General features: G+C 36.7%; 2 protein-coding genes, 1 long non-coding RNA gene and 2 pseudogenes across 13 annotated transcripts; 4 read left to right on the plus strand and 1 right to left on the minus strand.

Annotated features, from left to right (window-relative positions):
* Positions 1 to 1485: 1485 nt before the first annotated feature.
* On the plus strand, positions 1486 to 65303 carry XIAP (X-linked inhibitor of apoptosis). 5 transcript variants are annotated; one of them, XM_019718175.3, is made up of 8 exons: positions 1486 to 1650; positions 1884 to 2009; positions 35543 to 36451; positions 37532 to 37631; positions 38660 to 38738; positions 39427 to 39466; positions 53964 to 54164; positions 60384 to 65303. In XM_019718175.3, exons 3-8 carry the CDS (start codon positions 35575 to 35577, stop codon positions 60575 to 60577), a joined length of 1491 nt encoding a protein of 496 aa, XP_019573734.2. In that variant the 5' UTR covers positions 1486 to 1650; positions 1884 to 2009; positions 35543 to 35574; the 3' UTR covers positions 60578 to 65303. The 5 variants fall into 5 exon arrangements, with proteins under 5 accessions (XP_019573734.2, XP_019573739.2, XP_019573740.2 ...); XM_019718180.3 differs by lacking the exon at positions 1884 to 2009; XM_019718181.3 differs by lacking the exons at positions 1486 to 1650; positions 1884 to 2009 and adding an exon at positions 2073 to 2256.
* Positions 29936 to 33139, minus strand: LOC109438347 (partitioning defective 6 homolog beta pseudogene; annotated as a pseudogene).
* Positions 65304 to 75673: 10370 nt separating the features above from the next.
* On the plus strand, positions 75674 to 78946 carry LOC109438346 (large ribosomal subunit protein uL4 pseudogene; annotated as a pseudogene).
* Positions 78947 to 95090: 16144 nt separating this feature from the next.
* STAG2 (STAG2 cohesin complex component) lies at positions 95091 to 219741 on the plus strand. Of its 7 annotated transcripts, none has more exons than XM_019718171.3 (34): positions 95091 to 95470; positions 141558 to 141701; positions 145145 to 145223; positions 148628 to 148792; positions 152623 to 152719; positions 158442 to 158518; positions 160426 to 160630; positions 165010 to 165161; positions 168235 to 168308; positions 169416 to 169539; positions 170325 to 170423; positions 170515 to 170594; positions 175854 to 175961; positions 176858 to 176969; positions 177573 to 177690; positions 178107 to 178210; positions 179356 to 179448; positions 179830 to 179919; positions 180487 to 180690; positions 184680 to 184750; positions 185070 to 185157; positions 185250 to 185330; positions 187175 to 187267; positions 190229 to 190403; positions 194470 to 194609; positions 196281 to 196382; positions 198539 to 198687; positions 200353 to 200481; positions 204284 to 204507; positions 207183 to 207372; positions 207464 to 207574; positions 210567 to 210693; positions 211647 to 211724; positions 217828 to 219741. In XM_019718171.3, exons 2-34 carry the CDS (start codon positions 141658 to 141660, stop codon positions 217849 to 217851), a joined length of 3807 nt encoding a protein of 1268 aa, XP_019573730.1. In that variant the 5' UTR covers positions 95091 to 95470; positions 141558 to 141657; the 3' UTR covers positions 217852 to 219741. The 7 variants fall into 7 exon arrangements, with proteins under 7 accessions (XP_019573730.1, XP_074180256.1, XP_019573732.1 ...); XM_074324155.2 differs by lacking the exon at positions 95091 to 95470 and adding an exon at positions 95478 to 95546; XM_019718173.2 differs by lacking the exon at positions 95091 to 95470 and adding an exon at positions 95898 to 96039.
* A 6938-nt stretch (positions 219742 to 226679) lies between these two features.
* LOC141569668 (uncharacterized) lies at positions 226680 to 276161 on the plus strand. The gene is made up of 2 exons (XR_012493404.1): positions 226680 to 226750; positions 274509 to 276161. It is a non-coding gene; the product is annotated as an uncharacterized LOC141569668 (long non-coding RNA).
* Positions 276162 to 288358: the final 12197 nt, after the last annotated feature.

Consider the following 288358-nt stretch of genomic DNA (forward strand, 5'->3'; position numbering starts at 1 on the left):
TCCAGAAAAAGAACTAAACAAATTGGAGGCAAGCAAAATACCAGAGACAGAGTTCAAAACACTGGTTATAAGGGTGCTCAAGGAACTTATTGAGAACTTCAACAAAGAGATAGCAAGCATTAAAAAAAAACACATAGAAAACAAAAAAGATCCAGTCAGAAGTGAGGAATACAATAACTGAAATGAAGAATGCACTGGAAGGAATTACAGTAGATCAGATGAGGCAGAGGACTGAATCAGCAATTTGGGAGACAAGATTTCAGAAAACACTCAATCAGAACAGCAAAAGAATAAAAAAATATGGTGGTCATGGCAGGCCCTATTGAGAAGGTAACGATTAAGCAGAAACTTTAAGGAGGTGAAGGACAAGCCATGGAAATCACTTATCTGCTCAAGTAATTTTAACATCCTGGAGGTCGTACTTCATGTTTTACCTCAGATGGCCATGTGCAGGCTAGATTGTGGGGCCAGCAGTCTAGAGACAGAGAGGCTAATTAGGAGACTGGGTAACGATCAGACATGTTTGTAATCAGACAGATACTTGGTTTGAATCACTGTTCCAGCTCCCACACATGCTACCTAGCAGTGTGACTTTGGACAAGCTACCTAATCTGTCTAAACATCAGTGTGTTCTTCTGTAAAATGGGGATAATGATAGTTACATATTTTATAAGGTTGCCATGGGAATTAAATGAGATACGTATTTGCTTGTAGTTACTATTATTTCAATAAGTCAGGTGTGAGATTTCCAGAGCTTAACAGTGGGAGAGAATCAGGGGGATTCTTAGCAAATGCCTACAGCCCCAAAAGAAGTCTTTCCTCCCTCCAAGCTCCCTTTTCATGAAGGGCAGCATCATTTGAGGATGCAGATGATACTTATGATCTTCCCCTTGAAATGAAACTTTCTCATTTAGAAACTCTTATCTCACTACACTAACCTGTAAGAAAGCCCATTTCTGAAACAAAAGTCATTTGTCGGTCTGACAATTCTACAGCATATTTGAAATAAATCCTGTATTTTACGTACACAGATTTCCTTTGTTTCTCTTCTTTCTGCTTTCTGGCTTCTCTACTCATTTTCGTTTTCCAACTCCCTTTATGCCCCCACGAAGTGTCTTCCTTTCTTTTTCCTTTCATCCTTTCCCTCCTTAGTCACAGATCATATTGTAATCTCAGTTCCCTCGTTTATTATCTGCGTGCTATTGGGATAGTTACCCTCTCTGCATCTCAATTGCCTCTGTAAAATGGGTTTAATAAGAGAATGACTACCTTACAACAAAGTGCACGTTATGTGGCTACCACAGTGCCTGGTCTATAGTAAGAGCTCAAACTGTTCATTGTCTTCTGTATCTTTTTATACTTTAATCTCTATTCCGCTACTCAACCGCAGAACCTAGCAGGTAAAAACCGTGGGGGGGAAAAACACTTGGAGGCTAAAAAAGGAAACGCTTGAGCTGGGGGCGGGGACTGCGTGGTGCCCACGGCGCATGCGCGCCCGCTCCATCAGGTTCTGGTTTCCAGCTCCGGGGTGGGGGTGGGGGGACAGAGGGCTTCGTTTGCCCTGACCGCCCCCTTCCCGTCCTGGGAAGTGGCTGGACCTTAGCTGAGTACCCAGCGGCCTCAGTGCTGACTTTGGGACGTTGGGCCCGAGTAAGTTCGAAAATGGCGGAAGGGGAAGAAGGAGGGGCTTTGCAGGGCTGGAGGCTGGCCTCCGGGCGGGGGTGGCGAGAAGGAGACTGCGGGGGCTCCCAGTGGTGCGGCTTGTGCCGTGAGACGGTCGGACAGCAGCCCGTGCCTCTTTGAGGCCCTGGGGATACCTCCAGGGGATGGGCGGGCTGGTGGGCGCGAGTGAGGGAGAAGAAGGGACTTCCGTTTCCTTTTAGGCCCGGCGGGGCCTCAGAGCGGAGTTGGCATTTCCAGATTGGGGCTTGCACCGCCCCTCCTCCAGAACCCTCCCCTCGGGATCGCGCAGGGCGCCGCAGGCGATCCAGGCGGGCTCTCCCGGCGCGGTAGGTACTGCCCGCTTGGGCTTCCTCCTTCCTTCCCCTCCCTATTTCTTTTCTCCCCTCCCCTTCCCTCCTTTCCTCTTACTTCCCCTCCCTTCCCCTCCGCTCCTTCCCCTTGGGCCCCGCGTTGTGGGGGAAGGCCGCCCACGCCCGGCGCGGGTGCCCGCCAACGCTCCAGGCCCAGGTTCCTGGGACTGACGATAGAAGGCGTGGGCGGGTGGGCGCCAACTAGAACCCCGTAACCCCTAAGGTAAATCGAGTCAAAGAACTTTTTCTAAAATGATCAAAGGGACCCTCCTCCCTTGTGATGCATGTGGCATGTATGGATTTGGGTGGAGTGCGTGTGGTGAGGGCGTGTGAAGCTGAAAGAATAGTAGGAGCCAAAGAGCTTCCGGAAGAGGAAATTAGCTAGTAATTCTTTCCAACCTTTGCTGGTCTAGTCATCTCCCCAGGATCTTCTGTAAGTACAACAAAATTCAATCTAACTTTCAGTTTCATTATTTTAACTCCGTAGTACACTTAATTATTTTCGTTTCGGGAGGAGGGAGAGTGGTTATTGCCGAAACTAAGCCATGGCCCTCCTCCAAAAAAGGAATGTCAATCAAAGCTTTGTAAAAACCTACCCGATTTTAATAATCTGCTACTTTGCTTTCAGATGTAATTATGTCACTAGTTCTGTCAGAACTGTACCTTGATAGTTAATGAGGCATAGCAATTTACTCTGGTAAGACTGGAGGTTACTATAATGTTTCTTTTTTTTTTTTTTTTAACTTTTGTTACAACCAGTTCAAGAGAACACTGTTACAGACGGCCATCTTAGAATTATAACATTTTTGATTTGGAAGGGATCTTAGTTCAACCTTGTTATTTTACAAAAGCAGAAACTGAGGCACAGGAAAATTTCATGGCTTGCCTAAAGCTACCCGACTACTTAAATTAGAACCCAGGTTGTCTGGCTCCTTGCTCACCACTCTTTCTGCGCAATCACTCCACATAGCCTCCCAGCAACAAACTTCAATGTATTCAGTACAACGTACATTTCTGAAGCCTATACCACTTTGTGACATACGACTCTGCTACTACTTTCAATGAATTTAACATACTTATGAAGCTGCTGCTTGAGACAGTTTCCCCCATCATTCAAGAAGTGGCAACAGTTTAGGTTTAAAAGATTTATACACACAGGCGCATATGTATACTTGAATACATTCAGGTAACTTTTTGAAGGATACGTAAAAGGATTTTTTTTTACATAAGAAAAATGTTAACAGTGGTTACTTATGCAGGGTGAAGAGGGGTTGGGAGGCTTTTTACTTTGCACTTCACATGTGTCCTGATGTACTATTTGAATTTCTTCCATAAGCCAGTATTGATTTTACAATTAAAAACAAGTTTTAAAGTTCACACACATATCAGTATAGATAAGTATAGATATCAGTATAGATAAGTATGTATCAATATGTATATATATTTATGTACATATATGTATTTGTGTATCACTGGTTTGGTTTTTTTGTTTGTATTATGAAATCCAGTGTGGTTCATGTCAGACCAACTGGGAAAGGAGGCTTGATTGATTATTGCATGCTCGTGTTTCTTTGGTTTTCTCCTGTTGTACCTAATGTAAGATGGTAAAAAGTTATGTATGTTACTAGTCTTTAAATATTTTTAGAAAATGTGCTACGCTTTTGATTATCATATAACGGAGCAAACTATTAACATTCCGGATATCAAATTTGATACAATGAAAAAATTGAATGTAGAATCTTTCTGGATAAGAACCATTTTTTAAAAAAATTAAAACTGGAAAGGTCCCTGGTGATTAGTAGTTCAGCTTTTTTCTTTCTTTGAATGGGTTAATTAAGAGTCAAAGAAGAAATGTTGCCCAGGGTTATATATCTGATTATTAGCAGAGATTGGACTAGGATCTAGGTCCTCGTCCAGTGCCCCTTATAAATGATACCTGTAATTTTATTGCTTTCTAGTGCATTTGATGACGCCAACTAGGCAGACAAAGTAATGGTGCCTAAGATTAGGACCATTTCAATAGATAAGAATTATTGTAATTAATGTACCATTAATTTGTATAGTGCTTGAAATATTTTAGTAATGTAAATGTTCCCTTTACATTTGTTATAATCATTAATTTTTTTAGTGAATCCTTTGTTTATATTACAAATACTTAGAGACCCCAAATATGAAACTATATATTTCACTATTTTTGTTTGGTTTCATATATGAGTTTGGTAGTGCTAACAGAAAATAAAAAAGCTATGTTTTATTTAAAATATAGATATAGATATAGATATAGATAGATAGATAGAGCACCTACTGTATTCCAGGTATTGTACTATGTGGTAGGGTTCCAAAGATGAATATGGCAACATAGATGCCCTTGTTCTTTTGAGGCTGGAAGATTATCAGGAGCTGTCAATTCTCAAACTTAATTTCTGGTCTAATGTGGTAATAGTATCTAAAATGTAATCTGTAGCACTGTTTAACATCATTGTGTGAACAGATTTGAGGAGACAAAAACAGTGGTAAAATAAGTTGATATTGAATTGAACAGATGTTAGTTTTGTATCATACAGGTTGTGTGGTACAGTGGGAAAAGCTCTGGTTCTGGGTTCTTGTCTTGGCTTCGTTTCCAATTAGCTGTAGAATTGTGAGCAAGTCACTAAGCCTCAGTGCCTCCATATTTTTTTCATAACTTTTTGATATATTTATTCCATTTGATTCAAAGCAAAGTATTTGGAATGTCATATATTATAAAAGAGAGTAAGTATAACCCACATTCTTTTATATTTACTTACTTTTTTCATTTAGGATCATTTTGTATATAGATTGTTTTAATCCTTTTTCTCTCATTCAACATTCTGTATTGAACGTTTCCTATGTTGTGAAGTATTTCAAAATATAGTTTTTATTAGGCATATTATTCTATGCCCCATTTCCTTCATCTGTAGAACAGGTTTGAGCTAGTTGATTCAAATTTCAAAACCCATTATAATAGTTTTTTTTTAAACTGATTATCTCAGATTTTATCAAGGAAAAAAGTCCCATATAACAATCCCAAATATGTTTGGAATAAATATTTTAAATAAAGGGACAAGAAATTAAGAACAAAGTGGAGATGTAGTCCTTAATTTATGGTTTATAAGGACAATTAAATTTGCGAACTCATCCTAGGAAAAGTGCTGCATACCTCATTGCTGAATACCACTCCAGTCAACTTCCAAGTACTCCCCTTGGGAAGCTATGCACTGACACCAGTGCCTAGTCTACCCATCAAAGCAATTTTGGAACTCTTTTTCTAGAGTGGCCATCAGAGCTGTCATCGTATTACCCTTGATGTCCTATATGTCATCAAAATGTCTTCCTTTCAATATTTCCTTTACTTTGAGTAAAGAGAGAAGTCATTGGGGGCCATATCAGGTGAGTAGGATGGAAGTTCCAATGCAGTTATTTGTTTATTGGCTAAAAACTCCCTCACAGACAGTGCCGCATGAGCTGGTACGTTGTCGTGATGCAAGAGCCATGAATTATGGGCGAAAAGTTCAGGTTGTCTAACTTTTTCACGCAGCCTTTTCAGAACTTCCAAATAGTAAACTGGGTTAACTATTTGTTCTGTTGGTACAAATTCGTAATGAATAATCCCTCTGATATCAAAAAAGGTTAGCAACGTTATTGCAAGAAGTTCACGAACTTAATTATCAGACCTCGTACTTTCATTTATTTTTAAAATTCTCTTGCAAAATTCTTGAATTTTAATTTGTTGGAGGTGCAAGTGATACATGTATCATTACTGTGTTACCAGCTAATCTAGTTAGTTTAATTTTGTAGGGCGGGTATATAATAGGTTAAGAGAGTGAAACTGGCCTTCTGAGTTTGAGATTCTGGGATTATCATAGCACAGAGGAGAATTTGTGGAAGCTCAGAAAAGTTCAATAACTTGCCCAAGGTCCAAATAGCTATCAAGTTGCAGAGATAGGATTTGAATCCAGATTTCTCTGATTCCAGTATTCATGCTTTCCTTCCATTGCATGTTGTATTTCAAAAGATAAAGATCTCTTAAACATATTTCTTGATGGTATTGCTTTGATCAAAATTAACCAACTTGGTATCTTTGAATAAATTGATGAGCTAAGGTGAGAAATGTTGAGGTAGCTCTTAGGAAAATAATTTTCATCCTGAGGTAACCCAGCTAACACACCTTGAGCACCTTCTACTTTGAGCTGAGCTTTAACATCAGTGTATTGACAGTGGCTGGCATGTAGTAAGTAGGTACCTGGTTTAAAAAAAAAATGTTGATTGAATGCGCCTGCTTATTACAAAGAAATGCATTAGATGAAAAAGAAAAAAAAAACCCACAAACTTTCAAGGTCTTCCAGATAATCGGAAAAAAAGGCCTTTCTATATTCTGAGAAATTAAGGAAAGCAGTTGTTTATTAGTTATTGTGTCTACCATAAGAATTTGAGGCCAAACTTAAGAGTTATGTTTTATCTTCTCTGTGTATATTTAATAGTAGGTTGTCCGTTGTATGATAAAAGCAAATTTATGTCCATTTTGTAAGACTGGGCGTGTACTTTTATTATTTTTAATTATGGTACAGTTGTCGCTCTGCTATTTGATACATTTTGGAATTTGATTTTGGTACTATTGCTACCCAATCTTTGTTAAGGATACCAGTGATTCACTTATCATGTACTGCTTTTATAATGTATTTTCAAGGATCTGGGTCATGGTGAAAAGTGAGGTTTACCTGTGTGGGGGAGGAAAAATAATTTTCCTTCTACTCTTCTAAGTTCTTCTGGCTAGTCTAATAATCAAATTGACATGTGACAGATTAACAGGAGAAAATAACCAAATTTATTATGTATGTACATACAGGAGCCCTGAATATTGGACCCTGGGACAGATCAGGCAGTTGAGGCTCATATGCCATTTTGGACTAAGGAGAGGGAGGTAGGGGTCTGGGACTTCAAAGGGAAAGTAGACAATTCACAGGTAGATGAGAGAGCAAACATACGGTTAAAAAATAATTCTTGCTGGGCCACCCAGAAACAATAGGGAGTCTAACAAACAGACCTTGCGGTTTCCTTTCTGCAGCACTTGGATCATATTATGCTAAGGTGATAGCTCCCTTCCTTTAAGTATGTTTTTCTGTCTGAATTCCTTTAGGAAGGTAAGGAGAAGGGTCAAAGGTTGTTTCTGAGTCTCTTGTTTCTTAAAAATAACCAGCTTAAAATAATATTTAAAAAAGGAATATTTTGGAGTGGCAAACTCTGCTTTCCCTCACCTGCAGAGACTGGGAATAGAACTCAGATGGTCAGACAGAGGTTAAACTGAGTGAGCTCAGGGTGATTTCCTAAACTCGTCAAAACTGCTGCCACTGTGCATTCCCTGGTATATTTATAAATATTTATATATGGTTTGAACTTTTATCCTTACTCCTATAATAATTTTGTTAACCTCAAAACACAGGTCTTTCTGCATACATTTATTGCTATGTGATTTACCTTTCTGTGGCTCAAGCTAATTTTTCAACCCTTGAAAGGGCAAAGAGCCTAACATTTTCTGCTACCTCGCTAGACTACCCCTTCTGCCAGTAAAACTTATAGTAATTTTCTTAGACATATATTGGTCACAATTACTGTGTTTGATTTTTGACTGTCATTTACTGGCCATATGCTCTTTGATGAATAACAACCAGCCAGAAAACCACAATTTGCCCATATTTAAAATGGGGATTATGATAATATATAGGTTAAATTAGATACCACATGAAAACATTCTAAATTGTAAAGTACATTACATGTTTTAGTTATCAGAGGTATCATAGTAAAAAACAAGAGGGTGGGCTGTGGAATCACATGCTCATGCTTAAATTTTGACCTTGTGTTAAAACAAATAGGATTAGAAATTTTCAGTTTCAGTTCAGCATGTTTAGAGAAAGTATTTACATGTGGCTAAAGTGATGGGATAGAGGGAAAAATTCATTTGTAGATAGTGTTTAGAACCCATGGACACTCATTAAATATGTTGTGCTGTTTTAATTTGGCTTGTAGTCACTTACTGTAGCAAAGTGTCATTTTTTAAAATTAAAAGCCAGACGGAAGACAGACTTACTAAATGTGTATAGGCAGCACAGTGGCTTTCAGATAGAAATAAATATTTTTACTGAGGAAAAACAAAAGACTTTGGCTTTTATCAAGAACTTGTTTCAGCACTTGCTTGAGATTGCAACATGATCATGGAAGAAAATACTTAATTCTGAGAAATATCTAGGGTAGGTATTGCCCATTCACCAAGTCATCCATTAAAAAAACCTCAGCATGGCACTTGTGGAACCATCTGATTTTTAAGTACTGCATCCTAATCATTCTGTCAGGATAAGTTATCTGGACAAGTATCAAGTAGAATGAGTTCCAGCTCTATGGCCTTAGTCAAATCATTTAACCTCCTTATGCTTTAGTTTCCTTATCTTTAAAATGAAAGAGTGGTTTCTTTACCCTGTTCCGCACAAACATAGTTATGGTGAACAAGTTTTGCTCGTGGGTGTCTATAAAATATAATGATTTTACTTTTCAGTGTCCTTGATTTGAGCTGCCCTTTTGTAAAAATTATTGTAGGGAAATTTTTGACCAGAGATCAGGAGAGGCTCTTTTCTTCTTACCAGGCCCCAAATTAATTATTTTTACAAGGCGGTTAGTGAACAGTTCAGACCTTTAGCAATAGACATCACTTAGAAACATTTTTCACCAAAGTCCTTTTATTTTCAACTCAGGTTAACAGTAAGTCTCAAACAGGTGTTACCTGTGTTTCTAAGCCCTCTCTGCTAATGTGATATACTGCCACCCAACCAGTGGACAGTACCTGTTAACTGCTTTTATCTCTGGGAGCTGACCTGTATCCTTTTTTTTTTTAACCTCATGATTGACAGTGTTGACATCAATTTACAATTTCTTCTTTCTCATCAGGATTGCTCAGAGGCAGTTATCTAACAGTAATATTACAAAGTAGCAAACTGGCAAAAATTCTCAGAATGGCAAAAAGATAAGGACCAAGAACATAGCCTTCCCTTTCCAGTTGTAAATTATAAAATTATCTTCTGTGAATGAAAAGCCAAAACTTTGCAGTACCAAGCCCTGCTATTTGTAGTTTACTGGGACAGTGTGTTCACAGATGAAGGAAGCATTGTCACATGGAAAATAGCCAAATAACACCCTAGTCTTCTGGGCAAGATTGTATAAGGGACCTGATGAATCAGGACCCCAACTGCTTTTTTCTTTTGATTCAAATCTAGCATATTTACTGGGTAAAGTTTAGAAAATTAAGAAAAGCAACAAGAAGAAAATAAAAATCAACAACTCCACTGCCCAGAGATAACCACAGTAGAATTTTGATGCATAATTTAGCCTTAATCTTTATATATCTGTATTGTTATTGAGATTATACTGCAAAATGTTCTTTTGCAACCAGCTTTTTTCACTTAATACATCATGAACATGTGTCCGTATCCTTTAGTATTCTTCTGCAACCTGAGTTTTTAATGGTTGCCTAGTATCCACTTTACCAAAGTGTTGTCCTCTTTTGTTGGACATTGAATTTTGTTGTTTTTATACAAAGCATATCCTTATTGAACATTCATATAATGTAAACACTTTTTTAACACTTCCCTGATCATTTCCTTAGAGTTAATGCTTAGAACTAGAATGTCTTGCTCAAAAGGTAATCAATCATATATTTAAGACTTTTGGAACATATTGCCAGATTATCCTCTAGATAAGATATACAAATTTTTAGTTTCACCAGCAAGGGTGCCTATTGTCCCATAACTTTCCCACAACTGAATTTTTATTGTTGATAGTGATGGCGATCTCTGCCAAACCGGACAAAAATAGTACCTTATTTTTTCTTTTCTTTTCTTTTCTTTTACTTTATTAAATTTATTGGGGTGACAATTGTTAGTAAAATTACATCGGTTTCAGGTGTACAATTCTGTATTACATTATCTATAAATCCCATTGTGTGTTCATCACCCAGAGTCAGTTCTCCTTCCATCACCATATATTCGATCCCCCTTACCCTCTGGCAACCACCAAACCATTGTCTGTGTCTATGAGTTTCTGTTTCTCATTTGTTTGTCTTGTTCTTTTGTTGTTTTTGGTTTATATACCACATATCAGTGAAATCACATGGTTCTCTGCTTTTTCTGTCTGACTTGTTTCGCTCAGCATTACTCTCTCAAGATCCATCCATGTTGTCACAAATGTTCCTATATCATCTTTTCTTACTGCCGAATAGTATTCCATTGTGTATATATACCACAACTTCTTTATCCATTCATCTATCGAAGGACATTTTGGTTGTTTCCATGTCTTGGCCACCGTAAACAAAGCTGCAATGAACATTGGAGCACACGTGTCTTTATCTCTAAATGTTTTCAGATTTTTTGGGTAGATACCCAGGAGAGGGATTGCTGGGTCATATGGCAATTCTATTCGTAATTCTTTGAGGAACCTCCACACTGCCTTCCATAACGGCTGCACCAGTCTGCATTCCCACCAACAGTGTATGAGGGTTCCTTTTTCTCCACAGCCTCTCCAACACTTGTTACTATTTGTCTTGTTGATGATAGCCATTCTGACTGGGGTGAGGTGATATCTCATTGTGGTTTTGATTAGCATTTCTCTGATGATTAGTGATGTTGAGCATTTTTTCATATGTCTATTTGCCATTTGTATGTTCTCTTTGGAGAAATGTCTCTTCAAGTCCCCTGCCCATTTTTCAATTGGGTTGTTTGTTTTTTTGTTGTCGAGTTGCATGAGTTCCTTGTATATTCTGGATACTAGCCCCTTATCGGAGGCACTGTTTGCAAAAATCTTCTCCCATTCAGTTGGTGGCCTCTTTATTTTGTCAATGGTTTCTTTTGCTGTGCAGAAGCTTTTAAGTTTCATATAGTCCCATTCGTTTATTTTAGCTTTTACTTCCATTGCCTTTGGAGTCAAGTTCATAAAATGCTCTTTGAACCCAAGGTCCATAAATTTAGTACCTATGTTTTCTTCTATGCAGTTTATTGTGTCAGGTCTTATGCTTAAGTCTTTGATCCATTTTGAATTAACTTTGGTACATGGTGACAAATAGCAATCCAGTTTCATTCTTTTGCACGTGGCTATCCAATTCTCCCAGCACCATTTATTGAAGAGGCTGTCTTTGCTCCATTGTATGTTTTTAGCTTCTTTGTCAAAAATTATCTGTCCACATTTATGTGGTTTTATTTCTGGGTTCTCAATTCTATTCCATTGGTCTATGTGTCTGTTTTTCTGCCAATACCATGCTGTTTTGATTATTGTAGCCCTGTAGTACAAGCCAAAGTCAGGAAGTGTGACACCTCCATTATTGTTCTTTTTCCTTAAGATTGCTTTGGCTATTCGGGGTCTTTTGTGGTTCCAAACAAATCTGATGATTTTTTGTTCTATTTCTTTAAAATATGCCATTGGGATTTTGATGGGGATTGCATTGAATCTGTATATTGCTTTGGGTAATATGGCCATTTTCACTATGTTGATTCTTCCAATCCATGAGCACGGAATGTCTTTCCATTTCTTTGTGTCTTCTTCAATTTCTTTCAAAAATGTCATAGTTTTCAGCATATAGGTCTTTCACATCCTTGCTTAAGTTTATTCCTAGGTATTTTATTCTTTTTGCTGCAATTGCAAAAGGAATTGTTTTTTGTATTTCTTTTTCTGAGATTTCATTGTTGGTATATAGGAAGGCAATGGACTTTTGTGCGTTGATTTTGTAGCCGGCAACTTTACTGTATTCGTTGATTGTTTCTAATAGCTTTTTGGTGGAGTCTTTAGGGTTTTCTATATATAGCATCATGTCATCTGCAAAGAGTGATAATTTAACTTCTTCATTCCCAATTTGGATGCCTTTTATTTCTTTCTCTTGCCTGATTGCTCTGGCAAGGACTTCCAACACTATGTTGAAAAGCAGAGGTGATAGGGGACATCCCTGTCGTGTTCCTGAACGGAGAGCAAAGGGCTTCAGTTTTTCTCCATTAATTATGAGATTAGCAGAGGGCTTGTCATATATGGCCTTTATTATGTTAAGGTATTTTCCTTCTATACCCATTTTATTATGTGTTTTAATCATAAATGGATGTTGTATCTTGTCAAATGCTTTTTCTGCATCAATTGATATAATCATATGATTTTTGTCCTTTATTTTGTTTATGTGATGTATCACATTGATGGATTTGCGTATGTTGAACCATCCTTGTGCCCCGGGGATGAACCCCACTTGGTCGTGATGAATAATCTTTTTAATGCATTGTTGTATTCGATTTGCTAGAATTTTATTTTGGATTTTTGCATCGGTATTCATTAGAGATATTGGTCTGTAGTTTTCTTTTTTTTGTGCTGTCCTTACCAGGTTTTGGTATCAGGGTGATGTTGGCCTCATAAAATGAGTTAGGGAGTACTGTCTCTTCTTCAATTTTTTGGAAGAGTTTGTGCAGGATTGGTATTCGATCCTCTTTGAAGGTTTGGTAGAATTCACTAGTGAAGCCATCTGGTCCCGGACTTTTGCTTTTGGGAAGGTTTTGGATGACTGATTCAATTTCGTTACTGGTGATCCGTCTATTTAGATTTTCCAGTTCTTCATGGTTCAGCCTTGGAAGGCTATATGTTTCTAAGAACTTGTCCATTTCTTCTAGGTTGTTGAATTTGGTGGCATATAGTCCTTCATAGTATTCTTGGATGATCCTTTGTATTTCTGTGGTGTCCGTGATAACTTCCCCTTTTACGTTTCTGATTTTGTTAATCAGTGTCTTCTCTCTTTTTATCTTAGTAAGTCTAGCCAAGGGCTTGTCAATTTTGTTAATCTTTTCAAAGAACCAGCTCTTTGTCATTTTAATTTTTTCTATTGTCTTTTTGTTCTCTATTTCATTTAGTTCTGCTCTAATTTTTGTTATTTCCTTTCTTCTGCTCACCTTGGGTTTTACTTGTTCTTCTTTTTCTAGTTCTTTAAGGTGTAACATGAAGTTATTTATTTGGGAGTTTTCTTGTTTCTTGAGATAGGCCTGTAATGAGATAAATTTCCCTCTTAAAACTGCTTTCGCTGCATCCCAAAAATTTTGGTAGGATGTATTTTCATTGTCATTTGTTTCTATGTATCTTTTGATCTCTCCTCTAATTTCTTCTTTGACCCAGTCCTGCTTTAAAAGTATGTTATTTAATCTCCATGTTTTTGTGTTTTTTCCCGCTTTCTTTTTACAGTTGATATCCAATTTCAAAGCCTTGTGATCAGAGAATATGCATGGTATGATTTCAGTCTTCTTAAATTTGTTGAGACTGACTTTATGTCCCAATGTATGGTCTATCCTTGAGAATGTTCCATGTACACTAGAAAAGAATGTATAGTCTGATGTTTTAGGATGAAGTGCTCTATAAATGTCAATTATGTCCATTTCATCTAATGTGTCATTTAGGGCTACTATTTCGTTATTTATTTTCTGTTTGGATGATCTATCCATAGCTGTCAATGATGTATTTAAGTACCCTAGTATAATTGTGTTTTGGACAATTTCTCCCTTTAGTTCTGTTAGTAGTTGTTTGGTATATTTCGGTGCTCCCGGATTGGGGGCATAAATATTGATGACTGTTATGTCTTCTTGTTGTACAGTCCCCTTCACCATTATGAAATGTCCATCTTTGTCTCTTGTTATCTTTTTCACCTTGAAGTCTGTTTCATCTGATATCATTATGGCTACACCTGATTTTCTCTGGGTACCATTTGCTTGGAATGTCAATTTCCACCCTTTCACTTTGAGTCTATGCTTGTCCTTGTAGCTGAGATGTGTCTTTTGGAGACAGCATATAGTTGGGTTTAGTTTTTTGATCCAATCTGCTACTCTGTGCCTTTTTATTGGTGAGTTCAGTCCATTTACATTTAGGGTGATTATTGATATGTGAGGATTTCCTGTCATTCTATCTTTAGTTTTCTGGTAAGGCTGTGTCTCCATTGTTTCTTTGTCTTTTTGTTGTTGTCTATTATTTCTGTGTGGTGGTATTCTATGATGTTTCCCTCTGTTTCTTCTTTTATTTCAGTATGTATTTCAATTCTGGATTTATTTTGAGTGGTTACCCTTAAGTTTATGTAAAAGAAAGTTTGATATTTAGAGTATTCCATTTTCTTCAGCACGCTTACTTTCTCCATTCCCATATTCCGGTTCAGGCCTTTACTCTCCCCGTTTTTGAGTTGTGGTTGCCACATATTGTCCCTGTTGATGGTGGTCGAATAGCCTCCTTTAGTATTTCTTGTAGTGCAGGTCGTGTATTAGAAAATTCCCTCAGCTTCTGTATGTCTGGAAAGGTCTTTATTCCTCCTTCATATCTAAAGGATATCTTTGCTGGATATATTATTCTTGGCTCATGGTTTCTCTCTTTCAATAGTTTGAATATTTGGTTCCACTCCCTCCTGGCTTGTAGAGTTTCTGCTGAGAAATCTGATGATAATCTAATGGGCTTTCCTTTGTAAGTTACCGTCTTCTTTTCCCTGGCTGCCTTGAGGATTCTTACTTTGTCGTTGATTTTAGACAGCTTCAATACAATGTGCCTTGGAGAAGGCCTGTTGGGATTGAGGTAAGTAGGTGTTCTATTTGCTTCTTGGATTCGAGGGTCCAGTTCTGTCCACAAGTTTGGGAAGTTCTCATCGACAATTTGTTTGAATATATTCTCTGTTCCCTTCTCTCTTTCTTCTCCTTCTGGTATGCCCATTATTCTTATATTGCTCTTTCTGATGGAGTCAGAAAGTTCTTCTAGAGTTCTTTCATTTCTTGTAAGTCTCAAGTCTCTTTTTTCTTCTATCTGTGTCATTTCCAGGTTTCTATCTTCGATGTCACTGATTCTTTCCTCCATCTGGACAACTCTACTACCTAAGCTGGTTATTTCATTCTTAATTTCTTCTATTGAGTTCTTAATCTCCAGAAATTCTATTTGGTTCTTTTTTAAGATTTCAGTCTCTTTCGTAAAGTGCTCATGCTGTTCTTTGATTGAGTTTCTGAGTTCATTTAACTGCCTATCTGTGTTTTCTTGTATCTCGTTGACTTTTTTCAGAACTGCAATCTTGAATTCTCTGTCTTTTAAGTCACATATTTCTGTATCTTCAAGTGCTTTCTCTGGAGATTTTTCACTTTCTTTCTGAGCTATCTTGTTGCCTTGGTTAATCTTGGCGATTACTGGTTTACTATTTCTCTTCCTAGACATCTACAGGAGTGACTTCTGCAACAGGTTGATAGAAAGCGGTCTTTCTTTTGTTTGCCAGTAGTTGTTGGTAGAATGTTTTATTATTTCTCCAACTGCAACTTATTTTTCTTCTCCCACACGGTAGTGCTATGTTTTCTCTGCACTATTCCAACTTCTCACACAATGTGGGGATTCCCTGGGAGACGGGCTTCTCCTCTGTTAATAGTTCGTCTAGGTCACAGGGCGCAGTGTCCCGGTGGGTATGCGGAGAGCTTTTGATGTTCCAAAGCTCTTCCAGCTCCTTATTCAGAGCCCGTATATTTCAGCAGTTCTGTTTACTCCTGCAGGGATCCGCCCAGATAGGTGGGGTCAGGGTCGGGGTGAGTTGTGAGAGGTGGCCCGGAGCAATGGCGGCGACCACCACCACAGCCGGTCCTGCTTCCACAGTTCTCTCCCCTTTGCTGGAATTAGTTGGGCTGTGAATTTGTGTTTGTGGCCCACAGTTCTCAAAACAGCAAAGTTTCTGTTGTTTTGATCTGACACTGCTACTGTTTCGCTTCTAGCACCGGGCAGGTGGGGGCGGGGCGAGCTCTGGGAGGGGTGGGAGGGGGCGGCTAGTCTCAGTGCCTAAGGCTCCGTTCTCTGCTTGGCAGTGCGGGCTTAAACCACCGTTTTCAGCCTTTTTCCCTCAGTCTTTTCTCCGAGGTCTCTGCCGTGAGCGTTGGGTTCAGCTGTGTTATGTGCTGTCACCTCAGCCCTGTGGAGCCCTGGAGGAGCCCTAGCAGTCAGAGTTCTTCCCTCTCCCGCAGCTGCGGTAGTTCCGAGAAGCCGCGAGCTCGGCGCACTGAGCTAGGTCTGCGTCCTGCGCCCGCGCGGTTCCGTCTCTGCGCACTTCTCCGTTTCCTCCTCCCTCCACTCGCACGAATCTCCTACCTGCAGGTGATTTCAGTCGGTAGTGGGCCTCTTCGTCTTGCCTGTCTGCTGTGCAGGGAGTCCTTTGTGGAGTTTTTGTTGTTCGATTCTTTGTAAATTCCAGGGGAGCTTTATAGAGGCTTACCTCACGCCGACATTTTTCTGGAATCAAAAATAGTACCTTTTAAAATGTTTATTTCTTTACCAACGGCAGTTTACATTTTTGTATATGTTTGTTGGACATTAATATTTTCCATTTGTAAATTTGCCTATTTTTTATTGAGGTGTTTATTTTTTTCTTACACATTTATAAGTGCTTTCAAGCTTTTTCTTGATAGATTAAAAGGAGGTGATGGTAGGACATACTCCCATTTGAGGCCGTTTAATATTGGTGTTAAAAGCAAGGAAGTGCCCACTGTTCCCCAGTAAAGTCCTGTTCCCCTTCCCCAATAAAATCTTTAAAAAAAAAAAAAAAGCAAATAAGGATATAAACAGGTTTAGATAGGACAGTCATTCCAACATTCTTTGTAATAGTGAAAAATTATATAAATTTTATGCAATAGTACGCAAAAGTATAATAGAAGAAAATTGTTAGCTTTCTAAATACCCAGCAGTAAAGGTACATACCTGTATATGGACTATGTTAACATTTGTGTTTTTAAAAATGCTCATACATGCCTTTATATTGATAGACCATCTCTGGAGGAATACACAGAAAACTGGTAAGAGTGATTGCTTCTAGGAAGGGAACCAAAGATTTAAGGTACAGGGTTGGAATGGATGCAACTTCTGTACCTCTTGAACTGTTTAATCATGTCGGTACTGTCTTGTAAAAAATATGCATCTAAAATTAATGTTCAGCTATATGGATTTGGTGAGGTTATGACACATTCATACAGTTAGGTACTAGTCATCCATTTAAAATAATGTTCTAATCCAGATAAAAATTGATGTGGGCAGATGCTTATTATATATTATTAAATGGAAAAAAGCAAATTACAAAATACCATGTACAATAAATCCCCTTTAGAAGTATTTGTAATGTGCACATGCGCACAGAAAATGTTCCTAAAGGATAAATATAATAAAGTGTTCAGAGCCTTTGAGTAGTAGGATTCTTTTTTTTAACCTCTTCTAAAAAAGAAAACAGTTGTTTGTATTAAAGATTGGGTTAGCATCCATCTTGAGATTTTTTTTCTACCTGCTGTGATTTTAGCACAAATTTTGATCTGAGCTCTGAATAAGCATAAACAGTTTTAATCTATATCATGGACCTACAGTTTGGACTGTAAATGGTTTGTTTGAATCATAGACTACTGATTAATGGGCACTGTAAATTGTCTTTAAGTTCTGAACAGTTTTCCATGAAATGGAAGAGGGAATATTAGTGATCTTGAGCCTTTTTTGCTCTTGAGTGAATTCTTTTTTTTTTTAATTAAAGTTTATTGCGGTGACAGTGGTTAGTAAAGTTACATAGGTTTCAAGTGTGCAATTCAGTAATACATCACCTATATATCACATTGTGTTTTCACCACCCAGAGTCAGTTCTGCTTCCATCACCATATATTTGATCCTGATTACCCTCATCTACCACCCCCCTCCGTCATTATACTCTGGTAACCACTAAACTATTGTCTGTGTCTATGAGTTTCTGTTTCTCATTTGTTTGTCTTGTTCTTTTGTTGTGTTTTGTTTATATACCACATATCAGTGAAATCACATGGTTCTCTGCTTTTTCTGTCTGACTTATTTCGCTCAGCGTTACTCTCTCAAGATCCATCCATGTTGTCACAAATGGCACTGTTTTATCTTTTCTTATGGCAGAATAGTATTCCATTGTGTGGGTATACCATATCTTCTTTATCTAATCATCTATAACAACTTTGGTTGTTTCCATGTCTTGGCCACTGTAAATAAAGCTGCAGTGAACATGGGAGCACATATATCTTTGTGGATAAATGTTTTCAGATTTTTTGGGTAGATACCCAGGAGAGGGATTGCTGGGTCATATGGTAATTCTATTCTGAATTTTTTGAGAAGCCTCCATACTGTTTTTCATAGTGGCTGCTCCAATTTACATTCCCACTACCGGGGTATGAGGGTTCTTTGTTCTCCACAGCCTCTCCAACACTTACTATTTGTCTGTTGATGACAGCCATTCTAACTGGTGTGAGGTAAAGCAATATACAGATTTAACACAGTCCCTATCAAAATCCCAATGGCATTTTTTAAAGAACTAGAACAAAAAAATCATCAGATTTGTATGGAACCACAAAAGACCCCAAATAGCCAAAGCAATCTTAAGAAAAAAGAATAATGCTAGAGGTATCACACTCCCTGACTTCAGCTTGAAAAATAGCCAGAGGGTAAGGGGGGTGGGAGGTGGGGGTTGGGAGATGAGGGTAAGGGGGATCGAATATATGGTGATGGAAGGAGAACTGACTCTGGGTGATGAACACAGAATGGGATTTATAGATGATGTAATACAGAATTGTACACCTGAAATCTATGTAATTTTACTAACAATTGTCACCTCAATAAATTTAATTTTAAAAAAAAAAGAAATAAAAAGAAAAATAATAAAACCAGTATGACATTGGCAGAAAACCAGACACACAGACTAATGGAATAGAATTGAAAACCTAGAAATAAACCCACATAAATATGGACAGACAATTTTCCACAAAGGAGCCAAAAGCATACAATGGAGAAAACACAGCCTATTCAAAAAATAGTGCTGGGAGAATTGGAAAGCCACGTACAAAAGAATGACACTGGACTGCTATCTGTCACCAAGTACCAAAATTAACTCAAAATGGATCAAAGACCTAAACATAAGACCTGAAACAATAAGCTGTATAGAAGAAAACATAGGTACTAAACTTATGGGCCTTGGGTTCAAAGAGCATTTTATGAATTTGACTCCAAAGGCAATGGAAGTAAAAGGTAAAATAAATGAATGGGACTATACCAACTTAAAAGCTTCTGCACAGCAAAAGAAACCATCGACAAAATAAAGAGGCAACCAACTGAATGGGAGAAGATTTTTGCAAATAGTGCCTCCGATAAAGGGCTAATATCCAAAATATACAAGGAACCCATGCAACTCAACAACAACAAAAAAAACAATTGAAAAATGGGCAGAGGACCTGAAGAGACATTTCTCCAAAGAGGACATACAAATGGCAAATAGACATGAAAAAATGCTCAACATCACTAATCATTAGAGAAATGCAAATCAAAACCACAATGTGATATCACCTCACACCAGTCAGAATGGCTATCATCAACAAGACAAATAGTAACAAGTGTTGGAGAGGCTGTGGAGAGAAAAGAACCCTCATACACTGTTGGTGGGAATGCAGACTGGTGCAGCTGCTGTGGAAGTCAGTGTGGAGGTTCCTCAAAAAATTACGAATAGAATTACCGTATGACCCAGCAATCCCTCTCCTGGGTATCTACCAAAAAAATCTGGAAACATTTATACATAAAGACACGTGTGCTCCAATGTTCATTGCAGCTTTATTTACAGTGGCCAAGACGTGGAAACAACCAAAATATCCTTCGGTAGATGAATGGATAAAGAAGTTGTGGTATATATACACAATGGAATACTATTTGGAGGTAAGAAAAGATGAAGTAGGACAATATGTGACAACATGGATGAATCTTGAGAATATAATGCTAAGCGAAATAAGTCAAACAGAAAAAGAGAACTATATGATTTCACTGATATGTGGTATATAAACCAAAACCAACAAAAGAACAAGACAAACAAATGAGAAACACAAACCCATAGACACAGACAATAGTTTAGTAGTTACCAGAGGGTAACCAGAGTAGTTACCAGATGAAGGTAAAGGGGATCAAATAATATAGTGACGGAAGGAGAACTGACTCTGGGTGGTGAACACACAATGGGATTTATAGATGATGTAATACAGAATTGTACACCTGAAATCTATGTAACTTTACTAACAGTTGTCACCCCCAATCAACTTTAATTTTAAAAAAATAAAATATCAGATTATAAAAAAAATGAGTGGGACTGTATCAAACTAAAAAGCTTCTATACAACAAAAGAAACCATTGACAAAATAAAGAGGCAGCTAACTGAATGGGAGAAGAAGATATTTGCAAACAACGCCTCCAATAAGGTGCTAATATCCAAAATATATAAAGAGCTCATACAACTCAACAACAAAAGAAACCAAACAATCCAATTTAAAAATGGGCAGACAACCTGAATAGACATTTCTGTAAAGAGGACATACAGATGGCCAGTAGACATATGAAAAGACGTTCAACATCACTAATCATTGAGTGAGTTCTTGAGCCCCAAACCTGTGTATCCTTCATGTAAAACATTCTTTGGGGGAACACAGCTCCATAATTTGAAGAGTAGATAAAGGAATGCCTTACTGTGTGTTTATTCTGAGTGAACTGTACCTGTGGAGTTAATTATTATGAATAATTTCTCTAAGATTGGATATCTGTGCTCAAATTTAAGTATTACTATGCCTTTCTGAATTAAATATGGAACGTGTCATTCATATTCCCTTGTTGATTCTCAGTATGCTCTTTCAGGTGTTTACAGAAGTAGGTTTCATGATCAAGCATTCATTGTATACAGCAGTATTAGTAAGCTTATTGATACTGACTGAGCTCATTAATGCCATTTAGTTATTTGAATGGCTCTAGTGCTTAGGTTTAGGGAAAGAACTTTTGATTTGATTGAATGTAATTAACCTCAAAAATGTTTTATTGACCATTTAACTTAAGGTTAAGAGAAAATGTGCTTCATGGTTTGAAGAACTTCAGTGGTATAAATGAGCAATTTGAGTAAAAGTTGAAATTTTATGTAGATGTATAATAGTATAAAAGTTGAATTTGAAAAATGGTATTCCATTTTTGTTCAGGGCATGTGATTTTAAAAATCCAGCTTTTTTATACTATGATACATCTACGTAGATGTATTTCCTAGATACTGTAACTCTGTAAATCAAACTGCTATTTCTAAACAGGGAACTAACTGGCTAATACTTTAAGATAATTAAAAGAGAGATTGACCTAGATGGAGTCAGAGAGAATGCTGCTTATTTGGCATGACCTCTATGCTGGATCCTCTATAGGGAAAAAAGTTACTGATGAGAAAAACTTGTAATATTTAAGCAAAGAGAGAATCTTAAATTTTAAATTATGATGGTGTTTTTTGGTTAGCACATATAAAATTTTGATATTACTCTGAAAAATTTTATGAATCCAATAATATTTTTGAAATGTGATTTTAGTATAGTTTTTTTTTGTCACTGAAGAATTATACTTTTTGCATGGTATGTGTATATTTCCTATTTTGGTCACATTTCCTAGACACAATGGCATATTAATTTTTAGTACTCACAGTGATCTCAAGAGTCCAGGGGAGGTGGTGAGTGGGATGTGGAATAACACCAGTAGCCAATAGAGATGGTTCAACAGTCATTCTTTTGCCCAACATTTATTAAAAATTACTGTGTGCCATGCATTACTATAGGCATTGGGAATTACAAGTACGATAAATCACAGCCCTTGTCATACAGGACCTTCATTCTAATAACATTACATATACACACACATACAAACCTACATTCCTGCAGAAATTATTAAATCTTCCAGTACACTTGGGTCATCAGCAAATTATGTAGAGGATACAAGGGGGCACAACGTGTGGTCATTCTACTGGGGTTTTGAGTGGAAGAATCTGCAAAATTACCATAAATAAGATTCTCAAAACAACCATTTTCTGAATTTTAAATGGCTGCCTTTAATTACATAAAGTGTTTTAGTCGGCATGATAGTACTACAGTGGGAGCTATTAGGGTTATATTGCTTGCATAATTCTTTTCATATTTTTAACATCATTGCATTAGTTTCTTAGGGCTGCCATAACAAAGTACCATAAATGGAATGGCTTAAAAGAGCAAATTTATTTTCTCACAGTTCTGGAGGCTAGAAGTCCAAAACGAAGATGTTGGCAGCGCCATGCTCTCTCTGAAGGCTCTGGGGGTAACCTGTTCCATTCCTGTCTCTTAGCTTCTGGTGTTGCCATTGATTCTTGGTGTCCCTTGGCTTGTAGATACATCATCAGTTTAGTCCCTACCACCTCCGTCTTCACATGGCCATCTGCCCTGTGTATCTCTGTGTCTGTGTTTCATCCCTTCTTATATGTATGTCAGTCATATTGAATGACCTCATCTTAACTTGATCACATCTACAAAGACCCTCTTTCCAAATAAGGTACATTACTAACTGGTGGTTAGGACTTAATATCTTTCCCATACATATTCAACCCATAACAATCATTTAATTCCCTTTGTATTGCACCACATCAATATAGTTACTTAAATGCTTTTTTATGATGAGAGGTTAACAGAGGCCTTGGTTGCAGGAATGATGTTAAGTATTTGTAGTTCATTAAGTGAGCCTGTGGTGATTGGAAGAATTTCTTCCACAGACCAGGAGGGTGAAGCACAGGCACATTGGAGAGATCTATGAACTCTATAGAAAAAAAAGACTATAAAGATTTTGCGGGCCGGCCCGGTGGCTCAGGAGGTTGGAGCTCCGTGCTCCTAACTCCGAAGGCTGCCGGTTCAATTCCTACATGGGCCAGTGGGCTCTCAACCATAAGGTTGCCAGTTCAACCCCTGGAGATCTGCAAGGGATAGTGGGCTGTGCCCCCTGCAACTAGTAATGGTAACTGGACCAGGAGCTGAGCTGTGCACAACTAAGATTGAAAGGACAACAACTTGACTTGGAAAAAAATCCTGGAAATACACACTATTCCCCAGTAAAGTCCTGTTCCCCTTCCCCAATAAAATCTTTGGGGAAAAAAAGAAAAAGGTTTTGCTACTTATGTGTTAAGAACAGTGATTTGCTATTCTGACTTAAACATTTTCAAGGGGTATTTATAATAGTTTTCAATCATCAGAGATATTTTCCTAGTTAGCCATCTTAATTAAATTTGTATAAATCTTCAGAGTCAAAATTACTTTTTTCAGTGTCTGGTACACATATGAAACTGCATTCTTATTATTTCCTGAAATGCTGCGATGACTGAAACTCATGGTATTACAGAATAGATTGTTTATTAAAATTGCTTAAGGCAGTAATTAACTACCAAACAGACTTTTTAAACATTTTTTATTAGTTTCAGGTGCACAAAACAATGTAGACGTTTATCATTTATATCCCTCAAACAGTGACAAACCCTCCATCCACTACCCCTCTGACATCGCACAGAGCCATTACATTTCCACTGTCTCTATTCCTAATGCTGTACTCCGCTTCTTGTAACTATATATATATATATATATATATATATATATATATATATATATATATACACACACACACACACACACCATATATATATATATATATATATATATATAATTGTAGTTGACATTCATTATTCTTCAGCTTCAGCTTCAGGTGTACAGTGCAGTGATCAGGCATCTACATCATCCCTGAGGTGGTCTCCCTAATGAGACAAGTGTCCATCAGATACCCTACAAAATCTTTACAACATTATTGATTATATTCCCCAAACTGACTCATATCCCCGTGGCAATGTTGTGGTTACCGACTGTGCTTTCTAATCCCCTGACCTTCCCCCTTATCCCCACCCCTCCTCCCATCTAGCAACCCTCAGATTTTCCTCTATGTCCCTGAGACTGTTTCTGATTAGTTCGTTCATTTATTCTTTTCTTTAGATTCCACATATAAGTAAGATCATATGGTATTTGTCTTTCTTTGCCTGACTTATTTCACTTAACATAATGTTCTCTAGGTCCATCCATATTGTTGCAAATGGTAAGATTTCATGCTTCTTTGTGGCTGCGTAATACTCCATTGTATAAATGTACCACAGTTTCCTTTTTTTTTTTTTTTTTTTTTAAGATTTTATTGGGGAAGGGAAACAGGACTTTATTGGGGAACAGTGTGTACTTCCAGGACTTTTTTTTCCAAGTCAAGTTGTTGTCCTTTCAGTCTTAGTTGTGGCAGGCGCAGCTCAGCTCCAGGTCCAGTTGCCATTGCTAGTTGCAGGGGGTGCAGCCCACCATCCCTTGCGTGAGTCGAACCGGCAACCTTGTGGTTGTGAGGACGTGCTCCAACCAAATGAGCCATCCGGGAGCTCAGTAGCAGCTCAGCTCAAGGTGACATGTTCAATCTTTAGTTGCAGGGGGCGGAGCCCACCATCCCTTGCGGGACTCGAGGAATTGAACTGGCAACCTTGTGGTTGAGAGCCCACTGGCCCACGTGGGAATTGAACCGGCAGCCTTTGGAGTTAGGAGCATGGAGCTTCAACCGCCTGAGCCACCGGGCCGGCCCTACCACAGTTTCTTAATCCAGTTGTCTACCGATGGGCATTTCTGTTGTTTCCACGTCTTGGCTGTTGTGTATTGTGCTGCAATAAACATAGGGGTGCATAAATTAGTTTGAATTAGAGTTTTGGATTTCTCCGGATAGATATCTAGGAGTGGAATTGCTGGGTCATAAGGTAGTTCCATTTTCATATTTTTGAGATACCTCCATACTGTTTTCCATAGTGGCTGCACCAATCTGCAATCCCACCAACAGTGCACAAGCGTTCCGTTTTCTCCACATCCTCGCCAGCACTTGTTGTTTGTTGATTTATTGATGATAGCCATTTTGACTAGGGTGAGGTGATATCTCATTGTGGTTTTTATTTGCATTTCTCTAATGATTAGTGAGGTTGAGCATTTTTTCATGTCTGTTTGCCATCTGTATGTCCTTTTTAGAAAAATCTTCATGTCCTCTGCCCATTTTTTAATTGGGTTGTTTGTTTTTTTGGAGTTGAGTGAGTTTTTTATAAATTTGAGATATTAACCTCTTAACAGATATATCATTGGCAAATATCTTCTCCCATTCAGTAGGATCCATTTTTGTTTTATTGATGGTTTCCTTTGCTGAGAAAATACTTTTTAGTTTGATATAATCCTACATGTTTATTTTTTCTGTTACTTCCCTTGCCCAAGGGGATATACCAGTAAAAATCTTACTCCAGGTAATGTCTGTAAAGTTTCTTAGATTTCTTTTTAAATTGGGTGTTAGTCCTCATTTCAAGTAAAGCAGATTTTTATTAGAAGGATTAATAATAAAACACATTTCTTTTTTTTTTTTTCTAGAAACATTTGTTTGTGAATTTACTTTTATTAGGCCAGAATATCACCTCTTGCCGTTTTCTACATTGTTGTTTTCCTGAATAACTTTCCTTTTAATTTTTAAGTTTTATGAAATTTGTTGAGGTGACATTGGTTAGTAAAATTATATAGGTTTCAAGTGTACATTTCTGTAATATGTCATGTATGTATTGCATTGTGTGTTCACCCAGAGTCAGTTCTCCTTCCATCACCATATATATTTGACCCCCTTTATCCTCTTGTACCAGTCCCCCTATCCCCTTATTCTCCGGTAACCAGGGGTGTCCAAACTTTTTCAACGTTTTTTACCAAGGGCCATATGCGGTAAAATACACAAGCAGCCGGCGCACTCACTCGAGGTGAAGTACGTATTGCCTCATGTGGTTTATTTAAATAAATTAAATATATTTTTGGAATTTGCTGCGGGCCAATTAAAAATGGATCGTGGGCTGCAGTTGGCCCGCAGGCCGCAGTTTGGACACCCCTGCACTAAACTGTTGTATGTGTCTATGAGTTTTTGTTCCTTTATTTGTCTTGTTCCTTTGTTGCTTTCAGTTTTATATTCCACATGAGTGAAATAAGATGCTTCTCAACTTTTTCTGTCTGATTTATTTCGCTTAGCATAATAATCTCACATTCCATCCATGTCGCAAATGGCAGTATTTCATCTTTTCTTATGGCAGAGTTGTATTCTGTTGTGTATACATACCACATCTTCTTTATCCAGTCATCTACCGAAGGACACTTTTGTTTCCATGTCTTGGCCACTGTGAATAATGCTGCAGTGAATATTGGGGTACATATATCTTTACAGATAAATGTTTTCATATTTTGGGAGGTAAATACCCGAGAGAGGGATTGCTGAGTCATATGGTAATTCTATTCGTAATTTTTTGAGGAACCTCCACACTGCCTTTCATAAGGGTTCCACCGATCTTCATGCCCACCAACAGTGTATGAGGGTTCCTTTTTCTCCACAGCCTCTCCAACACTTGTTACTATTTGTCTTGTTGATGATAGCCATTCTGACTGGGGTGAGGTGATATCTCATTGTGGTTTTTGTTTGCATTTCTCTGATGATTAGTGATGCTAAACATCTTTTCATTTGTCTGTTAGCCATCTGTATGTCTTCTTTGAAGAAATGTCTATTCAGGTCTTCTGCCCATTTTTAAATTGGACTTTTTTTTGTTGAATTGTATGAGTTCCTTATATGTTTTGGATAGTAGCACCTTATCGGAGGCATTTACAAATATCCTCTCCCATTTAGTTGGTTAGCTCTTTATTTTGTCGATGGTTTCTTTTGCTGTATAGAAGCTTTTTAGTTTGACATAGTCCCATTCATTTATTTCAGCTTTTACTTCCCTTGCCTTTGAGATCAAATTCATAAAATCCTCTTTGAACCCAAGGTCCATAAGTTTAGTACCTGTGTTTTCTTGCATGCAGCTTATTGTTTCAGGTCTCATGTTTAGGTCTTTGATCCATTTTTAGTTAATTTTGGTACTTGGTGACACATAGCAGTCTAGTATTCTTTTATACGTGGCTTTCCAATTCTCCCAGCACCATTTTTTGAAAAGGCTGTGTTTTCTCCATTGTATGTTTTTGTCTACTTTGTGGAAAATTATCTGTCCATATTTATGTGGGTTTATTTTTAGGTTTTCAATTCTATTCCGTTAGTCTGTGTGTCTGGTTTTCTGCCAGTGTCATGCTGTTTTGATTATTGTTGCCCTGTAGTTCAAGCTGAAATCGGAGTGTGGTACCTCTAGCATTATTATTTTTTCTTAGGATTGCTTTGGCTATTTGGGGTGTTTTGTGGTTCTGTACAAATCTGATGATTTTTTTGTTCTATTTCTTTTAAAAAATGCCATCAGGATTTTGATGGGGATTGCATTAAATCTGTACATTGCTTTGGGTAATATGGTCATTTTAACTATGTTGATTCTTCCAATCCATGAGCATGGAATGTCTTTCCATTTCTTTGTGTCTTCTTCAATTTCTTTCAAAAATGTCTTACAGTTTTCAGCATATAGGTCTTTCACATCCTTGGTTAAGTTTATTCCTAGGTATTTTATTCTTTTTGCTGCAATTGCAAAAGGAATTGTTTTTTGTATTTCTTTGTCTGAGATTTCATTGTTAGTATATAGGAAGGCAATGGACTTTTGTACATTGATTTTGTAGCCAGCAACTTTACTGTATTTGTTGATTGTTTCTAATAGCTTTTTGTAAGGTCTTTAGGGTTTTCTATATGTAGCATCATGTCATCTGCAAAGAGTGACAATTTAACTTCATTCCCAATTTGGATGCCTTTTATTTCTTTCTCTTGCCTCATTGCTCTGTCTAGGACTTCCAATACTATGTTGAAAACCTGTCGTGTTCCTGAATGTAGAGGAAAAGGCTTCAGTTTTTCACCATTAATTTTAATATTAGCTGAGTGTTTGTCATATATGGCCTTTATTATGTTAAGGTATTTTATTTCTATACTTATTTTTTAAGTGTTTTAATCATAAATGGATATTGTATCTTGTGAAGTGCTTTTTCTACATCTATTGATATAATCATTGATTTTTATCCTTTGTTTGTGTGGTGTATCACATTAATCAATTTGTGTATATTGAATCATCCTTGTGCCCTTGGGATGAACCCCACTTGGTTGTGATGGATAATCTTTTTAATGCATTGTTGTATTTGATTTGCTAGAATTTTCTTTAGGATTTTTGCATCAGTATGCATCAGAGGTATTGATCTGTAATTTTCTTTTTTTGTGTTATCCTTAACCATGTTTTGATACCAGGGTAATGTTGGCCTCATAAAATGAGTTAGGGAGTATTGTCTCTTCAGTTTTTTGGAAGAATTTGAGTATGGCAGAGACTAGATCCTTTTTGAATGCTTGGCAGAATTCACTAATGAAGCCATCTGGTCATACTCTAGTTTCTCTACAGATTGTATAAATGTTTCACCCATTACTAGTCTTAATTTTTTGAGGAACCTCCATACTGTTTTTCATAGTGGCTGTACCAATTTACATTTCTACCAGCAGTGTATGAGGGGTCCTTTTTAGCCACAGCCTCCTCAATACTTGTTATTACTTGTCTTGTTGATAATAAGCATTCTAACATTTCTGAGTAGTGTTTTTATATTACATCTCACCAAAAAAGAAATTTCTCTGCATGAGATTTTTTTTCTATTGCTTTAACGTTTGAGTTTTCTTTTCAATTAATCAAGACTTTATTTGTTCATATATATTTTACCACTTAGAGAAACTATCCTTCAAAATTGAGTCATTTGATTTTTCATTGTTTTAATAGCATACAACTATTATAAGGACATTCATACTAGCCCTACCATAAAATTAATAAATGGCTTTGGGGGGAATTATCCATAAACCATAAGGAATTTCTATACTTCATAATATTCCTAATTTCTGTATGCATGCATACGTTAGTGATCACGCACATTTTACAATGATAAATACCAAAGAAATCAGGCAAAGGATGAAAGTTGACAGCCTTACTCTTACCTGTTCTAAGTGGATGTGTGGGAAATAAATAGCCTAATGAAAATAATACTGATAAGCTACCTCTCAGTGGTCAATATATCTTTTTTTCCTGAAGTGTTGGTAGTGTTCTTAGAATAATTCCACTAAAAAAAATCCAAAATCTTTGTATAAAATAGTGCACTTTTGTCTTGTGTGTAAAAATCTTTTATTCTAAGTACAATTTGTATCCAAAACAGTTCACACTACCGGAATACATTAGAAGAGTTCAAAAGCACCATATATATATATATATATATATATATATATATATACACACACGCATATGTATGTATGTAGACACTCACACCCAAGACAAAAGGGATACTTTCCGATGAGATTGGGAATGAGGTGAAAATTAAAGGAGAGGGTCTCCCATATTACCAGGGTTAATTGAATTAACTGCATTTAAAAACATAAATGACACCTATTTGGAATTAGTTTGTAAATATGTAAGCTATAGGATGGACAAACAACAATATGAAAAACTTCCACAAAATTTCGTAACTTAGAAACATAGTTCAGTGCTTCATAATATGGAAAGAAACTTCTAAAAATAGCCAATTGATTTGATTTAGTAGAAGTTAACAAATGCATTTCAGAAAATAATTTTTAACATATAGCAACAGAAGAACAACATTAAAAACTAAAATACTGGGAACACAAAAACTGAGGTCCTCATAGTACCAAAAGAGATAGAATCAGACTTCACATTAGAATTTAAAGAATGTAATTAAAGGAAAACTTAACTGGGATTTTTGTGAAAGGTTAACTCTAACCACTTCAAACAGAAATGATATAATACTGTCATGTAGTTCTGAAAATGTATTGTAACATCTAGTTATCCATATCAAAAGCACATAATTTCGTTAGCAAATACCCCTTTGTTTTAGACTTGAAATGACCTCTGATCCATCAATGTTTATACTAAGAATTACCAAGCTACTATTTTAATAACATTGAAACAGCTTTATCAATATGTAATTCACATACCATAAAATTAAAGTGTACAGTTAAGTGGTTTTTAGTATATTCAGGGTTGTGCAACCATCACTACAATCTAATTTAGAATATTTTCATTACTCCAAAAAGAATCTCAGTAACCATTTCTCCTCTTCCCCTAGTAGTAGGCAACCACTAATTTCTGTTTCTATTTATGTTTAATAACATTTTAACTTGTACCCTTATTGTTCTCAAGCCTATTCCAGGTCATTGGATCAGAGTTAAAAGCTCTTAAACTAGCCAAATTTGCAAGTCCTGTGACATACTCAGAAAACATTTGAACCATAGTTCCATGATGTTATGATTGTTCCATATTCTAATAGTTTTTGATCTGGAACGTGTATCAAATTCTATGTTTGTGCCACTTACTAGGGGTGCTAACTCAATTAGAAGGAATAAAACTGTTCTGTCCAGACTCAAGACTGAGTTTGTGTCAATCATTCCAGGCTTTTGGTAGTAGAAACAGCTTTATGAATCTTCTGTGGAACACCATTATCTTTAATAATAATGTCATCTTTATCACTGTCTTCATCCTTGGGCTCAACGTTTGGTTCAGTCTGCTGTGGCTCTTATCAGTGAATTAGGCTCTTGTCAGTGGCTTGGCTGGAGCTGCCAGAACCCCTACCATTCCTAACATTCTCCTGGTTTACTTGTCTCTTATGATGAGGTTGCAGCTGTTTGCAATCATCATGTCTATTACTTGATCAAAACTCTTCCCTGAAACTTCTATACCATTGACTTCTAAAACTTCATTAACAGCCAATAGACTTGTGCTGTGAGCCAGACCTTCTGGAACAAGCCAGGATGTAGAGAGATCCCTGGGACCTTCTCTGAGCCATGTGGTATCTCCATTAGACTGAAACCATCCTAGCTATAGAACCCTAGGGAGTGTTCAGTGTTGAGACTGTAAAGATGAACTAACCCTACAGTGTGTTTCTGGAAAAATATCCCAATCTGTAATTGAAGACAGGTATAAAGTCTTGAGGCATATGAATGACTGGATGTGATTTTTTTCTGTGGTTGACAAAACGCAGTGCATTGGTTAAAACATTTCACTTCATCATTAGCATGTTTCTACCAAAGGCACTGTTGTCTGTTTCTTCATTCTTTTGTATAAAAATTCTAAGTAGTGGGTTGGCTATTGTGATAATTATCATCGTTTTTTATAGCCAGTAAGTGTTCCTGAATGTCTGCATAGCTTAATAAAATGTCAAAATTGGGTATCTTATGAACATTTTGTAGTACTGTATAAAACTCCTCAAAATGTCTAAGTTTTGCTCTTTCTAGCAAAAACTGATGAAATTAAGTGTCAAACCTGCTCTTTACCTCCAGGATGCCCCAGCAGCCACTGTCCTGCTGAGTGGGGACGGCTCCTTGGGAGGCCAGGTGGATGCATGCTCACCAAATGCACCTGTGGAGGTGACTGGGGTCTCAATACAGAGCTCCACTGACTTCCGCAGTGCATCTGGTGGTGGCAGGTGGAGACACAACTCCCTCTCTCTGCTTTGGTGGCTGCAGAGCTCTGGTGGAGGAGGATGAGTGGGCAACTAGCCCATCCACCTCCTTGCTCTCGGCTGCCTCCCACACTAGTGGGCTCCTGGCCCAGGCCAGCAACGCTATCCTGAGAGACATTAAGAAAATAATTATTAAAGACATTTTGGAGAAAAAGATAACCTGTAATCCTGCCACCTTAGCATATTTTACCCATTTATTAAAAATTGCCTTCCAGGTCTTAAGTATGACTATATGTTTTCATGTAGTGGCAGTCTAATGTACATCTAATTTTATATCCTTTTCCCCATTAAAATAGCCTTTATTCTATATATTTGACAACTTTAATAATAAAAACCTAGGGGAACTGGAAACTTTCGTATTGTGTACAGATACCAATAGGTAGGAGGGCCTTCTGTGTGTGTTTTTCTCTTCCCTCCAACTGCCCACATTCCCACATTACTAGATTAGCAGTCCCCCTCCTCTCCGTGGCACATGCCCATGGCTATCTTTACCCAGTTGACTAGGATGCAGACATATATATTTTAAACATCTCACATCTTGAAATCTTCCATAGTCCTCATATAAACATGTACCACTGCTTGCTGCTGATTCTTTTTTGACCAGTGTTTATTTCCATAGTGTCATTTTCTCCCAAGCATTCTTCCCCTCAAAATTCCTGACTGCCCAGCCCCTTTATGTTAAATATATCAGCTGTCTTCTATGTGTATGTAATAAAATACACAATACCTATCCTGGCTCTCAGAACACTCCAAGATCTGCCCCAGCCTAATTTTTCTAAGTGAACATTCATTCATGCATCCTTTACTGAACACTTCCCTGTTACTCAACCTTCATCCATGTGTTCCTGTCCCTGAGCCTTTGCTTATACTCTTCCCTTGGCCTTGATCTCTTCTTCCCCATGCTTACTATAAGGTCAAATTCTGCTCACGTGCACTTCTATGAAGATCTCCCCACCCTCCAAACTAGTAGTAACCATTCCCTGTTTTGAATTCCTGTGGAGTTTTAACAAATATCTTTTCAGCTGTCATTCCCGTCTTCTGTGGTACTTACTAATATTTGTACCTTTGTCTTCATTCCCCCAATGCACTGTTAACTAAACAGATTTAAGAAAACTGATATATTTCAACTTCCTAATCTTTTTTTATTAAATTTATTGGGGTGACAATGGTTAGTAAAATTACATAGGTTTCAAGTGTATAATTCTGTAGTACATCGTCTGTATATTGCATTGTCTGCTCACCACCCAGAGTCAGTTCTTCCATCACCATATATCTGACCCCTTTTACCCTCTTCTACTATCCTCCCTCAACCCTTACCTTCTGGTAACCACTAAACTGTTGTCTGTGTCCATGACTTTTTGTTTCTTTATTTGTTTTTCTTGTTCCTGTCAAAGCTTTCTTTGGCTATCTTTTTCTCTGTGCCTTCTTACCTTTCTGCTTACACAGTAGAAAGCCTGAATATGCTTTCACAAAAAAGCCTTAAATTATCTCAGCATACTTTATTGCACTCAGACCTTTTTACATCCAAAGCCTTTTTACCACCCTTCTGCAATATCCATACTCTATTCTGTATTCACAGTTCCTGTGCTCCATATATACTTATTTTGTAAATATCATCTTCCCCACCTTCATTTCACTTAATTGATTTTTTTTTAAACCCTCTGTCATCCCTTTTGGTACCTTCCTCCAGTCCCGAGGTTTCTGTCTTTTGTCAGTCATCTTCCTTTCACTCTTAACCTCTCTGGTAATTCCACTTTCTCACCCTTCTCCAAAAGCTCACAGTGTGATCATGTATATTTAGTGTTCAATTGCATGCTTCTGAATAAATATGTGCTTTTCAAAACAGTGAAATCTGTAAACTATTAATCTAGAAATAACCTCTGGGAAGATGAGGTCTCTACTTGAAAGCTTCAAATAGAGATTCTCCTGCTAATGAACGATGGAGTTTTATCTAATGTTATCTGAAATGTGGTGGCTACTTGAACCACACAGAATGTCCACTATTGTGAAATTACCATTGATTTTACACTTCTGTCTATTTTGATTGGCCTGAGAAATAAAACTTACCACCTCAGAAGGTAATTTTCATATGGATTATATTGAGCATTAATTCTTAAGGGTAATTATAGACTAGAAATGTTTAATCCTTTCTCATTGTCCATACTGAAGTACTTTCCAGTGATGGGAGGAACTCATAATCTACAAGGCAACCCAATCAATCCATTTTGTACTGCTATTTATTATTGTAACCATTCATCCTTGTATTGGGTTAAAATCTACTGGCTGTAATTATATTCTTTGACTCTAATTCTCTTGGATTCCTTTCCTACATGACAGCCCTTTAGGTATCTAAAGATAGTCATTCTATCCTCTGTACTCTTCTCCCCACATTTTTTCTTTCCCCTTTGAGGTAAATACTCTTAGCTTTTCCAAGTATTCCTCGTAGGACACCATTTTAATCATCCCGATTGCTCGCTATGAACATTACACTTTGTTAATATCCCTTCTAAAATGTGTTGAGAGCTTAAAATAATATTCAGAGTGTAGCTGAATTGGATCTGGGTATTGCACATCTGGACATTAATGCAGCTTGAAGTCACTTTAAGATTTTTAGCAACCATGTAGTGTTGGCTCATAATGAGTTTGTAACTGACTGAAATCCCAAGATTTTAATCTGGAGGATTGCCATCACATGACGTCGTTCCAAACCAAGTTTCCATCTTCCTTTAATTGTGCAACAGATTTTTTAAAGTCAGAATGTAAGACTTCACACACATTCCTATTAAATTTTACCTCGTTAGCCTATCAGCCAGCCTTGGTTTCTTTGAATCTTGATTTTTGTCATCCAGTTTATGCTGATTTAACACAGGGCCTTGAAGGTAGTGTCAGAATGTTTTCAGACATCTTGGAAACAGTAATCAAATGTCATGGAGACAATCTTCCAAAAATTGTTGATATAATCAGATTTTTAGGAACATACTAATACCATTGTAAATTGACAAGGCCAGGAAAGATCTGATGTCCATTGCCAGCCTGCAAGACAGAAGCCTTGTGTTGACTATTAAGAGTGATGATGTTCCAAGACATATTGTGCCAAAATAATGCCAAAAGAGCTGGTAATTCTTCCCCAGAAACCAATTAATGCACATATGAAATAGAGAAAGAATCATCGTGACCATTCTTTTATTTTGCATTTGACAAGCATATACAGAACACAGTGTTGGGAACAGTGTGAGATTCTGTAGAACCAAGTTTGCCTGGGGCAACCCTCATTTACACCTGTTGTTCCAGTCATGATTTTTCACTTTGAAAAGTGTCCAGGTTTGGAGGATAAATAACTGGCCACCCTTCTTATAACCCAACTAGTTCCTCTTAGAATTTTATCTGGGTGAAATATTGCACCGCTATACTTTGGCAGATCTAATGAGGCTGTGATAGTTCTTCTCTTCCATTTGAACAGATTGTTCCTTGACTTTGGGAAGTTGACAGCAAAGTATGTGTAGATTTAAGGTCTACACATACTTACAATTTCTCCTGGGCCACCCTCTAGAGGGCAGTATGATATACATCAGTTCTAACAAAATGGACTGTGCACAAAAATTAGAAACTTTGATGTTCTTCATGAACCAATATTGTGAATAACTTATCTTTACTAAGCAAAAAAGTAAAGAACTATTAAAAATTAATTGATTAATATCCTGAACATTTGGGTTTCTTTATTGTAGAAACTGAACTTTGATGCCTTGAATATGTAATGATCCATTATAACAATTATGCATAGATTTTAAGAATGCATATTTTATACTCCTTTCATGTTTTTCCTAATTAATGATTTTGCATGGTTAATTTTAATTCGCATCACATAGTTTCTATATGTAAAATAAGCACTTAAAAGTGAATAAGTTAAATACTACTTTCCTCTAAAAGAGAAAAAAACGCTAGTTTTTACTTTATGACTTGAATCATGGTAATATAGAACTCTAGAATTTAGAATTAGAATGTTTCTTAGAGATTGTGTTATTACTTTTATGTTATCAGTGGGTAATTTGTTAGCTCCTAGTATCAAAACTAATTGCCTATGTTTCATATTTTGGATTTCCTAATATAATGTTCTCTTTTTAGAAAAGGTGGACAAATCCTATTTTCAAGAGAAGATGACTTTTAACAGTTTTGAAGGATCTAAAACTTGTGTACCTGCAGACATCGATAAGGACGAAGAATTTGTAGAAGAGTGTAATAGATTAAAAACTTTTGCTAATTTTCCAAGTAGTAGTCCTGTTTCAGCATCAACACTTGCACGAGCTGGTTTTCTGTATACTGGTGAAGGAGACACCGTGCAGTGCTTTAGTTGTCACGCAGCAGTAGATAGATGGCAATATGGAGACTCAGCAGTTGGAAGACACAGGAAAGTATCCCCAAATTGCAGATTTATCAATGGCTTTTATTTTGAAAACAATGCTGTGCAACCTACAAATCCTGGTGTCCAAAATGGTCAGTACAGAACTGGAAATGATCCGGGAAACAGAAATCATTTTGTCTTAGACAGGCCATCTGAGACTCATGCAGACTATCTTTTGAGAACTGGACAGGTTGTAGATATGTCAGACACAATATACCCAAGGAACCCTGCCATGTGTAGTGAAGAAGCTAGATTAAAGTCATTTCAGAACTGGCCAGAATATGCCCACTTAACCCCAAGAGAGTTAGTTAGTGCTGGGCTCTACTACACAGGTATTGATGATCAAGTGCAGTGCTTTTGTTGTGGTGGAAAACTGAAAAATTGGGAACCTTGTGATCGTGCATGGTCAGAACACAGGCGACACTTTCCTAATTGCTTCTTTGTTTTGGGCCGGAATATTAATATTCGAAGTGAATCTGATGTCATGAGCTCTGGTAGGAATTCCCCAAATTCAACTAATCCTCCAAGAAATCCAGCCATGGCAGATTATGAAGCACGGATCATTACTTTTGGGACGTGGACATACTCAGTTAACAAGGAGCAGCTAGCAAGAGCTGGATTTTATGCTTTAGGTAAACTTTATTATAAAACCAGGCTAATAAATAACTTTTCAATTATCCCAGGGCTCCTAAAAAATGAATAGATTCCTTTAGCCTCCTGAACTGGTAAATATTTAAGTGTAGGCTGGCATGATTTTTTATATCACTATCATTTGATGAACCCTTAGGTTCAATCTATAATGTAACCACTGAATTTATGTGAAAAAAGACTACCATATTATGAATCATGTTTATCTTCATGTCATTGTTTTTTGGAGAAGGATGACATATAAAAGATGATTGATATCCCTGATAGAAGAATGGGTCTGGTAGTAATACTAACTGTAATTTATTGAGCACCTACTATATGTTCTCAATACATATATTACATGCATTTTCTCTACGCCTCTTAAGAGTTAATGTTAGAGAGTTTAGTTTGGCTACTAGTAAAATTGATATTAAAATTGATATCCTCCTTTTTTTGTACAGAGTATATATTTGAAAGCTGCCCTGTGTGATACCTTACTGCTTCAAATGAGCACTTTTCAAATGGACTGCTGTAGACATGTCAGGAAGAGCCATTACTGTGATGGCTTCAAGGGATATTCAGAAAAATTATGTATCTGATCCATTTACTTTAGGATTGAAAGGTGCCGAAATACAAAATATCAGTTATTTCTATATTTTATTTACATAGTATCATATAGCAAATCTTGAAGATTTGTTTAGTGTCCTGTAGCTGTAACCTTAGAGAAACTTAACTTTTTTAATTGCATTATGCTGAACTTTGTTTCACAATTTGAAAAAGTATAGTATTGGTGGCTCTAAGTTACATATGTTAAAAAGAACATAACAATTGTAATTTTCCACATAAAAATTGGGCGATTTTATTTCTGTCTTCTGTAAAACACCTCATATTGAATCAGTGAATTTAGTGTGTATTTTCTCCTCAAATGATCATATCTATTACTTAGATGTAAATTTGAATGTCTTTTAAGCTATGAGATTTTTATGTAATTTAGAAATGCTTGATTTCATGGTATTAAAAAGGGTATTTGTGTGTAAGCTTCTAATTGCACACATACATGTATTTTTACTTGTGTGTCTTCTTAGGTGAAGGTGATAAAGTAAAGTGCTTTCACTGTGGAGGAGGACTAACTGATTGGAAGCCCAGTGAAGACCCTTGGGAACAACATGCTAAGTGGTATCCAGGGTAAGGTATTTAAATGTTCATTCAGTCACAGGGAAATTAGACAGTATGCAGTGGGAAGACTTGAATAACTTTTCACCTCAACTATTTTTTCCTTCACCATGGCTTGAAATTTACACGAGGTTTATAAAAATGGATCACCTGTTTTACAGGTAAAACAAAAAAACATCTAAGCCTTCTCTGGTGATGAAAACGTTCATTGCTTATATGTTATATCTATGACATGATGATTCCATTTCTAAATGCCAAATTAGAAATGTATACTTTTGTTGTTGGAAGTTGGCTCCTTCACAATGTGCACAAAAGAGCCCACATTGCCAAGGAGATTCCTTAAGAACCCATCACACCCCCAGCAAATATTATTGTATCTCACTGATTCTAAGACACACAATTGTTCACATTTTCAGATCTCTGAAATCAGGACACATCTGGTGGTAGGTCATAATTTAATTGGCAGCGATGGTACATAAAATAATCATGCTTACAAGCAGTGGCATCTTAGAATGATGATGATGTATTCTAAATGTCTTTTTGCCATTTTGCCTCTTTAAAACAAAGTACACAGATATAGAAGTGAAGCGAATTTTTGGCTTACAAAATAGTACAAGTTAAAACTTTAGAGCAATCATTTGAAAATAAATCTTAACCTTAAAAAGCCTTAAAAAGAAAGGTTGAAAGCCTAAGGAATTCCTTTTAAATGTATAATTGGTTAATACTCTAAATAAAACTTGTTAAGATTAACTGTTTAAAACTTTTAAAAAATGATAAAGTGCTAATTTAATAACTTGCTTAAAAGTTGAAAGTTCTCAAGTTGATATTTTTTGCTCTTCTAACATTAGCATAAATAGCATAACAAAGGGAGCGTATTTTTTAACCTTAAAATGATAGTTGGTTAGGGAATTGAGTAACATTTTATTTTGTGGCTCCTTAGAAATACTGAAAAGCAAGTTAATGAAATTAAGATGATGGAGATTATATCTACTTATACTTTACTAATTTTTCAGCTACTAAAGTTTAACCTTCTTGTTTAGGTGTAAGTATCTGTTAGAAGAGAAGGGACAGGAGTATATAAACAATATTCATTTAACCCATTCACTTGAGGAGTCTATGGTAAGTTAAATACTGTAGAGTATATACTTTCAGATACTAATATAATTTGTTTTACAATGATTTCTTCGTGTAAAATTCATAGTATAGTATATTGAATTAATATGTATGCTGAGCTTTAAAGGGGATATCTTGAAGAGTGCATGTTATTCTTAACCTGAAGAAAATTTGTGAAAAGGGGATTAGGATGAATTGATTTAAATATTATTGTAGGCAAAAATAAGCTTGAAGATTAAACTAATTTAATCCCTCAGCCTTCTGAAATTTGACTTGCATAATGTGTTTTGTACTCACAAATAGTTTTAAACTTTTCACAGACAGTATTTGAAATCTCAAAAATGTTTCTAAATGATAATGTCACCTGGGGTGGCCAAGGCATCAATACCATGTGGAAAGAGCCCTGGATGAGAACAGGAGATGAGAGTTGCCATTATGGTTCTGCCATGAACTGTATTGCCTCAATCAATCCCCACCCCCACAGAGCAGTATCTTGCCTGCGAAGTGAATGGATTGGGTTAGATGATATTTTAACTTCCTTCTAGCTTCATCAGACTATGCCTCTTGTGAATATTCATATGTTGAATTGGAATAAAGCCAACTTATAAATTCATGATTAATGTAACTTTTCAAATTTAGATAATTGCACTCTACCAAAAAGAATTCTAACTTATAATTCATATTTCTATTTTAGGGAAGAACTGCTGAAAAAACACCACTAACTAAAATAATTGGTAAATATGCTTATTATAATAAATATATTTTTAATTTCATGGCCAATTTATTATACTTGTTATTTAGAGGGTAGCAAGGTAAACATACATACCCGTTCAGGTTAACCAAGGTATATTTATTTGAGATGAGATTTCTATAAATTTAAGAATTAATGAAGTGCCAATAAATTTTAGTCGGATATTTATATATTCAAAAGATTCATACGGATGTTCGAATATATACAACTAACTGTGGGAAAGTTTTTCATAGTTAGGGAGGAGCAACTATAAGATGTCCTTCATCTCTTCTGTTAAAAGCACTGAACAATTAGGTGTATTTTTGTTGCTGGGGTTCCTTTAGTTAGCCCAGATCATGAATCTAGTGCTCTACTAATGTGCCATCACCATGATCAGCTCTAACCTGCCTGCTTCTTTATTCCATGCCACCTTTCTGCCTTCCCTAGCTTTGTCACAGAGGGGTTCGGTTAGGTTTATTTACCTCCTATTGTGTCACAGAGAGGTAGATGTTTTTATCACAGATTTACTCATCCATATGAGTAGACATCGACACTTTTCAGGTGAAGAAACAGTCAGAGAGGTTAAGTGATCTGCCCACAGTTACATTACAAATCATTAATGGAACTAGGACTGTAAACAAGGTCTTCTGAATCCTACATCACACTGCAGATCTCATTCTCAACTTAGGCCTCATCTTTAAAAAATAGTAAAAAGCTTAATTTGGAATATGTCTACTGATTCCCTATGCTCATAGCTTCATCTATTTAGTGTCTTAAGGATTGCAAGGCAAGAGAATACTGTAGTATATATTTTTATAAATATGCTTGAGAAGGAGAGCTACTTTGTATTGGTTGATATGGGTTTTGTAATGGGCATAAATTATACAGTTTAAGAAATCATTTATTCCAACCTATTTTTTTGAAATTATCCAGAAACAAAGATTTTATAACATTTCTTGATAGTAATCATCCTTACAATGCATACTATTCTTTTTATGACTAATGAGACCCTTGATCTGGTTTAGGATTACTGTTTTTAAATTGTGATATAATTCATTTAACAAAATTTTCATCCTTATGAAGTGTGTACTTTAGTGGTTTTTAGTATATTCACAAGGTTATGCAGCTATCACTACTATTTCATTGCAGAACATTATCATAACCCCAAACGAAGCCCATACCAATTAGCAGTCACTCCCCATTGCTGCCTCAGACAGCCACTAATTTACTCTGTCTTTATGGACATTGCACATTAAATGGAATCAAAATATGGGGTCTCAAAGTTCATCCATGTTGTAGTATTCATATATGAATATTTCTTTTTTAAGGTGGAAAACCATTCCTTTGTATGGATAATACCACACCTTATTTATCCATTTATCATTTGGTAGAGACATTTAGGTTGTTTCCACTTTTTAGCTATTATGAATGATGCTGATGGCTGCTATGAATATTTATGTATGAATTTTTGTGTGGACACATGTTTTTAATTCTCTTCGGCATATATTTAGGGATAGACTTGCTGTGTCACATGGTAACTATGTTTAACCTTTGACAAACTACCAGACAGTTTTCCAAAGTGGCTGCACCATTTTACATTCCCACCAGCAGTATATGAGGGTTCCAGTTTGTTTCTCCACATCCTTGTTAACACTTGCTATTGTCTGTCTTTTTATTACAGCCATCCTAGTGGGTGTGAAGTGGTATCTCATTTTGGGTTTGACTTGTATTTCCCTGATGGCTAATGATATTGGGCACCTTTTCATGTGCTCATTGGCCATTTGTATGTCTTCCTTGGAAAAATGTCCATCCTCTTTGCTCATTTTAAAAAGATTTTTTTAAAAATTTTATTTTATTAAATTTATTGGGGTGACATTTGTTAGTAAAATTACATAGATTTCAGGTGTACAATTCTATAGCTAGCATACAATATTATATTAGGTTCAGCTGTACACCATAGTTAGCCAACATTTATATACCAAAAGAAGTGATCACTATAATAAGTCCAGAAGCATCTGATACCATATTATGCTATCACACTATTATTGACTATATTTCCTAAGCTGTATATTACATCCCCATGACAGACTGTTTCATACCTAGATATTTTAACCTCTTACTCTCTTTCACCTTTCCCCCTCTTTTAATTTTTCAATTACAGTTCACATTCGGTATTATATTAATTTCAAGTGTACAGCATGTGGTTAAACATTTAAATAATTTAAGAAGTGATCCCCCTGACTAGTAACCACTTGGCACTGTATATAGTTATTACCTTATTATTGATTATATTCCTTGTGCTTTACTATACATCCCTATAACTATTTTGTAATTACCAATTTGTATTTCTTAATCCCTTCACCTTTTTCACCCTGGCCCCCAGCCCCACTCCTATCTATCACCCTGATAAATTTAGTACCGATCTGGCACCATACATACAGAGTTCTTACAATATTATGGACTGTATTTCTTATTGCTATACCCTACATCCCCTTGACTACTGTATAAAAACCAATTTGTACTTCTTAATCTCTTCCCTTTTTTCGACTATCGCCAAACCCCCTTTCATCTGGTAACTATCAAAATGGTCTCTATATCTGTTAGTTTGTTTCTATTTGTTTGTTTGTTTATGTTGTTCTTTAGATTCCACTTATAAGTGAAATCATATGACATATGTCTTTCTCTGTCTGACTTACACAATACCCTCTAAGTCCATCCATGTTGTTACAGATGGCAAGATTGCATTCTTTTTTATGGCTTACTAATATTCCATTCTGTATATGTACCACCTCTTCATCCATTCATTTATTCAGGGATACCCAGGTTGCCAATATCTTGGCTATTGTAAATAATGCTGCAATAAATACATGGATGCACACGTCCCCTCAAAGTGGCATTTTGAGTTTCTTCAGATAAATATCCAGAAGTCCTTCTTTGTCTCCTTTGTTTTAAAGTCTGTTTTGTGTGGTATAACTGTTGCTACGCCAGTTGTTTCTTTCTTTTCGTTTTCATGAAATATCTTTTTCCATCACTTTACTTTTAGCCTCTGTGTGTCTTTCAATCTGATGTGAGTCTCTTGTACACAACACATGTATGGGTCTTTTTTTCTTATCTGTTCATTTACCCTTATCTGTCTTTCGATTGGAGCATTTAATCCAATTACATTGAAAGTAGTTGTTGATAGATATATTGCCATTTTATTATTCATAGTTTAGATTTTTTTTTTCTTGTCCTTCGTACAGAAGTCCTTCTAACATTTCTTGTAATAGTGGTTTGGTGGTAATGAACTCCTTTAGCTTTTTCTTGTCTGGGAAGCTCTTTATCTGTCTTTAGATTCTAAGTGATAGGTTTGCTGGGTAGGGTAATCTTGGTTGTAGGTCCTTGCTTTTCATCACTTTCAGTATTTTGTGCCAATCCCTTCTGGCCTGCAAATTTTCTGTTGAAAAATTAGCGGATAGTCTTATGGAAGCTCCCTTGTAGATAATTAACTGCTATTCTCTTGCTGCTTTGAAGATTCTTTCTTTGTCTTTAACCTTTAGCATTTTAATTCCAATGTGTCTTGGTGTGGACCTCTTTGGGTTCATCTTGTTTGGGACTCTGCGCTTCCTGGGCCTGTATGTCTATTTCAATCGCCAGGTTAGGGAAGTTTTGCAACATTATTTCTTCAAACAGGTTTTTAATTCCTTGCTCTGTCTTTTTTCCTTCTGGTACCCCTAAGATGTGAATGTTGACACACTTAATATTGACCCAGAGACCCCTTAAACTGTCCTTTTTTTTTTCTTTTCTGATTGGGTGTTTTCTGCTACCCTGTCTTCTAAATTGCTGATTCAGTCCTCTGCTTCATCTGATCTGTTGATTCCCTCTAATGTAGTCTTCATTTAAGTTATTGTAGTCTTTATTTCTGACTGGTGATGTTTATATTTTCTATCTCTTTATTGATGTTTTCCCTGAGATCATTGAGCATCTTTATAACCAGTGTTTTGAACTCTGCAACTGGTAGATTGCTTGTCTCCGTTTTGTTTAGTTCTTTTTTCTGGAGCTTTGGTCTGTTCTTTTATTTGGGACATGTTTCTTTGTCTCCCCATTTTGGCTGCCTTCCTGTGTTTCTTCCACGTATTAGGTGGGGCTTCTGTGTCTCCTGGTCTTAGTAGAGTGGCCTTATGTAGTAGGTATCCTGTGAGACCCAGTGGCACAGTCTCCCTGGACACCAAAGCCTGGTGCTCCATGTGTGTTCTTTGTGTGGGTTGTGTGCAGCCTTGGATGCTGTTGGCACATCAGTGGATGGGATTGACCCTCGGGCTGATTGGTTGTGAGGACTGGCTGTGACTACAGTGAAGGAGGTGTTGTGCAGAGGCTCACCCTACAGAGTAGGATTCACTTTAGCAGGGATCTGGTGCCTGCCTAGTCTTCCCTTTGGGAGTGTTGTCCTTGGAGGCAGCCAGATGATGCTCTGGCTTGGTCCAAAGCTGGCCACTGGGCATGACAGCCTCGGGACCTCCTGGGAGGGACCCATGCAGGCCAAGTTCAGCCGCAGCCTGTGCCCTGCCTGGCTTATAAGCCACAAAGCAATTCTCAGATGGCCGCTTCCCGCACTGGGCTTGGAGGTGTCTCAAGAGTCCAAGCTGCAAACCAAGGCTGGCTGTCACTAGTGCTGGAATTAGTGCTGCTCAGCCAGAGCTACGGAACATGTTGAAGCCAGTTGCTGCTGTTTTGGCTTTTGCAAATCTTTGAGAGATTTTTGGAAATCCTGCAGCATGAGCCAGGACAGGTTGTTTTTATGAAAAAGCCACTGGAAGAAGTTTGGGTGTGTCTGAAAGTTGGGTGGGGCAGGGTCTCAGAATCAGCAGTGCAGGGCAAATGAATAGTGTTAGCCAGGTTGATGGAAACTCAGATATAGTGGCAGTCTGTATGCTGGGAGAGGGGAGGGCTCGAAAAAGAAGCAGTGGCTTCCACCAGCTCCTCCATGCAGGAGAATGCTGCCCCTCCAGCCCTTGCCCTGAAGACAAACAATTCAATTTCTCCCCCATATGTCCCTGGCACCTTTCAAGTTGCTGCCCCAGTGCTGAAGTGAGGCGAGGGAGTCCATGTGCGGGCCCTCTTAAAGGAACGCCTGGGAGTGCAGCTGCCCTCCTGTCACTCAGCCAAAATCTCTTCTGGTTTTCACAACCAGAAGTTATGAAGACTTCTCTCCTTGGCTCTAAAGCCATAGGCTAGGGAGTCTAGTGTGGGACTGGGACCCCTCACTCCTTTGGGGGTGGAGGGACCTCCACAGCTGAGATGTCCCTCCTGATTTTTTTTAAAGATTGTATGGGGGAAGGGGAACAGGGCTTTATTGGGGAACAGTATGTACTTCCAGGATTTTTTCCAAGTCAAGTCGTCCTTTCAATCGTAGCTGTGGAGGGTGCAGCTCAGCTCCAGGTCCAGTTGCTGTTGTTAGTTGCAGGGAGCTCAGCGCACCATCCCCTGCGGGAGTCGAACCGGAAACCTTGTGGTTGAGAGGACGGGCTCCAACCAACTGAGCCATCTGGGAGCTCAGCAGCAGCTTAGCTCAAGGTGCCGTGTTCAATCTTAGTTGCAGGGGGCGGAGACCATCCCTTGCCGGAGTCAAGGAGTCGAACTGGGAACCCTGTGGTTGAGAGGACGGGCTCCAACCAACTGAGCCATCTGGGAGCTCAGCAGCAGCTTAGCTCAAGGTGCCGTGTTCAATCTTAGTTGCAGGGGGCGGAGACCATCCCTTGCCGGAGTCAAGGAGTCGAACTGGGAACCCTGTGGTTGAGAGCCCACTGGCCCATATGGGAATCGAACCGGCAGCCCTCAGCATTAGGAGCACGGAGCTCCAATCCCCTGAGCCACCAGTCCGGCCCTCCCTCCTGATTTTTAATGGTCAGACACGGGTGTGGGACCTGCTCATTCTGCATCTCTGCCCCCCTACTGGTTTTGAGGTGTCGTCTTCTCTGTGTCCTTAGTTATAGGGCTTCTGTTCAGCTAGACTTCTGGTGATTCTCAGTGATGGTTGTTCAGTAGTTTAGTTGTAATTTTAATGTGGTTGTGAAAGGAGGTAAGCACAGTGTTTATGTACTGCACCATGTTGACCAGAAATCTCCTTTGCTTATTTTTTAGTTAGGCTGTCTTTTTATTATTGATTTATAAGAGTTCTTTATATATTCTAGTTCTTTTCATATACCTGTTCCTTCTCAGATACATGATTTACAAATATTTTTTCCCATTTTGTGGGTTGTCTTTTCACTTTCTTGTTGGTGTCCTTTGAAGCATATAAATTGCTGTTTTTGATGAAGTTCGATTTATCTATGTTTTTGGTCCCTTATGCATTTGGTTTTATATCTAAGAAACTATTGCCTAATCCAAGGTCGCCTATGTTTTCTTCTAAGAGTTTTATAGTTTTACAAGGTGTGATCAAACAATACAGTGAAGTTTAAATTTAAAAAAAATATATTACAGTAAAAGACACATTGCCATTAATCCCCCTCAAAATACGCCTCCTCCCTTCGAACATGCTTATCCCATCATTCTTGCCACTTTCGGAAGCAGTTCTGGAAGTCCTCTATCATGAGTGTCTTTCATTGTGCTATTGTGGCTGCCTTGATGTCCTGAATCGATTCAAAATGTTTACCTTTCATGGTCATTTTGACTTTGGGAAAGAGCCAGAAGTTGCACAGTGCCAGATCCTGTGAATAAGGTGGATGAGCACACACTGTATTATTTTTATTTGACAGAAATTGCAGTACCAGAAGTAATGTGTGACATACAGCATTGTTCATGATGGAGGATTAAACCATTTGCCCATTTCATGTGAATGCATTGTTCATGATCCATGATTTACGGTACACTTTAAAACACACCTTCTCTCCACCATAGCTCACACCTGACTGACTGCCCCGAACAAGTTGAAACTTGTCACACACTGTTAAAGAGGTTCTCCGCACCGCTTCCCATATTGAAGATCCCTGCCTTTTCCTTGGATGGCACTTGACAGCAGCATTCACTGTATTTTTTATCACAGCTCATAGCTCTTAAAGTCAGGTCTTTGATCCATTTTGAGTTAGTTTTTGTAGTGTGAGATAGTGGTCTATTTAATTTTATGTGGCTATCCAGTTGTCCTTGCTTTTGGTTTTCAGCAAGTTGAGCTTTCAGATACCTGCAGGATATCCGATTAAGTGGATATTAAAACCTGGATCTCATATAAATGAGGGTAAAATTGTGGGAGTACGGAAAGTGTCCCGAGAGATCGGATGAAAAAAAAAGTCAATGAGGGAATCTAAAGAAACCACCAATGTCTAATCAGGTAGCCAAAAGGAGCCAGCAAAACAAATTGGAAAAAAGTCGGAGATAGTAGAACTAGGAAAGAGTGATGTCCAGCTGACCTCTGGACATATCCACCTTGAAATCTGAAAAACACCTCACTTTCAGCATCTCTAAAAACCACTCAGATTGAATCCAGTCCTGGTCTATTCTGCCCATGTTGGTTAATAGTACCACAGTTCACAAAATTTGTCTGGTAATTTGGGCCAGTTTAAGCTTTTTGCTTTTCTTCATCCTTCTACATTTGATTAGTCACCAAGTCTAATGAATTACACCTCTTTAGTATTGTCTAAAACCCACTGGTTCTGCTCTTGTTCCTGCCTTTATTACTCATCCAGACTTGTCGTAGTCTCCATTCTGGTCTTTTATCTGCATTATATCCTCTTAACAGAATTTTTATCAAACGCAAATATTAAGTTACTTTCCTGCTTAGAAAATATCTTTTGTTATTTACCATATAGTGTTTTTTACAATCAAATCCCTACATGTCTCCATTTACAACCTCCTCTTTTTAAAAACGTTGAGGTATAATATACATACAGTGAAGTGCACTAACCTTAAGTACTCAACTTTATGAATTTTAACACACACACATTCACACACACACACACACAAAAACACACAAACACAAACAACCATACCCCAGGATCAAGGTATAGAACATTTCCACCACCCCAGAAAACTCCTTCAGGCCCTTTCCCAATCAATATCCACCCTCAAGTTATGTTCTGACTTGTATTACCATAGATTAGATTTGAACATCTTATAAATGTACTCTATATGTACGGTATGTACTCTTGTCTCTGGTTCATGATTATGATGATGTTTTACTCATCATATCTATGGGATTCATCCATATTGCCTGTGACAGTAGTTCGTTCTTCTCTATTGCTATGTAGTGTTTGAATGTACCACACAATGTACTTAGCCATTCACCTGATGATGCACATTTGAGTTGTTTTAAGTTTGCGGCTGTTATGAATAATGCTGCTATGAATATTCTTGTTTATGTCTTTGGTGGACATATGCACTCATTTTTAATACCCAAGAGTGGAATTGGTAAATCAGAGGGTTTAAGTCTGCTCTTCAGCAGCTCCTTACACAACCTGTATTCCTACTTTGAGTATCATTAAAATGAGTTTCTATTTGCTTTATTACCTCATCTAGTCCACCCCCTCAGCTATAGAAACTAAGTCGGAGAGAGAGCAAATTAATACATTCAATGTCACAGACTGGGACTTGCCCATATTTCCCATGATTTTTTAAAATAATTGCCAGTGACTCAGTAAACACATAGATTGTTTTCTTCCAATTACAGTTGACATACAGTATTATTTTATATTAGTTTCAGGTGGATAGCATGGAAGTCAGACATGTATATAATTTATGAAATGATTCCCCCCAATAAGTCTAGAACCTACCAGGCATCAGACATAGTTATTACAACATTAATGACTATATCTCCTATGCTGTAATTTATATCTGCGTGACTCTTTTGTAACTACCAATTGGTATTTTTTTTAGTTAATGTTCATTGGGGTGACAATTGTTAGTAAAGTTACATAGATTTCAGGTGTACAATTCTGTAATACATCATCTATATATGTCACATTGTGTGGTTCGCACCCAGAGTCAGTTCTCTTTTCATCACCATATATTTAATCATTTTTACCCTCATCTACTATCTCCTTACCCTCTGGTAAGCACTAAACTATTGTCTGTGTCTATGAGTTTTTGTTTCTTCATTCATTTGTCTTGTTCTTCTGTTGTTTTCAGTTTTATATCCCACATATCACTGAAATCATATGGTTCTTGACTTTTCTGTCTGACTTATTTCGCTCAGCATAATAATCTCAAGATCCACCCCTGTTGTCGCAAATGGTACTATTTCATCTTTTCTTACTGGCAGAATAGTATTCCATTGTGTGTATATATCACAACTTCTTTATCCAGTCATCTATCGAAGGACCCTTTGGTTATTTCTATGTCTTGGCCACTGTAAATAAAGCTGCAGTAAACATTGGAGCACATACATCTTTACGGATAAATGTTTTCAGATATTCTGGGTAACTACCCAGGAGAGGGATTGCTGGGTCATATGGTAATTCTATTCGTAATTTTTTGAGGAACCTCCACACTACCTTCTATAGCAGCTGCACCAATCTGCATTCCCACCAACAGTGTATGAGTGTTCCTTTTTCTCCTCAGCCTCTCCATCACTTGCTATTTGTCTTGTTGATGGTAGCCATTCTAACTGGTGTGAGGTGATAGCTCATTGTGGTTTTTATTTGCATTTCTCTGATGATTAGTGACGTTGAGCATTTTTTCATATGTCTATTGACCATTTGTATGTCTTCTTTGAAGAAATGTCTATTCAGGTTCTCTGCCAATTTTTTAATTGGATTGTTCGTTTTTTTTGTTGTTGAGTTGTATGAGCTCCTTATGCATTTTGGATATTAGTCCCTTACAGAAGGTGTTGTTTGCAAAAATCTTCTCCCATTTGGTTGATTTTTATTTTGTCAATGGTTTCTTTTGCTGTGCAGAAGCTTTTTAGTTTGATAAAGTCCCGTTGATTTGTTTTAGCTTTTACTTCCCTTGCCTTTGAAGTCAAATTCATAAAGTGCTCTTTGAACCCAAGGTCCATAAGTTTAGTACCTATGTTTTCTTCTATGTAGTTTATTATGTTTAGGTCTTTGATCCATTTTGAGTTAATTTTGGTATTTGGTGACAGATAGCAGCCTAGTTTCATTCTTTTGCACGTGGCTTTCCTAATTCTCCCAGTACCATTTACTGAAGAGGCTTTCTTTTCTCCATTGTATGTTTTTTGCTTCTTTGTCAAAAATTATCTGTCCGTACTTATGTGGGTTTATTTCTGGGTTCTCAATTCTATTCAATTAGTATTTCTTAATATCTTCAGTTTTTTCACCCAGCCTCCTAACCCTCCTCCCATCTGGCAACCATCTGTTTGTTCTCTGTATTTATGAATCTGTTTCTGTTTTTTGGTCATTTATTCTGTTCTTTATACTCCACATGTAAGTGAAATCATATGGTATTTGTCTTTCTCTGACTTATTTCACTTAGAATAATACCCTCTAGATCCATCCATGTTATTGCAAATAGGAGTATTTCATCTTTTCTTATGGCCGAGTAGTATTCCGTTGTCTATATGTGCCAAATCTTCTTTATCCAGTCATCTATTGATGGGCACTTAGGTTGCTTCCATATTTTGGCTATTGTAAATGATGCTGCAGTGAACATAGACATGCATATATCTTTTCGAACTAGTGTCCAGAAGTGGTATTGCTGGGTATTAAGGTAATTCTGTTTTCAATTTTTTAAGGACCTTTCATTCTGTTTTCCAAAGTGGCTACACCAATTTGCAATGTCAACAACAGTGCGTGAGGGTTCCCTTTTTTCCACATCCTCACCAGTACTTCTTGTTTGTTGATTTATTAATGATAAACAGGTGTGGGGTGATATTTTGTAAAATTTTAAAAATTGGTTTATACTTACATTTGCCAAAAAACAAAAATTCTGGTAGCATTGGAGTTAGCCCTGGGGAATGGGGATGGGAGTGCTGTTTGTAGGCTGAGCCTTAAAGGGTTACTTTTCCTGTTTACTTTATAGATGTCTGCATTTTTGAAATTCTTTAGATGAACATGTTTTGCTATTGCAGTCTTTTAAAGAAATCATAAAATAATAAAACAAATGATGTAAGAAGGTAGTGTAGTTTCGTGTGTTTTTTTTTTTGCATGTCCAGTTTTCCCAGTACCATTTACTGAATAGGCTATGTAGTCTATTTTGTCTGGTATAATTATTGTTACCCCAAGTTCATTTTCACTTCTGTTTGCATAGAATATCTTTTTCCATGCTTTTATTTTCAGTCTGTGTGTGTCTTTCGTTCTAAAGTGAGCAGCATATGTAAGGGTGTTGTTTTCTTTATCCATTCAGCCTCCCTATGTCTTTTTTTAAAAATTAAAGTTTGTTGGGGTGACAATTGTTAGTAAAGTTACATGGATTTCAGGTATACAGTTCTGTATTACATCGATAAATCACATTGTGTATTCACACCCAGAGTCAGTTTTCCTTCCATCACCATCTTTTTGATCCCCTTTGCCATCATCTACTATCCCCCTCCCCCCTTACCCTCTGGTAACCACGAAACTATTGTCTGTGTCTATGAGTTTTTGTTTATCATTTGTCTTGTTCTTTTGTTGTTTTTGGTTTATATACCACATATCAGTGAATTCATGATTCTCTACTTTTTCTGTCTGACTTATTTCACTTCGCATTATAATCTCAAGATCCATCCATGTTGTCTCAAATGGTCCTATTTCATCTGGAAACAACCAAAATGTCCTTCGATAGATGAATGGATAAAGAAGTTGTGGCATATATACACAATGGAATACTATCCCTACATCTTTTTATTCAAGCATTCAGTTCATTTCCATTTTAAGTAATTGTTGATAGATACGTAGTTATTGCCATTTTATTATTCAGATTTTTTATCTTTTTTTTTTCTTCTTAAAGAAGTCCCTTTAACATTTCTTGTAATCCTGGTTTGGTCGCAATGAACCTCCTTTGGCTTTTTCTTGTCTGGGAAGCTCTTTATCTGTCCTTTGATTCTAAATGATAGCTTTGCTGGGTAGAGTAATCTTGGTTGTAAGTTCTTTCTATCACTTTCAGTATTTCATGCCCATCCCTCCTTGCCTGCAAATTTTCTGTTGAGAAATCAACTGACAGTCTTATGGGAGCTCCCTTGTAGGTAACTAACTGCTTTTCTCTTGCTGCTTTTAGGATTCTGTCATTGTCTTTAAACTTTGGCATTTTAATTGTGATGTGTTTTGGTGTTGGCGTCTTTGGGTTCACCTTATTTTGGACTGTGTGCTTCCTATACTTGTTACTTGCATGTCTGTTTCCTTCACTAGGTTGGGGAAGTTTTCAGTCATCATTTCTTCAAATACATTCTCAATCCGTTGCACTCTCTTCTCCTGGTACCCCTATGATGTGAATATTGTTAAGCTTGATGTTGTCCCAGAGGTCCCTTAAACTATCCTCATTTTCCTTCTTCTTTTTTGTTTTTGTTTTTGTTATTCCTACTGGATGTTTTCTGCTACCTTGTCTTCCAATTCGCTGGTTTAATCCTCTACTTCAGCTAGTCTGCTGTTGATTCCTTCCAGTATAGTCTTCATTACTGACTGGTTCTTTTTTATGTTTTCTATCTCCACTTTTATGTTTCCTATCTCTTTGTTGAAGTTCTTACTGAGATCATTGAGCATTCTTATAACCAGTGTTTTGCACTCTACATTTGGTAGAGAGCTTGTCTCCATTTTTTTTTAGATCTTTTTCTGGAGCTTTGTTGTGATCTTCCATTTTGGACATGTTTCTTTGTTTCCCCATTTTGCCTGCTTCCCTGTGTTTGTTTCTGTGTATTAGGTAGAGCTGTGTTGTCTCCTGGTCCTGGTACAGTGGCCTTATGTAGTAGTTGTCTCGTGGGGCACAGTAGCAGAGTCTCGCTGGTCACCTGAGCCAGTTGCTCTCGGTGTTTCCCTATTATGCGTTTTGAGTACCTTTCTGTCGTAGTTGAGCCTTAGTTGCTGTTTACATGTCAATGGGGGGCTTATTGGTTGTGAGGATTGGCTATGAATACAGTGGAGGGGCTATTATGCAGGGTCTGACCCTATGGAGCATGATTTACTTTAATGGGACTCTGGTACCTCTTGAGTCTGCTGTTTGGATGTGTTGATTGTGGAGGTGATTGGGTGGTTCTCTGTTGTTGTGCGAAGCTGGCCACTAGTTGTTTTGATTCTGGTGCCTCTTGAGGGGTTTTCTGGCATAGGCCAAGGTGAGTTACCTGTGCCCTGCCTGTTTGGTATGACCTACAAAGTGATCTGCAAATTGTTGCCACTTATGCTGGGCTTGGAGATGCCTGGGAGAGGCTAAGCTGCGAAACGAGGGTGGCTGCTGCTACTGCCAGGCTTGGAGCTGCTTAGTGAGAGGTACGGGGCACATCGAGGCCAGATGTTGTTTATTTGGGGTTTGCAAACCTTTGAGAGATTTAAGCCATACAGGCCACGACAAGCCGTTTGCATGGAAAAGCCACTGGAAGTGGTTTGGGTGGGCCCGCATGTTGGGTGGGGTGGAGTCTCAGGAAATCACCAGGGCAGGGTGAACATTGGTAGCCAGGTTGATGGAGACTCAGATATGGCACCTGTCTTCCTCTGGACACTGGGTAGGAGAGGGCTCAAGAAAGGAAAAGTGGTTTTTGCCAGCACTTCTGTCTGGGATAAAGCTGCTCCTCCAGCCCTTGCCCTGAAGCCAGATAATTCAGTTCTTCTCCATATGTCCCTGGCACCTTTGGATCTGCTGTTCCAGTTCTGCAGTTCAGAGCAAGTGAGTCTGTCAGTGAGTAAGTCAGTACACGGGGCCCTTAAGAGAAACAGACAATCTGCACTGGTTTTCACAGCCAGAAGTTATGGAAACTTCTCTTCCTGGCACTGGAACTCTGGGCTGGGGAGCCTGGTATGAGACTGGGACCCCTCGCTCCTCAGGGGGACCTCCACAGCTGAGATATCCCTCCTAATTTTTAAATGCCACATGTTGGGGTGAGACCAGCCCGTTCTGTGTCTCTGCCCTCTCCTACCGGTCTCCAGTTGGCTTCTTCTATATATCCTTTGTTATAGGACTTGTGTTCTGCAAGACTTCAGATGATTCTCAATGATTATTGTTCTGTAGTTTAGTTGTAGGTTTGAGGTGATCATGGGAGGCGGTAAGCACATTGTTTACCAACTCAGCCATCTTGACTGAAGTCTCTGAGAGCATAAGACATCCATTTTTTAAAATACCTTAGGTTACTTGCTATCGAGTACATCTAATTTTAAAAATGTTCAAATTTTTTGAAGTATTTAACTCTTCATGTCTTGCACTGTTTTGTCAGTGTTAGAATACCTAATCTCATTTCACAGTGCTATAAAGTACTGCATTTTCAATTCTTATAACATTCTGAAAGTGATCATTCAGTGCTTAAATATTTCAAAATATTTTCAAAGCTGCTTTGATTGCTCGCTTTGTTTGGTTTTTGCTTGCTGCTTAATTTTTTTTTAACTATGTGTTGGGTTGCGTTAATGAAAATAATTTGTTTAAACTTTGTTCTTTTTCCTCACCAATTTTCATTTCAGATGATAACATCTTGGAAAATCCTATGGTACATGAAGCTGTACAAATGGGGTTCAGATTCAGGGACATTAAGAAAATAATGGTGGAAAGAATTCAGAAATCTGGGAGCAACTATAAATCAGTCGAGGTTCTGGTTGCAGATCTAGTGAATGCTCAGAAAGACAATACACAAGATGAATCAAGTCAGACTTCATTGCAGAAAGGTATGCCTGGCTGGTTTTAAAAAACGAGACACCTAACAGCAGTTCATTATGGATAGTATCCTGTGAGTCTGTGGTCCATTCATTTCCCTTCTTTCATATCCCCCTTAGGATAAACATGTCTGTAACTTTTTATTATGAAAAATGTCAAACATACTCAAAAGTGGAGAGAGCAGTATAGTGAACCCTGACATATCCATGAATTAGTTTCAGTGATTATCTACACTTTTACAGCCTTGTTTAATTCCCCCCCCTTTTTTTGCTATAGTATTTTAAAGTAAATCCCATACATTCTGTATTTTACTTACCTATAAATACTTCAATAAATATCTAACAGATAAGGCCTTTTTAAAATCTAGCCTTAACACTGTCTGCTCTTACTGATATAATAGTATACCATAAACAGGGTGGCTTAAACAAAAGACATTTAATTCTCACAGTTTTGGAGGCTGGGAAATCCAAGATCTAGGTTCAGGCAGATTTGGTTCCTGGTGAGGACTTCTTCCAGGCTTGCAGATGACTGCCTTCTCTCTGTGTCCTCACATGACCGACAAAGAGAGCACTCTGGTTTATTCTCCTTTTCTTTATTGTAAGGACACTGATCCCACCATGGGGTCCCACCCTCGTGACCTCATCTAAACCAAATTATCTCCCATAAGCCCCATCTCCAAGTACCATCACGTGGGATGTTAGGGCTTCAACATAAGAATTTGGGGAAGGCATAGGCATTTAGTCCATCACATACTATTATCACACTTAATGAAATGAAAGGTAATTCCATGATATTGCCTGAAATTCAGTTGGTGTTAATTTTCCCCATTGTCTTAAAATATTTCTACAGTTGATTTGTTCTAATCAGGATCCAAGTAAGATCCCCTGATCCTTTCATTTTAAAAGTGAATTTATACTCTATTTTAGATAAATAACATTTCCCTCCTTTCATATCCCCCTTAGGATAAACATGTTTGTAACTTTTTATTATGAAAAATGTCAAACATACTCAAAAGTGGAGAGAACTGTATAGTGAACCCTGACATATCCATGAATTCGTTTCAGTGATTATCTACACTTTTAGTTGTTGTTAGTTATCTACACTTTTAGTGTTGTTATTTGTTAGTGATTAACAGCAACTAACTTTTATCATAGTGTGTAGAATAAGTTTTTATAGTTGAAACTGTTTGGATATAGAATGTTCTGCATCTTTTCATATAAGAGTCATGACTAGAACTTGAATGAATGGCACCTTAATACTGTGAATCATACAGAAAGTGTATTAAATGATGTAGATGAGAAGAAGTACATCAACTCCTTTTAGGAAAAAAAAAAGATTAAAAAAATACAGGCTCTTCCTTTAAGTAGGCCGGCTACTCTAGTGCTTGTCAGCAACATTGAAGGTTAAGGAAAAGATGTCAAACTGAATACATTTTTGAGTATTTTAGTATAATCATGGTTCTCTAAGCTCTTGCCAACCTCTCCTAAAAGATGAGAATTCTTGTAGTGCTAACTGAACCTGAAAGTTTACTTATTTTTTTACATTAAAGACCCTTGTGATCTTTAAATTACTTCAGATGCTTTTGAAACATTATCCAGATAATTACATAAGTCATAAAACAGTATAGCATTAATGATTTTTAAAATTACATCAGTTAACAAAAGATTCAGCAGAAAACTTACTACTCGTATCCTAAAGATGCATTTAGTTTAAAACCTATAATAGCTCCGCTTATCTTGGTAATGGTAAAATAAACCATTTACTTGGTCTTCTTTCGACTGTAATTGAAATACACACAGGTAATTGTGTCATTTTTCCCTGCATGTTAACCACAACTCAAGCTTAATTAAGTTTGACAATAAGGTATTAATTTTTATACCTCAAGGTGTTGTCTGCAACAGAAGGATGTAGTGGGTTGCAGTTGGAATAGAACAGGAATAGAAGGGACAGAGTGAATTGTGGGTGCCTGCTCTCTATCCAGCAGGAGTTGATGGGGGTTCTTATTATCATTGAGACTATAAGCTAGAACAGTGTGGGAAGGAGGGTCTAAGCAAATGGCAGCTCTCAGGGGCAGGGGTTGGAATTCATCAGTTGACCTCTCCTTAGTCTCACTAAATTGAGAGGCAGGTAATTGGTACAGGCTATCTTCTCATGCTAGGGCTGCCACCTGTTTCTCTTCCCAAAGGCTGATGAGGAAAGACTAGGGCTAAGAATCTTTTCATTCTATATAAAATAGCGGGTAGGCCTTATTGAAGTAGAGCAGGTGGAATTTTTTAGAAAAGGTACAATGTTATTATTGCTTACTGAGAAATCCTAGATTCAATACCAGCTTATGTCCCAATGGCAGTATGACATAGAATGCCCCAGTAAAGTCTTCTAAAAATAGTACCATTCAGTATTCCTTTTTTCTTTCTTTTTAAAAATTACATAATATGATATAAAGCCCTGTCCTTTGTATGTTTGCTTACAAACATACCTTATGTGTATATTACTATACATAACATACAAATTGAATAACCTATACACATTTCTCATCAGTCTGTCTTTCCGAATGGATCTGCTCTGATAGTAAAATGAATAACATCAATTTATTCTAGAAGTGGTGTAAAATAAGGTAGTAAAAATATTAGCAGATAACATCAAAAATTTTCTAGCTGCTGTCTTTATTGCTCGTGTGCTAGAAACTTGACCTAGAAGAGGGGAAAGGTGCCATAGGGAATACGTAGACTCTAATAGTTACTCTTAGGGCTGGAGTAAAGTATTACGAGAGATAAACTATTAGTCTGGAAAATAAATCTCCCTAGAGCATCACTATATCAAGTAAGGGTGTATGCAATGCTGAAATAAGGTAGAAAATGTAGAGTTGATATCTGTTTGGTAGGCGTGACATTTCATTCCATTGTGGTCTGTAAAATGGAACCTCAAGCAATCAGAACCAAGAGGAACCTTAAAGATCATGTAACTTTCATTACTTCAGTGAGAAAACTGAAGTACAGATGCACTGTTGCCCAAGATCACTCAGATAGTTGGGAGTAAAATTCAGGTTTCCTGACATCTAGTCCAATGTTCCTTTTTTTATTTAAAAAAAAACCACACCAATATATGGTAAAATGTGCATAATTTAAAATTAACCATTTTTAAGTGTACAGTTCAGTAGTGTTAAGTACATTCACATTTTTGCACAACTAATCTCCAGAACTCTCTTCATCTACAAAACTGAACCACTGTACAACAACTCCCCATTCCTTTTCCTGCCAACTCCTGGCACCTGCATGCTGCTTTTTATCTCTATATTTGACTACTCTGGGTATCTGATCCAGTGTTCTTTTTCACTCATTGCAGCATCACATCCAAAAATAATGTATAAATTACTTCATTATTTTCCTTTTTTTTAATTATAAAACTACTTTTAATAATTTGGGGTGAGCCCCACAGGAATAAAAAACACTAGGAAGGGGTAATCCCCTCATCCCTCAGGAGTGGTCCAGTGGAAGAGACTACCTGATGGGAAGGAAGCACATAAGGGACCTGCTGCAGACTCATGGCAAAGGGAATACCTTTGGTGCTGGGACCTGTGAGCACTACAGGAGGAAACACAAGCATAGTGGGACTGGCCCCAGGTACAGAGGTGAAGGGCAAGAGAATTGGACATGAAGCCACAAAGCTACTTGGGTTCCTCCTCATTTGCCTTTTTCTGCTTCTGTTGCATGATCTCCGAGTCCTGCTTCTGGGTGGCAGCAGAAAGCCCATCATCCTGGTGCTTTCTCTTAACTGAGTCTACTCTAATAGGCGAACTCATGCTGGTTACCACTGGTTATGACAACAACATGAATATACACTTCATTCTGACTTTTTTGGACATATGCTTTTATGTAACATAAAATAGTGTTATAAAATGCTATCCCTTTACTTAGGTTGTCTCCTCTGCCCCGAATGCTTTTTCGATGTCTGTATACCTGGTCTCATTCCCCAGTATACCCCCAGTTCCCTAAATCCATCTAATGAACTCATCCTTCAAGGCTCAGCAGAGTTCAGTGCTCCCTCTTCTTTATGCTCCATACTGTTAGAGCACTTGCAGTATTATTTTGGAACTGTTTTCTTCTCTGTTCTGCCCATAAGACAAGCTTCTTGAGGGCAGGTGCTTTATCTTGTTTCTGGTAAGTCCCATAGTTGAGCCTATAGTTTTGATTATGCCCAGGAGGTTGGTTGCCTTTTAAGAAAAAAGATTAAATAATTGTTTCCTCTACCCCTAGCCAGGGAAACCTTTCTGAAACACAAATCTGAGCATATCTCTCTCCAGGTTAAAACCCTTCACCAGCTCCCAGGGCCCTGAGGATCAAGTCTAAACTCCTTTATATGGGTTGCCAAATATTTCATGATCAGGTTCCTGCTAACCTCTATAGCTTCATCTCATGTTGTTTCCCCTTCGCATTTTGTTCCCAAGCCTTGCCTGTGGACTCACAGGTTCTGTCTCTCCCCTTGGAGCCTGCTTATGCCATTTCCTTTGCCTAGAACACTCTTCTTCCACTGCCTCTCCCCCAAGGCCTTCTTCCTCTCCTAGTTTACTCCTACTCATTCTGTACGACCCAGTTTAGGTATACTCTCCTGTAGAAGGGCTTCTGTTTATGTGTTCATACATGCACCCACATGCACACACCAACACCTTTCCTGTGTTCTTCATAACAACACATTGTAACTACCATCACCATCATACTCTACTGTAATTGCCTGTCTGTGTTCCTTACTTGTCTGAATGTTTTGGGGCCTGGGGTCCATATTTGTTAGTTGTTGTATCTCTAGTGCCTAGAACCTAGTTAAGTGTTCAGTATTTGTTGAATGAACTTAAACCACTATTTTCCAAACTTGTTTTCAGAATAGTGTTCCCCAGAATGTTAAAAGATGCCATGAAAAAGGAGCTCCATAGTTAAATATGGAAATGCATTGTGAATTTCTAAAAGGGGACATGCAGTATATTAAACTGCCCTTAACTTGATAACAGTGGTTCCCAGATGCCAGTGTGCCCAACCCCCAAAATTTTAGATTCAGTGAATGAGGCCTAGGAATCTATTGTTAAAAATGCCCCCAGTGGGGCAGCTGGTTGACTCATTTGGTTAGAGTGCAGTGCTCATTACACCAAGGTCTCCGGTTCAATTCCCACATGGGCCACTGAGCTGTGCTCTCCACAACTACATGGAAAACAACAACTTGTTTTGGAGCTGATGCGTCCTGGAAAAACATTGTACCCCAATAAAAAACAATTTAAAAAAAATGCTCCCACGTGATTCTCATGTGAGACCAGATTTGGAAACCACTGGTATACAATAATTACAAAGATCGTTAAAATATGTAATGCATTTGGAATAGTGCCTAGCACATGGTAATATGCACTATATTTCTGTTAACTGCTGCTATTGATGTTGTCTTTATAGTTATATAAGACTACAAAACACATTTTTGTGTCATATTTGTTAACACTTCATAAAACCTAGTTTGAGAAAGGCTCAATTAAGCAAATACTTCAGTGCATGCAGATGATACCCAAATCTCTCTCTATCCCTGACTTCTGACCTCAAGACTTGACTCTCCGATTGCCTACTGGTCATTTTTATATGGATGCCCTGCAGATACCTCAAAACTACCTTGAAAATCCCAAACCTGTGTTTCCTATTGGCATCACCATCTCCTTGTCAGCCACACTAGAAATCTTGAAATCAGCTATATTTCCTCTTTCTTCCTCATCCCTCACATCCAGTCAGTCACCAAATCCTACTTGTCCCACTTCAGAAATCTCTCAAATCCCACCCTCCATTACCAAAATAAGCCAGGCTACTTATTTTACTTGACCCTTGCTTCTCTGCCTGGCAAATTGCTAGCCATGTTTAAATGTCACTCCTCCACCTCACCCCCGCCCCACCCAACAGTTGCCAACACATTGAAGCCTTCCCCAACTAGTCTGAACAGAAGAACTTGTTCTCTCATTGTGTCCCAGAGCATTTTGTATGTAACTTTATTACAGCACTTATCACTTTGTACTTTGTGCTTACCTTCATTGCCTCAGTCCACATCCTTCTCTCCTAGCATTCGAGCTACTTAAGAGCAGATGCCATGTGTGAGTCATCCTATCTCCCAACGTTTGATAGTACCTGGAACATGGTAGGGGTCAGACTGTTTTCGGTGAATTTAAACAACTGAGAAGCTACAATTAACTCATTTCTTTTCTTTTTGTGCAGAGATTAGTACTGAAGAGCAGCTAAGGCTCCTGCAAGAGGAGAAGCTTTGCAAAATCTGCATGGATAGAAATATTGCTATCGTGTTTATTCCTTGTGGACATCTGGTCACTTGTAAACAATGTGCTGAAGCAGTTGATAAATGTCCCATGTGCTACACAGTCATTACTTTCAAGCAAAAAATTTTCATGTCTTAATCTAACTCTACAGTAGGCGTGTTATGTTCTTATAAACCTGATTGAATGTGTGATGTGAACCAACTTTAAGGAATCAGCATTGAATTCCATTAGCGTCTGCTACCAAATAGAAAAAAAAAAAGTAAACTGCAGTGTTATAGTTGGCAATCTAAAATTTGAATTTCTGGATTTCTCAGGATATTAGCTGTATTATCTATCCTTTTTTTTTTTTTAACTGTTATTTAATTGAAACCCTAGACTAAGAAGTGTCATACTGTAATTGATCACATTGTGTATTTGTAGTACACTGACTTAGCTTTTAACTGTAAGTGAATTAATCAACTGAATTTTTCATTCTTTTCAGATAGGCTTAACAAAAGGGGCATTCTGTATAAACGTGGAGATTAATCTCCTCAATCACATAACTTGTGTTGAAAAGGAATGAACAGTTCCACACTGGTGGCAAGATAGAGATTATTTTTAGATATTTGTATTTTCAGATTCTGTCCATTTGCTTTTAAAATTATACACACATACTTGGGTGGATAATTTTTTTAAATGACTTTCCTGTTGTTAAAAGGGTATTTAATGATAGATCTCATCTAGCCTACATGTACTGACATGGAAAGATGTCAAAGATATATTAAGTATAAAATACAAGTGGTAAAACACTATGTATCGAATGAGCCAAATGAAGGTGTGTGTTTTGTACATGTATAGAACAAAAGATTTGGAAAGATACGCACCAAACTGTTAAATGTGGTTTCTCTTGAGGGGGGTGGGGGGTGGACCCCAGGGCGGCTTTCACATTCTTCTTTTTTCATTTTGTTCTGTTGAATTTTTTGTAAGTATGTGTTACTTTTGTAATCATAATTTTTAGAAAGTATTTTACTAATTTAAAGGCTTAGGCATGTTCAGATGCCTGCAAAACTACTTATTGCTCAGCTTTAGTTTTTCTAATCCAAGAAGGCAGGGCAGTTAACCTTTTTTGGTGCCAATGTGAAATTTAAATGTCTTTATGCTTGTCCTGCTTTGTGGATAAAAAGTATTTCTGAGTGGTAGTTTTCTGACAGGTAGACCATGTCTTCTTCTCTTGTTTCAAAATAAATATTCCTGATTTTGTAAAATGAAATATAAAATATGACTCAGATTTTCCAATTAATTAGTAAGGATTCATCCTTAATCCTTGCTAGTTTAAGCCTGCCTAAGTCACTTTACTAAAAGATCTTTGTTAACCCAGTATTTTAAACATCTGTCAGCTTATGTAGGTAAAAGTAGAAGCATATTTGTACACTGCTCGTAGTTATAGTGAAAGCTTTCCATGTTGAGATTCTCATATCATCATGTATTGTAAAGTTTCATGTGAGTTTTTACCTGTAGGATGATTAAGATGTATATAGGACAAAATGTCAAGTCTTTCCTCTAACTTCTTTTGTTTTCTTGACTAGTAGTAGTAGTAGATACCTCTGAAATAAATGTCCTCTCAAGATCCTTAGAGACATCTTGGAAATTATAAAATACTGACAAGGAAAGATTAGTTGTTTAAATAGTAAAGAAAAAAATAAAACTTGAATAAGAATTAATGCAGATAAAACAATGGAAGTTTAAAAATGCTTCATAAAACACCCAAGCTTTACATTACAAGATTCTCACAATGACCTGTTGTAGAGGTGAGTGAGGCATTTTACTGCAGAGAAAAGTTTGAGAGTGAAACTTAAAAATTCTAATTATCGTTGTATTTTCTAAGAGAACGTATTGTCATGTTCTCCTAACCTCTGTTGATTAATATTCAAATGATACTCATTTAAAGCATTGCAAATTTATTTCTTTTTTTTTAATTATTGTTTTCACTTTCTTTTTTTTTTTTATTAAATTTATTGAGGTGACAATTGTTAGTAAAATTACATAGATTTCAGGTGTACAATTCTGTATTACATCATCTATAAATCCCATTGTGTGTTCATCACCCAGAGTCAGTTCTCCTTCCATCACCATATATTCAATCCAAATTTAAATGAGAATTTTAAACATTAAATAATGAGTGCCCTGTTTTGTTTTACTATTAGTTATACATTCATTAAGTTAAATTTTACATGTATAGTCTAAGCTTTAAATTTAAATTACAAGGGGAGAAAAGTGTTAAAGTGTTTAAAGTGTGTCTTCCAGGACCTGTCAGCTCCAAGTCAAGTAGTTATTTTTAGTCTCGTTGTTGCCCAAAGACTGAATTGTTCTAACGTAAGTCTTTCCCTGTTCTGGGAGCCTCAGTTCATTAAAACTCTTCTTTTAAAACTTGTTTGTTAAGAATTTACCAAGACCAGTTAGCGGCGGGTTAGCTCAGTTGGTTAGAGCCCGGTGCTCTTAACAAGGTTGCCGGTTCAATCCCCACATGGGCCACTTGGAGCTGATGGTTCTTGGGAAAACACACTTAAAAAAATAAAGTATTAACTGAGACCTTTTTTCTCCTCATGAGTTGTTAGATTTAATGCATGAAGCTGATGTGACTAACAAGTTTATTTTAAGAATAGTTTAAAAATGCTGTTGCCTTCAAGTTCTTAAATCACTCAGCACTCCAACTTCTAATCAAATTTTTAAAGACTTACCAATGTTTGTTTGTATTCACACTATAAAAAGTACTGGATCCTTCCCATCTAATCGTGCAAAAATGATCACTTGCACAGTCAAAAATATAACCAGATCTAAATCTCTGCCTCCCCCTTCCCAGAATAGTTCTCACTATCTACATGTAGACATTCCTTTCTGTATAAAGTTCACTCTGAGATTTCAAAGTCACCACCTATTTTACTATGTTTTAGTCATGTGAAGTCAATTTGTTTTGTAATAGTTATATTTATTTGTAATAATTTTGCGTGCTGATCAAAAGCCTTGTCTTAATTTTTGAGAAATGGGTTTAGTGTTTATAAATTCCAGTTTATTAATTAATGGCTTTGTATTGCCTTTCTTGCTAGATATGTTTTTGCTTTTTTTCCCCTTTAGTTAGAGACTAAGATGGGGTAGGATGGGTGTAGTGAGTTTATATAATGTGATCTGGCCCTGTGTATTATGACCTTTTGTTGTTTCATTGTTATAATATTTAAATTTTGGTAGTTTTTTTCTTGTTTTCATTTTAGTGGATAAAATTGGTATTTTGAACTCTCAGAATGGGAGACTACCACCACCACATTAGTTGTGTGTATTGTACCCTTTAGGTCCAAATCACTGTTTTATTTCTGGATTTACCCAGGTGGTGAATATGGGGAGAGGGGTTGGAGGGGTGGGAGAAATTGGATTGCTTGTTTATCGTTTCCATTAGAGAAATAAGAAAACAGGAGGGAATATTTGACAGATGTAGTTTTTTTTAGTGAAATCTGCTTTACAAAAAAGAAGTAGCCTTTTTTTCATCTGTGAAATGAAAATAGTACCTATCTTATAGTTATGAGAGTTCAAGGAGAACCAGGTATGTGAAATACCTGCTATAAATGTTAATTCCCTTCCTAACACTTTATTATCCTCTAGGTTTGCCTTGACTCTGGAAATTTGGGCTAAAACTTAGACAATAACTCTTTCAGTGACTCTTACTCATCTTTATTGGTGTTTCTCATAGTTAAGATGTAAATTACAATAATAGGTCAAATCCTTACAAATATTTAAATTTCTGTTTTAAAAACTTGAAAAAGTATTCTCAAATTTAGTTGAGCTTTCCTAATAGAAGCAAATGGCTTATTCCCACCATCATAATTAGTTTCAGTTTGATTTGTATACTTGGCACAATGTGAATTTCATTTGCAGCATGACAGAATTATAGGGTGTCAAAGCTAGAAGTGACCTTAGAGAGTTTCTAATTCATCCCCCTCATTTTACAGATGAGGCAGCTGAGGCTCAAGGTAAAGTGATTTGTTTAAAGCTATATAGCTAATTAGTAGAAGCCAGACTGGGATATAATTTGAAGGTGAAAAACTTCAAGCTGCTTCTCCTGGGAGTTGTCAAATGTTTATTTTTTCAACTAGTCTGTTCTTCTATACCATAACTTTCACTACATATTAAGTGACACTTTATAACTAACACAATAGGACAATCTTAAATACATATATCTTCAAATTATACAATACTACATTAATGTTTGGGTGATAAGATTCTATTTTAAAGTCTAAAGTTTGCAGATATGTGTTTAGATTTTTTGGCATTTACTGCATTCTTATTATGTATCACTAATGTAATGTTTAAAATTACTATATATTTGGTCATTTTGTCTATACTTACCCTGTTTCCCTGAAAATAAGACCTAGCCGGACAACCAGTTCTAATGTGTCTTATAATAAAATAAGACAGGGTCTTATATTAATTTTTGCTCCAAAAGATGCATTAGAGCTGATTGTCCGGCTAGGTCTTATTTTCAGGGAAACACGGTAGTTATAAATTTGCATTTTTGATTTGATATAACAAAGGCTTTAATGTAATTTTTGCTAGAAGATTTTGCATTTTTTTTATTATTGTTATATTTTATCTAACCTGACAGAATGACTGATTGTTATGTCATTGTATTAGTGTTGTGAATAATCATGAGAAATGTTTTGAGATAGAGTATATTTGTGAATATTATTTTATGACTTTTTCCATTTAGTAGAAAACTTCCCATCAATATGAAAAACTGAAAAAAATTACTTTCCACTGCATAATCTGGAAGTCATAGATTGAAGCTTATTTTTCTGTGAATAAAACCTATTCAATAAAGTCCTATTCTTTAAAATGATACCTAATTATTTTGTATATGTTGTACTTCCTCAAGGAAAAAAAATAACCCTCTTAAAAATACTAAAATGGGGCCGGCCTGGTGGCTCAGGCAGTTGGAGCTCCGTGTTCCTAATTCCGAAGGCTGCCGGTTCAATTCCCACATGGGCCAGTGGGCTCTCAACCACAAGGTTGCGCGTTGGACTCCTCAACTCCTGCAAGGGATGGTGGACTCCACCCCCTGCAACTAAGATTGAATATGGCACCTTGAGCTGAGCTGCCACTGAGCTCCCTGATGGCTCAGTTGGTTGCAGTGCAGGCTCTCAGCCACAAGGTTGTCGGTTCAACTCCTGGAAGGGCAACTGGACCTGGAGCTGAGCTGCGCTCTAGCCCACAACAAAGATTGAGAAAAAGGACAAACAACTTGGAAAAAAATACTAAAATGTAATTTAAAAATATCTTGTGCCATTGTGCCAGGCATTAAGGTACATATTAAGTCATCAAAAAAAATCAATTTTCACATTAATTTATAGAATTCTGTAAGTGCATGAAAAGTCGATTTTTAAAATGTGTAAAAATGTGAACCATAGTAACACTACCCTCCCCACAAAGATTGGCCTGGTTGTCCCAAGAGATTGTATAGGCATCATAATAAAGCTTGAACAAGCAAAGGACCTAAGCCACTGCCCCTTTGAGTCAGGCAGCAGAGAAGGATTTTTGTGAGCAGCAGCCGAGAGAGTTTCAGAAGCTGCAAACAATCTGATGGGATAAAGAGGGTGAAAATAAGGGATCCTTAAAGGCAGAGAGAGTGTAGAAGTAGTATTTCAAGTGGCTCTTTTCCCACCGTTTCCTGCCCACAATGGAGATTCCTAAATTAAGAGTTTTATTTCAGGCCTGGTCTATTATAGTGACTATCAAGTCCTTGACTATGTTATCACTGTTCTGAGATACACCATAAGACACTTGTTTTAAATGCAGTGCACTTTTCTTCTTACATGTCAACTACACTTTCAGTGAATATTGATAAAGATGTGAATTTTCAAAGCTTTCTCTTACAGAAATTTTCAAACTTACACAAAAGTAGAAAGTATAATAAACCCCATAGTACTCATCATTCTGCTTCAACAAAAATCAATACGTTGTCAATCTTGTTTCATCTAGGACTCCCCCTCCCTTTTTTTTGCTGGCATATTCTAGAGGAAATCCTAGACATGTCATTTCTCCTTATGTACCTATACCAGATTAGAACATTTTTTACATAAATGTGTGAATTTTTAACTCACCACTGTTATTGCTGAATTTTAATGCACATCTAAAGAGTTAAAATCAACTTTATTCCCTCTTTTCCCCTATTTGAAGATTAAGGTAAATAAACCCCCTCAAAATTAATATTATAGAAAGAAAATACTTTTTAACTGTTCTCACTATTCCATTTGTAGTTTGCTTATAGACTAGAATAAATGTACTTATTAAACATTAGTAGGCTAACTACATGGTATATGGATACCTACCGTGTTTCCCCGAAAATAAGACCGAGTCTTATATTAATTTTTGCTCCAAAAGACACATTAGGGCTTATGTTCAGGGGATGTCATCTTGAAAAATCATGCTAGGGCTTACGTCTTATTTTCGGGGAAACACGGTAATGGTTCTCAAAGTGTGGTTTAGGGACCACTAGCATCTGCATCACTTGGGAATTTGTTAGACATGCAAATCGTTGGGCCCCATCTCAGACCTACTGAATCAGAAACAGGCGTGTGTGACCCAGCAATCTGTTTTACAAGCCCTCTCAGTGGTTTTGATGCAGGCTAAAGTTTGAAAACCACTGGAATATATGGTGTGGAATCTGAATCTAGAAAACTAAATGGCTAAATCCTGTAAATAAAATTGATGTAGCTCTGCAAATAACTGTCATCACCTTTCTTTTCCTTGTAACTCATTGCTGATCCAGTCCTGTATTTTCTCCTACCAAATGCAAAGGCATAAAATGCAACATCCTGAAGGTGTCTTCTACTTTTCAACAAAACTTTCTTGCATACAGTACTCTTAATTTTGTAATGAAAATCAATCTTCAGCCCTTTCACTGCTAAATACAGAATAGCCCCACATTTGCTCATTGTCATTAAACTATACTCCAGTCAAGCAATGAAAGTTAAGTATTTGAAGACTCACTCGTAAGTGCTATGAGACAGCAATCAGTTGAAATTGTACTGAACAGACATGCACTACAAGAAAGAGGCAAAGCTTCAGTGAAATGTGAGCAGTTAATCTACAATGATAGAATTTAAGAGTTAGGAAGGGTCAACCTAATTCATAATAACTAGCAGTTCTGAATACTTGTTTAGGTCTGAAATTTTTTAAGTAACTGTGGCACAAAAGAACCAAAGAGAAATCATGTAGTCTTAGATCTCTAAAAGGTTTAGAGTTCCTTAAATTCACATTCATAGGTCAGTCAGTATTCGTCTCTAACTGTAACCAAAATAAAACTCTTAAGGTAGGTAAGGCTAGATTAAAGTCATTCAGTTGACTTAGCTTTTTTCCCCCCTGCAAACCACTAATTTGCTTATAACAAATACTTTCATAACTAACCATCTGGCTTTGTATAGAGTTGGTCTGCTTAGAGCTTTCTTTCCAATCTTGTTCTGTTTAATTTGAGATTTCCAAGACCCTATAGACACCGTAATAAATAACAGCATTAAGAAATCTTTTGCATAGTTCTGTACTTGTTAACTAGGCTTATGAATAAGTATTGGAAAAATACTGGTTCAAAACAAGTAAGGAATAAGAACCCAAGAGAAACCAAACTTTGATTGTTACTCCCCCCTTTTAATTTCCCAGAAGAATTTAAATTTGAAAAAAAAAGACAAGGGTATATCTAATTGAGGTAATAGTGTTTAAACCATGATTGTACTACAACATCTAATTCTTGTTTTAATAAGCTTTAATGTTCCAAAAATATATTTTACATACAAAATTATAGATGCTCATTTGTTACATAAACTATTTAATTTATTTTTTAAGTGTGTCTTTGCAGGACCCGTCATCTCCAAGTCAAGTAGTTGTTTCAATCTAGTTGTGGAGGGCGCAGCTCACAGTGGCCCATTTGGGGATCAAATCGACCTTGTTAAGAGCACGTGCTCTAACCAACTGAGACAGCCAGCTGCCCTTGTTACATAAACTTTTATTTTGAGAGTTATTTTTAAGCCTCTGTGTTGTGTTTCTTTAACTTTGTTCTGTTACTTAAGGTAGTAGGGATTTCTCTTTAATTCCTTTAGCTTATATAAGGGGCTTTGCATTTTTGGCTAAAGCATCAAAAAATGTATTTTCTCTTTAAACACTGGAATTTTGTTTGGCAGTGATTAGGTTTTGCTTCTGCCAGATTACTGACAATTGTATTGAGAAAAAAAAAATTGAGCATGTTCATGAACTCTTACTGATGTTTTAGAGGAGCATACATTAAAAGCAAAAGACCCCAAATCCACCCTCATAAAATTAATCTGAAGTGGAGAAAAAGTTGCTGAAATCATTTTATTTTTCTTTAAATAAACATTGTGTATGGATTTCCTAGTAGAAATTTAACAAAAGCCTGTGTTAATCATTAACAGAATGACCTAAGTCATCTGGAAAAACCTGTTTTTCTTTCAACTGGACTTTTTTTTTGTTTGTTATTTGATTACTAAAGAGACTGCACTTACACCTTTCTTGTTTTTCTACTGTAAACTTTTCAGATACATTAAATTCTTATGTGATCTATAAGAAGTACAAACACGTATACTAAGTGTGAGTTATAAACCAATATTTGGTCAGTTATATGAAATAAAATGTAACAAAAATATTAATACCTGAGGATAATAATCCCTGCTCCACCTACCTCAGAGGATTGTTGCTAGGATCATATGAGTAATTGTACATGAAAGAGCTTCAAACAGTATAAAGCCCAAACATATAAGCCCAAGGAATCATTAATGAGGGTTTACTGGACTAATTATGGGTTAGTTTCACACAAAATGAAAGACTCATGGACCAGTATGTATCTCATTAAGCAGGGATGTATAGTGATGAAATTCATTTATACAGTTTCTTGGCCATTTCCGTGGCTCTCAAAAACCTTTACATATATTATCTCTTTGTCTCCCACTCTCTGCATGGTTACTCCTATGTTTAAATAAGAAGTATATGGGTAATGGTGCAGAGATAATTGGAGAAATTGTTGGTGTGTACAAATGTGAAAATTGTGTTCATAAACTCTGCCATTCATGTGGCCCTCAGGTTTACTAGGGCTGTCAGGTCAGCTGTTTTCTTTCTTTGTTTTTAGTTTTGCTGTCTTGTTTTGTTGTTCTTTTCTTTTTTCTTCTTCAACTCTGTTTTCTAGCATGTGAAAATAAGAATAAAACATAAATTTAGGGATGATAAAATAATTGGTCTGGTACTCTTGCACTATGCCATTGTGTTTCTCATTCATTATATTTCTAGCATCTCTGTAATTTACTGCTGAGGAACCCCAGACATAGAGGTTATGTGACTCACCTAAATCATATGGTGAATTACCAGTCAAGCTATTCTTATAGGCAGTGAAAATGTTTTTAGCTAATTTTTGGCATGAATTAGCTAAATTGGCTGCCTCACTGTCTGAACTGAGTGTATATGTCCAAATCAAAGCTCTTTTTTGGGTGGCAAGAACTGGCTGGCCATGTGATACCAAGCCACAATAACAAATTGAAGTAATAAATAGGTTTATGTGGTCCTTAGCATGTCTACTCAACTAGAATTGAAAAAGTAATTCTAAAACAACATAATTTTAATTGTGTTTCTGATCTCAAGAATTTGAAAATAAAGAGAACTTTTCACTACATTGCCAAAGCAAACCTTAGAAGTCAGGAAGCTTGTGTCCCTGTGTCCCCAATGAGTAGCATGCTGTCTAGTCCATTAATAAGTACCAAGTTAATTTTTTCAGTACGTAGCTGTATGAGTGAAGGAATTAAGAAATAAATGAACAGAATGGGAAAACCTCATCTCAAAGTTGTGCATTGACAAATATACAATTTGGAATCAATACTGATTTTCTACAAATATTCTTTTTTATGAACAAACATTAAACACTATGTTCCAGGCTCTGCTAGATGCTAAGGAGTCCATTCTGTCACAGAGTGCTGATGGGCAACAGAAAGTGTATCTAATTCAAACTGTTTGGGAGGAGGGTCTGGGGGAGTTTTCTGAATGAGGGGGTCCTTGAAGTAGTCAAGGAGATGGAGGAAAGGGCTCTGCCTAGGAGAGAAGCATGTACAGAGCTCAGAATCAAGAAAGTCTGACACATCTGAAGAACTTAAAATGGAGGTTTTCAATGAGAGGTCTGAAGGCATTTACTGAGAATCCTCAAGGGCTCTTTATGTGCACTAGGTCTCCTTGGGTACACATTTAGGATAAATTTCATCTCTCCCTCTACAGATTAGAGAAATTCAAGCTGGTATTGAAACCGAGGGTCCTTATGACTTTTAGTTTTAAATCCTAGCTCTAGAAATCATATCCCCCTCTCTCTCTCCCTACCCCTCAGAGACCTAGCCTTTCCCCCAGATAATCAGCAACCCCCAAGGCAGCAGAAGACAATAGCCCCGACCTGACTAATGGTCATATGGTCCAAATATGGGGCAGGCTAAAGAAAACATCTTGACCTAAGTTATGTTTTAGCTCTTGAGCCCTAAGGTGGAATGACCCCCAGGCTACTTTCCCATGAGACTGGACAGAGATACTCCGGGAAAGACCTCAGAACTGTCCTCAAGACCTGAAGAGATGATTCATCACCCTTACCTCACCTCTGACCAATCAGCTCCCAGCATGACTCCAAACCCCAACCAAAGGCATCTTGTGATTTTGCCCTACATAATCTGTAACCTACACACCATCTGGGCAGTTCAAGCTTTTTAGAGCATTAGCTTCCCGTTCTCCTGGACGGTGCCATTCATCAATAAAATAGCCAATATTTGTCCACTGCAACTCTCAGTGTTTAGTGTTTGGCTCTGCTAGCGTGGGGTGAAGGAGTTCTTTCTTTTCTATTTAACAGTATGATAGGTTTTGAATTTCTGAGCGGGAAACTAGTAAGTTATCTTCTAAAGCTGGTTTTGTGAGGTATAAAGGAAAGGAAATTCATTCACCAGGCAACCATCACCAGTTCTAAGCCTTTGCTGGGGCTGGATGGAATATACGTGTCTCACATAGGTTCCTTTTTATTTGAAATATATATTCAAATGAAGCCACCTATTTAATGAGTTTAATTAAACCCTGTTTTACTTCATTGTTGGCCTCCACCAACATCTCTTAATCCCTTAATCAACATCTCAATCTTCATTTCCATTAAATCATACCTACAGTGTGTGTTAAGTGCTTGCAGTGTACTCAGAAATTCTGGGAGGTAGTGATAGGAAAAAATAAGACCCAGGGCTGGATCCTCCTGGAGTTTACATGCTTGTTCAAAGAGATTTATGTTCATCATTCACATGATATTCCCCCATTCCAAACATAATACAGGGGTCATTGGTAACCACTGTGTTGTTTAAAAAAAAAAATCAAAGGAACAAAAAAGTGTAAATACAGTGTGATACAGTGCTAGATTTTGTGTTATAGACTGTCATTATTACTGGAGCACAGAAGGACAAATAAGGGTGTGGCCCAATAATTGGATTATGTTTCTGAAAGTGGTGGGATCAAAGCTAAAGGATCTGAGATTGTTGAAGCCCCTTTCACATACTGAAACTTTATGGTTGTGTATGATATATTTGTTGTTGTTTTCCTTTGTTTTCTATGCAAGGTTAATGATAGAGCCATTTAATGAAGGACTTACATGTTGTCCAGCATGTGTCTTGAATATTTTAATATATTTCCGTACACATTCTATTAAATAATAACTCTTTGAACAGCATTCCATCTTAAAAGGAATTCAGCCTCCCTTGCTTTGAAACAAGAAATAGAAGCCAAAATTCACTCAAAGCCCTGCTTAAGCATTCCCTCTTTATTGGGAATGGTCAGTTAATTCAAATGACAAATCGGGAATGGGAGCAAGTCAGCAGATGATTCATGGTGTGATTAGAGGGACTTGGTAACATTTCTGTATGTTTCTTTATCTGCCTGTAGGAACTAATGGTTTCACAGAGGTGTTATGAAAAATAATTAAAGTTGGTAATGTGCTTTGAAATCCACGGATGAACTGTGTTTTGAAAGTGCATAATTACACACTTCAGTAAGTCTGTCAGACTGGCTTCCTCTACTCACTCTTTAATAGGTATTCAAAATGACACAGATCAGGTAGGTTTTCCTTGTTCTCAAGTTACTACTACATTATTTAGCCACTGATACCAGTTGCCTTTAAAATAGAATGCAGCCCACAGTAGTGGTAAGGACCACTAATCCTTTGGCTTTTGGATTCTTGAAGTCTTTCCTTTTGGGGAGTTTAGTTTTCCATATCACTCCCTACCTTCATTTATCAATTTTTCTACTTCAGTTGGCTCACTCATCTCCTCGATTATGACAGTCCCCAAAGATTGTTCAAAATAAGCTCAACAGCTTCACTGAAATCTAACAAGATGCTCTTCTTTACTTAATACTTGGTAATGTCTTCTTTGCTCTTATTATTCCTGTTCTTTCTCTCCGCTCCTCTCCCCCATTTTAATTGGCCTTTTGGAAACTCACAGCAGGTGAAATTCTTTAGATGACTCCACAGCAGGAGAAGAAAGGAGGTGCTGAAATCAATGTTGAGTTGTTGAGTAGGGGGAGGAAAGGTGCTGGGATGGGGCAAGCTGAAAACAAGTGGTGACATTCGAGCAAGATTTTGCAACAATGACAACATCACAACATCGGAGTCTGTCTGGGTAGTAAGAGGAAACCTAGAACAACAAAGCCAATTGAGAACACCTGAGAAAAGAACCATTGACCTCTCACCGGGTAGCCTTCCCACAAACTCCTTTTGTCATTTTGCCATTTGAGAGAAAGAAGCATGAGAATGTAGTGTTCTTCCCCACCACAGGAAAAACAATGTCACGCTTATATATCCTAATGACCTTGGAAACATAGTGACATCTTTCTGTTCAAAGGAAGGCACGCTTTCTTTTTAAATTAAAATTGATTGGGGTGACGATGGTTAGTAAAATTACATAGGTTTCAAGTGTACAATAGACACAGACAATAGTTTAGAGGAAAGGACACTTTTTATGAACGTTTGGTTCCAAGATGGAAGATGAAATGGTATATGAAACTATGAATATAAACAAAATTTTTTTATTAAGCTCCATTTGAATTTTATAATTTATCAATATGTGTGATAATTTCAACACATGAATCTCAGGCACAAGTTTTCTTTCATTCCCTCCAACCCCGTGTTCTGTCTGCACTACCTGGAGGGTAGAGTTCCTTTCATTGAAACCATTGAAGCCATTCCCATTTCTGAGGGGTTTCAGTTACCATCACTATATTAGAAATTTACCAGATTAAAATATCCAGAGAATGGGTCAGTTTTACTCCTTTACTTTGCTGGTAGGAAATATTTTCCTTCAAATAGAATACAAAACACACAGTGCTTTTACGCTTCTTGAAATACTGTAGCACTGCATGTTTCTCACTCTAAGCACAGAAAACTTTTGAAAAGTATCTATTATATAACATTTTTGAAATGACAATTTTTTCTTTAAAAAAATTAGTTTCAGGTGTGCAAAGCAACATACTAGTTAGACATTTAACCCCCTCATAAAGTGATAACCCACCCCCAAGCAACTACCCCTCTGATATCTTATACAGCTGCTACAATATCATCAACTATCTTCCCTATGTTGTACTACATTCCTTATGCTATACCCTGCATCCCCATGATTACTGTCTAACAACCAATTTGTACTTCTTCATCCCTTCCCCTTTCAACCATCCTTAACCTCCCTCCCATCTTAAAGAAGTCCCTCTAAGATTCCTTGTAAGACTGATTTGGCGGTGATGAATTCCTTCAGCTTTTTCTTGCCTGGGAAACTTCTTATCTGTTAATTAATAAATGATAGCTTTGCTGGGTAGAGTAATCTACCCAGCAAACATAACACCCAGTGTTATGCTACATTATATTATATTATGTTTATTATATTATATTATATTATATTATATTATATTATATTATATTATAGACCCAGTCTTATAGTAAAATAAGACCGGGTCTTATATTAATTTTTGCTCCGAAAGACTCATTAGAGCTGATGGTCTGGCTAGGTCTTATTTTCGGGGAAACACTGTAGTTGAAAGCCTTCAAGTCAGCTTAATTTTAGGCGATTCTCAATAATGGTTGTTTTGCAGATTAGTTGTAATTTGGATGTGGTTGTGAGAGAAGCGAAGCACAGTGTTCACCTACTGCGACATCTTGGTTGTCTCCTGAAATAACAAAATTTAAGAAACGGAGGACAGATTTGTAGTTGCCAAGGATTGGGGAGGGGAGGGCAGGGATCATTGGGTGTGGTTATAAAGGACAACTCAGGCATCATTGTGGTGTTGGAACTGTTTTGTATCTCGACTGGCAGTAGATACATGAATCTACATGGGTGACAACATTGAATATAAATTAATACACAGATACCCATGCACGCACGCACACACACACACACACAAATTAGTACAATTAAAACTGAAGAAATATGAATAAGACCAGTGGATTATATCCATGTCAATATTCTGGTTGTCTATTGTTTTGCAAGATGTTACCACTGGGGGATCCTGGGCAAAGTATACAAGGGATCTTTCTGCATTATTCCTTACAACTATATGCAAATCTACAATTATCTCAATAATTTCAATTTAAAAAAGAGTTAACCAGAACTTTTCTAGGCCCCACTCAAATAGCATAGACAAGGAGACAAAGAAAAGAAAGCCGGATCCTGAAAGGTAAGCTGTCCTCTGAGGACTGAGTGACCCAGAACCAAAGTTCAATAAATCAGAAAAGGAGAATAAAAGGTTTTTGATTACAACGTAGCATTCCATGTAAAGGATTTAGGTTACAATGTAGTAAAAAAATATGCTGAATTGTACAATATTTGTTTATTTCTTTTAAAAGTTGGTCTAAGATATGAACTTTAAAAACAAATAACTGTACTTCTTGATGCCTATTTAATTATTTTATTATCAAATTGTATTTTTATTAATAAGGGTGGGGAAATCATGCTGACTTTTGGCAGAAATTTGCCATTAAGCCAGGTGCCATCACTGCAAAGTGACTGGCTCAGATTTGTTTTGAGAAATGAATAAATCTTATAAAGGTTAAGTCTTCACACTAAAAATATCAAGTAATAGCAAATGTTGTAGATATAGACTTTTTTTTGGAAATGAAGAAATATTAAGTCTAAGTTTTGAATATATATTTGAACCAAAAAGGTAGCAATGGATAGGAACAAAGTGAGATAAGAGAGACTCTAGTTGTAGTCATTGATAATCTCTGTTAAGTATTTATTATCCTGAGGTAATAAAAGAGGAAAAACCAGTTCAGCCCATCTGTTTAAGTATTATTACCTTCTCTAATTAAATTATTCTGTGTGGAACGATAATGAGGTAATTCAGATAGAATCAAACTAACAACATATTGATATAAAAACTGAAAAGAATTCCAGGTCAAAGTCAAATCTCTGCCTCATCTCTTATTGGTATAATATGAAAGACTAGGTGTGACTAAACAGTGATGAATAATGCATATGCTGAAAGTCCAACTACTGTACAGATATTCCTGGCAAATAACAGCATTCTTGAAACAGCATGCTAAAGGCTCAACAGGATGATATTTTCCATCCCCACAAAGACTTGAAGGATATCATCCAAGCCAGAAGGAAAATAATTTCCTGGAGGCTGAATTAGGGATTTCAGCGCCAATGTAAAATAGGAGAGAACTCATAACTTAGTAGGTGCAGGATCAACATCACCATGTCAGGGAAAACATGGGAGAGAGGGAAAGGCTGCTCTCCTAGAGGTGTTCAAAAACACGTGGGCAGCTTTTTTCTTTCTTTCTCCTGTGGGAGCCACCGGGTTGAGAGGAGCATGGATGTCTCCTCTCCCTGCCATGGCGTGTGCTCATCTACTGATATTGGTGTAGTCCAAAAAGGGGCATTATCTGGCAAAGTGTCACTTTGCCTGCTGTGTTCAACCAGATATTCGACCAAATATTGTGAACTTTGTTCACTCCAACTTGTGTAAAAACAACAGACAGCCCTATGCTGTCTGTGAATTAGCAGGTCATCAAAGTGGTGCTGAGCCTGGGTCCTGGTAAAGCTGTGGCTCGGATGCCTAGAGTTCAGGTTGTGGGACTTATTGCTCTGGCCAGGGTGCTTTTGGCAATATGTGTCGTGGGGGCTGCATGTTTGCACCAACCCAAACCCAGTGCTGTTGGCACTACAGAATGAACACAATACAGAAACGGTATGCCATCTGCTCTGCCCTGGCTGCCTCAGGCTTTACTGGCCTTGGTCATGTCTAAAGGTCAAGCTTAAGGCCTGGAATGATATCAAAAAGGTCTATGCCTCTCAGTGAATGAGAGCTAGCTAGGGCAAAGTGAGCAACTGTCATTGTATCCAGCACAGGGGACCTATAATGAGGACAATGGCATCATCAAAGACTTCAGAAACATCCCTGGAATTATTCTGCTTAATGTAAGCAAACTGAACACTTTGAAACATGCTCTTGTTGGGCACGTGGGCCGTTTCTACTTTTGGACTGAAAGTGTTTTCTGCAAGTTGGATGATTGTATGGCACTTGGCATAAAGCCGCCTCCCTCAAGAGTAACTACAACTTTTCCATGCACAAGATGCTCAGTACAGATCTTAGCAGAATCCTGAAAAGCCCAGAGACCCAAAGAGCCCTCCAAGCACTACATAAGAAGATTCATCACCGAGTCCTGGAAAAGAATCCACTGAAAAACCTGAGAATCATGTTGAAGCTAAACCCACGTGGAAAGATTATTCACTAGAACATCATTCTTCACCAGGTCAAGAACCACCAGCTCTGGGGGAATAAAGCAGTAGCATCACTAGAAGCCAAATAAGATCAGAAGGGGATTCCAGGCAAGAAGCCAGCAGTAGAGAAGAGAGGAAAGAAGGCTGTTGGCATTACGAAGCAGAAGGACCCTTTGGGAAAAAGGGCTGAAGCTACCAAGAAACCAGCAGCTGAGAAGCCTGCAGAAAAGAAACCCACCACAGAAGAAAAGAAGCCTGTGGCATAAACTTAAAGTTGTTTATTCCATGAAAGTCAAATCACTTTGGACAGCTAATTTTGAATAAAAACCTGATCAAAGAGGCCGTGAGGAACATATTAATAAAAAAAAAAAGGCACATGGGAGGGCTGGTTAGCTCAGCTGGTTAGAGTGCGGTGCTCTTAACATCAAGGCTGCCCGTTAGATCCCCACATGAGCCACTGTGAGCTGTGACCTCCACAACTAGATTGAAACAACTACTTGACTTGGAGCTGACACTTAAATAAATAAAAGTGGAAAAAAAAGGCACATGGGCAAATGGAACTGTCAATTAGATATACTATAAAAGAATTAAAGGACTATATGGCAATTTCTTTTCTCCCCCTCCCCTCCCCCTCCCCTCCCCCCTTCTGGTAATTTCTTTTCTCCCCTACCCCTCCCCTCTCCCCTCCCCCTCCTCCCTCCATATGTAAGTTTGGCCATATGTAAGTTTGCTTTTTTTGAACACAATTTACATTGACATTCAAGTTTTCCTGGTGGTCTCTAGGTTGCATTAAACCAATCACAGTTTCATGGCCACTTGAAAACCTGGAGTCTATTATTTCAGAAACAAATAAAGGATCTTGATGGCAAATCTCTCTCTAAATACAGTATTGTCTGAAATAATAATAATAATAATTATTATTATTATTATTATTATTATTATATGGAGACCTCTTCTTCCTTTCTGGGTGGAAGAATGGTGCATTGTCATTTCCTATTGCCTGTCAGTTTTACCAGCTAGACTATATACTTCTAGAAGGTAAGAACTGTGGCTTACTTTTTCTGAATCCATGTGCCTGGCATATGTTAAGAACTCAATAAATATTTGCTTCTTTAATAAATTAACAGCAGAACAAACTTAGCAAAAATAAAAGACACTTTTTTCAATTGGGTTGTTTGTTTTTTTGTTGTTGAGTTGCATGAGTTCCTTGTATATTCTGGATACTAGCCCCTTATCGGAGGCACTGTTTGCAAAAATCTTCTCCCATTCAGTTGGTGGCCTCTTTATTTTGTCAATGGTTTCTTTTGCTGTGCAGAAGCTTTTAAGTTTCATATAGTCCCATTCGTTTATTTTAGCTTTTACTTCCATTGCCTTTGGAGTCAAGTTCATAAAATACTCTCTGAAAACATTTAGAGATAAAGACACGTGTGCTCCAATGTTCATTGCAGCTTTGTTTACGGTGGCCAAGACATGGAAACAACTAAAATGTCCTTCGATAGATGAATGGATAAAGAAGTTGTGGTATATATACACAATGGAATACTATTCGGCAGTAAGAAAAGATGATATAGGAACATTTGTGACAACATGGATGGATCTTGAGAGAGTAATGCTGAGCGAAACAAGTCAGACAGAAAAAGCAGAGAACCATGTGATTTCACTGATATGTGGTATATAAACCAAAAACAACAAAAGAACAAGACAAACAAATGAGAAAGAGAAACTCATAGACACAGATAATAGTTTAGTGGTTGCCAGAGGGTAAGGGGGGCGGGGGGTGGGGGATGGGAGATGAGGGTAAGGGGGATCGAATATATGGTGATGGAAGGAGAACTGACTCTGGGTGGTGAACACACAATGGGATTTATCGAAGATGTAATACAGAATTGTACACCTGAAATCTATGTAATTTTACTAACAATTGTCACCCCAATAAATTTAATAAAAAAAAAAAAAGTAAAAGACACTGGGCAGGCAGCTAAATTCTGAAAGTGCTTCTTAGTAACTGCTACATGATAGCATTGAAGGAAACTAGATAAAGATCTAATAATTTCTTTGAGGAGGTTTGGTAGAAAACAGCTCATAAAGGAAAGGAACACTACAAGAGAAGCACAATTCCTGTATGACGTTCTAAGATGTGGGATAGTCAAAGCTCAGCATTAAATTACAACTGATAACAACACTTTCCCCTTCCAGCTTAGATCCTATATTCCTTTCATCAGCTACTCCCTGCCGTGCACCTTCTGTTTTTCCTTTAACCACACTACCAAGCTTTAACCACAGCTACCAAGAAACAAGTATAGACAAGTGCCACTTGTCCTTCCTGAGTTAGGATGTGCACTTTCACTGCTCTGCACCTTTGCTCATAATATTCACTCTGCCTGAAAAGCACTTTCCTCCATTATCTTCCTGGAGAATTCCTCTTCACCTTTCCATTGTTAGCTTATCTCACTTACCTCTAGCTACATAACAAACTTCCCCAAAACCGAGTGGCTTAAAACTACTTGACTTATTATTTCTTAAGATTCTTTGGGTTGCCTGGGCACTTCTGCTGGTCTTGACTGGCCTCACTCATGTGGCTGCAGTCAGCTAGTGGGTCATCTGGGGACTGGGCTCAGCTGGGACAGTCACACCTGGTCCTTTCTCTCCATGTGGTCTCATTCTCCAGGGCCTCTCTCTCCACATAGCCTCTTTCTAGCAGGATAGTCTGGACTTTTTTCCATGGCAACTGGGTTCCAAAAGCAAGAGCAGAAACTTCTAGTTCTCCCGAGGCCCACCTAGGCTTAGAAACCCCACATCGTCACTTCTGTTGCATTGTGTTGGTCAAAGCAAGTTACACGGTCAGCCCAGTTTCAAGGAGAAGACAACTAGATAGGAGCTGCACAATCACATTGCAGCTAACCTTTTTTAATATCAGAGGGATTATTCATTATGAATTTGTACCAACTGGATAAATAGTTAACCAAGTTTACTATTTGGAAGTACTGAAAAGGATGCGTGGAAAAGTTAGATGACCTGAACTTTACACCAACAATTCATGGCTCTTGCATTACAACAATGCACCAGCTCACACAACATTGTCTGTGAGGGAGTTTTTAGCCAGTAAACAAATAACTGTATTGGAACACCCTCCCCACTCACTTGATCTGGCCCCCAATGACCTCTTTCTTTACTCAAAGTAAAGGAAATATTGAAAGGAAGACATTTTGGTGACATTCAGGATATCAAAAGTGATATGACGACAACTCTGATGGTCTTTCCAGAAAAAAAAAGAGTTCCAAAATTGCTTTGAAGGGTGGACTAGGCACTGAAATCAGTGCATAGCTTCCCAAAGGGAGTACTTTGAAGGTGACCGTAGTGATATTCATCAATGAGGTATGTAGCACTTTTTATAGGATGAGTTCGCGACCTTAATTGTTAGATCTCATATATGTATGATGTATTACAGAATTGTATACTTGAAACCTATGTAATTTTACTAACCATTGTCACCCTAATAAATTTCAAAAACAGTAAAAGAAAACCACAAGCCACAAAAGGATATGTATGGTAGGATATAATTTATGTCAAATACTGCAATACAATACTACTATGTATTTTTATATACCTAAATGGTAATATATTTAAAAGGTTTGTCTGGAAAAATTCACATCAAACTCAAAAATGGTTATCTATGGGAAGAAGGGAGGAGAGCATGTTGGAGAGGTGGCCAAGGGGACTGTAATGGTTAATTTTAGGTGTCAACTTGACTAGGCTACTGCCTTCCCCGATATTTGGTTAAACATTATTCTGAGCATGTGAGGATGTTTTTGGATGAGATTAACATCTGAATCAGTAGACTGAGTCAAGCAGATTGCCTTCCCTAGTGTGGGTGGGAAGGCACATCCAATCAGTTGAAGGCCAGAATAGAACAGAGAGGCTGGCCTCCCTTCTGCCTGATTGCTGCTTGAGCTGTTCAAACTGAAACATCAACTCTTCTTAGGTCTCCAACCTGTTAGCTCTTGCACTGGAACTAGTCCACTGGCTCTCCGGTGTCTCCCTCCAGCTTGCCAACTGCAGATCTTGGGACTTCTCAACCTCCATAATTGTGTTAAATGAATTCCTTATAATCAATCGGTTTCTCTCTCTTTCCTCTCTGTGTGTGTGTGTGTGTGTGTGTGTGTGTGTGTGTGTGTGTAATATATTAAACATATAATATATATATAGTATATCATATGTATACACATATGTATAACATATACACACATAAAAATACAATATTGTAAAAATATAGTATTTATATATATACAGAAAGATAGATGTAGATATAGGTATAGATATAGATTATAGATATAGATATTCTATAGGTTCTGTTTCTCTGGAGAGTCTAATACAGGGGTTTTAACTTTAACTTTTTAATGTTCTGATTTTTAAAAAGGAGAATGGATTCATGTATTACATTTATTATTAACTTCATCATCAAAGACCCAAAGCATGTCAAGCCTGTAGTATTATTCCCAGTTAACAGATAATGTAACTGAAAGGTTAAACGATTGTGGCAGTCCTTCCTGTTAGCTCCCGCATACACAGTTGGCAGGGAAGTTGTAAAGACTAAAGTAGCATTATACAATCAAAGTATTTGGAGCTCCTTGTTAGGACACAAAAATTAAGGTATCATTTCTTGATTTTTCCTTCTCTCTTTACTCAGATCTTCCACACCAAAGGGGTGAGCTCATACACATAAAGAAAGAGGAGGCAACAAATGTCTCATAAACATGGTAATTAATTCCATGTTACTTTCAAGATCTGAGATTGTGCCAAAAGTTTTCTGACCCCCAGAGTGAATACTGCTTTGGACATTATTGTGAATCAATGCTTCAGAAACATAATTTATGGGCACAGCAGAAAGAAAGAAACATTTGCAGTTGGGAAATTCCTTTCACTCCCAGGTTAAAGGGTGGGGATAATTCTGAACAGGAAAAATGTGCTTTGAAATATATAAGTAAGAGGAAGGCAGAAAAAAATTTTAAACGGGAAAAGCTATGTGAATATTTATAAAATCCTGAGCTCTCTTGACTGTATTTCTAGGGAAAGGTATATTGATATGAAATCTACTTGAGGGCTTTTGTGTTTTACTTAAATGGAGAAAATAGGAATAAAAGTGTTTCTTTCTATTGTCAACAGACACAGAAACCCCCTTTGCACAAAATTAAGAAAAAGCTACTGCATCTTAGATCTTGGGGGGATCTTGTGTAACTACTTGAATGTCTGTAAAAAGGGAGATAGAACAGTCTCTCTTTTCCTCTGCCTTGCTCCAAATCAATGGTTTGACCTTTAAATTAAAAGTATTGTATTAGTTGTTACACAAATAAAATGCCCTATTACTCAAAGACAATTATGCATCTTTTCAAACCTGATTGTTTATCATGATATTTCTGAAAGCCGTTTTCAGAATTCTTTCTTTTCCTTGATTAAGTACAACTTTCTTTAAACAATGTAATTTAAATGTATAAAACAACAGTATTGCATTTAAGGAACTCCTAAATGGGTATGTTGACTTCTGGTTTGAATTTGACAGTCATTCAAGAGTCCATATATGTGTATATATGAATGTATGCTAATAATGTTTTGTGAAGATTTTACTAATTTTATCTAATTTTTTTAGAGTATGTCATTGAGCTTTTAATAAATATCCAAGTGCATTTCAACTGAAATGAAAAAGGGTTTCTGAATTTCACAGAATCTTTATTTTGCATTATTTGTATAAATATTTAAAATTACAATCAGAATTGTTCATTACATTTGAGATCCAAGACAAATACTCTGGCTTTATAGTTATAAAAAGTTTCATTTCTTCTTTGTAAAACTTCTGTTTTTAAAATTGTGAATTGTTTTACATATACAGAAAAATGTAGAGAATAATAAACTCCCATGTACCCACCACCAATCATTGTCAAATCATGTATCCCATATATACCAAAGATCTTTTTTTTTTTAAGTAAGATTTTTTTGTACAGCTAACAGTTGAAGTTTCCTGCCTCCATTCATTTCCCGTCTCCCTTTCTTAGAAGTAGTCACAATCATGAATTTGATGGTTTTCATTTCCATGCATGTTTTCATATTTTTGCCACATATGTGTCTATGCACAAACTGTACAGAATGCTGCTTGCATATTTTAAGCTTTATTAAATGGTAGCATAAATCAGTAGTAGAGGTAGTACAGCACAGTGAATAAGCCCACAAACATTGGAGCCAGAGGTGGTCTGGACTATCTGCTGTACATGTTACTAGCTTTATGACCTTGGACAAATTACTTAATCTCTCTGTGCCTCACTTTTCTCATCTATAAAATGGAAATTTATAATGCCTACCTCATAAGGTTGTTTTAAGGACTGAGTTGATACATGTGAAGCACTTAGAACACAACACACTAAGCATAATGTTGGCTATTATTCTGTACCTTGCTTTTTTTACATAACATTTTTGAGATTTATCCATGTTGATACATGTAGCGTTAGTTCATTTTCACTACTGCATAGTATTCTACTATGAATGTACTACAATATATTTACTCTTCTGTGATGGACATTTATGTTGTTTCCATTATAAAAAGTCGTGCAGGAGCATTTGAGATCTTGCTTCCTGGAATTGTCAGTTTGGCTCAAATAAAATCTTATAAAAATCCGCCCCCCCCAAAAAAAAAAAGAGAAGTGTTGCAAAGAACAGCCTTATATATGTCTTCTTGTGCATATACTGGAGGTGCCAAAAAAATGTATACAAGTGGACACTTTGGTCAGTGTTGCTCAAGCAGTTCGCCATAATCAGAAGTGTCTGGATGCTGATGGTAACCACTTTGAGCACCTCTTGTAATTGCAGAAGTCAAACATGACTTGTATTCATCTTTTGTTATTGGTATATATTAAGTATTACAATTTAAATAGCTTTTTCTTTTCTTAAAGTGTTTATACATTTTTTGGCACCCTCTGTATATGAGATAATTTCCCTCGAGTTCTTCATCTTTAACTATTTCCAGAAAGACACATTTTTATAAAATATAGCTTTCTTTTTCACAAGCAAAGGAACTGTGTCACATCCATTCCGATGTCTTCACAATCAACAGTGTTCATGACATTCTAAATGTTTGCAGTTATCCTCCTGAGCATCAAAATCACAATTTGGTTGCGGTAATGATGTCATGACAGCAAATACTGGTCTTATTAATTAATTTTAATTGCCTTTTAATTTTCACATACTGCTATGTGCAAATCGAAGGATAGAAACTGACTTCCAATCAACCAGCACATCATTTTATACTATGTATAAAAAATCTGATTGATCATTATACTTCAAATGTTTTTGAGGTCTATGTCACAACAGTTGTAACTAATGAATGGCTTTTCAAACCCGAACTGTTTTTTTTTGTTTTTTTTTTTTTCTTGGGAAAGACTGAATTGGTCAAGTGGGCGTTTTATTGGTCTTAACTTGCTGAATGGTAGGCTGTAAACCTTAAGAATATTTTAACAACTCATAAAGGAATAAAGACTACAGCAAAAAAGTCTCTGATGATTGGGATCTTAGACTACTAACTTCATTAAGTTTCATCTGGTAGTACATTCAAAAATTTATTCACTTTTTATCATTTTTTCATTCTGAAGATTGTAGGAAAGTGTTATTTTTTTATAAAAAGGGGATAAACAACTTCTGACTGCTTTTTTTTTTTTTTTTACATTTTCTTATGCTATTAGTTGGTACACATCTTCATTAGGGATATCTAAATGGTTATAATGTTTTGCCCTTTATGTGACTTTAAATTGATTCTCAAAGTATTTGATAAACCATATTTAAATCTGAAAGAATAAAACCTAGTAAAGACTCCAAGGCTGATCTCATTTAATAATTTGGCACCTAGACATTTGGATGTCCCACCCTCTGTGAAACAAATCATGTATTTTCACTGTTGGTAGCCAGTTTTTCGTTTACAACTGTAAGAAAATACATGTCAGGTTTTATAGCTTCATAAATAAATCAAAAGTCATCTTTGAAAAAAAAGACTATGTGAAAGGCATTCCAAACTAATGGATATACGGTATAAAGTGTTTATTGAGCACCCAGTTTTATTTATTGAGCATCTACTGTGCTAGACAGATATTCCTACTCTCGAAATGAGTAACGATACTAAGTTTGGCCAGGAAGCAGAAGACTATGATCCAGTATCTAAACGTGGTCTGGAAACCGTTCTCTAGCAGTGTAGAGAAATAATAGCCCAGGGCTTGGGGACGAGAGGACTAGGGTGCTGCTTCTAACTCTGGCACTGGACATTATGTTATGGGGGGACATTCATCTCTTGACTCTTCAGTTTCTCCTCTGAAAAATGAGGGGGTTGGTCTTTATGCTCTTCTATGTATCTCCCACACAATTCTATGAACTGTAAGGAAGGGACCAATGTTGAATGTGGTATTCAAGAGAGACCTTCTGGAGAATGTGAGGTTTCACAAAGTCCTATGAAGGATTCAGATACTTGGGAGGCAAATGGTGTTTGGACATAACTAAACTGGTTTCTACTGCTAGATATGTGATTGCTTTTAGTTTACACTATACAATAAATAACTACAAAATTAGGATAATGTATATTTACCTACTGTTTTGGGAAGGTAAGTTTGAAAGATATTTTCAGGTGATTAGAGAATGGCATATTAAAGTTTACTATTATTATAATTATTATTATTATTGTTATACAGCTCTAGGTGTTTTTTTTTTAATGCATCAACTCAGGTTAAGAGCAAAATAGAATAACCCAGCAATTATAATACAAACATTTTCATGAATCTGGACATTATCTTTTATTTTGATCCATGGCAAATATGTTTTAACAGCTGGCTCTCCAGATCTCCCTGATCTATAGCATTTGCTAATTTTCATGGTGTAAATGCTCTCACCATGGCTGATTTCAAGCTCCCAATGTGAGATCACTAACTGGAGTTGGGAAGACATGTGCACAATCAGCTCTTGTGAGCAGGTGCTAGCAGGCTCTAGCACACCACCATAATATATACCGTGTATACTATAAGGAATGTATTTACCTTTCTTTCTGAACCAGTTGAGTAAAAGTTGCTAACATAATGCCCCTTTTACCCTTAAATACTTCAGTGTGTATCTCTTAAGAATGAAGACATCCTCCTAATAAACACAATATGATCAAAATCAGTAAATTAACATTTACACAGTGTTATTACTAAGACCTTATTCAAATTTTGCCATTTGTCCCAATAATGCCCTTTATACAATGCTAGTGTCCCTCTTAGTTGTTAATATGACTTTGGCTTTATAAGCTTGCATACATGCCAATAAAAGAAAGTGTTATTGGAGGTTCTGGGCAATGCCAATTTTATTGAGAATTTTTATTGAGTTTATTTGAGCCAAACTGACCGTATATGCTGGAGAGCAAGATCTCAAATGCTCCAGCTGGGCAATGCTAATTTTAACCAAATCACTTTTAGTAATATAGGGAAATAACTTAAAAAATGTTTATTTGGGTGGTGATGTATGTGTCTGTTATTCTGCTAACAGTAATGTTTCTGCTTCCCCAAACTACTGCTATTTCTATAAAAACTAATACCCAGCAACAAAGCCACAAAAGCAACAAACAAAATGAATAATGTAATCACTAAATGTTTATGGGTTTAAAATGATAAATGTCTCCTGAACATATTAAGAAATCCTGCATCACAACAGGACCTTTAAAATAATCCATAAGTCTGAGCTGATAGGTCTGCCTGAGCCTTGATCAGTCTTTTTTGTTGTTGTTTACTGAATGTTGGCACTCAAAAATAATGCAAATGTCATGTATCTACACAAACAAATCCTATGACATGTTTAACTACTTAATACAAATAACTAGGACCAGTGCCAACATTAAGAGATGAAAAAATTAGCTGCTGATAAGAATGAATTACTTTGGCTAGTATTTCTCAAATGATTTAACCAGAAGGCAGAAGGTAGTTTTATTTCCTTGAAATTTCCTGATAGTCATACCGAGTTTTGACTTTGCTTCCATGGAGATCTGGTCATTCAGTGAAAAAAACAGGAAAGAAAAAAAAAGACAGGAAAGTCAAATGGATTATGAAATACAGACAAAACAAAGATGTTCACTGTAATTATCACCTTATTTCAGGCTGCAAAGCACATATACCCTAAGCCCTGACTACATTTTCACTGCCAGTGCTTACATCACCTCTCAGACTGTCTATTCGTTTCCACTCCATCATCCGGAGACATCTTTCTAAAATGTCAAATGAAGTATGTCTCTTCCATGGCTCCCCAATACCTGCAGGATACCAAGCTCTTTCCTTAGCATGGCATTCCAAGGGTCCTCTAATGGGGCTCCTGCCCATGTCTCCAGCATAAACATCAGGTCTCCTCTTTGCCCTCTACTTCCTAGGTGCTAACCAAAGGAACTCCTTATAGTTATAGTTCCAGTTCCAGGAGAGGCTTTTGACTTTTTGTTTTTAAATTGGGATATATTGGGGAACAGTGTCTTTCTCCAGGGCCCATCAGCTCCAAGTCATTGTCCTTCAATCTAGTTGTGGAGGATGCAGCTCAGCGTCAAATCCAGTCGCTGTTTTCAATCTTAGTTGCAGGGGGTGCAGTTCACCATCCCATGCGGGAATTGAACCGGCAACCTTGTTGTTAAGAGCTCGCACTCTAACCAACTGAGCCATCCGGCCGCTCCTCCAGAAGCTCAGCAGCAGCTCATTGTCTTCAATCTAGTTATGGAGGGTGCAGCTCACTGGCCCATGTGGGAATTGAACCGGCAACCCTGCTGTTCAGGTCTCGCTCTCTAACCAACTGATCCATCTGGCCGTCCTTGACTTTCTTTTTGACTTGGGCTTTATTCACACTCCTCCCTGGACAAAGCTCTTTATCTTTTGTTTGCCTAATGAATACTGTTATTTCAACTTTTTTTTTCTTTTTTTAAAGTTTATTTTAAGTGTGTTTTTCCAGGACCCATCAGCTCCAAGTCAAGTAGCTGTTTCAATCTAGTTGTGGAGGGCACAGCTCACATGTAGGGATCGAACCGGCAACCTTGTTAAGAACACTGCCCTCTAACCAACTGAGCTAACCGGCTGCCCCCTGTTATTTCAACTCTTACCTTCCTTATAAACTGTTTTCTGACCCCTGCCCACATTCACCTTTGTACACACATTCTATTTGGTCAATCTTCTATAATAGCACCTATAACACTTGATTGGATTTATTTGATCCTACCTTCTCTTAATAGGTTGTGAGCTCTTTGAGGTCAAGGACCATGAAAAGTCATCTTTCTATTACCAGCCCCATGCCTATTCTGTCACATAGGAGGCACTCAGTAAATACTGCAGAATAAAGAACAACTGTAACTTTATCTGGACAGCCACTCTTCAATACATACGAGTCCACTAGCCACATGTGGCTATTTACATTTGAATCTTAATTAGTTAAAATTAAAAATTCAGGGGGGTGGGAGATGAGGGTAAGAGGGATCAAATACATGGTGATGGAAGGAGAACTGACTCTGGGTGGTGAACACACAATGGGATTTATAGATGATGTAATACAGAATTGTACACCTGAAATCTATGTAATTTTACTAACAATTGTCACCCCAATAAATTCAAAAAAATTAAAAATTCAGTTCCTCAGTCATACTAGCCACATTTCAAGTGCTCAATAGCTACCATATTGGCAGATTATAAAAACTTCCGTCATGGCAAATAGGTCTAATACATAGTGCTGAGCTAGGTAATTTTTTATTCTTATTTCAATTTAATAAACATTGATTTCTACTATATGCTAACATTTGTGCTAGGCATGGTGGTTATAGCAAATATGAATACTATTATGATTATTATTTGTAAGGCATGCAAAATCTGGTAGGGAGAAACCTTGCAAAATTAGAGATTATTTCCATATTGGGATACTGGGGAAGAGTTTATATTGTTTCATTTAAATGGGGCCCTTAAGGATGGAGAGAATTTGAATGGGGCAAATCTTGGGAAAGGAGAAAAATAGTGTGAACAACTGTACAGAGCTGGGAAAGTACTAGGAAAATGGGAAGTAATTTAGTTTGCTTAGAATGTATGGCATATGAGCAGGGAGTAGTTTAGTTTATTCATTCATTCCTTCAATCATTCAGTGAATGTTTTTGGAGCACCTACCATGTTTCCCCGAAAATAAGACCTAACCGGAAAATAAGCCCTAGCATGATTTTTTTCAGGATGACATCCCCTGAACATAAGCCCTAATTCGTCTTTTGGAGCAAAAATTAATATAAGACCTGGTCTTATTTTGGGGGAAACATGGTATCCTCTTTTAGGCTCTATACTAAGCGCCGGGGATAAAACAGTGACCTATGTAAACATTGCCCCAGCAAAATTCAGTTATGAGATTTGAATAAGACTGTGGTAGGCACTGAAAGCTACCCTACAAAGTCTGTACTTTGTTCCTCAGGCCCTGACACTCAAAGTGTGGACTTTGGAACAGCAACGTGGGCTGGGCATGACCTGGTAGTTTATTAGAAATGCAGAATCGCAGGTCCCGTCCTAGCCTCAGACTTATTGAATCAGAATTTGCATTTTAGCAAGATCCTGGATTATTATTCTTAAGTACAGTGATGTTTGAGGGACTTACAGTGGACCAACTGAGCCAATAAGATAGTATGTGAATTAGAGTAAGTAAGGGAGTAAGAAGGTAGCAAGTAAGCAAGCATAAAAGAAAATAAGGAAGGTAGTATTCTAGTCAGTATTGGATGTAAAAGAAACTGGACATAGGCCTGTTACTGTAGTTCAGATGAGAAGGGGGGGTTGTATGTGAGAGACATTGAATCTTTTGTATATAGATATAGCTTCAGTTCTATTAACTCATACTGGAAATATTGCACATTATTCAAAGTAAAAAATTAAGCAAATTCAGTAATATGGTATTTGAGACGTCTAGAAAGCTGTCAGCTATTTGCTTTAAACAAGGCTTACTGGTATGTATATTTCCTGTTGACAACACAGGTCCATGGTCTACTCCTGAGTATTGAAGTATCAGGCCCTTATTTGCGTAAGTTCATGCAGGGGTAATAGAAGGATCCCAGAAATTAAGTCATTATATTCAAGTTCACAAAAAGCTGATTTGTAAACTAGAAGTTAAATTTATTAATTTATAATGGAGTAATTACCTTTCCACTAACCAGAGATGTTTTTTTTTATTACCAGCATTAAACTTTTTATTACAACTTTTTATTTTGAAATAGTTTAGGACTCACAAGAAGTTGCAAAAATAATACAGAGAATTCCCAAGTACCCTTCACGCAGCTTTCCCCAATGATAAAAGCTTACATGACCATACTTGTCAAACCCAGGAAATTGACAGTGATACAAATACTATTAATTCAAGTACAGACCTTATTTGGATTTCACTAGTTGTTTTCATGCACTTGTGTGTGTTCTATAAAATTGGATGACATGTGTAGATTTAAGTAAACATCACCACAATCAGGAAACAAAACTGTTCCTTCACCAAAAAGAAACTCCCTCCTATTTCTTCTTAATAGTATACCCTTTTCTCCAACCCTAACCCTTAGTAACCACTGATCTATTCTCCATCACTAAAATTTTATCATTTTGAGAATATCACACAGTGGAATCATAGTGTGTAATTCTCTGAGATTGGCTTTTTTCACTAAGCCTAATGCCCTTGAGGTCCATCCAAGTTGTCACATGTATCAATAATTCCTTTTTATTGCTGAGTAGTATTCCATTATATGAATGTATTACAGTTTGTTTAACCATTTACCAGTTGATGGACATTTGGGATGTTTCCTGTTTTGAGCTATCACAAGTAACTCTGCTATGAGCATTTGTGTATAGGTTTTTGTGTAAACCTAAGTTTTCATTTCTCTAGGATAAATGCTCAGGAGTAAGATTCCTGGGTCATATGGTAAATGTACGTTTAACTTCATAAAAAAGTGCCAAATTGTTTTCCAGAATAACCAGTATAAGATCTTAAAAATTACACAATTAAAAAAAAATTATATGCTCACTATAAAAAATTAACATAAGGCAGCAATGTATAAAGCGAAAGCAAAATTGTAAGCCCTGCAACCCTGCACCACCTCTTTCCTGAGTGGTAATTGTTATGTTTCCTGTATATTTTCAAGAACGCTTTATGTATGTGGAAGCACATATATGTGTATGTAAATACATATATATTCACAAACGGGATCACACTATACAAGCTATTTGCAACTTGACTTTTTAAAACATCTTAGGCATATTTGCATTACCAGTAAATAAATATATACTTAACTGCTTTAATGGTAAAGAACTCCATTGTATGGATGTACCATAATTTCTTTACCCAGTCCCCTAATGAAGCCTTTTCTATTGTCAATTTCTCTTTCTGACAAAGCTATAATGAAAATCTTTTTACATATGTCTTTGTGTAATTTGCACGAGCTTATCTGTAGATAGATTTCTAGAAATTGAAATGCTAGGCTAATTTTACATGTTGAGATACTTTTTAAAAAAGTTTACACTCCCACCAACGGAATATGAGACTCTTAGTTCTTCACCAACACGGAGTATTATCAAAATTTTAAGCCTCTGCCAACCTGGTAGAAGTGGAATTTAATTTGTGTATCTTAGTGGGGAACGAAGATGAGCACTAGTTTATATAGTGGGGGTGCCAAAAAATGTATACAAGTGGACACTTTAGTCAATGTTGCTAGAGCAGTAGTTCGCTATAATTGGAAGCGTCTGGATGCTGATGGGAACCATTTTGAGCACCTCTTATAATTGCAGAAGTCAAACGTGACTTGTATTCATCTTTTGTTATAGCTATATGTTATTACAATTTTAATAGTTTTCCTTTCTTAAATGTGTATACATTGTTTTGGCACCCTCTGTATTTATTAGCCACCTGCATTTCTTGTTCAGTAAGTTAGTTGACTTTATATCGGTATTTTTGTCTTATTCATTTATGAGAGTTCTTCGTATATTAACAAAACTAGCCTTTTTCATTCATGTAGCAAATAATTCCTCACAGCTTATAGTTTATCTTTTGACTTTGCTTATGATTTTAAATTTCTGCGGACTCAAATGTATCCATCTTTAGGCTTCTGGATTTTAGGTCATGTTTAGAATGGTGTTAGAAAATACAAAATATATATGTATGCTGTCTAGAGTAGGAGATTATCCAGAAAACCTAATTTATAATCAGAAGCTTGTTCCATTTGCATGGAGTCAGAGCAAAGAGAACTGTGGGATGCTTTATTCCAACTATGGTAAGGCTGGAGGATTATCTCTGCTACACTGTTGGGTATGCATTTCTAATGACCAGAATATTTTTGCATTAGTGTTTTGCCCCTTACACAGTATCAAATGTTCTAACTATTCAACTTTCTTTCAGTATTTATCAGGCACCAAAAACTTCTGCCATTACAATACTATTTCATGAAGGACATGCTAAAAATAATTAAGATTAAAGCTTATTTTACATCAGTTACATATTTCATTTGATGGCATTTTCTCCCTTTGTCTTCAAATTCTTAGGGTGCACTCTTTGGTGTTTCAGTACCCTATGTAATTAATTCCACTTCTTAGGATAGTACTGGGCACACAGCATTGTGATCTGCACATACTGCAGGCTCAGTAAATATTTTTTGAATGAGTTCCAGAAAAAAAGGAGGGGTAACTGTGAAACATTCGTAAACATCAGTATAAATGTGCTATAAATTTTTTCTGATGTTATACCAGTTAGTTATTATTCTTCTTCAGTGGTATTTTTCACAAAACGAAAGTAAGTTTACTAACCAGAGACACTTTTCAATTTTGCACAAAGTATAAAATTGTTCCAAGTCTCAGATGCTACATAATCAGCCAAGAATGTAAATTTACAAAATAGATGAAAAACTGCACTATATATTATAAATGTGAGATTTAGAGCAGAAAATCAGTAGTTTTCAGCTAATAAACAAGAAATCATTTAGTATCAATTAAATTGGCACAATTGAACTAAATTAATGTAAAATGATTTGGTATAGAGCCCAATTTTTCTATTACTTTAAGTGGAATTTTGTATTAACTTACATAACTGTAAATTTTCCACTACTCCCTATTTAATGTTCTAGCTGCATCATTCTGTAACTTGAATCTATTCAAAACTCTGTAACATTCTACCAAAGATGGTCTATAAAAGAAATGGAAATTTACTTTGAATAGTATTACACTCCCCAAAGCTCTAGAGATAAGTAAAAATGTCTCCAATTTTATGTTATTGATATTTAGATGTTTGTGTTTAACTTTTATCGTTGAGTTGATTAAATATACCATAACTCCTTTTTAAAGTTGCAGGAAAAACCAGTAAGCACAGAGGATGGGAGAGAAACTAAGACACAGGCGTGGAAGGTATATAATTTAAGGACTGGAAATAATGATTACATTGAATTAGGAATGCTTTAAACATGATTATCAGGTGAAAGCTCCACGATTTACACGGGGCTTGCGTTATTTCTCATTTGGAAAATTTGTCTTATTAAATACATTGTTCCTTTTCTTCTAATTGACAATTTAATATTAAAGGGATATTTTAACCAAAAATTAAAAAAAAAAACACCAGAAACGAAGAGCTCTTAACTAAATAACGATTGTTATGAATCTGGGAACTTCTATAACAGCAATGGAGACACTGTAATAGGTCACTTCTTCCTGTCCTAGGAAAAGCGGCGCTTCGGAGGGGACAGGCCCTCCCGGAGTTTATCTCCCCCGCGTAGCTACAGCCTGGCAGTCAAAGGGCCAGGAAGCTGGATTCGAAACAAACATATACCAACGGTGATAAAGACTTATGTTAAACGGGGTCCAAGGAGCGGAAGGGGCCCTTTCGCACTTCAAACACCTTGGGGGAGGGGATAAGGAAGGAACCAAAATTCTTTATATCGCTAGGCCACCCCCGCCCACGTTTTCAGGAAGACGGTGGATTAGCGTGGGAGGCGGGGGAGACCCTCTAGGTCCCCCTGGATTTCTTTCATCCAAATTCCGTTTTCCGCCCCCCTGCCCCAAGAGTCGAGAATAAATTGGCCCGGCTCCCGGCCTAGCCTAGTAGCCCAGTTCCCTGCGTTTGCCAGACCCGAGAGAAAGACACCACGTTTTCTAGGAGACTGGAATAGTGGGTTGTAAAGAATAGAAACATTGTTTTTTTCCCAGTGCTAGGTCTTCCTGGTAGAGAATCAGCTCGCGTCACTCCACAGCCGAAGCAAAAAGCACACAAAACAACCCAAAAACTCGAAAAGCAAAAACCCTAAATCACTTAGGATCAGGTGCCAGAGTTAGGCGAGTTGAGTCCTTTCGGTGGTTAGGAGTAAGGATCGCGGTAAAGCGAGGTTCAGGAACTAGGGCCAAGGCCCCTTGCTGGGGCGTGTCAGAGGAGGGGACATCGCAGTGTGATGCCCGACTGGGCTGCCACCTCGGGCTGCGTGGGGGCGAAGAGGCCCGAGGGACGAGTCCCGAGGGAGCCCGGTTTCCGTTTTCCCACTGCCCGGGGCTCCGCCAGAGTCCTACCACCCTCCCATCGACACCCCAAAAAGAAAGAGGAAACGCGGCCCTATGGGATCCGCGGAGGAAGCGCTGAAAAACGAACAAGTCAGGCGCGGGCACAGCACCTTGTTTACCCCACTCGGCGGCGCGCCCCTGCGGGGGCCTCGTTTGCAGGCGGCGTCCGGGACGCTGCACCCGGGAGGCAGCCGGCCGCGATTGGCTGGTGAATGGGAGGAGGACGCGGGGTGGGAAGGGTGGGAGCCCGGCGCTGCAGTGACAGCGCGCAGCCGCTAGATGCCGCTCCCTCCCAAGGGGAGCCGGGCGCGGGTTCGTGGCCGACAGATGGCGCCTGCGCGTTCCATTCGCCTCCAAGTCGCCGAAGAGCGAACACCCCAAACAATCCCGAAGCGCCACCAAAAAAAAAAAAAAAAAAAAAAAAAAAAAAAAAAAAAAAAAAGAAAAGGGAAAAAAAAAAAAAGAAAAAAAAACCCGCCGGATCCGACCGCCACTTTCAAAACCCCCCACCGCTCTAGAACCGCGGGAGCTTCCGTCCCTGAGTAGAATTCGAGGGTGTAAAGAAGAGGAAGGGGAAAATATCTTGTACCAGCCCAGGGGTGAAGAAGCCCCCGGCCTGATAAAGAAGGAAGGAGGAGTGGGGGAGGCGAACAGTCTCGTTGCTGCCTCTGTGTACGCTGAGGGGGGAGGTAAGTTATAAAATGGCGGAGGCGAAGCTTCTAGAAGTTTGGAGAGGCACCCGGAGGGCGCGGGGCCCACTGTGAGGTTTGTAGGGTTGAAATAGGGCGCGAGAGAGGAGTTGGGAGGAAGAACGATTGGGCGCTCCGTTGCCATTTATTTCCCCTCTTCTTTTGCCCCCAGCGGGGCCAGCCGTGGAGTGGGTGGCCAAGTCAAGGCCGAGGGACTCCTTCTCGTCCCCGAATAACCCCCAGCCCTTCTTTCTCCCTTATCTTCTCTGAAGTCGCTACCTCTACATTACCAAAGAACTTCCAGCCCCCTTCCTCCCTACCTCCTTACTCCTATAGAGGTTTTGTACCGCAGGACTCTTCTTTTCGACTACCCTCGCTGAAGATTTTTCTTCTTTCCCTCGCCCCACTCTCCCTCGGGGCCTCTACGGAGACCTCCCCCCCCACCATGGGTGGCCCAAAATGGAGAACGCGGAGCAGCGCAAGATGGAGGCTCCGCTTCTCTGTGTAGTATTAGATTTAGGTGCCTTTTCTCCGGCAGGCTCTTAAGGCTGGGAGAGCCAAAACTGGAGGTGGAGTGGGGTGCGAGCCGTAGTCGGGGGAGGCTAGCTGGGGAGGCTGTGGTTGGGTGGGTGAGAGCGCGGTATCGTGGTGAGGGGAAGGAAGAGAGCAAAATGGTGGTGCTGGAAACCTGGGGGGGAGGGGAGGAGAGAGGCTCAGTTGTGTATATTTGGGCCTCGGACCGAGGGAGGCGAGGGAAAATCTACTCTGATCACACCCCTCCCTCGTGCCCCCTCCCTTCTCCCTTCCCCTCCTTCCTTTCTTCCCTCCCTCCTCTCCCTCCCTCTCTTCCTCCCTTCCTAGAGAGGGAACAACATTCATGTGACGGGCCCCTCGGCTTCTCCCCCGCCCCATCATCTCCTGCGCGTGGTGGGGGAACTGCTGGGGAAAGCGATTGGCATCGATCTCTCCATCCCTTCCGAGGCCCGACTTCGGTCAGTTTTCTTCGGGCACCAATTTTATAAATAGGTTGGGGGTCTGGTGGTGTTGGCCCCGCGTGCAGCCCTTGCCCCCAAGAGGGCCCTGCCTGGCTGGCTTGGGAGGAGGGGGGAAGGGCGGGAGTGGAAGGCTGTTTGTTGGGGGGTTTTGGCGCCACTTTTGTTTTAGTTTTAGTGCTGCTTTTCGTTCCCACCCCCACCCGCGCTGTCTTTCTCAAGACACGAACTGAGCTCATCCTTGCCCCAGGTAGGCAGCTTCGGCTTTTCCCCTCCACACTTTTATTCTGGCTGGGGTTGACTTTCTTTTTTCTTCTCTCCGTACCCGATGATCTGTGGACGGCGATTTTAGGGCCGAAAAGGGTCGGTTGGGCCGTGGGGAGAGAAGGTGTGCGAAACAGCATCAAGTAGTTCCGCAAAACTTTGAGCCCCGTTCCCATTTTCTTGTGGCCTACATTCGTAAACGTATTGTTGATTTCTGTCGTTATTATTTTTTTTGGTCGCGAGAATGTCGTTTTGCCTTTAGTTTTTTATAAGCCGCTGTACTTTCGACATTTAGTTTCTGCTTCCCCTTGGTGTATGTCATTTTATTTTTAATCCTGAACTGTAATGGGTTTTATCGTGTGATTTTTAGTGCTGCAGTGTTCAGCTTTAATTTTTAATATCGCATTAGTAGTTTCATCCGGTTTGTGACTTTCTCCTCCTTGGCCTAGAAATGTTTTATATGTTGTTGCCTACCACCCCCTCCCTCCCTCCGTTCTTTTGGATGTAGTTTTTAAATTGAGGATCATGGTGTTTGACTAAATGGTTATTTACAGTTTATATGATATATCTATTAGAAACTTTTGATCTGTAGGATTGGTTTAACTAAAGGAAAAGCTTGTGTTGGTTTGAAATGATTCCTTAAAATGCGCGGGCCGCCCCCCGCCCCCCCCGTGAAGCCCCATCTTCCCCTCACAGTGGAGTGTAAATTCCATACCCCTTTTCTCCCACGGACCGCCGTATTTCACAGCAGCCACACCCTGTATTTGTCTGTGTGGATTGGACTCATTATCAGCTTAATTTAGTGACTCTTAAACCACCATGATGGAACTTGCTTAAGCACTAAGCTTCTTTTCCTGTTTAGTCCTAGTGGTTAGTGTCGAAAGAGGAATAACCAAGGTTTCTTGATGAAACCTTGATGCAGTCCAACCTCTGCCTTTTTTCTGTTGTCTTTTCCTACTCCGGGCTGTTGGCGGTGTCAGCACCGCTGCTGGGGGCGGGGGTGGAGGGGAGGAAGAGTCGGGTTACCGAAGTGCGTCATTCCTGGCTCTAGCAGGGCCTGCTCGGAGCTGCTGGTGTTTGTTACTGTCCTCGCAGCACTTTCCTGCCAACCTTCTCTCTCTGCGTATTGGTTAGGAGCAAAAGTAGGAGGCGGTCTTTTAATTCTATCTGTAGCCTAGCGCGTTGTATTTAAGGGTATATGTGAACTTATTTAAAAAAAAAAAAAAAAAAAAAAACAGCCCTGGAAAGTGGATACATTTCTGTTTAATGACATACAATTCAGGTAGTTTAGACTTGCTTTCATGTATTTTCCAGTGAACGGTGGGGTTAATTTTGAACATTTTAAACCACTTACGTTAAAATGCCTGGTTTTCTTTCTACATTGATATCAATCTGTAATTAAGGATCAGAAGGACCAGTTAAGGCATAAGTGTTCAGCGATTTTTCAAGTGGTTGAATTGTAATTTTGTGACACATTATGTTAAATAGTCTTTTTTTTCCCCTTGTGAGCCAAGGTGCTTTGTGGCTGCAAGCTAATTGCACATGTTTAAGTTCATTTTCATCACATTCCCATTTATCCCTTTAGATATAATTTTAAATATATCCTTTGGATCTTACGGACTTTATTCAAATTCTTAAAGATGGCTATTTCTTTATTTTTAACTGAATTCTTAAATTTACCACCTAACAAGTTGTGTAGAGGGTGACTGTACAGCTACGCTGTTAGATTCTTGTCTTCTTGTTAGTCTTTGATACTTTTGTTATCTTTGGATTTTTCTCAGTGTATCTACTGAGCACAGACAGTGTCTTCCTCTTAATTCTTTTCTGAAGATAATTGGGGGAGGAAGGAAGTGGTGGAAGGTAGAGATCGAACAAAAGTGGCCTTGAGTTGATGATTGTAGCTTGATGGTGAATACAGGAGAGCTCATTGTACTATTATTTGCTCTACTTTTGTGTGTACTTAAATTTCTGTGATTAAATTTGAAGAAAAAATTTCAAATTGTCTTGCAATTTTGGTGTAATGACTTAAATTTATATTTACATATCAATTATTTGCTTGGAAAACTTGGCCTTGTGTACAAATAATTACACAATGCCTACTATGCCATCTTTTAAAAAATACTTAAATTTGAACCAGTATAGAATAAATGTTTATAAATTGGTTGAACTTTAAATGTTTGTAACAGTTGGAATGTGCTCTGCTTTTAGTTATTTTAAATCCTTTGAAAATAGGAAAATTACATTCGCAAATTGTGTAAATTCTGCTTGGTGTCCATTTCATTAAATGGAGTTAGTCTGTATGAAAGGATTTACTATTAATAGGAGGGGCTTTGGCAGTTGGAGTAAGTGACAGTGGAAGGGAATCGGTTGCCCTAGGGAGAATTCTTGGTAGGAGGATCGAGGTAGGAGTTGAACTCAGTTTCAATATTTGGTGTTTAAATGAATGGGTAGAGCAAAGGACTGGAAAAGAAATGTGCTTATTAGCCATTCTTTTCCACTGTGAAATAACTATACCATTCTAAGGTACTAGAGACTGGCAGTGGGGGGTGAGGTGTGTTCTTTTTAAAAAACTGATATGAAAATGAATGTTTGCATATAAAATGAGTTAACTCCCCTCCCCAAGATCTGGTGCTGTAAATAGTTAAAAGTTGATATATAAACTATTTTAATGTTTTCTAGTACAAAAATTCTGACCATTACCCATCAACTGTAAAATAAAAGTGCAATGCAATTAAAACCCTGTCTCCTTATTTAGTGTGTTTGTGAATTGCTCCTAAATTCTTTGAAGGTAAGTATCTTATTTTCTGCAATTTTGTGGTGTTAAATGTCAGTTTTTTTTCTGTGAGATGTATTTTTCAATATATTTTAAAGTTCTAAAGGGAATCCAAAATAACGGATATTTAATTTAATGTTTGGCGAAATGTCTTCCCTATTCATTATGAAAACAAAATTCCACACTTGTCTGGGAATAGACATTTCATAATTGTTAATATTAGTCTTTATATTTCATATTCATTTAAGCTTTAGAAGGATGTTAAGACATTACATATTTTGAATTCTTATTCGTATGCAAATAATCTTAAGTAGATGTTGTGGATTGTGGCTTCAGATTTATTTTATTGTGGTGAGGCAACAGCTAAACTACTAAACCAACAAATTAGTTGGGTAACTTTGAAGTCTATTTAGTTAGGGTTCTTTTTTTTTTTTAAAGCTCGGGCACTCAAGATTTTAATGAAATTAAATTTTACATTCCTTTTTCATTGTTTTCTTTTTAGATCTTCTTGACTTTAGTGGTTGCCCGAGGACTTGTGAGTTAAAATGGATAGGGTTGGGTTCGGGACAGGCTCAGACTCAAATTATCCTTAGGGAATTTAGGGTAGATCTGAAAAACTGTCTTGGACAGTTTAGTAATGCTTAATATTCTGCATGTTTAAACGGATGCCACCCACAGTCATGTGTGGGAAGGGAGTAAACAGTGAATAGCATATTCTTTTTGCTTTGGGTTCTTTATAATAGATGGAAGACTTGAGGTTTTGATGCTACAAGTTAATTTTTGAGCTTAAAATTTACATTAAATGGACACAGTAATCTCTCTGTTAACATTTCAGGGGGATAACGTTCATATCTCTTTAATGCTGTGACTTTTTTGTCTCAAGTTTTTGTTTGTTTGTTTAAACCTGGGCTTGTATTAGCACTTTGAAATCGCTGTTAGGTTATTCAAAGACTTGAACATGACAGTTTACTGTACAATGGAGCACTAGGATATACCTATTTTGGGAGTTGGGGAGTACAGCAAAGGAAGGGGATAATATCAGTTAGTTAGCTATGGGTATCAGTATATACGGAACTGTGATTAATCATTGGAGAGTAAAGAAAAAACTTTAAAGATACAGGTTATTTTAAAAGTTATTTACATTTTCCTTTTATAATTTTCTACTTTTGATATATGTTTATGACTTGTAATTTGTGGTTCAATACTGTCCCTGTATAATAATTCTCTATATCTCTGGCTATCATAAGCGGTAGTTATTGTATGTTCTGTTTGGCAAAGATACATGAGAAAACAAAATTGTCAGTTTGATTTTTTTCAGTCTTGTGAGTTGCCTGCTTTGCATTTAATTTAACCCAATTTTATATATCTTCAGTTTAAGTAGAGTCTTAATTTTTGTATATGTGCATTTTAAAAATCTCCATCTCTTTAGCAGCTGTGGTAATCTGCCTGAATTGTGATTTTAATGTATGCTTGCAGTTCTATATTTGATAGGAACCAGAAGAAAACAAGAAGTCTTTACATATACTTTAATAATCAAGAGATTATTGAAATTGTTTAAAACTCCCTTCCCCCAAAGGAAGGGAGGGTGAGTAATGTCAATGGCCTGTTCTTTTTTATTATTTTAATTGGAAAATACATGACTAGGCTTGATGAGACAAACTAGGGAGATTTCTATAAACTGGGTAATCTAATGTACAACTCAAAGGTAAAATTCCTTTATAAAAAAAGTTTAAATTCTGTTGAATGTTGCTAGAGGGGGAAGAAAGTAAGTCCTGTTTACACTTTTGCATGGATAACATTTGTTGTAATGGGATTTGACTTGTTGAATCCTGAGATAAGATTTTGAGTTCCTTTTAAATGCCAATAACTGCTATGTGTTTTAACATGTATTGTTTAATCTTCTCAGCTACCTTTGCAAGATCGGTGGTTATTATCACTTTACAGATGGGGAAATTGAGGCTCTTAGAATAAATGACTTGTCACATGATAATAATTGACGGTCTCAATTCACACCCAAATTAGTTTGACCTCAAAAGCTTTGCTTTTTTATTAAGCTCAGTAGTTTCCCTTAACTGGTTTAGGTATTGGGTTATTGATCACCAGAAAGCATGTATCATTTGAATGTTACAAAATGAAGATTTTTTTCATGTATAGTGCAAGATAAATGCAGATTTTTACACAGGGTTAGATGAATTGCTGCCTGATGAAAGGTCTAAACTGTGTTTTATACTAAATCTGAGCTTCGGTTTTGAGTGTGCTCAGTATACAAGTTTGTGGGATAATATGTTGAATTGTATTCTTGATTTTTTTTTTTTTTTGTCATGCCATGGTAGATAGAATGGTTTCACTGTTTTTTTTCCCCCTTTATGTCATTTATGCTCTATACTGAATGGAGGCTAAGTGTGACGGAGAATAGTTCCCCAGTCATTCATCTTGTTTATTGAGTGGTTAGATTTGAAATTAAAATTTAGGTGACTCTTTTTATAATTCACTGCTCTGATTGGTTCTGTAGGGGGATTTTATTGTTGTTATTTAATGGTACTTTAAAAATGTTCTCTTCTAAGTGTTAATATCTTCTCTGTTTCTGCTTTCAATTCTCGTTCGTCTTTTCACTTTATTAAATTTTGTTCTTATTTTTATCAGGTAGTAGATAATATTGGTGCCCTGGATTATTAGATTCGTTAGTGATCAGAATCTTGATCTCAGTTTTCTTTGCTTTTCCTCTTTTTCCTTCCTGCATTTCATAAACTATAACTAGGCTTTTTTCTTATCTGAAGGAATGCTAGATATTGGATATCTAGCCTAAGATAAATTAGTGGGGACAAAATAAAACTGAATATATTAGTGCTTTTCATAGCCATGAGTCAAATTTATGTATTTTATGTTAATCATTTCCTTGAGCTTCATTTTGTAGGTATTAATTTTTCCAGGTGATACAGTCTTCTACCCAGATTCTTTGTTCAATATTGAGTCTTTTCATCCATATTTCCCCCTTTTTACTCCAAGAATACCAAGACCCTGGTGTTCTACAATAGAATTATGCCCCAAGGCATACATTGTATGTAATAAATTAGTTTCTCTCCTGTGCATCTAGAAAGATACCAGTAATGTACCATTCTTGGGAGAATTCAGGAAGTTGTCACTCAAATCATTTTCTGAGTTCTATGGTGAACATGAGGAACCCTGGTTGAGAAAGGCTGCTAGAATATTCAGGAACTCAATTTGGCACTAACCAAATTTTTACTTTCCACAGTTACTTTCCTGTCAGTAACCTTAATATAGCCTCTACTAAAACTTACGTATGATAAAATGTGAATGCAACTGATAATAATTGCCATCTCTGTGGGATAAATTGGTTAGTGTTGATTTCAAGCAGTTAGTGCTACTTAGTTGTTTTAAAAAATTGAATGTGAGAAGTTAAATGTATAATTTTATTTGTAAAAAGGAATATTGTAGAAGCTCTGATTATGCAGTTCAAAACATTTTATAAAAAGTCTTTGACAGGGACTGTAACATTAACAATAGCTAACAACTGAACTCTTACTATGTGTCAGACACTGTTACAAATGTTTTATGTGCATTAACTTACTTAATGTTCATAACCTTATGAGGTAGGGTGACCATATGATTTATTGTTCAAAACAGGATACTTTTTAGAGTGAAAAGAAACACTAACCTGATGGCATGCTGGGATAATAGGATAAACTAGGGCTGTCTCAGAAACTAGGATGTATGATGAACCTAATTAATACCCACTTTTTCAGAAGAGGAAGCAAAGCATAGGGAGGCCAAGTGACTTGCCTGATTAGTAAGTGGTAGGAAGGGATTCAAAACCCCTATGGAGATTTCTTTGGGCATGAAAGTGATTTAAATTACTTTAAACTTCCATATTCTGAGAGTTTATTTTTACTCTTTTGGAGATGGTTTTTATTGGTATGGGGTCGATAGTAAAAGACAAGATGCAGTGTTTTTTAAAAAGTCAGAATTTCCAGTTGGCTTTTTTTCAAGTGACTGTTAAGACTTCAGTAATTATATGTCTTAATGTTGGAAACCACCTTCTCTGAGGTCCCCCTAAATAAAAAACTCCAGGATAATTACTTATACTATTTATATCTGTGTTTGTCTTCCTTACATATTCAGACTCTTTTACCATTTTCTTAGGAGGAAATGTAAATTGTATGATATTTCATGGGGGTTCTTAATGTGGAAAATTTCTTTTGAGAAGAAAGCTGAAAGAAATAATTTTGTGACTGGGGAGGAGAAATGGGTACTAGAAAAGAAAGGAAAAGGTCCTGTTTAGAGAATTATCTGAAGTTAAACTGATTTGGTTACGTAATTTGAAAGTTAAGTCTTACAGAGATTGATGTGTCATTTCATAAAATTAACAGTTCTCTTATTTTTGGTGAGTTTTGTCGTTGCTTTGTATTCCTGCCCTGTTTATGTTTGTGGTACCTTCCACCCCTCAAAAATAACTGCTGTAGGTAAATGCAAACATTTGGAGAAATGATATCAGCATAATTATAGATTTGCTATATTGTAAAGTAAGATTTTCCCCTTTTTCTTTCAGTGGGGGTGAATGGTAGAGATCTGATCTTAAGAGGACTTCATGTTTTGTTTCCATACTTGGGTATTTTAATATTTCATTGAGGAATTTGTATGTTTCTCTTCCCTAGCTAGTTCATTTTTAGAGGTTTTATTGGTGTCACTATTTTATAAACAGGTTGTTAAGTAGGTCTATTCAATTAATTTATTTTTATTTTTATTGGGGAACAGTGTGTTTCTCCAGGACCCATCATTTCCAAGTCGTTGTCCTTCAATCTAGCTGTGGAGGGCGCAGCTCAGCTCCAAGTCCAGTTGCCATTTTCAATCTTAGTTGCAGGGGGCGCAGCCCATCATCCCATGTGGGAATTGAACTGGCAACCTTGTTGAGAGCTCATGCTCTAACCGGCTGAACCATCCGGCCACCCCTCTGGAAGCTCAGGGGCAGCTCATTGTCTTCAATCTAGTTGTGGAGGGTGCAGCTCACAGGCCCATGTGGGTATCGAACCGGCAACCTTGTTGTTCAGAGCTCACGCTCTAACCAACTGAGCCATCCGACTGCCCTATTCAATTTTTTAAAAAGTGTTTTACTTCATTAAAGCCACCATGAAGTTGGAAGGGGCACGGGGAACTGCATCTCTGACCAGATGAAGGAATTTGAGTGACTGGTAGATAAAAGTTTATTTCTTGTGGACTCGATTTATAATATGGAATTAATACAGTTTGTGTTTCAGAAAGCTATTGCTTGTGTTTAACTTGGGGTCCATGGATAGGGTGGAAATGTGTTGAGAACCCTACGAAAGTACATATAGAATGTAAGTGTGCGTTGCGTCAGGTTCTCAAAAAAGTTCGTTCATTGTTATATCAGCTAGTGTTGCAAGTGCCGAAGGGATACAGTCGTAAACTAGATTATAGTCTTTGCCCTCTGGTAACACTGTCAGTTGGGCTTTATCACATGAAAGGGATAAAAACAACCCTTTTTAAAAACATACACTGGGATTACTATATTAAAGAATATTGGACTAAAACCAATAGCTGTCAGTACACTTTTGATAACTGTGTCCTTAATTTGAAATTAATGACAAGTATTTAAAAATAAGGACTCCTCTGTAAAGCTTTAGGAAAAAAAAAAACAATTGAAGACTGTTAATGTAGCCTTGGAGTGCTTCAGTCTTTGGTGGTGGTTAATAAACTAAGTTAAAAGAGCCCATGATCATCCCCTATAACCAGTTACTGTTATCCAAAGGTTGAAACCTAGGTGATACTGTGGTTCTGTGTAAAAGCAAAAGAGGCAATAAGCAATCACTCTGTTAGGGGACTCTGTCTTTATTTCAAATTATAAATGCTTGCTTTAAAATAGGAATTTAAATTTATACATGCTTATGTTTTCTTTTGGATTCTTTGCTGGAATGTTAGTTTGAAATATCTTTGTAGTATATGATACTCATCAAATTCATTATATATGATATGATTTAGGTTTGGTATATTTGAAGTATTTCCGTTTCAGGATTGAGATATATGATACCCTCTTTTCTTGGATTTCTAACCTTTTTCTCTTTTCAAAAGCAAGGAGAAATTTATTATACTCACCATTGTGTCTACTGTCTTGTACCTAATTTGCAAACTTTATGGAGACTAGAATGTTATTATACAGAACATGGTTAATATTCTCTTACTAAAAAAGGCCTTTTGTGGTTAAAGAAGTACTATTAAACATAGGAGTGTGAACCTACTTTGAGGATTTCCCTTCTACACTGAAGAAGTAGAGAAAATGTAGGAAATATTAGCAAAGCCATAATATTTTCCCTTCGGGATATGTCCCTCCCTGTTTCTACCATTCATTTAGGCCAAAAGACATTCCTCAGACTTTATCCCTGGCAGGAGAATTGAGGAAGTGGTGGTAGCCATGGCTGGCAGGGAAGCAGCAGCATGAAAAGGTATGTTTTTGAAAAGCAAATTTGTCAATGACAAATGGATTTTTCCAGTTCTGAGTATATGTACTTTTTTGAGTTTTGATTAAATATCAATGCATAATGTACTACTATTCATTGAGGACTATTCAGTAGTTGCATTCATATTTGGGTGTCCTAAATATATTTGAAAAATTTCAGAGGGATTATTGAGACAATACAGGATTATATTAGAAAAGATCCTTGAGTAGGAAATTGGTTCCTAAACCGTTGAAGTTAGACTGAAACATTCAACCAGGTTGCTGCAGAAAAATAGCAAACCTAACTGGAGAGGTAATTTGTGTGTGTGTGTGTGTGTGTGTGTGTAAATATGTGGTGTTTAAATGTACAATATCGGTGAATATCCAAATTTGTCTCAGAACTAGATTAACTTTTTCAGAATTGGAATAATTTTTTTAATTTGATTTTGAAACCTTGTCTCGTTTTGTAGTACACATTTTACAGGTTCTGGGATAATTAAAATCTTAGGTTTTCTAGAAATTTAACCTTGCATTATAATTACATTGTTAATATGTTAAAGAGTTGTATGTTGGAAGAGAAATAGTCAATTATTTCTTCTAATTGGCTTTGCATTAATGATAAAATTTAAGTCTGTAGCTACAGGGTACTATGTACTAGTTGTATGAGACTCCCTAATGTTAAATTTTTATTTTTTACAACAACCTTGTGGGGTAGTTGGTATTTTCATCTACTGAGATTCAGAATGGTTAAGTGACTTGCCCAAGGTAATAACTCAGTTAGTAAAGTGGTGGAGCTTCCTTTTGTTCCTTTTGAATCCAATTCTTCCTAATCCCAGCATACGTCTTCACATGGTGATATACTGCCTCCCAGTGGGATGATTTATAGATTTCATAGTGATAACTTTTTTGGAGGTAGAGAAATAAAGGAGACAATCCTAAATTGATGAGACTGAGGAGGGAGTTAAACATCTCAAGGTAGTCAACATTTTTGGAAGTTAGGTAGGAGAAAGGCTTATTTTCTACTAAGAGCTGATAGAGGATAAATCAATCTGTCTGAAGTTACATGTGATATGTTTCGTATTTTATTACGGCATCAAGTAACAACTAGAAGAGGGTTGGATGGGGGAAGATGATGAAATGTGTTATATTGTACTTGTTTTAATCCCCAGTAGGGTGACATCTGAATTAATATTAAGGAATTAAACTTGTTATAAGATAAATTATGAAACAAAATGTTAGCCAAAGCATCATTGGCATGTCTCAAGAGTAGTGTTCTTACTAAAGGGTAATACCGTGTTTCCCCAAAAATAAGACCTAGCCGGGCCCTCAGCTCTAATGCACCTTTTGGAGCAAAAATTGATACCAAGACCCTGTTTTATGTTAATATAAGACCCAGTATAATATATGAAATAATATAATACCGGGTTTTATTTTAATATAAGACCCGGTACAATATAATATATTATAATATAATACCAGGTGTTATATTTTTGCTCCAAAAGACGCATTACAGCTGATGGCCCGGCTAGGTCTTATTTTCAGGGAAACACGGTAATACTTATAGGAACAATCTGTTGAGGTAAATTGTAAATGCAGGCAACATTATGATGCCACTTTGTATTGTTTTGCTGTGTTTTTTTTTTCTTTTCATTTTCTGCTTTTCCACCTCTGGTATCTTTACAATTTCTAAAATACTCCATGGAAAGTAGAAATGTTTTGATAGTAATTTCTTTTTTTTGCTTTTATGCTGTTACTGCTAACACTAGATAACTATATGCTAGGCACTGAAGTAGAAGTGATTTCAAAAATTAACACAGTTAATCCTCTCAGTAACTCTGTGAAGTGTAGGTACTGTTATTTATAGGTGAGGAAACATGTGCAGAGAGAAAACATAAAATTGCCTAAGGACATATACAGTAAGTCTTCACTTAATGTTGTCATTAGGTTCTTGGAAACAGACTTGAAGTGAACCAACATAGTGAAATCAGTTTTACTGTAGGCTAATTGATATATTTCTGGTCAAAAAAACATGACCAAACTCTTAAATAGACTCAATACATTTCTAATATATTGAAATAAATATGAGCTACACATCCATTTAAGAAAGATGAATAAAAACAAGTAAGGGAATTCTTTTCCATCCTGCTTATTCCAGTTCAGGGTCGCAGGTGGCTGGAACCTGTCCCAGCAGCCCAGGGCACAAGGCAGGAACCCACCCAGGACAGGAGGCCATTCTGTTACGGGGCGCATTCTCTCTCTCTCTCTCTCTCTCTCTCTCTCTCTCTCTCTCTCTCTCTCTCTCTCTTTCTGTCTCTCTCTCTCTGACTGGGACAATGTAGACACGCCAGTTCACCTGACGTGAAATCTCTGGGATGTAGGAGGGAAGGAGTCCTTGGAAAAGACTCATGCAGACATGGGGAGAACATGCAAACTCCACACAGACAGTGGTCCTCGCCAGGAATTGATTTTTTTCATCAACATTATAACAAAATGATGTTGAATGAAATGACGTTATTCAAGGACCTGCTGTATGTAGGAAGTAGTGGAGTCTTGATGTGAACTCAGGCAATATGGCTCTAGAGTCCATGTTTGTACGCTGCAGCACCATACTGCTGATTAGCTGACATTAATGTGAATGGTTTCCTCATCCTGGCAATGTATTTAGGGTCTCTCTTTAATTGTGGAGTTATGTTTGTTCATCTTTATAGAAATTTTAGAGGTCAACAGAGGATTAGGCAAATTTCTGATCTTCAGGTTTCCCACGTGTAAAATAGGTATAATCTCATTCGCCTTGTTTGTTATTATGGGGATTAATTAACAATACGTTTTCTGAGTGTACCACACAATATTCTGAGGGTTTTGCTGACTTGATAGGCCCCCAGATAACTGCAATATTCTCATTTATTGAGTATATTTTATGTGTCAGATACCTGATGTAATATACTATCTTTCTTATACGGTGTAGGAGATATAATATGCATTTTATGGATGACAAAACTGAGCCCCACAGAAATTAAGTACCATATTTCCCCAAAAATAAGACCTAGCCAATCAGCTCTAATGCGTCTTTTGGAGCAAAAATTATATAAGACCCTGTCTTTTACTGTAAGATCGAGTCTTATATAATATATATTATATACATATCATATATGATAATGTATCATATGATATGATATAATACCAGGTCTTGTATTAATTTTTGCTCCAAAAGACGCGTTAGAGCTGATTTGTCCAGCTAGGTCTTACTTTTAGGTTCCCACCTCAGGGCCTTTGTACTTGCTGGTCCCTCTGCCTAGCTTGGTTCCTCATTTCTTCAGTACATTTTGCTCAAGCAATTAGCCTTTCACTGAAGCATTCTTTGGCCATGTCATGTAAAATAAAGTCCTTTGCCCCTAGCACTCCCTTTCCTCCTTGCTCTGCTTTATTTCTCAGCAAGGCTCTTTTCACCATCAAACATAGTTTTACATGGGTTGTCTCTTTCCCTACACTAGAATGTAAACTCAATGAAGGCAAGGATATTTGTCTGTTTTGTTCATTGCCTTAACCCCAGCACCTAGAACAGTGCTTGTGTCATAGTATAGGTTGTGTATTAGTATAGGATGTACATAGTATAGGATGTATTATGTGGTATCCTGAGACTCACTAGACTTGCAAGCTGATTGTGAATTAAATTGATTTAATTTTAATGGAGCAAGATGGGCATTCCCTGGAAAAAAGAAGTGCTATGGCATGTGCTTGGACCTGTTTTAGTGTGGGAGTGGGGACGCAGTTGAGTTTGAGTTGTAGTTTTTAGAAGCTTACGCTACTGAGTGTGCCCTCAGCTCAGCTTCTAGGTTCTAGCCTTTTACCTCTTTGTAGAGGTCTGCCATCCATCCTTTTCTTACTGCTTAAATTTCAACCCCTCATTTTACCTCAAGTTTCATTCATTGACCAATTCTAATGTATTTGTGATGTGCACAATTTCGAGTTAGATGTGAAGCAGGGAGTTAGTTGGCTTCAAACAGGATTCCTAGCTTTGCCATTTATAATTTAGTGGGAAATAACATACAACATAGGTACATACATACGTGTGTATGTTAAGAAAACTGCCGTGTATCGAAACTTTCAATAATTGTGTTTAGTTAATATTTTGATAACACATAAGTAATTATTTTCTGATGTCCTGGAATGCGTAACTTTTTTTTCTTTTACTCAGAAAATTTCTTGCAATGTATGTAGTTGGAACATAGTGATAGATAGATAATAATTGTACTACTATGCTCTTGCATTTAAATGGTAGCTGATTTGGGAGAGAAAGCCGAATTGTATTTTAGACACTTAAACCGTAAACTTAAACCGTAAACTGATATTATGCAACTGGAGTTCAGCAGGTATAAGAGCAGGAGACATATGTTAGGGATCCCTATGCATGGAGTACATTGTCTTTTAGAGGGGGAAACTTATAAAGAGAAGCAGAGGGTCAGGGTTGAAAACCTCATTGTTGATTGGGCAGGAGGAAAAAGTAGGACCATTGATAGAGCAGTTAGGAAGATAAAGGAGAAAATCTAGGAAAATGTAGCATAAAATGCATAAGTGTCTCATATTTGAAAAGAATCCAGATGGCATGTTCTCCATCTGGGAGATGCTTTTGAATTGTATACAATATAAAAGCTGTTGTTCCAATTATGTCAAGTTGAAATTATCTTTAAAGCTGATGTATAATCAATGATTATCCTTGTGTAGATTGTTTTCTTTGTGGCTTCTCTTGGGAGTTGGGTTCTTCCACACTGGGACCCAAGTTACCAAGAATAAGACTAAGCTGGGAAGTAGTCCAGGACAAGGGAGGGCCTTTCTGGCTTATTACATTCGAAAAAGTCAACTAAAATTTCGTTGGAGTTCTTTATGCATGAAACATTTATTTTAGTATGCGTAATCAAATAATTAATTTTGCTTAAAAATAAGAGTGGCATTAGATAATAGATATACTGAATTTATGTTCTCTTCAAAATAGCTTTGATAATTATTGGATTTGCTGAAGTCTATTTTGAAAAGGAAAACCTTTTTTTTCTTTACTTCCATGTGAAATAATGGTGTAAGCAGCTAATTAAACTTTTAAGTTTTGTACAAAAGCTGTCTTGGATAGAAATAATGTCAGACATGAGTATCTTATAAAATCTTACTTTTCTGCTTCTTAGGAAAATATTTCAAAGAGAAATTGTTATCAATGTGAAAAAACTCCTAATTCATTTCAAAAGTACTTTTTTATTTTGGTAAAATATACATGAATTTTACTGTTTTAACCTTTTTAAGTGTACAGTTCGGTGGCATTAAATACATTCACATTGTTATGCAAACATCACCACCATCCATATTCAGAACTTTTTCTTCTTCCCCATAATGAAACTGTACCCGTTAAACAACTCCCTATAACCACTCCGACTTCAGACAGTTCCTGTTAACCAGTATTCTCCTTGTATCTTTATGTATTTGTCAATACTACATACTTCATTTATGGGGAAGCATAAAATAATTGTCCTTGGTGACTGGCTTACTTCACTTGGCATAATGTTGTCAAGGCTTATCAATGATGTAGCATGTGTCAATTTCTTTCCCTTTTAAGGCTGAATAATATTCCATTGTATGCATATGCTACGTTTTCATTCATGAGGGACACTTGGGTTGCTTCCACATTTTCACTGTTGTAAAAATGCTGCTGGGTGTACAAATATCTGTTCAAGTCCCTACTTTCAATTCTTTTTTGTATATACCCAGAAGTAGAATTGGTCCACAAATATTTGAGTGTCTAGTATGTGGCAAGCATTGTGCTAAGAACTTGGGGATATAGCAATGAACAAGATAGGCCTGGTCCCTGCCTTCGTAGAATTTATAGTCTAGTAGGGGGAAAAAGATTAAATAAGCAGTTACAGTTAAATATGTGAAGTGTTCAAAAAGGGTAAGTACAGAGTGCCGTGTGCATGTTTTATATGGTTGTAAGAATGTATACGAGGTGTGACCAAAATATACAGTGAATGTTTAAATAAAAATTTATTACAGTAAAAGACACATTGCCCTTAATCCCCCTCAAAATACTCCCCCTCGCTTTCAACAGACTCATCCCATTGTTTTTGCCACTTTCTGAAGCAATTCTGGAAGTCCTTTTATGTCTGTTTTTTAAAATTAAATTTATTGAGGTGATACTATGTAATTTTAAGTAAAATTACAGTTTCAAGTATACAGTTCTGTAATATATCATCTATGTATCACATTGTGTGCTCACCACCCAGAGTCAGTTCTTCCATCACCATGTTTGACCCCCTTTACCCTCTTCTGCCATCTTCCCTCCCCCCTTAACCTTTGGTAACCACTAAACTGTTGTGTGTGTCTATGAGTTTTTGTCTATGAGTCTTTTGTTTATGAGTCTTATTCCTTTGTTGCTTTCAGTTTTATATCCTACATATAAGTGAAGTCATATGGTTTTCGACTTTTTCTGTCTGACTTATTTCATTTAGCATAATAATCTGACGATCCATCCATGTTGTTGCACATGGCAGAGTAGTATTCCATTGTGTATATATACCACATCTTTATCCATTCATCTATCGAAGGACATTTTGGTTGTTTCCATGCCTTGGCCACCGTAAACAAAGCTGCAATGAACATTGGAGCACACGTGTCTTTATGTATAAATGTTTTCAGATTTTTGGGGTAGATACCCAGGAGAGGGATTGCTGGGTCATATGGCAATTCTAGTCGTAATTTTTTGAGGAACCTCCACACTGTCTTCCATAGTGGCTGCACCAGTCTGCATTCCCACCAACAGTGTATGAGGGTTCCTTTTTCTCCACAGCCTCTCCAACACTTGTTACTATTTGTCTTGTTGATGATAGCCATTCTGACTGGGGTGAGGTGATATCTCATTGTGGTTTTGATTTGCATTTCTCTGATGATTAGTGATGGTGAGCATTTTTTCATATATCTGTTGGCCATTTGTATGTCTTGGGAGAAGTTTCTATTCATGTCCTCTGCCCATTTTTTAATTGGATTGTTTGTCTTTTTGTTAGTTAGTTGTATGAGTATCTTATATATTTTGGATGTTAGCCCCTTACTGGAGGCATGTTGAGTGTTTTAGTTATGCTATGGTGGCTGCGTCGATGTCCTGAATTGATTCAAAACATTTACCTTTCATGGTCATTTTGACTTTGGGGGAAGAGCAGAAGTCGCACGGTGCCAGATCCTGTGAATAAGGTAGATGAGGACACACCGTAATGTTTTTATTTGACAGAAACTGCTTTATACCAGAAGCGTTATATGACATGGAGTGTAGTCATGATGGGGGTTGATTTACAGCACACTTTTATTTTTTTTAATAAAGTGTATTGGGAAACAGTGTGTTTCTGCAGGGCCCATCAGCTCCAAGTTGTTGTCCTTCAATTTAGTTGTGGAGGGTGCAGCTCACTGGCCCATGTGGGAATCGAACCGGCAACCCTGTCGTTCAGAGCTTGTGCTCTAACCAACTGAGCCATCTGGCCGCCCCTATGGCATACCTTCAAACACACCTTTTCTCAACTGTAGCTCACACACAACTGACTGCACTGAACAAATTGAAACTTGTCACACTGTTACTAAGATTCGACGCGCTGCTTCCCGTATCAAAGATCCCTGCCTTTCTCTTGGGTGGCACTGGGCAGCAGCGTTCACTGTATTTTTTAATCACACCACATATATTGTTAAGTGAAAAGAATACAAAAGAAATGCTTTTCCATATTCCAATATAGTCTGTAGCACTCCACTTTCCTACCCACCACATGGAAATCTCTTCTGCTTTTTTTCACATTTAAATATTTAATGCATCTGGAATTTATTTTTGACTATCATGTGAGGTAGGGATATTGTGGCATTGTGATTTATAAGAAGTATATATTTGGTCTTCCTCCCATTTCTGGTATAGAACTCCCCAAACCCTTGGAATTTCCAAAGTGCTGAGAGTGAAAAGATGTCTTTTTTGTTAATGAAGTGACTTTAGGAATACATCTAAGGATGGGGGCTAGTTGATTGCCCATGGAGCCAACCCTGTGGATAGAGGGTTGGAACTTTCCCATACCCTGACCATCAGAGAGGGTAGAAAGACTGGAGATAGCGCTTAATCACCAATGGCCAATGATTTAATCAATCATGTCTATGTAAAGAAGCCTTCATCCATAAGAACCCAAAAGGACAGGGTTCGGAGAATGATATGCAGACAGTGGTGCTCTCTGAGAGGGCATGGGAGCTCCAAGCCCTTTCTCCATACTTTGCCATATGCATCTCTTCCATCTGGCTGTTCCTGAGTTATCCTTTTGTAATAAACTGGTGATCTAGTAAGCAAAATGTTTCTTTTGAGTAAATTGAAGTTGAGGAGGGGATTGTTGGAACCTTGCCACTTTGTCAGAAGCACAGGTAACAACAACCTGGACTTAACAGTCTGAAGTGGGGAGGGGTGTAGTCTTGTAGAGCTTAACTCTTAACCTGTGAAGTCTGGTGCTATGTCCCATTAGATAGTATCAGAATTAAGATGAATTGTAGGATACCCAGCTGGAATCGGGAGAATTACCTGGTGTGCTCTGTGGAAACCCCACAACACACCTTGGAATTGGTTCTCAGAACCAGTTTAGCCATACACACTGTCTTTTTTGGTGCCATATCATGAACTTAACTACCTAATTGTTTTTCTTGCTGTACATTTGTCTCTTTCCCCTCTGATTTAGATGGCATTGCATCTGTGTAGCTTTGTTGTTTTTTCCCCCCTATCTAATTACGTCCAACAGTGGGATCCAGCTGTCAATCAGTGTGAACTTTTAAAGCTCTTTCATAAACGAAGATGTATTATTTTCCAATAGGGTTGTACTCACCTTACAGTGCCACCATTACTGTGATATATGGTAACCACATTATCCCTGCTTTGGAGGTGTTATTTTAAGCAGTTTGCCAGTGGTATGTTAGGTTCCTTTATTTTGCTTTTCTTTGATTACCAGCTAGAATGAATATTTCCCCTTATTTTTGAGCAAAGTATTTTGAATGTGACAGAGAACACTAGTTTTCTGGTAGTGATGGTTTTTAGTATTCAATAAATGTATCTAATTATTTTAAATGGATCTGTGCATTATTTTGTAATGTCTGTTAACCTTATTCATGGTTGTAGTTCATTTCAATTTACAAACAGCAGTTGCTTAGGAAACCTGCAATAATCTGTGCATCCTCTTGTCTAGCCCAGAAGTGCTAAGTTGCATTCAGTGGGTAGTTTGTGCTCAAGTGTTTTATAAATTGTAAATAGACTATGAGAGAACCAGTGGGGAAAGCCCAGATTTTTTTCTCACTGCGGTGTAATTTGTTTTTAGCAATGGAGCCTACAGTGAAATTAAAATTAGTCATGAGCAGGGTAGAGGAAGTAAAATTGATTGTTAGACATCATTCTTTAAAAAAAATAATTACATGATTGCATTTATGGTTATGCCAGGTAGTATTCTGTAGACTCCTCATATCGAGAGTTTGTCAGTGCCAAGGCCAAGGCATTGTGAAACCTTGGGAAAAGATAACCGTCCTTAGCATATCTGAGAATGTTCTGGACTATCTAACTTTAGAGTGATTAAAGATACATTTGCAGCTTTGTAATGAAAAAAACACACAATTCAGGTCTGAGGAGAGAAGTTGGGGCAAATGGAAACATAGAATAGTTAATTTTTAAACACTTTTTATAGATCAAGACTTATTTTAGTTAGGAACATAAATGTGTTATTTATAGCTTTAGTTAAAACGATCATGCATGTTTATATTACATTTAAATGTAGTGAATGGAGCACTGCTCCTCTCTCAACACAATCACCTTATTTTACTTTCCTGGTAACTTTCACCACTGCTTGGTATTTTCTTTTTTCCCCCCACTAGAATTTAAGCAGGGGCTTTGCTGTTTAATGCTGTAACCTCTGTGTCTCTTAACAGTGCCTGGTATATAATAGGTATTGAAATATTGGTTGAATGAATAATTTATCTGTATACTTACTAAAATATTTAGAAATAAATTTAGTCTTAGTCATGAACGTAACTAAACGTCTGAACATTTAGAAACTGCTCAGAGGTGTTTTTGTTTTGTTTAAATCGGTTTGAGAAGCGGGAAAAAGTTTTTTGAAATCTGAGGGGCTTTTTGAAAGTATTACTATAAAATATAAGAAATTAGAGGTAAGGCTGAGAAAAGACACCAATCTCAAATTCATTAAATAAATCTTTTGCTATATGTAACTATGTCTGAGCTCATCTGAGCTATGACTGTTAGCGTATTTTCTTCTGATTAGTTTTATCTTCACAAGTTAGGATGAGATTTTATTCTTAAACATCTAATTTGGTGTGCAGTAAGTCCTCACTTAATGTCATTGTTAGGTTATGTGACTTCAAGCAAATTTATGAAAATGAAACCAGTTTTACCATAGGATAATTGATACAAACAAGAGTTAAGTTTCTGTGGCATCTTATCAACATTGTAACAAAATGATGTTGGATGAAATGACATTTATTCAAGGACCTGCTATATTTCCAAACTTAGACAGGTTTCTTTTGCAAGTTGTAGAAGTTAAATCTGAAGCAGGTGAGAAAAGATTAGTTAGTACAGTTGACCCTTGAGCAATGCGAGGTTAGGGGTGCTGTCCGCCCAGTTGAAAATCCGAGTATAACTTTTGGCTGCCCCTCAAAACTTAACTACTAATAGCCTGCTATTGACCAGAAGCCTTACCAATAACACAGTTAATTAACACATATTTTATTTGTTATATGTATTATACAGAGGGTGCCAAAAAATGTATACACATTTTAAGAAAGCAAAAAAACTATTAAAATTGTAACTCTCAATATATACTGATAACAAAAGATGAATACAAGTCATGTGTATACATTTTTTGGCATCCCTGGTATATTGTATTCTTACAAGAAAGTAAGCTAGAGGAAAAAATTATTAAGGAAATCTTAAGAGAGATATACATTTACAGTATTTATTGAAAAAATACATATACGTGGACCTGTGCAGTTCAAACCCTTGTTGTTCAAGGATCAAATATATTGCTTTTTTTGCCACCATCTTGTAGAAGAACTGGGGGCTGGAAGATATGTTTGTTTGCACTGTATTCTCTGTATTACATAATGTCAAATTCTGAGTGTTGGTTATTATGTGTGTTCATCAAACGTAATAGTAGTGATGATCCCATCATACTTTTAGTGCATTGTACAGTTTACGTAGCATTTCACTTTGTCCTCATAATAATTAGGGAGGAAAGTCTTGTAGTATTCATGCTATTTTACAAATGAAGAATTAGCCTTTTAGCCAAACAACATGGCCCAAGGTCACACAACTAGCATTCCTTTTTTTTTTTTTTTTTTTTAAGATTTTATTCGGGAAGGGGAACAGGACTTTATTGGAGAATAGTGTGTACTTCCAGGACTTTTTCCAAGTCAAGTTGTTGTCCTTTCAGTCTTAGTTGTGGAGGGTGCAGCTCAGCTCCAGGTTCAGTTCCTGTTGTTAGCTGCAGCTGGCGGAGCCCACCATCCGTTGCGGGAGTCGAGGAGTCGAACCGGCAACCTTGTGGTTGAGAGCCCACTGGCCCATGTGGGAACTGAACCGGCAGCCTTCGGCGTTAGCACGGAGCTACAACTGCCTGAGCCACCCGGCTGGCCCTAGAATTCCTAAAATAAACACTAGAGCATCCTGTGTTTCCTGATTCTGGTTCTATGTTCTTTAGAACCATAGAATTTTAAATCAGGAAGAAGCTTTAACTCTACATTTTATATATGTGTAGGAAATAATTGAACATTACAAAGCTATAACGTGTCAGGATTCCAACCCAGGTCTCCTCCTCAGATCCATTCTGTATTGTTTCTAATCTTCCTTGTCTTTGATCTTGGATATGTGTATGCTACTGGATAAATTGGCTGGCAGACAACAAAGGTATTTGGGTTTCTTAATAGTTTTCTGGTTCGTGTTTATACTTGTTATGGTGAATAGGTTCCCAAACATTTGAATGTATTTTGAGGCAGCTTGGGATAGTGGAAAGAAGGTTGTAAGCCTTAGAGTGAAGTCAATTTAAATTGTAATCCTATGACATCTTTACTCATTAACTGTGTGGTCTTGTAGAAATTAGTTGTTTTTTTTTCTCATCTGTAAAATGGCCAGTTTATCATATGGAAATAATTAAAGATAGTGTATTATGTTAAGATTCTGAAACATGAAATGTGCTCGATAATTTGATTATTTTACAAAATGTCAGTGAGATTAAATTCATGTCTTTATGGTACAGAAATGAACAACTAAGATGAAAACAAATTTGGGAAAGCATTTGTAGCAAATATGACCAAAGGTTTTATGTTACTTAGCATTCATACAAATTGATACGAACAACCATTATGATCTTCAGTGTTAGTGAACATAAAGTTTTTAACGCTGTTAGTACCACTTACTGAGTACTACTGAGTGCCAAGCACTAAGCTAAGTGTCATTTTATTATTTATTTATTTTTTTAATTAAAATTTTTTTTTTTTTTTATTGGGGAATACTGGGGAACAGTGTGTTTCTCCAGGGCCCATCAGCTTCAAGTCGTCCTTCAATCTAGTTGTGGAGGGTGCAGCTCAGCTCCCAACTCCAGTCGCCGTTTTTTTCAATCTTAGTTGCAGGGGGCACAGCCCACCATCCCATGCGGGCATTGAACCAGCAACCTTGTTGTTAAGAGCTCATGCTCTAATCAACTGAGCCGTCTGGCTGCCCCAATAAGTGTCATTTTAAACCCTTAGGTAGTAAACATGCGAAAAATAGGAGCAAATCTCCCAGTTTTACAAATAGCAAAAAATTATAGACATGCACCTTGCCTCTAATCAAGAGCCCTAAAATAAATGTTCATCTACTCTCTAATAATGAGAAAATAATAAATCAACATAAAATTTATACATAGGAAACAGTGTTAGTCATAATGAAACATTGGGATCAATCTTAATGTGTAAGGAGAAATAAGTAGGTTATGATATACCACATCTGGTGGAATTTCATGAAACTATTAGTTTTTATTATGACATATAAATGGTAGAAATGCACATAGAAATGAAACATTTTGCACAATGAATACCCATTCTGTGGTTATAGCTTTCAAAAATTGACACCAGGCATCCATGTACGTACATATGGATAAAACCTGGGGAGAAAAATGGAAATAAGTGATTTAATCAGGACAACGGATGACGTATGATTGTTCTGAGTGTTTTAAAGGTAATTTTGCATGTAATCTTGTGGGAACCAAGGTCATATGCCTCCTATGTAGTATGCACTGAAGAACATTGCCTTTAAAATGCTCAGGGTTTGACCTTGATGACATGGTCCAGTATATTGTTTCTTATACTTTTTTTGGGGGGACTTTAATAGTCTCAACTGCTGGCTTTTTACTTTATTCTTTTAGCAAACTCTCAGCACACATTATCATTAAACCCATTGTAACTGTGGAATTTTAGGGTTACTCTTTTCTTTCTGTTCTTGAAATTTAATAGCCACAATAAGTAGAACTATATATTATATAACCATTTTTGTACTTTAATGGATTTATTTGAGAATCTTCAACTTGTTAGTGACATGAAAGAAGCATGTTTTAAGCCCCAGATATGTCTCATTGCAGTATTAAGGAAACCATCTATTGTAATCTTCTATGTCCGTTGCTTTTTGTGTAGCTTGTCTTGTCAATCAGCAAAGCAAATACTTTACAGCTCTCTGCCTTCCGAATCACATCATATATTTTATGGTTGATATATTTTATGGTATGTGTGTTCTTTTCTGTTTCATTACTTCAGTGGAAAAGACCAGTTGAGGTGTTAGTTTGATTCCTTCTCTTTTTCCATTCATCTGTGAGTACTACAAGACACAGTGCACCATTGATTCTTGCATTTCTAATTTATTTCTGTGTTATTCTGATTTTAAAAGAAGCTTGTTAGAAAGAATTTGCCTGGGTAAATGGTATGATAGTCTTGGTGGTTTGAAAACTTAACCAGAGTGCTTTTTCAGTTGTTCCCAGTTGTGTTTCAGTTAAAGTGTATTGTTAAATTCATTCATATATTCCCTCCGTCCCCCCCCTCTGTATTTCTCTCTCATTTGTTTTAAATTAATCTTCAGGGAGTATGTCTGCAAGAGAAATCATTGAGAGTTCCCTTTACTGTAATTATTTTGGAATGTTTGCCTTTCTTAGTTGTTGTGTATTTTACAGAAGCAGTATCTGGAAAACTTGTGGGTTCTCTAGCATGGTCCTCATGTCTTCAAAGGATTTTTAAAATGTTTGGTGTAAGCTGTTTCAAAAGAAGGAAGAACTTTATTATTACTTATATAAAAATAATGTTTCCTGCCCGTGATAAAAATGCAGTACAAAAGGATGTAAAGTAAAAACTTCTAATCGCTCCATTCCCAGTTTTCAGAGGTAGCCACTGCTGAGAGTTTTCTTTTTATCCTTCTAGAAAATTTCTAAGCATAAAGAAATTGGATCAAATTTATATTGTTTGATCTATAACTTGTTCTTTTCACTTGATGATACTATCATGTATTTTATAATATCAGCAGTTTTTTTAGCAGTATAAACTTTATATTTGTGACACTAATCATTCCCATGGCTTTTTAAACTGTAGAATTTTTCTGGGCATACATGTAATTTAGTCTTTTTTTCTTACAGAAAAAGTGGTATTGTAATTATTTTTCTACTAAATTAGCCTAGACATTTTTTTTATTGCGTGGGAAGTTCATGGGGATGTGATTTAGGGCATATTTTATGTCAAAAGAATAAAGTTTATTATAATGGTGTCTTTTCAGAGTAAATTGTGTATAAGATGCAGTTTTTATCCTCAGAGAGTCCATAGTCTTAATACAGAAGGTACCCAAGGAAATAAAAACATTAAGTAAAATACAAGATCATTGTTATAATGATGGAAGCTTGTGTAAACTATAGGAACAGAAAGAGATACTGATTATCTGGGAGAGTTCAGTGCTTTACAGAGGGGAGGTAGTGATTGAGGTTCAGTAGGGGTTTATGAGGGTATTCGAAACCAACCTGCCTTCCTTTCCTCGTATATTGCAGTAGTATCCAACTGCTCTTAGGTCCCTTAATGTACCATGCTGTTTGATGCCTACGTGTTTCTCTGCTTGAGCTGTTTCTAATGTCTAGGATACATATGGCACCCACTTGCCAGTATAACTGTACATGTCCTTCCTGATTTATATTGGGATCACCTGGAAAACATATCTGTGCTCCCCTTTCCCAGTTAAGAACCACTTCTTTTGTGCCCTGGGGCTTCCTATGCATATTTATGCCAGTGTACTTTTACAGTACTCAATTGTAATTGCTTGTGTGACACCTTCACTGTACTGTAAGCTCATTGGGGGGGATACAACTATTTTATTCATTTTCCTCAGCATTTTATTATGAAAAATTTCAATTTACATAATTATACAGTGATCACCCATATCATACCTAGATTCTACCTTTAACATTTGCTATATTTGCTTTGTCAAATATCCATCCATCTGGCCATCACTCCCTTTTATCCATCAGTCATCCATTTTTTTAATCCATTTTTTGATGCATTTTTTTTTACATTTTTTTAATTAAAATTCATTGGTGTGACAATGGTTAGTAAAGTTACGTAGGTTTCAGGTGTACAATTCTGTATTACATAATCTATATGTCACATTGTGTGCTCACGACCCAGTCAGTTCTCCTTCCATCACCATATATTTGATCCCTTTTTACCCTCTTCTACCACTCCCTCCTCCCTTACCCTCTGGTAACCACTAAACGCTGTCTGTGTCTATGCATTTCAAAGTAAGTTGCAGACATTAGCAACTTTAACTCCTAAAGACTTCAACATTAAGGTCAGTAATGGAATAAATGTTTTATTCATTTTTATCCTTTTTTTACATTTTGAAAATTGTATTTATTATTTTTATCATCAAGGCTATCACAGTGCTAGTACAGAGGTACTTAGTATTTGAATTGAAATCCTTAATTTTGTGCATTTGACTAAGTGTATTGCAATTGAAAGGAACAATTTATTAAGGACTTAAGTGTAAGGAATTTCATGGAACAGATTATTATGATTATTAGAATAATTTATTGTTTAAGGCTGAAATAAACGCTTGGTAAACAGAAAAGGGCAGTCAGGCAGTACATTTCGGGATAGGGTTGGGAGGGGATAGCTAGGTTGTGAGGATACCAGGGACTGGTCTTTAGAAGCTAGGGTTTTAATTGGGCCTTAAAGAATGATTCTAGGTTGAGTGAAGTGGGACGGTTACAGATTGGAGAAGCAGAGATGAGAATGAGCACCTTTCATGGAATAATGAACCAAATGTACTTGGAGCTGTAGGTTCAATTTCATTAATTGAAAAAGCATTGGTTTTTGGTCTCTGCATGATTTCATTGGGATTGTAAAGGGGCTTGATGATTTTAAAATATACCAAGTGCCTAAAAAGTTTATCTTGTGTTTTTTCTTAATCTCACAGTTTTAAAAATTTGCTCTTTTTTCTGATACTTTTTTCCAATTGAGTAATCTTTTGTCTTGGGTTAATCACACTTTCTAGAAACTGGCAGCTCCTGCTGTTTCTATAGAAGATAGACATTAGAAAGAGAAATATCCCAGTGGTGAGTTGTAGTCTATATGGAATAAATTTCCTGGAGATTTTCAGTCCTAGTTAGCTTAAACTTGGGCAATATCTTTTAGGAAAGAGATATTTCTTTTTCGTGAAAAGGAGTGGTGTGGTGACCACTGGCGACTTAGACTCTGGGAAGCTTATGGACAATCTGGGGAAATACATCATTGAGCTGTGGGTTTCCGGCATTTGAGAGAATAAGGTTCACATGGTTAAGTGGCCCAAAGTAGGCAGGGGGAAGTGTGTTTGCTTCTCTTCCCTAGCTACTCATGCCTTCTCTGTCTCTAAATCTGGGTCATAATGTGTATCAGAGGTTGCTGATTCCATGGCTTACAGCAGCTTTTCTTAAAAGGAGCGGGGAGGGGGGTATGGATCTACCAATACAGGTAGCTGACACTTGTATACAGATCTACTGAATTAGTCCCTAGGTGTGGGTTCTGTAACCCTGCATTTTAACAAGCATTCTATGTGATTCTTATGCACACTGGAATCTAAGAGAACCACTCTCTTATAGATAAAAATTTCCATTTATTAAGTGATCACTTGTATGTATTCTGGTGGAGCTACTGCTCTTTTTCAGGGAAGCACAATTAGCGGTAACAGATACCTATTTGCTTTATAATAAGATTGCTGGTAAAATACAGCTCTTAGGGATTTTCTGCTACTCAAGATTTTGCTAGAGATCATTTTGTGCACATAATTGTAAGGAAACTATTGTTTTTATTGCATGTATTGAACAATGTGTGTGATTCAGGAGTTTCTATGCGATAGTTTTAGACATTTACTTAAATATAGATGAAGGAAACTAACACCTCTTATGTTTGAGTTTGATTCAGAAGACTTTAAGGGCATAATTTCATTTGTGTTCTGAAGAGCTAATGTAGATTATCACAAGACACCCATTTGTAAAGCAAATATGCCTAAGATAGGTTCAAACTGAGATTTTTTGCCCCTACTAGCTTGAGTGACCTTGGGCAAGACTCTTAATCTTGACCCTTTTAAAAATATTCAGTGTTGATGAGTGTTTAGGGGAAGTTGATGACATGTTGAAGAAACTGTTTTATGACATTACTTGCAATGTCAGACTTCTGGTCTTACCGTGATGGTGTGTGATAGTTTTTCCTTCTTGGGTGTAATACAGAAATAAGATGAGTAGAAAAAAACACTCTGTGAATGCCTTTTTTAAAAAAAAGCATACTTGGAGACAGATGAAACATGCAGGTTACAAAAAAATGTGTAAGAGGGGTTAGGTAGTATATCAGAGATGCATGGAGAGTAGTTAACTAGCACAGGATGGCTGATCTCAGAAATCGGAAGTCTAAAACATAATAATATCCTTTGTATATGACAATGGGAGCAAGTAAAGAGGTGAGCAGGCTGAAAAAGCCCTCAAGGACAAAGTTTAGTCAGACTAGGAGAGATGGCAGGGCTGAATATAACAACTATTGCACAAATACGCCATATTAGCAGGAAATGATTGCTCTGTGGAAATAGTGGAAAGACTCTTTGGCTTATCTAACTTGAAAGACTATCCTAATACATAAAGAGTATTTTGAAGTCAGCAAGAAAGAGATCATCAGTCTGTTAGGAAAATGGGTAAATGAAATGAGCAGAAAGAGTTTATGGAAAGGAATGGCTCTCAAACATAAGGAAATAAGAGGAGAGCAAATTAAAACTACAGGTATCCCTTCTTAGCCAGACCCATTTGGTTCCTGATTTTCATTAGCAAGAGTTCAGATAACTGCAAATATTGCATTATCTGAATCATGGTTTATGAATTTTGAATAACAAGGGTTTCATTGAAAATGTATGTTTGTGAATGTACAAAAACAGATCCACACATAGGTTGCTGGTGGAAGTACAAATTGGTATAACCTTTGTCTGTGGAGGCCAGTTTTGGTATTTGTTAAAATTACAAATGCAGATGGCCTTTGGCCAGAATCTTCCATCATATGTCAGTTGGTGTGAGGGATGCGTATGTGTTGATTAAAATGGCCAGAGCAACATGGAATTAAATATTATTTAAGTAGCTAAAACAGATAGTTTTGGGGTTAGAATATAGATGTTGAAATTAGGAGAAAGCATTTAGGTGGTTGTGGGGGAACAGCACTAACGGACGATTTAAAATTTTTTTATTAAGATACATTTACATAAAGTCCAATTCACTCTTTTTAGTATACAGTTCTGTGACTTTTGGCAAATAGTTGTATAACCATCACAATCAAGATATGTTACAGTTTCAATACCTCCACCCCCAGAACCCTCCAATTCTCCTTGGTGTAGTCAGTCTTTCTCCCCAGCCTGAGCCCCTGGCAACCATTGAACTGTTTTAAATCTATAGTTTTGTTTTGTTTTTTTCCTTTTCGACTGTCATAAATGAAATCATACAATAAGTAGCCTATTGAGTCTGGCTGCTTTCATTTAGCATAATGTATTTGAGATTGAGCCTAGTCATGTGTATCAGATGTTAGGTCCTTTTTATTACTGAGTAGTAAGTAGTCCACTGTATGTATGTAATATAATTTGCATACCCATTCACCAGTTGAAGGACATTTGGGTTGTTTTCCACCTTCTGATGATTACAAATAAAGCCACCTAGAAGTTTTCTTTTTAATTTATATTGGGGAGCAGTATGTTTTTCCAGGACCCATTAGCTCCGAGTCAAGTCATTGTTTTCAATCTAGTTGTGGAGGGCGCAAGCTCACTGGCCCATGTGGGAATCAAACTGGCAACCTTGGTGTTATGAGCACTGCGCTCTAACCAACTGAGTCAACCGGCCGCCCTACCTAGAAGTTTTATAGTTTTAAGTTTTTACATTTTAGTCTAGCATTCTCTTTGACTTTATTTTTGCATATCGTGCCAAGGTATGGATTAAGGAACTTTTTTTTGTCATATGGATATCCAGTCATTTGAAAAGACTATGGTTTCTTCATTGAAATGCCTTGATACCTTTCTCAAAAACCAAGTGACCGTGCATGGGTTTATTTCCGATCTCTGTTCTATTGATCTATCTGGATCACCATTCACGCTGTTTTGATTACTGTAGCTTTTAGTAAGCCTCGATATAATGTATAGTGTGAACCCTCCAAATTTGTTCTTTTTCAAAATTGTTTTGGCTGTTTTAATTCCTTTCCCTTTTCACCTAAGAATCAGTTTGTCGATTAAAAAGGAAAGCCTTGCTAGAATTTTGATTAGATGTTTTAAAGTTTTGCTTTGGTATAATACTAGATTCACAGGAAGCAGCAAAATAAATGTAAAGGGGGTCATATGTACTCTCTTCACCGAATTTCCCTCATTGGTAACATCTTGCATACCTATAGTACAATATCAAGACCAGCAAATTGACATTGGTACAATCCACAAAGTTTATTCAGATTTTATAGTTATATCTACACTCATCTATGTGACCATGTCTGTGTATTTATAATTCTGTGCAATTTTATCATATGTGTAAATGGGTTTAACCACCACCACCATCAAGATACAGAAGCGTTCCATCATTACAAAGACTACTTGTTTATAGTCACACTCATCCCTCTCCCTCACCTTTCTCTTTTCTTTCCCTAATCTCTGGCAACCACTAGTCTGTTCTCCATAATTTTGTCATTTTAGATGCTGTTATATAAATGGAAATCATACAGTATATAACTTGTTGAGATTGGCTTTTTCCGACTCAAATGGTTCCCTTGAGATACATCCACGTTTTTGCATTCTGATAGTTAATTCCTTTGTATTGGAGTTGTATTCCATGCTATGGATATATCAGTTTGTTTAACGATTCACTCATTGAAGAATATCTGGGTTTGTATTAGTTTGCTAGGGTTGCCATAACAAATGTGCCACAAACTAAGTGGCTTAAACAACAAGAATTTATTATTTCACAGTTCTGGAAGCTAGAAATCCAAGACCAAGGTGTCAGCAGGGTTGGTTCCTTCTGCGGCGGGCTGTGAGAAAGACATCTGTTCATGCCTCTTTCCTAGCTTCTGGTGGTTTGTTGGCAATCTTTGGTGTTCTTGGTTTCTAGAAATGTCACCCTGGTCTCTGCCTTCATCTTCACATGATGTTCTCACTGTGTGCATGTCTGTCACCAAATTTCTCCTTTTCATAAGAATACAACTCATACTGGATTAGGGCCCATAATAATGACCTTATTTTAACTTGATGACTTCTGTAAAGACCTTAAGTCCAAATAAGGTCAAATTCCAAGGTACTTGGGGTAGGACTTCAAAATATGAATTTTGGAGTGAGACAATTCAACCTATAACAGAGTTGTTTCCAGTTTTTGGCTATTACAAATAAAGCTTCTATGGACATTCTTGTACACATTTTTGTGTGGACATAGATTTTCATTTCTCTGGGATAAATGCTCAGGAATAAGATTCCTAGTTCCTATGCTAAATGTGTGTAAGGTTTTTAAATTAAAAAACATGTATTTGTTGAGATTAATTTACATATATAAGTTTAAGGTGTACAGTGTATTGATTTGATACATTTATATATTGCAATATGATTACTACCATAACTTTAGTTAACATTTTATCCCATCACGTAATTATTATTTCTCTTTTGTGGTGAGTGTGTATGGTTTTTAGAAGAAAATGATAAACTCTTTACCAGAGTGGCTGTACCATTTACATTTTCATCAGCGATAATATATGGCAATCAGTTTCTTTGCATCTTTGCGATCATTTGTTTTGTTTTTTTAATGTTATTTTATTAAATTTATTGGGGTGACAATTGTTAGTAAAATTACATAGATTTCAGGTGTACAATTCTGTATTACATCATCTATAAATCCCATTGTGTGTTCATTTGGTTTTGTCACTATTTACTGTGGACATTCTGACAGGTGTGATATCTTATTGTGGTTTTTATTTGCATTTCCTTTAATTCAATTTTAACATGTGTTATTAAAGTTTTTTTGGTTATTATCTTTTTCCTCTTACACTTAAACTCTTGATTCTTCATATCATTAACATGATTACTTATTTGCTATCATATAGTAAAAAGAAAATAACTTCAGAAGAGTAGAATCTGTTAAAAGAAACAACAAAACTGTTAGATAAAGTTTAATTTTTATTTATAATGTTTTGTCCTTAGAATTCATCCTACTAATGATAAAGTGTTGTCTTTTAAACTTGCCATAAATGCTTTCTCTGTATGCTCATGCTATTTATTTGATATACATGATTAAGTGTATTTCTTCTAATTTTTTTCAACTTTAGGAATTTCAAAAATTTAGTTTCAGTTTTTGAAGAGGTGATTCATTTTTCTAAATCAAAAGTTAAAATTGTGTAAAAAGTTATACCTACAATTCTCCAGAGACTCCTGCCTCCTATATTGCTTATTTCATCCCCTCCCCCTATATAGACAACTTTAAAAAAAGGTTCCTTGTTAATACTTCCAGTATTTCTTTTTGTGCAGAAAAGCATGTGCATCGATATATACATTTTTATTTTACAATTATTTCTTGAAAGTAACATACTGATCAACACAGTTTATTGTAAACATCGATATTAAATGCCAGACCTAACAGAAGATGTTAAGAGTTGTGTTGATGTGCAGCATGGTGTGAGAATTGAATCTGTCACACTGACTTCTGAACCATTTCATGATCTGCAAGTTCAGTATCAATATGAATTAGTGAGGTAGATTCGCTAGTAACTATGTTAACGATTATACTCATATAACCACTTCAGCAGTGGAGAAACTCTGCTTGTTTCTTTGTAACTTTGGACAGAAAAAGAGGTGAAATATAAGTGAATACCCAGTAAGTTGTTATTGCTAGCCAAAGCTGTTAATGCAGGATGGGTGGGGGAGCGGGGGGCACATAATGAAGTATAATTTCAAGTAAAATGACATGAGTGGGATAATTGGCAAACATTAGCAGAATAATTTAGAAGAAGCAGTTGGAGAAGAAAACTTTTTCCCTCTCGTTTGGAATTTAGTAACGAGGAAAGCTGAGCATAATTGCTGACAGTAGAGAGATTGCTTTTCTTGATGAAAAGAGCATTTTGAGCATTTTTGCCAAAGTAATTATAGAATAAGATGGGAGATAGTTGAATATAAAGAATCTCCTCATACATGTTGTTCTCGGATCTTGCTACATTATTTGGCAGAAACCTTTTTGTGTAGTGGATCATTATAGCACCTTTTTTTCTATAGAAAGAATTTTCTAATTGAGAAGTTTCTTTCCTGACTAATGACTCAGATAAACCATTGATACAACAAATTGTGTCTTAAAAGCAAAGTGGTAATTACTATAAACTTCTCCAATTTAAGATAGTAGTTTCAAGTTTTCTGCAGTATACTTTCAAGAATACCCAGCACACATAAACACTAATTCTAGTATATAACTGTATTTGCCTTTAATAATATACTGGTCTTAATTAATGTTAAATGTTTGCTGAATCATTATTTTCCTTCCTTAGCATTTACATAATACTTTTGGGGATGTTTTGCAGGGTACTTTAATATATTTGTGGTGGTTTAGAAATAAGATAGTTTTTTGCTCTCAGTGCTCTAGGAAAATTTTAAAAATCCCTGTCATTTTAGAGTTCAGGTTGAGTGTTGTCCAGCGCCCTCTTTCACCATTGGATGTCGCACAGAAGTGGGTGAAATACACTGAAAGGCACTGAAAATGGGATAGGTTACAGGGCAGAATGTGGGGGCCCTTGTAATATCTAGTACCAGTAATCTACGTATATGTAACATTTTCGCATCTCTTACTGGATTGTCTTTATGTAGGCTAATTTAAAGCTTCCTTCCCCAAGTGTAATGGAATCACATGCTACACTTCAGGGATCCTAATTCCTAGTATCATCACATAATGCCATTGTAGCATTCCTACCCTTGACTGCGGCTTGCCTGAATTGCTGCTAGAAGGTTCTTACTGCTTTTTTCCTGCTTTAAGTTGTGTGCTGTTCTCCTGTGGGAACTACAAGGCTTGTACCATCAAATTTTGAACAAGGGAGTGAAATGTTGAACACTAAATGGGTCTCAATGGTAGGTTTCATACTGTGTGATGAGTAACCTGTGGTAACTTTAAAAATGTAGCTGGAATATGGTGATGGAAGGAGAACTGACTCTGGATGGTGAACACACAATGTGATATATAGATGATGTAGTATAGAATTGTCCACCTGAAACCTATGTAACTTTACTAACAATTGTCATCCCAATAAACTTTAATTTAAAAAAATGTAGCTGGAATTAACTCACATTGTTGAACTGCTTGCATTTTGTTTTGGTTTGTTTGGAAAGCTAGATGTCTCTGGATCTTTTGCCATAAAGTTACATAAGCTTTGGTTCATTTTCACCATATTATATAGGAGACAAAAAAAGTCCATTTTGTCAAAATAGAGTGTAGATACCAATTGTCGGTGTCTTAATTTATGAAATTATATTTCAAAAGGATATCAGTAGTTAATATGCTTCTTCAGTAGAAAGGTGTTCTCCAGGGATGGGTGATTGGTAATATCTTGTGAATTCATTTGATATGAGGGAAGCTTGCTTGATAAAAAGGGTCTTAATCATTTTTAAGTGGACAGTTCAGCAGTGTTAAGTAAATTGACTTTGTTGTGAAACGTCTGGAACTTTTTTGTCTAGCAAATCTGAAACTCCATACCCATTAAATAACTCCCCCTTTTCTCCTTCCTCCGTACCCTGGTAACCACCATTCTCCTTTCTGTTTCTGTGAATTTGACTAGTACTTTAGATCCCTCATGTAAGTAGAATCATCTAGTAGTTGTCTTTTTGGGACTGACTGGCTTATTTCATTTATCATAATGTCCTGAAGGTTCATCCATGTTGTAGCATATGACAGGGTTTCCTTCCTTGTTAAGGGTGAATAGTATTCCATTTTATGTATATATGGTATTTTGTTTATTCAGGTGTTGATGAACATGTAGTCTGTTTCCATCTCTTGGCTACTGTGAATAGTGCTGCTGTAAATGTGGATGTGCAACTATCTCTCTGAGACCCAGTTTTCAATTGTTTTGGATATATACCTGAAAGTGGGGATTGCTGGATCATAATGGCAGTTCTATTTAAAACCTTTTTGAAGAAACCTCCATACTGTTATCCATAGCAGTTACACATTTTTACTATCTTACAATAGTGCACAAATGTTCAACTTTTCCATCTTCTTAACAGTCACTTGCTGTTACGCATCTTTTTGATTCTAGGCACCCTGAAGGTGTGAAATGATAAGTCGTTGTGGTTTTGATTCAAATCTTTGCCCGTTTTTTATTTGCATTATTTGATTTTTTGTTGTTGTTGTTGTTGCTGAGTTGTAGGAATTCTTTATATATTATGGATACTGACCTCGTATCAGATACATATTTCCTCCCGTTCTAGAGGTTGCCTTTACACTCTATTGTGTCCTTTGACGTCCCATTTGTTTATCTTTGTTTTTGTTACCTTGTGTTTTTGTGTCATATCTGAGATCATTGCCAAATCCAGTGTTATGATTTCCCCGTTTTCTTCTAGAAGTTTTATAGTTTTGGGTCTTACATTTAGACCTTTAATTCATTTTGAATTAATTTTTATATATGATGCGAGATAATCCCTGCTCCAATTTCATTATTTTGCATGTGGATATCCTGTTTTCTCAGCACCATTTGTTGAAGAGACTGTTCTTTCCCCACTGAGTGGTGTTGGCACCCTTGTCAAAAATCATGTGAATTTGTATTCAAGGGTTTATTTCTGGCCTCTCTATTCTATTTCATTGGTCTGTTCTTATGCCAGTACCACATTGTTTTGATTACTATAGCTTTGTGATATGTTTTGAAATCAGAATGTGTGATTCCTCCAACTTTGTTCTTTTTTTCTACATTGTTTTTGTTGTTTGGAATCCCTTGAATTTCGTGATGAATTTTTCTGTTTCTGTAAAAAAAGAAAAAGTGCTCTTGGGATTTTGATAGGGATTGTGTAGAATCTGCAGATTGCTTTGGGTAGTAGTGACATTCTTATAGTATTCTTCCATTCCATGAGTCAGGTGTCTTTCCATTTGTTTGTGTCTTCTTTAATTTCATTCAGCAAAACAATGTTTTGCAATTTTCAGTATGTAAGTCTTCTAACTTCTTGTTTAGGTTTATTTTTAAGTATTTTATTCTTTGCTGCTATTATAAATAGAATTGTTTTCTTAATTTCCTTTTTGGTATGTTCAATGTTAGCACAACTGATTTTTTTGTGTGTGATGACTTTGTATCCTGCGACTTTGCTGAATATTTTAAAAGGTGTGGGTTTGTTTTTCTTTTTTTTTTTTTTTTTGTTTGTTTTTGTTTTCGTGAAATATTGAGGGTTTGTTTAGCTTTTATATATACCTATAAGAGCATATCATTTGTGAACAGAGAAAATTTTACTTCTTCCTTTCCAATTTGGATGCCTTTTATTTCTTTTTCTTGCTTAATTGTTTTGGTTAGGACTTCCCATACTGTGTTGGAATAGAAGTGGCAAGAGCGGGCATCGTTGCCTCATTGCAGATCTTAGAGGCAAAACTTTCAGTCTTTTACCATTCAGTATATTAGCTCTGAGCTTTTCATAAGTGGCCTTTATTATGTTGAGATACTTCTCTTCTTAGTTTGTGGAGTGTCTTTATCATGAAAAGGTGTTGAATCTTATCAAATGCTTTTTCTGCATCAGGTGAGATCATCATGAGGTTTTTTTTGGTCCTTCGTTCTCTTTTTTTTTTTTTTTAAGATTTTATTGGGGAAGGGGAACAGGACTTTATTGGGGGAACAGTGTGTTCTTCAGGACTTTTTTCCAAGTCAAGTTGTTGTCCTTTCAATCTTAGTTGTGGAGGGTTCTGTTCAGCTTCAAGTTGTTGTCCTTTCAGTCTTAGTTGTGGAGGGCGCAGCTCAGCTCCAGGTCCAGTTGCCGTTGCTAGTTGCAGGGGGCACAGCCCACCATCCCTTGCGGGAGTCGAACCGGCAACCTTGTGGTTGAGAGGATGTGCTCCAACCAACTGAGCCATCCGGGAGCTCAGCGGCAGCTCAGCTCAAGGTGCCGAGTTCAATCTTAGTTGCAGGGGGCAGAGCCCACCATCCCTTCCGGGACTCGAGGAATTGAACTGGCAACCTTGTGGTTGAGAGCCCACTGGCCCATGTGGGACTCGAACCGGCAGCCTTCGGAGTTAGGAGCATGGAGCTCTAACCGCCTGAGCCACCGGGCCAGCCCCGGTCCTTCGTTCTCTTAATGTGGTGCATTACAATGATTGATTTTCATATGTTGAACTAGACTTGCATTCTGGGAATAAATTTCACTTGGTCATGGTGTGTAATACTTTCTTTTAATGTGCTGTGAATTCAGTTTGCTAGTATTTTGTTAAGGATTTTTGTATTCTGGTATTCTTTGGGGATATTGGTTTGTAGGTTTTTCATAGTATCTTTATCTGGCTTAAGTTTAATTTTTAAAAAGTAATTTACATGTTCTAATCTTCATTTAGGAAAGCTTAAGTTTAGGGAGAAATAAAATTTTGGACTTACAACATATGTGTGACTCTCCTGTCATTGTCAATGTGTAGAATTGCTAAACAAAGAACCAACGTCTTAGATCTGAAATAAGAAATGGGAAGTACATATGCTGTGTTCATAAACTTCATTGTGGAAGGATATTTGATTTCTGAACTTGAATATGAATATAATTCAAGCCTATGGATTGTGCACTACAGATGATAGTAGAAAGGTTAGTGGTTTTTATCAAGTGGATGCTAATTCTAGATGTTTAATGAGGTATTACCTAATTGGAAGTAGAAGGTACAAAAATTAAATATGTAGCATGTATGTTGTATTTTGTGGTGTACTAAAATGAAAAAAAATGTGCTTAAGTAGTAGTAATTACAGGTCTAAATTTTAGATGAAAATTTCCCGTTGTCTGTAAAGCGGTTTAATTTATACTTTGATTTTATTGTTTTATTAACTGAATTGTATGTCAGCTATAATTGTATCTCCATCTCCATGTGAATTATTAATAAAGACTCAGTGTTTTATTTAGATACTTTTTACTACCTTGAATAAATAAATGTGAATGTTTTTTGATGTAATCAACCTGAGGGTATGTGAAATAAAAAATTGGATTTCCCTCGAAATCAGGAATGATTATCCTGTCTTCATCTACTTTGCTGTGAAATCTGCCTTGATATCTGCTATTGCTTGAAATCTGCCAATAAGCCAGTAGTGCCCAGTGTGAAGTGTATGTGACGGTAATAATGCACTGTGCTTATGTCATGCTGTATACAGTTATAAAAGTGTTAACACATGAATTTAGCTAATTGTTGTAAATTTTATTTTTAGATCTAGATATTCTTATATACCAGCTAATTCAGTCTTACCTCTGAAATGTTGATAGCCACTATACCCAGTTGTGATTACCACTGTTTATTCATGTCTTAAGATACAGAAAGTTATGTCAGTGGGGCATATATAATTTTTCAATTAACACAGTGCAAAAAGCTAAATGCAGAGTATGGTATTCAGGTATAAGTGAGATGAGTGAGAGTTCACAGTACTTTTAAAAATTCCTCATGATTTAGCTGTTGACCTTGGCAGACTGAGATGATTTTGAGGTGATGTGGTATATGAGGTCTGACAGTTAAGTTCACGGACTCATCCTAGAAAAAGCACTACATACCTCAATGCTGAATATCAGTATGGTCACCTTTGAACTACTCCCCTTGGGAAGCTGTGCACCAACTCCGGCGCCTAGTCCACCCTTCAAAGCAGTTTTGGAACTCTTTTTCTGGAATGGCCATCAGAGCTGTCATCGTATTACCCTTGAAGTCCTGAATGTCATCAAAATGCCTTTCACTATTTCCTTTATCTTCGGGTAAAGAAAGAAGTCATTGGGGACAAGATCAGGTGAATAGGGAGGGTGTTCCAATACAGTTGTTTGTTTACTGGCTAAAAATTCCCTCACAGACAGTGCTGTGTGAGCTGGTGCATTGTTGTGATGCAAGAGCCATGAATTGCAGGTGAAAAGTTCAGGTCATTTTCGTCTAACTTTTTCACAGCATTCTCAGCACTTCCAAATAGTAAACTTGGTTAACTGTCCACTTGGTACAGATTCATAATGAATAATTCCTTTGATATCAAAAAAGGTTATCAACATTGTTTTGACTCTTGATTTGGACTGACGGAACTTTTTGGGTCCAGGAGAATTGGCTGACTTCCATCGTGCATTTTGATGCTTTGTTTCAGGGTTGTATTGGTACACCCATGTTTCATCACCAGTGATAACATGGCCCAAAACGTCGTCTTGCCTCTCCTAAAGGTCTTGGCAAACTTCGACTCTCCTTGGCTTTTGTTCATCAGTGAGCTCCTTTGGGACCATTTTTGCACACAGCTTTCCCATGCCAAGATTTTCATTTAAGATTTTCCTGTTTCTCTATCAATGTTCACTTGGTGGGCTATGCTTCTCACAGTCAGCTAATGATTTTGATGCTCAATTTGATGAAATTTTGTAATGTTTTCATCAGTTCTGCTCGTTACTGGCCACGCTGGCCTCTTCATTAGTGACGCATTCTCTCCCCTCAGAAAAATGTTTAATCCATTTGTACACTGCTGTTTTCTTCATGGCATTATCCTCATAAACTTGAACTAACATGTCCCTGATTTCGTTTCCACTCTTGCCAAGTTTAACAAGAAATTTAGTGTTTGTTCATTGCTCTAATTCAAGCTCAGACATTCTCACAATGTCGCACAAAAACATGCAACACAATAATGAACACCGCTCAGCAAGACACCACTACACATCAACATGAGCACAGCTGTGAGACACTGATATACCAAGGTTATGAACCCTTACCGAGCTGTTTGTACAGTGTTGCCAATGTAAGTGCACGGTGGCAAGTTCACGAACTTAATTGTCAGACTCATAAACTATTTTACCTGTTTGACTATTTATGTTGGGTTAGGGCCAGATAATGTCTAGTCAACGGCAGCTTGTTAGGACACACTGAGGAATTAGCAAACTTGGAATTAGATGGCTGATAAGTATCCAATATCTGTCCTTTAGGTATAATGGATACCCAGTATCTAGCAACAGCTAGTGCCAGTGTGGTAGATGAGAGGATATGGTAGATGTGGCATTCAGATTAGGATAACTGGAGAGACACAGTGAGATGGTTTGAGAGTGGGTTTAGGGGCAGGATTCCAGTTTCTAGGATGGGATTGAATAGATGCATTGCAGCAAGAATAAGGCAGGGAATTGATCCTTTGATGATTCAGTCACAGGGTACAACCAAGTACAGGGTGATAGAGTAGTGGGTCTGGTCTGCAGGAATTAGGCAGACGCTTTTTCTTAACTCCCTCCTCATCCGAAATAAAAACAAACAAACTAGTAGTACTTAATTTGTTGCAAAGTTCATAAGTGGCGTGCTAGATTTTTACAGAAATGAGAGCTCATGGTCAAGAACTGGGGCAAGCTGAGTATGAAGGTTGGGCTGTGTGATCCTAATTGTGCTTAGGAATTGAGTCACATTTGGCAGGTTTTAGGGAATGTGGGTCGACAAGGAAATTAGGAAGGTTGCTGAGCACTTTCAATAGAACAGGTGGATGATTCCAGTTCTGTCTGGCTTTAGTTTCTGGCAGTATGTAGTGATGCCATATCTGTGTAGACTGTGTCCCAGCTTGTTCCTTCCCGTCTTCCTGAAAGTAAAAGTTGTTTTTGAAGTGTTGTGGCGTTAGGTGTATTCAATTTGTATACTTAGTTATTTTAGACAATCCTTTTACTTTTGGACTCCTCCCTTCCTTTTATATATTATTTTTTGTTTGTAAGGGCAGATAATTTGACCTAACCTACAGTTAATTAGGAAATGTAGGTGGAGTCATTAATTATCTTATGTATGCAGATTTCTTCTAGTCATTCCCCAGATTACCTATTCCTGCATTGCAGCAGGTGCTACCATTTCTTTAGTGTGTGAAAGGGTTGTGAAGGAGGTTAGCTGTATGGTGATGGATGGTAACTAGACTTTTTGGGGTGATCATTTTGTAGTGTATGCATATAATGAATTATAATGTATGCACTTGAATCTAATATAATAAGGGGTGGCTGGTTAGCTCAGGTGGTTAGAGCACAATGTGTGTAACAACAGGGTTGCCAGTTTGATCCCCACATGGGCCACTGTGAGCTGCGCCCTCCACAACTAGATCGAAACAACTACTTGACTAGGAGCTGATGAGTCCTGGAAAAACACACTTAAAAAAAATAATAAAAGTTTTTTGTTTTAAAAAAGAAACATATAATTAAAAAAAGAAATTCTTTAGGACTCCATCTAGGATCTTGGAGAAAATATACTTGCAAATGATACATGTGAGTATGCTATTAAGAAACTTTCAGGTGAAAATTTTGTTACTGGACTGAGTGTACCTGATCATTGCTTGATTTGTCATTCTTTTCACCCTATCATTTACTCAGAGTAGACCATAGCAGAAATTGGGGAGATATACAGAGGGAGGAAAAATATCTTTTTGAGCAAGGAGAAATCTTTTTAAAAGGTTATTAATAAAGGGGCAGTAGATTTCCATCTTCTTTTGAAGGTAGGTATATACATCATGTATATGTTTGGTGAGCTTTTCATTTCTTGCCTTGTGTACTCAAAGCTGCCATGTATCATTTGACATAAGGAACGATAGTAACTTTCCTGTTTTGATGAGGAACTAGTCTACCTTTTATTCACAATCTCAACCTAAATGACAGACTTCTGTCTGCTATCTCCTAAGAAAGTAGATAGGCCAATAAAAGCAACATACCTTTGGGTCTTGTTTTAATATTTGAAAGAAAGTTTCTGTTCCCTGCTAATACTGAGTAGGTGACCATAATAAAAGTAATTTTATGATAGAACTCAGTTTTTTTTTAAATAGACGCTCAACTTTATGAGTTTAGGGACCCGAGATACGAATAAATCATTCTGTAGCAGCAGAGATACTTTTGTAATTTCTCAGTTCAAAAATCACCCACATTTTCACCACCCTGATATTGTAACTGTTTTCTTTTGCTTCTTTTTTTTGGTTAATACTGCATCCTAATATAGGTCTTTTAATGTATTAAACTACCCATGTTGCTACACAGTCATCATAAGTAGTTTCAGTGTATGAATGTTATGTTAAATTTTTGTACCATAAATGAATCCATGGCTGGACATTTAGGTAACCTGTTTTTAAGTGTCTGTTATAATGATGGTGGCATTTCACAAGGGTATATACATTTCCTAGATGTGATCCTTATAGATTGAAGGGTGTGACCCTTTTGGGAGTGAGTGTTAAGACAAGGGGGTGGCATGTGGTGCATGCTGAATTCACTGGCTTTTAGTAGTTGAATATTTCTTCATTTTTAGGGAAAAAAGTAATATACCAGCTACTTTTTAAGTGCTCCCCCCACTCCTCAATCATATGTGGATTCTTAGGGACCTTGTTTAGTGATGGCTGTATTTTGTAGTTTTATTTTCTATTTTGAGACCACTTGGTTTGAATGAAAAGATCTTTGAAACAGTTATTTTATGAAAAGTAAAAATTTAAGATTTTTAAATTATCAAAGAAAAACAGGTTATTTTTCACTTTTTCTGTGGACGTAATTTTAATGAATGTGGCAAGTCACTTGGAATTAAAGATGCAAGCATAATTGTATAATTTTTATGTTTGTGTTTATATCCTACAGAAATAGGTGTCCAACAGATTTTAAGCATTGGAAGGAAAAAGTTTTTTGTTACTGAATTAATTTAACTTGGAGTCTAAACTTTGAGTAACAGACTATAAATATATTCGTTATAGATAACTTGAATAGTTATGGTAATCAAGTTTCAGCTTTTAGATCTCTGTTTATATCAAAAGCAGTGCCTGTGAGTGTTTACTTGAATTTAACATAGAATTAATGTATAATGACCTGTTACTTTTTAATCCAATAGTTATAGATGAATGTATTTAACAAACCTTTAATGGCTGTACACTATATGCTTGAGCCTAAGGATATTATTCATCGTATATACAAATGTGTTCGCTTAGTTTTCAGTAAGTAGAAGCAGAAGCTAGTTATTGGATGTATTTTTCCCAGAAGGAAAATAGTGATTGAGAGTTAAAGCAAATTTCAATTCTATGCTTTTTGTCCACCAAAGCTGTTGGAATGTTAACTCTTTTATAGTAGTTGTAGAGAATTGGTACATGTGATGAAAATCTCTAAAGCTTTTTCTTGAAACTAGGTGAGAGCTCCACCTTGTGATCTTTGAGCATATTTTTTTAAAAAGTTAATAACCTCCAGTAGGCCAGAAATGGTGTGGTGAGTTTATTAAATTCATACTTTTATTGAGCATTACATATTCTTAACTAAAGTTTTGGATTTCCCAACTTAAATCAAATGGTATTAACATTTAAAGACCTTAAAAATTATTGGGGTGACAATGGTTAACAAACTACGTAGGTTTCAAGTGTACAATTCTATAATACATCATCTATATATTGCATTATGTGTTCCACACAAAGTCAGTTCTCCTTCCATCTGTGAATTTTTTAAATGTAAGTCTTTGGGGGAAGCAAATCATATTTATATACAACTGTAGCCATTTAAAATAAAAAGGGAAAATTCTCAGCTCTTCCTGCAAGTAAAGTTTACATTCTTAAAAAGCAACGAAAAAACAATGCTAACTTACCCACTGCTCCCACCCACTTAAATTACAAAGCAACTCTAAATATATGGAATTTTTGACCTATGAACTGTTTTGGTGGCAAATTGGTTATTTAGCGAAGCCTTAAAATAGTAAAAATTTGGATACATGGAATTTAGTATTCTTATGTTTAATAATATTAGGTGGCCGTAGAGGTAGTTGCCTTCTTGTAGAAAGAAATAAATTTTTACATTTATTGTTACAGGTGGTTCCATAAGAACAAGGATCATTGTTCTCTCCTTTTCACCACTGTATTCCCAGTGCCCTGCACTGCATTTGGCACATGGTAGATGTTTTTAATTGGTTGGATGGATTTTTAATATTTAGAAAACTTTTAAAAGAAGTATTTTGCTGGGATAGAGAGTTGGCCAATTTAATAATTATACTAAATCTGTCTGACGGTATTTCTTTTTAAAATATAGGTACCTTGTCTGGGAGACTCATGTTTATAAATTACATTTTTCTTTTGTGTTTGCTTTGTTTTCTGATTATCAAATACATATTAGTATAGCCCTATACTGAGCAAAATAATTTGACCTGGCAGTATTTCTTGTACACTAGAAATTAATTTTATGCTAAGTAGAAGCATGTAGTGTATCACACAATACTTATTTTATTTAATGCTTTGTCTTTTTTGGAGCTGATACATTCTTTTTGTCCCTTGAGAGACTATATTTATGAACTGTCTTTAAAGTCTGCTTAAAAAGGAACACAGCAAGTTTGGTTTTATAAAATGTATACACAGAGAGTGAGTGAGGGGCAGATAAGACAAAGCAAGCACTTATCTCCACCTTGCCATCTAGATGACCTGACATGTTGGTTAGGACTTCATTCGCTCTATACCATTCTCCAGCACCCTTAAAAAAAAAGTGTTTTCTTTAAAAAAAAAAAAAAAAAAAAAAAAAGTAATTTCCTTTTAAAAATAAGTTGGGATTTTTAGGAGGCTAGGGTGTGTCCTACATGTGATGGCAAGCCTCAGAATTCTGGTGCACTACTTAGGTTACACTAAGAATAAAACCAGATTAACAGTGATCTTAGAGGGGAATGATCCTGCGACCATGATTTTAGTGTAAGGAGAAGACCATACAAACAGTCATATCTAAGTCAAGATTTTACAATATGAGTATTCTTCAGAAAAAAAAGAAAAACAAAACTCAGAGTGGTGGTATAGACAGCTCTTGATTATTCAGGTCTTAATTTGTAGATTATTTATTCTTGTTTCTATTACCTCCTTATTTTGCTATTAATAGTAGGTTAATTAGAGTGAGCTAGGAAATGCTGTGTTTTGACTAGCCATTTATGTTTTTTACAGATTTAGAGTTAATGCAGAAAACTCAGTTATCAGTTTCTTGTTATAACATCTGCTCTGTTGGAAGAGATTGTTAGAAGTTCATCAGTTTGTGATATTTAAACATTTATTAATTGGACATGTTTAGTCTTACCTGCTTTTTCTTTAGGTGCACACTAGGTACTAGTTTTACTTAAAAATAAAAGCAAAACATAAGATAATTATAAAAAGAAAGTTACACACAAAATTAAGAACTTCAGACCCAGCCTATTTTCTCTTTTGTTATAGACTTGTCATTTGCTCTTAGGTCATTCTCTCATTTAGGAACTGCATCTTTGACCTTCAAAAGTGGAAGTAATACCCTTCCTATGACCAAATTTACATTTACTTTAGTCACAAATGGCATAAAACTGTTGTGCATATGATATTATTGGTATTTAAATTGATTGTAAATTCCTTGAAGGAGTAGGGAATGGATCAAAGCTAACAGTAAGCCAGGTTTTGGACTATATGTTTCTTCTATGGTAGAAGAACCTGTTTTTAAAGTGTTTTAAAGTTCTATCTTAGATTTTTTTATTAGCTCCTTTTAATTGTGCTGTACATAGTCAGCAAAGAGTTATATAGAATTTTTAGACATCATGTATTATGGTTTAAACTTGTAATAAGGATTTCAGGACCAATAAAAGAGTCACATCATATCATGTTCCTAGTTAAGGTAATGTTTTTTAAAAGCCAGGCTAGAGAATCAACAAATTTTAAAAATAATTGTCTATGATACAAGCTTCTTTCTTTGTGTCTGTGGTAACTATTGTGGGGCTACAATAGTTGTAACAGATCCATATCTAGAACAGTCAGATGCAAGGGAAAAAAAAATCTTTCTGTACTGAAACACATTAGCAGGCACAAGGGAGTTTAGTTTTTCAGTATAGCTACCTTTCCCAATATTTTTGGTGTGTTTATAATAAATATGGCATTCCCCCCTTAAAGGAATTGTCTGTCTTAGAAGAAAGAAGCAAACCATCGTTTTACCCACGTAAATATATGAATATATTTCTGACATTGGGGCGTTTCAGAAGATGATAAAGAAATGATAGCAGCTCCAGAAATACCAACTGATTTTAATCTACTACAGTAAGTATACTACAATGATTTGTAAATACTTGTTTTTTCCACAAAATAGGAAATGTATGAACTTCAGTTAAAATTACTTCTACTTGAGAAGATCTAATACATAGAATACAGGATAGTATGTATACTTTAAAACAGTTTATATTAATGCTCATTGGGATCTGTGACAGTAATTATTTCATGCTTTTTTTGTACTGTGTTGTAAATTTACTTTTTTAATTTAGATACTACATAATTTATTATTTTCGCTGTGCAGTTGAGTCCACACTTGGTTTTACAAATAGCAGCAGCTATTTGGAGGGAGTGTCATGAAATTCTTAAAAAGTTAAACCTTCGCATTAGTAAGGAAGATATACCATACAGTAGTATTTAGGATGGAATGTCAACTTTCTATTATAAAATCAAAAACAAATATAGGAGGGTAGGACACGCTCTATATTTTTGCAGATACATGCTTATTGATCCATAAAGTGACTTCATAGTATTTTCTTTACCCTCATTGTAAAAGCTACCTGTATTCCTTATTCAACTTTTATTGTAATTACTCTGGTGATGTTGGGAAGAATTTGAGCTACGACATGTAATAGTGGTTTTCATACTAAGTTCCAGTTTCACAAGGTGCCTCAGTGAAAAGTGAACCTTTAAATTGCTTGTGGATCCCTGTACTTGACACACACATACACAACACTATGTGTACTATATAGGTCTTTGTAAGATGTGAAAACAAGGGTCTGGTTGCTAAAAATTTTTGAAAACAGCACATAGATACTTTGTACATAATAGAAGCCAGTGTCTGCTTTTGATGGTATATAAAAAATAACTATTTTCAGTGGAGACAGGATCTACTGGGATGTCACCAATATTTCAAAGTATGATTTTAATGATTTTAATCCCAGTGTATATTGACTCTATTTTAAGATTCTTGAGGAAATTTTCTTGGTTTTGTTTGTTTGAGGGAGGATATAGGATAGTCTGAGAAAAAAATTAATTTTGGTTTGACTGTTGTAAAATTATCTTGGGAAATTTCTTAAATGTATTAAGTTTAGCGACTATTAAAAAGCTTTATATTATAAGCTAGAAACTAGACCATTGACCGTTAGACTATCTTAGGTAATTAGGGCATGAAATACAGTAATGGATGAGAGAGAGTTGATTTGTGGAGGTAGAATAGATAGCATTTGATTGGGTGTTTAAGCTGGGGGCAGGGTAAAGAGAAGGGAGTGGAAGATTCAGTCATGTGATAGATGACTCTTGACATTTCAAGCCACTCAAAGGTTAAGCCAGTATGCTCCATAAACTGTTTCACCTAGGATAGGTTTTTGTTGTTGTTTTGATCTTAAAAGCAGAGGAAAGCATTGGAGAAAGACTCCAACATATTTCTTCTCTGGTTTAGGATATTTTAGACTCCTATACTGATTACTCCAGCTTCCAAGGTCTTCCCAGTTATCAAACCTCTAGTGGCTCATTCATTTAGTTGGGATAGCCTGAAGATGAGGATTAAGGCTGTAATCAAGCCTTTGATTACTCTGGCTATTGGAATATTGCAAATAATTGTTTGCAGACTTAACTCAGTTACTGAGCTAATAGAGCTGGTGTCCCACAAATGCCTTGGGAAGAAGGAAGTATTACTTATACACCAAGATATTTAAAAACATTTTCAGTCCCCCCCCCCACTCTGCCACTCCGGTTCAAGCTGTTGTTTCTCAGTCTAGTTGTGTAGGACACAGCTCCCTGGCCCATGCTGGTATTATGAGCCTTCCACTCTCCCCAGCTGAGGCGGTCGGCCACTCACGGCAGCTCATGCTGGCCACCGGGCGGTACATGGTAGCCCACGGCTGCTTATGGCAGCCCAGCTTCAGGAGCTTCAGGGAGAGCTGTTGTTCAGTCTTTAGCTGTAGAGGGCGCAGCTCATTGTCCCATGTGGGAATCGAACCTGCGATCTTGGTGTTAAGAGCGTGGCGCTCCAGGTACCGAGCCGGACCTTCAGTGTTTTTGTTTTGTTTTGTTATTGCAAGGCCATATAGGCATGTGAGAAGAATATTGATAACAGCAGTCTTCTTAAGTAAAACGATAACAGGAATGAGTTTCAGCATTAATATTATGGTAGTCATTCAGTTTTTGGTGCATTAACGCTGGGAAATGGTATTTATTACAGGCCTTTTCCGCACAACATTATAGGACGTAGTTAGAATTGCCACTGTCTTCAATGCATTGTTTAAATTACATTGTAGGTAAGTGCTGCAAATAGTAACACCCGCCCCCCCCCCCCCCCCCAGCATCTTAACCATTACAGCCTCTGGACAACTGGTTGTTGTAGCAATAAACGTGGAAATAGAAGAAATCTAGTTAAAAAGAACTAGCTTTAGAAAGATAGCTTTTCAGTTTGATCATATATTTTTAAGCAAATCTGGTACTAGATTTACATGTTAAAGTGGTAAAACGTTTATCTTTTATGGGTGTGGCTCAATTATAAAATCCACTGTGATTTTATAAATACCTAGTATGCCTTGCCTTAAAGCATTTAAATGTGGGTATGTTACCTACTGTTTAGATAGATGGACTATGTTAACATGTAGGAAGCATCACACATATGTATTTAAATTAGTCTGTTTCCTTATGTGTGAGAAAATCCAGATTATACAAAGCACTCCTACTGCAAAATGAGGCACAATTCTTAGGACTGTAGATTTATATCATGGAGATTGGAAAGACTGTAGAGATTTCATTCTTTCCTGCATATATTATACATTTTTTATAGGTAACAAGATTGAAAGGTTGTCACTTATCCAAGATCACATAGTTTCTTAGTACTAGAACCAGTTCTCCTGACTATAGCTCACCACCTCTTTACTTTATAAAGGATTTGATCAATTAACATGCTTCCCTACTGTATTTCAAATGACTTGGTTTTTAAAAATGTATGTTTTATACATATCCTTTCAGAAATACATGTTTTCTATAGTTACACCTAGATTTAGAAATATTTTTTGAGTAAGGAGAAGACAGGATCTTTAGTATTGATAAAAAAAATCCCCTGATAAAATCCATCCAATAACTACCTAGTGTTCAAATACAGTTTTCCCTGAGCACCAGGGTCTATGAATCAGAAAATGAAACCAGCCATTACAACAGAACATCATAGTTCCTGGAGTTAAAATTTTGAGAGATATTGGCTTCATTTTTATGCTTTGGTTAATAATTAACAAAATAAAAAAAAAGTCAACATTTGTGTTTTAGGTTATTGTTTTTGTAGTTGGTTATGCAATTTTATGTTTGGTAATGTGCGATGGTATGGTTTAGAAAATCATCTTAATTACATTTAATGCTAACATGAAGTTTCATAATGAGTTAACTAAACCTTTCTTTTAGAAAATATAGCTAAAATTAGAAACACCATCTACATTTCTAAGGACAATTTTAAATAATTGCTTATCTTTCTGTTACAGGGAGTCAGAAACACATTTTTCTTCTGACACAGATTTTGAAGACATCGAAGGAAAAAACCAAAAGCAAGGCAAAGGAAAAGTATGTACAGAATATGTGGCTTTATTTTGATTCTTAAAGTTCTTCATATACATACATGCAGATACATACTTATAGAGTTGTTTTAATTATATCTCAGATGTTGTTGTCTTTTGAAATTGCCTTTTTTTTCTGATTGGTATGGTAAGCCTTCTGAACAAATGTGGTTTCCTTAGCTTCTAGATTAAATATCTTTTGATTATCTTCATTACAGTAAAGTTGAAGTTAATAATACACTGTTGTTTCTAGTAGTTTATTTTGTAAAGGACAGAATGCTAAGTAAAAGGTGGTATTCTGTTGGTTTTATTTTTATTTACACATGAGTAGTCAAATATAAAGCAAAGCAGTAAATAAAATTTCTTATTCTAAAGCACCCTAAAAATATAACCTACAACCAGTTTATATCTAGTGGGTTACGACGAACAATAGTTTTACTCTTTATAAGTAATGTCAAGGATAAACACGAATAAAGTGAAGTTTTAAGTCAATAGAATGCAAGTTTAGAGTATGAGTGGGTACCCTGAGAGCTTTGGATAACTTGGCGAATGGTTAAATCATTTTGCTGTTTTGGAAAGGACATTTGACTCTGTGCATGTATGTAAATACATTGGACAAAATATCACTTGTTTTTGTTCAGCATTGTCTTTCCCAAGATGAATTTTGGGTTTGTGTTTTCTCATGATACACTCACTTTAAAAGTCTAGATATAGAAATCTATGATGAACAAAGCAAAAATTTCCCGTAAACCTATCACCCACAGGTAATTTATTCTTTAAACAATTTGATGAACATACTTTTGTACATAAACATGAACATAGAATTTTACTGAAATGTACATCACACCATGGAAACTGTTTAATTTTTTATAAAACTCAGTATGTTGTCAGCAGTTTTCCTATCAGTGAATTTTTCTTGTCCGTAATTTTTAATGGTGTCAGAGCATCCCATTTTATGTATGCAACATAATTTATTTAACTAGTTCATAGAATACTTTTTTAGAGTGCACATAATTCATTTGTCTCATAATTTCATATGATTTCTTAGTCCCTTTAAAAGTAGTTTTGCTAAGAGAAAAAGTGTGAATGAATAAAAATGTTAACTCCTTGCTATCCCAAGACAACCACAGTTCTAGTGGGTAGTATATTGTTATTCATTAGAGAACCATTTTTCTTTCTTTTTTTCTGCAATCATCTTGCAAAAACTGAAACTCTACTTTTGACTTTGGTTTAATTTACATGTTGGGACAAGACTCACAGTGTCATCTCCATAGAGGACTCCCCAAAGTTTTTGTGCTATACTTTAGTTAACTTTATATAATCACTGCTGTGAGTGAGGTGTTAGGGATCAGATCAGGGATTTATTATAATAAGAGCAACCATTGTTTGACACTATACTATGTATGTACCATGTACTGAGTTAATACTTTTACATGTTATCTAATTTAATTTTTGAACAACCCTGTGGATTAGAAAACTTCCTTATTTTATAGATAGGAAACTGAGGTCCAGAGAACTCATTGATTAAAGAATTTGAGCCCACATCTGTTGAAAGATGGTCCTTTTAAAAAATCCACTGTAGCATACTACCTCATAATCTTTTTTTAGAGATTTTTTTCTTCTACAAGATTAAACCCAGGTTAGCATGTTTATTTCTTGTACTTCCCTGTATTAACACTCCTTGCACATTGTTTTTTTCTAGCACAGCATATCCACTGAACCATTTTAATTGAATTAGTTTTTCATACCGATGGGATATTGAGGGATATGATAGATAAATTGCAAATATATAGCTCCATGTTAATTAACACTAACATTTTATACTTTTCTCGTGTATTCTTTGTAGTTGATCATTTCTTTCACTCTTACCTCTGAAATTCCTTTTACTGGGGACAGAACCCTTTCATTCTACAATTAGGAATTTAGGTTCACAAAGACTGAATCTCATTAACAAAATAATGTAAATTAACAAGTAATATCTTTCCATTGTTAGGAACAGGTTTGAAGTAGTTGTTAAGAGTTGGGTGGTTTTGGACTCTTGAAGGAAGTGGAAGGACTCTTTGTGGAACAAAGTATAGAAAAATACAGGCTGTCAGAACTAAATTTGTAGACCTGGCTGTAGATCAGGGGTTTGCAAACTATGACCTGTTTTTCTATTGCCTATGAGCTAAGAATTGTTTTTACATTTTTAAAAGGTTGTAAAAATAAAGAATATGTGACAGACCAGTTATGTGGCCCACAAAGCCTAAATATTTACTATCTGGTACTCTACAGAAAGTTTGCCAACCCTTGTTCTAGATCATAGAAATGTGTAGGTCTAAAAGAGATCTTAGAAACCATCTATTCTATCTGTAAAGATTTTAGTACAACTCGGGCATTTTAGAAATGACTCCGAGTTAGGGAATGACTTGTATTTCTGTAACAAGGTATAAAAACTGAGAGGTATTTTATAATTCAGGCATGTTGGCAACCTTTTCACTTGTTTATGAAGCCCCCACCCCAATATTGGCAACTTGCTTATAAAGGGACTTAATTTCAATAGTGTTCACATTAATTGAATTTTCATGATAAATAAGTGTTGGAGGGAGGGCCCAGAACAAGAATGAGGTTGATACACCTATTCAGGCTGTTCAGAATTCCTTTGTCAGTGCACTGCAATGATTTATGAGGACTAACAATATGCATCAAATTAAAATGTTTACCTAGGTATGATTTATTTATTTGATAAAAGAGTTTTGTTATTCTGGTTGCCCACTCCAGTCTGCACCCTAAAGCAGGAACCCTATGAAGTAGGCACAGTTTTATTCTTTTTTTTATTTTTTTAAAAATTTTATTGGGTAACAGTGTGTTTTTTTCCAGGACCCATCAGTTCCAAGCCAAGTCGTTGTCCTTCAATCTAGTTGTGGAGGGCGCAGCTCTGCTCCAACTCCAGTTGACATTTTCAATCTAGTTGCTGGGGATGGGGGCAGCCCACCATCCCATGCGAGAATCGAGCCGGCAACCTTGTGTTAAGAGCACACGCTCTAACCAACTGAGCTAACTGGCCGCCTCATACACAGTTTTATTCTTACTTTACAAATTAGAAGTCTCTCTGAAGCACGATGTGGTTAATTTGAGTAACTTGCTTAAGATCATCATTCAGCTAATAGAAGTAGAAGTTTGACCCCATGCAGTCGGTCAGTCTGCTGAGGCTGTGCTCCTAACTACAGTGTCATGTGAGGTGCATGGTAGTATAAATGAAAAGACTGATACCACAAAGAGGCTTTCACAACCATATCATTTTATATGATGTGCATGGCACTCCCCTTTAGGTTTAAGCATAATTATGCACCCCATCAGCTGCTTCTGTAGTTTTATTTTGAACTCTCAGAGATAATGATATAACTTAAACAACTTGTGTTTTTATTGCAGACTTGTAAAAAAGGCAAAAAGGGCCCAGGAGAAAAAGGCAAAGGTGGAAATGGAGGAGGAAAACCTCCTTCTGGTCCAAACCGAATGAATGGTCATCACCAGCAGAATGGAGTGGAAAACATGATGTTGTTTGAAGTTGTGAAAATGGGCAAGAGTGCTATGCAGGTAATGTTTATCATGTTCTTCCCACCTTATTTGTACATTTTAAACTTTAGTGAGTTATGTAAATATATCCCTGATTTTTCTAATTGTGTTTAAAAATTTTCTAACTGCTTATTAGGAAAAAAAGCAACAAACTAGTCAGAAAAGTAGGAATGTGTCTATTCACATGTAAGACCTTTAAGCTGTATCTTGAGTCATTTTCTGCTGCATTATTTTCTTTTAATGGCATACTATAAATTATTTGGTTAAAAATATGCTGATGTAAATAAACCATGACTAGGAGGTTTCAATTTCCCCTGAATTTATATAGCTGTCATTAAAATAAGTCCTTTGCCCAGTAGAATTCTTGGTTGAGTGATCTAATATAATCACTGTCCACCTTAGTGAATTGAATTACTTTGATCACTGTTGTTTATTACAAATTTTATTAGTTGTGCTGTTTTTTAGCAAAAGAGTAAAACAAAGAGTTATATCCATGTCATATCATCCTAATTTTGTTTCTTTTGCATTATTTTATTATTTAGCTTTATGATGGAAGTTAGACCCATGGTTTTTAAATATTGAATAAACACAATACTCAGAATAAATATGCTTAATAAAGTTATTTATAAAAGCGATAAGGAATAGTCTTTTTCCTTTATAGAATTAACTTTAATCAACAAAAGGTACACACGGATGGTTTAGGGAGAATTAGCCATTTAACCTTTTTGTTAATGAATAACTGAAATGGCAAATCTTATTTATAAATATGGAGTTATCTAAATATGTGTGGTTTTGTAAATAAATTTTTCCAGTTATTTATTGCTGCATAACAAACCACCCCAAACTTAGTGATATTAAAAAACCCAACATTTTATTATGCTTAATGGTCTGTGGGCCTAAAATACAGAACTAAACAGGGATGGCTCATCTGTGCTCCCATCCATGATGGCTGGGGCCTTAGCTGAGACTGCCTGGAGGTGACATAAACAGGGACTATAATCATCTGGAGGCTTCTTTACTCATGTTTGGTATCTAGTCTGGAATGACTTGAAGTCTGGGGCCAGCTGGAACTGTTACCTGGATAACCTGCAAATGGTCCTTCCATGTGCTTCTTACAGTATGGCTTCTGGGTTTGGAGAGGGTATCCTGAGCAGGAGTGTCTAGTTCTCTGGTGCTCCAAGAACCCAATGCAGAATTTGAATGGCCTTCTGTGACCTAATCTTGGAAAACATCATTTCTACTGCACTCTGTTCTGGAGAAGGGGACATAGACCCCCACATTTTTATTGAGGAACAATGTTAAAACAAATTTGGGCTGTGTTTTAAAACTTTCATAGTCACATAATGCATTCTCTTTATTTCCTTTATCATATTTGGGAATAATCTTAAACATATTTCTTACATAAATTGAGTTGAGTTGGTTAACATATATAAGCTGTTGTAAAATACAGAAAAGGACTGAAATCTAGAAATTGAGTCTAGTTTTAGAATATCTCTAGTCTCTCTGAGCCAGGTAATTCTTAGATAATATTTCCTTTTTCTTTATTATGTAATCATCATTTGTTTTTGTACATCAAATTGTACATATTTTATTCATTTATTTTATACCTAGTTTTCATATTTATTCATATATAACTCAAAATATTTTTCCCTCCTGACTTTTTGTTCTTTATTAGCTCTTACTTATTCTAATTTTAAAAATTTCATTTAAAAATTTTTATCTGTTTCATGGTTTCCTTTTCTGTCCCCAAAGGAATAAAGTACTGCTTTTATTTTTCAGTTCTTTCCTGTTTCTAAAAAATTACTATATTGAGATATATGTCACATACCATAAAATTCATTCTTCTAAAGTGTAAATTTAGTGTTTTTTTTAAGTATATTTAGAGTTGTTCTGCTATCAGGACTATCAAATTTTAGAGTATTTTTCAATACCCCAGAAAGAAACCTCTTGCCCATTAGCAGTCACTTTCTCCTCACCTGCCCCAGGTCTAGGTAACCACTAACCTACTTTCTATAAATTGCCCTATTCTGGACAGTTCATATAAATGGGATCATACAATATGTGGTCCTTTTTGAGTGGTTTCTTTGACTTAGCATAATGTTTTCAAGGTTCATCCATCTTGTGGCATGTATTATAACTTCTCCCTTTTTATTGCCAAATAATATTCCATTGTGTGGATGTATCATATTTTGTTTATCCATCCCTTGATGCATGTTTGGTTTGTTTCTGTACTTTTTGGTTGTTAAGAGTGAATCATGCTGTTAAGAGTGTTCTTGTACAAGTTTTTGTTTGGACGACCTATGTTTTCTTTCCCTTGGAAAATATACACCTAGGATTTGAGCTGTAGGATCAATATGTTAACTCTATTTAATTTTTTGAGGTGCTGTCATACTTTTCCCAAAGTGGCAGCAGCAGTTTACATTTTCACCAGCCGTGTTTTAGCATTCCATTTCTCCACATCTTTGCCAACATTTGTTATTGTCTTTCTTTTTGATGGCAGCCATCATAGTGGGTGTGAAGTAGTATCTTATTGTGGTTTTGATACCCATTTTCCTTGATGGGCAGTTATATTGAGCATCTTTTTATGTACTCAAATTTTTAATTAGGTTGTTTACCTTTTTAAAATGATTGCATTGTAAGAGTTCTTTATATATTTTGGACACAAATCCCTTATCATATATATGATTTGCAAATACGGTCTCCCATTCAGTGGGTTGCCTTTTCACTTCCTTGATGGGAGTCCCTTGAAGCACAAAAAATTTTAATTATGAGTAAGTCGAATTTATTTATTTATTTGTTTGTGCTTTTGGTCTAATACCCAAGAAGGCATTGCCTAACACACAGTTATGAAGATTTGCCTCTGTGTTTTAGGGTTTTAGCTCTTAAATTTAGATCTTTGATCCATTTTGAGTTAACTGTTGTGTATGGTGTGCAACAGAGTTCAACTTCATTCTTTTGCACACAGATAGCCAGTTGTCCCAGCACCACTGTTGACTAGTCTTTCTCCATCAATTTGTCTTGGCATCTTTGTCAAAAATCAAATGACCTTCAATGTAAGGATTTATTTCTGGACTCTCAAATTTTATTCCACTGGATTTACATGTCTGTCCTTAAGTTACAGTCTTGATTATTGTAGTAAGTTTTGAAATCATGAAGTGTGAATCCTCTAACTTCTTTCTTTCTCAAGATTGTTTTAACTATTCTGGATCCCTTGCATCACCATAAGCGTTTCATGATCAACTTTCCATTTTCTACTAAGAAGCCAGCTGATGAGGACTGCATTGAGTCTGAAGATCAATTTGGAGAGTATTCTCATCTAACAATATTTAGTCTCCAGACCTATGAACTCTCTGTCCTTTCTTTTGATGTTTATTTTGCCTTTAATTAGCCTTTCTTATTAATACAAGACTGTTAGGGTTCACTGTAGGAAAAAATTGTTATTTTGTTCTGCATTTCCTCATTGACCTAGGCATTCCCTTTTCCCCCACAATATATCTTTTAATGACTATTGGCATTCACTTAAAAAAAAAAATTCATTTGTTACAGTGTTAATATTTAAGTATTATTTAGTACAGTATTTTAGTCAAAGAGAAGTATGGATGCATCTTAATATTTTCTAGGATATCTTTAATGTCACTAAGAAATAAAAAGTAGTTGTGCTTTTATTTGGTGATAAATTTACTGAATTCAATTCTATTGTTAAAATTTAACTTTAATTTTAGTATATAAGTACGTATATATTAATTTGAAGTAATGTGATACCACTTAATGTTGAATTTTAATGACTTTAATCACACTTAATTCTTAGAACATTAGACAAAGCTAATGGTTTTTCCTCCCCTCTACTGTAGTCGGTGGTAGATGATTGGATAGAGTCATACAAGCATGACCGAGACATAGCACTTCTTGATCTCATCAACTTTTTTATTCAGTGTTCAGGCTGTAAAGGTAAGATACATTTATTTTGGAAGCAGAATGTTTTCAAATGGTCATTTTTTGTTTCACCTAAAGATATAGTAGCAGTTTATATGGAAAATAATGCCAAGATACTGAATTGTTTGCATTACAAGCATGCAAAATGTATAAGGAAAAATGAGCAAAGAGCAAAGTGAGAGAGAAACTGTTGAGACAGTTGTATTCATATGTAAAGTTAACTAAAAACTTGGCAATTTATAATTGTTATATTACTTTTATTAGATGTATTTCCCACTTTTAGCATCCGGTTTTAGGAACAAAGAAATGGATAAAGAAGGGAGGAGGAAGATAATGAAGAGATATAGGTTCAGATGGCAGGGAATTTTAAAGTATAGGGAATTAAAAAGTTCCATGAAAAGCAGTAAGTAAGTTAAATAAGGTATTGGTGAAATTTCCAGTATTTTTCCCCTTAAAAGATAGAGAACCTAGATTGGGGAGGGGTCTTATTTAACATGTTTTTACCTTATTTAAAAATATTTTGAAGTAGGAGTGGGAAAAATACAAAATATAGAAATGTCTCCCCTGAGACAAAAATATTTAGTGCAGACATTTGTCAGGGGGACAAAATTATGTAAGTTGAGGAGTCATACACCCAGATCTGGATCTGTAAATGAGTCATTGAGATCATAGGCGGGTTCTGATCTATCCCATGTCTCTTTAATACTTGGTCCATCCTTGAAATTCTAGAAAATATCCAGGCAAGTAAATGTTACAGTTTCCCAAAGGCATTCCATTTTTTAAACATGAAAATGGCACCAAAAACATGGGCATTAGAAGTCAGGAGGAGGGGAAGTTGATTAAAAAAGGATCTAAAAAGTTAAGATGCTAAAGAATGACTGACTTAAATCTGAAAAAAGAATCCCAGGAAGCAATTACTTAGGTCTACTCCTTTAATTTTATAACACTCCTTTAAAAATACTGTTATTGGAATTGGAAAACAAGTAATATTATAAGAACGGCTGAGTTTTATTAGAGGTTGATCACAACATTGAGCGCAGCATGCACATTAATGTTACATAGATGAGGCCTGATAAACATTAACTTCTTGAGTCAATGGTCTTCATAATGCCATTATGTGGTCAGTTTTGAGAAATTTTTAAAAAATTGTTTTAACTTTAGAGTACAAAGAGTTGCCTAGTTTACTTCTTAGCTGAAGGTAGCTACAAATCAATATTAGAAAATTCTGTCTCAGAGGAAATGTTCTAATGACAATATGATGAGCCAGATTATCTTTTTAAAATTACATATACTAATATTATTTTTGTTCTGTCTGTGTCCAAGTCCATCTTTCTCCAGTAGAAGGGTACAGGTACCTGTTGTGTTACGTAATCAAGGGCCATATCTTTTTTTTTTTTTTAAGATTTTTTATTGGGGAAGGGGAACAGGACTTTATTGGGGAACAGTGTGTACTTCCAGGACTTTTTTCCAAGTCAAGTTGTTGTCCTTTCAATCTTAGTTGTGGAGGGCGCAGCTCAGCTCCAGGTCCAGTTGCCGTTGCTAGTTGCAGGGTGCGCAGCCCACCATCCCTTGCAGGACTCGAGGAATTGAACTGGCAACCATGTGGTTGAGAGCCCACTGGCCCATGTGGGAATCAAACCAGCAGCCCTGGGAGTTAGGAGCCTGGAGCTCTAACTGCTTGAGCCACCGGGCCGAAGGGCCATATCTTTTTGCTTTATATTCTTTGAACATAGAGGGCTGAGGACAAAACAACTGAACAGGTGCCAGAAATAATTTGATGAGTTGAAATTCTATTTTTTATCTTCAGTCTTTCCTGTTATATCGTTGGTTGATCAGTTTTAGATTCCTAATTAGGCTTCTGAATTTTAGTTTTAAAACAGGCCACAGTCAGAGCGTTTCCCTTTATAAGATTCATTCTTTCCCTGGCTTCAGTGTGTTTATAAATCAGGAGCTTCCCAACTCAACATTTGGATATACCTTGTCACAAACCAGATTGTCAAGAATTTTAAAAATTGAAAGTGTTGAAAACTTGCCAGGTAGATTTTAAATACTGCATATATATATTTAGAATCAAGAAAGCTCCATAAAAGGGAATTTACCATATAATCAAAGTTAAGGTCTTTAAATACTTTCAAAACATTCAAAATTATTTCATAGAATTCTTTCATAAATGAGTTAGAAAATCTTTAAGTATGTACAATGTACTTTAACCTTTTCCTGTACTCAGGATTGTCATTATGAGCATCTGCTTTTTTACTTTTAGTTAGGCCTTCTGCAGCTATTGAGGTGTGGAGGGAATTTGGCCCCACACTGAATGGCTCCAGACTGCTTTGTGGTTGGGGATTCTGTGTTCATTGTTATTTTCTTCTTTCTTGGTCAGCTGGCACATTTCAGTTCACCAGTTTTTAGCAAGCAGTCTTGTTTCATGTCTCCCACACTTTTAAGGCAGTGGGCTCTGGCCTGAGGTCCTAATGCCTTCACACCTGCCTCAGGAGTTACCATATTTTGCTGTGTATAATGAATACCCACGTTTTTGACCCAAACTTTCAGGGGAAAAAATCTTTCGTTTTAATTTTTTAATTCAAAGTTTTATTTGTTTACATTTAGGTACTTGTGTTTCGTATTATAAAGGAATTTTAGCATTTATTTTTTAACATTATGGTACAAGAAATTTTATGTACCAGTAACAAATTTATGATATTTACACATCGTAGAAGGCCAAGAACTCTTCATTGTTGCAAATTTGTTATAAGTTCAACAAAACTGATTATCGTATTCCAGGGTATTTTGCATATGTGTATCTTCATTGATTTCTAGTTACACTTTTAACTCATAAGCATAAATAAAAGAATTAAAAACATTTATATATAATTAGTGCTACCCATGTATAATGCACATCCTTATTGTTCCCTCACATATTCGGGCAAAAAAGTGTGCATTATACATGGCAAAATATGGTTCATGCATGGAGTTTGTGACAACAACTTTCCTGCTTATTTTGTGGGTTTTGGCTGTTGTATGGTCTGTGAGATGAGAGGAAGAGCTTTAGAAATGGGACATTGTCAAAATGTATTCAATATATTAGCTTTGAGATTTATGTATATATATAAATATTTATTTCATAGAAATTGTTTCAGGTTTTGAGTTACTTGTCCTTTTCTATTAGGTTGGTGCAAAAGTAATTGTGGTTTAAATGGTTAAAAATTGCAAAAACCAAATTAACTTTTGCACCAACCTAATAGTACTGCCAAGTTTACAGCACCTTAGTATATAAAGTATGGGAAGGTTCTGAAGATATATCCACGACTCTAAAGTAAAAAACACTTCAAAAGATTATTGAGAATGCACTTCTTTAGCCAAGGGAGTGGTGGTTTGTAACAATTGGTTAATATTTTAAAGCAGTCATTTGGTTCTTTAATGTTGTGTTAAGTAAGGGCTCTTCCACAACACCACTAGAAATTGATTTTACCTGGGGGTGGTAAGCATGATATAGATGAATAATGTTAGACAAATTATTTAACTTATTTTTGCCATAGCCTTAGTTTCATCATCCATAAAACCAGGATTACATAGTTACCTGTCTGATAGGCTTGTTACCAGGGTTACATGTATGTGAAGTGGCCGGCACATAGGAGGCTCAATGGATGTTAGTTCCTTGTCTACCCCTGCTAGCTTTGTTTTATGTTACTGGAAAGTCTTAAATTATATGCATGCCCATAGAGAAGGTGCTCAAATATTAATTCTTCTTTTCAGGTTTGGGGTTGGAAAGAGCATGATGTTTTATTGTTGTTTTCAAATTTATACACACATGCACAACTACATGCATATATAAAACATAGCTTGGCCAATTGAAATAAATGTATTAATTATATCTAATTTTTATAATAAGTCTCATCTTGTGCTAAGACATTCTTTTTTTTAGATGTTACTATATTTATGCTGTTCCTAATGGTATAAATAATCCAGCAAGGAATAAATAATCCAGCAATAGAAACATGGCTTTGAAAATCCAGTTTTTACATTTGTTGTTCTTCCTTTTTTAAATCTGACACCCACCATTGGGAATTCATGTACATCTTCTCCTTATATTGTCTCCTTCTTAAAACTTTTCCCTGGAAATCCCTTTCTGATACTTCTTCTCTACTTGGCTAACTTTTACTGCTTCTTATAATGTGCCTTTCTCCTCTCTGGTCCCATCCCCCTTTAAAATTTTAAATGTTCTTACCAGATTCCTTCTCTGTGAAATACCTGACTTATGCTAAATGTTTTTGGTTTTTTTGGGGGGCAAGGGGGTTTGAGCCTTTCTTGGCATTTCCACTCTTTAGGGCATTTATTGCATCCTTTAATATTTTATTTTTTCTTTCCTTTTTTGAGTTATTCTTTATTTAAACTTCTAACTAGATTACGGGCTTCTGGGTGGGTGGGGACTACAACTTATGAGGTGTGATCAAACAATATGGTAAATGTTTACAGTAAAAGACACATTGCCATTAATCCCCCTCAAAATACTGCCCTTTGCTTCAAACACACTTATCCCATCATTCTTGCCACTTTCTGAAGCAGTTCTGGAAGTCCTCTTTTTGTGAGAAGTCTTCTTTCTTTAGTTGGGGTGTCATGGCTGCCTCAGTATCCTGAATCATTTTGACTTTGGGGAAGAGCCAGAATCACATGGTGCCAGATGCGGTGAATAAGGTGGATGAGGACATACTGTAATGTTTTTATCTGACAGAAATTGCCGTATACCAGAAGCAATGTGTAACACTGATGGAGGAGGATTTATGGCACACTTTAAATACACTTTCTCTCAACCGTAGCTCACACCCGACAGACTGCATTGAAAAAGTTGAAACTTGTCACAAACTATTACTAAGGTTCGATGCGCCACTTCTCAAATTGAAGATCCCTGCCTTTCCGTTGGATGGCACTCGGCAGCAGCATTCATCATATTTCTTGGTCACAACGAAAGGCTCTTTGTCACACATCACTTCTGGCATATGGCAATTTCTGTGCTGTGCGACTTCTGGCTCTTCCCCAAAGTCAGAATGATTCAGGACATCAAGGCAGCCATGACAGTGCAGCTAAAGACACTCATGAAAGGATTTCCACAACTGCTTCAGAAAGTGGCAAGAACAATGGGGTAAATGTGTTCGAAGCAAGGGGGAATATTTTGAGGGGGATTAATGGCAATCTGTCTTACTGTAATTTTGTTTTTAATTAAAAACATTCACCGTATGTTTTGATCACACCTTGTATGTTTATTTGAAGATCTTTTAAAGGATGATGGGATGTCGTTTCCTTACATATAATAGTGCTTAATATAGAAACCTGACTAAAGTAAACTCTATCTATTTACTCTTTCCCTTTTGATCTTTAGGTTTTTCCTCAAGGTTTTAAATGTTACCCTGGATGCTGCCTCATTCTTGATGATGTATGTTTTATATTAAAGAGACTAAGCCAGTATACATGTTATAGGCATGAGTAAAGTAAGTCTGGTAGAAATGGCCAACGCTGTTTGTTCTAGGAAGAAAGTTGTCAGAAGTGTGGGGCTATTTTCTTATGCACATTGAGATTGGGATTTGTGCTTTATTTATAGGGTTGAGTAGCACAGTAAAGATCATGTGATAAAGTACGCCTTATTGTGTGACTATAGACGTTTAAGTATTAGAGACTGACCTAGAAATTCTCTCTTTTTTTTTCATTTTACCATATATTAACTTCTTACACTTGTAAATTTCAGGAGTTGTCACAGCAGAAATGTTCAGACATATGCAGAACTCTGAAATAATTCGAAAAATGACTGAAGAGTTTGATGAGGTAACATTACCCTAAATATTTTGATAATTTTATGCGTGTTGATCTTGATTTACTCTTGAAAGTGTTCTTAAATTCTGAGTATCAGTGTTGTGGGTAAAAGCTTTAGCATTAGATTCAATCAGATGATGGCTTTATGACGTTGGGCAAGTTGTTGTCTTAGAATCTGTTTCATCATCTGTAAAATGGGGCTAATAATACTTATTTGATAAGGTTTTTATAAAGATTGAATTCAGTAATGTTTGAAAAATTCCTTAGCATTTTGTAATGCCTGGCACATAGTAAGAACATAATAGATGGTAGCTATTATTATTGTCAAAAATTAAAATTTCAAGGAAGTTTAGAGGCTAAGAACATATCTTGAAGTATTGTAAATGGAAAATTTGCTCAATATTTGGGGAACCAGGTAGCTTAGGTAGAGGAATACACATACGTGTATACATGCATGCACACATATAAATAATTTTGTTGTTTAAAATTGTCTTGATGTTTCAAAATGAGTAGTAAGAACAATACAAATAAAAATAAATAGTAGCTTAGACTTGAGTTGATCTTTTGTCAAAGTGATATCTGTGAAGTATTGTTAACAATAAAGACATATTTAGATTTACTGTAATGTAAGCTACTTCAGGGCAGAAATTTTTTGTTTTGTTCATAGCTGCATTCCTATACCCAGTAGTTTTACTCTTCAAAACTTTCACCATAAATTTTCAATCAGAGAGCCTGGTCGCATAGGAGTTTTATTTGATCATTTTTTTCTTGCTTACTCTGATGAAGGGGCTTTCAACTATCATTCTAAAAGATAGACAACAGCTGTTAAAATGGCTTTGATGATTACTAAGTGCTGTTAATCAGTATCTAAGTAGTTAAGAGGTAATTATGAGTAATGGTATTATTTTACCCTAATGTTAAATGTTTTAGTGAGAACCTTCTTACTAAAAGGAAACAGCTACTTGAGATAAGAATCCTGAAATATGATATGAAAATAATCATGAAGTTGCTAAAAACAATTAAGATGATACATTTTAATATAGCCACTAAATATGAGCCAGTCAGAAAATATGGAAGAAAACCTTTTTGTGGAGTATTAGGACCTTATTTTCAGATGAGAAAAGTTTCACTTATATATGAAAAACACATTGTTTATTATGATAAAATTTAATTGTTAAAAAATTAATAAACTACTGATAAAATGACCTTAAATCTTTAGGATACTCTTGTCAGAAACTCAGAAGTTCTATGTAGTATTGGTCTCTCATTTTTTTTTTTTTAAAGATTTTATTGGGGAAGGGGAACAGGACTTTATTGGGGAACAGTGTGTACTTCTGGGACTTTTTTCCAAGTAAAGTTGTTGTCCTTTCAATCTTAGTTGTGGAGGGTGCCATTCAGCTTCAAGTTGTTGTCCTTTCAGTCTTAGTTGTGGAGGGTGCAGCTCAGTTCCAGGTCCAGTTGCCGTTGTTAGTTGCAGGGGGCACAGCCCACCATCCCTTGCAGGAGTCGAACGGGCAACCTTGTGGTTGAGAGCCGGCGCGCTGCAACGGAGACATCTGGCACTGGCCCATGAGGGAATCAAACTGGCAGCCTTCGGCGTTGGGAGCACAGAGCTCCAACCGCGGCCCCAGGACTTGTTTGTTTTTAATTGTTTGTAAAGAATCTTAGTGTAACTATGTTGAAGAAGATCATTTTCAATGGTTAAAGTGAATTCAGAATATCCATTTGGTCTTAAATAAAAGTAGAGGTGTTCAAAGTTTACCTCTACCTTTGCATGTTCTCCTGCCTACTTTGAGGGTTTTATTGGAGAAGAAAGATAAGGAGTCATTTCAGCTTCTGCCTGTGTTATTTCAAAAACAAGTAAAATTTTATTGTCATGTGTTTTTAAATGAAATTGCTGTTTAAAATTTTTGTTTTAGGATAGTGGAGATTATCCACTTACCATGGCTGGTCCTCAGTGGAAGAAGTTCAAATCCAGTTTTTGTGAATTCATTGGCGTATTAGTACGGCAGTGTCAATATAGTATCATATATGATGAATACATGATGGATACAGTCATTTCACTTCTTACAGGATTGTCTGACTCACAAGTCAGAGCATTTCGACATACAAGCACCCTGGCAGGTCAGTATTTGGAAAGATTTTCTAAGATTAGGGATGAAAACAATTTTCATTAAAAGAAATGAAATAATGGTGACACAAATTAATTGATTTTGTTTATAAAGTAACCACTAGGAGGGGTCGACCCCCTCACTTCTTCTCCAACCCCATGATTACTGGGAATGGGATGGTATTTTCAAGTTTCAATTGTGTAAAGGTATATTATAGTTAGTATATAGTGATTTTTTTTCGGTAAATCTACTTGATTATTATGCTACAGACAGGGGAAAAAGGTGGATGGGAATGTATTGGTTCTTGAAAGATGAGATGCTTTACCTGGGAGACCACAGGTTATTTTGGATATGTAGTCCTAATGACCATTATTTTGCCTCTGGTATGAATACTACTCCCTCCTGTTACCCTGTTTCCCCGAAAATAAGACCTAGCTAGACAATCAGTTCTAATGCGTCTCTTGGAGCAAAAATTAATACCCAGTCTTATTTTACTATAATGTAAGACTGGGTATAATATAGTATAATGTAATGTAATATAATAAATATAATACCGGGTTTTATATTAATTTCTACTCCAAAAGATGCATTAGAGCTGATTGTCCAGCTAGGTCTTATTTTCGGGGAAACATGGTATGATTGATGGTTCCTACAGGACGATGCTTGCTCTTTAACCACATCACAAAATGTTGATTTTTATGTTTCTAGTAACTTTAGGCTGAGTCAAATTGTTTGATCTTTGAATTTTAATGAAATCGAGTTACATTTTTAAGACTTACACGATTAATTCTAAGACAATGGTGTTTGGTGTGGATGTTCATAAAATCTTTTGGTTTCTCCTTTGTGCAAAAGGTAAAATTGTTGATGAATTATTACTGAATATATGCTTTTTGATTTGAGTTTGGATACATCAAATAGGTGTTAATTATTACTATAGTATTCTAAGCCTTAATGATAGAATATTTTGGTATCTACAAGTTTTTCATTTTCTAAGTGTGGGGATATTTTTTCCTTTAGAGTATTTTCCCAAAGAATTAAAGCTGTGATTAAAGATGTACTTCTGCTAAGTCTTCCATTTTTAAAAACAAAATGTAGACACTGTTCCTGTAGGTTTTTTTGTTTTTAGATTTAAAGTTCCAAAAAAATGAATGTGAACTTGCTCTATGAACTTGGTAGTATTTAATGTTAAGAACTTGGTGGTTAAAGTAAATTAAAACAAGTATGATGGTGTAAGGTGAATAATTTTAGGTCAGAATGACAAACTGGTTTGCTAAGTGTGTGAAATAGTTCCAAGCAGAAAATTAGGAAATCTCTTTTAAAGAGAGCCAATAGCCACATATTAAGATTTAGTTTTGTGTTTTTCTGTCATGCAGTGATACAAGTCTGTGATATAGTCTGGAGTAAGCTAAAGAAAACATAAAATGGTGAGATATTTCAGTTAGTAAGTTTTAAATCACAGGAGATGAGACGTCTCAGAAGCATGAAGTTCAGTCACAGAAGGTGGGGATCTGCAGGAAGTCTTTATGAAAAGCACTTTATGGAGTGTTTTAGTCTTTGTACTTCTGACTTTTTTTTTCTGTCAAATGTGGTTTTTATTCAACTGACAAGTATTTTTCTACAGCTACACTTGTGGAACATCACATGGCAAAAACAGGAGTTTTTTTTCCTTCAGACTTTTTTTTAACCTTATTAAAAATGAGATTGGTCCTAAAAATATAGAAAGAAATAAATTTAAATTCACAAAAAAACTGTACATTATCAAAAAATCACTAAAACACCACATTTGGTTGTACAAAAAGTCCCTTTTGTTATAAAAGGAATATGGAAACGTTTTGGTGTTGATGGTGTGGTTTCCTCCTGTTACCAGACTGATGGGGGAGGGGAAACAAAGGGGCAGGTGATGTTTTCTATTTTTTAACCTGCCTTCCCTACCAAATACTCTTATTTGTCAAGAAGAGAAAGTCCACCTAGCTCAAGGGGCAGTGAAGATGAGGAAAGAAAAGTGAGAAATGCCCCCTTTGATCATGCCTACCCCACGTTCCCTTCAGCCCCCACTTCATCCAACTGAGGCTAGGGCTCCACCCTACCTTAAGAGTGCCTGGTCCCTAGGGAAAGAGATGGAGCTGGGAGAGGAACACAAGGTAGGAATAGCTGAGATTTCACTACCCCATCTACCTTGCCTCCAATAATAAAATTAATCTAGTATGTTTTATACCAGGGGAAAAGTGCCATGGGGAAAAAGTAGCTCCCAACTATAACAGTTCCAAATATCTGACTATCACAAAGTTTGTTACAACACATTTAGATTAAATATTTATGCATAATATAGTCAATTCAAATATTCTTCAATCTACCTCTTATTTAAAAGCAAAAAAAAAAAAAAAAAAAACCTCAAATAAAATGAAAAGTTTTGAGGTTTACCTGACAGAAAAGGCAACTTTATAAATAGGCTACGGGGCAGAAGGGGCATAAAGAAATAAGAAAGGGACTGCCACAGGACCTACACTGACCCCTTCAGTGGCTGTTCAGTGCTGCCAAGAAGTTCAAGGAATGCTCTACCTCACCTGTCACCCCTCCCCCACCAGTGGAACATATCTTGCGAGCCTTAGCTCTCTCCTTGGGCTAGCCAGCAGCTACGTCCCCAGTGCAAGTACCCGTAATGTCTGAAGGGAGGGGCCTCTCCTGAGCAAGAAAGCAGGGGCCCAGTGGCCCATGGGAGTTAGCAGCTTTCTTCTTACATGTTGGGGCTTAACTTGGGCATAGTCACATGGAGGGTAGTGGTGGACCCAGAACCCCTCCTCCCTACTCTCGTGTTCCAGAGTCTTTGTTGCTGGGGAAGGGGTCTCAGGGTATGAAATAGATAAGGGAAGGAAAGCACAACTAAACCCACAGAAGTTCATGAGGATTAAGAAACTACCCAGTTCTATCCCTCTCCTTGCAAAAGCTACTGAAAGGAGAGGGAGTTCCCGCTGAAAAATTGCACAGTTTAAAGAGGCTGGAACAGAAATGACGGGGAGAGAGAGGGGGGGAGGAGGAGAGACACAGCCTTGTACCCAGAAAAACTGTTCCTGTGATTTCCCAAAGACAAAAAGGTGATGGTTTAAAACAATGGGAAAGATGAGAAAATAAAAGATACTTGGGGAAACTGAATAGATGCCATCAAACAACACAGGGACAACGCTCTCCCCCCGCCCTTCTCTGTCTCTCTGTCTCTCTGTCTCAGGCCAGTTGAATGCTACCCGGCCTCCATCTTGGGGTTTGCCCAAACTCAGCAGTAGTCCCTCAGGAGTTTCCAAGAGGAGGTTTGGGTAAGAGGTGGGGGAAAGAGACTGGAAGGCCCAGGGTCCAGGGGACCTTCCTGTCCTCTCCCTAGCTACTGAGTTTCAGAAAAGGCTAGAAACTCAGCATGTGAGGAGTTTCCAACATTTATAGAGGGGACAGCTATTGGCAGAAGATGAAGACAGAAAAACAGGGACCTCTGAACTTTTTTTTTTTCCTTTGAAGGGATAAAAGATTTGGGAGAAGAGACAAAGATGAAGGAACCTGTACAAGATAGTTTTACATTACTGCATGACAGAAAATCTGACAGCAGGAAGGGAGGGAAGATGAAAAATTGAGAGAAAGAGAGAAGCAGAGCCTCCTGAACATGGAAGCAGCATGTGCAGGGCCCAGTGTCCGGCTTGACACACTTGGGAGTTAAGTCCACTTTACTGGCCGTCACTGCTGGTCCATGCACATGTACTTTTGACTTTTCATTTAGATCTTTTCTTCGTAATTTCACCATTATCTTTATGATGATATGTAGCAGAGTGGAATGAAAGGAAATCAGACACTGATAATATTCACCAACATTTATATATACTGTAGTTTAATAAAAAGCACTCAAGCTCTCCCTTCTCCCTTTGGTTACTGAGAAATCGACATGACTGCTGTGTAAACCGTAGTTTATTTAGAAAGTGAATCATGATTTCTGAAAAAGATCATTGTAGGGACATATTATAGAATATGGGGTTTGAGCATAGTCTGGGGACAGGTTACCTAGTTTTGAATCCCAGTTTAACTGCTTATGTTAACTATAATCTGAGGCAGATTTCTTGATCTCCCTGAGCTTCAATTTCCTCGTGAATGAAATGGGGATAATATTATAGTACTTAATTTTGAGGGTTGTTGTGAGGATTAGGAGATAAATCTATGAAAAGTACTTAACATAGGTAGCTGACATACAGTAAGTAAGTATTCAATACATATTAGCTGTTTTGTCATTTGTAGCAACTGTATTTTCCTTTTCTGTTAGAAGTAGAACAGCCAATTTTGTTTTTAATTGCTTTTGATCTTAAGTTGTAACTTTTTGCATCTGTGAGGCTAATTTCAACATTTTCCCTTTAAAAATAGCTATGAAGTTGATGACAGCTTTGGTCAATGTGGCACTAAATCTTAGCATTAATATGGATAATACACAAAGACAATATGAGGCAGAACGGAATAAAATGATTGGGAAACGAGCCAACGAGAGGCTAGAGCTCCTACTACAAAAGCGGAAAGAGGTAAACTTCTGTATTGACCATTTAAGCCGTTAATATGTGGCCAACTTGGTCACCATTAATTGTGACATAACTTTGCTAGTTCATCTGATAAAATTTTTTGAAAGATTTAAATTTAAATAACATTTCAAGTTGTTATGTCTAACTTAGTTTCTTGACTGTGTGAACAGGACCTTTTGCGTATATTTCTGTGTGGACTAGGATTAAGAAAGAGTTCAAGGCTTCACCTAAGGAGTCCTGGGCAAGTCTGACAAGTTTTATGCCTTAGTATTATTCATCTCTACTGTGAACATATGTCATGTGGAGGTCTCTCATCCCACTCCCCGCATAAGAACGCAGGATATGGTGAGGCCAAAAAGGAACACCCACGGAGCCATGGATAGGGGAGTCATACCACTCTCGCTGGCAGCTGGGTTGGAGACACAGGAAGCAGGAGCCACACGATCCGCTGTCTGCCTTCTGCTTTGCCAACCAGCCAACCCCCTTGCTATAGCTGCAACCCACACTTGCTAGCTCAGCCACGGTAGTTAATCAGTGGCCAGTGGCTAACTGGTTACAGCTGATGGCCATCTACTACCCGAGCCAGCACCTTTCCACGTGAGACCGTGAGCCTGGAAACTGCTCTCTGGGACTCTGTCCCCACAACATCTCTCTCCTAAGTTTCTCTGTCAGCTTCTTAGGAAGAAATAAGGTTTCATTTATGTGAAATCACTTTGAAAAATAACTTGTAAGCTATTTATGGTATCTCAGTTGGTGACTTTTGTGTAGTGTAGAGGTACTTGGTTTACATTAATGACTGACCACTAAATTGAGCTTTGAATGAGGAAAATATTTTTCCAGCCTTATGCTAAATAAAATAAAATCTTTCGATGTTGATTTTGACTTTAAATTCCTCCATTGATGATATAATATTTTGCTAAACATATATTGGGATGTTTATTTTTATTTCTAATATGCAAAGTCTGATGTCTCAAAAATATTAGTAATGCCATTGCCATTGAATTGAAATATTTGCCATGGTAATCCATAAATTAATTACTTGATTTTGACATTTTGGGTGGGGGGTAGCTGAAATTTTAGTTGGTGTTTCCTGAGTCGATAACTTTTTAAAATGCCTTGACTCAAGAAAAGCCAGAAAAACCTTTCCCATACTTCCCCAATGCCTAACTACCTCTTCATTTTCATATAGTTTGAAATGAAGAATTGACCTTTTTGCCCTTTCATTTAGTTAATAAATTTCATCAGATGATTTATTAGGTGAACATAATGCATGTCTTAGTCCTTGAAATTCTTAAACATAAATTTAAGATTGGGAACACAGAATGAGTGGATATAGGTAAAAGGATTTTGAGATTAAAATTACATGTACAAATATAAGATATTAATACTTCTAGATTAGGGTTAAGTTTTTAAACATGCTGAAAGACCGCCTGTACTTTACCTGTGCTAATGAACATAAGAAGTGCATGCCCTTGTTAGCATTATTTGTAAAAGCAAGTTTATATTTATGGAAAGAAAAAAGTTTTTTTTGTTTACAAAAGCATAGAACATAATCTAAAAGCTAATTGATACTTAGATTGTGACAGATTTTTCTCTTAACTCTCAAGTTCTGCATTGAAAGTGTATGGGAATAGATAAGTCGACCAAGATTTGAAACGTTAGTTAACTTGATTATTTCAGGTGAGCTTTATTTCCCTGAAAAGAATTCAGCAGAGCCACAAATTTACAACCAGCCTGTTTTACTCAAATCCTTTTGTTTTTTGATCAGGCATGACTTAATACAACTCCTCTTTTTCAGACAATAAAGACTGATACAATATAATCAAATATTGTTATGCTTTTTGATAATGAATATATGTATATATATTATGTAATATATATGTATTATAGTAAACTACTTAACAAATTTCTTTATATATCCTTATACAATGGAAATTTGTGAGCATTAGAAACAAATTAATCTACCAGCCAAGCATTAAAATCCAAGTCAGATATTCCAGATATCAAGGGACTTTAGCTACCTGATTGTCGTGCGGGGAAGCCTGCAGGGTCTCTGGTCCCGCTCCCCACATAACGCAGGATATGGTGAGGCCAAAAAGGAACACCCACGGAGCCATAGGTAGGGGAGTCATACCACTATATTCTCTCTGGCGGCACTATACTCTCACTGGATGCTGGATCCACACTGTCCGCAAACCGCCATCCACACTTGCCAGCCCAGCGGCCATCTTCTTGCTAGCCCCCATTCTCTCTCTCCTCTCCTCCGTAGCCGCAGCAGTTATATTAGCGGCTAATTGGCTAACTGGCTACAGCTGACGGCCAATCAGCCACAGTTGACAGCCATCTACTACCCGAGCCAGCACTCCTCCACGTGAGGCTGAGAGCCTGGAAACTGCTTTCTGGGGCTCTGCCCCCACACTCCACCCCTACAGGCTCTCTCCTCACAATCTACGCGACAAGCGTCTTCCGCGAGGGGCCCTGTGCGAGGAGCCTGGAGGTGAATGCAATATCCTGGACATAGCCAGGCTCTCTGGGCACAGCCAGGGTTTCTCCGGGCACCACCAGTACTTCTGGGCACGGCCAGACTTCCTGGACTTCTTAGGGTACCACCTGTCTTCCCGGACACAGCCAGGGTCTCTCAGGGCACCACCAGTACTTCTGGGCACAGCCAGACTTCCTGGACTTCTTAGGGTACCACTAGTTTCCCCGGGCACAGCTAGGATTTCTCAGGGCACTGCCACTCTCTGTGGGCACAGCCACACTTCCTGGACACAGCCAGGGCTCTCAGGGCACTGCACGACAAATGGAGCAGTGAGCAGGGTCCCCCGCACGACAAATGGCGCAGCGAGCAGGGTCTCCCACATGACAAATGGCGCAGCGAGCAGGGTCTCCCCGCATGACACTGATATACAACACCTGTCATTTTTTCTGTGGTTACTTTTGTCTAGTGGAATTAAAAATGAGGTGTAACCACCAAAAAAAACACTGGCGAAACCTGTATTTGTACTTGTAACAACTTTTTAGATGCTCTTTCGGTTGTCTTCTATTACAATTGAAAATAAACTGTTTCTTACAGCTTCAAGAAAATCAAGATGAAATAGAAAATATGATGAATGCAATATTTAAGGGAGTGTTTGTACATAGATACCGGTAAGTCAGGACAGCTTTTGTTTTATGTAATTCTACTCTATTCAAATTTGAAAGATTTAGGCAGTGTAAGTTAGTGGAAAGAGCATTGGAGCAAGATCAGTGTTAGAATCTAAGCTCTTCCACTGATTGAGACACTCAAGGCAATTTATTTAACTGTTCTGAACTTGATGTTTCCTATCTGAAGAATGGGGTAGCGTTGTTCTTGACTTGCAGCTACTCAGCAAGTGGAAGCTACTGCTGTTATTAGGAGTCAGGTTATAGAATATTTCATTGTTTGGGGATGTATTAGGTTAGTAGAGACTGTGCATGCTGACTCCTGACTCTTCTCTTCCGTTTGAATATCAGTGGGAAAATTTGGATAGATGAGAGACGTTTTCTTTTGCTGTTTTGAATTGGTAGAGGAAAGAAATAGGTAATCTTACCATTTCTGCTTTAACCTATTCTTTAAATGTTGGTGGCATTCTTATTCGACTTCCTCATTTCCTCAACTTGGTGGGTATTGAATCAGGTTAATACTTTCTTTGTTATGTCCTCTTGTTCATTCTTACCTTTATTTCTGTTGGCATTACCTTAGTCTATTCCTTCATCATTCTCCTGCCTAGAGATTTTTGAAATTTTCCTAAAACGTCTTTTTATTGCACCATTTCTCTGCTCAGAAGCCTTCAGTGACTCACAGGGTGAATTAAAAATAATTTAGTCTAACATTAAAATCCAAACTGAGCTTAGCCTCAGTTTTATGTGTAACTAACGCTTGCCTGGAAAACTATGCTTTAACCAGAGTAGTGTGCCTGCTCTCTTCTGAATACACCATGCCCAGTGGGTGTGAATGAAGGCTGGGATATGGCATGGTATAAAAGGAGGGGATCAGATTTTGTTTGTAGTTTTATTTAATTTAAAATATTTATGTGGTGATAATTGTGCTTTGCCGACTACACTGCAAACTTGGCATTCAGGGGCCATGCTTCAGTTCTAGTTTCAAATCCCCAGTAATACTAAAGATAGTGGTGTGGTCATAGTAGGTTTGAATTATTTGGCATCTCTTGAATAAAACACAAGTCCTGTGATATAGTGGTATTCATATGCATAATTTTTCCTTCCTCCATTCAGCGATGCAATAGCTGAAATCCGAGCTATTTGTATTGAAGAAATTGGCATTTGGATGAAAATGTATAGTGATGCCTTTCTTAATGACAGTTATTTAAAATATGTTGGTTGGACTATGCATGATAAGGTAAGATATGCCCTACTGATAGTTTGTCTGTCTACGCACAGACAGCTATCTGCAGCTCTCATTCATAAAGTTAACCTGCATGTAGGTATTACCTGGTACCATGTTCCTAATAGGCCCCTCTCCTTTATTCGGTTCTGTCTGCATCATCTGTACCACATAAAGTCCTCTAGATTTTTGAATCTTGGCCACTGATTCTGCCTTTAATGATAAAATAATTTTTGTATTGAAATATTTAAGATCATGTAGGTGATGGTGATGAGGCATTTCCTAGAGCAGTAAGAAGAGTCCTTACTTTGTTAGTATGTGAGTGCTGTATTTTTAAAATTCCTCTTTTGATAAATGTGTATCTTAGTCAGATTATAAGTTACAACTTGGTCTCTGACTCTGTGTGTGTGTGTGTGTGTGTGTGTGTGTGTGTGTGTGTGTGTGTTAATCTACCTTTCTCTGAGGCTGCCTCTTCACTGGCCTTGAAGTTTCCTGTATATATTCCTTATGAATAGTACTTTCTGTAAAGATATACTGTGAAATAGGCTACTATCATCTTTCACAATAGTGTTTCTCTGAAAAATTTTTATTTAACCTACAGAAATAGTAGCCCCAAAGACATGTAGTCTTAAATGTATGTATTGATTCCTATTTTTATGTTATCAAAGATAAGTTACTGGAAAAATGCTATTGTATAGAACATATTTAAAATTTTAAAGTAGAAAGTGTTGTATGTATCTTGAATAATCAGGTTGAAAATATGTAAAGTTTTAATGCATTTTTCTTCTTGTTTCATTTAGCAAGGTGAAGTAAGACTCAAATGTCTCACTGCTCTACAAGGGCTTTATTATAACAAGGAGCTTAATTCCAAACTGGAGCTTTTCACCAGTCGGTTCAAGGTTAGTATTAAGTATTTAAAAATTACCTATTAATTTGAAAATATTTTTCTTTTGCTTTCCTGTTAAAAATATATTATTTTTTTGTCCTTAGGATAGAATTGTGTCTATGACCCTTGACAAAGAGTATGATGTTGCAGTACAAGCAATAAAATTACTCACTCTTGTTTTACAGTAAGTATGTGTTTATTGCATATTACTAATGTCCAGATACCTAAATATTACTTTAGATTATTTGGGTTAAATTTATCTAGATCTAAATTTTAATAACTTTGTCATGGGGTTTTACAGCTACAAGTTTAATTTTCTCATATAAAGTTGAGAAAATAGGAAGAGGAAACCAATGGAGTAGAAAAAATCTGAGCTAGGAATTCATGTGTCCCTTTCTCTTGGTCAGTTTCCTTTATATTTTACTGTCTTAGATGTTCTTGAAATAAAGTTAAACACTTGAGTGTATAAATGTGCCTATCATATTTTGTCACACTTTTAGAAGTTAATATTTACTAAAACTTACCTGTAAACAATCTGAATTTGAACATATTATGTTAAAATGCAATTGTGATGCAATTCATTTTTTCTGTTTGAAAAATTATGGTAATATAGATAGCATACAGGTTACCATTTTAAACATATTTAAGTGCAGTTCAGTGGCATAATGCACATTCACGTTGTGCTGTCATCACCATTATTCATCTCTTGAACTTTTATCACCCCATACTGAAACTCTACTCATTGAGCACTAACTCCCCATTCCAACCCCACATGAATCCCTGGTGACCACTGTTCTACTTTCTATCTCTATTAATTTAACTATTTTAGATACAGAGTCTGTCCATGTTGTAGCAGATACCAGAATTTCATTCCTTTTGAGGGTTAATAATACAATGGCATCTATCAGTGGACATTTAGGTTAACATGATCCAAATGATAACTGTAAAAGGGTCTTTTTTTGAATCATAACATGCAAATTCTGACACTCATGGGTAATTCATTAAGAGTATCCAGCAAAATTCTGATAAAAACTAATGAGAGATTACTGTCCGATATGATTTTAAGTCATATTGTAAAGTAATAGTAATTTTTAACTTTGGTACTTGTGTGTGAATAGGCAGAGATCAGTGGCACAGAATAAAGAATACTAGAGACAGACAAATGCAAATGCATCCAGGAACGTAGTATAGGCTGAGGGTGGCATTTCTTATGAGAAAACAAATGGTTTTGTGACAACTAGATTCCATTTGGGGGGAAATTAAATTGGATTCCTATCTAATTTCTTACACGAAAATAATTTTTAGATGGATGACATGATTAAATGCAAATAAATGAAACCATTAAAGTACTAGATGAAAAATTGGGGAAGATTAAACATTTTTATTTTATATGTAAAATGAGGAACATCTTTCTCAGCATGACATAAAACCTAGACATAAAACAATCATTGAATTTACATACAAAACTAAAAATGTATTTATTACATAAAATACCATAAACAGAACAAATGACAGATTGGGCAAAATATTTGTGTCACAGGAATCAATTTCAGTAAATCAATAAGAAGAACAGAAACCCGATAGGAAAATAGTCAAACATTAGTAACCAGATTATTGACAGGGAAGAAAATAATTTGTTTAAAATTTACTGGGGTGACAATGGTTAGTAAAGTTACATAGGTTTCAAGTGTACAATTCTGTAATATATCATCTGTGTATCAAATTGTGTGTTCACCACCCAGAGTCCGTTCTCCTTCCATCATCATATATTTGATCCCTTTTACCCTCATCTACCAGCCCCCTACCCCCTTACCCTCTGGTAACCACTAAATTATTGTCTGTGTCTATGAATTTTTGTTTCTTCATTTGCTTGTCTTGTTCATTTGTCGTTTTCAGCTTTATATACCACATATCAGTGAAATCATATGGTTCTCAACTTTTTCTGTCTGATTTATTTCAACTAGCATTATAATCTCAAGATCCATTCATGTTGTCACAATTGGCACTATTTCATTTTTTACGGCAGAAGAGTATTCCATTGTGTATACCACATCTTTATCCACTCATCTATCGAAGGAGACTGGTGGTTTCCATATCTTGTCCACTGTAAATAAAGCTGCAGTGAACATTGGAGCACATATATCTTTACGAATAGATGTTTTCAGATTTTTGGGTGAATATGCAATGAGATATCACCTCGCACCTGTTAGAATGGTTATCATCAACAAGACAAATAATAACAAGTGTTGGAGACCAAGGCTGTGGAGAAAAAGGAACCCTCATACACTGTTGGTGGGAATGCAGATAGGTGTAGCCTCTATGGAAGGCAGTGTGTAGTTTCCTCAGAAAATTAAGAATGGAATTACCATATGACCCAGCAATACCTCTCCTGGGTACTTACCCAAAATAAAAATTTAAACATGAAAAGATGTTTAGCTATACTTTAGAGAAATGTATATTACAATGAGGCCATTTTTTACCTATTGCTTGACGGAGATACAAAAGTGTTTGGTAGTATACTGTATTGTTGAGACTGTGCAAATAGGCCCTTATACATTGTTGATGGGACTATAAGTTGATAGAACTTCCTTGTTGAAAAGTTCTGCAGTATCTATGCACATTTATACAAAATGGACTACATTGTAGTCATTAACCAGAAGCCATCTCTATTTGTACTGATATTTTCTGAGAATTCACTTAACTGGGGACATTTTGAGCAGTGTTAATTATTGTATTTTTCTTTAATGTTTAATTGCATTTAAAGATTACAAATCTATACATGTTATTAAAAACATTGAAAAAAATCCTGAAATACATAAGAAAGTAATAGTGCTTTACATACATTTCAGTAATTTCTTCTCCCTTCCTCCTTAATACCTTAAAGCCATTTTTTCCTCGTTTCTGATACTGAGATTTTTATGAAGGGTGATAGCCATTTATGTTGGTTCAGTCATATATTCAACTAATAACTGAAACTTGTAATGAACATTCCTTACCAAATAGTTAAAATGAGTGAACTGCTACACACTTACTGTACTTTAACCGATGTGATTCAATGTTTTTTCCTATATTTTTCAATATGTTTTCCTATATTTTTATATGTTTATAACAAGTGATTTTTCAAAAAATATTCCAGTATTATACATAGAGTAATTTAAATCAAAATGTTTTTTGAAACTTCAACATTTTGGTTTTGTTTCTCTCAAACAGAAGTAATGTTTTGGAAGCGTTTTTTGCAAAAATCTTCTCCCATTCTGTTGGTTGCCTCTTTATTTTGTTGATGGTTTCTTTTGCTGTGCAGAAGCTTTTTAGTTTGATATATAGTAGTACCTCAGTTTTCGATTGTCTCCGTTGATGAACATTTCAGTTTACAAACTCCGTAAACCTGGAAGTAAATGCTTCAGTTTTCTAACATGCCTCGGAAGTGGAACATGTCACGTGGCTTCTGCTGAGTGCAAGACCCTGAGGCCTAGCTGTCGGCTGTTTTTGAACGTTTCAGAATTCAAACGGTCTTCCGGAACCGGAAGGATTTCGTTAGAAAACCGAGGTACCACTGTAGTCTCATTCATTCAAAATGTATAAGGAACTCATACAACTCAACAAGAAAAAAACAAACAATCCAGCTCAAAAATGGGCAGAAGACCTGAATAGACATTTTTCCAAAGAGGACATACAAATGGCCAATAGACATATGAAGGAAATGCTCAACGTCACTAATCATCAGAGAAATGGAAATAAAAACCACAATGAGATATCGCCTCACACCAGTTACAATGACTGTCATCAGCAAGACAAATAATAAGTGTTGGAGAGGCTGTGGAGAAAAAGGAACCCTCATACACTGTTGGTCGGAATGCAGATTGGTGCATCCACTATGGAAGGCAGTTTGGAGGTTCCTCAAAAAATTAAGAATAGAATTACCATATGACCCAGCAATTCCTCTCCTGGGTATCTTCCCAGAAAATCTGAAAACATTTATCTGTAAAGATATACATGCTCCAATGTTCATTGCAGCTTTATTTACGGTGGCCAAGACATGAAAACAACTGAAGTGTCCTTCCATAGATGATTGGATAAAGAAGATGTGGTATATATACACAATGGAATACTATTCTGCCATAAGAAAAGATGAAATAGTGCCATTTTTGACAACATGGATGGACCTTGAGATTATTATGCTGAGCAAAATTAGCAACAGAAAAAGTTGAAAACCATATGATTTCACTGATATATGGTGTATAAAACTGAAAACAATGAAAGAACAAGACGAACAAATGAAGAAACAAAAACTCATAGACACAGACAATAGTTTAGTGGTTACCAGAGGGTAAGGGGGGTGGGGGGTGGGAGATGAGGGTAAGGGGGATCAAATATATGGTGATGGAAGGAGAACTGACTCTGGGTGGTGAACACACAATGGGATTTATAGATGATGTAATACAGAATTGTATACCTGAAACCTGTATAACTTTACTAACAATTGTCACCCCAATAAACTGTAATTTAAAAAAGAAGTAATATTTCGTTGGACATCACACTTCTGGAAACCTTGAGCAGAGTAGAGAATCGAAAAGCATCTGAGGTCCTCAATTAACCTTCTAATGTAGTTAGTCTTTTCTCTCTTGTGGTGGTCCCCTGTTTCTTAATTTACATATAATGGTAAAAACTCAGATTGTTTAGCTCACAATGTTAGAAGGGAAAGAGGTGCCAGAGGCTGGGACTTCAAATGCAGAGTCCATAAGAGAGGAACTCACCCAGGTTTGCCCTGGGGTACTCTGGTTGATGGGCCTAAGAATGACTTTCATTTACTAAGAAGATTTTGTTAGGTTCATTTTGTTCTTTAAAATAAGATCAAGAAAATGAGCACTACGTTTTAGTAAGATTTTTCTAATGATAGATTGTAATCGAAAGTCTTTAGCACTTAAATTTTAATTAATTTGTAAATCCATTTCTGTTGCCTTACATGGCATTCAATATATGGTGGATCAAGTATTCTTCATCACCATGTAGTAACTGGGGTATTGGTATATTTTAATGTTCCAATATTGTTTATTTCCTTAATATTATTATGAAATATATGCAGTGTTCTCTGTAATTATTAACTCCAAGCTCTTAGTATGCCACCACTTTCTTTAATACATTAATTTATATTACATTTTCTTCATTTCCTTTTACTGTGTCATATTATTACATCTCACCATACATGTTTTTCCTTAATCGATTCTAATTTTACCTCTGTTGATCTTAGACGTTAACAAAATACTCAGCCCTTTTGTCAGGACACGCTTTTACTGACAGACTATAATCAAATAATCAAACAGATTTCTTCTGTTTTTTTTTTTTTTCTTAACACAAGTTAATGAAAGTATGAGCATGGATTTTTGGACTAAATATGCTTAAAATTTTGGCATTACTGAAAAAACTGCTGCTTGTTTCTTTGTAGGAGTAGTGAAGAAGTTCTTACTGCAGAAGATTGTGAAAATGTCTATCATCTGGTTTATTCAGCTCATCGACCAGTAGCAGTAGCAGCTGGAGAATTTCTCTATAAAAAGTAAATCTCTATTTCTATTATTCATTTTCGAAAGTGTACTTTTAGGACAGTAGTTTATTGTGCTATAATTCACATTAAAATATATGTAATTTATTTTCTTAACTATTCAGCATAGGTCAAATTAGAAGTTTCACATTTTACAAATATTTCCTTTAAAAATTTCCATTTCCCTTCTCCAATTCCTTTGATTTATTTAAGATAAATCTTCAAAGGGAAACGCACCCATGTCTTTTAGTCGAAATGCTTAAAATAGATCTAATTATATCATAATGTTAAGGCTGACCTCTTCCTAATTTTTAATTTTTCCTCTGATGTCAACTTCCCCCCCCCCAAATATACCCATTTGGGTTGAAGCATTTATTAGAAAGAGTATATGATATAAAACATTCATACTATTCATTGTTATCCAATGATAGTTCTCTTTTGTTATTTATAAGGAAAAACAACATGACATCCATAGAAAGTGGTCTCTAAGTTCAGATTTAGGGATAATTGTTCAAGAAGGATAGAAGGAAAACATAAGTTCAGTTTTAAAGAAGAATATTTATCATAGGTTTATATGCATAAATGGCATAGGTTAGTCATTGTAATACTTTTATGAAACGAAATGGTTGCATAAAATGCAACAAGGTTTTTAAAAGGAAAAATTCACAACTCAGTAAAATTAACTTGAGAAGTTAATTTAAGAGGGCTTAGAGTTACCATCAGGTGTAAAACGGAAAAGGTTTATGGCAATTATTTACTTTGGTGTAATGTTGGACAATGTACCCACCCAGCTCCCATTTACTCCTTTGTTAGGTGCTTAAATATGGAATCAAGACAGGTTTTCTTGTTTTGTTTTTGATTAGGAAATAATTGATTTTTGATTTAAAAGTAAATATTTTTTATTGACGTAGGCTCTTCAGTCGTAGAGATCCAGAGGAAGATGGGCTGATGAAAAGAAGGGGTCGACAAGGTCCAAATGCCAACCTTGTTAAGACATTGGTTTTTTTCTTTCTGGAAAGTGAGGTTAGTTAATGTTCATTTTATACTTATGTCAGTTTTTTTAGGATATTCACTCTATGTTCATGCAGGATATTGGTCTCTCTATTTTTTTTTATTTGAAATGTTTTTGCCAGGTTTTGGCATCATTGTAATGCTGGTCCTCTAAAATGAGTTGATAAGCTCTAGGGCTATTTAAGCTTCACAGAATGAAGAGAACACTTTCCTTATATATTGAATTGATAAGTAAACATGTATTTTATGTTTTAAGTAACCATCATCACTACCATTGAGTTAAAATAAATTAGTAGTATATTTTATAATAGAGAGTGGTTAGCGCACATAATATTGAGTCCAAATAGGCACTAAATATGCGTGCATTTATTAATCTTTTAAAAAAATAATTTTCATGTTAATTTAATGATTATTGTAAGAAATGTTTAATGATACTAGCTAACAAGGTTTACTTGGACACAGCAAGCTAAGGCAGTTTGTTCTTGGTCCTTTCTTCTTTCTGACCTCAAAAAGCAAATTGCTTGAGGTTGTACATGGTCCACTAAGCTTACATTCTTTTGAGTTAAGGCTAGTATACTGTTTGTCTAAGATTACATTGCTCTTTTTTCGTTTTAGTTACATGAGCATGCAGCATACCTTGTGGATAGCATGTGGGACTGTGCTACTGAGCTCCTGAAAGACTGGGAATGTATGAATAGCTTGTTGCTAGAGGAGCCACTTAGTGGAGAAGAAGGTAAGGATGTTTAATTAGGGTATTTTTGTTGTTTAGACAGTTTTGAAAATAGATTTTACTTATTCCATTTGTTCATCTTTTAGTGTTAAAATAATTGAGTGAAAACCTTACTCTGAATAATTTTGTTTTCATACACACGAATATTGTGCTAAGTAAAAAAATGTAGTTGTCAACATTCCTGAATTTTTTTTGGTATATGTGTTCATATTTTCTTTGCTCAAATTATGCATCACTGGTGTGCAGATATGTAATGTTTAGGAAGGTTTAACTTGTTTTAATCCTTTCTGTGATACAATAATGGGATTCTCTTTAGTACATGAGGTCAGATTCTGTCACAGGTGGAAGGAACTGTTATGTAATAATTATAAATGGCATATAGGGAAAAGAAATAAGTTGACTCTTTCTGATTTTTTCAGCACTAACAGACAGACAAGAGAGTGCTCTGATTGAAATAATGCTTTGTACCATTAGACAAGCAGCTGAATGCCATCCTCCTGTGGGAAGAGGGACAGGAAAAAGGGTATGCCAATATATTTTCAGTATCCTAAACTATATTTTTCTTTTTTCAATGTTTTATAAAATTCTTATTTGCAACCATAGAACCAAAATTTTTGAATGTTACATTTTATTTTTCAGATGATCTTTGCTTATAAATTATGTGTTATAAGTAAATTTTAAAGCATTTGGAATTTAGGAAATTTGAGTTTCTTCCGTAAGATACTTTATTAGTTACTATAGGAGATACAGTGACTGACAGTTCTTGTCTTCAATAGTGAATATAGTGCACCATTTTAGAGTGGTACATTTGTCTGTTCTGGTTTATTTATAGATTTGCCTTGTTTTAAGAAAAACATTTTAAAAACAATAATTATTCATTAAAATGGGGAAATTCCTATTTCCTGGGATTATATTTTAATGTACTATTGCAGTGTTCACATATACTATTTGCCTTGTAGACCAACAGTTCCACAGGGTTTCATACTTTTTTTGATTGTGGAGCACACATATACATTTTTATATTGTGACCTAGTACATACCTATATATGTAAGTTTGTGTGTAAATGAAACAAAATTTCATCAAACAGTACTGAAGCTTATGGTGTATGCTATATACCCTTTCTGTTTTCTAATTGCTAGTAGTAACTTACTATGTTGAATTCATAACCCATCAATCATGGCCCACAGCTTACAGTAGGCTGAAATGCTATTATTCATTCCCATTATTACATAAGCTCCTAAACTATATTTCCTGTTCCTACCGTGTTTCCCTGAAAATAAGACTGCGTCTTATATTAATTTTTGCTCCAAAAGACGCATTAGGGCTTCTGTTCAGGGGATGTCATCCTGAAAAATCATGCTAGGGCTTATTTTCTAGTTAGGTCTTATTTTCAGGGAAACATGGTAACTGCTTCTCCTTTCATCCAAAAGTAGAGTTGGTTAGTGTAACTGGGTATTGATTTTGCCTGTAGAATTATTCAAAGTTTTTGTTGTTGTTGCTGGTGTTATTTTAGGTGGTTTTTTTCTTATACTGTGCGAGTTACTCTCTTTGTCACTTTTGGGTTTCAAGTTTATAGTAGAACTTTTTGTATCCATCATTTAAAAATTTATTACTTACCTAACAATGTTAATGACTAAATAAGTACTTAAAATATTGTGTTACTTTAGGTGCTGACAGCAAAGGAGAAGAAGACCCAGTTGGATGACAGGACAAAAATCACTGAACTTTTTGCTGTGGCCCTTCCTCAGTTATTAGCTAAAGTAAGTTTGTGTCAGTATCAGAATGCTGGTAAGAAATTACAGTTCAAATTTACAGGTATAAAACAAACAGGTCATGGGGATGTAATATACAGCATAGGGAATATAGTGAATAATACGATAGCGTGGCACAGTGTCAGTTGGTTGCTGGACTTATTATATTGATCACTTCTTTAGGTATATAAATGTATGTAAATGTTGAACAACTATGGTGTACACCTGAAACTAATATAATATTGCATGTTAGCTATATTGTAATAAAAATCTTAAAAAAAAAGAAATTACAGGTTTTGTTTGGAAATGCTACACAGAATTTTATCAATATTTATTTACCATTATTGTGATGTTTTTGACATGAGTTTTTTTTTTTTTTTCATTTCAAAGTACTCTGTAGATGCAGAAAAGGTGACTAACTTGTTGCAATTGCCTCAATACTTTGATTTGGAAATATACACCACTGGACGATTAGAAAAGGTATGGCGTTTTCTGTGTATAAAAATACCTTGAAGAAAAATTGCTAAGTTTATTTCATCCCATCATATTGTTTGTTTACATTTTTGAAATACATAAAGGAAACATCTTACTTGTCTTTAGTATTTTAGATAAGTTGGATTAGGAGAATAGTACCAGTGAGGCTTCCTTTTGATTCATTCCCACAGCCATATTCTCATTTCTGTAATTATCAGTGCTCATTTATGGAGATTAGGGGTGGGTAACTGGACAGTAACAATTATAAAATGAAAGCAGCCAATAGTCATTGATACTTTTAATGTGTTACAGAAACTATTGTAAGTTCTTTATATATATTAAAATCCTTACTAAAGCCCTATGAAATAGATGCTATTATTCCTGTTAATGTTGGGGAAATAAGTATGGGTGGGTTAGAGTATTTATTTACTGTGACTAGAAAAACACATTAAAATTTGTCCTAATAGTTGTAGAGTTACTTTATTTGATTGAGGCTTTTCACCACAGTGGTATAGTTGTTTTAAGCCTACCATATACCTTAGTTTTAATGAAAAAAAAACTTTGATTTTGCAGCATTTGGATGCCTTATTACGACAGATCCGGAATATTGTAGAGAAGCACACAGATACAGATGTTTTGGAAGCATGTTCTAAAACTTACCATGCACTCTGTAATGAAGAGTTCACAATCTTCAACAGAGTAGATATTTCAAGAAGTCAACTGATAGACGAGTTGGCAGATAAATTTAACCGGCTTCTTGAAGATTTTCTGCAAGAGGTATATATTACAAGTGTTTTGTCAGTTGGGCCCCTTCCCTTCAATAACGAAATTAGTCAGCAGTCCTGGTGACAGTCCCTAGCAGTATTTTGTAAAGATGTTCAGACTTTTTGTTCTATGATTCATCGTGCTACTCTTACTCCTTTACCAACATAGGAAGGTGGTAAAACTCTGTGAAGGTGAACACAAAACTGACATCTTTCCTTTTTTTTTGATTTTAAAGAAATGATTTGTGAAGTTCCCAGGGTTTAGTTGAATAAGTGGCCTGTTAGAGAACAGGGTATTAATGGAACAGAAAATAGAGCTAGACTGTGGTCATATAGCCTCAAAAAGTAGAGTATTTCTTAGTGTTTTGGCAGTGTTAGTGAGGAAAGGCAATTGTGGTCTTTGATTCTATAAAGCCTTGAGAAACTGCTGTTACAGTCACTGTTGAATTTGGGGTTTCCTATGTTGCTCTGTTGTATTTTCAAAGAGGCTTAAAGTGTGGCACTCATACACTTGTATTTTTATTGTGATTTTTTAAAATTTATTGGGGTGACAATTGTTAGTAAAATTACATAGATTTCAGGTGTACAATTCTGTATTACATCATCTATAAATCCCATTGTGTGTTCACCACCCAGAGTCAGTTCTTGTTCCATCACCATATATTTGATCCTCCTTACCTTCATCTCCCACCCCCACCCCCTTACCCTCTGGTAACCACTAAACTATTGTCTGTGTCTATGAGTTTCTGTTTCTCATTTGTTTGTCTTGTTCTTTTGTTGTTTTTGGTTTGTATACCACATATCAGTGAAATCATATGGTTCTCTGCTTTTCTGTCTGACTTATTTCGCTTAGCATCATATTGTCAAGATCCATCCATGTTGTCACAAATGTTCCTATATCGTCTTTTCTTACCGCCGAATAGTATTCCGTTGTGTATATATACCACAACTTCTTTATCCATTCATCTATCGAAGGACATTTTAGTTGTTTCCATGTCTTGGCCACCGTAAACAAAGCTGCAATGAACGTTGGAGCACACGTGTCTTTATGTATAAATGTTTTCAGATTTTTTGGGTAGATATCCAGGAGAGGGATTGCTGGGTCATATGGTAATTCTGTTCGTAATTTTTTGAGGAAACTCCAAACTGCCTTCGATAGCGGCTGCACCAGTCTGCATTCCCACCAGCAGTGTATGAGGGTTCCTTTTTCTCCACAGCCTCTCCAACACTTGTTACTATTTGTCTTGTTGAGGATAGCCATTCTGACTGGGGTGAGGTGATATCTCATTGTGGTTTTGATTTGCATTTCTCTGATGATTAGTGATGTTGAGCATTTTTTCATATGTCTGTTTGCCATTTGTATGTCCTCTTTGGAGAAATGTCTCGTGATTTTTGTCTTTTCTGGAAATACACTTTTAACTGATTTGTATGAAATAAAAATTTATAATTCTCAAATTAATGCATTTAGCCTTTTCTACATGACTTTTATCATTAGTGCTGCAAAAATCATATGGACTTTGTAATTTCCAGGTTTCTTGTTTAGGAATTACTTCTTTAACATTTTTTTGTGTAATATTCCATGCTTACTCAATTTTGCTTAATTGGCAGTTTGTGCAAATATATTGATGTATAATGATCACTTAGCTAAAAATTTTTTTCAGAGATTTTATTGGGGAAGGGAAACAGGACTTTATTGGGTACAGTGTGTACTTCCAGGACTTTTTCCAAGTCAAGTTGTTGTCCTTTCAGTCTTAGTTGTGGAGGGCGCAGCTCAGCTCCAGGTCCAGTTGCTGTTGCTAGTTGCAGGGGGCGCAGTGCCCCCATCCCTGGTGGGATTTGAACCGGCAACCTTGTGGTTGAGAGCCCACTAGCCCATGTGGGAATCGAACCAGCAGCCTTCGGAGTTAGGAACACGGAGTTCCCAACCACCTGAGCCACCGGGCTGGCCCTTAGCTAAAAATTTTAATGGCTCTGCTCTTGGCTGGAGATGATCGTGATTAGGACAAAATAATTCAAAAATCAAGCAATGTTTTGTTAATTATGTTTAATTACTTTGAACAAAAATTAATATTTAGAAACAACTTACTCATTTTTCTGAGAGACCCAGGGTTAAATATAGTAAGTTTGATAGAGTTTAACAAACTTTGTAAGTTTCATCTATTAAGAGTCATAAAATTTCAAAAACATGTTACTTTAAATTGTAAAGTTGATACCCAGAAAGGGCTAGTATATATAAGAAGTCTTACAATTAAGTTTGCGAACTTACCACTGTACGCTTACATTGGCAGCACTGTACAAACAGCTCGGTAAGGTTTCCTAACCTCGGTGTATCAGTGTCTCACAGCTGTGTTTGTGTCGATGTGTGGCAGTGTCTTGCTGAGTGGCATTCATTATTGTTGTGTGTTTTTGTGTGCCGTCGCGAGAATGTCTGACCTTGAATTAGAGCAACGAACAAACACTAAATTTCTTGTTAAACTTGGCAAGAGTGGAAGTGAAATCAGGGACATGTTAGTCCAAGTGTATGGGGATAGTGCCATGAAGAAAATGCCAGTGTACAAATTAATTATAAACGTTTTTCTGAGAGGCGAGAACACGTCACCGATGAAGAGTTGCCAGGGTGGCCAGTAAACAAGCATAACTGACGAAAGTATTGCAAAAACTCATCGAATTGTGCATCAAAATCGTCCGCTGACTTAGAAGCATAGCAGACCAAGTAAACATCGATAGAGAAAGAGCTAGGAAAATCTTAACTGAAAATCTCGGCATGAGAAAGGTATGTGCAAAAATGGTCCTGAAAAAGGAGCTCACTGATGAACAAAAGCAAAGGAGAGTCAAAGTTTGCCAAGAACTTTTGGAGAGGCAAGATGATGTTTTGGGCCGTGTTATCACTGGTGATGAAACATGGGTGTACCATTACAACCCTGAAGTAAAGTATCAAAGTGCACAATGGAAGTCAGCCAGTTCTCCACGACCAAAAAAGTTCCATCAGTTCAAATCAAGAGTGAAAACGATGTTGCTACACTTTTTTATATCAGAGGGATTATTCATTATGAATTTGTACCAACTGGACAAACAGTTAACCACATTTACTATTTGGAAGTACTGAAAAGGCTGTGTGAAAAAGTTAGGCAAAAATGACTTGAACTTTTCGCCAACAATTCATGGCTCTTGCGTCACGACAATGCACCAGCTCACTCGGCACCGTTTGTGAGGGAGTTTTTAGCCAGTAAACAAATTACTGTTTTGGAACACCCTCCCTACTCGCCTGATCTTGCCCCCAAGGACTTCTTTCTTTACCCAAAGATAAAGGAAATATTGAAAGGAAGACATTTTGATGACATTGAGGACATCAAGGGTAATACGACGACAGCTGTGATGGCCATTCCAGAAAAAGAGTTCCAAAATTGCTTTGACGGGTGGACTAGGCACTGGCATCAGTGCATAGCTTACCAAGGGGAGTACTTGAAAGGTGATTGTAGTGATATTCAGCAATGAGGCATGTAGCACTTTTTCTAGGATGAGTTTGCGAACTTAATTGTCACATCTCGTGGTGCTATTTCAGAGGTTTTTTCCAAATTAATTGTGATTGGTCTGATGTATCTTTCTTGAGTGCTCTGCTTTGTTTACATAGGTTTTGTCCTTTAGGTGTTGTTTTTATGATCTCTTGTTTGTCCTCTAATATATTTTTCTGTATAGTACTAATGCATTTATTACTGTAAAAAAGCAGATTTCTTCATAATTCCGTGTCAAGGTTACTTAAAGGAAAAGGGGAGAATGTCATTCACTTTTTCTCTCTTGGGTATAATGTACCTGTGTGGACTCATTTCTCCAGCCATATTGCTTTAAATTTGGCCAAATGTAGGTATTGAATGACAAAGTTAATTTGAGGTTTTTATTAGGTTATTTTTATTTTCCTGGTGGTATCACCAATGTGATAGCCTGAGATGTTTCACTTTGGTGGTCATTAATGTTTACTATTGTATAATTTTTTTTTATTTATAGGGCGAAGAACCTGATGAAGATGATGCATATCAGGTATTGTCAACATTGAAGAGAATTACTGCTTTTCATAAGTAAGTTGAATCTTAAAGTTTCTGACTTCTTAAAACTAGCAAAATTAGCTTGCATGTTTTAGAGTTACAATGTTATCAGAATCTTTTTGCTAGATTTCTTGTTCTTTGGGGGAAAAGTACTTAGTAGAGTCATATTTTGAATTGGAGAATTACTGACGAATTATCCTTTACTATACTTTGAAAAAATACACATTTGTCAGTTGTGGGTGCATTTAAAAAAGTTCACTATATTTACATTAACAGCATTCTGTCAAAACTCAAGTCCAAAACAAATGTGATTAAGCTTACCTTTTTAATATAACTTAATTCTTTTTTACAGTGCCCATGATCTTTCAAAGTGGGATTTGTTTGCTTGTAATTACAAACTATTGAAAACCGGAATTGAAAATGGAGACATGCCTGAGCAGGTTTTTATTTATTTACAAGTTACATACTTAACTTTGAGAATGAAGACTTTTGACTTTTTAATTTCACCTGTATTTTTTGGTTCTTTTTACAGATTGTTATTCATGCACTGCAGTGTACTCACTATGTAATCCTTTGGCAGCTTGCAAAGATAACTGAAAGCAGCTCTACAAAGGTTTGTGGTGGTTCAGTGGATTTTTTATTAGATTAAATATCATTAACTCTTTTCAGCAAACTTTTAATAGGACCAAATTATTTCAATGAAGTTTTGCTTATTCTGAACTACCAGTTAGGTATGTGTGCTTTTAAAAATAGTTGTGTTTGTAGTTGGATGTATATTTAGTGAAAGAACATCAATACGTTTTGCTTCAGGGTTTTACATTTAAAACTGTTCACATTTGAAGGTGGCACAATTTATGAATTTCCATATTCTCAAAAGTGCTGAGTAAATAATAGAAATACAGATTTTGTAAATGATGACCAAGAGCCTTTGAAACAAGCAGGTACAGTTGTTGGATTACACAAATTGATGATAATAACTCAGTTGCCCCTAGATTTTCTTATGTCTTGGTATTATTTTGGGATCACCTTGTTCATACTCAGGAACTCTGAACTGATGTTCCAAATTGATAAAGCACTCTCTGGTTGATGAGAGCAGCTACTAGGTCTTAGAACTTTCAAAATTGTATCTGTAATGGTAATCCTTGATGTGTTTGTTATTTAGTAAGTGAGCTAAGCAGTACTGCTTTTTCCATTTGTAAATTGGAAGCTTTGAAACATTGTACTTGTAGCAGTATATGTTGCCTTACATATTATTTGGGCATATTTTTATAAATATTCAGCAATTTCTAGAAGTTATAGAATTAGTTGTTTATAGGTGTTTTCCTCAAAAAGGCATCCTCTTGATAATAAGTTTGTTTTTCATAAAACCACAGAAAGATTGTAAATGCTTAGAACTTCTCTGAGCTTTTAAGCGTAAGATGCTGTTATAGCTACAAATGGACATTTCCACCATGAAAAAGCAATATAGTTTTGTTGTTAACATAGTGTTAACATTTTTGTCAAACACCCAAGAAGTTTATTTAACTCATTATCAATCTTACAATAGGAACAGTGGCCATACTAGTAAATATGATTGTTCATCTAAGTTAAAAGTATTCAGTTAAAAATTAAAATGGGAAAAAACGTAATACTTTTAGTAGAGGAAAAAGGTTATAAAGTGAATGTTACTGAGTGCAGAATTATTTATGCTGAAGCTTCATTGAGTTTTTTTTCCACAAAATTGATCTCTAAGTTAAACAGATTTTTATCTAAGCTGTCAATTTCGTATACGAAATATGTACTTATACTCTATCATTTGGCATTCAGTATTAGAAGATGGGCCAAAGGTTATACCGTAAATAAATTAACGTGGATGATCTTTATAGAATAGTTTTCTATTTTGAATTAACATAAATATTTAGAAGTAGAGAAAATGCAAGAAAAAGATTGATCTGTTTAGTGTAAGTTTATGACACATTTAATTTTTTTTAAATTGGAGTAATAACCACAAAAGTTATTTTTGTCACTTTTCTGATTTTAAGAAAGTATAACCAGTATACTTCAAATAAGAAATGAAAGGTGCTGCTCTTTTTTTAAAAAAAATTAATTTCTTCCATTCATCTGCTGGCCACTCTTCAAGTTACAAAGTGAGAATGGAGTATAAATCTTTACTCTTTAAGCATTCTGAGACAATAGATTTATTAAAGGTAGCCATCTATAGTCAAGTTTTCTCATTCTGAAGGACCCAAACCACTTAGGATGTTATCCATTAATATACCTGATATTTTTAAGGCTGAAATTTGTTGAGATTTTTAAGAAAAATGATTTAATTTGTTTTTGTTTTCCTTTCTGATAAATAATTAAGAAGAATTTAGATCTAATGTTAAAATAGTTAAACATATGATAATGTTTATATAATTTAAATATCTTAAATACTGAATTTTTACACAGTATTTATAAATGTTAAATGTTTTCAAGGAGGATTTGCTGCGTTTAAAGAAACAGATGAGGGTATTCTGTCAGATATGTCAGCATTACCTGACCAACGTGAATACAACTGTTAAGGAACAGGTTAGTAATTACTATAGATAGCAATCTTTTGTAAGCAACCTTAATAAATATCTGAAATAATATAGAAAATTTAATACTGAGATTGAGCAAAGTAGAAATATCTTCTATTTGTCCATGTATACCATGCTTATAAGTAAATTAATATATTAATTTCATATGCATTTTATGGGTTACCTTCACACTGTAGTTATTCTGTGTTATTGTTTCTTTATGACACACTTGATTAACAGACCCATATATACAAGTTAATTGTATGAAATCACAAACATTATTCCTTAAAGCAACAAGTGTATAGCCAGTATGCCTCATTGAGGATAGGTCCATATGCCTCATTGAGGAAAGGTTTTCTCATCTCTGAGAATATTATCAGATGTTGACATTCCTTCCTGTGCTGACTGTAAGTTATTTTTCTTTATGTGGAGTTCGTCAGAGAACCACTTCCCTGCCTTCAAAGTGTTACCTTTGTATTCTGTATGCCCTCGTGATTCTGTTGCTGCCGACTTTCTCATTTTGGAAATACCAGGGGTGCCAAAAAAAATGTATGCAAGTGGACACTTTGGTTTGGTCAGTGTTGCTCAAGCAATAGTTCGCTGTAATCAGAAGTGTCTGGAAGCTTACTGTTACCACCTTGAGCTCCTCTTGTAATTGCAGAAATCAAATGTGACTTGTATTCATCTTTTGTTATTGGTATATATTGAGTATTACAATTTTAATAGTTTTTTTTCCTTTCTTAAAATGTGTATGCATTTTTTTGGCATCCTCTGTATATTGTTACCTGGTGCCATAGGTAGTTTTCCCATTTGTAAAATGAATTCTGATTCTGGGACTAAGAGCCTCTTTAGTTCTAATTCCCTAATAAGAGTAAACTTTTTTGGGCATACGCTTTTTAAATGCTTCTGTCGGGAAGATGTTTTTGTGATCATTTTATAAGAAATACTAATCATAGTCAAAGTGCTTAATGGTGACCCCTTCATGGACGGTGTAGGTGCCTGACCACTGCGCTGTACACCTGAAGCTGAACAGTAATGAATGTCAACTATAATATACATACACACACACAGTCACAGGATGTGGAGTACAGCATAAGGAGTAGAGTCAGTGGAACTGTAACAGCTATATACGATGTCGAGGGGTAGTAGGTTGGAGGAAGGGGTTATCACTTTGTGAGGGATATAAATGTCTAGCTAGTACGTTGTTTTGTACACCTGAAACATTTAATAAAAAAAAAAAAATACGTGAACAAAAATGCTTACAGTGATTTCAAGGTGTTTTTTTTCCCACCTGCTTAACCTTTGTATCTTGGGGTTGATCTCCAATGGTCATTATAATTACTATTTTCAGCAGTTCCTATTATGTTGGGTATTTAATACCTAACTTTTGGTCTCATTTTTCTTATTTTCAACCTCTTTTGTCTCTCTCATACATATATGCTTGGCCACAAATAAATTAGAATATATTAAATGGCCAAGATCCAATTACTGGATTTTGCATTTTTTCTTGCCAAAGTGTGAAGTATATTGCCATGGTTATTACATTGCTGAATTCTCTCCAGTTTTGAGTATGTAGTTTTGTACTGTAGCAATCAAGGATTTGGAACTTTAATTTTCATTTCTACAATTCAGATGAAAGGAACAAAATTTCTGAAGGTAGTAAATTGAGTTTAGAGTTAAACACTTAGAATAGGATTTTGATAAGTATGCATTGATAATGCAGACTTAATACATAAAATATTACTTGATTTATTTTATATGCCACTAATATATTCAGCTTACTAGTCCTCTATTTTTTTTTTACAGTATTAACACATAATTCCTTATGGATCATTGTGTATAACCTCTGGTATAATCTGTTGTTCAGGCCTTGGAGTTGATTTGGTCATTAAATAACTTGTGTGTCAGTCTTTCTAACAAGTTCCTAGGAATATGTTCTGATCAGCTCACTTGACCTGCTAGTTCACCTAATTAATAAGTATGACTACACTTAGCACTTTGTATCCTTACCACATATTTTGCAAAAGTTGAGTATAATCTCAAAATATCCTGATAGGTATAAATTACTATTACAGTAGTAAAATAAGAAGAGACTGAAAGAAGAGGTAAAAGCATAAAGTAAAAAGAAAAAAGTAAATGTGGTTAGTTCCAAAAAGACAAAGCTGTTATTAAGACCTGCTCTGTGTTATAATCTGTTTCTAAATGTTATTTCCTGTTGATTTTGTGACCCCCAAAGTATATTTTCATTACCCCTTCCCAACATAACTTTTCCCGGTTACCTACTGACTAATTTTACCAGTGTTTGATTCCATTTAAAACTCCTGGTAGAGTTTTTATTAAGCTCCATGAGATATAACTTTAGGTTTATGTTCATTATAATACTGTCAGATTTGCCTGATAAGCAGGCCCATATTGGTTATGTGTTTTTTACTTATTCACCACACACATATTGACAATGAGATTCCTTTAAAAGTACCATAGACTTTGTGATCTCTCCTCTAAGAGATCATTTAGGAGATATTCATCTCCTTGATATACGTTTTTTCTTCCATAGAAGAAAAGAAATGGCACCAGGTTTATACATTATTTCATATTTGGGAATATATACTACAGAGCTTTATGGTATAGTGTAGAGTGTGGGATTTGGAGTTAGAAAACCTGAGGCTGAGTCCTGACTGTATGTTTAGGTAGTGTTAACATTGTACAAGTCACTTAAAGTTGCTAAAAATGAAAAAAGAATACTTGTGAAATTACCTTGCAGTTAGTAATGCATGATGCTAATATTAGTAGTCATTGTTACAGAAATTACACTCCTCCGCTTTAAAATTGTAGGAAAATAGTAAGCATTTATTTTTCTTAAGAGTTCCAACTACAGAAAGTTGGATTTTATTTCTGTGTTAAATATGTATGTTACTTGTTGCAGTTGGTGAGAACCCTTGGTTTATAGCATACTGTACGTTTTTTTTTATAGGCCTTCACTATTCTATGTGATATTTTGATGATCTTCAGCCATCAAATTATGTCAGGAGGTCGTGACATGTTAGAGCCATTAGTTTACACCCCTGATTCTTCATTGCAATCTGAGTTGCTCAGCTTTATTCTGGATCATGTCTTCATTGAACAGGATGATGATAATAACAGTGCAGGTAATTTTATTGCAAGTTTTTTGTTAAATCTGTGTATCCACCATAAATCAAATTTAAGTATCCATGATATGAAGTGTTGCACTACTATTTGGTATTTTAGTTTTAAAACATGAAACAGGTACATAGTCCAGCACATTTGTGTTCATTTCTTGTAACACTGTAAAGACAATGTGATATCACAGAGCATAGGCTTTGGAGTCAGATCTTTGCTTCTCACTAGCCCTGAGCCTATCTTTCTAGTTCGTAGTTACCATACAGAACTATGAATTAACTAAAATTGAGCAAATTAACTAGTACAGTGGCTGAGCATATGGTAGGTACTCAATAAAATTTTTTCCCTCTTCCTCTTAGTCATTGGTAATACCAGTATTCAGGCAATTTGAGCAGAATAAAGTGTTTAAGTGATGTTTTTGTTGTATACTTTCATAACATAGGTTTTCATATTTTAGTGAGTGTATTAAACTATAATTTCTCATTGTTAGAAAATGTTTGAAACTATTCTATAAAAGTCTGGGGCAGTACAGAATCTTCACAGGAAAATAACTGAACCAGCTTATACTAGGGTTAAGTTACTCTTCAAACCCTAATTGTACACATAGATACCTTACTTAAGGCAAGCAATGGTCATGCAAAAACAAATAGTATTTATTCTTCTTTCTGGGTTTTTTTTTATTTTTTAAATTTATTGGGGTGACAATTGTTAGTAAAATTACATAGATTTCAGGTGTACAATTCTGTATTACATCATCTATAAATCCCATTGTGTGTTCACCACCCAGAGTCAGTTCTCCTTCCATCACCATGTATTTGATCCTCCTTACCCTCATCTCCCACCCCCCATCCCCCTCTGTGCTTTTTTTTTTTTTTAATTTGAAGGTACACTTAAAGGACAGTATAACATCAATATGTGTATATCCATACATAAACAGACACATCACTGCAAATCAGTCTAAATAAATACATATATAATTCTAGACAAGGCTTATAGCTTATTTTTATCAAAAAATAGCTTTGTTCTCAAGTATTAAAAACTTAACCAGAACAGAATTGAGAAACCCAGAGTAGCCAAACAGTTTTCAAAGTTTCTGTACTAAAGTTTATGTACTTATAATTTTTCACCTTTCATTTTCAGCTATTGCTTTAGTTATGCTTTTATTTTTTAACTAATTTGATATTTATTGGTCAGCAGGTAGTATGCTAGATGCTGTGGATATCAAAAAATGAAACGTTTTTTTCCTTTAAGGGTATAATGCAAATGGAAAGGACAGATCTAAAAACCAGTAATTATAATGGAATTTTATAAGTAATAGGGCCATGTGCAAAGTGTTGTGGGTATGTAGATGTATGTCTGGCTGGTCTGTAGTAGTCAAAACATTGAAATAATCTAACATCTGAAATGTATCCTAAAAGATGAGTAGGAGTTTTTAAAAGTTTTATGAGAAAGCATAGTTGCATTCCAAAAACTGATACAAAATCAGTTTTGGTCCACAACCCTTTTGTTAGTTGGGGATGGACTCTACTTTATTTAGATCATGGGAAATTAAATGAAAATAAGCTTGCCAATACTGAATTTTCTAGGAGCGTCATGGAATTAGCTCACAGTCTTCTTAAACTTTCTTTTCTTCTGTTTACACTTTTAAAATGAAATTATTTCGGTTCTCTGGAAAAGTATAAAATATAACACATTTGTACATACCTCCCAGCAACATTTGTCATGTTTTCGGTACTTGTTTTCAGATTTTTTTTTTAAATGAATAAAGCATGTATACAAAAGAAGCCCACATTTGTATCCCTCCCCAATTCCATTTTCTCTTTTTACATAGAGATAAATGGTGTCCTGAATTTGGTGTTTACCAGTCCTTTGCATTTTAATTTTATTTTACTAGGAGTTTATGTATCTGTTATCAATATGTAGTTCATTTTCTGTTACTAGCTTGCACATAAATGGTATCATATCAAACATTTTAGTTTGCATCTTGCTTTTTGGAGTTAACATTATTTTTGAAATTTGTCAGTGTTTACATGTGGTTGTAGCTTTTTTATCTCCCCCCCCCTTCTCTCTTCTCCTCCCCCCGCCTCACTCCCCACCCCAACCCCCAGTTAAGCCGTTGTTCTCAGTCTAGTTGTGGAGGATGCAGCTTACTGGCCTATGTTGGTATTATGAACCTTGCACTCTACCCAACTGAGCCAGTCGATCGCTGGCCACCAGCCAGCCGCTCACGGCAGCTCATGTATAGCTTTTTTATCTTGACTGCTGAATATTAATGTGATGAATTAACGACGCTGTCTGTTTTCATATTGATGAGTATTTAATTAAGGTTGTTTCCAGTTTATCCCTATTATAGTGTTACAGCAAATATACTTATCTCCTTGAGCACATGTGCAAATGCTTTTCTAGTTTATATCTAAGGGTGGAATTACTCTATGTACATCTTAAATTTGACTATATGTTGCCAAATTATCCTCCAAAGTGGTTGTTTTATCCTCTCATCAGCAACATGTAATAGTTTCCATTGCTTTTCATCCTCATCTAACCCCTGATGTCTAACCCTGTAGACCCATGGTTATTTGATTTGTTAGCCCACATCAGATTACAAGGGGACAGTGTAATAGGGAATGCTTCCAGAGGCACTGACAGACATAATAGTAATGGCAGCTGACATCTGTGAATGACCCAGTGTGTTAGGCATGTCTCTAACATTCTTTATTCCCCACTAGACAAAGGTGGCTAATTTTTGATAAGAAGTGAAGAAAACTAAAAATCAGTGTTCAAAATTTCTTAATATCTGGGTAATTCATTCTCTAGGGAGGGAAAGTCTATATATCTCTACTTCCAGAGAGCAGTACTTAAGAGTGTTGTATAGAAATCCATTATAATCACAGTGTCATTTTTAAAAAGTTAGCTTATATGTTCAGTGTAATCTTTTAACAGAGTGAACAATATGTCTTAGATTACTAGACAAATGCTTTGGCGTTCTGGAACATGCACTTGTAGTAACAAAACTTTTTCTGGTGGTCTGGTCTTAAATTCCTATTCCTCAAAATTTGGTTTTAACTTACTAGCTGTTATCAAGGACTATCAGAGACAGGGTAAAATAAATACTTGTTTAAAAGAGCGTTCTTATTATACACAATTTTTTTTTGTGTTAGGAATCTTACATTGAAGACCTAACAGAATATGCACTTGCTGTTCACAAAAGAGGACATATAAATGGCTAATATACACACACAAAACTTCACTGATAACCAAGGAACTGTAAATTAATATAAGATGGTATTTTTTTAAGTTCTAAATTTCATTTGTAAAATTTGTCCAGAGGAAAATTCTTTACATAGCTTTTTATGTAAAAGACTTCATCACAATTGTATTTTCAGTATCAAATAATTAGAAACAATCCTTTGGCAGTACGTGGAGGGTGTACTCCAGCTTCCCTGATTATGAATTTTAAAATAAGTCTTTCCCGTTGATACCTGAAGTCAAGATCTCACATAATGGATCAGATCAGAAATATGTGAAGTCTTCTTAGAAAGACAGAATGGTTCCTAGCCCAGTCTAACTGAATATATGTAGTATGGATAAAGGAAGTATGTGTAAGTAAGAGTTGGGGTGGGATCATCCTTGGAAGGGAAGGCAAATTTCTGGAGAATTTCTAAGGTTGGAGAATTTCTGAGGTTGGCTGCTCCCAAGGAATAAAGGGCCTTACTAACCAACTGACATTAAATATACAGGTCTCATTGACTAGCCTATTAGAGAAGTAGTTGAATGAGTTAGGCAAGCGCAGTCTGACATCACTAAACATCAGTTCCTCTGACTGACTCCACTTGTTCCATGTTCACCAAGAAGCCTTCTGACTGCTTATTTGACTTCACAAAAATTTTGTCTATTATAATTAATGGGTTGGTTATTCACTAAGATATTGAGAGTAATTATAATTTTTATTTCCTTTAAATGTTTTTTGTCCTTATCTTTCAAATTCTCCAAAATTAAAGGTATTTTATAGTGAGAATTAAAAAAATATATATGTGGCAGAGGTAAAATGCAGATATTTGGAACTTTTCCCCCCAGATGGTCAGCAGGAGGATGAAGCCAGTAAAATTGAAGCTCTGCACAAGAGAAGAAATTTACTTGCAGCATTTTGTAAGCTAATTGTATATACTGTAGTGGAGATGAATACAGCTGCAGATATCTTCAAGCAGTATATGAAGGTAAAGTTTGAAAAATGGATAGCAAGATGTTTTTATAATGCTTAAAGATAGTAAATGTAACATTGGCTTTTATGCTTAGTTGCCACTGAATTTTTAAAGAGTGAAGGAAATCTCTTTTAAAGTACTTAACATTTTCAGTAGCATTTCCTCCTACTTCTACTCCATTATAATGGACATTTTGGATTTATTGAGTTCATTTGCACTTGGAATATTGGAAACAGCTTGTCTTAGGTTAAGTGTCACTATTAGAAATTGTATTTGTGATGTAGTTTAAGACATCAGGATAGTGTCCTTCCCCTGCTTGATGCAGCTTTAAAAAGTGTTGTTTTAGAAATCAGGAGACCTAGATGTTACAGTTGTAGCTTGACTACTGTGAAGCTTGGGTAACTCAATACTTTTTGTATCCTGCATTTCTTTATCTGTTCCACTGTGATAGCTAAGGTTCCTTCAGGGTCTGAAAATCTGATTTGATTCAGAGTAGGCTATTCACAATTTTTATAAATACATGTAAGATTCTCTAATTTTCAAGTAGTAGTAGGAAGGATACTTTTAATTGTACTAATGAAACATGACCAAATGTGGTAAGATAGTGTTTCTGTAATCCTTTCTTAAGTAAAATCTAATTATAAAAGCAAACTTTTTTTAAGCCTTTGCTTTCACAAAATAAAATACCACGTTTCCCCGAAAATAAGACAGCTAGACAATCAGCTCTAATGCGTCTTTTGGAGCAAAAATTAATATAATACCTGGTCTTATTTTACTATAAGACTGGATCTATAATAATAATAATACAATATAATATAATACCAGGTCTTATATTAATTTTTGCTCCAAAAGATGCATTAGAGCTGATTGTCCGGCTAGATCTTATTTTCACGGAAACACGGTATGTGATAAATGTCAAAAACTAGTTAATTCTTTCTTTGTAATATTTTGCTACATGATAGAACTTTAGCACCATTATAAATTACTTTGGAACTTAAGTTATTTGGAATGATAATTAATGATTTGTTTTTAAACTAAGGTTGTTTATGAAGTCATTTTGCAAGTTTTATACTTTCAGATCTAGGTAGTCTAGATTAAAGTCAATTTTATTAGTCATAGGGATATGGTTATCCTGTTACCTCTTAACAGTTGTCGTGTATGCATTTTGAAACTGTTAAATTAGAAAAAATATTTCTTATGCAATACATGATGTAAATGTTACAATAAGTTTTCTTTTAAATATTGTTAATAGACTTAGTTTCTATAAGCCAAGTAATTAAATTGGAAACTGCACATGAACTCCATGCCAGTTAGCAATGACTAAGTTAGGAAAGTGATTGATTATATTGTCTCAATAGCTCAAGAGCACAAGAACTTTGTTTACACCTTCGTGTTATTTCTGAAAAGCTGTATAATCTAATTATAGCTTTACGTCATGCCTCCTTAAAACCAAGTTTAGAGCTTAATATGATTAGATCTTAACTGTCTAATATTGCTGATTTTACTAAAGTTAGGGTTTATGTGCTTAGAAATTGAAGTTTTGGTAACATTCTTTTGTTCCTCAAAAGGCATAATTTCAGCCAAATACATGCTTTGTGACATGCTTACATGATTAACCTAAAGTTAGTCCTATTGTCCAATAGTTTTAAGAGATAGAGCTCTAATTTATACAAATTTCTTTTCTAGTATTATAATGACTATGGAGATATCATCAAAGAAACAATGAGTAAAACAAGGCAGATAGACAAAATTCAGTGTGCAAAGACCCTTATTCTCAGTTTGCAACAGGTAAGACATTTTAAGACTACCACCTTTAGGTTAACACAATTAACAAGAAATAGTTTTTAAGGTAACAATAGAAAAATGAGCAAAAGATGTAATAGACAATTCATAAAAGTAGAAATACAAGATATTCAATCTCACTAGTAGACATTGTGCAAGTGAGATTATTTTTTGCTTTCAGACTGGTAAGATTGACAAAACCTATAGCTGTCTAAGGTATAAGGGGAAATAGATACTGTCATGAGTAAATATTGGTACAACATTCCTGGTAGGTAGTTTGGCTATATGTTTCAAAATTTATAGTGTGTATGCCATTTGAGGCAGCAATTCTACTTTGAAAAATTTATCCAAGGTGGTAATAGGACAGGTTTGCAAAAATGGGTGTACAAGATTGTACATGGCAACATTGTTTATAATAACAAGAAATTAGAAATAATCCAAATGTCCATCAGTAGGATATTAGATGAATATATTATGTATTATATCTCTGCAATGGCTGTTGTAGAGCACTTCAAGTTAGTGTAGATCTGTATTCATTAATGTGTACAGATTTCTACTGTAGACATAGTTTGAAAATAAAGTAGAAGTGACTATAGTATAGCATCTCTATAAAATTATTCATATCTCTATATCTGTCTGGGGGAAAAAATCACTAAAACATTGGTGGTGGTTAACTTGCTTAGGTATGTATGTTTCAGGTAAATTTTGCTTTTCCCCCCATATATTTCCATATTTCATTTAATGAGTATTTATTAATCTTAACAATCAAAACACAATAATCTTTTTCATTTTGGCAGTGGCAAGGCAAGTTTACGCAAAAATCATTTGCTCAGTGTATTTTTGTCTCTAGACCAAATGCACCCAAAACTACCTATTTCAATTTGATAAACTTTCTTATTGCTTTATAGTTATCTAGGTATGAAAGTTCTTAATTTCATTTGGGTATTCTTTACTAAAATTAATAGAATTTAAAAGGTTTTAAAGGTAGCATTTTCAATAACTTTTGCTATAAAGTATAGCTACTTGCTGTAGAAAGTTTAGAAAACATAGGAACTACAAAAATGCAACTTACCCTTAATTTTTATCACTTAATGCTTTTAGTTTTTAGTAGCCTTTTTAGTCTTTATTAGGCCCATATGAAATCTTATTTTTACAAAAATTAAGTTATATCATGCATTTTATTTTGTAAGCCTGAACTTTTCATGTTAATAAATCCTGAACACCTTCTTGCCATTGCATACTCTCCTCAGCATTTAAAATGGCTATATTGTATTCCATTTCGTAGAGGGACCATAATTTAACCAAGATCTCTTCTTGGTTAAAAATGTTAAAGTTCTTTTACAAATGTTAAGTTCTTTTACAATCTTTGCCTTTATAAATAGCACCAAAACTTTTTTGTTCCTATGTATTATGCACAAATATTATTATTCCTTTTGGATAAAGTCTGATAGAATTGCTTAGTCAAAGGACATTAAAATTCTAAACCTTTCACTACATTTTGCGAGATTGCTCTATAGAAAGGAAGGTTATCTCAATTTATATTCGCAGCAGATCACAATGCTCATTGCAGACAAAGTAAAAAATATTACAGTACAGCATCCCTATAAAATTGTACATAATCTCTATTTGGGGGATAAATCACTACAACGTCAGTGGTGGTTAACTTACTTTGGTACGTTTACTGTATTCTTATAATAGTAGTAGCAATTATCTGTTAAAAGCTTGGCAATTTGGTAGTTAAATTGCATTTTGTTTTGCTTTATGATGAAATATCTTGATGGTAAGATACATCATTTAAATGTAAATAGCAGAGCATAGTTGCCTAATAATTTGGTGGGTTTCCTTTTTCTTTACCTTTTTTTATGTAGTATTTTAATATCCAGTTAATTCCAGCAGAGCAGAATTCTGCCATAACTAACCTAAAAAGTTTCTAATGTCAATAATAAGATTCTAATGTCAATAATTCTAGAGTGAATATATGAAGTGCTACAATTTTGGTCGTTTGTATCATGTGTTTTAAAAATTCATGTTTTAGAATAAAATGCAGTGCCTCATTTACGGATTATCTAGTATATTTTAAGTAGAAAATATGGTATTTTAAAAGATGTGAATAATCCATAGTTATCAAAAATATTTAACGTGCTTTCTTTCTTTTCAAACAGCTTTTTAATGAAATGATACAGGAAAATGGCTATAATTTTGATAGATCATCCTCAACATTCAGTGGCATAAAAGAACTTGCTAGACGTTTCGCTTTAACTTTTGGACTCGATCAATTGAAAACGAGAGAGGCCATTGCTATGCTGCACAAGTAATCTCCAAATATTTCATTCACCCCTATTTTTTAATCATGCAATTCTTTTGAATCTAGCTCTTTTGTTAAGAATAATCAAATTCAATTGATGCTTTATTTTTTGTTTACACATCTATGGCATATCTCTTAAGTTAAGACCCAATTATAGTGCTATCTCCATTAACAAATAAGTTAGGACTAAAACTTCTCTCATAGAAAGTCTTTGCCCTAATTAAAACTACAAAATCTTTATGAATTATGTGAAGAAAAGCAGCATATATTCATCAGGTATTGCAGTATCTTTTTAACAACTTTTGTCATAATCTCACTGCTATTAGAGAAGTTTTTAAGATTTGGTTCCTTTGTTTCGAGCGTTCTCTTTCTGGTTCTGTTCTCTATCTTATAGTGACCTTTTCCCTTATTTTGAGCCACAACCTTCTTTCCGTCTGTATATATTCTTTGCCTTACAAAAATTGGAAATCTTCTAATTTTATTTGTGGTATGCAAGTTAGTGATCCATTATACTTTTAAGTATGAGTATATTTTAGACCTTTTGCATAACCACCACATGGATATTAATATCTTTATGTGTTGATTGTGGATAAAGATCCTTGCCTTTGGGAAAATCAAGAGGCTTAGAGTCTTTCATTGAAAGCTCTCTGCTCCCCGCCCCCGTGTGTGTATGTGCATATATATATATAATTTTCCCTGTCTCTTTTACTCGTCTTCCTTACTTAGTTATAACAGTATTAAATGTCTCCCTACAGAAATGTTTCTGCTGTTTAAATAAGTTAATCCCATACCTCCCCCAACTTTAATTTATTCTCTCCTTTCACTTTGCTCTAAAAGTCTCAATTCCTTTTTATGCCTTTTAAATAGATTTGATGAAAAATATAAATAAATTGAATGATACTTTTGGGTAATATTTAGGGACCACATATGTAGTAATTATTTTGAGAAGTAATATATATATAATGTGTGTGTGTGTGTGTGTGTGTGTGTGTGTGTATGTATGTATATATATATATATATATATATATATATATATATATATATATATATTCATGTAATAGCCTTACTTCTTTCCTCCCCATTTTCATCTGGATTGTTTTTTAACCAGTTACATTTTTATAATGTTGGGTTGTTGTCTTGATTGATAGAGGTATTTATTGTTAAATAAATATAGTTAAAATAGGCCCTGAGTGGAGTTTAATTTTTAATGGCTCATTACAAATTGTCTTTAGTCATTATTTTTAAGGTAGTCCTGTGTGCTTTAGTAGGTCTCCTTTATGTCTTAAAAAATACAGAAAATATATTCATCATTATGTTGAGAGCATTTGGGTTATTTTCTGTGGAAAAGAGAACCAAGGAAAGAATATAGACGTATCAAACTACGTTCAGTCTAGAGGCGAGCTGGTGTATTTCTGTGCCTCTGTGTGTTTTTGTTTTGAAGAAAAGAACAGTGGCATAAAGTGTAAATATATTTGTTCATTCTCACACTATAGCCTCTTTATTCTCACTATTCCTCAGATTAAATGCATGGCAAAAAAAACATTTTAGTAGTGGAATGAAAGTATAAAAATTTTCTTTCTAAGTTAATGAAAGTATAAAAATTTTCTTTCTAAGTTACTGAGTTTTGTATTGTAGTCCCTTAAATATTTGTTTGTCTTTTTTTATTTGCAGAGATGGCATAGAATTTGCTTTTAAAGAACCTAATCCACAAGGAGAGAGCCATCCACCTTTAAATTTGGCATTTCTTGATATCCTGAGTGAATTTTCTTCTAAACTACTCCGACAAGACAAAAGAACAGTGTATGTATTTGTTAAAAATATTCCATTTAATTTTGTTTTAGAATTCTTAAAGATAAATTGTTATGCTTGATTTCTCTCCCTCCTACATATAGAGAGTAGAACTGTAGGATTGCATTAATGCACAAAAATCTTTATACTTCAGAACTTTTATAATTTAAGGGTTGTAACTGTATTTTGTGTATAATACTCGAATTCTGTGAGTTCTCCTCACAGTGTAGTTGTGGCTTTAGAGGTGTAATTTGAATTCTTTATGTATCCTTATTTGCATTTTTGGCTTAGCCTAACTAAGGAGGGAGCATTTACCATGTTTCCCCGAAAATATGACCTAGCCGAACAATCAGCTCTAATGTGTCTTTTGGAGCAAAAATTAATATAAGACGCGGTCTTATTTTACTATAATATAAGACCGGGTCTTATATAATATGATATAATGTAAGACCAAGTCTTATATTAACTTTTGCTCCAAAAGACGCGTTAGAGCTGATTGTCCAACTAGGTCTTATTTTCGGGGAAACACGGTAATAGACAATTATATCGGTGATCCATCAGGAACATCTTAGCCTGTGGAAAGTAGAATTCCCCTTTTTAACTTTTTACTTTGACTACTGGTCCTCTCCTCAACAGATCATTTAAGCAGGATACTTTTCTGGTTTAGTCTCCTAAAATGGTGAGTTGATATTCTAAGAGAGCCCAACAAATGGAATTAAATTGCAAAATCTTCTACCCTCTCCCTCTTGACTAAAAGGGCAGAAGAATGTGAATAACTTATTTTATATTACATATATATTCCCTTCTGAAAGTCCACCAGTATTTTGCACTTAAAGATTGTATAGATTTTATATGAAATTCTAATGTACACAAAACTAATCTATGGTGAGAGAAATCATAGTAGTGGTTACTTCTAGGGTGAGAAACTGGATGGGAAAAAGAACACAGGGTACTTTCTAGGGTTATGGGAATGTCCTGTATCTTAAAATGTGTTACATGGCTGCAATCATTTGCAAAACTGATAACAATTGTACTCTTAATTTCTGTGTATTTTATTATATATAGATTTCTCCTAATTAAAAATTTCATTGACACTATTAGTGAAATACAAAGTAAAACAATGAAAAAACATTTCTCACTTAATAGGTTAGAAAAAATTAAGAAGCCTGATAGTCCCAAGTATTGCCAAGGATGTAGAGCAATAGAGACTTTTATACATTTCTGGTGATGGTGTAAATTGGTACAAGACCACTTTGTGGAGGAGCTATTCAGCAATGTCTAATAAAGTTTAATCTACCTCATAACCCACTAATTCTTTTCATAGGTAGATACGGTAAGGAAACTTGTGCACGTGTTTACTGGAGGACCATAAAAGAATTTGACTGTTGCATTGTTTGAATTAGGGAAAAGCTCAAAACAACCAACCATCAACTAGAGAATGGGGTCAATAGATTGATATACAATGGAATACTATACAGCAGTGAAAATGGTTAGAGTTTTTTCAAGTAAACATAATTCCTTAATTTTATTAAATACCCAGTCATTATTCAGATTTCCAGTAATCTCAGATGTCATAAATGATGTTCACTTTTATAGTTTGATTGAATTGGGATTGAAATAAGGCTGATATATATTCCAATTGATTATTCTGTTTTTGAAATCTTAAAAATTTCTTTCACCATTATTGAGCTATAATTGGCAAATTGTAATTTATTTAAAGTATATAACATCGTGGTTTTATATATGTATACATTATGAAAGGATTCCCATAATCAAGTTAATAAATACATCACCTCATATATTTACCTTTTTAAATGATATCACTTAAAAGTTTTATTCTTTTAGCAAATTTCAGTTGTACAGTGTTATATAATTATACATTATCAACTATAATCACCATGTTAAACATTAGATCTTCAGACCTCATTCATCTTTACTAAGAATTTTTTTCCAACTTTATTGAGATATAGTTGACATTTTTCCCCCTTCTTCCGCCTCACTCCGGTTCAAGCTGTTGTTTCTCAGTCTAGTTGTGTAGGACACAGCTCCCTGGCCCATGCTGGTATTATGAGCCTTATGCTCTCCACGGCTGAAGCAGTAGGTCACCAGTTGTTGGTCGCCGCTCACAGCAGCTCTCACCGACCTTCCCCTGCTCATGGCAGCCCATCTCCAGGGAGAGCTATTGTTCACGATCTTAGCTGTAGAGGGCGCAGCTCACTGGCCCATGTGGAAATCGAACCAGTGATCTCGGCACTAGGAGCACGGCGCTCCAACCACCTGAGCCACCAGGCTGGCCCGAGATATAGTTGACATTTAATGTGTAAGCTTAAGGTGTACAACATGTTGATTTGATACACTTATATATTGGGAAATGATTATCACTAGTGTTAGCTAATGTCAGTCTTCCAAAATGGTTAGATTTAAAAAACCTAATATTGACTGTGAAAAGTACCAAACCATGCTATGATGTTTATAGATAAATAAGTATTAAAAGTACAAAATATGCATGAGGATGATAAATAGAAAATTCATGTTAGTGGGAACTTCTGTGGCAGGGAAAAGGGCAAAGGGAAACATCATCAGGGAGGCTACTTACCTGAAATGTTCTGCTAAGCTCTATGATGGACACATAGTTGTAAATCTCTCTACTGGTGAGTGTATTTTGGCTCAAGCTCCATATCTTGTTGCAGACTAGTAACAGTTTTCAGACTGATAGTTCACAGACCATACATTCAGGAGTACTATACTACTGTGTATAGCTGAAATACATTGCAATTAAGAAGAACAATTAACACCAAGTTGTATGTGTTTGTAACTGTCTCCTATCCTCTCTCTTTAATGGTGTTCAAAACTGATGATTTTGAATTGATTGGAATTAGTCATTGTTATGACAGCAAGTATTTGAATTACACTTTATAGTTAGTTGACAAAAAATGTGTTCATGTATTTGAAACATAGTTTAGACAATATACAGCATTGAATTCTTAGGGTCAGAAGCCTGGGGTTATACTGCTTCTGTCATGGTTGTACTGCTTTCTCATTTTTATGACCATGGATATGTTACTTAACTTGTCCTTTTCTTTCCTCATCTGTCAGATGGGGAGAATGTCTCCCTCATACAATGTAAGAAATACCAAAGTTAAATACCAAAGTTAAAATACCAAAGAGAAAAACGCCTAGCACATAGCAGTCACACAAATGTTAGTTGAATTTTGATTGCTATATTACATATAATCTATAGAATCCTTGTGATACTTGGATCCCAAGGTAGATGTCTGACTTCTGTCAGGCTGAAACTTTTTGGCAGGTAGGGACCCTGTCTGATTCATCTTTTCTTTACATCCCCAGTGCCTGGGGCATAGTAGATGCTCAGCAAACACTAAGCTGAAATGCTCTGACTTATTTCATTTACTATGAAAATCTTCATAGAGACAAAGTTGCTCTTCAGTTTACTGATGTAGCTAGGGGTTGGTAAAACTGGGACTAGGACCCAAGTTGTGTGATTTTTAAATCAAGTCCTCCTTCCAGAAATATGACTTGAGTTTGTTCTTCTGGCACAGGCCTGAAAAGTTCAGGCAGAGACATCTTGAGAAAGAAAACACTAACGTCCTTTAATTGTTACTCTATGAAGAAATGTGGACTATCCAACATTACTTTGTTTCATTCTAACGTACTTTGCTATTTTTTAAATTTAATTCTAATTAAGTCATTGAATGTTCCATATGGTATGTGAGCCTTAAGATCATTAGGAGGAATAAAGAAAAAAGCTATGGCAGTTTGGTATCAAAGCTAATGGTTTCTACTTCTTTTTAAGGTATGTTTACTTGGAAAAGTTCATGACATTTCAGATGTCACTCCGAAGAGAAGATGTGTGGCTTCCACTGATGTCTTACCGAAATTCTTTGCTAGCTGGTGGTGATGATGACACCATGTCAGTAATTAGTGGAATCAGCAGTCGGGGGTCAACTGTGCGGAGTAAAAAATCAAAACCATCTACAGGAAAACGGAAAGTGGTTGAAGGCATGCAGCTCTCACTCAGTGAGAATATACTTTATTCTCTTTATATTTATCCCTTAACATTTACCAACTGAAGTGTCATTAAGGTTCACCTTATTTTTTTTGAGATATGTCCTGTTAAATAGTATCTTGCACAGTGTGTCTAGTTATATGTAAATATACTGTTCTAAGCATTTTTTTTTTACATAAACTCAGTCCTCACATCTCTGGGTACATCCTCATTTTTCAGATGAGAAAACTCGTGCAGTGAGGTTAAGTAACTTACGTAGGGTCACACAGACATTAAGTAGTAGAGCCAGGCAGTCTCACTCTAGAGCGCCTATTTTTTTTGATTACGGCGCTGTGCTGTATGCATAGTGATACACTCCGTTATAGAGCTAATTATTACCAAGAAGGTCAGCTTATCTAGTTTAAGTGGAGCAACAGATTCAGAGAGGTTGCAACTTTTGAATTTCTTTGAAGAGGTTGTTAATCACGAAGAACTTGATAGAAATACAAATTGCTGTCTGTAATCTTAGAGGTAGTAATGCGTTATGACACTTGAATCTCTTGGACTTCTAGCACTTCAGGGTTGGTTCAGAATAGGCCTGGAAACTTTCTTCCTTTCCTTAGGAACCTTTAAACAAATTGGCATAGTTGTCAAAATTTGTTCCAGTTATAACTGCTGAGTAACAAACTACTCCAAAACTTAGGACATAGCAGGGACATAACACCTGGTGCTTCAGCTAGGAAAACTCAAAGGCTCATGACTGGAATTGTATGGAAACATCTTCACTTACAGATATACTGTGTTTCTCCGAAAATAAGACCTAGCCAGACAATCAGCTCTAATGCGTCTTTTGGAGCAAAAATTAATATAAGACCCGGTCTCATATAATATAAGACCCGGTCTTATAGGAAAATAAGACCCAGCATATTATGTTATGTTATGTTATGTTATGTTATGTTATGTTATGTTATGTTATGTTATGTTTTATTTATTATATTTTATCCCAGTCTTATAGTAAAATAAGACCCAGATTTATATTAATTTTTGCTCCAAAAGACGCATTAGAGCTGATTGTCCAACTAGGTCTTATTTTCGGGGAACCACAGTAGTCTTAATATCCCAGTCAATGGGGAAATCTCTTTTATAGTATCCCTGACCAGTTAAAATAGAGCTGATGGTTTATAGGAAGTGAAAATAAATGTTCCTTTTTTAGTGGAAAATCAAAAGATGATTTCTGCACATCACTATAAATCTTTAAAAGTTTTTCTCACCTGGACAAATAGTTAATAGTTATTACAGATTTGTGCTGGACCATCAAACCTTTTCCTTAGATTTTATGGAGTACATATGAATTAGTATTTTTATAATATTTTAAAGGTAGATTATCAAACCAGATGCTTCAGTTTTTACAGAGTTGATGTTCACTCTTTGTTTAGGTTTTTGGAGACAGCCATGGAAATTGAGGCATTAATAAATTGGATAGACAAATACTGATTAGGATGGCTAGATCAGTGCAATTTTAAAGACAAAATTGGAGCCTAAACACAGTAGAACTTAAAGACTGATGTAATTATATTGCAGATTATGGAATTTATGTCTAATCCATCTCTTACTAGGGTATTAGCTAATAGCACATTTTTGTTTGCACTCTTCCCTTAAAAACTTACATGTATGCACATATGTGATTTTCTAATAAAATAGTTTTCCTTCAAACTCACATTCAATCATTCAAATGCTATTAATTTCCCCTCCCAAACCAGTGATTTTATAAAATAACTATGAATTTGGTAATACCTGCATGTGAATTTGTCTCTTATTAATCATAGCAGTATTTACAGGCACTTTGAAAACAAGGAGGTTTTTGTAGGTATGAAACCTGGTCTTTTTAGTCCAGTGCTTAACATGCATATGGATTTGTGCTCCCCTTGAAGTTGTTCCTAGGGCTTCTCAGCGGTGAGCACCCTATAGACTGGGAACCATTCTCCCATTGTGTCTGTTCCTGTTCCCACCTCTAATTCACCTGGGCTACACAGTTAGCCTCCTAATTGGCCAGTTTGCTCACTAGTTTTCATATTCTTAAGTCCACCTTCCACACTGCCACATCATACTTTGACTAAAACATGTAATCCACCACATTGCTTCCCTTCCTTAAAACCTTCAACAGTAGTTCCTCTTGTCGTAGTACAGCTAAGGCTTCTCATAAATTGATTCCTGCTTCTTTATTCATTCTATCTTTTGCCACTTACCCCAGGAGTACCAAAACTCTTAGTTTGAATCATGAAATGACTGGTTTTTGTAGGTCAAAAACTGCTGATTATCAGCAAATCAGTATGGTTCAGTTGTTTCATGCCTCAGTGCTTTTGCTTATGTTCTTCCCCCACCTAGTCCACCCAATGTCTACTCTAGTTAGAGGTCACTTCCAGGGAGCTGGCTCTGATCCCTCTCATTGCTCCCCTTCCACCTGTGCTTCCCTCTCTTCTAGCACTTACCACACTGTACTGTGATGGCATGTTTTCTTTCTCTACAACTAGACTATGGCAGCAAGGCCTGGACTTGCACCTTACATACCTTTCTATCCCCCTGTTCCAAGCACTTAGCATGTGGAAAGGAAAGCAACCAGATGTTTGCTGACCTCAACAGGTTGTATTAGATATCTGATTAGTCAAAATTAGTGACCCACCTCATTGCTGTTGGTTTTCTTTTTCAGCTGAAGAGAGCAGTAGTAGTGACAGTATGTGGTTAAGCAGAGAGCAAACCCTGCACACCCCAGTTATGATGCAGACACCACAACTCACCTCAACGATTATGAGAGAGCCCAAAAGATTACGGCCTGAGGATAGCTTCATGAGTGTCTATCCAATGCAGACTGAACATCATCAAACTCCTCTTGACTATAAGTAAGTACATTTGATCATTTTCTATACTATAACTTTATTAATTACATAGAAAAAAAGTTAAGTTAAAAGAAGAATAAAATTCTCCTTGAAGCACGCAGGTAACATGGATGTTAGCTCAAAGACAACAAGAGGAAGCAAGGCAACAACAGGAGAGAGCAGCAATGAGCTATGTTAAACTGCGAACTAATCTTCAGCATGCCATGTAAGTGAGAGTGCCTTATTGTCTGAGTCTAGGAAGTCCACTAATTCATTTTAACATACTCTAATGTGTGCCTTACTTAATAATTTCAGCAAACTCTATCTGGAGTAACTACGCTGAAATAATCAAGGAACTAAAAATTGGTCTTTCCAACAGAAGAAAAGAACTTTTTAAATATTAACCAGTTAGCTAGAGGACCAATCTTAGATTGCTTGATCTGTTGGAAAAGTTTAAATATGAATCCTTGTTTATTTTGGTACACAAAATTATAGCTAAAAATCCAGTTTTGTTACATCTTAATTCACTCCCCACCTTAGTTCAGGCCCTCATCTCTCATCTGAACTATTGTGTTAGCTAACTCAAAATCTTCCCTCAAATCTCCCATTTATCCTCTCACCAAACCCCTTCCCTTACTCCCCCCACCACCACTCCATCATTCACACTACCATCCAGAAGTACTATTCTATACTAAAAACCTGATCATGTAACTCTTTTACTAAAAACCTTCCCATGGCTCCCCATTGCCTGCAGGATAAAGTCCAAACTCCTTAGCTCATGGCATGCAAGATCTTTCAAAATATGGCCCCTGCCTACATTTTAGTATCATATCCCATTCCCTGGCAACTGGTAAAATCGTAAAGGAACAAGCTCAGATGTCACCTTACATGAAGCTGCGGTCATCTATGCTCCCATAATGCTATGTATACTTACATTTTTTATAGCACTTATACGTTGTTTTATAATTATTTGTTTATGAATTTCCCCTTTCTCTAGACTGTGAGCTCCTCAAGGGCAGGGATCACGTTCATTGCCTGTCAGTACTTGGCACATAAAAAGTGTTAAATAAATGTTGATCTTAAGAATAAATGTCCAATGCTAAAAGTGTAATTTAACTTTGAAATACTTTATTTTTACTTGACTCTGTAAGAGAGCTTTATAAATCTTTATTAGTTTTGGCTCTAAAAGAAATGTCAGGCAAGCAGTCTTTAGATGATTGGTACAAGGGGAAAGATGATGATTCTTATTATTTACGGTTTGGGGTTTGAAAGCTTTGTATTTATAATGTGGTATGTTTTAATACTGGGAGATAGTAATGGTTACCTTCTTTTAAAAATGTTTTGTTTTGTTGGTGTTTAAATGATGAGAATTTCACCCACTTTTCTTACATAAAAATTTATCTTGAGAGTTAGCCTATTTAAGTTTACGTTAGTTGTGTATGACAGTCTTAAGAACCTCTAAAAAAGTATACTCTATCACATGTATAGATTTTGATCTTAACTTGTCTTATGTGGCCGTTATCTATACTATCACTTGGTTCTGTCCCCTGTTCCTGTTTATATGGCCACATTCACCTTAATATATGTTCTTATTTCGTGCTGGATACAAGAACTAATTTCATAGATTCCACCGAGTCACCAGTCCAAATATTCTGGAATTCTGCTATGCAATCATTTGGTCCATATCTTTCCCTGAAAACTTTTCACCAGTCGCTAAGATCTTCCACAGCATCTCATTAATCGGTACCATTTTTCATTTTTTGCTTTTTAGTTTGTTTTGATTCTCCTTAGAGATAAACTCCCCCCACCCCGTGACTAGAAGAGATTATCCCAGTTAAATAATTACTACTGGAAGATTCTTTTGGTTGTTGTACCATAAATGGTCTATTGCGTGAGACTTTAAAATACTTTTGTTTTATGCTTTTTCTGTAATGATATTTGCCCTGTAACTGAAAATACTTCCAAATTCTCTCGATTTGTTTCACATATATCTTCCTTATACTCCAAATGAAATGCAGAATGGATTTTTGGTTTTCTATGACATGACCCACAAAGCACACATGTTTGCTTCACAGTTGCTTTCACCAAATACAGTAAAATTATTTACTATCTAGAAAGTTTAGGAAATAGGGACCATTGTCAACATGTTTGTCCAGGTAGCATGGATTAGACATCATTATCTTTTAAGACTCAACATAGTGTTGTATACATTGTAAGCTACCATTCAGTAAATAATTGATTTGGGGGAGGGGAATCTTTCAATAAGTGAGAAAATAAAGAAACTTTGGCAACACTGGGGAACGAGAAGTCACCCTCAATTTCACTATTACATTGAAGTATGCTGATCTGGGCTAATTTGTGAACTTGAAATTTGAGTTTATTCTTTATAATTATGTGCTAATGTACGTAGTTTTTGTTCTTAATTTTTATTTTTCTATGTATGTCTTAATTTTGAGTTTCCTAGAACATAGAATCTAAGTTTCAGCATAAGTGTTGCTCATTTCTTCCTGAAGCAGAATTATTTTCTTTCAGTATATCTTACAACATTTGATGCATATTTCTCTTGCAATATTCATCACATTTTGTCATAATTATGTTTCCTACAGTAGACTGTGAGCTCCTTGAGGGCAGGAACCATGTCTTACCTTTTTTTTTTTTTATCAATTACAGTTGCCATTCAATATTTCATTTTTTTTTTGGCATCCATAGGACACAATAGAAGCCTGACACATATATAGTAGGCATTGTGTGAATGCATGAGTGCCTGGTATACATTAGGTACTGAGTGAATGAATAAGTGGTAGGTAAAATTAACATATATTAATGAAAATATGTGTATTCTGAAAATATCATTTCTCTGGTCTTTGTTTTCTATTTGTTTATTAATTTATATCCTGCCTACTATCAAAAAGGATTTGAGGTATCTTGTCTGTTCCCATGTGGGAGATTCTCATTGACCTTTTACATGGGATAGCAGAACTATCAAGCCAAACGTATTGAAGGAATGTAGACTGAACATAACTCCTGAGCATTTTCAGACAAGTGAACGTTGGGCTTTTGACATCATTGATGATAAGATCAATGCCTAATCATTTTCCCTGACCTTTAACTCCATCATTTGCCATTACACTTGACTATAGAGAGCCACATAGTTGCTGCCAGTATGTTAACAGTCAGAGCCCTGGTTCAGCCCTTGAACTTGTGTTGTATTTCTCTAGTCGGCGTGGCACAAGCCTGATGGAGGATGACGAAGAACCAATTGTAGAAGACGTTATGATGTCCTCAGAGGGGAGGATCGAGGACCTCAACGAGGGCATGGACTTTGACACTATGGACATAGACTTGGTGAGGAGCCTAGTGATTGCTGTATGATTTTCAGTTTAGATCCTTCAGGAATAAAGTTGGATGTTTATTAGAGGCGACAGGTACTTGCCATGAAAAGTCAGTTTTGCCAAATTATAAAATAGTTGTTTTATAAGCACACTACAAAACGAGTGTTTAGGTGTATGCGAAAGTATTGAGGAGAGGGTGGGGTTGGTGAGGGAATTAGATGATTAATTTTCAGATTGATTTAGGAATGTATAGATTAAAAGAATACATTTGCTTACTTAATATCATACTAAGTATCACATCACCTTGTAATTTTCCATTTATTTACCATTATCAAAACAATGCATTATTAACTTGATACCCTGTTTTTCAGATGAGTTTTCATATCAGATAATACAATTACTTCCTCTTGGAAGTTAAATATATGTAAAAGTATGTTTTTATAATTATTACATCGTATATATGATTAGGGCTTTGTCTTATACAAAATGCTTCTACATACTTCATTTTACCGTGTCTCATTCAACATTGTGAGGGAGATTGAAAGGATTGAGGAGACCGAAGCTTAGACACTTAGCCTATCCAAGGGAACAAAACTAGTAAGCAGTAAAGCTGAGACTTACAAGCCAGGTCTCTGATTCTACTTTTCAGTGTACCATGGTGTATTCTCCTTAAAAGGAAGAAATAATTAAGTGGCTTTTTTCAGAGTAGTATATATAATTTGGTGCCTTTATAGGAAAATGATATGAGAGAGGCAGTTTTTGTCTTTTAGAATTTCCACGAATGAATTGCGTTTGTATATTTTAACATTCTGTGGTTTGAATATACAGTATTTTAAGTATTGTAAGGTACACTTGCAACTACATGGGCTTGTGAACACTTAATGATAATTAATTTCAGTATTGTCAGTTACTATCTGGCTTACAGACACTGCAATTGTCAACTTCCTTTCTTTTCCCCCCCCTTAGCCACCGTCAAAGAACAGACGAGAGAGAACAGAACTGAAGCCTGATTTCTTTGATCCAGCTTCAATTATGGATGAATCAGTAGGTTTCATTTAAATGTACCCCAGGACTTCAAAATCAAAGTTATAGGCAGCCCCTACATTTGAGGTTGAAGAACTCAGGCAGCACATCAAGAATGGATTAAAAACAACTGGACAGGAGAAAGAGGCAGGCAGGAGGGATTTCAGGGGAAGAGGGTGAGAAGGATGAAGCAGTCGTGCTGACAGATTAAAAGTGCCTTTGAATCCCTAGCCAACTGGGACTTGAGTTAAGGAATTTGAACTTTTCCTGTGGGCTTGAGTTACCCATTGAAGGATTTTGAATGAGGGAGCGGCATAATCAGAATTGTGTTTCAGAAAGATTTCCTTGGCATTTAGAGATGGTAAGATGAATGAGAGTAATAATCATCATATGAAGATATGGTGAAAAATAGAACTGAACGAAGGATTTGATGATAAAGAGAAGGGGATTGAGATAATTGGTTATTGTTAAGTACTGTCAATTCTAAAATACGTTTTATATCAGTCCCCGCTGCCATATTTTCCCCAACAATGCTTTGGTTCATTCAAGCCCACCATAGTTTTCACCTGGACTATTGCTACTGCCTTTAAACTGATCTTGCTGTCACACCCTCCTTTCTCTCTTTTGAGGTCATCTTTAGACAAACCACGTTGGGATCCTTTTTAAAGGTTTTTCTCAATCTCACATATGCATATAAATCATCTGGAGGTCTTATTAAAACGTAGATTCTGCTTCAGTAGGTCTGGAGTGTGACCTGAGATTCTGCATCTCTAGCAAATGATATGGATGCTTCAGGTCTGCAGACCATACTTTGAGTAGCACAGGTGACCTAGGCTTATACCCATAAGCCTATATTTTAAGTTCATATTAAAATATATGGTTCCCTGATAATCCAGTAGTATGTATCTCCCTAATTTGTTAAATAAAACATAAAGGTAGTGATTGTGATGAGGAGTAAAATAATCTTTTCTAGTGGATGTGATGAAATGCATTAATTCATCAATTTATTGAGCTAGAAGTTGGTGCTAAAATGAATAAGATGCTCTCCCTGCCCCCAAGGAGTTTCTATTCTAATACACCTTGATTATCACTTTGAACTGAAAAGGTCAGAACGCTATTATTTGAGAGCTTATGTGTCTGGCACTATGCTAGGTAGTAGATAGGAATGATTTAGTTTGATCCTCTCAGAAACCTGGTAAAAAAGGTGGTGGGATCCCAGTTTTAAACGCAAGCAAACTTGGACTGAAGAGGTGGTCAGTGACTTTCTCAGAGTTATAAAACTTTGTGTCAGAGTAGTAATTTGCTCTGAGTTCCTTTTGAGTTAAAAATTGCATGCTGTCTCTTCTGTTGTATTTCCCAGAACTTAAAATCAGACCTCGTTTGGAAGAAACATGAAGAAAAGTAATACCGAAATTGAAATGATTAACTTATAGTCAGAATTGATACGGGCAGTTAGAGATCTCCTTATTTTTTCATGTGTTCATTCTAAACTCTGGAAAACTTGAGGCATTTGTTTCCTTAATCACTTAACCAGATTTGCAAAAAGGTTTTCTTCATTTAACATTTAGAGGAAACTACAATCTGAGTGATGCCAAAGATAAGGACCTCATAATTATTTATAGAAAGTTTTTGGCATTCTTGTGTTTCTTGAATATGTTATAACTAAGGTGATAGTAGTTTCAGCTGCTTCTAAAATTAGGGAAATGCGCACATGCATTTATACCTGTAGTTTTATAGTATTACCACATGATGGCAGCAATCACATAACAGTTCTCAGTCTTTAAAGGTTCACGTATCTTTAGGAGACTTTGATCACATATACAGAGGGTATACATATTTTAAGAAAGGAAAACTGTATTAAAATTGTAATACTCAATATATACTGATAACAAAAGATGAATACAGGTCGCGTTTGACTTCTGCAATTACAAGAGGTGCTCAAAGTGGGTACCATCAGCGTCCAGACACTTCTGATTATAACGAACTGCTTGAGCAATGCTGACCAAAGTGTGCACTTGTATACATTTTTTGGCACCCCCGGTATATTTAAATTAACACCAGTTTATTTTTAAATATGCATTAAACTTTACCTCATTGTCTCAATAATAACTTAAGAAATGGGATAATGGAAAATTTTAATACAAACATCTGTGTTGCCCTTACACAATAGCCTATGTGTTTTTACTCAAGCATGTGATTAAAACAATAGTAAAATTGGAACTTAAATCCTTTTACACCCAATTCTAAGATTCTCTAATTCTAAGTGAAATAACCCAAAGCATCCTAGTGTAGATACTTTAGGTTATTACTAAGTAAATCCTAAGTATATCTTTTGTAACCTGATATCCATGTAATTCAGAAATGGGAATATAAAGCTGCAAGCAGATCGGTTTTGGGTTGCATATACATAAGATTCTAGATTTATGATTTAGTTAATTTTATATCTGGAAACAGTATTGGTTTATCCTACTGTACCAATGGTTGCTTTCAGCTACTGGTGGGTCAGTATTGGCACAACACACCAAAGCTTGTGCTTTTAAAATATACATGAAGTGTTTATTAGTGTTAACACCAGAAACAGGTATAGTTTGTCAACACAAAAAAGGAATGTGTCACTAATGTCATTCTCCAGTGTTGAGATTCTCTTATTTAGAAGTATCTAGTATAAAACTAGTAAAAGAATGGTTCAGTATGACAGCCAATTTAATGTTCTAGTAGAAGAATCTCTTTATACCCCAGTCTGTACAAAAATAAAACAAAATCTATTGAGGTTGTTTCCAGTTAGGCACACTGTTTTGAAAGAACTTGAGTTCATCTTCATGCTACACTCTAAGAATTGCTAATTAAGATTTTATCCTTTCATTTATCATCAGGCCTTCCCTTCCTTACCCAGAATCACAGAGTATTATGGCTAGAAGGGACCTTTACACATCTAGGCCTCTTTGGTGGAAATAGTGTCTAACAACCCAAACTCTTATTAACCAAAGAAGGAGAACCCTGAACCTTGTTGGAAGGTGGGGGAAGACAAGGGGTGGGTAGTGGTGGTTGTTTTGGTGGATGTCAGGTAAGAAATGGGATGTATTAATTTTATTTGTTCTCATCACTGGAGATTCTGAACACTTAACAATTCACTACAGGGAGGCTACAATCAGATAAATAGTTTCCTGGTCTGAAAATACACAGTTCCTTTAGATCGAAATAATACATGAGTTTTTTGGTTGTTATTTTTTTTACTTTTGCTAAAGTGATATTTAATTTACAAGTAAGAGCTCTCTGTAATCCCAATCTTAACTCATTACCTCTGGCTTCTATCTAATATCAGTTGTTAGGAGTTCATTATAGTATTTGAAAATATCACTTAATTATCATAGTAAGTGCTTGAGTTATAACTGAATAGCCTAACTTTTAGTATATATAGCTCAAAGGTACCACTTATTTAATGAACAAGGGAGAGTTGCTCCATTATCTGCTGTTACTTTTTTAAGTTAGTGCCAAGTAATTATTAGATCTTGCCTAAATTCTTTTCTCAACTGGATTGTATAGAAAAGCATCAATATAAGTTTGTTTGCCCAGATTTCACATTACTTATTTGATTTCTTAAAATTTATAGTTCTATTCTTTCACTTAGGCCAGATTTTATATAGAAAACTTCCTGTTTTCTACATAGTTGTATTCTTGGATGTTTTGGGTCTGCAGGTTCAAATGCTTTTTTTCCCCCCAGTTTCCTTTTTTAAAATTTTTATTAAATTTATTGGGGTGACATTGGTTAGTAAAGTTATGTAGGCTTCAAATATACATTTCTATAATACATCATGTATATATTACATTGTGTGTTCACCATCTAGAGGGGTCATTGCTCCTTCCATCACCATATATTTGACCCCCTTTTCCCTCTTCTACCATCCCTCCTTCCCCCTTGCCCTCTGGCAACCACTAAACTGTTGTCTGTGTCTGTGAGTTTCTGTTTGTCTTGTTCGTTTATTCCTTTCAGTTTTATACTCCACATATGGTATATGGTTCTCAACTTTTTTTGACTTCGCATGATAATCTCAAGATCTGTCCATCTTGAGTGTACGCATAGTGTAGTGTCACACATGGCAATATTTCATCTTTTCTTATGGCTGAGTAGTATTCCATTGTATGTATGTACCACACCTTCTTTATCCAATCATCTATCAAAGGACACTTCAGTTGTTTCCATGTCTTGGCCACTGTGAATAATGCTGCAATGAACATAGGAGTACAAAAACCTTATTTTTTGAGGAGCCGCCATATTGTTTTCCATAGCAGGTTTACCAATCTACTTTCCCACCAGCAGTGTAGGAGGATTTCTTTTTCTCCACAACCTCTCCAACACTTGTTATTACTTGCCTTGTTGATAATAGCCATTCTAACAGGTGTAAGGTGGTGTCTCATTGTGGTTTTGATTGGCATTTCCCTAATAGCTGGTGAAGTTGAGCATTTTTCATATCTCTTGACCATTTGTATGTCTTCTTTGGAGAAATGTCTATTCAGGTCCTCTGCCCATTTTCAAATTGGATTGTTTTTTTGTTCTTGCATTGTGTGAGTTCTTTATATATTTTGGATATTAGCTCTTTATCCGAGGTGTGTTTTCAGATACCTTCTCCTATTCGGTTGGTTGCTTCTTTGTTTTGTCCGTGGTTTCTTTTGCTGTGCAGAAGCTTTATAGTTTGATATAGTCCCATTCATTTATTTGTGCTTTTACTTCCCTGGACTTGGAGGTCAAATTCATAAAATCCTCTGTGAACCGAAGGTCCATAAGTTTAGTACCTATGTTTCCTTCTATGCAATTTATTGCTTCAGGTCTTACGCTTAGGTCTTTGATCCATTTTGAGTTAATTTTGGTACATGGTGACAGAGAGCAGTATACATAGTTTCATTCTTTTGCACTGGCTTTCCCATTTTCCCAGCACTATTTATTGAAAAGGCTTTCTTTTCTTCGTTATATATTTTTGGCTCCTTTGTTGAAAATTACCTGCCCATGTATATGTGGGTTTATTTCTGGGTTCTCAATTCTATTCCGTTTGCCTGTTTGTCTTTTTCTGCTAATACCATGCTGTTTCAATTGTCTCTTTGTAGTATAATTTGAAGCCTGGGAGTGTGATACCTCTGGCCTTGTTTTTTTCCCCTCAGGATTGCTTTGGCTGTTCTGGGGTCTTTTGTGATTCCATGCAAATCTGATGATTGTTCTATTTCTTTAAAAAATGCCGTTGGGATTTTGATGGGGATTGCATTAAATCTGTGTATTGTTTTGGGTAGTATGGCCATCTTAACTATGTTGATTCTTCCAATCCATGAACATGGAATAGCTTTCCATTTCTTTGTGTTGTTTTCAGTTTCTTTTAATAATATCTTATCGTTTTCAGTGTGTAGGTCTCTCACATCTTTTCTTGTTTATTTCTAGGTATTTTATTGTTGCAACTGCAAAAGGAACTGTTTTCTTTTGTTTTGCTTTTTCCATTTGTTTTTCTCAAATTTCATTGTTAGTGTATAGGCATGCAGTGGACTTTTGTACATTGATTTTATATCCAGCAACTTTACTCTATTAGTTTATTGCTCTAATAGTTTTTTGGTGGAGTCTTTAGGGTTTTCTATATAAAGGATCATGCCATCTGCAAAGAACGTGACAATTTAACTTCTTTATTCCCAATTTGGATTCAAATGCTTTTTTAAAGAACTATACCCACTTCATAGTGCAGATGACTAAGTTTGCAAGACATTCTTAAGCTCTTTCCAATAAACGTGTGCCAGAAGTATATGTCAAGAAGCACATTCGTTTGGTCATTCAACAAGTGTTGAGTGTCAATGTTTAGGGCATTATCTAGGCATTAGGGGTGTGTGTAAACATACAGTTGAGACATGGTCCCTCCTTTTAGTTACATTTATCAGGTAAGTAGCATCTTGATTAGGTCTGATGTTATTCCATTATATATTGATGATCATTTTAATTTTAGAATTGCATATCTAAAGAGGGGAATTCTTCAAAGTGGTTTTATTAGCATATTAAAATTAATGTTAATCAAGTATTGTAATAATTTATAGATACATTTTGCAAAGAGATGAATGACAATTTTAACAAGATTTTTTTTTCCTCTCTCATTAGGTTCTTGGGGTGTCAATGTTTTAATACCAGTACACAATTAAATCTCTGGTGAAGTCATTTTCTAAATGGAAGAGGAAATTTTAAAATAAAGTGTGGTAGATACAGTGAAATTCTGTACAGATTTTTCTCTAAGGAGAATATGACATGCTTATGCTTACCAAGATCAAGTGCATTGAGGGGCAGTTTTGTTTGCCTGAAAAAAGTAAAGGACAAGTAAACAATTTGATGATAAGCTACAGTTTTTCTTAGAAAGTAAATATTTTATTTATGCGCTGTTAGTTGGCTTTTGAATCAATTATTTCATGCTTTTTCTAAAGAAAATATAACAATCTGAAGAGGCATTTGGTACAGACATGAATCTCTCACATTTATTTACTGGGTGTACTAAGTAATGATGACCTCTGCTGGATTTCTGTTTACATCCAAGAAACAAAGTTAAGGAGGGATTTATTCCCGTACCCTGAAATTATTGGACAGAGTTGTTTTTAGCGTTCTAAATTTCAGTGCTTACAACATCAATCAACAAAGCTTTCTTTTAAATATTGTAATTGTGGAGAGAAGTAAACTTATAAGCAGAACTTTTACAATTTTTTCATCTAAAGTGTATTTTAAGATATTTTTAAAATCCAAGAGCTTCTCTATACTTTTCAGAAATATCCAGATGCAGTGAACTGCCAGAAGGTAACCAGTCTCAAACATGCTTATCCCATTATCAATCCTGAAAGTTTGCTTGTCCTTTAAGATAAAAATGTAATGTTGTGATATTCCTTCCAGTAGTGCCACTGTATTTTGTCTCCAAATAAAAGAAGCTTATTGTAGTATGTTTGCAGAAAAATTCTAAACAAAAATTATACAGCTTATTAGAGTGTGGGAATAGGGATCTAAATTTTAAATAAAATTATATATATATAAATTGGTGCTGATTTTATAATTGCGCAGTTTGTTTAGTTTTTTCTTACTTTTAAATTCCAACTTAAAATTATGAGGTTTCAGAAATATATTGAAAGTTTAACAATGTTTAAAAATAGAAAAGCATGAGTGTTCATGCTTTAAAATGATTTTTAAATTTGTATTTTATATTGTTTTATCTATGTCTTTGCAAGCAGTCTTCAGGTTAAAGATACTTCTAACAGGTTACAGTACATTTTCTCTGTATGTAAATTAGGTGGGATAATAGAATTCATAACCCATAATATTCTTTGAAAGCTAAGCTTTAAACTTCATTTTATGTCCTTTCACAAATAAATTAGTTTAAAACAGAAAGTGGCTACTTGCCATTTTGACATCAACTCATTTTGCGAGGCTTAGGCAGCTAGACATCGTTTAAAACAAAATATTAACTTATATTACATGTGTATCTATCTTTTGTCAGTCGTCTCTCAGTTCTTGAGGTACATTATTTTAATCATTCCATGCCTTAATATGCTTGCAATACAAGAATATCTTCAGATGGGTGAATACCAAAAGGCTTCCAATTTCTTAGAAATCAACAAGCATTAGGCTGTGGTAGCCAAAAACCATAGGTTAACTAAAAGATCATGATGAAGTACAATTATTTTATTAAATCATGGTTAATAACAAATGAAACCAGACTTGTTTAACAAATTTTCCATCAACAAATAACTGTTATGTGCAAAGGTATTACCTATGTTGTTTTTCACACCACTGCATTTACTAGAACTGCTGAGAGGACTGTATATATGATTTTAAACCTAAGTTGATTTTTTTTCTCACTCTTGAAAGGAGTACTTTTTTGTGAAAGCAGTTCTTACAGCTTTGTTTTCAACCAGCTAAAAATGTTTTATATATTACTCTAACCTGTTGTCCTCCACATTCTATTGTCCTAATTGTACTGTTTTCTGATTTGTATTTATGTCTTGAGACAGTAACTTTTTGAATAAAAATAAACCTACAGTATGTTGTATGTTTTATCTTTTGTAATTGAAAGAGGGGAATGGCTATAAATGGTTTAGAAAGTGTACCTTATCACACCTTTTGACATGTTTGGGTGGGAATAATTTATAGAAAACATTGCCATTTTATGTTTTTAATAAATTGCATATTTTAAAATGAGACTAAATCCATAATTGGGCTATTACTTTAAAATAGAAACCCATGACCATTATTACTTTAATATTTATGTGGCATGGGTTAAACACTCTTTAAAATGTCTGTGTATTCATCCCGGATACATATGAGTGCCTTCTATGTGCTAGGCATGTGTTAAGAGAGCTAACATTATACAAGATAGACAAGGTTCCCCCTCAGATCTAGTGGGGTAAATAAGTAAGGAAGGAAACATCATAAACTTGTAATAAATGCTATCAGGGTGTGCTGAGCTGAAGAATGAGTGAGAGAGAGTGTGTTTGTCTAAAACCTCTTAGTTAAGGGTCTTGTGCTTGGAGGTGAGTGAAAGCCAACGTTTGAAAAAGAAGTTTCTAATAAAATTTTTTATTGAAAACTCTTACAGTCTTCAATGTGTTAAGATTTGCATTGTCCTCTTAAAAAATGATTCAAGCAGTATAACATTAGCACATTGGTCATTTAGGCTAGTTTGTAGATCATATAAGGCCAGTCCTCTGTTAATGGGGATTCAGAACTGAACACATTAAATGATAGCTGATAGCTGGGCACTGTTTTAAGTGGTTTACATGTAATAACATTAATCATCATAATAGGTGATACATGTTACTATCCCCCAATCTATACCCACCCCCACCCATCCACCCATTTTTTTTTAATCAGAAGTCAGTGAGGAAAATGTACAGAGAAGCTAGAATTCCTTGGGCAAGGTTAGATAGCTGGTAAGCAATGGTGTTGACATTCAACCCCAGGGAGTCTGGCTGCAGTCAAGTCCTGAAAGCACCGACACTGTTTAATGTATAAGGATAACAGATACTTGGATAAAGATAAAATAGCACATTATTCATTGTGCCATAGTGAAGAAATGGAACACCTAATTGAGTGGTGTGAATCAACATTGCCCGTAATATGCTACCAAGCTGGCTTCTATAAAGAGTATAAATTAAATCTGAGCCCATCGATAGTTACTAGTTACTAGTTACTAGTTTTTAAAGTTGAGGGGATAGGAATAGGATAACGCAGAAGAGATGTCTTCAATATCCTGCCACAAGTAATTTATAAAGATTCACATGGATAAGTTTCCAGGTCTAATAGGTTATTCTGGTAACTATAATGACTCACCAAAAGAAAATAAATGCAGCAATAAAGCTTTTAGTTATGAGGAAACTAGGTGAAGTTCACTATCACTTCAGGTCAACAAATCTTGCTGACTGCTGCTGAGCAAAGACCAATAGGAGGCCTGGCAATTAAAGTTCGTGAACTTGTTGCAATGATGTTGCTAACCTTTTTTGATATCAGGGATATTCATTATGAATTTGTACCAACTGGACAAACAGTTAACCAAGTTTACTGTTTGGAAGTGCTGAAAAGGGGGCAGCATAAATAACCATGGATGTAAGAACTCTAGTAACTGCTTAGGGGTGGGTGGGGCAAGACTGGGAGATAGTTGGCCATCCACTCACTACGCTGCCTCACATCAGCGATAAAAATGAAGGGCATTCACAACTGGTATCTTTGGTAACGTAAGTGTTAACTTGCAATGTTCTCAACTGGAAAATACAAAAAAAAAAAAAAAGAAATAGGGTGTCTTTTTTTAAAAATTTTTTACTAAATTTATTGGGGTGACAATTGTTAGTAAAATTACATAGATTTCAGGTGTACAATTCTGTATTACATCTATAAATCAGAAATAGGGTGTCTTTAAATGAGTTGCCATAAATTGATTTAATAATACGGATGTTTTAGTCACTTTAGGCCTCATTCTACCATTGAGAAAAACAATGCTTTTCCTAGTTTATCGGTTGTGTAGATATATTAAAAATGACCTGTAAATTTCTGAAAAGTAGGTTCCTCAATTGAAATCAGTAAAAACTTGATAGTGCAAATTTAAAATGAAAGGTCAGCTACCACAAGTTTACTTTTATTTACTTTATCCTTTGCATCTTAAGTTCAGGATAGGCATGAGAAGTTTAGTGACTCTTTGGCAAGTTAACTTTTAAATAATTTTACAGTACTTATAGCAAAATTATTAATTTTGAAGAAATAATAGTCAATATTTGTTGGGTGTCTACTGTGTGCCAAACACTGCAAAGTACTTCACTGGTCATTAATTCTTGCAGCAAATTTATGGTTATTACCCACATTTGACAGATAAGGAAACTGATGCACAAGTTATATCAACTTGCCTTAGGGCACATGACTCAAATGATGCAGTCTAGCTAGATTTGAAGCTAGGCCATCTGACTCCACAGTCCATGCTCTTAACTACCTCTGTTCCTCTTTGTCCTAAATGTACCCACGTACTTGCCTCTCTTTTCAGATACACGCACTTCCTTTTGTTACAGTGGATAAGCTGTCCCTGTATGTAAGACACTGGCTACCCCTCTCCCTTCCCCAGCATTATTAGTTTCCCCCTCAACTGGATCATTCCTAACAACATGCAAATGTCTCACATCTTCAAAACTGGGAAAAAAACCTTTTGACAACTCACTCCAGCCTCTTCCCCATTTCTCTCTTTGCTATCTGACTTCCTCTTTTCTCATCAGGCCTTCATTCCTACCACTTCACTGAAACCAACATCCAATGACCTTCATTTTGCCAAATTTTCTTACCAGTATTCTCTAAGTTATCTACAGAGTCTAGTTTGCTCCTCCCAAGTCTCTTCCTCCGTGCCCTAGTCTAATCCATCAATGGCAGGTAGAGAGTTGTGCCCTTTTGGTAGAGGTCTGGGATGCCTTTGGCAGCCATCTCTCAGGGAACAGACAGAAAGGTGTTCCTATGTGGCTTTCCCAAAGCTGGTGTAATAGTAATTGATCTTGTAACTCTTATATTAAGTTCCCAATCTCCGTATCTGTCAGTCGGGCTTACATGACGTGGAAACTTCCCTGTATTTCCCTGTCTCGTTAGTGGAGCAACCAACTTCATCACCTTCCCCTCCTTTGCAAGTGGCTGTGCTAGTGAGTTGAGAAGATTGGACGGGATGTTAAGATTAAGCTGGGAGCAGAGCATGGCACTCAATTTCACGCCTGCCAAAACCTGTTTGGGTCAGATTCACATTTTCTGATTGTAAATCTCTTGGGACCAATGTCTTTTGTACCAAGTTTCATTGTAAGTGTAGACACATTTAACTAGCCCTTCCATAGCATTTAAAGGTTTGTCTGGCATGTTCTTAGGTTATTAGCACCGTCAAAAGCCTTTTCTTAAGAATTGACTGCTTTCAGAGCCCCAATGGCCTCCATTACTTCAGAAGGCTAAGCTGTTGTAAGAGACTCAAAAGCAATTCAGTGACTTAATACACAAATTTATTTCTCCCTTTGGCAGCAATTCAGGACAGCTCTTCCAAATTGGCAGGTGCCTTTTCTCTATATGGTTGTTGTAATGGCAGGCAGGGCAAGTCTACCATCTTTAACACATGACTTCCAAGGTTGTTCTAGCCCGCAGGAGGTAGTGGAATATCATGATGGAGTACATGTTTGAGGTTTTCACTTCTGTTCACATTCCTTTGGAGAGAACTTAGTTATTGGCCACACCTAACTCGCAAGGGGACTGGGAAGTGTATGCCCAAGAAGAAGGAAAAAATGGATTTTGGCAGACCACTGGCAGTCTCTGCCTGAGTCTTTCAGCTCTGGCCTTCCATGTACATTCTTTTTGCCATTTCTATGACACACACTCCCTTTCCCAAGGGAAACCCCAAAGCCCTATCCAGTTACTACATGTGGTTCAAAGTCTGGTTTTTCTGGGTTATGCTCAGTCTTCTCCATCAGGTCCAGATATGGATATCCTCTAGTACCCAATATAGAGTGGTGGAGCATGGACAGGATCACCACAATGACTCACTCAGAAAAGGGAAGGATGGAAAACATAGCAGTCCATAGGAAACCTGCTAGACAGAAATTGTGAAGACTTCCTGCCCTGGCAGTAGAGAAAGTCCTTTGGTCAAATTCTGGTTGTGATCTCTAGATGGAATTTCCTTATCCTATGTCTTATCCTCCCTGTGGAAGTTTTTCCTTGTCCATTGTCTTCCATGGCCACCTCTGAATTGGGCAGTGCCAAATAGTTTATTTTGTTTGGCAGCATCCCACTTTAAGGTACCTGACCTATATTAGTTGGTGTGGGATACACTGCTGTTAGAAGACTCCACAATGGTTGACCTATATTGGCTCATATAAGAGTATTTTCCATTCTTCTACAATCCAGGGTAGCTGTTCTAGGTTAGGATGTGACTCCTATGTGATTATCTGGGCTGACAGTGGGAAGTTCTGTCATTTTTTACAACTACTTTTTTTCCCCAGCAGGCATATCATTAACTAGACTTCAATATTTACAGTTCCTTATTTTGATATAAATTTTATATATTAAATGTTTTATTTTGAAATAATGTCAGACTTACAGAAATGTTTCAAGAATTAGTACAAAGAAGTCCTGTGTACCCTTTACCCAGATTCCTTGTGTTAACATTTTACCATATTTATCATTCTCTCTCAATATGTGCAGATTTTTTTTCTGTGAAGTTTAAGTGTGTTGTAGAAATGATGCCCCTTTAGCCCTAAGTAATGTGTATTTCCTAAAATACAAGGAGGTTCACTTACATAATCACAGTACAATGAACAAAATCAGGAAATTAATACTATTATTTAACCTGTAGACCTTACTCAAATTTTTTCCTACTGTCCAACTAATGTTCTTTATATCAAGAGAAGAATAATATCTGGTCAAGGAACTAATTCATGATGACATATTGCATTTAATTTTCATGTCTCTTTAGTCTCTTTTAATCCAGAAACATCCCTAGTTTTTGTCTTTTACAACATGAACATTTTTGAAGAGTACAGGCCAGTCATTTTGTGGAATGTTCCTCAATTTGGTTTGTCTAATATTTCCTCATGTTTAGATAGAGTCAGGCTATGCCCTTTTGGCAAGAATATTACAGAAGTAATGTGTCCTTGCATCATATCAGGAGGCACATGATGTTGATTTGTCTCGTTATTGGTAATTTTAACTTTGATTACTTAGTTGAGGTAATGCTGGGTTCCTCTACTGTGAAGCTACTATTTTTTATTCTGTAATAAGTATTTTGTGGGGAGATAATTTGTCTATGTAAATATCCTATAAGTCATCAAATTTCTTGCCTGAATCAATTATTACTATTTATTTGCATCAGTATGGACTCAGGAATATTTGTTTTATTCTATGGTTATAATTAATATCATTGTTTATTGTGTTGATCAAATTGTCCCAGATTTGGCCTGGGGGAGTCCTTTCAAGCTGGCTTCTGTGTCTTTTAACGTGTTTCCATCATTCTTTGATTATTTCATTACTTTTTGGTACCGCAAGATAATTCTAGGCTCATTTTGTACATTCCCTGCTCAACCTTGGAATCAGCCATTTCTCCAAGAAGCCCAGTTCCTTTTATTGGAAAATGGTGTTTAGAAACCAGGATATGGGTACATGTGTACATTGGTACTGGGTTGTGATTTCTTCTAGAGGACTTCTTAGAGGTCAGAACTGGAAAAATATGTGTCTGTATACACATATGTATGCACACTTCTACAAGTATATCTATATGTACATTCTGTATACCTCCTCTCCTGTCACTGCCACCACAGTGTGGTTATGACATGTTCTAAATTTGACATATAGCTAGGTTCCATTGCTTCTGTTTGTTTATATTGCATTTTGGGCTCCTCCTCAATACTTACTGATTTTATTTTTGAATGTGTGAAACATTAGCATGATTCCAAAAGCTAAAACTGTACAGAAATATAGATTCAGAGAAGTCTCACTATCACCCCTTATTCCTTCTATCCCATTTGCATCCACCATTTTTTCCACCCTGTTCCATTCACCCGCTGTAGGTAGTCTTTTTAGTTACTGGTTTATGTTTCCTGTGTTTCCTTTTGCAAAATAAGCAGATACATGGACATTTTCCTATTTTCCCTTCTTTAGTACTCTTTTGTATGCTTTTTAATTTAATATTTCCTAGAAATCATATCATTTATAGATTATTTCTCATTCTTTCTTGCAGTTATGTAATACTCCATTATGTGTTATGCTTTCACCACTCTCCTCTGTGTGGGCATTTAGGTTTTTTTCATTGTCTTGTATTCACAAAAAGTGCTACAATGCATAACTATATATATATATATACACACACACACGTATTTGTATCATTGAAGGAGTATCTTCCAGGTAAATTCCTCAAAATAAAAATGGTAAATGCCTGTGGATTTTTGTTAAATATTGCCAAATTGCCCCCTCTATAAGGGTTATAACAATTTGCATTCCCTCCAGCATATGGTACTGCTGTATGAGTGCCTGTTTCTCTATGGTCTCACCAACAGTGTCTTTTTAATTTTTGCCAATCTGATAGCTGAGAAATGGTATCAGTATAATTTCAATTTGCATTTCTATTAAAGTGAGGTTGAACATTTTTATTAAGGGCTATTTTTATGTCTTTTTTGGGTGAATTGTCTCTTTATGTCTTTTGCTAATTTTTTATTAGGTTTTTGGTATTTCCCCCTCAATTTTAAAGAGTCCTTTAAATATTAGAGATACTTACCCTTTATCTGTGATATGTGCTTCTCCAAGTTTGTCATTTGTCTTTGACTTTGCGTGTGTGTATGTGTGTGTATGTATATATATATATATTTTTTACCATGTAAATGTTTTTTAAAAACTTTTATGTTTTGCATCTGGATTTTGAGTCATAGTTAGAAAACCTTTCCCTACACCCAGGATATACAGGAATTGACCAAATTCTTTTTTTCTAGGACTTACGTGGTTTAATCTATTTATTCAGATCCCTGATCCACTTGAAATTTATTCTCGTGCATGGTATGAGGTATGAATCTAATTTTATCTTTTTCAGAATGGCTCTCCTGCACTGTTTATTAAAAGTTCATCTTAGCCCCAGTGATTTCAGATGTCACTTTTATCATACACTAAATTTCTCTATGTACTTGGCTTATATTTCTGGATTTCCTGTTCTGTTTCACTGACCTGTTCATGTAGGCAATACCACACTTTCATTTATAAAGGCTCTATAGTCTTTAATATCCCACATCTGATTTCCTTTTCAGTATATTTCCTAGCTATTGTTGCATGTTTATTTTTCCATATGGACAGTATCAACTTGTCTATTTCCATTAAAAAAAGCTTTTTAGTATTTTATTGGGATTGCATTAAATTTAAAAATCAACTTGAGGAGAACTGATATCTTTATGATGCTAAGTTATTCTATTCAAGAACAGAGGATAGCTTTCCATTTATTCAAGTCTACTTTGTGTCTTTCAGGAGTGTTTTAAAGTTTTCCTCACATGTGTTTTGCACGTTTGTTAAGTTTTTTCTAAGTATTTAATCTTCATTATGCAATTTGAATGAGGTTTTTCTCTACCATCATCTTCTCTAGTTGATTATTGCTTGTGTATATGAAGGCTATTGATTTCTACATCTTAATTTTATATTCTGTTCCCTTACTTGATAAAATGGTGTTGGAATAACTGGATAGTTATATAGGAAAAAAATTAACCCCAACCCCATCTCACCATGCACAAAATCAATGTGAGATGGATTACAGATGTAAAGCTGCTAGAATAAAATGGGAATGTCTTTTTGATTTGGCGATAGGCAAAGATTTCTTAGGACATAGATAACAATATATATCAAAGAAAAATAAAATACTTCATCAAAATTTAAAACTTCTTCTAATGAAATGACACCATTAAGAAAATACGTAAGCAAGCCATACACTGGGAGAAAATATTCACAAAACATATCTGAAAAAGGACCGGTATCCAGGATATATAAAAACTCCTGACAGCTCAATGAAATAAATAAATGCCCACACTTCACAATGAAAGATAGATGATGGAAAAATAAATTTTATGGTATGTGAATTATATCTCAATTTTTAAAAACGGTTATGTGAGGGCCAAAGCAATTCAGTCCAGGAATACAGTTTTCTTGTATTCAGGGATACCAGGGTAAATTTTAGACTAGAGAAATGGACAGACTTCATAATCTTCAGGCCATCCTCCATAAATTTGATTTCTCTTAGCTGAGCTTTTGATAAGTTGAGCAACTGTGGGTTTGAAGGTATGCTATCTGACAGTCCTTAGAGCATAACTTTTCTGTGTTTGCCAAAGTACAGAGCCATGTGTTTTTAAAAGTCAACCCAGGTGAAAGATGAGCCAAACAAGAACCCACATTGGAATGTTAAGTCACTGCCCTTCAGCACGAAGGCAGACCACGGGAATACTCACTGTCGGGGACAATATAACACTCGAGAAGTAAGTTGTGATTTGCTTTAGCACATAGATGAATCAGACCCCAAAATTCTAAATTAGAAAGCAACACTACTGTAATTTTAGGCTGGAAAAAATGTAAAGCCATAACCAAATCTTGGTCATGAAAAAGAACATCAGGAAAGATTTAGCTTTGAACAATGTAACTTCCTGACGAGCCAGCCTCCTAAGTGAAACTAGTTGTGAAAAGTATGCCTTGGTAACCAAATTAATTGACTTGCTAAATGGGATTGTTAGTGCTAAAGTTGATAAATGTTGGGGAATGTCTACCCAAAATGGTGACTTTGATTTTCTAATGGTTTGTTTGAAGCCCTTCTTTATTATTGTCATTCCTAGTTTGTGACAATATAACTTCCTGCATGTGGGAATGGATAAAGATTTTAGCTTCTTGTTTCAAAGTGACATTAAGTTATGAAGGTACACCTAAAACTGAGAATGAGGTAGAGCACATGCCTATTGAATGAATCAGAAAATTTACAGCATGTAAAATGAAATACTCCAAGTGATTCTGATGTTCTTGCTTAATTGGTGACTAGAGGTGCACTGAATACATATTTAGGCAAAATGCTAAATGGCCAAGTGCTAAAATCAATATTTACCTGAAGCCATGGCCAAACGAAATAACACTATCATAGAAAAAACTTCTGCAATATAAAAGTAAATCTATTGAGAAATTATTAAAACTTTTTGTTAAAAATGAGGTTTTCAAGTTCTAGTCAAGGTGGTGAAGTAGGTAAACACTGTGCTTGCCTCCTCACGTGGTCACATTAAACTTACAACTAAATTATAGAACAATCATCCTGGAAAACCATCTGAAGACTAGCTTACCAGAAGTCCTATAAGTAAGGATACAAAAGAAGAAGCCACCTCGAGCCTGCTAGGAAGGGCAGAGACATGAGACAGCCTGGCCCCACACCCACATGTGGTGATCCAGAACAGGAGCGATATCTTGGCTGCAGAGGTACCCCCTGAAGAGCAAGGTGTCCCAGCCCCACCCTGAGTTCCCCAGCCAGGAGCAGCAGTGCTAGGTAGAGGAGTCCCCACAACATCTGGCTGTGAAAATCAGCAGGGATTCCATCCATTTGGGTGAATGGAAGGCGGCTGGAAACCCAGGTGTTCTGTTAAAGGGCCTGCACACAGACTTACTCTCAGGCACTCACCCTTGGCTACAGTGGAGGGACTGATACTTGGATGGTGCCAGAGACATACAGGGAGAGACTGACTTGTGTGGCTCAGAGTGAGGGCTGGAGGGAAAGGTGCCATTGTCCCTGTGTTGAGCCCTCCACCCGTGTAGCAGGCAGATGGATGACATCTTTCCTGTGTTGACCCCTCCTGCCACGTAGCCAAATCTGAATTTTCATTGGTCTGGTGAGCTCAGCTTGCTCTACCGTGGTGACTCTCTGGGACTCTGCCCCACCCAACTCGGACGCCACTGGAGGCTGTTTAGGCGGATTGTGGGCAGCCTGTGTTGGCCCACACTTCAGTCTTTCTTGGACAACTTTCAGGTGTCTTCAGGCCCCAGGCAGGCAGCGGCTGGCCTTGGTGTGTCCTGAACCTTTTGCAGAGCCCAGGCTCAGAACTGGTGTCAAATCTGAATCTGCACCACTTGCCTCACACTGGTGACTCTGGGAGACCCTGCACCAGTCAATCCTTGCACCACCTGAGGCTCTTTCAGTGGCTGAGCCTTATGCACAGCCGACAAGTGGTGATAGGTCTCAGGGTGCCCTGGGCCTTTTTCTGAGCTTCCCAGGCCCGGTACTGGTGATGGCTGGCCTCGGTTCACAGTGAGGTGTCTCTCCAGGTCCAGCATAGGGAGCAACCAATCACAGATCACTTTTTGGCTCCTACCAGATCAGACCAGTCACAGGCAGCAGCTGACCTTGTTCTACATAGGCACCCCTCCCAAAAGACCCCAGAACCAGCACACCCAGTGGCCAGCTAGAACTACAACAGAACAACACTTGATTATGCTCACAGTGACACACCAAAAGTGTGGTCTCAGCAAGCACAAGAGCCCACTGTGGTGAATCCCACTACATGGAGGTCAGCCCCAACACAGCAACTTGTGTGCTGTGGTCATGACCAATCTTCACAGACAGTAAGCCTGACAGTGAATCCCACCCACTGACATGCCCAGGCCAACAGCAGTCAAGGCTCAACTACAACAGGGGGGCACACATAAGGGAAACTCCTAGAGCATCTGGGTCAGGTAAACAGGGGGACTGAACCACTGGGCCACACAGAACACTTACTACATAAGACCACATGCCAATACTGGGAGGCACAGCATAGAAACAAACACAGAGAAGCAGCTAAAATGAGGACACAAAAAACCATGTCCCAAATGAAAGAGCAGGAGAAAAATCCAGAAAAAGAACTGAACAAAATTAGGCAAGCAATCTGCCAGATACAGAGTTCAAAACACTGGTTATAATGATGCTTACTGAGAACTTCAACAAAGAGATAATAAGTATAAAAAAGAACATAGAAACTATAAAAAAAGGACCAGTCAGAAGATTACAATAACTGAAATGAACAATACATTAGAAGGAATCAACAGCAGATCAGATGAAAAAGAGGGCTGAATCAGCAATTTAGAAAACAGGATAGCAGAAAACACTCAATTGGAAGAGCAAAAATTAAAAAAAAAATATTACAGGATAGAGTAAAGGGCCTGTGGGACAACATCAAACATACCAATGTTTGCATCATAGGAATGCCGGAAGAAAAAGATAGAAAGCAAGGGGATGAGAATCTATTTGAAGAAATAATGACTGAAAACTTTCCTAACCTGGTGAAGGAAATAGACATACAAGTCCAGAAAACACAGATAGTCCCAAACAAGATAAATCCAAAGAGGCCCACACCAAGACACATCATAATTAAAATGCTAAAGGTTAAAGACAGAGAGAGTCTTAAAAAGCAACAAGAGCAAGGCAGTTACCTATAAGGGAGCTCCCATAAGATTGTCAGCTGATTTCTCAACAGAAACTTTGCAAGGCAGAAGGCATTGGCACGAAATATTCAGAGTGATAGAAAGCAAGGAACTACAACCAAGACTACTCTACCCAGCAAGGCTATCATTTAGAATCGAAGGACAGATAAAGAGCTTTTCTGACAAGAAAAAGCTAAAGAAATGCATTACCACTTAACCAGTATTTCAAGAAATGTTAAAGGGACTTCTTTAAGAAGAAGAAGGGGGGGAAGAACATAAATATGAATAATAAAATGGCAATAACTACACACCTATCAATAATCACTTTAAATGTAAATGGATTAAATGCCCCAATAAAAAGACATAGGGTAGGGTGGCTGGTTGGCTCAATGTTAGAGTGCAGTGCTCATAACACCAAAGTCGCCAGTTTGATTCTCACATGGGCCAGTGAGCTGCGCCCTCCACAACTAGAATGAAGACATAAGGTAGCGGAATGGATGAGAAAACAAAACCCATACATGTACTGTCTACATGAGACCAACCTCAGATCGAAAGACACATACAGACTGAAAGTAAAGGGATGGAAAAAGATATTTCATGACAATGGAAACAAACAAAAAATCTGGGATAACAATACTTATATCAGTCAATATAGACTTTAAAACAAAGAGTATAATATGAGACAAGGAAGGACATTTCATAATGATAAAAGGATCAATCCAAGAAGAGGATATAAACCTAGTAAACACCTATGCACCCAACACAGGAGCACCTAAATACATAAAGCAGATATTGATGGGCATAGAGGGAGACATCAACAGTAATACCTTAACAATAGGGAACTTTAACATTCCATTGACACCAATGGACAGATCTTCCAGACAGAAAATCAATAAGGATATAGTGGCCTTCAATGACACATTAGATCAGATGCATGTAATTGATATTTTGAGAGCATTGCACACCAAAGTAACAGAATGTACATTCTTTTCAAGTGCACATGGAACATTTTCCTAAATGGACCATGTTAGGCCAAAAAACAAGTCTCAATAAATTTAAGAATATTGAAATCATATCAAGTATCTTCTCTGACCACAATAATATGAAACTATCAATCAATGATAAGAAAAAAACACATAAACACATGGAGTCTAAATAACATGTTACTAAGCAATGAATGGGTTAACAATGAGATCAAGGAAAAAAATCAAAAGATACCTTGAGACAAATGAAAATGAAAACAAAATGACCCAAAATCTATGGGACACAGCAAAAGCAGTCCTAAGAGGGAAATTCATAGCAATATAGGCCAACCTCAAAAAACAAGAAAAATCTAAAATAAACAATTTAATCCTATACCTAAAGGAACTAGTAAAAGAACAGCAAACAAAGCCCAAAGTGAGTACAAGGAAAGAGATAATAAAGATCAGAGTGGAAATAAACAAAATAAAGTCTAAAAAACATTACAAAAGATAAATGAAACCATGAGCTGGTTCTTTGAAAATAGAAACAAAATTGATAAGCCTTTATCCAGACTCATCAAGAAAAAAAAGAGAGAGAGAGAGAGGACCCAAATGAATAAAATCAGAAATGAAGGAGTAGAAGTGATATCGGACACTACAGAAATACAAAAATAAACGAACAACAATAACAACAACAAAAACAACATGAAAATACTACAAGCAATTACGTGCCAACAAACTGGACAGTCTGGAAGAAATCCGTAAATTCCTAGAATCACAGCCTTACAGGACTGGATCAAGAAGAAACAGAAATCATGAACTGACCGATTACTACTAATGAAATCAAATCAGTAATTAAAAAACTCTCCACAAAAGAAGTCCTGGACTGGATATCTGCACAGATGAATTTTACCAAACATTCCAAGAAGAATCAACACCTTTTTTTTTTCCACATTATTCTAAAAATTCATGAGTACGGAAAGTTCCCAAGCTCATTTTATGAGGCCATCATTACCCTGACTCCAAAACCTGGCAAAGACATTACAAAAAAAAAAGAAAAAAAAAAGAAAAGAAAATTAAAGGCCAATAGATGCAAAAATCCTCAATAAAATATTAGCAAACCAAATTCAGCAATATATTAAAAAGCTCATACAACTTGATCAAGTGGGATTTATTCCTGGGATGCAAGGTTGGTTGAATATCCACAAATCAATTAATGTGATACACCACATAAACAAAATGAAAGGTAAAAATCATATGATCATATCAATAGATGCAGAAAAAACATTTGACAAAATCCAGCATCCATTTATGATTTAAAAAAATCTTTGCAAAGTGGGAATAGAGAGAACATGTCTGAACTTGATATATGCCATATATGACAAACCCACAGCTATCATCATACTTAATGGGAAAAAGCTAAGCTAAAAAAATTCTTCTTAAGATCAAGAACAAGACAAAGATGTCCACTTTCACCCCTGTCATTCAACATTGTATTGGAAGTCCTACCCACAGCAATCAGACAAGAAAAAGAAACAAAAGCCATCCAAATTGGAAAGGAAGAACTGAAACTGTCATTATTTGCAGATGACAAGATACGATTATAGAGAACTCCAAAGATTCCACAAAAAAACTATTAGAATTGGTAAATGAATTCAGTAAAGCAGCAGGATACAAAATTAATATTCAGAAATTGGTTGCATTTCTATATAACAATAACAAATTATCAGAAAGAGAAATTTAAAAAATAATCCCATTTAAAATTGCATAAAAAAATGAAATACTTAGGAATAAATTTAACCAAAGAGGTAAAGACTTATACTTGGAAGTTATAAGACATTAAAAAAGGTAATTGAAGATGATACAAATAAATGGAAGCGTATACTGTGCTCCTGGATAGGAAGAATTAACATTGTTAACACGTCCATTCTACCCAAAGCAATCTAATAGATTCAGTTCAATCCCTATCAGAATACCAACGACATATTTCACAGAACTAGAACGAAAAAATGCTAAAGTTTATATGGAGCTATAAAAGACCCTGAATAGCCACAGCAATCTTGAGAAAAAAGAACAAAGTTGGAAGTATCATGCTAACTGATATCAAACTATCGTACAAGGCTAATGTAATTAATACAGCATAGTACTGGCATAAAAACAGACACATAGATCAATGGAACAGAGTGGAGAGCCCTGAAATATAACACGTGTATACGGTAATTAATCTTTGACAAAGGAGGCAAAAGTATACAATGAGGAAAAGAGTTTATTCAATAAATAGTGTTTGGAAAACTGGACAGATACATGCAAAAAAAAAATACTAGACCATCTTCTTACACCATATACAACACTAAATGCAAAATGCATTAAGTACTTAAAAATAAGACCTATAACTGTAAAACTCCTAGAAGAAAACATAGGCAATAAACTCTGTGACATTGCTTTTTGCAATTTTTTTTCCCCTGATATGTCACTTCAGGCAATGGAAACAAAATAAAAAAATAAACAAATGGGACTACATCGAACTAAAAAGTTTTTGCACAGCTAAGGAAACTATCAACAAAATGGAAAGACAGCCTACTGAATGGAAGAAGATATTCACCAATGATACATCTGACAAGGGGTTAATAACGCTTAACACAGAAAAACTAACAACCCAATTAAAAAATGTGTCTCTAAAGATGACATATAGATGGCCCATAGAGATATGAAAATATGCTCAACATCACTAATCATCAGAGAAATGCAAATTAAAACCACAATAAGGTATCACCTCACTCCTGTTGGAATGGCTATCATCAACAAGACAAATAGTAACAAGTGTTGGCGAGGATGCAGAGAAAAGGGAACATTCGGACACTGTTGGTGGGATTGTAAATTGGTGCAGCCATTGTGGAAAATAGTATGGAGGTTCCTCAAAAAATTAAAAATAGAAGTATGTTAAGACCCAGCAATTCCACTCCTGGGTATTTATCTGAAGAAATCCAAAACACTAATTCATAAAGTTATATGTACTCCTATGTTTATTGCAGCATTATTTTCAATAGCTAAAATATGGAAGCAACCTAAGTGCCCATCAGTAAACAATTATATAAAAAAAAAGAGATGGCACATATATACAATGGAATATTATTCAGCCATAAGAAAGAATGAAATCTTACCATTTGCAACAACATGGATGGACCTGGGAGGTATTAGAGAGAGAAAGACAGATACCATACAATCTCATTTACAGGTGGAATCTAAAGAACAAAATAAACAAACAAACAAAACAGAAACAAACTAAGATTCAGAGAATATTTGGATGGTTGCCAGATGGGCTGGGGGTTGGAGGATGGGTGGAAAAGGGGAAAGGATTAAGAAGTAAAAATTGGTAGTTACAAACTAGTCATGGGGATATAAAGCATAGGGAATATAATCAATAATATGGTAATAACTATGTATAATGGCAGGTGTGTACTAGACTAGTCAGGGGGATCACTTCATAAATTATATAATTGTTCAACCACTAGGCAGTACACCTGAAACTAATATAAAATATTATTGAATGTCAACTGTAGTTGAAAAATTTTAAAATTGGGGGAAAAGATGAAGGGGAATAAGAGGTCCAAATTTCCAGGTGTTAAACTAGTAAGTCATGGTGATGTAATAATATACAGCATAGGGAATATAGTCAATAATATTATGATAGTGGTGTATGGTGTCAGATGGTTGCTGGACTTATCATGGTGATCACTTCTTTAGGTATATAAATGTTGAATAACTGTAGTGTACACCTGAAACTAATATAATATTGTATGTTAGTTATATTTTAACAAAAGCCTTTTTAAAAATTAAAAAAAAAAGGGATCTCCAATGTAACTGTAACTTGAGCCCCAGCATTGCTTAATGTCACAAAGATTTACCAATTAGTGTATTTCAGCAGATGTTAAATTAATTTAGAACCAATGTTATGGAGGCACAAAAGCCAATCTATGCCCTTTTTATCTTTTTGTTGTTAAATTCTTTTAGTAAATTTTGAGTTACCAATTTGGCCTAATTGTGTACTTCTGTCTTTGTTGTTAGTTTGTTTCCTCCTTGTTATGGACTGAATTGTGTCCCCTCTTCATACATTGAAGCCATAACCTGAAATGTGACTATATTTGGAGATGGGGCCTTTAAGGAGGTAATTAAGGTTAAATGAGGCCATAAGGGTGAAGCCCTAATCTGACAGGACTGGTGTCCTTATAAGAAGAGGAAGAGAGACAAAGGATCTAGAGATGAGATCAGAAGAGAGATGGATTCTAGGCCTCTCCTCCACATACAGAGAAAAAGCCCCATGAGGACACAATGAGAGGGAGGCCATGTGCAAGCCAGGAAGAGAGGCCTCACCAATAAACCAACCCTGATGGCACTTTAATCTTGCACTTCTGTGAGATAATAGATTTCTGTTGTTTAAATTTTTAAAAAATGAGGTTTTCACATTTAAAAATTTTGACATTTCAATGTAGGAACACTAATTTCTCAGCCCTGTTAGTTTTGTGCATGGCTTGATAAAAATGCTTTGTGACTATTTGAAAAATATATGTGGGAAAGAGTCCCAGAGAGCAGTTTCCAGGCTCTCGGCCTCACATGGAAAGGTGCTGGCTCTGGTAGTGAATGAGCATCAGCTGTGACTAGTTGGCCATCAGCTGTTACCGGTTAGCCATTAGCCACTGATATAACTGCCGTGGCTACACTAGCAAGCACGGATTGCAGTTAGCATGGTGGATTGCGCTAGCAAGTGAGGTGGGTTGGCAGAGAAGCTGACTGGCGGATTGCGGATCGTGTGGTTCCTGCTTCCTGTGTCTCCAACCCAGCTGCCAGCAAGAATAGTGGTATGACTCCCCTATCTATGGCTCCGTTGGTGTTTCTTTTTGACCTCACCATATCCTGCATTCTTGTGTGGGGAGTGGGACCAGAGACCCCCGCATGACACCCTGCATGACAATAGACTTCATTTTTTAGAGAAGTTTTAATTTCGCAGCAAAATTGAGTGGAAGATACAGAGATTTCCCATATACCCCTGCCCTCTCACATTCATAAGCCCCCTCCCATTCAACATTCCAAACCAGAATGTACATTTTTTACAATCAATGAACCTACACTGATACATCATTGTCACCCAAGGTATGTAGTTTGTTTACCTTAGGGCTCACTCTCGGTGTTGTACATTCTATGGGTTCGGACAAATGTATAATGACATGTATCCACCATTGTAACATCATACAGAGTATTTTCAATGCCCTAAAAATCCTCTGTGCTCCTCCTGTTTACCCCTCACACCGCCCCATCCCTGGCAACCATTGGACTTTTTACTGGCTTTGTACTTTTCCCTTTTTAAGAATGTCATACGAATGTAAATTTTATTGGTTTCTTTTACTTAGTAATACGCATTTAAGTTTTCTTTATGTCCTTTTATGATTTTATAGCTCTTTTCTTTTTAGGGCTAAATAATATTCCATTACCTGGGTATACTAGTTTATGCATTTATCTGAAGGACATCTTGGTTGCTTCCAAGTTTGGGCAATTATGAATAAAGCTGCTATAAATATCTATGTGCAGGTTTTTGTGTGGACATGTGTTCAGACTTTTAGTGAGCCTGTCCCTCTGGTCTGTGAATATCACATGTGCTTCTCAGATTTTTTCTCCCCCCTTAGGTGAGACAGGATGGAGTTGAGTATTTCCCTTCTCCCAGGTGGAAGACTAGAGCTGGCTGCAGCTGAGCATTTCCTTTCCCCAGGGCAGATATGCTGATAAAACTCCAGTAGGTTAGGCTCTGGATAATTAGTTTCTTCTGAGGGCAGAGCTTGCTAAGGAGAACAGAATGCTCTGCACTTTTCAAAATGGTTCCTTTTCTCCTCCCCTTGCCAGAAGCAGGAGGGGATTGTTCTCTGATAATCACTTTGAGAACCTGGTAGAGGTCCAGGAGATAAAACTCACAAAATGTGTGGGGGACCCCTGATGGCTGGGTCCCATGGAGTTTTTAACTCTCAGACTTGGCCACACTGAGCCTCCAGCAATTCATTAATTACAGCTCAGGTTTCGCCAGCACTGGTTCCCATGAAGTTTTCTGCTTCAGTAAATTGTGATTCTCTATATTCACCAGTTGGTCTCTCCCATTTTGCGAGCAGCAGTTTGCCCTGTGACCTCACTGCTCTAATGGATTTAAAAAGAGTTGTTGATTTTTTCAGTTTGTTCAGCTGTTTACTTGTTAGGGTGGAGAGGCAACTTCTAAGCTTACATGCTGGAGTATAAACTGGACCTGTATCATTAATAATCTTTACGTCAGAAACTGTGTCTTGAACTTTGTCATAAACTCAGCAACTTACATAATGCCTGGAACATAATAGGTGTTCAGCTAATATTTAAGTGAGAGGATGAATGAATGAATGAGTATTGGCAAAACAATTTACAGATGTTTTCAGCAAGATCTTCAACAGCTTTATAAGCCTCCTCCCAAGGTCCCTAATTTTTTGCCCAAATGTGTAGAGTGAAATGTAGGAAAATAACTCTTTCCTTCTAGTGGCAGCTTTCAAGCTTCTGTCACGCTATACTGGATACTGAAAGTCTTCCTTTTTGAATATTTTCAGAGGCAGTTTTAAGATTGTCGCCCTCGCGTGTGTTTTTATTTCTGATATATTGTAAGCCCTTGGTGTTTTTTCTTTTGATTACTGTTGGGATGGAGTCCCAGAGAGTAGTTTCCAGGTTCTCGGCCTCATGGTGGAAAGGTGCTGGCTTGGTTGTGTAGCCTGCATATGTGCAGGACACATCTCTATGTATGTAAGCAATTATGTAAGCAGTTGGCCGTCAGCCACTATCGTTCTGTATGCTATATAACTGCTGTGGCTACGTTAGCAAGTGCGGATGGTATGGATATTGCGGATCCTACTTCCTGCATCTCCACCGGCCACCTCCAGAATATAACTGTGGTATGAACCCTTTACCTGTGGCTCCATTGTCTTTTTTCAGTCTCAGGGAATCTAAGAATCTGCCAGGAGTCGAACTCCTGCATTACAATTACTTTTGATTTTAAATTGTATTTCTCTTATTTTCAGTTATTTCTTAATGTAACATACAGTAAAATTGAACTTTTTGGTGTACAGTCTTAAAGGAGTTCATAAACCACTTTATGGAGTCATTTTCCTGATCATCTCCCTTTCCGCCCTCTCGCTTGTGCTTTCTGGTTCCTGGGGCTCCCCTATTTAGTTTGCTGGCCAGAAAGCTGGAACTTCAGCTACACTGTTCTGCATGTACTTCTTGTGACTGCCCATGTCTGGGAAGAGAGAAGAAAGCAATGGTGGTTTGCCCTGACCTCTTGATACTACATTTTCCTAAGGAGAAAAGATACCCTCCTTCATAGTTTTAGGCTCCTGTGGGTGTCACCACCGCTGTCAGTACTGATGCACTTGCCGCCAGAGGATTGCTTAAGGGTGCAAGTTTGGTGGTACTTTGAATTCTTGTCTTTTTTCCCGAGATGTCTGCAACCACTTACTTTACAGTGTTCTCAAGTAGCTGCTTCACGCATTCTATCCAGGTTTTACAACTCTATTCACAAGGAGAGACAGGGTGGGTGGAGTGTTTCTACATCTAATCAGGAACAGAAACCAGTCCTTGCTGCTTTATAAAATCATTTGAGAAAATAATATGCCTTTCAACTATGGATCTAGATATATATGACAATGGAGGACTGTAATTGACTCAAGGTATGAAAATCATCTATGAATTTCTGCCTATATCTTAACATTTATTGCATTGTATACATCCAGTGAACCCCCAAGAGCAGATTTGCCTAGTTGACTCACAGCTGCCCGTAGACACATGAAGGACCCCAGCTGAGCCCAGATGAAATTCCCAACCCAAAGAATTGTGAGCCAAATAAATTATTGTTATATTGTTATATTAAGCCATTAAATTTTGGGCTAGGTTTTTTTGTTTGTTTGTTTGTTTGTTTTGCATAGGAATAGTTAACTGATACTGTAAGCAAGTAAAACGAAAGCATTGATGTGTTGTGCTATCTAATTTTTTTTAAAAAACACACGATTTCTTGTACTTCTTTGGTTAAATTTATTCCCAGGTATTTTATTGTTTTTGAAGCAATTATAAAGGGGATTCATTTCTTGAATTCTCCTTCTGATAGTTTATTATTGGCGTATACAAATGCAACTGATTTCTGAATATTAATTTTGTATCCTGCTACTTTGCTAAATTCATTTATCAGTTCTAATAGTTTTTTGGTAGAGTCTTTGGGTTCTCTCTATATAGTATCATGTCATCTGCATATAATGACAATTTGACTTCCTCCTTTCCAATTTGGATGTCTTTTATTTCTTTTTCTTGTCTGATTGCTATGGCTAGAACTTCCAGCACTATGTTGAATAGAAGTGGAGAACGTGGGCAACCTTGCCTTGTTCCTAATCTTAAGGGGAATGGTTTTAGCTTTTCCCCATTAAGTATGATGTTAGCTGTGGGTTTATCACATATGGCCTTTATTATGTTGAGATATGATTCCTCTATTCCCACTTTGCTGAGAGTTTTTGTCATAAACGGCTGCTGGATTTTGTCAAATGCTTTATCTGCATCTGTTGATATGACCATATGATTTTTCATTTTGTTAATGTGGTGTATCACGTTAATTCATTTGTGGATATTGAACCAACCTTGCATCCCAGGAATGAATCCCAATTGATCATGATGTATGATCTTTTTAATGTATTACTGAATCTGGTTTGCTAGTATTTTGTTGAGGATTTTTGCATCTATGTTCATTAGGGATATTAGCCTGTAGTTTTTGTTTTTTGTAATGCCTTTGTCTGATTTTGGGATTGGAGTAATAGTGGTCTGGTAAAATGTGCTTGGGAGCCCTCCTACCTTCTGGAATTTTTGGAATAGTTTGAGGAGAATAAGTGTTAATTCTTTTTTGAATGTTTTGTAAAATTCACCTGTGAAGCCATCTGGTCCAGGACTTTTGTTTTTTGGGAGCTTCTAATTTTTGGCATATAGTTGCTCGTACTATTTTCTTAATATTATCTATTTCAATTTCTTTGGTACCATGTTTCCCCAAAACTAAGACCTAGCCAGACCATCAGCTCTAATGCATCTTTGGGAGCAAAAGTTAATATAAGAGCCGGTCTTATTTTATAAAACTGGGTATAATATAATATAATATAATGTAATGTAATGTAATGTAATGTAATGTAATGTAATGTAATATAATATAATATAACATATAATATAATATAATATAGTATAATATAATATAATGTAAAACTGGGCCTTATATTAATTTTGCTTCAAAAAGCGCATTAGAGCTGATTTTTCGGCTAGGTCTTATTTTCAGGGAAACACGGTAGTAATCGGTCTGTTCAGAGTTTCTGTTTCTTCTTGATTCAGTCTTGGAAGCTTGTATGCTTCTAGAAAATTATCCACTTCTTCCAGATTGTCTAATTTGTTTGCATATAGTTGCTCGTAGTATTTTCTTAATATTATCTATTTCTGTGTTATCTGTTGTCACTTCTAATCTTTTATTTCTGATTTTATCAATTTGGGTCCTCTCTTTCTCTTTTTCTTGGTGAATCTGGCTAAGGGTTTGCCGATTTTGTTTTTCTTTTCAAAAACCTAGCTCTTGGTTTCACTGATATTTTGTATTGTTTTTCAGTCTCTATTTCATTTATTTATGCTCTGATCTTTATTATTTCCTTCCTTGTACTCCCTTTTGGCTTGTTTTGCTGTTCTTTTTCCAGTTTCCTTAGGTGTAATGATAGCCTGTTGATTTGAGATTTTTCTTGTTTCTTAAGATAGGCCTGCATTGCTATGAATTTCCCTCTTAGGACTGCTTTCGCTGCATCCCATAGCTTTTGGGTTGTTGTGTTTTCATTTTTGTTTGTCTTGAGGTATCTTTTGATTTCTTCCTTGATCTCATTATTGACCCACTCGCTAATTAGTAATATGTTATTCAGCCTCCATGTATTTGTGTGTTTTCTGGATTTCTCCTTATAATTGATTTCTAGTTTCATAGCATTGTGGTCAGAGAAGACGCTTCATATGATTTCAAAACTGGAGTGATACATGCAAAAAAATGAAATGAGACCACTTCTTTACACCGTACATGAGAACAAATTCAAAATGGATTAAAGACTTAAATGTAAGACTTGAAACCATAAAACTCCTAGAAGAAAATATAGGGAGTAAATTTGTAGACATTACCCTGAGTAATATTTTTACTGATACATCCCCTCAGGCAAGGGAAGTAAAAGAAAAAAATAAACATGGGATTACAACAAACTAAAAATTTCTTCACAGCAAAGGAAACCACCAATAAAACAAAAAGGCAGCCTACTGAATGGGAGAAGATATTTTTCAATGACACATCTCATAAGGGGTTAGTATCCAAAATTTATAAAATACTAACTCAACTCAACACCAAAAACAAAACAAAAAAAATCAACCCCACTGAAAAATGGGCAGAGCACATGAAGAGACATTTCTCTAAAGAGGACATGCAGATGGCCAACAGACATATGAAAAAATGCTCAACCTCACGAATCAATAGAAAAATGCAAATGAAAACCACAATGAGATAACACCTCACTCCGGTCAGAATGGCTGTCATCAATAAATCAACAAACAACAAGTGCTGGCAAGGCTGTGGAGAAAGGGGAACCCTGGTGCACTGTTGGTGGGATTGCAGATTGGTGCAGCCACTATGGAAATCAGTATGGAGGTATCTCAAAAAATGGGAAATTGAGCTACCTTATGACCCAGTAATTCCACTCTTAGGTATCCAGAGAAATCCAAGACACTAATTTGAAAAAACATATGCACCCCTATGTTTATTGCAGTGCTATTTACAATAGCCACAACATGGAAATAACCAAAATGCCCCTTGGTAGATGACTGGATTAAGAAAGTGTGGTACATTCATAAAATGGAGTATTACTTGGCTATAAAGAAGAATGAAATCTTACAATTTGCAATGATATGGATGGACCTAGAAAACATTATGCTAAGTGAAATAAGTCTGATGGAGAAAGACAAATACCTTATGATCTCACTTATATTTGGAATCTAAAGAACTGAATAAATGAGCAAAGTAAACAGAAATAGTCACAGAGATATAGAGGGAAAACTGATGGTTGCTAGATGGGAGGGAGGTGGGGATTAGGAAGAAGGGGAAGGTATTAGACAGCATAAATTGGTAACTACAATATTGCCACAGGGATATGAAAGACAGTTTTTGGAATATAATCAATAATGTAAAGATTTTGTAGGGCGTCAGGTGAGCACATGTCTTATTAGGGAGACCACTACATGGACGGTTTAGATGCTGGACCACTGCACTATACACCTGAAGCTGAAGCTGAGTAATATTGTATGTCAACTATAATTCAATATATATAGTCACAGGATATGGAGTACAGCATAGGGAATAGAGTCAATGGAATTGTAATAGATATATACGTTGCCAGAGGGGCAATAGTAGGGGGAGGGGGACTGTCACTTTTTGAGGGGTGAAATGTCTATTATATTGTTTTGTATGCCTGAAACATAATAATAATAATAATAATAATAATAATAATAAAAGAAAATATAACAGTAAATTACATTTAAAAAAGATTTCTGTGTGTTTTCTGCATGTCTAAGTGCACATGTGCAAAATAAAAATGGTAGTCCATCTAATAGTACCACTAATCATAAAACGTTTTCCAGTAACTTAATTTCCAATAGTAAGTTTGTACTTGGGATTCATAGCTTGGGAAATTCTCAAAATTCTTTCAATTTCAACTATTGAAAATGGTTTGCAGTCTACAAGCATCATTTCAACGTTTTGTTTAAACAGAATAAATGAGCAAACTAAACAGAAATAGTCTCAGAGATATAGAGAAAAAACTGATGGTTGCTAGATGGGGTGGGGGTGAGGATGAGGGAAAAGGTGAAGATTTAGAAAGCATAAATCGGTAGCCACAGTTTTGCCACTGGGATATGAAAGACAATTTGGGGAATATAAAGATTTTGTAGGGTGTCAGATGGGCACTTGTATGGTTAGGGACAACACTTCATGGACGGTGTAGATGCCTGACGACTGCACTATACATCTGAACCTGAAGCTGAATAATATTGAATGTCAACTATAATTTACATATATACGCACACACATGCACACACACACACACACACACACACACACACACACACACACACACACACAAAGGATGTGAAGTACAGCATAGGGAATAGAAACAACGGAATTGTAATAGCTATACGTGACGTCAGAGAGATAGTAGATTGGGGGATGGGGTTGCCACTTTGTGAGGCATGTAAATGTCAATTACATTGTTTTGTACACCTGAAACTAATTTATTTATTTATTTATTTATTTATTTATTTATTTATTTATTTATTTATTATATTTACTGGGGTGACAATTGTTAGTAAAATTACATAGATTTCAGGTGTGCAATTCTGTATTACATCATCTATAAATCCCATTGTGTATTCACCACCCAGAGTCAGTTCTCCTTCCATCACCTTATATTTGATCCCCCTTACCCTCATCTCCCACCCACCACCCCCTTACCCTCTGGTAACCACTAAACTATTGTCTGTGTCTATGAGTTTGTTTCTCATTTGTTTGTCTTGTTCTTTTGTTGTTTTTGGTTTATAGACCACATATCAGTGAAATCACATGGTTCTCTGCTTTTTCTGTGTGACTTATTTCGCTCAGGATTACACTCTCAAGATCCATCCATGTTGTCACAAATGTTCCTATATCATCTTTTCTTACCGCCGAATAGTATTCCATTGTGTATATATACCACTACTTCTTTATCCATTCATTTATCGAAGGACATTTTGGTTGTTTCCATGTCTTGGCCACTGTAAACAAAGCTGCAATGAACATTGGAGCACACGTGTCATTATGTATAAATGTTTTCAGATTTTTTGGGGAGATACCCAGGAGAGGGATTGCTGGGTCACATGGTAATTCTATTCGTAATTTTTGGAGGAACCTCCACACTGCCTTCCATAAAGGCTGCACCAGTCTGCATTCCCACCAACAGTGTATGAGGGTTCCTTTTTCTCCACAGCCTCTCCAACACTTGTTACTATTTGTCTTGTCATTTCTTTCTCTTGCCTGATTGCTCTGGCAAGGACTTCCAAAACTATGTTGGAAAGCAGAGGTGATACGGGACAGCCCTGTCGTGTTCCTGAACGTAGAGCAAAGGGCTTCAGTTTTTCACCGTTAATTATGAGATTAGCACAGGGCTTGTCATATATGGCCTTTATTATGTTAAGGTATTTTCCTTCTATACCTATTTTATTAAGTGTTTTAATCATAAGTGGATGTTGATTCTTGTCAAATGCTTTTTATGCATCAATTGATATAATCATATGATTTTTGTCCTTTATTTTGTTTATGTGATGTATCACATTGATGGATTTGCGTATGTTGAACCATCCTTGTGCCCCAGGGATGGACCCCACTTGGTTGTGATGAATAATCTTTTTAATGCATTGTTGTATTCGATTTGCTAGAATTTTATTTAGGATTTTTGCATCTGTATTCATCAGAGATATTGGTCTGTAGTTTTCTTTTTTTGTGCTGTCCTTACCAGGTTTTGGTATCAGGGTAATGTTGGCCTCATAAAATGAGTTAGGGAGTACTGTCTCTTCTTCAATTTTTTGGAAGAGTTTGTGCAGAATTGGTATTAGATCCTCTTTGAAGGTTTTGTAGAATTCACTAGTGAAGCCTTCTGGTCCTGGACTTTTGCTTTTGGGAAGGTTTTGGATGACTGACTCGATTTCGTTACTGGTGATCGGTCTGTTTAGATTTTCCAGTTCTTCATGGTTCAGCCTAGGAAGGCTATGTGTTTCTAAGAACTTGTCCATTTCTTCTAGGTTATTGAATTTGGTGGCATATAGTCCTTCATAGTATTCTTGGATGATCCTTTGTATTTCTGTGGTGTCCGTGATAACTTCCCCTTTCCGTTTCTGATTTTGTTAGTGTCTTCTCTCTTTTTATCTTAGTGAGTCTAGCCAAGGGTTTGTCAATTTTGTTAATCTTTTCAAAGAACCAGCTCTGTGTCACATAAATTTTTTCTATTGTCTTTTTGTTCTCTATTTCATTTAGTTCTGCTCTGATTTTTGCTATTTCCTTTCTTCTGCTGACCTTGGGCTTCACTTGTTTTTCTTTTTCTAGTTTTTTAAGGTGTAACATGAGGTTATTTATTTGGGAGTTTTCTTGTTTCTTGAGAGTGGCCTGTAATGATATAAATTTCCCTCTTAAAACTCCTTTTGCTGCATCCCAAAAATTTTGGTAGGATGTATTTTCATTGTCATTTGTTTCTATGTATCTTTTGATCTCTCCTCTAATTTCTTCTTTGACCTGGTCGTTCTTTAAAAGTATGCTGTTTCCCATCCGAATCTGAGTGATGAACACACAATGGGATTTATAGATAATGTAATACAGAATTGTACACCTGAAATCTATGTAATTTTACTAACAATTGTCACCCCAATAAATTTAATTAAAAAAAAAGTATGCTGTTTAATCTCCATGTATTTGTGTTTTTTCCTGCTTTCTTTTTGCAGTTGATATCCAATTTCAAAGCCTTGTGATCAGAGAATATGCTTGATATGATTTCAATCTTCTTAAATTTGCTGAGGCTGATTTTATGTCCCAATATATGGTCTATCCTTGAAAATGTTCCATGTACACTAGAAAAGAATGTATAGTATGATATTTTAGGATGAAGTGCTCTGTAAATGTCAATTATGTCCATTTCATCTAATGTGTCATTTAGGGCTGCTATTTTATTATTTATTTTCTGTTTGGATGATCTAGCTATAGCTGTCAATGATTTGTTTAAGTCCCCTAGTATAATTGTGTTTTGGTCAATTTCTCCCTTTAGTTCTGTCAGTAGTTGCTTGGCATATTTCGGTGCTCCCTGATTGGGGGCATACATATTGATGACTGTTATGTCTTCTTGTTGTATAGTCCCCTTTATCATTATGAAATGTCCATCTTTGTCTCTTGTTATCTTTCTCATCCTGAAGTCTGTTTCATCTGATATCATTATGGCTACACCTGATTTTCTCTGGGAACCATTTGCTTGGAGTGTCAATTTCCACCCTTTCACTTTGAGTCTATGCTTGTCCTTGTAGCTGAGATGAGCATATGGAGACAGCATGTGAATTGGTTTAGTTTTTTGATCCAATCTGTTACTCTGTGCCTTTTTATTGGTGAGTTCAGTCCATTTATATTTAGGGTGATTATTGATATGTGAGGATTTCCTGTCATTCTATCTTTAGTTTTCTGGTAAGGCTGTGTCTCCATTGTTTCTTTGCCTTTTTGTTGTTGTCTATTATTTCTGTGTGGTGGTATTCTGTGATGTTTCCCTCTGTTTCTTCTTTTATTACAGTACATATTTCAGTTCTGGATTTTTTTTTGAGTGGTTACCCTTAAGTTTATGTAAAAGAAAGTTTGATATTTATAGTATTCCATTTTCTTCAGCACGCTTACTTTCTCCATTCCCATATTCCGGTTCAGGCCTTGACTCTCCCCCTTTTTGAGTTTTGGTTGCCACAAATTGTCCCTGTTGATGGTGGTCGAATATCCTCCTTTAGTATTTCTTGTAGTGCAGGTCGTGTATTAGAAAATTCCCTCAGCTTCTGTATGTCTGCAAATTCCTCCTTCATATCTAAAGGATATCTTTGCTGGATATATTATGCTTGGCTCATAATTTCCCTCTTTCAGTAGTTTGAATATTTGGTTCCACTCCCTCCTGGCTTGTAGAGTTTCTGCTGAAAAATCTGATGATAATCTAATGGGCTTTCCTTTGTAAGTTACCGTCTTCTTTTCCCTGGCTGCCTCGAGGATTCTTTCTTTGTCGTTGATTTTAGACAGCTTCAATACAACGTGCCTTGGAGAAGGCCTGTTGGGATTGAGGTAGTTAGGTGTTCTACTTGCTTCTTGGATTCGAGGGTCCAGTTCTGTCCACAAGTTTGGGAAGTTCTCATCGACAATTTGTTTGAATATATTCTCTGTTCCCTTCTCTCTTTCTTCTCCTTCTGGTATGCCCATTATTCTTATATTGCTCTTTCTGATGGAGTCAGAAAGTTCTTGTAGAGTTCTTTCATTTCTTTGAAGTCTCAAGTCTCTTTCTTCTTCCATCTGTGTCATTTCCAGGTTTCTATCTTCGATGTCACTGATTCTTTCCTCCATCTGGTCAACTCTACTACCTAAGCTGGTTATTTCATTCTTAATTTCTTCTATTGAGTTCTTAATCTCCAGAAATTCTATTTGGTTCTTTTTTAAGATTTCAATCTCTTTCGTAAAATGCTCATGCTGTTCTTTGATTGTGTTTCTGAGTTCATTTAACTGCCTATCTGTGCTTTCTTGCATCTCGTTGAGCTTTTTCAGAACTGCAATCTTGAATTCTCTGTCTTTTAAGTCACATATTTCCATATCTTTAAGTTCCTTTTCTGGAGACTTTTCACTTTTTTTCTGAGCTGTCTTGTTGCCTTCGTTATTCATGGCAATTACTGATTTACTGTTTCTCTTCCTAGACATCTACAGGAGTGGCTTCTGCTATAGGTTGATTGGAAGAGGTATTTCTTTTGTTTTCCCGTACTTCTTGGTAGAATGTTTTATTTTCTCTCCGACTGCAGCCTTTTTTTCTCTCTCACACAGTAGTGCTATGTTTTCTCTTCACTATTCCAGCTTCTCACACATTGGGGGGATTCCCTGGGAGACGGGCTTCTCCTCTGTTAATAGTTCGTCTAGGTCACAGGACGCAGTGTCTCGGTGGGTATGTGGAGAGGTTTTGAAGTTCCAAAGCTCTTCCTGCACCAGATTCAGAGCCCGCATGTTTTAGCAGTTCTGTTTACTCCTGCAGGGATCTGCCCAGATAGTTGGGGCCAGGGGCGGGGTGAGTTGTGAGAGGTGTCCCAGAGCAATGGCGGTGACCACCACCACAGCTGGTCCTGCTTCCACAGCTCCTTCCCCTTTGCCGAAACTAGTTGGGCTGCAAATCTGTGTCTGTGGTCCACAGTTCTCAGAACAGGAAATGATCTGTTCCTTTGCTCTGACACTGCTACTGTTCCGTTTCTAGCACTGGGCAGGTGGGGGCAGGGCAAGCTCTGGGAGGGTAGGGAGGGGGCGGCTAGTCTCAGTGCCTAAGGCTTCCATTCTCTGTTCGGCAGTAAGGGCTTAAATCACCGTTTTCAGCCTTCTTCCCTCAGTCTTTTCTCCAAGATCTCTGCTGTGAGCGTTGGGTTGAGCTGTATTATATGCTGCTCCCCTCAGCCCTGTGGGCCATAAGCAGAGCCCCAGTAGTCCGAGTTCTTCCCTCTCCCGCAGCTGCGGTAGTTCCGGGATGCAGTGACCTTGGAGCACGGAGCTAGGTCTGCGTCCTGTGCCCACGAGGCTCCGTCTCCGCACTTCTCCCTTCCCTCCTCCCCTGCTTGCGGGATTCGCCCACCTGTAGGTGAATTCAGTAGTGGGCCTCTTCGTGTTGCCTATCTGCTCTGCAGGGAGTCCTTTGTGGAGTTATTGTTGTTCAATTAGTTGTAAATTCCAGGGGAGCTTTTCAGAGTTTCACCTCACACCGCCATTTTGGTGACGTCCCCAGTTCTGCTGCTTTAAGGATGCTACTCACTTTCCTCTCCCTTTTTTCCCTCTTTGTCCTCATCCTCATTGTCATGCGGGGCGGCCTGTGGGGTCTCTGCTCCCGCTCCCCACACAAGAACGCAGGATATGGTGAGGCCAAAAAGGAACACCCATGGAGCCATAGGTAGGGGAGTCATACCATTATGGTCTCGCTGGCGGCTGGGTTAGAGACACAGGAAACAGGAGCCACACAATTCTCAACCCTCACTGCTCCACTCGCTAGCTCAGCCACCATCTTCTTGCTAGCCCCCATCTTTTTCTGCTAGCGTAGCCACAGCAGTTATATTAGTGACCAGTGGCTCACTGGTTACAGCTGACGGCCAACTAGCCACAGCTGATGGCCATGCAATCACAGTTGATGGCCATTTACTACCTGAGCCAGTACCTTTCTATGTGAGGCCGAGAGCCTGGAAACTGCTTTCTGGGGCTCTGCCCCCACACTCATCCTTGCCTAGTTCAGTAAAGTACACTAGGCCAATGGAATAAGGAGGGAAGGAGTGATATATTGGTGACAGTAAAAGTAAACGTTTTTCTGAAAAACTACTGAATGCAAACCACCCCAGGGTAGTATAAGAACGCCTTTAACAATTAAAACATTGGCATGATTTGAATTAACTTTTTCATTCAACAAATATTAGCTGAACATCTGTGTTCATGGTTTTAGGCATTGGAAATACAGATATGAATAAGTTACCTTAGTCCCTGACTCAAAAGTTTCATTCTTTCAAAGTGAAAAACATCATGGGGTGGGAGGAGTGACAGACAATTTACAGGTGTGGCTGAGTTTAAAAGGATCGACTAGGAATTTGCCAGGTGAACAAGGAAGAGACATGCTTCCAAGCAGATGGAACAGCATGTGCACGACAAGAAGGTGTGAAATGACAGGATATTGGAGAACTCATAAGCAAATGGCGAGGGGAGGAGAGGATGGAAAGTGGCCAGAAATGATGTTGGAAAGGGAAAAGAGCTAAATCACAAAGGGCTTTGTATATCACTGATTATTAGAGAGGTGTTCTCTCTTGTTGGACAGAGATGGTACGTATAGCCTGGGTGAAATATCCCTGAATTGTGTAATTCCTTTGATTCTCGTTTCATGCTTACCAAATTATTTTCTGGCTTTGTCTTAGAGATATCAGAAAAGGAATACTCAGTATGGTGAGCAGAAATAAAATAGTAACTGGAAAAATTTCTATTTTTCCATTTAAAATAAAAAAAATTCTATTTTTCCATTTAAAATAATAAAATTAGGCAGAATAAACAGTTTAGAAACAGACCCAAATCTCTTTGGAAATTAATTACATGATAAAAGTAACATTTCAAACCAATATACTAGAAGGGATAGACTTTTCAGGAAATGATGTTGAACAGTTGGTTAGCTTTTTGGAAAAAAATAAAGCTTGATCCCTACCTAATTTTTTATACCAAATTTTCTGTACCTTCTCTGAGGGGAATAAGATAGCAGTTTGTGTGTGTGTGTGTGTGTGTGTGTGTATGTGTGTGTGTGTGTGTGCGTGTGTTGATTTAGGAAAATCATAATTTGTTCAAGTTATTCCCATCACCAGGTACCCTACTACAAAAGAGAGCTTCCTGCCAGTTTGATTAGTGTGTGGTAGCGCTGCAGAGACTGAGCAAGTCTTGGTACAGTGACTGAACCAAGTTTCTAGACCTCCAGTAGTGAGGATCAGAACCTGGGCTATTCTGATCACACCCAGGCAATAGCTCCATAAGAAAGGAGAAAAACTCATTTATCCATTCCTTTAGGAAATATTTATTGTATACTTACTATGTGATAGGCACTGTAATAGGCACTGGAGAATAATACAGTGACCAACACAGGCAGAACAGAGACAAATCTCTGCCCTGATAGAGATTACAATCTAGTCTGCTTGTCAGGTATTTCTATTTATTCATTTACTCATTTTTACATTCATTCAATAAATGTATATTGAACAAATAATAGGTGCCAGACATTATATTGGATCCGTAGTTAAGTTCAGCATAATCAGAGTTTACAGTCCTAGTGATTTTTTTTTAATGGAGATAAAATTCATCACTTTAACCATTTTTAAGTGTATCTTTCAGTGATTTTTATTATATCCACAGTGATTGAAACCATCACTATGATCTAATTTCAGAATATTTTCATCACCCCAGAAAGGAACCTCATACCCATTAACCAGTCATTTCTCATTCCCCGCTCCCATAAGCCATTGGCAAACACTAATGTAGTTTCCATCTCTATATATTTGCCTATTCTGGACATTTTATATAAATGGAATCATATTAGCTGAACATCTGTGTGTTCATCTGTGTGTGCAAATAAAGGTCTCTTTAGACCCAAATGAGCATTATTTTATGAGAGAAATTGTCTCCAGTTTCAAAACTACCATAGAGTTTAGGTATGTTTCAAAACTATCATAGGTACCATAGACACCTTTTGTGTGTAGCTTCTTTCACTTAGCATAATGTTTTCAAGGTTCATCCATGTTGTGGCACATATCAGTACTTCATTCCTTTATAAGGTTGAGTGATATTTCATTATATGGATGTACCACATTGTCTTTATCCATTCTTCAATGAACATTTGCATTGTTTCTACTTTTTGGCTATTACAAATAATGCTACTGTCAAGGTTTGTTACAAATTTTCACGTGAATATATATTTTCACTTCTCTTGGGTAAACCTAGGAAGGGAATTACTTGGTTATATGGTATCTCTGTCTTTAAATGATTCAGAACCACCAAACTGGTTTCCACAGCAGCTACACCATTTTGTATTATCATTAGCAATGTGTAAGAGTTCCTATTTCTCCATGTTCTCACCAGTACTTGTTACATTCCATTTTTCATTTTTGTTTTGTTTTTTTAATAGCCATCCTAGTGGGTTCGTGAGGTGGTATCTCATTGTGGTTATAATCCTTTTAATATGTTGCAGAATCTGGTTTGCTAGTATTTTCTTGAGGACTTTTGCATCTGTATTCATTAAGAATACTGGTTTGTAGTTTTCCTTCCTGTCTTTGTCTGGTTTTGGTGTAAGAGTAATGCAAGCCTCAAGAATGAGTTAGGAAGTTTTCCCTCCACTTCTACTTTTTTGGAAGATTTTGAGAAGGATTGGTGTTATTTTTTAAATGTTTGGTATAATTAACCAGTATAGACATCTTGTCCTGGGCTTTTCTTTATTAGAAGGTTTTCTTTATTAGAAGGTTTGATTACTAATTCATTCTCTTTACTTGTTATGGATCTGTTCATATTTTCTATTTCTTCTTGAGTCAGTTTCAGTGACATTTGTCTTCTTTATTTTTTAAAAAATGTTTTCGACATATACGTGAAATCTTTTCATCTCTGATCCTGTCTTCGTTTTTTATGTCTTCTCTCTTTCTTTATTTCTTGAATAATCCTAGCTGAGGTCAAACAAGGGAATATTCTGCCTAGTTTTTTCAGATGTTCTACTTGAAACAAACATCCTTTCTATAGTCTATTAGTATTTTTTTTTTGCATTTTTGTGTATTTTGTTGATGATTTTTGTTTATGAAGTATTAATTTTTTTGTTGGTTATTTCTATTGGTTCTTGCTCTTGGAGTCCTCGTGTACTTGGTCATTTTTGACTGTGCTTTCCTCATTATGTTTACATTTTTGGGGAGTAAGAATAATTTGAGATCAAGGGTAAAGACGTTATCCTCCAAAAAGGATATGTATTTGTTTCTGTCAGGCTCTTGGGGGCACACACAATATGGTACTGCCTTAGGTCTAGTTTAAGTCTAGAGGTTCTCTGAATGACTGATAGAATCAGACTTGGGCTGTAATACCATGTAATGACTGACCAAATTCTGGTTCATCTTTTCCCTGAGGGGGTAGCACTTTGGGGTCCTAGCTTATTGTGGGAGGGTCTCCTGTTTGTGAAGGCTCCAGGCTTTGATTTCTATTCTGCTGCCACTTGCTCTGAGAGTTTTCAACGTGAAAATTCAAAATTTTGGGGATTATTAAAACCCTCATTGAAAAGATTGCTTTTGATCTTATTCACCTCTCTGGTGAATATTTTCCTTTTAATTTTGGCTTGATGATTCTGTACTGGCCTGTTGGGTTTTTATGCTTTTAAAATGGTGATTTTTACATTTTATCAAGCTTTTTCAGTTGTTTTAGGAGGACTGTACAAATAATCTAGCCCTCAATTATATAATTAGGAAGCTAGCATTTAATTCAGTCCCATTTTATTTTCCATCTCTTCTGCTTAAGGTGGAGGCCATTCCTGTGTGTTCTTTCAGGCTCAATTCCTCATCTTCTGTGTGTAATCATTGAAACAAGAGAAGACATATTTCCAGAAGAAGAAGTTATAAGGCAAAGGAAAGTTCCCTAGGGCAAAAAAAAATCTGCAGAAACACAAGGTGAACTCTAGTTCAACTATACTAAATGGTTCTATTTTTATTAGGATGACATTGATTAATACAATTATATAGGTTTCACGTGTGCAATTGTATAATACATCATCTGTATATTACATTCTGTGTTCAGCACCCAAAATCAAATCTCCTTCCATCACCATATATTTGACCCCCTCTACGCTTTTCTACCTCGCCCCTCCCTCCTTTCTCTCTGGTAACCACTAAACTAATGTCTGTGTCTATGACCTTTTGTTTATTTGTCTTGTTCATTTGTCACTTTCAGTTTTATATACCACATATAAGTGAAATCATATGGTTATCAACTTTTTCTGTCTGACTTACTTTGCTTAGCATGACAACCTCAAGATTCATGTATGTTGTCACGAATGGCAATATCTCATTTTTTTCTTATGACTAATATTCCACTGTATATATGTGCCACATCTTCTCTATCCAATCATCTATCAAAGGACACTTCAGTTGTTTTCATATCTTGGCCACCGTGAATAATGCTGCAATGAACATAGGGGTACATATATCTTTAAAGATGAATGTTTGCAAATTTTGGGGGTAAATTCCCAGAAGAGGGATTGCTGGGTCATATGGTAATTTTATTTTTAATTTTTTGAGGAAACTCCTTACTTTTTTCCATAGTGGCTGTACCAGTTTACATTCCCACCAGCAGTGAGTGTATGAAGGTTCTTTTTTCTCCATAACCTCTCCAATACTTGTTATTACTAATGTCTTGCTGATGATCGCCATTTTAACAAGTGTGAGGTGGTTTCTCATTGTGGTTTTGATTTGCATTTCCCTAATAGCTATATACCTAATGATTTTTGCAGCAATTTATATTACCAAACAGAACTTAGTTCATCAGTCTAAAAACGTCTTCATTCATGTTGCTTCATAGCTTCCTTCAAGAACAAAGCATCATTACTTGTTTTGCATGCATGGAGCTGAAGGGCCCATTCAAGGATTCTCTTCAACCTCTCCTGTAAAAGGAGAAGCTTGAACTAAAGAAGAATTCATATTTCCACTTCCCAAGCTCTCTGCTTGTATATTTTAAATAATAGCTTTCTCAACTTTTATCTACCAACATTTTCAAAAAATTCCTGGGCCTTATAATTCATCCTAGGCACCTCATTAAATTTCCATCACAACAGACAGATTCCAATTTATCCTTCCTCCACCTTTCCCCTTCCCGACTTTGGATAGTTTAAATGGAACAAGAGTTGATGACCTACAATATTGCCTTTCATAAAAACTACCTACTGCTAAATAGGTCTTGCCAACACACTTGCTTATAAAAGCAGACACCTCCAATATCACCCCAATAAACTTTAATTAAAAACAAACAAACAAACAAACAAACAAACAAAAAACAGGCACCTCCATGGCAATCTTTTTTTCCAATGATGCTATTTCCACTCTAACAATATATGCCAGAAATACAATAATTTTGGTTGATGGCCCTTAGTACAATGGAGTCAAGTGTTCAGCTTTACATGTTTGGTCTTGTGTTTTGACTGGCAAAGAACACTGAGCTAAGGTGTTTTATTACATTAAAAAGACACTGAATCTCTTATAAATAAGGAAGAGGGTAGTCCTTGAAGGGACTCTCTATTGGTTTTTAAATTTGAAAATCAGTGCTCACTGTCCAGCAAGTAATTATATATTATTTGATAGAAGTACAAGGTGTTTCAAATAAGCATCTTAAAAAACTGAATTTTAGAACAATTTGTTCTAAACACAAGGAAGTTTGTATATTGGGTATAGGATAGGGAATGGAGTAAGAGTGTCTGTGTAGAATACAAAGTTCACTAGAAAGAAGGATGAAGGGTAAGAGAGAGACAGCTACTTCTTAGGCAGAGGAGAAGAATGGATAATTTGGTTAAAGCTTGCAACCTGCCTCCTCCTATCCCCCCAAGTTTTCAGGGACAATTTATTGAGGATATACTAGGTTATGATATATTAAATATTCCATTCCAGAAGTGATACATGGCACTTCAGCCTACAACCCACTGGCCAAACTTATCACATGGCCTTGGCCAACCTCATGATGAATGGAAAAGTGTAATTTCCTATGTGTTTGGAAGGATAGGAGAACCAGATATTGGTGATCATTAGAAGTTTCTACCACAAAGTTGAACACCTGAGTTTCTTCCCTTGTCTTGCAAGTTATTGTGTAGAAAAATAAGTGAAAAGTGATGGTTCTTAGCCACAGAATACAAGCCTGTCAGATGTATGACTGTGGCACACTGTGAAGAGGGAGGAGCCATTTTTCTTGAGAAAAACTCACTCTTACTCCTGAAAAAAGGACATGTAGAATAACACACCATCATTTTGGTTTTTTACAGGTCACCACAACAATGTGTTGCAATGAAAAACAGTTTGTCAGTTTATTTTATGTGTCAACTTGACTAGACTATGCTACTTAGTTGTTTGGTCAAACACTAGTCTAGATATTGCTCTGAATATATTTTTAGATGTGATTAACACAATCAGTTGACTTTCAGTAAAGCAGATCACCCTCTATAACATGGGTGGGCCTCATCCAATATGTTAAAGTCCTTAAGAGCAAAGACTAAAGTTTCCTGAAGAAGTAAATTCTTTTTTTCTCTTCTTTTTTGCAATTATCTAGGAGATAATTTGATGGTGGTTTATACTAGGGTAGTGGCAGTGAAGTTGAAGAGAAGAGAAAGGGAAATTTTTTTGAGGTGGAATGGCCAGAACATAATGAGGTATTATGGCAGATTAAAGATAGCTACAGTTTCATTGACTCTTTTTTGATTGATAGGTGGGTACTGTAGCTCCTCCTTTTGAATTTGGGTGGTCTCTGTGCTGCTTTGACAAATAGAATACGGCAGAAGGGACACTGTGCCACTTTCTGGGCCCAAAGAGAGCAGCAGCTTTCATTTCTTGTTTCCTGGAACTTCTACTCTTGGAACACAACTACCATACTTTGAGAAATGCAAGACAAATGGAAAGCTCACACATACATAGCTGCTCTGGTTGACAGCCCCCAGATAAGCTCCCAGCTGACACCCTGCATCAACTGTTGGTAATGTGATACATCTTAGATATCCTATCCAGTCGAGCCTTCAGGTGACTCCAACTCCCCAGCCACTAATTACAACTGCATCATAGACCCAAGCAATTTCCACCCATCCCAGCATATTCAACTCAGAGAACCATAAGAGATAATGCATTTTTGTTTTAAACTGCAAAAAAATTTTTAAGACACTAAGCTTTGGGGTGTTTTGCTACACTGCAAAAGGAAACAGAAATAAACATGGAAGGAGAGAAAGAATACAGAATCAAGGATGACATGTAGATGGCTGGTTTGGGCCCAAGGTCAAGCCAGTAACTGCTCAGATGGCGACCAGGAGGAGATGAACAGCTTGTGGGGGTGGGGTGGGGTGTATAAATGATCTATCATAAACTAGGAAACATATATTTTAGGGACTTCATTAATTTTTTTTCTAAATGTTCTATTATGTTTCATCTTCAGGATTAGCTATCCAGGTTTTAAACAGATTTATATTTTACAGATCCCTATTGTTCCAACCCTCTATAATATTAATTTTAGTATTTTCCGCTGTAAGAACAGCTGCTCTTTTCAAAAGTATCAAGAGGAACTGGTACCTATTTCATTCATTTAGTCCTTGTTGATAGAGGGATAAATTTCCAGGTCTCTTATTCATTCATCAAATATTTTACTCATCTGCCAGGTACTCAGCACTGTTCTTGGTATTAGGAGCATAATTGTGCACAAAATACATAATATCCCTGCCTTCATGGAATTTACATTCTGATTGGCAGGCAGACAAAAAACAAGTAAAGAAAATAATTACCAATTTGACAAAAAGTAATGAAAGAAATAAGCAAGTGCTGATAGAGTAAAAGTTGAGGGGAACCTACTTTAGATAAGGTGGTCAGGGAAGATTTTTTTAAATTAGTTTTAGGTGTACAAAACAATGTAATAGTTACACGTTTATCATTTATACCCTTCACAAAGTGATAACCCCAGTCCCCCAGGCTACTTAAGGAAGTGGAAAGAATGAGCTGTGAGAAGAGGTGTGAGCTATGGGACGGATTGGAGTGCAAAGCCCCTTGAGTGCTTAAAAGCTTGATCAGATTCTAGGAACCAAAAGACTACTGTGTTTGCAGTGTAGTGAGCAAGAATAGCAAGATGAAGTTGGAGAGAGATGCAGAAAATCGATTAAGCAATGCTTTTTAGGCGATATTACATGATTTGCATTTCTTTTTTTTTTTTGCTTTGTAAAGAGAGCTTTTATTTGAATATTTAACGTGTTAACTTTTTTTTTTTTAATTTTATTAAATTTATTGGGGTGACAATTGTTAGTAAAATTACATAGATTTCAGGTGTACAATTCTGTATTACATCATCTATAAATCCCATTGTGTGTTCATCACCCAGAGTCAGTTCTCCTTCCATCACCATATATTCGATCCCCCTTACCTTCATCTCCCACCCCCCACCCCCCACCCCCCTTACCCTCTGGTAACCACTAAACTACTGTCTGTGTCTATGAGTTTCTGTTTCTCATTTGTTTGTCTTGTTCTTTTGTTGTTTTTGGTTTATATACCACATATCAGTGAAATCACATGGTTCTCTGCTTTTTCTGTCTGACTTGTTTCGCTCAGCATTACTCTCTCAAGATCCATCCATGTTGTCACAAATGTTCCTATATCATCTTTTCTTACTGCTGAATAGTATTCCATTGTGTATATATACCACAACATCTTTATCCATTCATCTATCAAAGGACATTTTGGTTGTTTCCATGTCTTGGCCACCGTAAACAAAGCTGCAATGAACATTGGAGCACATGTGTCTTTATCTCTAAATGTTTTCAGATTTTTTGGGTAGATACCCAGGAGAGGGATTGCTGGGTCATATGGCAATTCTATTCGTAATTCTTTGAGGAACCTCCACACTGCCTTCCATAATGGCTGCACCAGTCTGCATTCCCACCAACAGTGTATGAGGGTTCCTTATTCTCCACAGCCTCTCCAACATTTGTTACTATTTGTCTTGTTGATGATAGCCATTCTGACTGGGGTGAGGTGATATCTCATTATGGTTTTGATTTGCATTTCTCTGATGATTAATGATGTTGAGCATTTTTTCATATGTCTATTTGCCATTTGTATGTCCTCTTTGGAGAAATGTCTCTTCAGGTCCTCTGCCCATTTTTCAATTGGGTTGTTTGTTTTTTTGTTGTTGAGTTGCATGAGTTCCTTGATTATTCTGGATACTAGCCCCTTATCGGAGGCACAGTTTGCAAAAATCTTCTCCCATTCAGTTGGTGGCCTCTTTATTTTGTCAATGGTTTCTTTTGCTGTGCAGAAGCTTTTAAGTTTCATATAGTCCCATTCGTTTATTTTAGCTTTTACTTCCATTGCCTTTGGAGTCAAGTTCATAAAATGCTCTTTGAACCCAAGGTCCATAAGTTTAGTACCTATGTTTTCTTCTATGCAGTTTATTATGTCAGGTCTTATGCTTAAGTCTTTGATCCATTTTGAATTAACTTTGGTACATGGTGACAAATAGCAGTCCAGTTTCATTCTTTTGCACGTGGCTATCCAATTCTCCCAGCACCATTTATTGAACAGGCTGTCTTTGCTCCATTGTATGTTTTTAGCTTCTTTGTCAAAAATTATCTGTCCATATTTATGTGGTTTCATTTCTGGGTTCTCAATTCTATTCCATTGGTCTATGTGTCTGTTTTTCTGCCAATACCATGCTGTTTTGATTATTGTAGCCCTGTAGTACAAGCCAAAGTCAGGAAGTGTGATACCTCCATTATTGTTCTTTTTTCTTAAGATTGCTTTGGCTATTCGGGGTCTTTTGTGGTTCCAAACAAATCTGATGATTTTTTGTTCTATTTCTTTAAAATATGCCATTGGGATTTTGATGGGGATTGCATTGAATCTGTATATTGCTTTGGGTAATATGGCCATTTTAACTATGTTGATTCTTCCAATCCATGAGCACGGAATGTCTTTCCATTTCTTTGTGTCTTCTTCAATTTCTTTCAAAAATGTCTTATAGTTTTCAGCATATAGGTCTTTCACATCCTTGGTTAAGTTTATTCCTAGGTATCTTATTCTTTTTGCTGCAATTGCAAAAGGAATTGTTTTTTGTATTTCTTTTTCTGAGATTTCATTGTTAGTATATAGGAAGGCAATGGACTTTTGTGCGTTGATTTTGTAGCCGGCAACTTTACTGTATTCGTTGATTGTTTCTAATAGCTTTTTGGTGGAGTCTTTAGGGTTTTCTATATATAGCATCATGTCATCTGCAAAGAGTGATAATTTATCTTCTTCATTCCCAATTTGGATGCCTTTTATTTCTTTCTCTTGCCTGATTGCTCTGGCAAGGACTTCCAACACTATGTTGAAAAGCAGAGGTGATAGGGGACATCCCTGTCGTGTTCCTGAACGTAGAGCAAAGGGCTTCAGTTTTTCTCCATTAATTATGAGATTTGCAGAGGGCTTGTCATATATGGCCTTTATTATGTTAAGGTATTTTCCTTCTATACCCATTTTATTAAGTGTTTTAATCATAAATGGATGTTGTATCTTGTCAAACGCTTTTTCTGCATCAATTGATATAATCATATGATTTTTGTCCTTTATTTTGTTTATGTGATGTATCACATTGATGGATTTGCGTATGTTGAACCATCCTTGTGCCCCGGGGATGAACCCCACTTGGTCGTGATGAATAATCTTTTTAATGCATTGTTGTATTCGATTTGCTAGAATTTTATTTAGGATTTTTGCATTGGTATTCATCAGAGATATTGGTCTGTAGTTTTCTTTTTTTGTGCTGTCCTTACCAGGTTTTGGTATCAGGGTGATGTTGGCCTCATAGAATGAGTTAGGGAGTACTGTCTCTTCTTCAATTTTTTGGAAGAGTTTGTGCAGGATTGGTATTCGATCCTCTTTGAAGGTTTGGTAGAATTCACTAGTGAAGCCATCTGGTCCCGGACTTTTGCTTTTGGGAAGGTTTTGGATGACTGATTCAATTTCGTTACTGGTGATCGGTCTGTTTAGATTTTCCAGTTCTTCATGGTTCAGCCTTGGAAGACTATATGTTTCTAAGAACTTGTCCATTTCTTCTAGGTTGTTGAATTTGGTGGCATATAGTCCTTCATAGTATTCTTGGATGATCCTTTGTATTTCTGTGGTGTCCGTGATAACTTCCCCTTTCCGTTTCTGATTTTGTTAGTGTCTTCTCTCTTTTTATCTTAGTAAGTCTAGCCAAGGGTTTGTCAATTTTGTTAATCTTTTCAAAGAACCAGCTCTTTGTCACATTAATTTTTTCTATTGTCTTTTTGTTCTCTATTTCATTTAGTTCTGCTCTGATTTTTGTTATTTCCTTTCTTCTGCTGACCTTGGGTTTTACTTGTTCTTCTTTTTCTAGTTCTTTAAGGTGTAACATGAGGTTATTTATTTGGGAGTTTTCTTGTTTCTTGAGATAGGCCTGTAATGAGATAAATTTCCCTCTTAAAACTGCTTTCGCTGCATTCCAAAAATTTGGTAGGATGTATTTTCATTGTCATTTGTTTCTATGTATCTTTTGATCTCTCCTCTAACTTCTTCTTTGACCCAGTCCTTCTTTAAAAGTATGTTGTTTAATCTCCATGTATTTGTGTTTTTTCCAGCTTTCTTTTTACAGTTGATATCCAATTTCAAAGCCTTGTGATCAGAGAATATGCATGGTATGATTTCAATTTTCTTAAATTTGTTGAGACTGATTTTATGTCCCAATATATGGTCTATCCTTGAGAAAAGAATGTATAGTCTGATGTTTTAGGATGAAGTGCTCTGTAAATGTCAATTATGTCCATTTCATCTAATGTGTCATTTAGGGCTACTATTTCGTTATTCATTTTCTGTTTGGATGATCTATCCATAGCTGTCAATGATGTATTTAAGTCCCCTAGTATAATTGTGTTTTGGTCAATTTCTCCCTTTAGTTCTGTTAGTAGTTGCTTGGTGTATTTCGGTGCTCCCTGATTGGGGGAATAAATATTGATGACTGTTATGTCTTCTTGTTGTACAGTCCCCTTTACCATTATGAAATGTCCATCTTTATCTCTTGTTATCTTTTTCACCTTGAAGTCTGTTTCATCTGATATCATTATGGCTACACCTGATTTTCTCTGGGTACCATTTGCCTGGAGTGTCAATTTCCACCCTTTCACTTTGAGTCTATGCTTGTCTTTGTAGCTGAGATGTGTCTCCTGGAGACAGCATATGGTTGGGTTTAGTTTTTTGATCCAATCTGCTACTCTGTGCCTTTTTATTGGTGAGTTCAGTCCATTTCCATTTAGTGTGATTATTGATATGTGAGGATTTCCTGTCATTCTATCTTTAGTTTTCTGGTAAGGCTGTGTCTCCATTGTTTCTTTGCCTTTTTGTTGTTGTCTATTATTTCTGTGTGGTGGTATTCTATGATGTTTCCCTCTGTTTCTTCTTTTATTTCAGTATATATTTCAATTCTGGATTTATTTTGAGTGGTTACCCTTAAGTTTATGTAAAAGAAAGTTTGATGTTTAGAGTATTCCATTTTCTTCAGCACGCTTACTTTCTCCATTCCCATATTCCAGTTCAGGCCTTTACTCTCCCCCTTTTTGAGTTTTGGTTGCCACAAATTGTCCCTGTTGATGGTGGTCGAATAGCCTCCTTTAGTATTTCTTGTAGTGCAGGTCGTGTATTAGAAAATTCCCTCAGCTTCTGTATGTCTGGAAAGGTCTTTATTCCTCCTTCATATTTAAAGGATATCTTTGCTGGATATATTATTCTTGGCTCATGATTTCTCTCTTTCAATAGTTTGAATATTTGGTTCCACTCCCTCCTGGCTTGTAGAGTTTCTGCTGAAAAATCTGATGATAATCTAATGGGCTTTCCTTTGTATGTTACCGTCTTCTTTTCCCTGGCTGCCTTGAGGATTCTTTCTTTGTCGTTGATTTTAGACAGCTTCAATACAATGTGCCTTGGAGAAGGCCTGTTGGGATTGAGGTAACTAGGTGTTCTATTTGCTTCTTGGATTCGAGGGTCCAGTTCTGTCCACAAATGTGGGAAGTTCTCATCGACAATTTGTTTGAATATATTCTCTGTTCCCTTCTCTCTTTCTTCTCCTTCTGGTATGCCCATTATTCTTATATTGCTCTTTCTGATGGAGTCAGAAAGTTCTTGTAGAGTTCTTTCATTTCTTTTAAGTCTCAAGTCTCTTTCTTCTTCCATCTGTGTCATTTCCAGGTTTCTATCCTCGATGTCACTGATTCTTTGCTCCATCTGGTCAAGTCTACTACCTAAGCTGGTTATTTCATTCTTAATTTCTTCTATTGAGTTCTTAATCTCCAGAAATTCTATTTGGTTTTTTTTTAAGATTTCAATCTCTTTCGTAAAATGCTCATGCTGTTCTTTGATTGAGTTTCTGAGTTCATTTAACTGCCTATCTGTGTTTTCTTGTATCTCGTTGAGTTTTTTCAGAACTGCAATCTTGAATTCTCTGTCATTTAAGTCACATATTTCTGTATCTTTAAGTGCCTTCTCTGGAGATTTTTCACTTTCTTTCTGAGCTATCTTGTTGCCTTGGTTATTCATGGCGATTACTGGTTTACTATTTCTCTTCCTAGACATCTACAGGAGTGACTTCTGCAACAGGTTGATAGGAAGAGGTCTTTCTTTTGTTTTCCAGTACTTGTTGGTAGAATGTCTTATTATTTCTCCAACTGCAATTTATTTTTCTTCTCCCACACGGTAGTGCTGTTTTCTCTGCACTATTCCTGCTTCTCACACAATGTGGGTATTCCCTGGGAGACGGGCTTCTCCTCTGTTAATAGTTCGTCTAGGTCACAGGGCGCAGTGTCCCGGTGGGTGTGCGGAGAGCTTTTGATGTTCCAAAGCTCTTCCAGCTCCTGATTCAGAGCTCGTATGTTTCAGCAGTTCTGTTTACTCCTGCAGGGATCCGCCCAGATAGGTGGGGTCAGGGGCAGGGTAAGTTGTGAGAGGTGGCCCAGAGCAATGGTGGCATCCACCACCACAGCCGGTCCTGCTTCCACGGCTCCCTCCCCTTTGCCGGAACTAGTTGGGCTGTGAATTTGTGACTGCGGCCCACAGTTCTCAAAACATCAAATTTTCTGTTGTTTTGATCTGACACTGCTACTGTTTCGCTTCTAGCACCGGGCATGTGGGGGCGGGGCGAGCTCTGGGAGGGGTGGGAGGGGGCGGCTAGTCTCAGTGCCTAAGGCTCCATTCTCTGCTCAGCAGTGAGGGCTTAAACCACCGTTTTCAGCCTTTTTCCCTCAGTCTTTTCTCCGACGTCTCTGCCGTGAGCGTTGGGTTCATCCGTGGTATATGCTGTCCCCTCAGCCCTGTGGGCTATAAGCGGAGCCCTAGCAGTCCGAGTTTTTCCCTCTCCCGCAGCTGCGGTAGTTCCGGGAAGCAGTGAGCTCGGCGCACTGAGCTAGGTCTGCGTCATGCGCCCGCGTGGCTCCGTCTCCGCGCACTTCTCCCTTTCCTCCTCCCTCCACTTGCGCGAATCTCCCACCTGTAGGTGATTTCAGTCGGTAGTGGGCCTCTTCGTCTTGCCTGTCTGCTGTGCAGGGAGTCCTTTGTGGAGTTTTTGTTGTTCGATTCGTTGTAAATTCCAGGGGAGCTTTACAGAGGCTCACCTCACGCCGCCATTTTTCCGGAAGTCATGATTTGCATTTTATTCTAAATACAAAAGATAGGCGAAGTATTGTTGCCAGAAAATGGGTTCTTGGTTTATGCCGCAGGAAAGAATTCAAAGATGCACCAAATAAGCCAAGCAAGCAAAGCCAAGGAAGTGGTATATATATATATATATATATATATATATATATATATATATATATATATATATATATATATATTTTTTTTTTTTTTTTTTTTTTTTAAAGGAAATAGTATACTGTCAGGATGGTGTGAGAGGGGCCGGCCCGGTGGCTCAGGCAGTTGGAGCTCCATGCTCCTAACTCCGAAGGCTGCCAGTTCGATTCCCACATGGGCCAGTGGTCTCTCAACCACAAGGTTGCCTGTTCGATTCCTTGAGTCCCGCAAGGGATGGTGGGCCATGCCCCCCACAACTAAGATTGAACACGACACCTTGAGCTGAGTTGCCGCTGAGCTCCCGGATGGCTCATTTGGTTGGAGCGTGTCCTCTCAACCACAAGGTTGCCAGTTCGACTCTTCAACTCCCGCAAGGGATGGTGGGCTGAGCCCCCCGCAACTAGCAACGGGCAACTGGACCTGGAACTGAGCTTCACCCTCCACAACTAAAACTGAAAGGACAACAACTTGAAGCTGAATGGCACCCTCCAAAACTAAGATTGAAAGGACAAAAACTTGACTTGGAAAAAAGTCCTGAAAGTACACATTGTTCCCCAATAAAGTCCTGTTCCCCTTCCCCAATAAAATCTTTTAAATAAATAAAATAATATAAATTAAAATAAAATAAAATAAAATAAAATAAAATAAAATAAAAGATGGTGTGAGAGCGGGTAGGTGCAGAGAAGAGCAACTGCCCTGAAGAACAAAGAGGTTTAGGATTTTATTACAATGATGGCACAAAATATTCAAGATTTAGGGGTGGTGTTATAGGCATTCCTAGGTGAGTTGTCACTGAGCATTCCTTCCTGTCAGGAGGTGGGATTCCCTTGTCCTTATTTGGCCCTTGTCAGAACAGTCATGGTGACACAGGAGGTAGAGATTATCCCCTGCCTGCAATGTTAATTTATATACCATTATAATCCATTACAATTAGCTAAAGTTCACTTTGAGGGGCAAGATGGTGTCCTGAGCTATTACCAAGATCTAGTCCTGGCTGGTCTGGTAGCTGTACCTTTTCTTAAGAATGACTTCATCTCTTCCTTCCTTTGTCTCCCCTTACTTCCTCATTCCTTTACTCTCCCCTCTCTCCCATTGTCCTATTCTTTCTGCCTACTGTAACAGTATGAACATCATCTGATTCACATTTTGAGAAGATAATGGTCAGACAGACAGGGAAAACTGGTTGAGCAACGGTTTCAGTGGTTCAGGACAGAGAATGATGGCTGGACTAAGGCTCACTCTGATTTTCTTTTCCCTGGACTCAGACTCTTCCTTTGTAAAGTGTAGGTAGAGGCTTAGTAGAAATGAATCAGCAGTGAAATCACATGGTTCTATGCTTTTTCTGTCTGACTTATTTTGCTCAGCATTACACCCTCAAGATCCATCCATGTTGTCACAAATGTTAAACCAAAAACAACAAAAGAACAAGACAAACAAATGAGAAACAGAAACTCATAGACACAGACAATAGTTTAGTGGTTACCAGAGGGTAAGGGGGGTGGGGGGGTGGAGGGTGGGAGATGAAGGTAAGGGGGATCAAATATATGGTGATGGAAGGAGAACTGACTCTGGGTGATGAACACACAATGGGATTTATAGATGATGTAATACAGAATTGTACACCTGAAATCTATGTAATTTTACTAACAATTGTCACCCCAATAAATTTAATTAAAAAAAAAAGAAATGAATCAGCAAACAATTATTCCCAAGTGCCCAAGTATAAATAAGTCTCCCTCTAGACTCTTGCTCTGTATAAAGATTTGAAATATGTTCAAGATTGATGGTGTTTTCCACTCCTCTCCACCAACTGCCTCCTTCCCTCACACCCAAGGTTCCACTCTATCAGGAACTCATTTGTGGCTTTTAATATGCTGAACCAGTCAGTGGCTTTCAAACCACTTTAGCCTAAAAAGTATTTGTTGTCTACCAAGTTCCTTGGCACCTGGAATAGGTGGGGTGGAAGATGCAAGAGTATGCACAGAACTGAAGAAGTAAATTCTGCTTCAAAAGTATATCACTGAAATTCTGCCTGAGTTTCCCACCTGCTGGCCTGCTCTGCAGATTTCAGGCTCAAGACTGCAACATCACTTCTTACCTAATTTCTAATCTGTCAGCAGGCCCTATGAATTTCAAATTTGTCAGCCCCCACAATTGTGTAAGCCAATTCCTTAAAAGAAATCTCTCTCTCTCTCTCTCTCTCTCTCTCTCTCTCTCTCTCTCTGTCTACACACACACACACACACACACACACACACATATCCTATTGGTCTGTTTCTCTAGAGGACCCTAATACAAACAGCATCTATTAAATTTTCATTTACACAAGGTACCAATAAAATCCTGTAACTAATAACCATGCTTTGAGGTATTAAACATATTGGCGAATCATTCTTAGTCCAACATCCTCTTGAAGTTTTCTGCGACAACTCCAGCAAGAGTCAAAGGAAGAAACTCTTAAAATCTTGGTAGGGATTCCTCGGTAGGGAGATAGGGTGTATGAAATGTTACAGTAAAAACATTTCAAAAGTAAGAGGTGTTGATCACATGCATTTAAGTGGAGTCACAAAATTGTTCAGTGAAAGATTAAGGATCTACCAGTTTGCTGAGACTATGACTTTCATTTTCTAACTAGCAGGTCACATGATATGTAACTATTACGGAGGTTGATTTTTTTCATCAAAATTCATCTTTTTTTTTTGCCTTCTATTTATTTATTTATTTATTTATTTATTTTTAAATTAAATTTATTGGGGTGACAATTGTTAGTAAAATTACATAGATTTCAGGTGTACAATTCTGTATTACATCATATATAAATCCCATTGTGTGTTCATCACCCAGAGTCAGTTCTCCTTCCATCACCATATATTGGATCCCCCTTACCCTCATCTCCCACCCCCCACCCCCCGCCCCCCTTACCCTCTGGCAACCACTAAACTATTGTCTGTGTCTATGAGTTTCTGTTTCTCATTTGTTTGTCTTGTTCATCAAAATTCATCTTTGTCTTCTTTTAGTAAGGCGCACATATTTTGTGTGTGTCCATGGCTTCTGAATCTCTTCTCCATGCTGTTTATTATAAATAAGTTTGTATGTGAAGTGATTTTGCCTTACAAATTTTTGTTTATTGCAAATAAGCAACTTCATTTGAGATAGGAAAAAAAGTGCCTCACAGGCAGTTCTTACATAGAGCCCAAGTTGAGAAATGTATATGTCCCCCAGAGCAGTGCTTCTCAGATGTTAATGTGCATAAGGATCCCTGAGGAGCTTATTAAAATGCAGATTTGCTTTCAGTAAGTCTGGGGTAGGGCTGGAGGTTCTGCATTTCTAACAACTTCCCAGGTGATGCCCATGCTGCTGGTCCCTGAACCACATTTTGTGTAGTAAGGATAGGTGGTTTCATCTATAACTATGATTCCAATCACAACTTACACTGCTAACTCTAGGATCTCTATCTTCCACTGAGGACTGTCATTTTTAACTTTCCCATTCCTCTTTAGCTCAGTAAATGGCAGCATTTCATTGCTCAAGCCAGAGACCTGTCATCCATGACCTCTCTTTCTTCCTCTTTACTTATCTAATGGATGACAAAATCCTGTCAAGTCTACTTTCAAAACCCCTCTCAAATTCATCATCTTTTCTCAGTCTCCACCGTAACATCTGGTATCCTCTCCCAAGCCACTATCATCTCTTGCCTGGGCCACCAAACACTGCCTTCTAGCTGAGTTCCCTTCTTTTATTCTTGCCCTCCCTTCTCTTCTGTGCAAGCAGACACATCTCTCTAAAATGCCAATGTGTTCATGCCACTCTCCTGCTTAAAACTCCTACTGCTATTGTTGCAGAATCCAAGACCAGAAAGAACCCAAGCAGCACTCAGAGAGTTAGGAGAGTCAGCTTTATTATGCCGGTGGGCTCAGCGGGATCCTTCCTAAAAGACTGAGCCCCTAGCAAGGTTTTGAGCAGGTTTTTATGGGGTGGGACTTCCTTGAGTTGAGGAAGGGCTAGGTGTCATCTGGTGATTGGCTCAAGGTGTCGCTTGGAGGGGGTTATGCGGAAGTGGGCTGGGGCTTAGGCTGGGGACTTCTCTCTCCACTTGGGCCACCATTTTAGCTCAGTTCCACATGGCAGGGAACCATTTTAAGGTCAGTTTCCCCATCACTATCATGATAAAGTGCAAACTCTGATTTCATCGTTCCCAAGGTTCTCCAATACCTGTTCCTTGATTATTTCTCAAGCTTCATGTCCCGTCAGTGTCCCATTCCCCTTTTGCACTCCAAGATCTGGTTATACATGCAGTCCTTTTCCATGTCTTGAATTGAGTCTTTTATCTCCATGCTTTTGCACATAATATACTGTTCACTCTGCCTGAGCACTCTTTTTCCACCTCATTCATTGGGAATTCCACCTCATTCATTTCTCATCCTTCAGGCTTCAGCTTAGATGTCATCTATATCGCTCCCTGTGTTACCTAAGCTTTGCTAAGAGCCCCTCCTCTGTGCTCCCACAGCTCTCTGTATTCGCCTGTCATAGCACTACCCTCATGGCATCCTAATTAACAGTTGACTTGTCTCCCTCGCTAGGATATGAGCACCATATGGGCAGGGACCATGTCTGTCTTGTACAGTGCTCAGTGCATGGCTTAGCAATTAATGGGTATTCATAAACATTTATGAATGAATGACTAAATGAAGGAGTAAATGAATGTCAGGCATTCTGTATCTTCTGGTTTCAGGACTCTACTGTTCCTCAGCCTCTAAAGCATTTGCCGGTTTTTCTTGGAACTCCCACCAATCTTGTTTGATTTGCCCCAGGCATGCAGTGCAATCTTCCAGATACACTCAGGGTCAAGCAGCCAAACTGAGGGGTTGAGGATGGGGCAATAGGGTGGTGATGGTGCTCATGTTCCTGGTGAGTTAGTAGTATTGCCTGTGTAGTTGAAAGCTTTTTTTTTGTACTTATAATTATAATTTTTCTTAATATCACATCTTTCTCAAGTGGAAGGTGAATACCATGTGGACTGTTTCTACCACTTTTGAAGGCCTCCAACTTTGCTGGTCCCATGCTTAACACTTGATAAGCAGCAGCCTCAGAGGTGAATTGGGTTTGTGTGCAGAGGGATTGAATGTTTTGTTTAACTCCCCTTGCCAGAGGAGACAGTTTGGCTGTGCATTGGTTGCTGATGATTTTGAGGATCGTTGGCAAAGATAACCAAACTAGAATTGTGCTCTTGCCCTTGTTTTATTGAGGTGTGGGGTGTCCTCTTGAGTGAAGTCATTGTTCTCTGCTAATATTGGTTTTTGTTATAACAACTTTGCTATGGGAATAAAGTCTTCCCGGGTCTTTGTTATTCATTTTAATGTGTAAACATGTAAAATCCAACCAGCCACTTCTGAAAAGAAAAAGGGAATTTTACATCTGGGAGAAGAGATAAGATTTGTCTTACCGTTGTGAATTTCTTATTCTGCATAATTAATGTCACAGTTTTCATTTTCACTGTGCCTTTTAGTCTTTTCCTTGGGTTTGACTAACAATGGACCCTTTACAACTCACCCCAGAGAAACTGTGGATTAATTTATATGTTGTGTTCTAGAAACACAGATAGGCAACATAGAGTCAAAATTCAAGGGTGTATGATAAGTTAACCTAAGGTTCAGCACAATGGTTGCAGAATTCTTTAGTAAATGATTTGTAAATAAACATTTAGATGTTTTAAAGAGATTCTAAGTTGAATTCTTTTGTACATTAGATAATTCACTCACTGTGAATAAGTAACCAATACTTGATTTAGTTTAATACTTTGCATTTTTCATATTGGATTTTTCTAAAATCAGGCACAATGATACTGACAAATCACCTACCATGTAATTTCTTTTTGGGTAAGCCTCAACAACCCACTCTCTAATATATGCAGTTGTAAACCAGTGTTGCAGACATTAATGTTATTAAGCAAGTTTTTCTGGTTCTCCTTGGACACATGGTAGGATTTCATTTCCTGGTCTCTTTGCAGTCAGTTGGGGCCATGTGAGTTGAAAGTAGTTGCTATGTACTGAATGTCTTTGTCCCCTCAGAATTCATATGTTAAAGCCCTAAAATTCTCAATGTGATGGTATTTGGAGGTGGATCCTTTGGGAGGTAATTAGGTCATAAACGTGGAGCCCACATGAATAGGATTAGTGCCCTCATAAGAAGAGACATGAAAAAATAAGAGAGTAAAGAATAACAAAAGGAGGAGGAAGAAGAGAGATGTTCTCTCTCTGCCATTTGAGAACACAAGAAGAAGGTAGTCATCTGCAAACCAGGAAGAGGGCTCTCACCAGGAACCAAATCAGCTGGCACCTTGATCTTGGACTTCCCAGCCTCTAGGACTGTTAGAAATAAATTTTCATTAAGGCACAAGCTATGGTATTTTGTTTTAGCATCCCAAGCTAAGACAGTGGTAATGATATGTCACTTCTAGACCAGAACACTTAGTTACCTATGGCAGGTTCTCTGGAGCTCTCTATCCATTAGACTGGGTCCATAAGTGATCATAAAGATACCCCTGCCAGTTCGTGACAGACATGAAGAATGAGTGAGAAATAAATATTTGTTATTTTAAGCCACTGAGATTTAACAGTCCTTACCCCAGAATATCCTAGCCTATCCTGATTGTGTGTGGCATAGGCCAGGTATGGCATGAGCCTTGCCTCCATATAGAGGAGAAATCAAGGATGTTAATCTTGAAGTTTGTTATGCTAGACGGGCCATCTGTCCACTTATAGTTTCTGTCTAAGGCTATTTGGTGGCTTCACCTAATAATATACCTGGGAAAGACTAGTTCCTCTTCAGCCCAGTCATAACTGGAGTGCTGGAAGGTCATCTAAAGCTGATGCTATTCCTTTCCAGAAGCCTTCAATCCTGTCTTTTCCAGACCAAAGGCACACTGAATTACAATGCAGATTTTGGGAAACAAAAGTTCAAGGGCTATCAGAGTCATGATTCCCTCAGTGACTATTTTTCTGCTAATAGACCCTATGCCTTTGGTCAAGGGGTGGCCACCTGACTCAAAGTGGGCTAATCAGATCCTTCCTTGGAATTTTTCATACTAATATAGGATACAAGCTATAAAGATATAAGCCAGACCTGTTTAATGTCTTCTTCCCTGCCTCAGTAGAAAATCTGACAGCAGTAGGTAGAAAAGTAAGTGTTCCAAGAGAAGCAGCAAGGAGAAATAGAGGAATGGAGATCTAGAGATAGTGGGTGAGAGAGAGGTAATGGCATTTGTGTTCCTTCATTTAGTCATCACCGAGGCCTGCTCCATCCCTGCCATTTTACATTTTTGGTTCTTGAGTCAATAAATGTAATCCTCACCCCCACTGCTTATTTTGCTCAAGCTAGTTCTAGTTGAGCTTCTGCCACTTACAACTAAATGAGTCCTGATTAATAAAGTGGTTTAAGCAACTCTCTTTCTTCTTATTAGTATCTCAAAGTGATTTTATCTCAGTGTTTCCCAACTCTTTTACATTGTGACACAAATGGAAAGTGATAACATTTGTATGGCACCTAAGGGTATACTGGAGGGAATTTGGGACTCATTAACAACATTCATTACTTTTTTGTATCATATAATTATAAGAAAAATAAATATAAAATACTAAAGAAGACATTAAATATTTGTGTATAACTTATAAATAAAATATTTTCAAAAATGTTCAATGGAAAACAAGCTTGCTTCCTTCAGTATAACTTTTTATATCAGGTATTCTGCTTAAAATGATTACACACCATTCCCTATCAAGATTTTAGAAATGACTCTGAATTTTTCATGGTCGCCACTGACAAGAAGCTTTGTGCCCACAAGTGGGCAATAAAGATAATTTAAACTTTGTCTAACAGCTGTTCATTTTCTGTTGTTGATAAATACTATGATAAAATATCTTGTGATGACACAAATGGATTTCAAATCCAGTTGAACTTCTTCATATCAAGCACAGTATTTCAAAATAATGATGATGCTACAATTTGTAGAACATATATGCAGTCACCATGTGGCTTACTTGGATGCAACTAAAAGGGCATATAAAACAGATGTTAAGAATGTGACATATGTGGAAATAGGGATTTGAGTCTGGTACCTGAACCCCCAGCAGTTCCCCTCCTCACAGCCTCCTCTAGCATCCCTCAAACTGATGCTGGTAGTGGTGCACCTCCTTCGGTATGCTCAGCATGAAGCAGTGGAGCAGTGAGGGGCCGGAAGTACCCTTTGTGCTGGCTGCCCATGAATACTGTAGGGCAGAATTCCACATTCTGTACTATAGGGTCTGTCTTCTGAAAAAAAACATTTAGACTGCTGTCAGCTGGTGGCAACTGGCCAGGGGGCTCTGGCTCCCCCAAGCTGTGCCGGATTGCCAAGATTAGTAATTAGTAATTCTTGCCCACTTCTAATCCATTGGCAGCACACCAGCTCGGCAAAGCCCATCAGTTGGGGAGCTCTGCTTTATCTATTAACTCTTTCTCTAGAACTACAAATGGGGATAGGAGTAAGTCTCGCCATTTTAGGCTTTCAGAGGGGGGGAGTCCCACTTCACTCTCTCTCAAGCTTTCTCTCTACAGTCCCCCCAGTATTTGTTTTGTGGTTCCTCCAGCATTCCCACCCTCTTTTTTTGGAAACCACACTAGTCTCAACAGAAAGAGTTCCAGAATATTTTGGATTCTTCATCTGGATACAGATGGCGGCTTGCTGCAACCCAGGTTTGACAAGCTTTGAGGCTGAGGCCTGTGGGTGTCATGACCTGCCCATAGCTGAGTCTAGCACTCCTTCAATTACTACTCCCAAAACCCCCTAGAGAAACTTCTGTGGCACTGCAAGCCTCAACCACCACGGCACCAGGGATGGGGTTGGACTGCTGGACTCCTAGCAATGCCATGTTTTAGCAACAGTGACAACAGCTGAAGAAAACATTTCCTAGGTGGAGTGAGCAGGCTTCCAGCTTTCTTTCCTCATTGACGCTTTGAGATGAATATGCACCCTTGAGATTCACAGAACTCTTGTGAGAGGGAGCACTCTGGAGAGGGAAGAAGCATATTTTAATGATAGGTAAAATGAGGGGTTAGGGATAATATAATCAGAAAAGTAATAGAAATGTAATTGTTTTACTTTAAGCTAAATAAGTGGTATTTTTTTCACACTTTGAATTTGTTCTTTCCCAAAACACAATTACCTTAAGTTATTATTAGCTCCTAGCACAACTGGCCTTAAGAGAGGCCTTATTAACATAGTGAAACAAAGTCCTCTCTGTTAATCTTGCCTGTTTTTGACTTCAAATCTCATTGCAAACTTCACTTTCTTCAGGAAGCTAATCCCTGTTCTGTCAGCTTCTTTAATCTTGGGTGTCCTTGGGAAAGTAGAACAAAAGTTCTGAGTTTTTCTCATATTTGTTCATGTGTTCAAATTTATAGGATTGAATCCACCAGCTGATGACTCCACTTATTGTAGTGCTCTTTCTCCTGTGGCTCTGGTCTACCTGGAAAACATGAAGAAAGGAGCCAAAGTACAAAGGAATGTTGGAACCAGAGTCAAGGTCCTGGGAGTTGCCTCCTTTTCTTCTCCCTGGAATTATAAATATCATTTAGGTCATGAAACTGCTACCTGGGTTAACAGCCAAGTCACTGCCTACCCTCAGCTGGGGTGGTATTTCAGCTTGCCAGTGTTGCTGTTCATTTCTTAACTCTCATGCTTCCTCCTCTGTGCTTCTCTAAGCCACGTAAACTTTTCCCACCATAGCACTTACCACCCTGTTTCCTTCTGTGTCTTTCCCACTGTAACAAAAACTCAATGAGGTCAGAGCCTGTGTCTGCTTTGTTCTCTACTGTACTTCCAACACCTAGCATAAGGTCAACCTAATTCTATTTGTCTGGGTAGCCTGAACAAATTTATTCCTTTCTCTAAGCCTCTGTTTCCCTATCTGTAAAATGAGGACTATGGGCTAAATACGCTCAAGATCCTTTTCAGTTTTGACATTTTATGGTTTACTTTCCTGAAATGTCATTCCTACTCCCAGTAAGATTCTTCACTGATGAACTCACCTTGCATTTTGATAATACCAAAATTGTCCAAAGTGAGATCTTGCAATATATTCTGTTCATTTCAGAATTATTTTCCATAGCCGTTTCTTCTCCCTTTTATTACTTTTTTTTCAAAGAAGAAAGATTTCTCCTTCTATCCAAAGCTCACTCCTCCATCTATACTCTCTACCTCTCCCTGATATGCTCCTCTGCAATTTTACTTTCATCCATTCATTCAACAAACATTTGTTGAACCCTACTATATGTCAGTCACTACGCTAGGCACTAAGGATAGGACTATATGCAAATATAATCTTTGCCTTCAAAGAATTTATACTCTTTGTCTATCATACCTCTGCAGAGGCTTTCAAATCTTTATGTTTAACCTGGATACTTTTCCAAAGCTTTAAACACTAATATTCCAAGTTTCTTTGGGGTATCTACATATGGATGTCCCATCAACCTTTCAGATCATATGTAACATATCCCAAACTAAACTCTTCTTTTCCAAAGGGTTTTCTTGTTGATAGTCTTACTTCACTCAATGTTTCTATAATGGTCTGAGCCACACAAATTTGAGGCCCTAGAGTTATAGCTGCCTTCCTTCTATTTACTATCTATGATAGCCCAAATAATGGCTTCCCATAAAATATCCAGGTCCTAATTCCTGGAATCTGTGAATGTTACCTTATATGGCAAAGGGACTTTGCAGATGTGATTAAGAATCTTGAGGTGGGAAGATTATCCTGGATTATCTGGGTGAATCTGATGTAATCACAAGTGTCCTTAAAAGAGAGAGGCTGAGGGAGATTTGACACAAATAAGGAGAAGGCAAGTGACTATGGTGGCAGAGACTGGAGTGACGCAGCCACAAGGCAAGGGATGCTGGCAGCCACCAGAAGCTGAAAGAGGCAAAAAACAGATTCTCCCCTGGAATCTTCAGAAAGAACCAGCCGTATCAACACCTTGATTTTCTCCTCATAAGATTCATTTCGGACTTCTGGCCTCCAGAACTTTAATAGAATAAATTTTTGTTATTTTAAGTTACTAAGTTAGTGATAGTTTGTTACAGCAGCTGTAGGAAATGAATACACTGTCCTACCTCAAATCAGTTGTTACAGTCCTTTTGAGTCTACTTCCACCTGTCTTCCAAATCCATTCTCTCTTCACCATCTCCACCACTGTTGTCCTAGTTCAGGTTCTCATTACTTTTACCACATGTTACTAAAATAGCTTTCTAGCTTGTCTCCCTTAAATCTCACCTCCTCCAATTCATCTTCCAGAGTGACTGTTCTGAAAAAAAAGTGTGGATACTACCTGATATTTAAAACCTTCCACAGGTCTTAAGTATTCCAAATAATTTGGCCATAAACTGCTTGAACATATCCAGAGATGAGGACCTTCCTGACTTGTGATATAGTTAATACAATTATTAGACAAGTTACTGTTTGAAAGTTATTCCCGTAACTTCTGTCTATTAGACCTAAGTCTACTCATCAGGCCATTCCTGGTTCCTAGCCTCTACTTCTGTCTTCCCTGTGCAATTTACTTGGCTAGGGTGAGCTAAATTTCCCATAATTTTCCTAGTACATTTCATATTAGGGTGGGCCTCAAGAGAGATACTTGTGTGAGATTTGAAAGGTGTAAATGAAACAGCAGCCATTTTATAGTTCATGCATGTGGCTGACGTGTTGACTCACTGTGGGGACAGAGTCTCAGAGGGCAGATTCCAGGCTCTCGGCCTCACGTGGAAAGTGCTGGCTTGGTTATTAGATAGCCATCAGCTGTAATCAGATGGCCATCGGCTGTGGCCAGGTGGCTATCAGCTGTTACCGGTTAGCCATTAGCCACTAATATAACTGCCGTGGCTACACTAGGGGATTGGTTGGTTGGTTGGCTGGCAGAGAAGCGGAGGGCAGATTGTGGCTCCTGCTTCCTGTGTCTCCAACCCAGCCATCAGCGTGACTATAGTGGTATGACTCCCCTATCTATGGCTCCGTGGGTGTTCCTTTTTGGTCTCACCATATCCTGCGTCCTTATGTGGGGAGCGGGACCAGAGACCCTGCATGACACATTGTTGTTATGAGGCTCAGGCTTGGCCTGCAACTGCTCCACCTTCCCCTGGATCTCTCTTCAGCTTCTCCCACTCCAAGGACAGGTATCTATGTTTAGCAGGACACCCATACTACCAAAATCAGACACAACAAGAACTGACATGGGTTTTGGCCTGTCCTTTTCAGTTCCAGCTTGTCCTTGTGGGTTTCAGCTTGTCCTTGCTCTTCTACACTTTACTTTCTTCTTCCCTTGCCAACTGCCAGCCCTCCTGGTGTCTCTGCTTCTTGAATTAAACCCTGATTGAGACACTACCTCTGTTGGGACCATTTACTAGGGAATCATCCATTCCCTTAGCTGCAGCCTCAGCTCTGTCCCAAGCTCTAAGACCTACCCTGCCTGACCATAGGCCAAAGGGAAGTCAATGATTGTAGCCCAGTACTCTGAGATTCTTTCTCAGGTCACTCTTACTGTGGGGCAAGCCTTGAGATCAGGTCCCAGATCTGATAACTGGCCAGCTGCCTTCTTCTTGAGACCCAGTCCCCCTTCAAGGTCCAGTTCTGATCACTGGGGTCTGAGTGAGGTTCACTTTTGCTCTCTCCATGTTCTCACTTGAGCCCATATATGAGGGCCTGGGAGGATAGAAACTAGAGAAGCTTCTGAGCAGGAACCCATGAACCACCTCTTTAGACTTTATCATTGGATTACACAGCTCCCATCTCCTTCAGCCCTTAGGATTCAGCACTCAAGTCTGATTTCTAGGAGAGGGAGTCAGATTGGTCTAGCATGGATCATTCCCACTCATGTGTTTAGGGAGGTGGGGGCTAGTGATTGGCAGTACAACAGGATCATAAGAAGTGCAGGGGAGGCAGATGCTGGGTGGACAAAAGTGAGACATTCACCATATGCCTGTCAGCTTGGTTTGTCCCCATTACCTTCAGCTCAATCCAGAAGTTCACTTTTCCTCAATCAATTATTTGTATCTCATCCTAGAGGGCCTAGTGAATTCCCTATAGTAGCCCTTCCCAGTATTTTTTGTGAACTATGTTTTGCTGTGTTCTCAAGATATGAATTATTCTGACCTTTGGAATAATGTAGAATAAGTCAGTTCCTCTTCTACATAGCATTGTTTTCAAGAGTTTAAAACAAGCTGCAGACTCTGTTTGACCTCTTCCCCCCCCCCTTGGAGTCATCTATTTTTTAGGCCAAATATACTTCCCAGGTCCTTCAACTGTGCCTTGAGTACCATGGTCCACTTGAATCAATTTTTGAGGAGAGAAACCATATTTTAAGGCCTGGCAGAGATTAAATGTTTAGAAATTGACTCATTGACATTGTTTCTATACTAATTACTCTCCTGGTCAGTCTTCTGAATGTAGTCAAATTGGCATGGGGTTCAAACGTGTACACAGAAGAGAGTGGGGGTGATTCCTTTTTAGGCTGGGATGCTATGTTTATCTGAATGCAGTCTAGTGATCTCAGACCACATTTAGGAACATGGTAGCAATGGCTCCATGATGATTGTTGGGCTCATATCTACCCTGAGCTTCACAAACTCCATAAAAAAAGTCCAGAATCTTGTTTAACTGCGTTTTCTTGAAGCTGCTTCAGGGGGATGCACTGGCAGCAAACCAGTTGGGCCTGTGAAGAAAAATATCATAGCTCCCATCAGCATGTCTGCACTGATATGTTGCCCAGGAATGTTAATTATAGAGAAATAAAGAAAAATAAGCAAAAAGAACAGAATAAAACCCCGTAATTCCACTATCTAGAGGTAACCACTGTTATTACTTTGGGTACAACATAGTTTCTATCTTTCCAAGTTTTTCCCCTCCTTTTTCCACCTCCCCCCCCATTCTGGTTCAAGCCATTGTTTCTCAGTCTAGTTGTGTAGGACACAGCTCCCTGGCCCATGCTGGTATTATGAGCCTTGCGCTCCCCCTGCCCAGCTGAGGCAGTCGGTGGCCACTCACGCTGGCTGGCTGCCAGCAGCTCATGGCAGCACACAGCAGCCCACACCCTCCTCTGGCTGCTCAGGGAAGCCCAGCTCCAGGGAGAGCCATTCTTCACAATCTTAGCTGTAGAGGGCGCAGTTCATTGACTCACGTGAGAATCGAACCGGCAACCTAGGCGTTAGGAGCACAGCACTCCAACCACCTGAGCCACTGCGCCGGCCTATCTTTCCAACTTTAAATTCTGACTTTGTCTATGTTTTTTGACTTTGTGCAAGTTTTTAACTTTTTGTAGCTTCAAGTTTCTCATCTGAAACACTGAGCTAATAATGCCAATCTAGCAGGGCTGTTGTGAAGATCTGACGAGATAATTTATGTAAAGCACCTAACCCATAGTTACTCTTAAAATTGTAACTATTTTCATTTTACCAGGTTATTGCAATTCCAAATAACAGTCTTAACCACTCTCCTGATCTTTCTTGTGATGTGTTTTTCTGCCTTAAAAAAAAATGGGAACATAGATGGAACAAAATTGGCCATAAGTTGATGGTTATTGGGAATGTGGGTTCATTGTGTTATTGTCTCTACTTGTGTATGTGTGTGGGAATTTTCCATAATTAAAAGTTTTAAAAAGACAAAAAAAGTAAGATACCCTGAATTCAGATGTTGCCCCTAATTTCTTGTTGCAAACTCATTTTCTACAGTTTAGGAGCCATCAGGAAGGGGCCTTGCAAGTTGGAGCTTGCAAGTATGAACTGGGGCCCATAACTAGGGTTAGTCTGAGATGTAACTGTGTGGCCATGAGCATTAATTTTGGATTACATAGTTTATGGATATTGAGGTGAATGAGTTACTTTTCCCCTAAAGGGCATAATACCTATGAAAAGTGGTCAGGGCAGTATAGAGGTCTGCGTAGAGAGACTAATGTGGTGGTGACCTGATAATACTGTGGAGTGGTTCTTGCTGTGGAGACCCTCTGGTACTGTCCAGATGCTGACCTTCTTCTGCTTCCCTTCTATCCTGTGAACTTCTCCCTGTCAGCTCTGAGAGCCTATTGTAAACTTTTTAGAAATTTTGTGAGCTAGATGATGTCACACTGGTAGCTTGTAATAGACCATGGTGGGAGAATTTATATGATGGAAATAAGTACACATTATAAATCAGACCTTTGTTTATCTACAGAGCTGTATGTTAAACATTTACTTGTACACACTAACCAGACCATTTCAGTAAATTCTCTTTTTACTCAAATTAGCCAGAGTCAGATTCTGCTACGCCTCTCCTATCTTCCCCAAGTAAAACAATTAGTGAAAATATATACCTTGAAGAGAGAGAACAGCCTGTTACGGCTACTGCTTCTAAGTGATAAACATTGCATGTGGCTCTTTTAAAGTCAATGACTCCACAGATACTGATAAAGCGCTTAATTTCTTTTTCTAATTGTCAAACAGCTTTTGGGGGAATTCTAAATGACAGGTACCAGTACTCGGAGGCCTCATAGAAGGCAAAACAGCCATAGCCTTTTCCTGAACATCTCCAACCTGATACATTCCATGGTTTCCTAACAAGACTCTGACCTTCTCTCATTTTTCACTGAGATGAAGGAATGGATGGCCTGCAAATGACCTCTGGCATATTTCTCATATTTAGTGGTTCACTGATTCCCACTGTCATTTCAAGTTTTTCCTCTGGTTTGGGAATCCAGTTTTCCTATGGCATGAAGGAGACCTGGATTGTACACTTAACCCTGTCATTAACTCACTTTGTCAACTTGGGCAAGTATTATCTCTTGAGATTGTGACCCATAAATTCACTCTGGGCCCTGGCATTCTCAAACTATGCTTGCTGTTGCTGGAGTAATGGGGCTACTACTGATTCCCCCATTCCAATTTGCTTTAATGTTTAAAAACTTATCTTAAACAAGTTTTTTAATTAGGTGATTTTTTTTTTTAGTGAGATGAACTCACTCCTGTTCTAAAGGCTCAAGTAACACATAGTTATATATGTATAGTAAAATGTGAGAGTCCTTCATTCCTTCTCTACTCCCCCATTTCTCTCCCTGGAAGTAGCTATGGTTATTAGTTTCTGTGTTTCCATCCAGTTGTTTTAAAATGCAATTACAAACATTCATAAATACATATACATGTATGCAACACACACACACACACACGCACACACACACACTTAGGTAAATAGAATCATACTACACATCTTGGTTTATTACTTGCTTTCATGGGCTGAAACTGAGGAGATTGAACTAGAAAAACACTGAAGACAAGGAACTCATCAACTCATCTCCAGCTCCCCACTTCCCTTATATGTCTGTCTGCTGTTTTGTTGTCTAATTTGCTCTCCCTTCCAAGTCCCAAGCTCCCTCACCCCCAACACTATAAGATCATTAGCCCTCCACATCTGAGATTCGGGCAGAAGAAGAAGCCACTTGCCAGTGATGTTAGGTTGGAATTTCTGTTACCACAAGGTTTTGTGGTGCCATAATTCTTAACCAATCCCCTATCAAGCACCCCTGTTTATCTTCAGATTTTCACTATTACAATTTTGCTGAAAACATCCCTGTAAATATATCTTTATGCATGTATGTGAGTATGTCCATAAATTCCTTAAAGTGGGGTTACTGAGTCAAAAGAAATGCACATTGAAAAATTTGAAAAACATTACCAATTAATTGCACACTAAAAGTTATTATTTTATATACCACCAATAACATGTGAGTACCCTTTTCCTCACACATTATTGATTTTTTTTTCAGTCTTTGGGAGGATTTTATTTTATTATTTTTATTAATTTCAGGTGTACAAAATTATATTCTCTATGCTGTACTTTATATCCAGTCACACATTAGTGTTGATACTAGATATTCTCAATCTTTTTAGTTTTTGCTGATGGACCAAGAATAATCTCATTTTAAGCAACACTTTACTAATAACTAGTGAGGCTGAACAGGTATTTATGACAATTGATCACCTATTTCTTATCTTAAGAATTGCCTAAAACATCAGTGAAATGGCAGAATAGGGAACTCCAAAAATCTATCCCTCCACCAAAGCAATAAATAAACTGGCAAAGGGGTCAGAAGAAACTTTTCAGAACTCTGGAAACAAATCAAATGCTTACAGCAACTAGAGGAATTCTTACTCAAGAAACTATATCTGAATCTCAGTTAGAAAGCTTTGTGGCATTTAAACTCATTGTGATACCACTCCCCACCCCCAAGCTTAGTTGTAGGCTTGAAAACAACAGTCCACATTACTGGTACAAACACCTGGTACTGGAGGGAGTAGAACAGACCTTAAAGAATTGGGGTTAATTTTTTGACCTGTCCGGTATCTCCCTGAAGGTTTAGCTCAAAGGATTTGCCTTTATTTTACCTAACTTGGAAGTCTCCCAGGGCTGAGGTGCGACTGTTTGCTAAAAATATTTAAAGGCAAATGTTTTAGCTGCTGTTGCCTGGAACAAGGGATAATAATGGTGACAAATGAGAAAACCAAAAAGCTTGGGAGAAGAGGCTGGGAAATGAAATGCTTTGAGGAAAAAGGGCTTTGAAAAGCTCTTATAAATTCCTGGGAATCTAGAAGGCCACGTATGCCAAAGGCTGTGCACATGCTAAGGAGAGACCTGAGAAGGCCAGAAGCTTTTACCTATGGCTCACCCCGAGGCTCTGTGCAAGCCCATAGTGAGTAGTGAAGCCTCAGGCAGAGTTGTAAACTGCCTGTTTTATTTGTTTATTTATTTATTTATTTTTATTGGGGAACAGTGTGTTTTTCCAGGACCCATCAGCTCTAATTCAAGTCATTGTTTTCAATGTAGTTGTGGAGGGCACAGCTCACTGGCCCACGTGGGAATTGAACCAGCGACCTTTGTGTTATGAGCACTGCACTCTAACCAGCTGAGCTAACCGGCCGACCCCCTGACTGTTGATGGCATACCACAATACACACAGAGCTCCTCAACAAAGACTAGGATAGTGGGTATTGTGGTTACTGTTTCAGGCATTTAAGGAATTCTCTGTTAAATCACTAGCTGACCACTAAGTGTATGGAACAAAGAACTCAGTGACAGAAACCTTAGACCTTACAAAATTAGTTCAGAAAAGTCACTAAAAAACAAACAAACAAACAATAACACTTCTTTTTTTTTATTCTCTCTTTTAAAAAAAATTTATTTTATTAAATTTATTGGGGTGACAGTTGTTAGTAAAATTACATAGATTTCAGGTGTACAATTCTGTATTACATTATCTATAAATCCCATTGTGTGTTCATCACCCAGAGTCAGTTCTCTTTCCATCACCATATATTCGATCCCCCTTACCCTCATCTCCCACCCCCACCCCCACCCCCTTACCCTCTGGCAACCACTAAACTATTGTCTGTGTCTATGAGTTTCTGTTTCTCATTTGTTTGTCTTGTTCTTTTGTTGACAATAACACTTCTTAAATGCTTCCAAAATATAGAATAGTAGGGAACACTTACTAACTCCTTCTCTGAGGCCAGTATTGCTCTGATACCAAAGACAAAGACATCACAGTAAAAAAACAATACAGACCAATATATTCCTTATGAATATAGATGCAAAAATCATCAACAAGGGGTGACTGGTTAGCTCAGTTGGTTAGAGCGCGATGCTCTCAACACCAGGTTTGCTGGTTCGAACCCCACATGGGCCAGCGTGAGCTGCACCCTCCACAACTAGATTGAAATAACTACTTGACTTGGACCTGATGGGTCCTGGAAAAGCACACTTAAAATAAATAAAAGTTTTAAAAAATGTTAATTAAAAAAATCATCAACAAAATAGTATTGAAGTGAATCCTGCAGCGTATTAAAAACATTATATGCCTTGACCAAGTGGGATTTATTCAAGGTACACAAGGGTGGTTTCAACATATGAAAATTAAGCAATGTAATATGCCATATTAGGGAAAAATGGCGGCGTGAGGTGAGCCTCTGTAAAGCTCCCCTGGAATATACAAAGAATCGAACAACAAAAACTCCACAAAGGACTCCCTGCACAGCAGACAGGCAAGACGAAGAGGCCCACTACCCACTGAAATCACCTACAGGTGGGAGATTTGCTGAGTGGAGGGAGGAGGAAAGGGAGAAGTGCGCGGAGACGGAGCCGCGCGAGCACAGGACGCAGACCTAGCTCAGTGCACCGAGCTCGCTGCTTCCCGGAACTACCGCAGCTGCGGGACAGGGAAGAACTCGGACTGCTAGGGCTACGCCAGGGCTCCACAGGGCTGAGGGGACAGCATATAACACGGCTGAACCCAACGCTCACGGCAGAGACCTCGGAGAAAAGACTGAGGGAAAAAGGCTGAAAACGGTGGTTTAAGCCCGCACTGCCGAGCAGAGAACGGAGCCTTAGGCACTGAGACTAGCCGCCCCCTCCCACCCCTCCCAGAGCTCACCCCGCCCCCACATGCCCGGTGCTAGAAGCGAAACAGTAGCAGTGTCAGATCAAAACAACAGAAAATCTGCTGTTTTGAGAACTGTGGCCGCAGACACAAATTCACAGCCCAACTAGTTCCGGCAAAGGGGAGGGAGCCGTGGAAGCAGGACTGGCTGTGGTGGTGGTTGCCGCCATTGCTCTGGCCCACCTCTCACAACTCACCCCGACCCTGACCCCACCTATCTGGGCGGATCCCTGCAGGAGTAAACAGAACTGCTGAAATATACGGGCTCTGAATCAGGAGCTGGAAGAGCTTTGGAACATCAAAAGCTCTCCGCATACCCACCGGGACACTGCGCCTGTGACCTAGACGAACTATTAACTGAGGAGAAGCCCATCTCCCAGGGAATCCCCCCACTGTGTGAGAAGTTGGAATAGTGCAGAGAAAACATAGCACTACCGTGTGGGAGAAGAAAAATAAGTTGCAGTTGGAGTAATAATAAAACATTCTACCAACAAGTACTGGCAAACAAAAGACAGACCGCTTTCAATCAACCTGTTGCAGAAGTCACTCCTGTAGATGTCTAGGAAGAGAAATAGTAAACCAGTAATCGCCATGAATAACCAAGGCAACAAGATAGCTCAGAAAGAAAGTGAAAAATCTCCAGAGAAGGCACTTAAAGATACAGAAATATGTGACTTAAATGACAGAGAATTCAAGATTGCAGTTCTGAAAAAACTCAACGAGATACAAGAAAACACAGATAGGCAGTTAAATGAACTGAGAAACTCAATCAAAGAACAGCATGAGCATTTTACGAAAGAGATTGAAATCTTAAAAAAGAACCAAATAGAATTTCTGGAGATTAAGAACTCAATAGAAGAAATTAAGAATGAAATAACCAGCTTAGGTAGTAGAGTTGACCAGATGGAGCAAAGAATCAGTGACATCGAGGATAGAAACCTGGAAATGACACAAATAGAAGAAGAAAGAGACTTGAGACTTAAAAGAAATGAAAGAAATCTACATGAACTTTCTGACTCCATCAGAAAGAGCGATATAAGAATAATGGGCATACCAGAAGGAGAAGAACGAGAGAAGGGAACAGAGAATATAATCAAACAAATTGTCTATGAGAACTTCCCAAATTTGTGGACAGAACTGGACCCTCGAATCCAAGAAGCAAATAGAACACCTAGTTACCTCAATCCCAACAGGCCTTCTCCAAGGCACATTGTATTGAAGCTGTCTAAAATCAACGACAAAGTAAGAATCCTCAAGGCAGCCAGGGAAAAGAAGACGGTAACTTACAAAGGAAAGCCCATTAGATTATCATCAGATTTTTCAGCAGAAACTCTACAAGCCAGGAGGGAGTGGAACCAAACATTCAAACTATTGAAAGAGAGAAACCATGAGCCAAGAATAATATATCCAGCAAAGATATCCTTTAAATATGAAGGAGGAATAAAGACCTTTCCAGACATACAGAAGCTGAGGGAATTTTCTAATACACGACCTGCACTACAAGAAATACTAAAGGAGGCTATTCGACCACCATCAACAGGGACAATTTGTGGCAACCACAACTCAATAAGGGGGAGAGTGAAGGCCTGAACCGGAATATGGGAATGGAGAAAGTAAGCGTGCTGAAGAAAATGGAATACTCTAAATATCAAACTTTCTTTTACATAAACTTAAGGGTAACCACTCAAAATAAATCCAGAATTGAAATATATACTGAAATAAAAGAAGAAACAGAGGGAAACATCATAGAATACCACCACTCAGAAATAACAGACAACAACAAAAAGGCAAAGAAACAATGGAGACACAGCCTTACCAGAAAACTAAAGACAGAATGACAGGAAATCCTCACATATCAATAATCACCCTAAATGTAAATGGACTGAACTCACCAATAAAAAGGCACAGAGCAGCAGATTGGATAAAAAAACTAAACCCAACCATATGCTGTCTCCAGGAGACACATCTTAGCTACAAGGACAAGCATAGACTCAAAGTGAAAGGGTGGAAATTGACACTCCAAACAAATGGTACCCAGAGAAAATCAGGTGTAGCCATAATGATATCAGATGAAACAGACTTCAAGGTGAAAAAGATAACAAGAGACAAAGATGGACATTTCATAATGGTGAAGGGGACTGTACAACAAGAAGAAATAACAGTCATCAATATTTATGCCCCCAATCAGGGAGCACCGAAATACACCAAGCAACTACTAACAGAACTAAAGGGAGACATTTACCAAAACACAATTATACTAGGGGACTTAAACACATCATTGACAGCTATGGATAGATCATCCAAACAGAAAATAAATAACGAAATAGTAGCCCTAAATGACACATGAGATGAAATGGACATAATTGACATTTATAGAGCACTTCATCCTAAAACATCAGACTATACATTCTTTTCTAGTGTACATGGAACATTCTCAAGGATAGACCATATATTGGGACATAAAATCAGTCTCAACAAATTTAAGAAGATTGAAATCATATCAAGCATATTCTCTGATCACAAGGCTTTGAAATTGGATATCAACTGTAAAAAGAAAGCGGGAAAAAACACAAAAACATGGAGATTAAATAACATACTTTTAAAGAAGGACTGGGTCAAAGAAGAAATTAGAGGAGAGATCAAAAGATACATAGAAACAAATGACAATGAAAATACATCCTCCCAAAATTTTTGGGATGCAGCGAAAGCAGTTTTAAGAGGGAAATTTATCTCATTACAGGCCTATCTCAAGAAACAAGAAAACTCCCAAATAAATAACCTCATGTTACACCTTAAAGAACTAGAAAAAGAAGAACAAGTACAACCCAAGGTCAGCAGAAGAAAGGAAATAACAAAAATTAGAGCAGAACTAAATGAAATAGAGAACAAAAAGACAATAGAAAAAATTAATATGACAAAGAGCTGGTTCTTTGAAAAGATTAACAAAATTGACAAACCCTTGGCTAGACTTACTAAGATAAAAAGAGAGAAGACACTGATTAACAAAATCAGAAATGTAAAAGGGGAAGTTATCACGGACACCACAGAAATACAAAGGATCATCCAAGAATACTATGAAGGACTATATGCCACCAAATTCAACAACCTAGAAGAAATGGACAAGTTCTTAGAAACATATAGCCTTCCAAGGCTGAACCATGAAGAACTGGAAAATCTAAACAGACCGATCACCAGTAACGAAATTGAATCAGTCATCCAAAACCTTCCCAAAAGCAAAAGTCCGGGACCAGATGGCTTCACTAGTGAATTCTACCAAACCTTCAAAGAGGATCGAATACCAATCCTGCACAAACTCTTCCAAAAAATTGAAGAAGAGACAGTACTCCCTAACTCATTTTATGAGGCCAACATTACCCTGATACCAAAACCTGGTAAGGACAGCACAAAAAAAGAAAACTACAGACCAATATCTCTGATGAATACGGATGCAAAAATCCTAAATAAAATTCTAGCAAATCGAATACAACAATGCATTAAAAAGATTATTCATCACGACCAAGTGGGGTTCATCCCCGGGGCACAAGGATGGTTCAACATACGCAAATCCATCAATGTGATACATCACATAAACAAAATAAAGGACAAAAATCATATGATTATATCAATTGATGCAGAAAAAGCATTTGACAAGATACAACATCCATTTATGATTAAAACACTTAATAAAATGGGTATAGAAGGAAAATACCTTAACATAATAAAGGCCATATATGACAAGCCCTCTGCAAATCTCATAATTAATGGAGAAAAACTGAAGCCCTTTGCTCTACGTTCAGGAACACGAC

This window comes from Rhinolophus sinicus, chromosome 18, assembly GCF_057876585.1.
Source record: "Rhinolophus sinicus isolate RSI-liver-muscle chromosome 18, RSI-T2T, whole genome shotgun sequence".
NCBI classification, from domain to species: Eukaryota; Metazoa; Chordata; class Mammalia; order Chiroptera; family Rhinolophidae; genus Rhinolophus; species Rhinolophus sinicus.

Coding starts and splice junctions, on each gene's coding strand:
- XIAP (XM_019718175.3), top strand. CDS start 35,575: ATGACTTTTAACAGTTTTGAAGGATCTAAAACTTGTGTACCTGCAGAC. Junction 36,452..37,531: donor AGCTGGATTTTATGCTTTAG/GTAAACTTTATT, acceptor GTGTCTTCTTAG/GTGAAGGTGATAAAGTAAAG. Junction 54,165..60,383: donor TCAGACTTCATTGCAGAAAG/GTATGCCTGGCT, acceptor CTTTTTGTGCAG/AGATTAGTACTGAAGAGCAG.
- STAG2 (XM_019718171.3), top strand. CDS start 141,658: ATGATAGCAGCTCCAGAAATACCAACTGATTTTAATCTACTACA. Junction 210,694..211,646: donor ACACTATGGACATAGACTTG/GTGAGGAGCCTA, acceptor CCCCCCCCTTAG/CCACCGTCAAAGAACAGACG. Junction 211,725..217,827: donor CTTCAATTATGGATGAATCA/GTAGGTTTCATT, acceptor CTCTCTCATTAG/GTTCTTGGGGTGTCAATGTT.